The sequence below is a fragment of the Globicephala melas genome, chromosome 21 (assembly GCF_963455315.2).
Source record: "Globicephala melas chromosome 21, mGloMel1.2, whole genome shotgun sequence".
NCBI lineage: Eukaryota > Metazoa > Chordata > Mammalia > Artiodactyla > Delphinidae > Globicephala > Globicephala melas.
The window spans coordinates 16,728,367-16,991,271 of NC_083334.1; the positions used below are offsets into that span (position 1 = coordinate 16,728,367).

General features: G+C 37.8%; 4 protein-coding genes across 34 annotated transcripts; 3 read left to right on the top strand and 1 right to left on the bottom strand.

Annotated features, from left to right (window-relative positions):
* Positions 1–1,581: 1,581 nt before the first annotated feature.
* Positions 1,582–15,593, top strand: FRG1 (FSHD region gene 1). 2 transcript variants are annotated; one of them, XM_030831483.3, is made up of 10 exons: positions 1,582–1,904; positions 2,013–2,090; positions 4,113–4,183; positions 8,446–8,571; positions 9,371–9,428; positions 9,771–9,885; positions 11,330–11,434; positions 13,447–13,538; positions 14,032–14,142; positions 15,280–15,593. In XM_030831483.3, exons 2-10 carry the CDS (start codon positions 2,029–2,031, stop codon positions 15,314–15,316), a joined length of 777 nt encoding a protein of 258 aa, XP_030687343.1. In that variant the 5' UTR covers positions 1,582–1,904; positions 2,013–2,028; the 3' UTR covers positions 15,317–15,593. The 2 variants fall into 2 exon arrangements, with proteins under 2 accessions (XP_030687343.1, XP_030687333.1); XM_030831473.3 differs by having other exon boundaries at positions 1,582–2,090.
* Positions 15,594–31,653: 16,060 nt separating this feature from the next.
* Positions 31,654–77,831, top strand: ASAH1 (N-acylsphingosine amidohydrolase 1). 3 transcript variants are annotated; one of them, XM_060291394.2, is made up of 15 exons: positions 31,780–31,801; positions 36,218–36,674; positions 48,427–48,473; positions 59,916–60,006; positions 60,416–60,502; positions 64,139–64,217; positions 67,451–67,525; positions 68,363–68,408; positions 68,979–69,123; positions 69,664–69,718; positions 69,850–69,931; positions 74,883–75,014; positions 75,121–75,244; positions 75,675–75,731; positions 76,906–77,831. In XM_060291394.2, exons 2-15 carry the CDS (start codon positions 36,672–36,674, stop codon positions 76,993–76,995), a joined length of 1,113 nt encoding a protein of 370 aa, XP_060147377.1. In that variant the 5' UTR covers positions 31,780–31,801; positions 36,218–36,671; the 3' UTR covers positions 76,996–77,831. The 3 variants fall into 3 exon arrangements, with proteins under 3 accessions (XP_030687324.1, XP_060147376.1, XP_060147377.1); XM_030831464.3 differs by lacking the exon at positions 36,218–36,674 and having other exon boundaries at positions 31,654–31,801; XM_060291393.2 differs by lacking the exon at positions 36,218–36,674 and having other exon boundaries at positions 31,662–31,867.
* Positions 77,832–95,430: 17,599 nt separating this feature from the next.
* PCM1 (pericentriolar material 1) lies at positions 95,431–182,370 on the bottom strand. Of its 23 annotated transcripts, none has more exons than XM_070044607.1 (42): positions 182,085–182,370; positions 180,426–180,493; positions 170,668–170,785; positions 168,422–168,667; positions 166,802–166,972; positions 165,980–166,150; positions 165,678–165,794; positions 158,981–159,158; positions 158,728–158,817; positions 156,118–156,227; positions 153,218–153,434; positions 149,991–150,192; positions 148,880–149,053; positions 148,193–148,350; positions 147,615–147,853; positions 143,258–143,412; positions 142,984–143,113; positions 141,830–141,970; positions 141,115–141,305; positions 139,546–139,746; positions 138,230–138,449; positions 137,995–138,140; positions 137,287–137,474; positions 134,679–134,850; positions 131,561–131,919; positions 123,986–124,150; positions 121,652–121,708; positions 119,122–119,294; positions 118,653–118,784; positions 114,755–114,875; positions 113,636–113,794; positions 113,026–113,165; positions 108,033–108,167; positions 105,697–105,894; positions 104,036–104,098; positions 103,647–103,782; positions 103,189–103,349; positions 100,574–100,649; positions 99,724–99,998; positions 97,577–97,669; positions 97,368–97,485; positions 95,431–95,781 (listed from the first exon to the last, which is right to left on the bottom strand). In XM_070044607.1, the coding sequence occupies exons 3-42, from the start codon at positions 170,761–170,763 to the stop codon at positions 95,756–95,758; spliced, it is 6,300 nt and encodes a 2,099-aa protein (XP_069900708.1). In that variant the 5' UTR covers positions 170,764–170,785; positions 180,426–180,493; positions 182,085–182,370; the 3' UTR covers positions 95,431–95,755. The 23 variants fall into 23 exon arrangements, with proteins under 23 accessions (XP_069900708.1, XP_069900702.1, XP_069900704.1 ...); XM_070044601.1 differs by having other exon boundaries at positions 166,802–167,071; XM_070044603.1 differs by having other exon boundaries at positions 147,615–147,850; positions 166,802–167,071; positions 182,085–182,369.
* Positions 182,371–182,597: 227 nt separating this feature from the next.
* On the top strand, positions 182,598–240,628 carry FGL1 (fibrinogen like 1). 6 transcript variants are annotated; one of them, XM_070044636.1, is made up of 9 exons: positions 182,598–182,676; positions 190,393–190,538; positions 218,201–218,280; positions 220,452–220,632; positions 232,263–232,422; positions 232,664–232,761; positions 235,878–235,966; positions 236,136–236,323; positions 240,269–240,628. In XM_070044636.1, exons 3-9 carry the CDS (start codon positions 218,218–218,220, stop codon positions 240,426–240,428), a joined length of 939 nt encoding a protein of 312 aa, XP_069900737.1. In that variant the 5' UTR covers positions 182,598–182,676; positions 190,393–190,538; positions 218,201–218,217; the 3' UTR covers positions 240,429–240,628. The 6 variants fall into 6 exon arrangements, with proteins under 6 accessions (XP_069900737.1, XP_030687602.1, XP_030687641.1 ...); XM_030831742.2 differs by having other exon boundaries at positions 182,621–183,060; XM_030831781.2 differs by having other exon boundaries at positions 182,621–182,883.
* The last annotated feature ends 22,277 nt before the right edge of the window (positions 240,629–262,905 follow it).

Here is a 262,905-nt window from a genome sequence, read left to right on the forward strand (position 1 = left end):
TTCAAGACCCTTCTCAGATGCCACTTTGACTATTAATCTTCTCCTGATCCCTAGAGCAAGACAGAAGCACAAACTCCTATAACATGTCACCACCACATCCTGCTACAATGTTTTGTTTATATCTTTCTCAGGACACTTTGATATCTAATAATAATAGCTAACATTTATGATGTACTATTTATCAGGAACTTTTAAAAGTATTTTCCTATATTAACTCTGTTAATATTCATCATAACCCTAGGAGGTATCATCCCATTTTATAGCTGAAGAAACACAGTTATGTGGAGGTTAAATGACTATGTCATCTAATTTATGAAAACAGCAAGGTTTGTCCACCCAAGCAGTCTGTCTCCAGAAGCTACACTCTTAATTATGTGTTATATTGCCTCTCACTGCACATTATTTATTTAGATGAAGGCCCTTAAGATCAGGCCCTGAGTCTAAGCATCTTTTGTATTCTCCTATCACCAAGCAGTGTCTTTGCAGAGACAGCTGATAAATAAATAAGGAATTGGCTTCCAATGGCCTGCTATTCCTTACCCATCCAATATGTCTACTTGTGTTTTTCTATCACAACCCATCCTATCTAGTCAAGTCACACTCTGTTCCACTCTCTTCATTATCCCACACCAGGATTTAGACTCTTACTGTTTTAACTGACATTTAGGCAAGGTCTACTGTGAAGCAGGCATTGGGTACAGGTGTAGGTGAAACAAGGATAAATAAGCCATGGCTCCTGCGTTTAAAAAGCACAGTATTAAACTACAGAGTGAGAAACGAAGACTGTTTGGGGAAATAGAGGAAGTCATTCAAAGTGGCTTTTTGGAGAAAATGAAGCCTGAGTTTGTCTTAAAGGCTGAAAAAAAAGGGTCGCATGAAGAGGGTGGGTAAGAGTCTAAAGCAGCATTCTAGGCAGCAGAAGCAAACAGAGCTCTCCAACATTTCCAATAATTTTGTGTGACTGGAATTAAGGTGGCAGGGGTTCAGTGGTGGGTAAAGAGGTCACGATCACCAGTTTACTAAGTGACGCTAGGATTTTCCCTCCAGAAAGCAACAGGCTTCCCTTTAATAGATTTTAGGTAGGGGAATAATGATCAGCGATTTATTTAGAGAGATCACTCAGCACTACAGAGGACGGTTTGGAAGGTGGAGAAAATGGAATCAGGGAGGTGGATTATCAAACTGATGAGATCGGAACAGGTGATTGAAGTTGTGAAAGCCTCTCAAGACCCCCCCTATATGGAAAGACCTCTCTGATTACATTAGTTTCCACAGTCACCCTCCCACTCTACCTCCGCCCAAATTCCTGCAGCACTAGTGAAATCTTAGGCCCAAATGTTGGCACTTAATTGTCTTTTATTTTATTCCCTATTTGTTTTCTGTACATTACTCGAGACTCCCTAATTAAAACAGTACAATAAACGTTTACGTAATTGAGATGGCTCGTGACGTCGTCCAAGGCCAGGTAACGCGTTCTGTGTTACCCAGCGCCTCCGCCGCCCCGCTCCCACATGCTGGCTCAGCCCTCGGCCGCGGGGCGCAGTCAGGACCCGTCTGCTGTGCAGAGTCCGGAGGGTTGACGGAGTCATTTATTTCACCCTCTGATCTAACTATCGCCTCCTCCCGAGACCTAGCAGGCGGCTCTCTCCAGAGTGGCTCAAGACGCCGAGCAGGGCTGTGAGACCCGCCACATTCACCAGAGGGCGCGTCTCCCCAGTTTCCTCGCTTAGAAAGGCCCTAAGGTTCCCGTTCTCAGGACGGAGCAAATGAACGCTGGTATATTTAGGCCCTCTGCGGTCGCCGTAGCCCCAGCCTGTCAACAGGAAGTAGAATTCTATTTGGGGCTCATTATTCGGGAGAGAAAGGCCAGGGATTCGGGGGAAACACGCCCACTCCGCTGCTGCGTAAGTTCTCAGGGAGTTTGGACTCCATCCCCACTCTTGTGCCTCCCTCGCCCGCTTCTGCCCCGGTTAACGTATCTTGCCCTGAGCCAGCTCCCTGTCTTAATACAGAAGCGTCACCGCGACCATGGCCGAATACTCCTACGTGAAGCCCACCAAACTCGTGCTCAAGGGAACCAAGGCCAAGAGGTAAACGCGAGTTTGTGCGGGAGAATCTGCCCCTCTTTTCCGACAACCCTCCGCTCTCCTCTCCCTGTGGTAGGCTGTGGAAGCCGCCGGGAGCTGTCATTCAGGCTCCCAGCCCTTGGGCCTGGCCTCCTGCCGAGATGGACTGAGTTCCCGGCGCGGGTGCGGAGACGCACCGCCAGAGTCTCGCCCTAGCTGGGCGGACCGATAGCCAAGGAGCCACAAGTTCGGGTCTCTTGATGAGCCCCCCCCCACCTCCAGATCTATGCTTGGTGGGTCTGTATTAGTGTGATAGTGTAGGTTATAACAGTAGCTTCCTTTATTAGGAATAATTATTTTCAACATTGTCTCCCTCCCACCTAGAAAAAATTAGCTTTTAATGCAATATGTAGATGTGGATTTTGAAAAGGATATGGGTTTGAACCTGGACTCCACTAAATACTAATTTTGTGATTTGTGGCAGGTACGTTAATATCTTTGAGCTTCCATTTATTCGTTTATTGGGAGAGATTAATGATACTCAAAGGATTATTATGAGGATTAAGTGAGATAATATGTACAGTAAGTAACTAGAGCCAAATACAAGGAAGAAGTTACAGTGGTGATTTATGAGTATTAGATTTTTAGGAGAAGATATCTGCCCACTCATACCTCCACCTCGTTTTTAACTGCTATATTTGCTCGGGGTTGATTATTCACAAAAATGTTGAGCATTTCATCCTGGTCTGATAGAGTTTTAGGTACGTTTATGAGAGATGGAAAGAAAGTGTCAAGGAGCAAACTGAAGCCACTGCACTTGAGAACTCTGCCTAGGGGTCTGGCATCAAGAATTTATCCTGAATACATGTGAAACTGTTACTGTCTGAATTCATAGGAGGGAGGGGAGAGTTAGCTTCTGAAAGCTTATTTTGTGATGAAAATACAAACAAGTGTGTCTTATAATCATTATAACTATCAATATAATTAACACATACATAGCACTTCCTATGTGCCAAGAACTGTTCTAAGTACTACATATTAACTTTTTTTTAAAGTCACTCTGGGTTTTCTTTTAATTATTGAGATATAATACATATACTATAAAATTCACCCTTTTAAAGTAGAATTCAGTGCCTTTTAGGATATTCACAAGGTTCACCACTGTCAAGTTGCTGAACATTTTCATCATCTCAAAAAGAAACCCCACAATCATTAGCAGTCACTCCCCATTCTGCTCATCCCCTAATCCCAGGCAACCACTAATCCACTTGTCTGTATCAGTTTGCCTCTTCTAAATATTTCATATAAATGGAATCATACAATATGTGGCCTTTTGTACCTGGCTTCTTTTCCTTAGGATAACATTCTCAAGGTTCATCTATGTTATATTAGTACTCATTCCTTTTATGGCTGAGTAATATTCCATTGTATGGATACAACACATTTTGTTTATCCATTCATCAGTTCATGGACATTTGGGTTTCCACTTTTTGGCACTTGTGAATGATGCTGCTATGAATATTCTTAATACAAGTTTCTGTGCAGACATATGTTTTCTTTTCTCTTGGGTGTATACCTAGGAGTAGAATTGTTAAGTCCTATGGTAACTCTGCGTTTAACTTTTTGAGAACTCCAAACTCTTTTCTAAAGTGGCTGCACCATTTTACATTTTCATGAGCAAGGTATGAAGATACGCATTTTCTTAATCCTCACAACAGCCTTAAGAGTTGGGTTAAATTATTATCCTCACTGTGTAGGTGGGGAAACTGACTTATTTTCCAAAAATCACAGAGCTAAGAAATGACGGAATCAGGCTTTTAAAAGGCAGTCTGGCTCCAGAGTCTGTTCTCTTAACTGTAACACAGTATGTACAGGATCAGAAGTGACTTCTCAGGATTAGAAGTAAGAGGGCATATCAATGTATATCATTGTAAATCAATAATTTATAGATCAATGTACATCTTAAAAGAGTCTTCTAAGATTCCATCATATGACAGTATGCAAATCAATATATTTAAACTCATCTATATAAATTATCTCCTATAGTAAGAAGAAAAAGAGTAAAGAGAAGAAGAGAAAAAGAGAAGAAGATGAAGAAATTCAACTTGATATTGTTGGTGAGTCAGTTTTGTATACCTTATTCTGAGAAAAGTTAACATTGGTTGAGATCCCTTTAAAACTATTTTCCTAGTAGGGATAAGTAGTAAAAAGGAAGTAGAAGGAATTTATGACCGACTCATATTTGTCTTAAAGTGCTCAAATATTACTTATAGTTATAGATTGCTTTCATGCTCTAGCACAGTAGATGTCACTGCTGAGGCCTTTTCTTCATCATCAGGACAAAGCACAGGAGAGAGGAAACATGGTTCTCTGAATCATTACACTGCTTAATAACCCAGAGATTCTGATATATCATTTTAAAAAAGGCCTAATATAGATAAATATTATTTTTTATTTTATTTTATTTTTTGTGGTACGCGGGCCTCTCACTGTTGTGGCCTCTCCCGTTGCGGAGCACAGGCTCTGGACGCGCAGGCTCAGCGGCCATGGCTCACGGGCCCAGCCGCTCTGCGGCATGTGGGAACCTCCCGGACCGGGGCACAAACCCGTGTCCCCTGCATCGGCAGGCGGACTCTCAACCACTGCGCCACCAGGGAAGCCCAATAAATATTATTTAACCAAATACATTTTACAAATTATTTTCTCTTTCTCTCTTTTTTTTTCATATTGATATCCAGTTGTCCCAGCATCACTGATAAATAGACTTTCCTTTCACCATTAAAGTGCTTTGGTATCTTTGTCAAGAATCAATTGACTTTATATGTGTTAAGTCTATTTCTGGACTCTGTTCCATCGATTTGTCTACTGTTCTAGTGATATATTTGTCTTGATTACTGTCATTTCATAAAGTCTTGAAATTAGGTTGTGTGAATCTCCCAACTTTATACTTCTTCTTTATACTTCTATACTTCTTTATACTCTTCTAGATCCTTTGCGTTTCCATATAAATTTTACAATTTATTATTTTCTACCATAAATCTTGTTGGATTTTCTGGGAGAATTATATTGAATCTAGGTCATTTGGGGAGAATCAACATTAAGTGTACTTGGTCAAAATGGCACAGAACATGTAAAATACAAATAATTTAAAATCATTAACTATTACATTTTTAAGAAAGTTTTAATGATCATAGGATGCTGATAATGATTCTAGGTAAAGCTTTTTTTTTTTTTTTTTACTGAAAACAATTATCGCTATAAGTCAGAAATAAATTATGTAAAGCTCTCACTAAATTATTTTAATTGTGGTAAAATATACATAACAAAATTTATCGCTTTAGCCATTTTTAAGTGTACAATTCAATGTCATTAAGTGCATTCACATTGTTATACAGCCATCACCACCATCCGTCTCCAGAATTTTTTTCAGCTTGCAAAACTGAAACTTTGCACCCATTAAATTATAAATGCCCATTCCTTACTTCCCCCTAGTCCCTGGCAACCTCCATTCTATTTTCTCTCTCTCTATTTTCTGTCTCTATGAATTCAACTACTCTAAGTACCTCAGAAGGGTGGAATCATACAGTATTTGTCCTTTTATGACTGTCTTACTTTGCATAATGTCTTCAGGGTTCATCCATGTTGTAGCATGTGTCAGAATTGCCTTCCTTTTTAAGGCTGAATAATATTCCTTTGTATGTATATACCACATTTGTTTATCCATTCATCTATCAATGAAAACATGGGTTGCTTCTACCTTTTGCCTGTGAACGTGGTTGTATAGATATCTCTTCAAGACTCTGCTTTCATTTCTTCTTGGTATAGACCCAGAAATGGAATTGCTGGATCATATACAGTAATTCTATTTGAAATTTTGTGAGAAACCACCATACCATCACATTCCCACCAGCAGTGCACAAGAGTTCCAGTTTCTCCACATCCTCATGAACACTTGTTATTTTCTGTTTTTTTTGATAATAGCCATCCTAATGGGTATGAAGTGGTATCCCATTATGGTTTTGGTTTGCATTTTCCTAATGATTAGTAATGTTGAGCATCTTTTCATGTGGTTATTGGCCATCTGCATATCTTCTTTGGAGAAATGCCTATTCAAGTCCTTTGCCCATCATTTGAATTGGGTTGCTTTTCTTGTGGTTGCTGAGTTTTAAGAGTTCTCTACATATCCTGGATATTTATTCCTTATCAAATACGTGATGTACAAATATTTTCTGGTTGTCTTTTTACTCTATTGATAGTGTCCTTTAATGCACAAAAATTTTTCATTTTGATGAAGTCCAGTTTGTCTGTTTATTCTTTTGTTGTTTGTACCTTTGATGTCATATCCAAGAAATCATTGCCAAATCCAGTGTCATGAGGCTTCTCCCATATGCTTTCTTCTTAGAGTTTTATCTTGATAGTTTCAGCTCTTACATGTAGGTCTTTGATGCATTTTGAGTTAGTATGTGTATATTATATTAGGTAAGGTCCAGCTTCATTTAAGCTAAACTTTTACTAATTTTTTATTAGTTATGAGAAGCCTGACCTGTTTAGCTGAATAGATAATTTTGTACAGTGTCATTAACTCAATTTTAAAAATGTTTTATTATGGAAAATTTTCAAACTAATACATAAGTAGAGAAAAGAATGTAATGAATCTTCCATGAATATAATGAATCACTGAGCTTTAGTAATAATCAATATTTTAACAGTCTTGTTTGATTTACACACATGCCCACTGTGAGATAATCTCTCATACATTTTTCTGGAGAATTTTAAAATAAATAACAGATACTAAGTCATTATAAATGTGCATTTCTTACAAGATCAGTCTCTCTCTCTCTCTTTTCTTCCTTCTGTTTTGCTCTTTCTTTTAATACATAACACTATCTCATTATCAGACCCAACAAAAATTGGATACAATTTAGGTTTGTACTCAACAGTGAAAAGCTTTTCCTCTAAGATCAGGAACAAGACAAGGATGCCCACACTTGCCACTTTTATTCAAGATAGTATTGGAAGTCCTACAGAGCAATTAGGCAAGAAAAAGAAATCCAAATCAGAAAGGAAGAAGTAAAAATGTCATTATTTGCAGATGACAGGATATTATATATAGAAAACCCTAAAGACTCCACCAAAAAACTGTTAGAACTGATCAACGAATTCAGTAAAGTTGCAGAATACAAAATGAATATACAAAAATTTGTTGCATTTACTATACATTAATAATGAACTATCAGAAAGTGAAATTCACAGTCCCATTTACAACTGCATCAAAAAGAATAAAATACCTAGGAATAAATTAACAAAGGAGGTGAAAGACCTATACACTGAAAACTATAAGACATTAATGACAGAAATTGAAGAAGACATGTAGAAAAGATATTCCGTGGTCATGGATTGGAAGAATTAATATTGTTAAAATGTCTAAACTAACCCCAAAGCAATCTACAGATTCAGTGAAATTCCTATCAAAATTCCAGTGGCATTTTTCACAGAAGTAGAACAAACAGTCCTAAAATTTATATGTACCACAAAAGACCCCAAATAATCAAAGCGATATAGAGAAAGAAGAACAAGGCTAGTGGTATCACACTTCCTGATTTCAAAGTATATTATAAAGCTAAAGTAATCAAAACAGTATGGTACTGACATAAAAACAAACACATAGATCAATGGAGCCAGATAGAGAGCCCAGAAATAAACCCATGCATATTCCAGGAATATACAATGAGGAAAGGACAGTCTTTTCAATAAATGATGTTGGGAAAACTGGACTGCTATCTTGTACCATACACAAAAATTAACTCAAAATGAATTAAATGTTTAAATGTAAGACCTGAAACCATAAAAGTCCTAGAAGGAAAATATACGTAATAAGCTCCCTGACCTCAGTCTTAGCAATTGTAATTATAATCTGGAGGGATACATAAGAAACAGGTTGCAGTAGTCATTGCCTGTGGAAACCAGTCGTGGATGACTGGAGGCTGATATGAGAGAGTCTGTTCTCTATATATCATTTTGTACCTTCATGTGTACTGCTATTTTACATTTTAAAAGAACCTAATCTTGACAGTGGTGGTAGTAACCTAGATCTACATACCTGCATAGAAACATACAAGTGAGTGTGTGTAAAAGTGATGAAATCTGAATAAGTTTCATGGATTGTATCAGTTTTATGGATTTGGTTTTGATACTGACTATAGTTATGCAAGATGTTAGCCATTGGGAGAAAGTGATTAAAAGGTATATGAGATCTCCCTGTATTATTCTTACAACTACAAAATAAAAATTTTAAATATGTTATAATGACAACAGCAACAAGTAAGAACCTTCTGTCAAATCCAGAATATAAATTTAAATTACTGATTTTATTTTTTAGGAATCTGGTGGACAGTAACAAACTTTGGTGAAATTTCAGGAACCATAGCGATTGAAATGGATAAAGGAACCTACATACATGCACTTGACAATGGACTTTTTACACTGGGAGCTCCACATAAAGAAGGTTTGTGTCTGGTAGAAGCAATGGAAGGGAAAAGGCTACAGTATATATTTTATAACATTCACTCACTTAGGCCAAATTCTAACAAATCTCGAATATATTCCAAAGGAATGAATCCATTGATTTGACTCTTCCATTTTTTTTCCTTCTTCACTATTTACCAGTTATTGGCAACTCCCTCTTTCCAGTATAAGCATTTGAAAACATTCTGTATAGTTCCAGAAGAGTATCCATGGGAATCAAAAACAATATGAATAATTGAAATAATAAGTAGAAAGAAAAAGAAAACCTGGTTGAGTCAAAGGTTTGAATTCCTTTATTCTTTAGACCTTTTGCCAAAACTAATCTGGAGCATTAAATAACTGTTAATAATTTAAAGTTTTCTCATTCCTTTTAGCCCATGGGAAGAAGCACTAATGAGATACGAAGAAATTAGAAGATTAAAAGGCAGTAGCTTTTTGTCTGAATGGCCATCCCTTGAATAACTTAAAGCATGTAGCTTTTTAAATATTAATTGCTTATTTGTCTATGTGCTAACTGCATTTTAAAATGAAAAGAGATAGTATCTTGGAAGTGACTAAATAAGCATCATGCTGACCTATCTTGTTAAGTATGTAAAACTAAACATGAGTTATATAGAAGACTAAAGTAACTCTTGATACTATGAATACTGTATTATAATTACATCATAATATAATATTCTTATGTTTGTTTTTAAAAGAGCTACTTCTTTCAAGCTAAAGAGTATCTTTATATTTATAAGAAATGTCAAATTTATTTCAAATTGTTTTTTCTCCTGTAGTTGATGAGGGTCCTAGTCCTCCAGAGCAGTTTACAGCTGTCAAATTGTCTGATTCCAGGTAAGCTTGAGTTGAACTATAATTAATACATTGTAATACAATATGATACATTGTAATGGAATATTATATATCGATTAAAAGTAGTGTTTTTGAAGAATAATGAATTTGGAAAATGTTTGCTATATAAGGTATTATATAATACTTGTATTAAGAAGGTAGAATATTAAATTGTATACATAGAACTACATTGTCCAGTACGGTAGCCACTAGCCACACATGGCTTTTGAACATTTGGACTATGGTTAGTCTTGAATTTTTATACACACACATACTATTTTTATGTTCCATATTTAATTTCCTTTCTCTCCGTTTTTAACATTGATCTATTTTATTGATCTGAAGAATTGCCCTGAAATCTGGCTATGGAAAATACCTAGGTATAAATTCAGATGGACTTGTTGTTGGGCGTTCAGATGCAATTGGACCAAGAGAACAATGGGAACCAGTCTTTCAAGATGTAAGTACTCTTATTGTTTATAAAAGTTCCTTGTCAGTGAATGGGAAAGTCTCTAACATTCATTGAGAACATATGTTCAAAAAAACCAAAAAAAGTAGACTGCAATAATGCATTAAATTTTTTAAAACCAACATGAATTCATAACCTTAAAAAGAGCTAAAAAAATAGTGCAACACAGGGGAAAAAAAAATCAACAAAGTGAAAAGACAAGCTATGGATTGGGAAAAGTATTTGCAAACCATATATCTGACAAGGTGTTAATGTCCAAATTATATAAGAAACTCATTCAATAGCAAAAGAAAGAAAAATTTAAAAATGGGCAAAGAAACTGAATAGATATTTTTCATTATATCAACAGAAAACACCAACATAGGGAGGGTGGGAGGGAGGGAGACGCAAGAGGGAAGAGATATGGGAACATATGTATATGTATAACTGATTCACTTTGTTATAAAGCAGAAACTAACACACCATTGTAAAGCAATTATACCCCAATAAAGATGTTAAAAAAAACAAAACAAAAAAAACAAACAAACAAAAAAAAACACCAACATATGATAAGGCCAGGATGATAAGTCAGATACTACCAGTTATACAGAATTTGAGGGATGTTCATTTCACTTTATTTTTGGGAAAAACACTAAGTTTTAAAATTTTAAATTTAAATGAAAGAAAGACTTAAAAGTCCCTGATGTAACAAGTAAAACTTTGTTACAAAAAGGTACTCAGCAGAAAGATCAGCAGCACATATTTAAATCACCTTAGACTATACAGCCACATCCAAGCTTACCAAAAGTCATCCAGGTGACAGAAAACCGAGCCCTTACCACCTCAAATAAGAAATTAAGTCAAATCCATGTTATTAGCACTTTTGTAACTGGATATGATAGAAGATTTAATTCTTCCTACACCCAGAAGTCCCTCAGACATTGATTCTTAAAGTTCTGAGCAATAAATTCAAAGGCATCGAAGGCTAGCTTTTATGAGATATATTTTCTCTGCATTTTTTTTATTTTATTGAAGTATAGTTGATTATACTTCAATCAACTATGATATGTTTTTATATTTTCTAATTATGGAGAAAAATTTAAAACACTACTATTATAATTTTTTTTGTCTTTAAAGCTAACTTTTTAAAACACTAAATCAGTTATATCCTCAATAAATCTCTGAGGCCAAGGGAAATAATTCTATTCCATACAGTTAGAATTTAGTCCTACTAATAGAATATACTAAAAATATTTAATGTGGTTATCTTTGAGTAGTAAGATTATAGGTGATTTTGGTTTTCTTTTCTGTATGTTTTTTTATTTTTCCAAGTTTTCTTCACATTATTTTTCCTGATTACTTTTAGACATGGGAAAAATTCAATTTAGTCTCAAGACTTAAGAATTTTTTTCACAGGTATTCTCATAACTTATTTCTTATTATTTTGTTCATTTAGGGGAAAATGGCTTTACTGGCCTCAAATAGCTGCTTTATTAGATGCAATGAAGCAGGTGATATAGAAGCAAAAAGTAAAACGGCAGGAGAAGAAGAAATGATAAAGGTAATCATGAGACTTTTCTATAGACTAATACATGTCACATGTATGATGTGACTGCTTCTCTTTAAAATGTTGTAATCTGATCCAGATTCGCTGTGTGTAATGCATTAGTGAGGGCCAGAGTGGAAGGCTTAAAGAAACGAGGGAAAAAAGCCTTTTGTAAGGTGGCTTTAATCCTTATAAATAAAGCATAAAAATCCATGTTACATTTTCTCCACTATCAGCATAATTTAAACACATCTATCAAGTATCTGCATATGTTTTGTTTTAAATTCTGTGTCATATATTTGATTTTATTTTTAAAATGTTCTCGATTTTCATAATCCTCAGTTTTACAGTCTTACAGTATTCTTTTACCTTGAAAAATATCACTAATCTTTTTAAACAAGAATATTAATACCAGTAACTCTTCATTTCATTATTTGGAGTTGACTGATGGAGAAAAAAATACCATTCTAGACAGCTCAGGAATTAGAAGTTTCGGTCTATGTTCCATAGTTTTCTCAAAAGTCATTTTCACTGCCAAAATCTCAAAAAATTTAAATCTAAAACCTAGATATTCTTGTTATATTTTAAAAAGTATTAGTCATAATATTTTTCAATTATATAAACAAAACTACAGCAAGTAGCTGCAGGTACTCTGCTGAGTGAGGCTTTACAGAGGAGGAAACAACCTTTGACCTTCCCTACATCCTCACTGTTTTGATCAGTCACTTCATGAAGTCACACAGATAAAGTGGAGACAGGATGTGTACCCAGGCCCAACTGACTCTAGAAATTACGTTCCACATCACACTGCTTCTCAGGAAGCAGTCATTAGAAAAATGCTGGTGGATTTCTGACTCACCTATTTTTAATTTTATTTATATTTAATATTATTGTATCGTGCTTGAATTGTTTTTCATCTGGATTACATTATAAAAGTATGATTATTAAAGACAAGCAGTACAAATGTATGTGCAGTACTTTGCACATCTACAGAAATAAAAAAACACTGTGTTATATTTATCAATAATTACAACCGTTTTTATATGAAGTACCTGTCAGATTTCCCTGGGTCTGTCTGGTTAGTCAGGTACCTGAAAGCTCTGAGCAATGATAATCCAGGACTCTTTCCACCTTGCCTTTTACATTGCAGGCTCTGCTAGTCCGTGTCAGCATCCACCTTTATAGCCTAGCCTTATCTACCAGAACACATTCCCTCCTGCCGAAAGCAGTATTGTGTCACAGACCTAGCCCAGAATTTCCCCAGGTCTTCTAGGACTCCTCCAGCCAAAACTGTCACACACATATTATTTGCACATGCCTATTGCTTACCAGTTTCTAAGCAATCTTGGAATTATGCTCTAAGGCACAGAGATCCCTTTCCAATGTGGGTCCTTTGGGTTGCAAATTGCCAGTTTCATGGCCCTGAATTCTGTCCTCTTCTTACCCCCCTCAGTTGATCCTAATTGCTGTATCTGTATCAATTAATTTATGGAATGTGATAGTAAGTATCTGTCAAAACTGATGAAAGTATAAGGAGGATTTAAAAGGGATAGATTCCAATTAGATGAAAACAAATTGTGTTATGTTAAAAGTTTTAATGTGTTGGTAATATCTTATGCATAGTAAAATAGCTACTATGTTAAACTTTCAGTGTTATAAAATGAACACTAAATTGCAGGATAATTTTATCCTACTGTATTTACTTTTGCAGCCAAAATTAAATTAGTTAAATTATTGCCTAATTGGCTTAGTGGGATCTGATCTGTAAAATGCTTTTCAAATAAGTTTCTCTTCAGTGTTTCTGATGTAAGGGCTCTAAAGAAACGTATAATAGCAATTATTTAGATAAATTATATATATAAATAAAAACACATATCTAGAATCTGTCTTTTCTGAATCTAATTGCTAAGTTAACTGTTTTCTTCTTTTGCATAAGAAATCACCTAGAATGTTCTTCTGTAATAAGTAAGGTGGAGCAGGGGGAAGATAATTGTGTAACCTGTTGGGTTCTCATCTCCAATATCCAGATTAGATCCTGTGCTGAAAGAGAAACTAAGAAAAAAGATGATATTCCAGAAGAAGACAAAGGAAATGTTAAACAGTGTGAAATCAATTATGTGTACGTATATTTTTTCCTTTTAGAACTGTAGATTTGGCAGTGAGATGCTTCTCAAGGCACCTAAAATAAAATAACCTGAAGGACAAGCAGAGACAACATATTGTAGACTCTAGGACAGAGCACTAAACCGAATGCTTCTCTTAGGCTTCAGTTTTTGTAATTATCATCCTGCTAGCTTTCAATGCTCAAATCACTTGAGTTAATTTATTCTCCCTACTCTATAGAGTGTCTGTCATTGTCAGTACATAATGCCAACCAAATGCTTCCAGGACACAGGAGACTCCAGCCAATATTCCAAATCTTGAATTTGTAGAGCTATCCAAACAACTGCCTCTTTGATGGTGGGGTACTAAAGTCATTTTTGTTGTTGAAAAGTTGTATATAAGAAAAAGGTTTTTTTAAATAAAAAACTTCTAAAAATATTTTAAGCTCATCAGTAAACATGTATAATCAAAGTTTGAGATATTTTTCAAGAAAGATATTTTCTTAACAGAAAGAAATTCCAGAGCTTCCAAGACCACAAACTTAAAATAAGTAAAGAAGACAGTAAAATTCTTAAAAAGGCCCGGAAAGATGGATTTTTGCATGAAACACTTCTGGACAGGTAGGCATATTTTTAATCATTTCCAACTATTTTCAGTGGCCAATAGAAGTAGTGTATATAAACCCATGTTCTTTTTTAATTACTGTAATTTTCAAATTTTTGTCTTTATTTTTAATTTTTGAATGTGGTGGTATTACCTTAAAAGGACATCATAAGTCTGGGAAAAGATCACCAAGAAAGAATATCTGGAAATAGCCAGATTCCAAGTGCTTATATATTTTATTGCAAGAAATTCAGGTCTGACTGAAACTGTTTCATAAATTTATTTACCATCAACTTTTTATAACTATCAGAACCAGGGCTAGAAAGAAGTTCTTTGACTAATTTCAAAATTCAGTGAGTTCTGTTAAAGTAGTGCAGCTTTCCAAAAATGAGATAAAAATCAGTTTAAAAATTTCTAAGTATAAAATTGAATAACAAAATTGAAGCACTTTTATTAAGTTGAATTCAGATGTGTGCAGGATATTTATCATAGCACATTATTAATATTTATTTATTAGTATTCCTATTTAGGTAAGTAGTGTCCTAGATTTACAACATTTAAAAAATGCTTAGGGCTTCCCTGGTGGCGCAGTGGTTGAGAGTCCGCCTGCCGATGCAGGGGACACGGGTTCGTGCCCCGGTCCGGGAGGATCCCACATGCTGCGGAGTGGCTGGGCCCGTGAGCCATGGCCGCTGGGCCTGCGTGTCCGGAGCCTGTGCTCCGCAACGGGAGAGGCCACAACAGTGAGAGGCCCGTGTATCACAAAAAAAAGAAAAAAAAAGACTAAGGCCTGTGTCCTCTAACTTTTATCACTTATGAAAATACAACATTGCCACCTTGTTAAATAGAAGCTTAGAGCATGCTTAAATTCAGAGGCAATTAAAATCGCTGTTATGGATTTAAAAAGCCCTCAAGCAACATGAGTTAAAGATCAGGAAAAGATTTTTTTTGTAAGAATAAAATCCATGTAGTATGAAACATAAAATTGAAAAGTAAAATTTTAATTAAACTATTTTAATATAGGCAGTGTGGTAATATAATAACCAAAATTGAGAGCACAATTTCTGAGCATGAGTTTATGTTTAGTAGCAGTTGGCTATATATGACATGTTTCTACATAGATTAATTTTTATTATTTGTTTTTGTTTAAACAGGAGAGCCAAATTGAAAGCTGATAGATATTGCAAATGACCAGGATTTTTGTTTCTGTCTTCTCTTTTTCTGAATAAAAAAATCAGTGGAAGTGTTTTAACAGAATTATTGGGCTGTTATGGAATTACTGCTGAACCAGTTGCTAGATTTAACCAAGACTAATCAAGTTTAATTGAGATTCTCCATGGATGTACTTTTTTAGTCAACTGCAGTGTTTCACATGGAAATGAAACTTAGAGTACACACTTAAAGTACCACAGAATTCTCTTCTTTTCTGGATTTCCTATCATAAAGCATGAAGTGCTACTCTGTGAAACTGATGCTTCTTGTGCAGCTTGTGGAAGCTGTCTTATTGCTTTACAGTCTTACTTTGCATTACTCAGTACAATAGATGCCTAATCAGTACCTTTAAAAGGAAATTAGAAACTCCCAATCCAATCAGTCAGCAAGGCTTTGATTCTACCTCTTAAATGTTGCCCAAATCACACACAAGCCAAACAAATATCAGGACAAGGGGACTGCACAGAGAGAAAGAAATCGGGTATTAAGCAGTGGGATGGGAACAGGAAACATTTACAAAAGAGCGAGTAGGTTCAGAACAGAGGATAAGAGTAAAATTGGGGAAATTCCCTACTTAGGACAGTTTAACCACAATGGATATGTATTTATATAATGCTTTCATCCTCACGTGTGGGATGGGATGGGAGCTATTAAAGAGGCTCAGACACTAAGCATTGCTGAGGTCTGCTATGCTGAGACAGTTTTATTCCTAGCCTGTCTCTTTCTGAGTTCCTGAAAACAGTATTCAGGAGCCTGTGCTCCGCAACGGGAGAGGCCACAACAGTGAGAGGCCCGCGTACCACAAAAAAAAAAAAGAATCGCCTAGGGTACCTGTAGATTTCCAAGACCCATCCTTAGAGGTACAGGCTTAGCATATCTAGGATTAGTCCCCAAAACTGACATTTAACAAGCACTCCAGGTAACTCGGAAGCAAGTGATCTGAACCACACTTTGAGAAACACTACCCTCAAGAGACTGAAGTCTTATTTCCAACGGTAGCCTGGTACCAAAGACCATCTGCCGGCCAACTGATTTCCCTGGAACAAACATTCTGTCTGCCTGAATTTTTGAACGTAGTATATTCCTGTACTCCTTGTCACCATGCTCACCCTCATGTTCACCCAGTTCTTGCCCCCATTTGAGAGAGCAGGACTAATTACAGGTCCTGGCAACTGGAGGATACAGATTAAAAATAGGCATTGCCTGCCCTCATGGAGTTTATACACTAGTGAAGGAGGACAACAAATGAATAAAAATTGCAGGTAATAGGTGAGTGTTCCTTCCCTGTTTCCAGCATTGCACTTTATAGAACCCCCATTATGCAGTGAAGTTAGTCTGGGAGAGTGGCAGAGATCAAGAATGAATGTTTCTACATATAGTCATGTGGTGCACATTTTTCCATCTTGTGCATGAGCCGTTATCATGAGGAATTTTGTTTAAGGCACTATCAAAATCAAGATACATTCTGATCAAACATTCCCCTGATTTACTAGTTTAGTAACCTTATCAAAAGGAAGGTTATATACAATAAAAGCACAAACAAAAAGCTCCCCACACCCAATTTTGACTGCTCACGCATTTTCAGATTAGATCATTTTGATTTTTCTATCTTCAAGTTCACTGACTTTCTCTTATCTCTAAACTGCTATTAAACCCAACTGATGATTTTTTAATCTCAGACACTATTTTTCACTTCTAGAATCCATTTGATCTTGTGGTTATTGCTACTGTTGTTATAATTTCTTTTTCTCTGCTGAAATTTCTTATCCATTCATTAAAAGTCTTTTTTTGGTGTTTTTGTTGTTAGGCAGAATTATAATAGCTACCTTAAAAATCCTTGTCTTCTAATTCCAACATCTGGGTCATCTCAGGATGTCACCACTGATTGCCTTTTCTTTTTAGTATGTTTCTTCATATGTCTGATATAATTAGACTGTATCCTGGACATTGTGAATAATACATTATAGAAACTGTGGATTCTGTTTTGTCCTTCTGAAGAATCTTTGTTGTTTAGTAGGCAGTTAATATGGTTGACCTCAAGCTCCAAATTCTATCTCCCCACAGTGGGCTACAGCTGAAATATCCTTTCAGTTCTTTCAGTTTTAGCTGGGCTGCTTGAAGTCTGCCCCAAAGATTTGGAGTTCTGAGATCAGTGAGAGATTTAGGCAGTATGGCTACTCTCTGTGGCTTTCTTCTTTTTTCAGGATTTCCTCCTCACTTTCTAGACTCTGGTTACTTGAACTCTGTCCTCAGATTCCTCAACTACTAATACTAAAAGTTTCTATATGAGTTTTAATGGCACTGCCTGGGGCCTGCCCTAAGTTGAAAAAATGTTGAAAATATGATTCCCTTCTTACTAGAATTAACTCCCCTCAAGTTTCTGCGTACTTTTGGTCACTCTCCATTACCTTTAGATAATTTTTAATATTTTGTCCAAAGTTTAATTTTTGCGTGTGTGAGAGGGTTAGTCTAGTCAAGCTACTCCACCATGATATGCTCAAACTCTTACTTTTTCCTTGCCCTCTTCCCAAATTAAGGACCTGTCTGGACTTTCCTAGATACAGATACAAAACTCACCAACATCCTACAGAAATAAGTTAATAAAAAATCATTAAAATCAATGAATACATTCATACATCTTAAAATAGGCCTGAATTCCTAAAATGGACTCAGCATACCAGATGACCCAGTACCCACCCAAATGCTACAGAGTTCCTGGGTCAGCTCTAGTGTAGAGCTAATCAGGGCATGGGTTCAACTCCTTATTGTAGGAATTATATTTACTCAGTTATTCTAAACTCTTATAACACAGAAGAATATATTAAAATATGCTAGCTTAACAGCATATTTTATTAACCAAATTATTATGACATGATAGCTTTCATAACGGGTGAAAAACATCAAAAATTACTTTTCAAGATATTGTTCTTTTATGGTATTATTATCATCAATATTAGCCTAAGGAGATTAATGCAGGTAACCTCTGTGATAATTTTTTCAAGCTCACTCATCTTGAAATCCATTTCATTTAATTAAAAGATTAGAAACAAAATGAGAAAAAGAACAATTTCATACCTTTACTTCCCTTTTCCTCACCCACCTATTAGTTTAAAGGCTTTTTTTTAATGCATGTTTTATTAAGTGAACTGGATGGTGTTAAGGCAGGTTTTGCTTTATGACATTTCCTGTGTACTTTACCCCAGGAAAATCTCTGGCACTATTTGATGTATTTCTGTTTAATTTTTTGCCACTGGGCTACTTAAAACATTACAGAGGCTTATTTTCCAAGATGGAGAAAAAACAAGCCTTCTTTCCATTTGGCCTTGTGTTTCAACCCTGCCTTTGTATTTCATTAAAAAAAAAACAGATTTTCTTTTCAGACTGCACAGCAAGGACTTATAAATTAAAATCTGCAGGTGTTCTTCTTACAGTGTTCTGCAAACCTAATGAGGTTCTGCAATCCTGTTAGTGCTGCTAGTAGAGAAAAAGGGGCATAGCACTACTTATTAGTGTTTATTTTTCCATCATGCTATTTCCTAATTCTGGTCCTTAGATACTAAGTGGAATCGTAAGCAAGAGAACAAAGAAAACAGAGCATGTCTCTTTACTCCTTTAGAAAGGTGTAAACGTAAATATAAATAGACTCCAAGGTAAGGAATCAAGTCATGACTTCTAACCTTAGTTCCCTAACCACACTACCTGACAAAATTAAGTTGTATAGTTGTAGTCATTCACATGGGGGAAAATAGGCAATGTCTTCTCATGTCTTATTTTTTCTTTATTATCCCTTATGCTTGTGTAAGTACTATTCCCTGTTTGTTTTTTCTTTATCCTGCTAAATATAATCCCCCAAGGCTTTTTGTTTGTTTGTTTTGTTTGTTTTTTTACCTGATACCAGAAAAAAACCAGGGAAAACTTAAAATTAAGATAATAGTTTAGCAGGGCACCAGCATTCATACAGTCTGATGCTACCTGTGCATGCAAAATGGCTTTCTAAAGTGTGATGACTTGTTTGGAAATCGCCAGTGGACCTCAGACCAATCTAGGCTGTCGTGCAGCTCCTCAGCCCTAAATCCTAGTATAGATCAGCTTTAAAGCAGAGCAGCAGGAATTGTTTAAATATATCCCTTCCTACTGTTGTTCAGGAAAATAATTTTTCCCCAAATTCCTACAGATACAGAACCTTCTTGTATGCTCCCTTGTTTTTCATTTTTAGCCCAAAAATCCTCTCTAGAAGCCCTTCTGTACATCCATCACTGCCTCTTCAACCTCTCCCACCTCTCCACCTATGATTACGAACTCTTCTTTTTCCATGTTCCTTTTACTGCCATAGCCTCATTTCACACCAGTGTGCCCTTTCCATAATGTAGAAAAATGGACGAAAACTTAAGCATTTAGCAGAAGGTAAACAAAAATTTCTAATAGACAAATTTCCTCTTGACTCTCCCATGAAAATGCCCCTTCTGACTTTTTCCACGCTGAATTCAGCTCTCATCCCAGTGCACCCAGTTAGAGAATCATATACTAGAGCCCAAGTACCAGTTTTGAAGCTTCTCATTACCCCTCCCGATCAACTCAGGCCTTGTAGCACATACCATCCACACCCATTACCAATGCAGTTCTACACTGCTGTACATCAGGGTCCTCGACCCACACGGAACCTAGTTCCCGGTCTTTCTCTTCACTGAGCCTCCCATCCTCTGTTTCACTGACTTCAGCATTAACACTCTCACGACGATTCATTCCAAAGATTCTGTCGACTCAGCTCAGCTGATCTTTTGCTCCACCTTAAATTATCTACAGACCAGCAAGGTTAAACACTGCTTCTGCTACACCTTCATCCTGCATTGGAAATCCTTATCTCTAACTCTGAACGACACTCCAGGAGCATGACTGTTCATTCTTTTACCAAGTACACTTTTCATTTTTAAAAGTTTTGAAATATACCTTCTCAGTTCCAAGCCCTCTCTTACTATTAGATTTAATTTTCTTGCAGTTAGTGTTTTATTTCTAAACCTAATAAATGATTTGCTTTTTAATACATTATTTTATAGTTACTGAATTCATAGAATATAAAGTATCATTTTTCAATCCAATACTAATATTTTCTTACAACAAAGAAACATATAACAAATATATTACCTCTAAGAAATTCCACATCTTGCCCAATTCCAACTGTAATCAGGACCCTCAGTTTTCTCTTTAATATTAGAAAATTACTAATCAATTCACCATGTGTAAAGAAGTGAATAAAAAGTCATTTTATAGGTCTAAGAACACATTTACTATTTTTCCTTCTGCTTTCTGCCTCCCCCCACTATTCTAATGCATACCCAGGAGTTGGGGGGGTATGGTGCTAATAGACCTACCATTAACTACACAGAGTCACAAAATAATAAGTACTAAACGCACTGACTTCTTTCTTCTTTCTTGGGATTTCTCATCTCACTCATATCAAACCCAGGAGAAGTGGGGTAGTTTCACCATGATTTTACAAAACCAGGGCTTGCATTTTCAGTAATATAGCAGATTAGACACCATGAATGGCACTCCTTATTAAAACAACTAATACACTGGGTGAAATATTTTAAATATCTTTTAAAACACCACTCATCCACACAAAAGAAAGGAAGCTACAGATATCAAACAAAGGGAAAACAGTAACCCACAGAGATGAATGAGGACCAAACCTCACTCTCACCTGGAAGTTTCTTCCAAATCCTGGAGACTGAGCTTTTGCTTTGACAAGTGTCCAAGATATGGGAGGTAGGAGCCTGGACTCACCCAGGAGGGAATCTATGACTATAAAGGGCTATGCCTTCAAGGGTAACAGTGCATGAGAAATAAATCTTATTGCACAGAGGTGGGTGACAAAGTTTTTCTTTTGTTTGGCACTGAGTAGAAGGAAAGGAAAAAAATAAAAATACACAGAGAAACAAAGAACCATTCATGAGAATCAGGAGAAGCAAAAACAAAAATTAATCATCAAATGTATAATATTAAATAACTATACTTGACATGTTTAAAGAAATAAAACTTATTTCTGGGATATAAGCAGGAAATAAGAGATTATGGGACTTCCCTGGTGGCGCAGTGGTTGAGAATCCGCCTGCCAATGCAGGGACACAAGTTCGATCCCTGGTCTGGGAAGAACCCACATACTGCGGAGCAACTAAGCCCGTACGCCACAACTACTGAGGCTGCACTCTACAGCCCGCGAGCCATAACTACTGAGCCCCCGTGCCACGGCTACTGAAGCCCATGTGCCTAGAGCCCATGCTCCACAACAAGAGAAACCACCACAACAAGAAGCCCATGCAGTGCAACGAAGAGTAGCCCCTGCTCGCCACAACTAGAGAAAGCCTGTGTGCAGCAACAAAGACCCAACACAGCCAAAAAATAAATTAATTTTAAAAAAACCCTCATTAAAGAAGTTTATAAAAAGACTAAGAAGATTTGAAACAAGAACTTAATAAAAATAAGAACTTAAAAAAATTAAAAACATAATTAAAAATTCAGTGGATGGATTAAACATCAGATTAAACAAAAGCAAAGAAAAAAATAATGAGCCAGAATATAACTGAGTAATTGATCCCAAATACGGCTCACAGAGACAAGGAGATAGAATATACAATGAAATAAAGATCGAGAGACACAGAACATGATGAGAATGTCTAATATATGCCTACTTCAGGTACAAAAAGGAGGTAATAAAAAGAATGAGAAAGAGATAATAGACATAACAACTGAGAACTTTTCAGACATCAGATCTTGGCATACCAGTGAATCCCAAACATGATAAATAAAGATACACACCTAAACACATTACGGTGAAAATACAGAATTACAGAGAAAAAAGTTTCATCTTAAAAGCAGCTGGAAAGAAAAGAGTGATCACTCCAAAACTTCAGCAATTCAGCTGATGGCTAGCTTCTCACTAGCAGATATGAAGCCAGAAAACAGCAGAGGAGTGTTTTCCATGAGCTGAGAGAAAAAAATTGTCAACCTAGAATACTATAATCTATGCAACTATCTTTCAAGAATAAGAGAAAAGCACTAAAGCAGAATAAAGACACTGTCAACATAAAAATTGAGAGCATTTATCACCATTAGATGACCATTAAGAGAAGTCTAGGTAGAACAAAAATGATCCCAGAGGGAAGGTCAGCGGTATAATAAGAAATGTGAAGCAAATATACTGAAGATAATAATGAGTAAAGTATTTATAAGATATGAAAAACAATTGTGAATGAATCAAAAAAAAAAGATAGCCAAAAAATTTTTAAATAGGCAAAAGACACAAACAGATATGACATGGATTGAATGTTTATGTTCCCCCAAAATTCATATGTTGAAACCTAATTGCCAATGTGATGGTATTCGTAGGTGAGGTTATAGAGAAAAGACGGTGGTCTATGAACCAGGTAGCAGGCCCAGACCAGATAGCAAATGTGCCAGCACCTTGATCTTGCACTTTTCAGCCTCTAGAACTGCAAGAAACAAATTTCTGTTGTTTATAAGCCACCAAGTCTATGGTAGTTTGTAATAACAGCCCAAGCCACTCAAGATAAAGCCCATAAATACATGAGAAAATATTTAACCTTATCAACAATGGTATATAGGTAGGTAATCTTTAACACTTGGCTCTCCAAAGGGGAAAGCCCTGATTTGTAATGTTTGCTGATTTCCATGGGGTAAATATCATATGATGAATCAAACGACCAACATGATGTCACTGAACACAATCACACTGTGATGTCACTGGCTCATGAGAGCCCACCCCAACACTGCAAAATAAAACTACAGTGAGACAGCATTTGCAGCCACCAGACTAGTAAAAATTTAAAAGTCAGTCAATACCAGAGTTGGCAAATATATGAAACACTAGGAACTCTAATCCACTGTTTGTGGTAGTAAATAGGGTTAATCGCTTTGGCTGAATATATGCATATCCTACAACTCACAGATACCACTCCTTCAGATCTTTGTATTTTAGGTACAGATGCAATATTAACATCCAGGATTAGATTTGGTCTTTTCCTACATGATCCTGATAAAATGAAGTATAGGATTATGGTTGGTTTGGTTGTGCTTCTTGTATCTTTAATAGAACAACAACAACAAGATCCCTAAAGCTTTATTTTAGAGCCTGAAGAATAGAAAGAAAGATTATCTCTGAGACATTCTGAGATAAAAGCCAAGGTGTCTTACCCTAGGTCCTTGACCCAGTCCTTTTTCTAGAACTCACACTTCTTCCAAAGTCCATCACAAATTGGAGACTTGAGAGAGAAAGAGAGAGAGAAAATGAAAGAAATGTGATTGAGGGAAGAGAAGGGAAGGATAGGCTTGTAGAACCCCAGTTAGCACTTGAATGCATTCCCCACAAAGTATTGTTACTTACAGAAGTTAGGATCCTGAGCTCTGTAAGTAATAAGTCACTTAATCATCATATATGTATTCTACACCATCATTATGTCAGGAATTGTGCTGGATATTGCAGATACCATGATAACAACATAGACATGACCCCTGTCTTGAAGGGGTTTATAGATTAAGGAAGGCAGACTTTAAACAAATAGTAATTAATCAAATAACTACGTGTGCAAAGGACAAGGAAAAGTACAGGATATCTGAGAATTGATTAACAGGGTATCAAAACTTGGTTTGGAAAGATGTAAGTCAGGGAAGCCTTTGCTAAGGAAGATATAACTTAAGCAGAACTCTCAGGAGTTATATGTGTGAAGGCGGCATGAGAAAGAATATTCCATGCATAGAAAGCCAGTGAGTAGGTACACTAAGGTGGGAAAAAGCATAGTATTTTGGAAAAATTGCTTTAAGGGAATGAGCAAGCAGGTGTGATAAGCAATAATTCCTTCCAGAGAGGAAGTCAGAAGCAATCCAGCTTCTAAGCAGAGCCTTCTGAGCTATGGTTGAGAATGCGGGACTTGACTGTAAGAGTAATGGGAAATCACTGAAAGATATTAAGTGGGGAAGTGAGAACATGCGTGAAGAAGAAAAGACATCTGAAGACCAGGCTCTGGGGCACCCCACATAAAAAGGTCAGTTGATGAGTAGAAACCAACGGAGGATATTGAAGACGTGCCCAGTGAGGAATGTAAGAATCAAAGAAGAGTGTTATTCCAGAAGCAAAATCAAGTAAGTGTTCCAATGTCTAAGATATGACAATGGAATTGGGCATTTGAGGTAAAATACAGAACATTGCAAGGGAAGAGGTCAAGAAACCGAGAAAAACCAGAATATTGGAAAAATTGTCTTTGTGGAAATTGCAATCACCGAGAATACTGACAGGTATCAAATTTAAAAGAGTGGCAGTGAGCCAGATGTGAAAAATCTTCAAGGGGTGAGGAAAAGCAGGAGCCATCAGAGGTCTACAGATGACCTAGTATGATGGCACCAGCTTCCAAGTCAAGTCAAATGACTGTGAATGTTTTGGGTGTCGGTAACATCAGGTAGGCCATATGAAAGTATCGGTAGTCAACTACTTATTAACCTACAAAAACGGCAGTCTCAAATGGTTCAACCCAATATAACTGAATATATAAAACATACATTTGAATTGTAGTTGGCCTCATAAGTTGATATATATTTATGTTCGTGGTATTTTTCAGTTGTAAACTCCCTTTGATTAGGAATTCCTATTTTACTGCATGTGTGTCTTTCATGGCACCTAGTGGTCTGCTTGGTACTTTTAGTAGGTCATTTAGTACTTTTAATATATATATATTACTATAATTGCTACTGCTGACGTATGTTGTCATTTCAGGATAATAATCATTCTCCTCACCTTTCCTGTTTGGGAAATGATTGAGAAATATACACAGGCATTGGGTGGCAATAAACATCAGCTTTACTGCTGATTAAGCTGGAAAAGAGAAAACATCTTGGACCTGAGGCCAAGATGGGATGCCAACTCCTTCTCCTCTGGAATGAATTTATGCACTCAGTCATTTGACAAATGCAAACTGCTTCCCAGGGGCACAGCCAATTTCTAACATGACAGGGAGTAAACTGAGGGCAGAGTAGGCCAGGTTGGGGGGCAGCAGATGCAAGTACATACAAAAGGCTCCATTTTTTTTACTACCTTCTCTCAATGTCTCCCAGAGCCACCCTTTCATGATGCTTTCTTCAAAGTCTTCACAGCCATGACATTAACATAGTATTTTAAAAATTTGTTGGATAGGTACCAATTTTGGAAGATGTAGTCAAAGACAGCAATTACTTCCCCCTCCACTCTTGTCATCCAGGACTTACCACTGTGGGCACACAGATCTGAGTGAGAGAGCTAGAGAAGTCAGGCCACACATGTGCAGTGACCCATCCAGCTATTTACCAATTAGGTAAGTCACTCTTCCCCTAGGGAAACATGAATTAAAGGTATTGGGGAGAAAGGTGGAAATTTTCTCCCCCAAGACATCTGTTGGTTTGTTTTTTTTTTTAACATCTGATGGTTTTGTAAGGCCTAAAGCTTATACAATTTGGATGGTCCTCTTTAAAGACAAGAATACAAAATTACAAGTGTAAAATTGGGTAGAAGGTTTGGAAGATGCCTGAGCAAGTGAAGGTCCTGAAACTTAAGCGTTATAGCTTTAAAAATTCTCCTCTGCTCTTCAGAAGGTAGACATATCTATTTTTATGTGTGCATCCCCTAGGATGCTATCAGATACAACAATTCAACTTGCAAGCAAACCAACTTGAACTGGCTTCAATAATAAAGAAGAGTAGTGGCTTACCATAATTAAGAGTCCAGTTGTTGGACAGGCTCTGTGTTTGGTCATCTATCAGCTTAATGTCATAATAACCCAGTTTCTTTCTCTCTCCTCTGTGCTGTCCACAGTACCTATTCATCCTTAGGCAGCTCCCTTCAAGTTTACAGCATGAATGCCAGCAGTAATGGAGACTAATAGCTTACTCTTTCCTGTTAAAAGAGAAAGGACAATTGCCTCAATCATAGAGCAAAAACCCTGAGATTCAAACCATGGCCTACTGAATTCAAGAGTCCGAGTGACTAAGGCCGAAGCCAAGCATGGTGGCAAGAGGACTAGGGTAACCTTAAACATCAGTCCAACCTGGGCCCACCTCCAGAGATGAGGCTAAGGATGGGGACACGGTTCATCCAAATCGCATGTCTGCTGTATAATGGAGGAGTGGAACTGAGGTTGGCAAAACATCCACGATATTAAACCAGAGGGTAGAGCATGGAATTAGTTAAATCTATTGATATTTTACAAAATAGTCATTTGATTGACATTTTCCCTTCCATCTTCATTTTTCTCTCCCACAAGACAAAGCCCCAGGGCAGGGATCATTTGTTCGCTAGTTACCCAGCACCTAGAGTAAGTACTCAGAGTTTACTGAGGGAAAAATGAATTTACCACAAACTTATGAGAAACAACTGGTGGGAAGCATTAAATAGGTAATTATAATGGTTTATGTAAAATGGAACTATGCAGGAATATGAAATCAGAACAAGAAAAAAAGATTTAGAGATTATTGAATTTGAACTGAATTGACGAATAATTTTCAGGTCAGAACTATATGTCTTATCAAAGAAAGTAGAAATAGACAAAAGGATTTTTTTGTAAAGTGTCTCTTCAGATTCTTACATGTCTGTGGTACCAGGGGTTCAGTAAGACATCAAAAATGATTAACAAAGTAACAGAAAGATAAGTGCAAAGTAAAGGATAATTAAGATAACCTTTTGATTTTTTTTTTTTTTTTCTTTGCAGTACGCGGGCCTCTCACTGCTGTGGCCTCTCCCGCTGTGGAGCACAGGCTCCAGACGCGCAGGCCCAGCGGCCATGGCTCACAGGCCCAGCCGCTCAGCGGCCTGTGGGATCCTCCCAGACCAGGGCATGAACCCGTGTCCCCCGCATCGGCAGCCGGACTCTCAACCACTGTGCCACCAGGGAAGCCCAACCTTTTGATTTTGACATTACATGGGGGCCAATTAGATTAAATGTGAGCAATTAATTTATAGTTTTGTAATGGAATAAAATATCATTATACCTTGAGCCAAAGGTAATAATTTGACATATTTTTCTTTATAAAAGTAAAACATAAAGCAAGTAATCTTGCTTAGTGTGATAAATAAAGCTCCTGGAGGAAAAGAATCATGTAACAGTTTTGCAAGATTTCTGATTTTCCATCTATTTCATCTTTCATTCTCTAGATTCCTTCCTGAAAATATGGATAAAAATCAAAGCTTTGAAACTCAGATTACATTTTAGATATACTAAGTCTTTTCTTCTTAATTAAACAATTCATTGGTAAATACTTCTGGTAAAATTTTTTTAATTTATTATTTTTAAAAATTTTTATTTATTTTTTTGGCTTGCGTGGCTTGCAAGATCTTAGTTCCCTGACCAAGGATTGAACCCAGGTCCCCTGTAGTGAGAGCTCAGGAGTCCTCACCACTGGACTGCCAGGGAATTCCCTAAAATGTTTTTTTTTTTTTAAACTGGAACATTATTTCCATATTTCTTTCTTTTTTAGTGCAAACCTTTGAACATTCAGTTTTATTAAATCAAGTCATACCTGTTCTAGGTAATGTGTTATGTGTGGCAGATTTCATTAAGGGTTGGGTGATTAGACTGCAATGATTTTAAATCACCTCAGGAACCCAGGAATGTTAGGTAGGAGACTAGAAAAGGTCCACAGCTTGCCAAGAACTTCAGCTATTCTGATAAACAATTCGATTACTGATGCTGACTCTTGCACATTAAATATGTTATCCAAGTCTTACACCTGATGCTTGCTGTGAAGATAGTATTTGAACCACCCTTCCTGCCGACATAATCATTCCTTTGTACACTTAAATACCATTTCCATGAATATGTCAGTGTGCCATAAACCATAGCAAAGTTTCCTATAGCCACATGCTTTGCCTTGGCCTTCCGTACATTTCTAGTACTGAAGAATCGAGTAGATTAAGAAAAAAGATGTAGGTGTAAGGAAAAAATGCATAGGGCTTCCCTGGTGGCGCAGTGGTTGAGGGTCCGCCTGCCGATGCAGGGGACACGGGTTCATGCCCTGGTCCGGGAGGATCCCACGTTCCGCGGAGCGGCTGGGCCCGTGAGCCATGGCCGCTGAGCCTGCGCGACCAGAGCCTGTGCTCCTCGGCGGGAGAGGCCACAGCAGTGAGAGGCCCGCGTACCGGGGAAAAAAAAAAAAAGCATAAAATGGTATAATTTTAGGGAAGTAGGTTTAAATTTTAATTTGCCTGAAAATAGAATCAATGGTATATAATAGGGCTTTGAAAGTTAAATGCAAAGTTATATGAAAATTAGAATTTTTCATGCCTAAGAATATCATGCTAATTGACGTAAATTTTCTGTATAAAGATTCTGATTTTGCCAGACCATCTAACCAGCAATTAATATCCTCTCACAGGGAAAAAATGTGTTTGGTGACATGCTTAAAGTGCTCTCGGTAGTATTTAAGACGAATGATCTTCAAGGATGTGGAGAAAAGGAAACCCTCATACGCTGTTGGTGGGAATGTAAATTGCTGAAGTCACTGTGGAAAAGAGTATGGAGGTTTCTCCAAAAACTAAGAATAGAACTATTATATAATCTAGCAATTCCACTCCTGGCTATATCCCCAAAAAAACAAAAACACTAATTTGAAAAGATACATGCACTCCTATGTTTATAGCAGCATTATTTATAATGGCCAAGGTATGGAAGCAACCTAAGTATCCATCAAGATGAACAGATAAAGAAGTAGTGGCATATATATACAATGGAATACTACTCAGCCATAAAATAGAAGGAAATTTTGCCATTTGTAGTAATATGGATGGATTTTGAGGACATAATGCTAAGAGAAATAATACAGAGAAATATATATACTGTATAATATCACTTCATGTGGAGTCTAAAAAATAAAACAAACTAGGGAATAAAACAAAAAACAAGCAGACTCAAAGATATAGAGAACAAACTAGTGGTTACCAGCTGGGGAGAAGGGAAAAGGGAGAGGCAATAATGGGATTATATGAAATCATGTGCATGAAACTTTTGAGAACTGTAAAGCACGGGCTTCCCCGGTGGCGCAGTGGTTGAGACTCCGCCTGCCGATGCAGGGAACACGGGTTTGTGCCCCGGTCCGGGAAGATCCCACATACCGCGGAGCGACTTGGGCCTGTGAGCCATGGCCGCTGAGCCTGCGCGTCCGGAGCCTGTGCTCCGCAACGGGAGAGGCCACAACAGTGAGAGGCCCGTGTACAGCAAAAAAAAAAGAAAACAACTGTAAAGCACCATAGAATTTAAAGAATCTTTCATTCAATAAAAAAAAGTTTTTAAAGATGAATGATCTTCAAACCAAATAGCTACTTATACAAAAGATGGGAATCCTCTACTTCTTTTTTCTTTTTTTTCAGACTTATTTTAAGGTCCAAGATAATTCAACCTATTTACACATTTGCACAGAGAAGCCCAGGTCTTTACAATAGCTCCTTATACCCTATATAATCTGCCCTACCCCCCTTACCTCTCAGACTTCTACTTTTTTTACCCCCTCTTCCTTCTGCTCTACACACACTGACTTCCTCGCTGTAGCCAAACATGCCAGGCACATTCTCACTGTCAACCCTTTGCCCCAGCTGCTCCCTCTGCCTGGAATACTCTTCCCTAGGCATCCACAAAACTAACTTCTTCACCTCCTTCAAATCTCTGCTCAAACATCACTTTCTCAATAATGCTTGTCCTGTTCATCTTACTTAACATTGTGACTCTCCCTACTCTTGATCCCCCTTACTCTGCTTTTTCTCTATAACATTTATTACCTTGCAACATCCTATATAAATTTTCTCGGGTATGATGTTTATTGTCCATTTCTCATCTAGAATGTAATCCTCATGAGGGAGGAACCTCCTGTCTTTTTTGTTCCCTGCTTATTCCCAATGTTTGGAAAAATGATTAGCACATTGTAGGTGGACAGTAAATATTTTTCAATTAATGAACATTTCTATGATCTGCTTGCTCACTTTTCAATCAGGAACCACTGATATGTTTCAAAATCATGTGATATGTTTCAAAAGTCAAACTTCCTCCTCAGAGACAGGAACCCTGTCATTTACCAAAAACCAAACAAACAAACAAAAAACCCTAGGAAAACAGCCTTCAAACATCAATTCTCGTTTCCCAATCTCCAGCAAAAGGATTGTTTGGTTTTTCTAACCAAGTAATACAAATGGGTAAAATTGCAATTTCAAACACACACAAGAAAAAAAAGAATATATGAAGATTTTAGTGATAGTATTCTGAGTTTTACTAAAGCATTTAAAAAAAAAAAAAAGCTAGTTGGATTTCAAAGAGGCTCAATCAGAAAATAGAACCCAGAGGGTAGGATTTCCTGTTGGACTTCTAAGTAACTCATCCTACTAGGGCGACGGCGTCCATACAAGGGACGAATGCCAAGCAAATACATCTGTAAAGCTGTTTTTCAGGTGCGAAAGCCTACCCTCCTCCCAGGTTCACCCCCGGCTCTGCCAACCAGAAGCGTTTCATCAGTCAAGTGAAAATACACAGCTGCTTCCCATCAGTGAAGGAAGGTTCGCGGCTTTACCTGGACATTCCACCTGTTGTCTAAGTGCAAGGAACTGAAGCCTAAATTCTGTGCCTTGTCAGCTCGGCTGCTAAAGTCTAAATGGGTAATTCACAGTCTTTACTATCCGTGAGAATTAATTATCCCCCCTCCCGGGTATCCCCCCGCCTCGACACCTGTTCGGGGACCCCACGGTCAGGACGAAAAACCTCACTCACTTCGGCCCTGCCCTCCTTAGAGCGCAAAGACGGGTCGCGTTCGCGGGCTACGCCGCGTTTTGAGACTCTCGTGGCTTGCGCCCGTTTCCTGGGCTTTTGGTATCGAGCTGCCCAAAGGCGGACTTCGCCCTGGGCTGTTTGCGGACGCTGCACGGCCGCACCCGGCCGAGAAAGGAGTCGGAGAAGGTGCCCAGCCCCAAGCTCGGAGGTGGGCGCGGCCCTTCGTGAAGCAACTCGTCGGCTATAAGTTCCTCAGACGCGCCCGTCGGCGCGAAGCTGGGGCTGGAGCTCGGGCTCGGCGCAACCATTGTTCGCGGAGCAGTGGGGGTGTGGAGGAGACCGACAAACACCACGGTCCTAACGGAAGTGCTGACCCCCATCCTGTGGGTTCGTTCTTCCTCTCGGAAGGCTCCCTTGTCCTGCAGTGCCACCGAAAAGCCCGGCCCTCTCCATCTCCTGCGCGTCCGTCTCCCCCCGCCTCGCGTGGTGCGGTCCAGCCCGCGGGTCACGCGGCGGCGGGGGCGTGGTCTGCTCTGAGCTCAGGTGGTAACTTGTGCGGCCTCTTCTGGCGTCATTTGTAGCGGCGTTCGCAGCCGGAGCGATGATGGGTTGGAGACGCCTAACCTTCGTCTTACTGAGCGTGACTGTCACCGGCTCGGTGGCGCAGCACGTGCCACCGGTGGGTGAGCTGGCGGCGAGGGCGCGGAGAGGGCCGCGCGGGAGCACGGAGAAGTGGGGTGCCCAGGTGCGGGGCCGGCGGGGCTTGAGGGACACCTAGTCCCGGCAGCATCTTTACAGGGGTCGGTGTTTTCCTGAGCAGAGGTGTGGGTGCAGAGCGGGCTGGGGAATTTCACCCCGGGTCGATTCGGTACAAGCTGGAACAAGGAAACCTTTTGGGGAAATCCTGATCTCTGCGGATTGGTGATTATGATTTGCATACCCTCACGTTTGATGGATTGCATCTGTTCTACCAGTACCAGCCTCCAGCATCCAGAACTGTAAGAGAAAAAGTTCCAGTTGATTTGTGTACATGAGTAAGTGACAAACTTCCTGAGGACTTTGTCATCCTCTGCCTGGTGACGAGGTGCTGAAGGAAAAGTATTAGCTAAGGATCCTGAGGGCCCTGGGAAAGGGCGAGGCATCCCCAGTCAGGGCAATGGGAGCAGCCCAGGCCAACCTAGATGTGGATGCCTGGCCTTTATATCCGAGTCAAGTGAACACTGGGCCTGTGGCTATTTCCCCTTGAGGGAAATAGCAGGAACACAGACTTGATAACTACAAGAGACAATGAGGGACCAGTTTCACTCTTACTTTGCAAGGGAGGAAGTTGATTCCGAGTGAGAAAATGTCTAGAATCATGACTGAACTCAGGCTTCTGGACATCTGGTCTCGTGGTCTTGCATAATTCTCTTCTTTAAAAGCAATAAGACTGCATTTTTTTATCAACAGATCAGATAAATAGGAACTTGGGTGCATGTGACCTAAGACTAGGTGAGGATGTTTTTGAATAGTTTAGGTAGAACATTGACTTTGGGAGCAAGGTGTGCATTCTCCTCTTTTATTTTATTTCTCTACGGATAAAAGCTTTAAGAGTAAGATCATGGTGAGATATTACTCAGCCATTCAAAACTGATACAAGATAAAGCAAGTAAAAGTAGAATACAAAATAGTATACACAGCAATTTCAGTAACAGAAAAATACACAGTATATACATGTGGGTGAGGATTGGAAGGGTATAAGGAAAAATAAAATTAGTCTGCTTTAGTGTGAGTAGGGAGTTAATTTACTTTAAAGTGGTTGGGATTATGGGAATTTTTAAAGAATTTTATACTTTGACACTGTCAATGCTTTCAGCCAAAGACCCCAGGAAACACACCTGTAGTTGAAGAAATTGGGTTTATTATTTTGCAGTGAGTGAGAATGCATGCCATGGGCAACCGTGGGGCCTCTCAGTAAAAGGGCATTAGGAAAAACCTGTTTTATAATTTGGACTTTGTGTGTTTCAGGGGCAGGTCTAAGGAATCGGGGGTTTGCTCTAGATTGGTTGCTTTTAGAAAGTGAGGCAACACTATGGGTAAAGAAGAAACAGTTATTTGTTTAGCAAGAGAAGGAGATGTTTGGTGTTTAGCGTGTTACACGTACCTTTGTTTTTGTCTGTGCTTAGAGTCATGAAGTGGCCTTGCTTTGTCTCATTTGATCATGTCTCAGATTAACCTTCACTGAGGTGGGTATTCTGTGAGTTGTGTCTAACAAGAGAAGAGAAATGGCCTGGCTTTTGAGTGTCAGAGCAGCAAGTTAATACTGAGAGGTCTAGTTGTGGACCTCAGAACAGTTTCATATATCAATATCTGCCTTTTATTTTCGTTGTCAGTACTTTATTTTTTCAAGCAAAAGTACTTTAAAAGGTATTTGTAGAACAGGAAAAATCAACAGCCCCTCCATGAATTTCATAGTTCTTATCTGGAACAGTGGTTGTCAAATTCTGGCCTCTGGTGTCAATTTGGGAAGCTGCTTCCACAAGTCTTTAATGAAATGAGAAAAATGAGGCCTTGAAATTATTAATTTAGAATGTTAACTTTTATTCTGATTATGACCTTCCAATTTTTGTTGTTAAAATGTTCTTTTATGTGTGTGAGTTGTTTTGTTTGTTTTAACATCTTCACTTTGTCGAACAAAAACTGGGACTCCTCTCAGTTTTTTAACTGATCTGGAAAACCTGGGGGCCACTGGCTGACAGGATTTTGGGAACTTCACAGAAGTTCAGTGACCTCATCCTTTGACAAGAATAAGCATTTTTTTTCATTTTGAATTGTTCTGTGATAAACTATAGCCACACATAGTAACAAAATATATTTCAAAACTACTTTTGATAAATATGATAGTGGGAACTGGCTTTAAATTACAAACAAAAATCATTGGATTTGGAATGTCTGTGGATTTTGTTTTGTTTTGTTTTTGAGGCGCTTCAGACTATGGCATATTTTAAGGTCTTCTTGAGTTATTTGATTCTATTAAGAGATGGTGGTGACAAGCTATCCCACTTCTGGGTATTTATCCAAAGAAAATGAAAACACTAATTTGAAAAGATATCTGCACCGCCATGTTCATTGCAGCATTATTTACAAGAGCCAAGACGTGGAAACAACCTAAGTGCCCATTAATGGATGAATGGATAAAGAAGATGTGATTCTTACTCTCACACACACACACCCACCACACACAATGGAATACTAGTCAGCCATGAAAAAAGATGAAATCTCGCCATGTGTAACAACATGTATGGATATTGAAAGTATTATGCTGGGTGAAATAAATCAGACGGAGAAAGACAGATACCGTATCTGTCTAATAAATGAACAAACCAAACAAAAATAAACACGTAGATACAGAGAACAGCAGCGTAGTGGTTATCAGAGGGAAAGGGGCAGAGGGAGGGTGAAATGAGTAAAGGGGATCAATTGTATCATGATGGATGGAAACTAAAATTTTGGTGGTAAGCACGCTGTAGTGTATACAGAAGTAGAAATATAATGTATACTGGAAACTTATGTTATAAACCAATATTATGTCAATAAAAAATAAAAAATATTTTAAAAAGAGAGATGGTGGTGACAGAAGTGGTGCAAGAAAATCTGGAGAGGGAGATGGAGATGACATCATCCAGGGCTCTGTAGACCTTGATAAGGATTTTGGAATTCATCCTAAAAACAATGGGAAGCTGTTGACTGGTTTTAAAAAAGATGTGATAAATTTCTCACTTTCAAAAGATCAATTTGGATTGGAAGGGAGCAAGGGTGGATATGAGGAGACTAGTCCAATAGCACAAGCCTCCTGACTTACAGGACGGTTGTGCTATTGGAAAAGGAAAGAAGTGGATGGTTCCGGAGAAGATTCGGAGGTAGAATGAGAAGAAAGAGGGGTTGGATGGGGATGAGGGACTGGCACCTTTCTGAAGTGCTCAGCTGGGAGAATAGTGGCATCACTACAGGAATATGAGGAGGGAAGAATGAAGATCATTTTTCACTCTGGTTATGTCGAATTTCAGATGGCACCAAGACATCCAGCAGACCTTTGGGACTGGAGCTCAGAAGAGGATATTGGAAGTCGCAGGCATATTATTTTGAAGCCCACTGGAGTGAACAATGAGCAGATAGAAGAGAAGAAGAGGCTTAGAGAAAGGCTCAGGGGACATGCATGTGTCAGGTCAGGAAGAACTGGCAAAATTAAAGCAGCAGCCAGAACTGGAGAGCAAGTGTTAGGGACGCTCAGGGGAGAGAGGGACAGGTCACCTGTGTTGAATGCCATTGAGATGTCTAGTATCTGTTGCACTTGGCACCTAGAGGTCATTGGTCACCTTGGCCAGAGCATGTTGGGAGCAGAAAATAGATTGTAGTAGCCTATGGAGTCATCAGAAGGAAAGGAATCAGAGTAGGCGAGATGGCTGTTCTCAGTAATAAATCTAAGCAGATCCCTAAAATGTGTGAAAATTAAACACACTGGCTCAGTAGTGAATTACTGAATCGAACTTATTTTTATGCATCAGCTTTTCAAGTGAGTGATAACATTGTTGACATTAGCCACTGAATCAGGTTTTAGCAATGATTTTTACAACATTTTCCCAAATCACTTAAACCCCATCTGGCCTGGCCAGTTTTACTGTACTGCATTTGTTTTCCACCCAGCACTTTAAAGGAAGGAATACACAGATACCATATGTTTGCTTAGTCAACAAATACTGCACGCCTACTCTGGCCCCGACTGTTACAGATGCTGGGAACAGGTCAGTGAACAAGATAGAGAGGTCTTTGCCCTTATGGAGAGTTTGTTCACATTGCTTTTACCTAAATATTCTCAATTTAATAGGGTACCATTCCATCAGAGGTCAGAAAACAAGTGAAAAACTTTGCATGCTCATTTGAATTTGTTATATATGCAAGAAAACATGCCTTTTCTTATTCGAGTGTGTCTTGAATATGTGTCTGTTCTGTCCTACATAGAGAACACTTTAAGAAATAAATCTTATTTAGAAAATAGTTGTCGGTGAATTAAAGAATTGAATTGAAATTGTCTTGTTGGACTTCCCTGGTGGCGCAGTGATTAAGAATCCACCTGCCAATGCAGGGGACACGGGTTCAAGCCTTGATCCGGGAAGATCCCACATGCTGCGGAGCAACTAAGCCTGTGCGCCACAACTACTGAGCCTGCACTCTGGAGCCCGCGAGCCATAACTACTGAGCCCCCGTGCCACAACTACTGAGCCTGCACTCTAGAGCCCGCGTGCCACAACTACTGAAGCCCGCGCGCCTAGAGCCTGTGCTCCGCAACAAGATAAGCCACTGCAGTGAGAAGCCCGTGCACTGCAACGAAGAGTAGCCCCCGTGCAGAGCAACAAAGACCCAACACAGCCATAAATAAATAAAGGAATAAAAAAAGAAAGGAAGGAAACAAAAGAAGGAAAAAAAGGAAGAAAGAAAGAAGGAAGGACAGGGAGGAAGGAAGGAAGGAAGAAAGAAAGTTGTCTTGCTGAAATTGCTCAGCTTCTTTTCCGATGGTAAGAACACTGGTGTGAGCTATATAATTAAATTACTTTTCACTGCCTTTTTCTGGTTATGTGAATAAGACAAGCACATGAGGGCTTTCTGAACTCTTTTGTACAGTCTTAGAAGCATACATTTCATTGAGGTTCGCATTCCGGAGGACTCAAGTATTTTAGGGAGCTGGATGAATTATCTCATTTCTTTTAGGCATGGAGCATTCAGGTTGCTAATGCAATGATTTTCACTTTATATTTTATTTTCCTAAATATAGTTATGTCAAGTAGCTCTGTAGTTAGTTTTTTTTTTTAGTGAGTGGGGAGGATGTAAAGAATGATTAATTTTGAAGACGTTCAAGTTCTTATCAAATAACTAGAATAATTAGAGAATTCGCTGCCTCAGGAAGTATTAACAAAACATTTTACGGAGATTTTCACCACTTTCTTTGGCTTTAGGAAGCAAAAATGAGAGAGCACACAAGTGAAAGATTGAGATTTTAAGTTGGTTGTATTTTTTCACCCTTTGACAAGGTAGCACAGTATATCAAGCAGACTACCTAATATCGCTCCCTTTCATCTATTTACATTCTATACCTATCATCTGTTTAAATTTTTACTTACCTTGATAGGGTTGTCTATTATTAAAACCATGTATAGTTAAATTTGGAGATAGTAAGAAACTTTAAATAATAAATGAGCTCACTGTAATTTTATTTCAGGTCTGTACATAGATTTTTGAAGCCGTCTTTCCCTGTTGAGGTCTCCCTTGAAAGTAAGGATGTACCTGTCTCCACTCTACCCCAAATCTAATCTTTTTGTTTAAAATGACTGTTGTTAGAGGCTATTATGCTTAGTGAAATAAGTCAAAGACAAATACCGTATGTTATCGCTTATACAAGGAATCTAAAAAATAAAACAAACAAAAGAATATAGCAAAACAGAAACAGACTCACAGATATGGAGAACAAACTAGTGGTTACAAGTGGAGAGGGGGAAGGGGGAGAGGCAAATAAGGAGTAGGGGATTAAGAGATACAAACTACTATATATAAAATAAATAAGCTACAAGGATATATTGTACACTCCAGGGAATATAGTGAATATTTTATAATAACTTTAAATGGAGTATAAGCTATAAAAATTTGAATCACTATGCTGTATACCTGAAACTAATATAATATTGTAAATCAACTCTACTTCAATAAAAAAATTAATTAAAAAAATTTAAAAAACAAAAAAAATGACTTCAGTGTCAGTACCTTATGAACACCTGAAGTACCCTGATCTTATGGCTGCTAGCTTTAAAAATTGCAATCACATTTACCCTTTACTCTTACAGCCAATTTCTATGCAGATTTCATGTCTTTGTATTTCATGTTTATTTATTGCTGTCAGCATTATCATAGTAAAATGTCTTATCAATCTCAGACTCTTGCATATATGATTAGGTTGCTCTGTTACCTCTGGGGCAGTTGAACTCTCTCCTAATATTTGATAGAGCACTTGTAACTTCCCTCACAGTCGTAAGAAATATGCCTTGTAGATTAATTTTATATTGGCTTTGGAACCCAGGTCATGCAGATAAAATTACTAGGGAAGGACGAGCGTCATTACATTTCATTTACTCACTGAGTTGATTCTAGTGATCATCAAAAGCCCTGAAGGGAATGCAGATTGTTCCCTATTAGGAATTAAATTGAGGTCTTCTTGTTATCTCTGTGGGAAGCTATGAGAAAGATCAGGGGGAGCCTGAACTGGGGCTCTGTCACCTGCTGTGTAACCTTGTCACTAATGGAGCTGGGCCTTGCATCCAGAACATGACCCCATGACCCTAAAGTTCCTGAAAACTTGAAATTCAGTAAAAAGGGCATAAATTAGATTTTTGTGAATCAAATCACATTTTAAACTCACCAAAAGCTCTGATATTTAGAAGAATCTTATAGTGAGTAAGTTAGAATGAAGTAAGAGTTGTATTTCTAAAGTTAATACTTGCCCTTCTTATTAAGTGCTGTTTGGAAAATTCATAGTTTTAAATCAAGATGTTCTTAAGTAGAGTGTTGCTTTTTGGTGTCCATTTCCAATTTCACTAAGCAAGGACTAGTGAATTTAGAATACCCTGCCCTCCAATGCAGTCATATGTTGTTATCTTAAAATAATTTTAGATACTGGCAGCTAAAAATACTTAAAATCAGGGTTTGCCTGGTGGCGCAGTGGTTAAGAATCCGCCTGCCAACGCAGGGGACACGGATTTGAGCCCTGGTATGGGAAGATCCCACATGCCGCGGAGCAACTAAGCCCGTGCGCCTCAACTACTGAGCCTGCACTCTAGAGCCCGTGAGCCTCAACTACTGAGCCCGCGTGCCATAACTACTGAAGCCCGTGCTCCGCAACAAGAGAAGCCACCACAATGAGAAGTCCGCGCACTGCAACGAAGAGTAGCCCCTGCTCCCTGCAACTAGAGAAAGCCCGCATGCATCAGCGAAGATCCAACACAGCCAAAAATAAATAAATAAATAATTTTTTTAAAAAAACTGAAAAAATCATGTCAGGGATTCACTCTGAAAATCCTCAACATAATGTAAATGAAATCATGCAGTTTTTTAATTTGATATTTTAAAATGTGTATCAAAGTATACATAGTTAAAGAAAATCAAATAATATAGAGAGGCTTATGATAAAAAAAAACCCAGCCGTCTCCCTGCTTATTCTTCCTACCCCATCCCCCTTCTCTGGAAGCAAACACTTTTTTGTTGTTTTTGTTGTTGATTGTCGTGTTTTTCGAAGTATAGTTGATTTACAATATTGCGTTAGTTTCAGGTGTACAGCAAAGTGATTGTTATGTATATTTTTTCAAATTATTTTCCATTATAGGTTATTACAAATACTGCATATAGTTCCCTGTGCTATACAGTAAATCCTTGTTGCTTATCTATTTTACATATAGTAGTACGTATCTGTTAATCCCATACTCCTAACTTATCCCTCCCTACCTCCCTCTCTTTCCCCTTTTGTAACCATAAGTTTGTTTTCTATGTCTGTGAGTCTGTTTCTGTTTTGTAGGTAGATTCATTTGTATTGATATTACTTTTTATATTCTACATATAAGTGATATCACATGATACTTTGTCTTTCCGATTTACTTCACTTAGTATGATCATCTCTAGGTCCATCTGTATTGCTGCAAATGGCAATATTTCCTTTTTATGGCTGAGTAGTATTCCATTGTGTATATATACATCACATCTTCTTTATCCATTCATCTGTTGATGGACACTTAAGTTGCTTCCACGTCTTGGCTATTGTAAATGTGCTCCTGTAAACATTGAGGTGCATGTATCTTTTCAAATTAGAGTTTTCATCTCGGAAGCAGACACTTTTAACTGTTTGTACTCAAGTGATGTTCAGCCAGATACCACCTCTACTGTCCTACTAGTTATTTGCAGCTCATTCTGTTTTGATTAATTGGTGCCCATGCCAAATTGGGTGCTGAAAGATCCAAATATCACCCCTGGTTAGCTTTATGAATACTGCTATTGATAATGTGTTTATGCTGAATTTGTCTGAATCCACTTGAGGCATTGTCTGCTCTCATACGTATCCATCTCAGTGATGGATAAAAATTTAGTTTACTTTCAACAATCTTCCCTGAACCTTTCTTTTTTCTTTTTTTAACAGTGTTACTGAGATATAATTCACACCATACAAATCACCCACTAAAAGTGTACAACTTAATGGCTTCAGTATATTCACAGAGTTGTACAACCATCACTACAATCAATTTTAGTACATTTTCATCACCCCCAAGAAACCCCTCACCACTTAGCCTTAACCCTGAAACCTACTTCTCAGTCTTAGGCAGCCACTAATCTACTTTTTGTCTCTATAGATTTACCTATTCTGGACATTTTCTATAAAGGGGATCATACAATACATGTGACTGGCTTCTTTCACATATCATAATGTTTACAAGGTTCATTCACATTGTAGCATCAGTACAGTAAATGTGCATTCCTTTTTATGACTGAGTAATATTCCATTTGCGGATATACCATATTTTGTTCATTCATCACTTAATGGACACTTAGGTTGTTTCTGCTTTTGGCTATTATGAATAATGCTACTGTGAACATTTATGTACAGTGTTTTTGTGTGAACACATGTTTTCATGTCTCTTAGGTTTATACCTAGGAGAGTAATTTGCTGGGTCACATCATAACTCTGTGTTTAACTCTTTGAGGAACTGCCAGACTGTTTTCCAAAGCAGCTGTACTATTTTATATTCCCACTGGCAGTACATGAGGGTTTCAGTTTCTCTACATCCATGCCAACACTTGTTTTATTATTATAACTGCCATCCTATTGGGTGTGAAGTGGTATCTCATTGTGCTGGTTTTTTTTTTTTTTTTTGCCGTACGTGGGCCTCTCACTGTTGTGGCCTCTCCCGTTGTGGAGCACAGTCTCCGGACACGCAGCCTCAGCGGCCATGGCTCACGGGCCCAGCCGCTCCACGGCATGTGGGATCCTCCCAAACTGGGGCACGAACCCACGTCCCCTGCATCGGCAGGCGGACTCTCAACCACTGCGCCACCCGGGAAGCCCTCATTGTGCTTTTGATTTGCATTTCCCTATTGGCAAATGATGTTGAGCATCTTTTCATTTGCTTATTGTGTTATATTTTATGTGGAGAAATGTCTGTTCAGATCCTTTTTTGAGTTGTAAGATTTTTATATATTCTAGACAAATCTTTTACCAAATATATGCTTTGTAATTGGCATAAATGTAAGGGTTTATTTCTGCACTCTCAGTTCTATTCCATTGATTTATATCTTTATGCTGGTAGTGCACTATCTTAATTACTGTAGCTTTGATAGTACGTTTTAAAATCAGGAAATGTCAGTCCTCTAACTTTGTTATTATTTTTTAAGATCGTTTTGGATGTTCTGCGTCCCTTGAATTTCAGTGTGAATTTTAGGATCACTTGTCTATTTCTGCAAAGAAGCCATCTAGGATTTTGATAGGTATTGCATTGAATCTGTAGATCAATTTAGGGAGCATTGCCATCTTAACAATATTAAGTCTTCCAATCTATGAACAATGTATATCTTTCCATTTATTTAGGTCTTTAATTTTTTTTCTACAGTGTTTTGTAGTTTTCAGTGTACACGTCTTGCACATCTTTGGTTAAATTTATTCCTAAGTATTCTTTCTGATGCTGTTGTAAGTGGAGTAGTTTCTTAGTTTCATTTCAGTTTGCACATTGTTACTGTATAGAAATACATTTGACTGTTGTACATTCATCTTATATCCTGCAACCTTGCCCAACTTGTTTATTAGTTTTAAAAAGTTTTTAATGGATTCCTTAGGGTTTTCTGTAGAAGATAGTGTCATCTGAAAATGAGACAGTTTTACTTCTTTTCCAATTTGGATGCCTTTTATTTCATTTTCTTGTCTAATTGCCATGGCTCAATACTTAAGCACAATATTGAAGTGGGGCAAGTGGACTCCTTAACCCCTCTACCTTTTTCTCCCTTTTCTTCTTCAGTTCTATGTGCTTTCAGTCTTGTTTAGTAAACATTGGTAACATAATTGTAACTGTAATTGAGTCATCTGTACTTCGTATGTCTCCTTTCAAAGAATGAAGACGGTAAACAATGTTTAAAGAAGTGTGACTTGAAAACATTGGTCATTGCTCAGTGTGCTGTGATTACATGTCCTTCTCTATAATTCTAAAGCTGTAACTCTAACGGCACTAAAATATATATATTTTATATATATATAAAATATATATATTCAAATATATTTTCTACCAAATACTCATATTCATGCCAAATGCTCATATTCATTTTAATTTGCTTCATTTTAATTTGCTTCATATTTATATTATGCCTTGTACAAATTTTTTCATTGGAGTTTCTAATTTCTTTCCCTTTTTCTCATTAGAAGAAGAAAACAAACCTATGCCATCATCACTGTATCCTGTATATTTTTCAGCTTCTGACATATCTTCTCAATATTCTGTCTATTCTTCTTGAAACCTACTGAATTCCGCTTCTAGTTGAGACCATTTTCTTTTTATTTGGACCATTCTTTTCCAAGACTGTAGCTTCCCCCTATAGTTTCTGGTTGTTTTTCTTTTTTCTTACACTGTGTGCCTCTTATCATATTCTCAAATTCTTCCAGCCTTTCAACTGTACAGTTTATTCTGTAGAGTCCCACTTTTTAGGGCACCTGTCTCCTTGATATAATGTTGCACTATTGCTTTCTAGGTCTGTTGACTAGCTGTCACCTTAAGGGCTCCCTTTACCACTCTATGTTAAGTTGGAGCCATTCTTTTCTGGATCCTGTCCCATCTTTCTCTTGGTTTATGCCAGTGTTTTGCTAGAGTACATCTTGAAGTAATTTAAGAAAGAATGTATGGGAGGTGAACTTTCTGAGTCCTTGCAGTGACTTAATAGTAAAGACTTTAAATAAACTCAAAATTGATCGATGCCTTTACCAGCTATAAAATTCTAGTTTTAAATCAATTTCCTGCCAAGTTTGGAGGCATCACTCTCTTCTAGCATTTATATAGCTGTTGAGAAGTTTGGTGGAAGTGTGATTCTTACTCTTTTGTAGGAAACCCACTTCCCCGGCCCAAACGCGGTGCTAGAAGCTTTTATGTTTTTCTCTTTATCCTTTATGTTTTGAAATAACTCAGTGATGTGTCTGACTGAAAGTCCTTGTATTCAGTCATTATTTCAAATAATCAGTAGGTCTTTTCATTTTCAGGACTCATCTCCTTTCAGCTGTGGGAAATTTTCCTATATTATTTCTTTCATAATTTTCTCCTCTTTATTGTCTCTGCTCTCTTTCTGGAAATCCAGTTAATCAGATGTTGGGCCCCATGCACTGATTCTCTAATTCTCTTCTTTTTTTTTTTTCCTCCTGTGTTTTCTATATAATTTTTCCCCTGTATTCTGGGAGAGATTTCCTCGCCTTTATTTTCCTATCCTTTTTATTTCAGCAGTTACGTTTTTTATTGAAGTATAACTGATGTACAATATTATTTAAGTTACAGGTGTACAATATAGTGACTTACAATTTTTAAAGGTTATACTCCATTTATAGTTATTATAAAATACTAGCTGTAGTCCTCGTGTTGTACAGTATATCCTTGTAGCTTATTTTATACCTAATAGTTTGTACCTCTTAATTTCTTACCCCTATATTGCCCCTCCCCGCTTCCCTCTCTCCACTGGTAACCACTAGTTTATTCTCTATATCTGTGTCTGCTTGTCTTTCGTTATATTCAATAGTTTGTTGTACTTTGTAGATTCCAGGTATAAGTGAGATCATACAGTATTTGTCTTTCTTTGTCTGACTTATTTCACTAAGCAGAAGGCCCTCCAGGTCCATCCATGTTGCTGCAAATGGCAAAATTTCTTTCCTTTTGTGGTTGAGTAGTATTCCATTATGTTTATATACCTTCTTTATCCATTCATCTATTGATGGATGAGCAGTTATGGGTTTTTTTTGCGGTACACAGGCCTCTCACTGTTGTGGCCTCTCCCGTTGCGGAGCACAGGCTCCGGACGCACAGGCTCAGCGGCCATGGCTCACGGGCCCAGCCGCTCTGCGGCATGTGGGATCCTCTCGGACCGGGGCACAAACGTGTGTCCCCTGCATCGGCAGGCGGACTCTCAAACCACTGCGCCACCAGGGAAGCCCAGCAGTTATGTTTTTAACTACCTGGTTGAACTTATTTTTTATAACATCTTGTTTTTGTTTTATAGATATAACAGCATATTGAATTTCTCTTGAGGTTACTATTAGAGTATTGATTCCGCTATTAATTTATATTATTTTGTTTTATATTTTCCTCTGTTCCTTAAAGTATTGGAATATTTTGGAGCTAGTTTTTTTTTTTGTTTCTTTTTTTTTTTTTTTTTTTTGCGGTACGCGGGCCTCTCACTGTTGTGGCCTCTCCTGTTGCGGAGCACAGGCTCCGGACACGCAGGCTCAGCAGCCATGGCTCATGGGCCCAGCCACTCCACAGCATGTGGGATCTTCCCGGACCGGGGCACAAACCCGTGTCCCCTGCATCGGCAGGCGGACTCTCAACCACTGCGCCACCAGGGAAGCCCAGTTTTCTTTGTATTTTTCTAAATGTTAGAATAGGAGGCCTTAACTCTCAGGCAGGAGTCGTTAAACTTTTCCTGCACAGGGCCAGATAGTAAATCTTTTAGGCTTTGTGGGCCAAGAGGCAAAATCAAGGATGTTATATAGATATTTATATGACAAGAGAGAAGACAAATTCCCACAAAATTCTTATTGATGAAAATGTTTTAATAACAAATTAGTACACTTTTTGTAATAGAGGTCTGCTAATGCGAAGAATTGAATTCTTGTGGGGTGGGCATTTGATTTTGGGTACTTAGGGTTAGTGTCCCAAAGTGATTGCAAATGTTTCTATGTTATTCCTGATCTGTAATGAGATTTTACATATTTCATCTTTGAAATGTCTTTTTGTATAGATATATGGTAGGATGAATAATGGCTTCCCAAGGATGTCCATGTCCTAGTTCCTAGAACCTGTGAACATGTTATTTTTTATGGCAAAAGGAACTTGGCAAATGTGATTTAGTAAAGAATCTTGAGATGGGGATGTTGTATTGGATTATCCAAGGGGGCCGATATAATCACAGACATCTTTATAACAGGGAGGCAGGAGGCCAAAGAAGAGAGAAGATGCTATACTGCTGACTTTGCAGATGGAGGAAGGGGGGCACAAACCAATGAATGTAGGTGACCCCTGGAAGCTGGAAAAGTCAAGGAAACAGATTCTGCCTTGGAGACCCAGGGGAAACTCAGCTGTGCAGAACCATTTTAGACTTCCAACCTTCAGAGCTGTAACATAATACATTTGTGTTGTTTTAAGCATTAAGTTTGCAGTAATTTGTTACAGCAGCAATAGGAAACAAATACAACTAAGTGCCACCAAAGTCTAATATCAGTCCACGAGCGTATGATTTTAATTGAGTCGCGGTATGTCCGAGAGATTTTTAGTTACTTCTCGGCATTTAGGTAGTAGGTGGAGGAGTTTTGACTGATGAAACAAAGTGGACAAAGCTGTTTTGAGGAAAGGAGATCCCAGAGAGGTTCCTGGCTCAGAGTAGCATTTATTCTGGAGAGTAAGAATAATAGATGAGGATGAAAAGAGTTTAGTTGAGGGGCCAGCAAACAGAAAATAACCCCCATCCCAACCTCTGCACAGAGAACTGCATATAACATTATAGCTAAGCAAAAGACTAAACCCACACACTCTCTTCCCCTCTTCTCTCTTTTTTTCACACATACATACCACCTCAAAGGGTTTTCCTTGACAGAAACTGAAGAGATCATCTGGCAAGAGCAAGGGCAACTTGTATGGGTGTTAGTACCCTGAGTGGTGGTTGGCAAACTACAGCCTGGCACCTGTTTTTTTAAAGTCTGCGAGTGAGGGATGGTTTTTACGTCTTTTAAAAGTTGGGGGGAAATTCAAAAGAAGATTAATATTTTGTAACATGTCAAAATTTTGTAAAATTTACACATCAGGGTCCATAAACTGAGTTGTATTGGAGCACAGCTACACGTGTTCGTTTGCATTTTGTCTGGCTGCTTCAGCACTACAGCAGTTGGGTTGTTGCAGCAGAGCCTGAATGCAGTGTGCTCGTAGCTTTCATTGCTGCTCTGCACACTTCAGATGACACTTATGCAGTTGTAACTCAGCTGCATTTTAAGTGCCACATGTATCAATGCACCGGGTTATTTTTAATCTTTAAGAAAATTACTAGTCTAAACCTATCATGTCAAAACAAGAAAAGAAGAGAAAAGTGGACTTCAGACTTGCTTTCAGGCCAAGCGGAGTAGGGATTATCTTGTTAATTAGCTGGCAAAGCATTGTGTTTATTACACAGTGAAGCTAGAGTTGTGCTAAAAGAATACAGTGTATGTTGACATTACGAGACCGAGCAGTCATCACAGTATTCCCAACTCCTAGGGAAAAAAGTGGTTAGAAAAACAAGATCTAGAGTATCTCATCACAGCAGAATTTATTTACACATTTTACAAAGTAAAATGAGGCTGCAGCCAAAGTAAGTCTCCAAGTAGCTTATTTGTTAGCAAAGCAAGAAAAGCCATTTGCCAAAGATGAGTTGATGAACTCACATTTGCTTGTAGAAGTTGAAGAAATGTGTCCTGAGAAAATTTGTTTCACACTATAAGCTTTTAGCCGAGAACGGTTGCCTGGGACTTTGGCAGCAACATCAACATCAATTAAAGAACAAGGCAAATGATTCCTAGTTGTTTTTCTTGACTCTTGATACTGATCAGTTATCAATATTTATTAGAGCATCCGATGCCAAGTTTGAGACTAAAGAATTAGTCTCTATGGATAGTCTGCATAAAACAACAACAGGCAGGGTTGTTTTCAAAGAAGTTGAGAATTGAGTAATTCAGAAAGTCCTGAAGTGGAATCTGCCATGATGTGTAACAGTTGACAGTGGTAAAAATTTGTGTGGAGCAAAAAAAAGCTTAGTTGGACAAATGTACAAAACTTCTGAAAATGCAAGATGTTTAAAGCTTGTGGTTATTAAATATATTGTTGATTGGCAGGTACTTTGTGGACAATACTTAAATCGATCATTCTGTTATTATTCAACCATGAAGTTCTTTTGCTCTCATAGATTTTCACTTGAGTGAATTTTGTAAGAAATAGATGCTGAATATCCTGACTGCCCCTACCACTTAACAGTTAGATAGGTTGGCAGCAGTGAAGTTTTACTACAACTTTTGAGCTCAGGGTTGAGACTGAAATTTTTCTGAATAAGAAGAACCACCCTCAGTCACTATTATCGAACACTGAATGGCTTTGGAAATTAGCTTTTGCTAATTTGATACTGAATTATCAAATTGATATTATTTAATATCTAATATTTTGTATTCTAATAATTTAGAAACAGAATTTAAATGCTAATTAAATTATCCTTTGATAATTTAAGTTTACACTTGATGCTGTTACTTAATGAGGTCAACCTAAAATTACAAGGCAAAACAGTACTTATATGGGAAACATACTGTAGTATTTTGACAACAACGAGTGTTTGAATCTCAGGTAATGTCAAGCTACCTTATATACTTCCCATACAATCAAAAGTTAAAACAGGATGTGAGATCTCATTCCCACACAAATTTGCTGCAGATATATTTTCTGAGCTCAAACTACAGTTCTAGTAGTTTCCTTCCCTACTTCGCCTTCCTCTTATTGTGGATTTATACTTCTTAAAAAAAATTTTTTTGTCTTTTACAATATTGGGTCTCCAGCAGAAAGGAGATGAACATGCCTTGGCATCATGAACTAGTAATAAAAGAATGATAAGTCACTGTGGGGTATCTCAGTTCCCCCACCATGGATTGAATCCGAGCCACAGCAGTGAACACCCAGAACGCTAACCACTGGGCCACCAGGGAGCTCGGTCCATCTACGTTCTTATATTTTCTCTTTACTCAATATATTTGCAGTAGAAAAGGGAAATTACAATACCTGGCAAATAGTGCAAATTGCATTGAGTGAGTGAAAATGCACTTAGGTTTGAGATTTTAGAAGTTTTCAGGGGAGGAAAAGACTTTTAAGAGGCATTGAAATGGTCTAAAGTGGCAGATCACACTTGATTTTGTCTTCACAAGCTTCAACTGTTTTTGCAGATTGCCTACTCAGTTTGTTTTTCTGAAACTTAATTGTCTTTGTTTTTTAGTGGACAGAAGACTGCAGAAAATCAACCTATCCTCCCTCTGGACCAACGTGAGTAAACATCAGATGATCAAGACTCACTCTGACCTTCGTGGAGACTTTTCTCCATGTGATGATCTCATAATAATAATGACAGTGAATAAAAACTTAAGTCATGTCTTCTTTTATCCTGAGACAAATTTTTCTTCCCTCAGGTTTGTGTATTATGCATTTGGCTAAGACTTTGAACAAATATGAAAATACCCCATGATGAAAATGTCCATTTCTAGCCTTTTGAAATCATAGGAGAAAAAATACGATTTCCATTCTCCACTAAATTCTTCTATCTACCCCTGAGTATTTTTCTCATCATGACAAATGCAGAGGTGACCTGTGATTTTCTGTGGTGCCTGAGTATAAACTACTGGATCATACTGAAACAAAAAAGTGTAGGGTCTCACATGAAACATTAAAAAAATTAACCCTGGCATGATAATCAAAGCTATTGAGGACAAAACAGGATTGGAAAGCATAGGGATGGGCCAATATCGTGTTTTAGTGTGTTTACATTAATATTTTTAGTTTAGGGTTTTGACCTTTTCATATCCTATGTGGCTAAATAAGCCTGTGGGAAAGACATGAAAACAGCTCACTGGCCCAGAGGGTAAAGAATGTGAAAAAGAAGGAAGAGGTGTGTCGGGAAGGGTAACGTACTATCCCTGCTCTTCCCTCTCGCTAAAAGCTTGCTGCAGGGAAGGGAAGGCAGGGTACGTACAACTTTAACCAGTAATATCAAGATGACATTTCAGTTTTTATGGCACTTCAGGTATATATATATTGTGCTACACTTGTCTGGATTATGTTTTCTAAATAGCCTCTATCCTAGATACAGTGAAAGCATAATAAACTAAATTCTTTGTAGTTACTCACCTTTCTGTAGAAAGAAGCAAATATTTGGCAGGAAGTATTTAGAAGTTACCAGTTTCTATGTTGCTATGCAGCCAGTGCACACTCCAGCCCTCTAGCATGGCTCGGTCTGTGAGGCTCTTCCTTTTCATCACCACTGGCATTGTATTGATCTGCAGTGCCTTATTGATTGCGACTGTCTCTTGGCTGCTCTCTCTGCCCCAGTTCATTGAACATTTACTGAGTACCTGCCACATTTAAGGCTTTTTTGTCCCTACTCCCTTTTATGTGTAGGTGTCAGTGAATTGACTGCCCTGCAAACTGTCCCTGCTTGGGCATTTAACTGGTTCCACGTTAGCATGTGTGTGTGTGTGCATGCACGCACATATGCAAATAAACATTTTTCTTATATTTACACATCTACATAATATAAATATGTTTGCCCTGGTGTTTCTGCTGGATTCCTTCCTACCTCACTGGCTTGTTCGCAAGACGAAAGTCCTTAGCTCCGCTCTGATCTTTGTTCTCTATGAATTATAAATGGATGTTGAGGACTCGGAGAGAAGTGTGGTACTCATATACCTTTGAATGACAACACATCCTCCTGTACCTTTTTTTTAAATTTTTAAAAATTTTTGGCTGTGTTGGGTCTTCATTGCTGCACGTGGGCTTTCTCTAGTTGCAGCGAGTGGGGGCTACTTTTCGTTGTGGTGCACAGGCTTCTCATCGCAGTAGCTTCTCTTGTTGCAGAGCACGGGCTCTAGGCGAGCGGGCTTCAGTAGTTGCATCTCGCAAGCTCGGTAGTTGTGACGCACGGGTTAGTTGCTCCATGGCATGTGGGATCTTCCCAGACCAGGGACCGAACCCATGTCCCCTGCGTTGGCAGGCAGATTCTTAACCACTGTGCCACCGGGAAGTCCCTCCTGTACCTTTAAGACCATCCTTTTTAATCAAGTGCAGATTCTGGATGTATGCATTGGCAGTTGTGAGGGAGGAGAGGAATACCTGTTTATCCAGCCTGACGGGTCAAATCAGTGCTGGAGGTCAAGGGACTGATAACAAGGGCATTCCTGTATCCAACTGAATCCCATTATCATTTCTTTTCTACTGCTCACTGGTGCTAGCATCTGCTGTCTTATTTGTGTATCTGTGTGTGTTGTGTCACTTGGACTAGTTGCCAAACAACCAGGTGGGTTCAGTCAATGATTAATGTTGCTTATGATGACCAGGGCACAGGAAATGCTAAGTTTCAAAAATAATTTCATGATGTTTATTGTTCACAGTAAAGGAGGAAAATATTCTATAGTGATCACTACTGATTAAATACCAATGCAGTGAGGCTACTGAAATAAGATGGCGGAGTAGAAGGATGTGCTCTCACTCCCTCTTGTGAGAACACCAGAATAACAACTAGCTGCTGGACGGTCATCAACAGGAAGACACTGGAATTCACCAAAAAAGACACCACACATCCAAAGACAAAGGAGAAGCCACAATAAGACAGTAGGAGGGGCGCAATCACAATAAAATCAAATCCCATAACTGCTGGGTGGGTGACTCACAGACTGGAGAACACTTATACCACAGAAGTCCACCCACTGGAGTGAAGATTCTGAGCCCCACGTCAGGCTTCCCCACCTGGGGGTCCGGCAACAGGAGGAGGAATTCCTAGAGAATCAGACTTAGAAGGCTAATGGGATTTCACTGCAGGACTTCGACAGGACTAGGGAAAACAGAGACTTCACTCTTGGAGGGCACACACAAAGTAGTGTGTGGATAGGGACCCAGGGGAAGGAGCAGTGACCCCAGGGGAGACTTAATCAGACCTACCTGCTAGTGTTGGAGGTTCTTCTGCAGAGGCACGGTGGCTGTGGCTCACGGTGGGGACAAGGACACTGGCAGCAGAAGTTCTGGGAAGAACACCTTGGCGTGAGCCCTCCCAGAGTCCACCATTAGCCCCACCAAAGAGCCCAGGTAGGCTCCAGTGTTGGGTTGCCTCAGGCGAAACAACCAACAGGGAGGGAACCCAGCCCCACCCATCAGCAGTCAAGCAGATTAAAGTTTTACTGAGCTCTGCCGACCAGAGCAACAGTCAGCTCTACCCACCACCAGTCCCTCCCATCAGGAAACTTGCACCAGCCCCTTAGATGGCATCATCCACCACAGGGCAGACAGCAGAAGCAAGAGAAACTACAGTCCTGCAGCCTGTGGAACAAAAACCACATTCACAGATAGACAAGATGAAAAGGCAGAGGACTATGTACCAGATGAAGGAACAACATAAAACCCCAGAAAAACAACTAAATGAAGTGGAGATAGGCAACCTTCCAGAAAAAGAATTCAGAATAATGATAGTGAAGACGATCCAGGACCTCAGAAAAAGAATGAAGGCAAAGATTGAGAAGTTGCAAGAAATGTTTAACAAAGATCTAGAAGAATTAAAGAACAAACAAACAGATGAACAATACAATAACTAAAATGAAAAATACACTAGAAGGAAACAGCAGCAGAATAACTGAGGCAGAAGAATGGATAAGTGATCTGGAAGACAGAATGGTAGAATTAACTGCCACTGAAGAGAATAAAGAAAAAAGAATGAAGACAGCTTAAGGGACTTCTGGGACAACGTTAAACACAATATTCGCATTATAGGGGGCGCAGACGGAGAAGAGAGGGAGAAAGGACCTGAGAAAATATTTGAAGAGATTATAGTTTAAAACTTCGCTAACATGGGAAAGGAAATAGCCACCCAAGTCCAGGAAGTGCAGTGAGTCCCATACAGGATAAACCCAAGGAGAAACATGCCGAGACACATAGTAATCAAATTGGGCAAAATTAAAGACAAAGAAAAATTATTGAAAGCAGCAAGGGAAAAATGACAAATAACATAGAAGGGAACTCCCATAAGGTTAACAGCTGATTTCTCAGCAGAAATTCACAAGCCAGAAGGGAGTGGCATGATTTACCTAAAGTGCTGAAAGAGAAGAACCTACAGCGAAGATTACTCTACCTGGCAAGGATCTCATTCAGATTCGATGGAGAAATCAAAAGCTTTACAGACAAGCAAAAGCTAAGAGAATTCAGCACCACCAAACCAGCTCTACAACAAATGCTAAGGGAACTTCTCTAAGTGGAAAACACAAGAGAAGCAAAGAACCTACAAAAACAAACCCAAAACAATTAAGAAAATGGTCACAGGAACATACCTATCAATAACTACCTTAAATGTGAATGGATTAAATGCTCCAACCAAAAGACACAGGCTCGCTAAATGGATACAAAAACATGACCCATCTATATGCTGTCTACAAGAGATCCACTTCAGACCTAGGGACAAATACAGACTGAAAGTGAGGGGATGGAAGAAGATACTCCATGCAAATGGAAATCAAAAGAAAGCTGAAGTAGCTTTCAGCTACTCATATCAGATAAAATAGACTTTAAAATAAAGAATGTGGGCTTCCCTGGTGGTGCAGTGGTTGAGAGTCTGCCTGCCGATGCAGGGGACACAGGTTCGTGCTCCAGTCCGGGAAGATCCCACATGCTGCGGAGTGGCTGCGCCCATGAGCCACGGTTGCTGAGCCTGCATGTCTAGAGCCTGTGCTCCGCAACAGGAGAGGCCACAACAGTGAGAGGCCCACATACCCAAAATAAATAAATAATAAAGAAAGAAAGAATGTTACAAGAGACAAGGAAGGACACTACATAATGATCAAGGGATGAATCCAAGAAGAAGATATAGCAATTATAAATACATATGCACCCAACATAGGAGCACCTCAATACATAAGGCAACTGCTAATAGCTGTAAAAGAGGAAATTGACAGTAACACAATAATAGTGGGGGACTTTAACACCTCACTTACACCAATGGACAGATCATCCAAAATGAAAATAAATAAGGAAAGAGAAGCATTAAATGACACAATAGACCAGGTAGATTTAATTGATATTTATAGGACATTCCATCCAAAAACAGCAGATTACACTTTCTTCTCAAGTGCATACAGAACATTCTCCAGGATAGATCATATCTTGGGTCACAAATCAAGCCTTAGTAAAATGTAAGAAAATTGAAATCATATCAAGCACCTTTCTGACCTCAACACTATGAGATTAGAAGTCAGTTACACGGAAAAATACATAAAAAACACAAACACATGGACGCTAAACAATATGTTACTGAATAACCAAGACATCACTGAAGAAATCAAAGAGGAAATCAAAAAATACCTAGAGACAAATGACAATGAAAACACAACGATCAAAACCTGTGGGATGCAGCAAAAGCAGTTCTAAGAGGGAAGTTTATAGCTGTACAAGCCTACCTCAAGAAACAAGAAAAATCTCAAACAATCTAACCTTGCACCTAAAGGAACTAGAGAAAGATGAACAAACAAAACCCAAGGTGAGCAGAAGGAAAGAAATCATAAAGATCAGAGCAGAAATGAATGAAATAGAAACAAAGGAAACAATAGCAAAGATCAATAAAACTAAAAGCTGGTTCTCTGAAAAGATAAACAAAATTGATAAACCATTAGCCAGACTCATCAAGAAAAAGAGGGAGAGGACTCAAATCAATAAAATTAGAAATGAAAAACGAGAAGTTACAACAGACACCGCAGAAATACAAAGCATCCTAAGAGACTACTACAGGCAACTCTATGCCGATAAAATGGACAACCTGGAAGAAATGGACAAATTCTTAGAAAGGCATAACATTCCTTGCCAGACATAACCAGGAAGAAATAGAAAATATGAACAGACCAATCACAAGTAATGAAATTGAAACGGTGATTAAAAATCTTCCAACAAACAAGAGTCCAGGAACAGATGGTTTCACAGGTGAATTCTGTCAAACATTCAGAGAAGAGCTAACACCCATCCTTCTCAAACTCTTACAAAAAATTGCAGAGGAAGGAACACTGCCAAACTCATTCTATGAGGCCACCATCACCCTGATACCAAAACCAGACAAAGATACTACAAAAAAAGAAAATTACAGACCAATGTCACTGATGAATGTAGATGCAAAAATCCTCAGCAAAATACTAGCAAACAGAATCTAACAACACATTAAAAGGATCATACTTCATGATGAAGTGGGATTTATCCCACGGATGCAAGGATTCTTCAATACACGCAAATCAATCAATGTGATACACCATATTAACAAATGGAAGAATAAAAACCATATGATCATCTCAATAGATGCAGAAAAAGCTTTTGACAAAATTCAACACCCATGTATGATAAAAACTCTCCAGAAAGTGGGCATAGAGGGAACCTACCTCACCATAATAAAGACCAGATACGACGAACCCACAGCAAACATCATTCTCAATGGTGAAAAACTGAAATGAAAGCATTTCCTCTAAGATCAGGAATGAGACAAAGATGTCCACTCTCACCACTATTATTCAACATAGTTTTGGAAGTCCTAGCCATGGCAATCAGAGGAGAAAAAGAAATACAAGGAATACAAATTGGAAAAGAAGAAGTAAAACTGTCACTGTTTGCAGATGACATTATACTGTACATAGAGAATCCTAAAGATGCCACCAGAAAACTACTAGAGCTAATCAATGAATTTGGTAAAGAAACAGGATACAAAATCAGTGCACAGAAATCTCTTTCATTCCTATACACTAATGATGAAAAATCTGAAAGAGAGATTAAGGAAACATTCCTATTTACCATTGCAACAAAAAGAATAAAATACCTAGGAATAAACCTACCTTGGGAGACAAAAGACCTGTATGCAGAAAACTATAAGTCACTGATGAAAGAAATTAAAGATGATACAAACAGATAGATATACCATGTTCTTGGATTGGAAGAATCAGTACTGTGAAAATGACCAAACTACCCAAAGCAATCTACAGATTCAGTGCAATCCCTATCAAATTACCAATGTCATTTTTTAACAGAACTAGAAGAAAAAAATCTTAAAATTTGTATGGAGACACAAAAGACCCCGAATAGCCAAAGCATTCTTGAGGGAAAAAAACAGAGCTGGAGGAATCAGACTCCTTGACTTCAGACTATACTACAAAGCTACAATAATCAGGACAATATGGTACTGGCACAAAAACAGAAACATAGATCAATGGAACAAGATAGAAAGCCCAGAGATGAACCCACGCACCTATGGTCAACTAATCTGTGACAAAGGAGGCAAGGATATACAATGGAGAAAAGACAGTCTCTTCAATAAGTGGTGCTGGGAAAACTGGACTGCTACATGAAAAAGAATGAAATTAGAACACTCCCTAACACCATACACAAAAATAAACTCAAAATGGATTAAAGACCTCAATGTAAGACCAGGCACTATAAAACTCTTAGAGGAAAACATAGGAAGGACACTCTTTGACATAAATCACAGCAAGATCTGTTTTGATCCACCTCCTAGAGTAATGGAAATAAAAACAAAACTAGGGCTTCCCTGGTAGCGCAGTGGTTGAAAGTCTGCCTGCCGATGCAGGGGACGCAGGTTCGTGTCCCGGTCCGGGAAGATCCCACATGCCACGGAGCGGCTGGGCCCAAGAGCCATGGCTGCTGAGCCTGCGCGTCCGGAGCCTGTTGTCCACAACGGGGGAGTCCACAATAGTGAGAGGCCTGCGTACCGCAAAAAATAAATAAATAATAAATAAAACAATAAACAAATGGGACCTGATGAAACTTCAAAGGTTTTGCACAGCAAAGGAAACCATAGACAAGACAAAAAGAAAACCCTCAGAATGGGAGAAAATATTTGCAAAGGAATCATCGAACAAAGGATTAATCTCCAAAATATATAAACAGCTCATGTAGCTCAATATTAAAGAAACAGGTAACCCAATCCAAAAATGGGCAGAAGACCTAAATAGATATTTCTCCAAAGGAGACATACAGAAGGCCAAGAAGCACATGAGAAGCTGCTCAACATCACTAATTATTAGAGAAATGCAAATCAAAACAACAATGAGTTATCACTTCACACCAGTTAGAATGGGCATCCTCAGAAAATCTACAAACAACAAATGCTGGAGAGGGTGTGGAGAAAAGGGACCCCTCTTGCACTGTTGGTGGGAATGTAAATTGATACAGCCACTATGGAGAACAGTATGGAGGTTCCTTAAAAAACTAAAAATAGGGCTTCCCTGGTGGCGCAGTGGTTGAGAGTCCGCCTGCCGATGCAGGGGACACGGGTTCGTGCCCCGGTCCGGGAAGATCCCACATGCCACGGAGCGGCTGGGCCCGTGAGCCATGGGCGCTGAGCCTGTGCATCCAGAGCCTATGCTCCACAACGGGGGAGGCCACAACAGTGATAGGCCTGCGTACCGCAAAAAAACAAAAAACTAAATATAGAATTACCATATGATCCAGCAATCCCACTACTGGGCATATACCCAGAGAACACCATAATTTAAAAAGACAAATGCACCCCAGTGTTCATTTCAGCACTGTTTACAATATCCAGGTCATGGAAGCAACCTAAATGCCCACTGACAGACAAGTGGATAAAGAAGTTGTGATATATATATACAATGGAGTATTACTCCACCATAAAAAGGAACGAAATTGGGTCATTTGTTGAGACGTGGATGGATCTAGAGACTGTCATACAGAGGAAAATAAGTCAGAAAGAGAAAAACAAATATTGTATATTAATGCATGTATGTGGAACCTAGAAAAATGGTACAGATGAACCGGTTTGCAGGGCGGAAGTTGAGACACAGATGTAGAGAACAAACGTATGGACACCAAGGGGGGAAAGCCTTGGGGGGGTGGGGATGGTTTTGTGATGAATTGGGAGACTGCGATTGACATGTATCCGCTGATGTGTATAAAATCTATGACTAATAAGAACCTGCTGTATAAAAAAAAATGTAAAATTCAAAAAAAAAAATAATAATACCAATGCTATGGAACTTCCCTGGCAGTCCAGTGGTTAAGAATGCGAGCTCCCGATGCAGGGGGCACAGGTTCAGTTCCTGGCTGGGGAACTAATAAGATCCCACGTGCTGCACGGCACAGCCTAAATAGATAAATAAATACCGATGCTGCTAAGTATTTTTTGCATATTTCATGTAATCTTCACTGCTCTCATAAGGTAAATACTCTTTATTTCTCTAGGAAATTGAGGTGCAGATGTTAAATACTGAAATACTTTAGAAAAGTGTTGAATGAGAAGTGAAACATGGGATTATAGTTAGCCAAAATCATAGTAAGCTTTAGCTATTAAAATAATTTTCTGAATCAGATTAATAACAGTTTTGTCAAGGAATTCTGATGAGTGGAGATTTTACTGTAGAGAGGCTTCTGGGGTCTTCCCACTCCCACTTAATCATAATCCTCTGCTGTAATGAGTTTGTCCTCTCCATTTTTACTTTGGAATCCTATACTGAAAAAGAATCAGGAGTTCATCGCAGATATAGGGGCATGTTTTGGGTTTTGTTGGAAGTTACGCGGGGAGAAGCAGCTGATTGGAGTTCACAGGTAGAACACGTGTCTTATGACGGTGCCACCAACGTGCCTGCGCCCAGCGGGCTGCTGATTTACCATTGCTCCTAGGCGAGGAAATCCAAATGCGTGCTGGCGGAGAGGCGAGGGAGTTGTAGCCCCTGCCATAACAGGAGGAACAGTCATTATTGTACTGAATTGTGGGACAGAATTTCACGTGTGAAATTATGGTTAGAAGCTGAATTCAGTTGTTTTTATATAAAGCTTTTTTCTGGGATTTAAGTGTTACAGTATTTAATATAGATATCAGCTACTAAGGAAATGGGAGGTTGAAAGTGCTTTGAGAAAAACAAAATTCAATCTTGTGATTTGGTTTAGATGTATGTTTCCAGAATTGCCTGTGCTTTCCTTTTCTGTCTAAATCACAACGTGAGTGGCTTCTGGTTAACAGTTTCATAGAACCGTATACATACGCCCAGGCCCCAAGCTCAGCAACGTGAATCAAGTAATTATTCATGACTCTAGAAGTATAAATAGGACTGCAATTCTTGACTTTTAGGAACTAACTCATACTCCCTTAACCCATCCCCGCTGTACACATAAGTCTGGATTTATGTCTGTATATTTAAGAGCCTGGTAACATTGTAGCACCCACCAGACCCCACCTTCTGCTTCTCTGAGGCAGGGCAGTAAGGGAGCAAATGCTGGCTATTTTTAGGCCACTTTAAGCTGATCAGTCACTGACTGGCACACCCTTAGAGGCTATTTCAGTTCAGTAGCAAGTGCCAGAAGATAATGTTTCTGTGGCGGCAGAGAATAGTTGTAGAGTTCATCCATCAGGAATAAGGCCCAAGTCCACTGGTACGGGAGTGGGTGTTGCTATATCCTCATAGTAGAAATTGCTGTGTGTAAACTGAGGAGTAGGACTTTGAGGAATGGGTATGATCAAACAGTGCTTGGGCTTGGACTTACTACAGAAGACTGAGTGTTGTAGTTTTTCTTATGTCAGGGTTTCCGAAAGCAAGCTCATCACACGAGATGAATTGTGCCGAAACACAGCAGTAGAGGGCTGCCGCTGGCTCAGGCAAAACAGCGCCGTCTGTCCTGCTGTGGTAGCTTTTATTTAAGTATTATCTATGTTTACATTTTAAGACTTGTTTTCTTAACATTCCAGAAATGTCAAAGCAGCGACATATGCTTTTATTGATTATACAAGCAATAATGGGCTTTCTTGAAAACATCCCGTGCTTCGTCCTTGAGCGCAAAAGTAGCACAAGGACATTTCCTTGCATTCCCACCATTCTGATTATACTGAGGACATCTCATGGATCAGTGCCTGAAGCACTCAATGCTTATTTGCAGGCCCCTGGTTTGCGGGGGGGGGGCGGGGGGCTCAAAACATCCAGGACTGTTTACAGTTCTGGCTTATTCACATGCCCCCGGTTTGCCGGGGGGGCTCAAAGCAATCAGGACTGTTTGCAGTTCTGGCTTATTCGCCAGCCCCCAGTTTGCTGGGGGGAGGGGGCTCATGGGTCACATCTCCTTTCCATGTCCTCAGTTATTCCACTACAACTGAGAAGAGAGGAAAGAGAGGAAGTACAGTAGGAAGAGTAGCATGACCGAGGGAATGGTAAAGTTTCTTGAAGCCAGTCATGGGAAGCTCATACACTGTGTTGCCACTCTGGGGGCTTAAAAAGTGACCTTACTGAAGCCAGCGCTGGAGTCAGTGGTTTGACAGTAGTGTTAAGACCGTCTAAGAGGGAATTCTGAGACTGGGAAACCAACTGGGGAAGTGCCCAGAGCCTAGACTAAATCTTCGTAGAGATTTAGGAGGGAGAAAAGGGCAGATATTTTCTAGCAGTGATATTGAGCTTACGTATAGCTCTTGAGCCAAAGTTGATTATTTTGCCTATCACCACAACACGTTAACCTTCTAGAACATATAATTCTAGGATTTCTAAAATGTCTTGTGATTGTATATACAACATAGGGCAGAAGTGCTGGGTGGGAAATGAGCTTTTTCTACGAGTTTTGGTTTGAGTACCAGTTTCTCTATTGTTATTAAGAATATGTCTCTAACATATCCATATAGATGTAACTGTCTGACCATCATCAAAAAACTGCTTTTAACATTTCAAGATGATACACCTCTCATTACAGCTATAGGGGTCCGGTTCCGTGGTACACTATAAATCTCGATTTACCACCGTACAAAAGATGGCATGAATTGATGGTTGACAAGGCACCAGCGGTATGCTATGATTCTTAAATCTTTTGTTTCTGACTTTACTGGATATAATTGCATTTGAAAGAACACGTCATGATATTATGTACCAAGTATTTTAAGAATCTGCTTTCCATGGTTCTCTGCCATTTACAATAAATGATAGTAGAGGAAAGATGTCATTTCTCTGTAGCGTCTTGCTCTTTTTACTAGCCTTTGCCTTTGTTTCTTTAGCTCATATCATATGCATCATCTAAATGGTTAATCAAATGTCATGTTAAAGATGTGTTTACATATACGTTTTTAAATAGTACTCCTCTATTTAGCTGCATATGGGTAAGTCAGAAGGTCTAGATCTGTTTTCATTATACCAGTATTAATCTTAAATGTCAACACTTCTTTATGTCTCTTATCAACTTTTAAATTTATTTTTCAGCTAAAAGTTATAGTGAATTCCCTGAAAAATATGATAAATGCATTTGAGCCAAGTGGAAAAATTGTGCAGTTAGTGGATCAAAAGTTGGTAAGAAATATTATTTCCTACAGTAAATGTTAAACACACACAGGTACACATATACACACACGAGTTCAGCAAAGGCTCTGTTATTTATTTAAAGGCATAATTTGGACAAGTGTGCTTTTATTCCAGACTACTGTCAAAACTTCAGAGGGACTTAAAATTCTGGGGCTTGGTAATATTACAGTAATAGGACATAAAATAGCATGGCAAATTTTGGCAGTTAGCTGCTCTTTAATGTTTTCTAAAAGTATGAACTGTTTTACAGAGCATTGGGCAAATATCCGTGTTTCATCTGGGAGTACAGCATTTCCTTCTGTGATGTGTACTTAGGTTTGCAAGTTCACTATTGAAAATTTGGGTTTTTCTTAAGTACTTTGCCTGAGCATGTCAAGACACTGAGCGATGTTCTAGATATGACCAAATGACACGCTCAGCCCAGCCCTGCCCCTCAGTAGCTGTGACCATTGAAACGCACTTGGGTTGTGTGTTTCGTGTCTTTGTGCGTTCACCAGACCATTTCATTTCTTGGTCCTGCAGGAAGATTCCATTTCTCAGACCCTTTTTTTATTTAGATGAAACCAGTAGAAAATCTAGGGCCTGGGCCCTAGAGCCCCCAGAGAGATCCTCATCACCCTCTTTCAGTCTGTGCTTTGGGGAAAGGATTGGGGAGGAAACCAAGGCCCTAGGGCAGATGTTTTAACCTCAATAGTGATGACATGTGGGATTGGATAATACTTTGTCATGGGCACTGTCTGTGCATTGTAGGGTGTTGAGCAGCGTCCTTGGCCTCGACTCACTGGGTGCCAGTAGCACCCCTTCAGTTGTGACAACCAAAAATGTCTCTAGACTTCACCAAATCTTCCCGGGGGGAAAGCCATCCCCGGTTGAGAATCATTGTCCTAGAGGCTGGACGTTCCGGGCATACCATTCCTATGACACTTGTACCTGCCAACCACCAAACCTGTTATTCCTCATGTTTGTGCTCTCAGAGCCTTTGATTAAGGCTATCCTTTATGTTCATACTCACCAGACTTCCCCAAAATACAAATGTTGGCAGAAGCAGTAGCAGAAGAGGCCCCCAGATGCCCCAGGTGCCCTAATCCCCCTAACCTGCGTGTCAGCAGGGAAGGCAGCATGCAGAAGGTTTAAGTGCCCAGACTTCGCAATCAGACATTAAGGGTTTTGTTTGTTCTTTAAACATTGGATTTTAAGGTTAGATCAGTCACACACTAGCTGTGTGTCCTTCGACAAGTTTCTTAACATATGCAACTTCAGATTTCTCTCCAGGGAGAATTTACTAATAATACATATTTCATATGGTGGTTGTGAGGATTAAATGACTTACTGTATGTAAAGCCCAGTGCTTGCATGTAAAAAATGGTAAACAACTGTTCAGTAAGTCATTTTCGTCTGTTAAATTGGCAGGAGTGTTCCACTTGTGCAATGCTTTGAATTCCTAGGCAAAAAAATGATTTGCCTAGTTAGATAACATTACATATAATTACCAAGTTAGTGAAAAATGAGACTTGCAAATCTTAAACACATTATCTTAGCAAGAGGCTGTAAGCTTAATTCTTTATCTAATTGTTAGTGAATAGTTGCAGTTGAGAATAAAAGTATATATGAATGGGTAAAGAGGATGTGGCATATATATACATACAATGGAATAATAGCCATAGAAAAGAATGAAATCCTGCCATTTGTGACAACATGGAAAGACCTAGACGGTATTATGCTAAGTGAAATAAGTCAGAGGAGGACAGATACTGTATGTTGTCACTTACATGTGGAATTTAAAAAACTGAACAGACGTTAAGAAAACAGAAACAGAGTCATACATACAGAGAATAAACAGGTAGTTGCCAGAGGGGAGAGGGGTTGGGGGGAGGAGAGGAACAGGTGAGGGAGATTAAGAGGTACAGACTTAAAGTTACAAAATAAAAGAGTCATGGGTATAAAATGCACAGTGTGGGGAATATAATTAATAATAATAATTTAACGTCTTTTTATGGTGACAGATATAACTAGACTTGATCATTTTTAAATGTATAGAATATTGAATCGCCGTGTTGTGTACTGGGAACTAACATAGTGTTGTAGGTCAATTATACTTCAAAAGCAAAGTAACTCATAGAAAAAGAGATCAGATTCGGGAAGGTGGATTGGATGAAGGTGGTCAAAAGGTACAAACTTCAGTTACAAGATAAATAAGTACTAGAGATGTAATGTACAGCATGATGATTGTAATTAACGCTGCTGTGTGTTACATATGAAAGCTGTTAAAGGAGAAAATCCCAAGAGTTCTCATCACAAGAAAAAAATTTTTTTCTTTTTTTTAAAATTTTATATTTATTTGAGATGATGGATGTTCACTGAATTTATTTTGGTAATCACTAAATGACATATATAAATCAGACCATGCAAAAGAAGTATGTATGTCCACCATTGAATTTGCTCATGTGTCCGTTGTTTGCTAACAGGATGTGGTAATGCATCTCAGCCTAAGATTGGCTGTTAACCTTACAAGTGTTTTGTGAATCACTAGAATACAGATTTGTTGCTATGAGTGTGGGAAGGGAATAGTACATTAGTACCCCTCATCCTTGGGAGATACATTCCAAGACCCCCAGTGGATGCCTGAAACTGTAGATAGTACTGAACCCTATGTGTACTTTGTTTTTTTCCTATAAGTACATACCTATAAGTTTAATTTTTAAACTAGGCACAGTAGGAGATTAACAACAACTAATAATAAAATAGAACAATTATAACAGTACAGTGTAATAAAAGTCACGTGAATGTGCCCTCTCTCTCAAGCTATCATACTGTCCTGTACTCACCCTTCTTCTTTGTGATGATGTGAGATGATTAAATGCTTACATGATGAGATGAAGTGAGGTGAATGAAGTGGGCATTGTGACATACCATTAGGCTACTAGTGACCTGACGTTACTTCAGAAGCAGGAGCATCTGCTTCTGGTGATCCTGGATCATCAAGCCATGACAAAGCTGATGGTTGAATGTCAGGAGCAGACAGTGTCAGTGGTTGGGGACCCCAGGTGGGACAGGGTAGGATGGCAGGAGATTTCATCGTGCTACTCAGAATGGCATGCAGTTTAGTACTCATGAATTGTTTACTTCTGGGATCTTCCATTTAATATTTTTGGGCTGTGGTTGACCATGGGTAACAAACCTCAGACAGCAAGACCACGGTCAAGGAAGGACAGCAGTAATGAGGGTGTGATGTTAATGGCTAGAGGGCAAGTTTGAGCAGAGATGAGGAATGCTTGTTGTGATGTTCCTGTGTTGTGAGCCATGTTAGGACATCCAAGTGGAATTATTCTAGTTCATCTCTCTAGAGAATAGGGTGAACTATAAGGCAGGAAAAAACAATCTGAGAATCATAGGTCTCTGCCTAGTACTTGAGATGAGTTTATGGGGTACACAAGCAAGAGTTATAGGGGCCCAATATTGAGTATAACATAGAATCTTTTAGAAATACATGATGTGAAAGTGCTTTCAAAAGTAAGCTTTGATCATCTATTATGGCAGCAATAGCTAGTACAAATTATATGTAAAAGAACCAAATCTCAAAGCCACACTTTAGGCTGAATGACTGTTAGTGTATTTGTTTTTCAGCCTGGTCTACTTGGCAACTTTCCCGGGCCTTTCGAGGAGGAAATGAAGGGGATTGCAGCAGTTACTGAAATACCTTTAGGTAAAGTTCACCTGGCAGCTTTTTTTTTTTTTTGCGGTACACGGGCCTCTCACTGCTGTGGCCTCTCCCGTTGCGGAGCACAGGCTCCGGACGCACAGGCTCAGCGGCCATGGCTCACGGGCCCAGCCGCTCCGCGGCATGTGGGATCTTCCCGGACCAGGGCGCGAACCTGTGTCCCCTGCATCGGCAGGCGGACTTTCAACCACTGCGCCACCAGGGAAGCCCCCACTTGGCAGCTTTTAAAACACTGAATAAAGTACTTAAAATTTTTTTTATTGAGGTATGGTATACATACAATAAAGTGCACAGATATTAAGTATACAGCGCAATCGAGGTTTTTAAATGCATACATGCGTGTAATCACAGCTCAGAACAAGATACAGAAACAAATTCCAGCAATCCAGCATGCTCCATCCTGCACTTTCGCACAGTTCTGAGTCCCCTGTTAACCACTGTTCTGACTTCACTGTAGATTAATTTTGCCTCTTGAACGTCTTACAAACAGAGCCGAACAGTATGAACTGTTGTCTGGTTTCTTGCACTTATCATTATAGGTAGTAGGCTATTGTATGAATAGGATATTTTTTGTTTCCAGATTTGGGATATTAAGAATAAAGCAGTTATGAACACTCTTGTACATGTCCTTTGATGGGCATACGCACTCATTTCTCTGCGATATGTCCTGGGTCATAGGGTAGCTACATGTTTAGCCTTGTACACTCTGCCAGCCAGTTTTCCAAAGTGATTGTACCCATTGACAGTCAACCTGGTACAAGAGTCTTCCTTTTCTCCACTTGCTAATTCTCCACGTGATAGTCTCAGTCTTTTATTTGGTCCACTTTGTCGAGTGTGTTATATTCGCCCATTATTGTTTAATTTGCATTTCCCTGATGACTAATGAGATTGAACAGTTTTTTGACCTTTTCCTTTCTTCCTTGCTTTCTTCTTCCCTTCCTCCCTCCCTCCCTCCTTCCTTCCTTCATTGTGCTTGTTAAATCTAATGCCCATTTTTATTGGTTTGAAGGAATTCTTTATATGTATACTGATACAGGTCCTTTGTCAGATATATGTATGCCAAACCTTCTCCCACACTGTAGCTTGCATTTATTTTCTTATTGGTGTCTTTTGATGAACAGAAATTCTTAATTTTAATGCAGTCCAATTTTTCAATTTTTTGATGGGTAGTGCTTTTTATGCCCATTTAAGTGATCTTTGCCTACCCCCAAACATATTCTTCTGTGTTTTCTTCTGTATGTTTTTGTTTACTTTTTTCATATAGGCCCATTGTGTATCTTGAATTAACTTTTGCATATGATATGAATTATGGATCAAGGTTCAAGTTTTCTCCAATTGACAATACCGTTTATTAAAAAGACTCTCATTCCCTCAGTAAATTGCAGTGGTGCCTTTGATATAAATCACATGATTGCGTGTATCTGATTCTATTTGGGGACTTTCCACCTAGTTTCATTTGTCTGTTTGTCTTTTCTTACACCAATACTATGTTACTGCAATTACTAAAGCTTTATAGTAAGTCTTAATATCAGGTACTGTAAGTTTTCTAACTTTCTTTTTTTCTTTAAAATTCTCTTAGGTAGTCTAGACCCTTTGCATTTCCACATAAATTTTAGAATCAACTTGACAAAAGAACCTACTGATATTTTCAGTGGGATTATAATCCTGAGTTTTCCAAGCCACAAACTTGGTATATGAGATTTCAGCATTTATTTAGGTTATTGATTTCTCTGAGCAGTATTTTTTTATTTTCAGGGAAGAGGTCTTGCATATCATTCATTCATCAAATCCTTTGTTATATCATTTATCATATTCTTCATATCATCATATCCTTAAATTAAGTATTGATGTTTTTGGAAGCTGTTTTTAAATTTTCCATTTCCAATTTATAGCACTTAATTTAATGAAAAAGACTTTTTCTGTTGCCCCAAAAGTTTTATTTTTAAGCCATCAAATCAATAGAGTTGTTATTTTAAGTAAACTCTATATACCTTGGTTTTACAAGAGATGACTGAGAATTTCTAAAAATCAATAGTATTTATCAACAAAAGTGGCTAGATTTTTTTTGTTTTTGCTTCTTTAAAAAGATAATTAACATACTAGAAATATGTTTTTTCAGTCTATATGAGAAATGTCTTTAATTCCTTTATTATGTAAAGGACTCTAGCAAATGAATACCACGTATAACTCAAGAGAAAAATGGATTGAGAAGATTAACAGATGAGTCATAATAAAATAAGAGTGGAATTTCACCAAAATAGAAATCAAATGGAAATAAAATAAACATTAGGGTGGGAAAAAAACATATTAAGCTTAACATGTTAACATGAAATGGAACAGAGAAAAAGTGTGTTGTATACCTTCAAATTAAAAGCTGAGTGGTATTATTATTGTACAGGTTAGGAAAAATGTTCAAAAATTAAAAATGTTTTACAATGGAATTTCTTGATAAGCTCAGCACTTATTTTACTGTCTCTTTTCTCACCTTAGAAATATTAGTCACACTCTAAAAACCTGAGCAAAATACATTTTCAGCATCCAACCAAGACCCAGATGTATTAAATTATCATATTTGAGCCCTCCAAAGAAAACTAAAATGAAGCATATTGTCGAAAACTATGGACATTATGTTGCCGTATAATTCCAACATGCCCAGATGTTCAGCTTGTCCAATAGTTGCTTCTCTGGGGACTCATTTTATCTTGAATCTGCAGAAAGTACAGGCTACTGAGACACCTGCACCCAACCAGCCATTCAGACTCACTCAGACTGTCTGCGGACACTTACGTATGCCCAGGCAGAAACTCACACGGCGATGATATTTCAACCTTTTCTTTCTTTTTTTTTTTTTTACATCTTTTTTGGAGTATAATTGCTTTACAATGGTGTGTTAGTTTCTGCTTTATAACGAAGTGAATCAGTTATACATATACACATGTTCCCATATCTCCTCCCTCTTGCGTCTCCCTCCCTCCCACCCTCCCCTTCCCACCCCTCCAGGCGGTCACAAAGCAGAGCTGGTCTCCCTGTGCTTTGCGGCTGCTTCCCACTAGCTATCTACCCTACGTTTGGTAGTGATATATGTCCATGCCTCTCTCTCGCTTTGTCACAGCTTACCCTTCCCCCTCCCCATATCTCAACCTTTTCTTAAAAAAAGAATTTTCTAACAATGTCATAGTTCTATATATTGACCAAAAGTTTCCTGTCTTTTCTCATAGGAGAGATTATTTCATTCAATATTTTCTATGAATTTTTTACCATTTGTACTTCAATAATAACAGAAGACAAAGAAGGTAAATAAATGTGTGCTGAGGGAAGGTGGGTGGTACAAGGTACAAAGTAGAAGAAAAATCTTTAACTAAATGAAATTAGAACTTGTAAAATACAGGCTTGCTATGTAAATACCATGTGCATGTTGCATATGGTTTTATAGATCTTGGTAAGTTTTTGAAAGTGAATTGAAAGCTGTTCTTATTTTAAGACCACTGTAATGCCTATTAAAGTTTAATTCAGGTATGCAAAACTCTTGGAAGAAGTGTTTCAGGATTATAAACATTCTTACTATTCTTCATAGTCTACTTATACCCCTATTTATGATTTGATATAAGTACTCACAGGGGCAGGACAGACTTTCTCCCATCATTTTCCAGCCAAGGGACCCTGTGCTCACTTTTCCATGTTTTTCCTGACAAGTGCCCAGTGTACAAGGCACAGGATGATTTACCCTGATTCACTCTTAGTTTTGACCTGTTCTCTGGGTATAGCTGTAGGTGACAATCCCTGAAGGGAAGCGTGTTGGTAAGTTGCATTAGATGAGGCTGAGATAGCTGTGTCTGAGTAGGACTGTGTCATAGTGAACCACAAAATGACCACCTACCCTTGTCCCATATTCCAGTCTCAGTTCTCTGGAACCCTGTGCTCTCAGGTATTGGGGGGGAATCTGGCCAGTGTGACAGGGACAGCAGTTTGATCTTGTTACAGCCTATGATATCAGATGCTGCTTAATTCTTATTGTTGGATTGAACAGTTGGGAATATCACTTAAACAAAATTAAGTGTCCAGCTTTGGTTTAGAATCAGTCATACTGTCATAATTGCTGTTACATGTCTCTTCTGCTTACTTTGAATTAGGTCATCTACTACATGCCCGAAACATGGATTTTGGAGTATTTCTTGGGTAAGTAAAACATGTGGTGTGTCTCAGTCCCTGAGAAGAGTAGGTTGTATTACACTGATGAAAAGTAAGTCCCAAGTCATTCCCAGAATATGACCAGAAGTAGAGATCCTAGATTCCGTAGTTTTGAGACCAGGTGGGCACACTCTTATTCATTTATTTGAGAGTTTGTAGCTGAGGTGCACCCAGTGGACAGAAATCTGGAGCATGCTTGAAGGCCCTAGATGCACTTCTAGTTTATTGCTTAGAAGGAAGAGTAGCATTCTATTTCATGTGTCTTCTTGACCTTTCTGAAAAAAATATAACAGGGCTTTGTAATTAGAGACCTAAATACTAACCTGGGGTTTGCTAATATAGGCTGTGCCATGTTGGGGGAGTTACTTAACTTCTCTGAGCCTCAGTTTTATCATGTGGAAAATGGAGGCTAAAACTACCCATACTGAAAAATCCTTGTGAGGATTGATCATTAGGGATTAGGTAGATAAAGCACATGGTATAATGCCTGACCATCATTATCATATTCATCATTATTATCATTGTTATCAAATGTCAACTGAAATTTGTCTTTTGTAGGTGGAATGTAAACAATAATACCTGGGTCGTAACTGAGGAACTAAAACCTTTAACAGTGAATTTGGACTTCCAAAGAAACAATAAAACTGTCTTCAAGGCGGCAGGCTTTGCTGGCTATGTGGGCATGTTAACAGGATTCAAACCAGTAAGGAATCTGTTGTTACATAATTTTACAGGTAGCTCTCTGTGAAAGGTGGAGTCTAAGGAAATGAGGACCTAAAAAGAATATGAAGCCCCAGTTCATCGCATTGTACTTGTTGTTACCTTCCTTCTTAGGTTTGAGCTCACATGGTAGAGAAGAGTAGGAAGCGGGGGTTTCAGAGCCTTTTGTGGAGATAAAGCATGTGGTGGGTCTCAAGGGCTGGGAGTGTAAATCTGGATCTGGCCATGGGTCTGCCCCTTAAGCAAGTTAGTCATTAAGTCTCTGCACTTAAGTTTCCTGGTCAGAAAATTGTGGCCAACAGCATCCCACCTACTTATCTCACGCAGTATATGTGAAAAATGCTTTGAACTTCTAAAAAAGCTCTGTTAATAGAAGGTCAGAGTATCATGGTTTTGATTTTTCTCCCCCCACCCCGGCTCAATTTCCCAATCCAGGACCTGATATAACAGTGTAAAATAGCACAGTGAGGGGGCCTTAAACAGGATGGCTGAGGTTTCTGACATTGCTTGGTTTTCTTTTCAGGGACTACTTAGTCTTACGCTTAATGAACGTTTCAGTACAAATGGCGGTTTTATGGGTGAGTAGAGAGTTCTTAAATAAAATGGGAATTTCATAGCTGTTTTAAGAGGAGGGCTAGACTGTGCCTTCTGGTTAATAGTTTAATGTCTTCTAGGACCTGTGACACTGTGTGTGTTTGATCTCTTCCAGGTGTCATAGAATGGATTTTGGGAAAGAAAGATGCCAAGTGGATAGGGTTTATCATTAGATCAGTTCTGGAAAATAGCACAAGGTAATCTGTTTGGTTGCTTTATTATCAGATTTAATATTTATTATTTTTTTCTTGAGATACAGTTGACATACTAGTTTAAGATGTACTACAAGATGTTTAGATATTTGTATATATGGCATAATGATTACCACAATAAGTCTAGTTAACATCCATCACCTCACATAGTTACACATTTCTTTTTTTTTTTTTCTTTTCTTTTTTTATTTTTTTGCGGTGTGTGGGCCTCTCACCGCTGTGGCCTCTCCCGTTGCGGAGCACAGGCTCCGGACGCGCAGGCTCAGCGGCCATGGCTCACGGGCCTAGCCGCTCCGCGGCATGTGGGATCTTCCCGGACCAGGGCATGAACCCATGTCCCCTGCATCGGCAGGTGGACTCTCAACCACTGCGCCACCAGGGAAGCCCTCTTTTTCCTTTTGATGAGAACTTTTAAGATTTCCTTTCTTTGCAACTTTCAAATATGCAGTACAGTATTATTAACTGTATACACTATGATATACATTACATCCCCAGGACTTATACTTATTTTATAACTGGAAGTTTGTACCTTTTTGACACTTCACCCGTTTTGCCCACCTGTCACCACCCACCCCCAGTCAACCACCAGTTTGTTCTCTGTATCTATGAATTCCTTTGTTTTTTGATTCCACTTATAAGTGTGATCACATGGTATTTGTCTTTCTCTGTCTGATTTATTTCATTTAGCAAAATGCTCTCAAGGTCCATCCATGTTGTCACAAATGGCAAGATTTCATTCTTTTTTTTTGGCTAAGTAATACTCTTGTATATGTACCACATCTTCTTTATCCATTCGTCCTTAGATGGACACTTAGGTTGTTTCCATAACTTGGCTTATTGTAAATAGTGCTGTGGTAAATGTGGGGCTGCAGACATCTTTCTGAGTTCATGTTTTCATGTCCTTCAGATAAACACTTGGAAGTGGGATTGGTGGTGGTGGTAATGGTGGTTTTAGCTTTTTGAGGAACCTCCATACTGGTGGTTTCATAGTGGCTGCACCAATTTACATTCCCACAAACAGTGCACAAGGGTTCCCTTTTCTCCACACCCTGGCCAACACTTGTTACCGCTTGTCTCTTTGATAATAGCCAGTCTGACATGTGAGATGATAGCTTATCGTGGCTTTGACTTGCATTTCCCACCTTCTCATGCACCTGTTGGCCATCTTTGGAAAAATGTCTATTCGGATTCTCTGTCCATTTTTTAACCAGGTTGTCTTTTTTTTTGCTATTGAGTGGTATGAGTTCCAGATATATTATGGATATTAACCCCTCCTCAGATAAATGATTTGCAAATATTTTCTCCCATTCACTAGGTTGCCTTTTCATTTTGTTGATGGTTTTATTTGTTTAGAAGCTTTTTAGTTTGAGGTATTCCCACTTGTTTATTTTTGTCTTTGTTGCCTTTGTTTTGGTGTCAAATCCAAAAACTCATTGCCAAGACCAGTGTCAGGGAGCTTATTGCCTGTGTTGTCCTTTAGGAGTTTTATGATTTCAGGTCTTACATTTAAGTCTTTAATCCATATTGATTTTTGTGTATGGTGTAAGATAGTGGTTTGGTTTCATTCTTTTGCATGTAGCTGTGCCGTTTCCCAAACACCATTTATTGAAGAGACTGTCCTTCTCCAATGTATATTCTTGGTTCTTTTTTCATAACTTAATTATGGGCTCTCTATTCTGTTCCATTGATCTATGTGTCTGTTTTTATGTCAGTACCATTGTTTTGATTACTATAGCTTTGTAATACAGTGTGGAATATAGTTATTCTTCTTTTTCAAGATTGCTTTGGCTATTCAGGGCCTTTTGTGATTCCATACAAATTTTAGGATTGTTCTATTTCTGTGAAAAATGCCTTTGGAATTTTGATAGGGATTGCAGTGACTCTGTAGCTTGTTTTGGGGTAGTTTGGACATTTTAACATTAATTCTTCCAGTCCATGACAGTGGAATATCTTTCTGTTTGTGTCTTCTTCTGCTTCTTTCAACAGTATCTTATAGTTCTCAGTGTACAGGTCTTTCACCTCCTTGGTTAAATTTATTCCCATGTATTTTATTCTTCTTTATAGAGATTTATATATATGTATATAAATTTATTTTTTTTATTTTTGGCTGCATTGGGTCTTCGTTGCTGTGTGTGGGCTTTCTCTAGTTGCGGTGAGCGGGCTTCTCATTGCAGTGGCTTCTCTTGTTGCGGAGCACAGGCTCTAGGCACGGGCTTCAGTAGTTGTGGCTCGTGGACTCAGTAGTTGTGGCTCGTGGACTCAGTAGTTGTGGCTTGTGGGCTCTAGAGCGCAGGCTCAGTAGTTGTAGTTGTGACATATGGGCTTAGTTGCTCCGCGGCATGTGGGATCTTCCCAGATCAGGGATCGAACCCGTGTTCCCTGCATTGGCAGGTGGATTCTTAACCACTGTGCCACCAGGGAAGCCCTATTTTATTCTTTTTAATGTAATTGTAAATGGGATTGTTTTCTTAATTTCTCTTTCTGATAGTTCGTTATTAGTGTATGGAACCACAACTGATTTTTGTATGCTGATTTTGTGTCCTGCAACTTTACTGAATTTATTATTCCTAACAGTTTTTTTGGCAGAGTCTTTAGGGATTTCTATATAGAGTATTATGTCATCTGCAGATAGTGACAATTTCAGTTCTTCCTTTCTGATTTGGATACCTTTTATTTCTTTTTCTTGCCTGATTACTCTGGCTAATACTGCCAATACTGTATTGAATAAAAAGGGCAAGAGTGGGCAACTTGGTCTTGTTCCTAATCTTAGAGAAAAAGCTTTTAGCTTTTCACTGCTGAGTATGATGTTAACTGTGGGCTTGTCATATATGGCCTTTATTATGTTGAGGTATGTTTCCTTTATACCCACTTTTTTGAGATGTTGAATAAATGGATGTTGAATTTTGTCAAATGCTTTTTCTGCATTTATTAAGATCATATTTTTATCCTTCATTTTGTTAATGGGTGTATCAAATTGATTTGTGGATGTTGAACCATCATTGCATCATGCTGTATGATCCTTTTAATATAGTTTATTTTAAATTACTCATATTAAAATATTTCCCAGCTTTATCTTCCACTGAGGAACTATTACAGAATTTCTTAGGTGAACCTTTGACACTCATGGAATTCTTCATGTTTTGTGTGTGTATGTTTATAGCAAGAAAATGAAATGATTTATTTAAAAAGTTCTGGGGATAGTGCCCCTATGAAGGGCATCTATGAATTTTTCTTGGTGTAAAAAAAAATCCCCACCCATACAGAAAATAAAAATTTGTATAATAAAATCTTCATTTAGATCATAGTACCCCAATGCAAATATGGTCACCTTATCTTTGATAAAGGAGGCAAGAATATACAGTGGAGAAAAGACAGCCTCTTCAGTAAGTGGTGCTGGGAAAACTGGACAGCTACATGTAAAAGAATGAAATTAGAACACTCCCTAACACCATACACAAAAATAAACTCAATATGGGTTAAAGACCTAAATGTAAGGCCAGACACTATAAAACTCTTCGAGGAAAACATAGGCAGAATACTCTATGACATAAATCACAGCAAGATCCTTTTTGACCCACCTCCTAGAGAAATGGAAATAAAAACAAAAATAAACAAATGGGACCTAATGAAACTTCAAAGCTTTTACACAGCAAAGGAAACCATAAACAAGATGAAAAGACAACCCTCAGAATGGGAGAAAATATTTGCAAACGAATCAACAGACAAAGGGTTAATCTCCAAAATATACAAGCAGCTCATGCAGCTCAATATCAAAAAAACAAACAGCCCAATCTAAAAATGGGCAGAAGACCTAAATAGACATTTCTCCAAAGAAGATACACAGATTGCCAACAAACACATGAAAGGATGCTCAACATCACTAATCATTAGAGAAATGCAAATCAAAACTACAATGAGGTATCACCTCACACCAGTCAGAATGGCCATCATCAAAAAATCTACAAACAATAAAATACTGGAGAGGGTGTGGAGAAAAGTGGGAACCCTCCACTGTTGGTGGGAATGTAAATTGGTGCAGCCACTATGGGGAACAGTGTGGAGGTTCCTTAAAAAACTAAAAATAGAACTGCCATATGACCCAGCAATACCACTGGGCATATACCCTGAGAAAACCGTAATTCAAAGAGTCACGTACCACAATGTTCATTGCAGCACTATTTACAATAGCCAGGACTTGGAAGCAACTTAAGTGTCCATCAAGAGATGAATGGATGAAGAAGATGTGGCACATATATACAATGGAATATTACTCAGCCATACAAAGAAACAAAGTTATTTGTAGTGAGGTGGATGGATCTAGAGTGTCATACAGAGTGAAGTAAGTCAGAAAGAGAATAATAAATACCATATGCTAACATATATATATGGAATCTAAATTTTTTTTTAAATGGTGCTGACAAACCTAGGGGCAGGACAGCAATAAAGACGCAGACATAGAGAATGGACTTGAGGACACGGGGAGGGGGAAGGGTAAGCTGGGACGAAGTGAGAGAGAGTGGCATGGACATATATACATACCAAATGTAAAATAGCTAGTGGGAAGCAGCTGCATAGCACAGGGAGATCAGCTTGGTGCTTTGTTACCACCTATTATATATATATATATATATATATATATAAATTTATATTATTTTTCCTAGTTCTATTGTTGAGTGAAAGGTATAGACTATAAGGGTGAAAGGTGATCTCTTGAGACCGTTTTTTTTTTTTGTCCTTCAGGTTAGAGGGAACATTTCAGATCTCAGTGTTTCACCACATAGGAGTCAGCGATTGTTTCTTCCTGAGCCATTGTTCACTATCCTTTTTAAAAAAAGGTGTTCCTCAGATATTTGTTTCCCTTTAGTTTCCACAGCTAAAAAATTCCCATTCCAAGTCGACTAAAAATGTTTCCTTTGTTTCAAATGTTTCTGTATAGTTATGAAGAAGCCAAGACTATATTGACCAAAACCAAAGTATTGGCCCCAGCATACTTTATCCTGGGAGGCAACAAGTCTGGGGAGGGTTGTGTGATTACACGAGACAGAGAACAGTCTTTGGATATATATGAGTAAGTACATTTGTTAAAGCAAAATAAGCAGACAGTAAAGCATAGACTGACGTGTGTACAGGTTTAAGGAATGAAACCTAGGAGGAATCTCTGTTTTTGTATCTAGACTCGACCCCAAGCAGGGTATATGGTATGTGGTGCAAACAAATTATGACCGTTGGAAAAATCCCTTCTTCCTTGATAATCGCAGAACACCTGCAAAGATGTGTCTAAACCAGACAACCCAAGAGGTACGTTCACAGTGTCATATACAGAAAGAAATGGTGACTATTAAAGGTTATGTCCATTCTGGCATTTTCCATTGGCCTTTGAAGAATTTATAAACCTCCCATTAGTCATTGTCTCTGGACAGTCCCAACTGAGTTTCTGTTTTGTTTTTAATGTAAAGAGCAAAATTTTGCCGTACTTTTTCGTTTCTTAGTTAATGCCGGACACCACTCTGTGGAGTTGAATGGCAAGAATTCAAGAGGGGAGGAAGAGAAAGAAAGAAAATGTGATATATTAGAATCATCACCTGTAACAGTGACCCCAAGGGAAATTCTTTTATGGAGGAGCAGGGAGGTTGATTGAAGAATGTCTTGGTCTGATGACCCACTTGTGTGGATAAGGCTGCCAACATCTGTATTTAATGTACTGAAAACAACTATTTTTGTGTTTTAGAATATCTCATTTGCAACCATGTACGATGTCCTGTCAACAAAACCTGTCCTCAACAAGGTATTTTTTAAAATAATTAATTAATTAATTTGCTTTTAGGAAAAGAATTTGATCCCATGTTTTATCTTTCCCTGTTGTCTTGGATTAATCAGAGCTAGAATCCCAAGTCATGTTCAGCTTAAGGCTGCTTTTTAAAATGTTTTTGTGACCAAAGCCGTAACTCTTGGAATGTGACAAAGAAGTTGGTCACTGCAGCTTGATAATGCAGTTTGGTCAGAGTGTTATTTCCAGCTTTTCTTACATGGCATTTGGACTGAGTCTAGCATGTCAGTCTTGACTTCTCCGTCTGTGGGGAACCGAATGTTGTATGCTGCACCTGATACTTGACAAAGTCTGAAGTATCTTTTCAGACAACTTGCTTTCTTAGTGGATTAGGGTTTCTCTTAAACGTTATTACATCCTTTTATCTTATCCCTACTCTATAGCTAAAATATGCAAAAGTGTCCTAATCATCCAATTTGCCAGTAGCCCCTTCTTGTGTATTTCTGATCCTCTGATTTTCCCCATTTGTTCCTTCTCTTCTTTTCCTTGGTCCTTTTCCTAAACCCTCCCTGAAATCAGTGTGCCTCCATCACCTCTGCCAGAACAAACTGTCCTGTTCGTTAGCATGTGACTGAGAACCCGGCCCTGAGGGAAGCCTTCCTTATGCCCACTGACCCTGCCATACTTCTCATTTTGCCCACTCCATCTTCGTGTGAGCTCACGGTTGGGTTACTTACACATTCTGTGTGAGCTGGGTGTGTGCCTTCTGCATGTCTGCAGAGTTTCCCTCACTGCGTGAGAAATGCTTTCAGGATAAGGATAGCCAAAGCTAAACTGTTTATACTCCATAGTACACCATTCGTCTTTGTAAATTATGCATTGAGGAGGGTTAAGTGAGCCTGAAAGCTTTGGTGGTGAAGCAGTATACTGCTCAGAATTAAGACCTTGTAAAGAACTGAAGATTCTCTCCCACGCCTGTTTATATCATGACCTATTTTAGTTGTTATTGACTTATTAATTTTTGGGATCTTTATATTATATGATACTTATTTTGTATCTTTTCACATATATATTACATATTAATTATTTAATGTTAAGAATCTTCATAAGCAATTCCACAAGAAATGCTAATATGAGGCAGGTCATCTTAGAATTGAAAACATCCTCAAAGTAAAAATAACTTTTCTTTCAGCTGACGGTATACACAGCCTTGATAGACGTTACCAAAGGTCAATTTGAAACATACCTGCGGGACTGCCCAGACCCCTGTATAGGTTGGTGAGCACACACCTGGCCTATAGGGTGCGACCTGTATGACATCAAGATGGGAGCTCACACGGGGCTGAGAAGTACAGCTGTCTGATCTCCTTCAGAAGACTGAGACTGAGGACGGGTTCTCTGAGGTGTGAGCTTGTCCTGCTTGGTATGTTTACAATTCACAGGCTGTTTTTGCCGTAATGGTTGATTTTTCTTATATACAAATTAACTCCTTTTAGTGAAGTACAACAATCATCCAGAACTTACTGTGGTTCATTTCAGTCTGATTCATTTGAGGATGGGGATGGGTAATTACAACTATTGCGGGACCCACCCCCATGGAATAAAGCAAGATTCTCTGTGAGCACAGAATCCTGTACATCTGTGTAATAGTTAAATAGTCCATATTATTCAGTTTTTCACTTTTATTTACATATTTGTATGTTTTTGTCTTTTCTTCCTGGCTCTTACTATTAAAATTAATATACCATTGTTTTTGCTGTCTATGACAGCAGTGTATTTCACTAATTTTGATTGGAGGGGGATGAGACAGGCATTCAGCTGTATGTTCTCTTCATGGGCAGCACATGGGCTTTTGACTGAACAGAAGTATTTTCTGGGGTTCTTGAAGTAACAGCTTTGCAAGGCAGTCTTTTATACTCAGCATTGAAGTGTTTGCTTTTTTCATAACTAACCTACCACCCACTAACCCCAGGAAGTTATTAAATAAATTTCAAAAACAATCCTGGGTTCTATGAATCAATAGTAAATAAGGTCAAAGACTAGTGGAAAATGGGAGGTGAACTGTTAAACTCTCCTAAGTATCATTCATTTAATAAATAGATTTTTAGTTCTTCCTGATCAATATGTATTTTTTTAACTAAGTATAGTTACTAAAAATGTTTTTCAGAAATCTATGAGAAGTGCTGATAGGACTTGTTAACCTTTCAGACCTTCAGTTTTGAAATGTATGACAGTTGGGCAAGACTGTAGCTACTCCATTTCTGTATAATGTCAGCTGTATTCGTGACATTCAGTAAACAGTCATTGGAAGAAGTGTCAGTCAGCAGTCATGTGGGCTGAGTGTGTACCTCACGTGTTGGTTTGAGGGTGGGGATATGGAGAAATCTGAGCTGAATATAATATTTGAATTAACATTACAAGGGTTATGGAAGTGGGTTATTCAACTTAAGACTAAATGGTCACAGTCTTACATGACTAACCCTAACTCAGTGCTATCAACCGAGTGTGTGTCCAGAGGCAGCTTCTCCCCGACAGGTGGTGTGACTGCAGTGATGCTAGTATTATCTTAGTGAAGCAAGGAGAATTACAAGAGGATTTGTGTTGAAAACAAGATTCGATTAATTTTTTAAAAAATATTTTGTAATGTACACGTTTCATAACTTTTTAATAGAAAATGTCATGAATTTTTCATGAAGTCCCTTGTCCCCTCCAGTTTACCTCAGTGTGTCTTAAAACACTGTCATTTTCTATGTGCGCCATGGCACGCGAAAAGGTTGGAAAGCACCATCACAGAGCTCTGGGTGGAAAGTGAACCCGGAGGCCTTTCATCGCAGCTGCGTGCCCTGGGACAAGCCACCAAGCCTTCCTACACCCTCAGGTCTGCCTTTGTCAAGTGAGGGTTTAACCCCAGTTTTCTCCAGGGTTTTCTTCTAGCTTTATGAATCCAGATTTAAAATGCATCTCAGGTTAGGAGGCAGTTAGGTAGCAGCCGACCGCCAGGTGCTGTTGGAGACGTCAGAACCGTCGTAGTTTTCTTTATTCACAAACATGCATGGGTGAATCTAATCAAAAGTTTTCTTAATAAGTATTTCAAAATAATGACGACACACTAATTTGCAGAAAGCATGTGCATTGTTAAAGCAGTCATGGGCAGCTAGCTCGGATGCCTCCAAATAGCCTGTCAGTTGGAAGTGGACGTTATTTTTATACACAGATAACATCTGTATAATACATATGTATATCTTACACACTGACAGTAAATTTGTTTCATTTTGAAAACATGTAGCACCTGAGTTCAATGCCAACCCTATTTCAGTCTCAGGAAAACATAATCAATTCAAGTTATGCTCTATAGTAGCCCACTGGGCTAAACAAACAATTTCAACTCCCACATACAGATATGAGACTGGGGTGAGAGCATTATTTCAAAATATGATAAGAGATGGGTGTTCTAACACATCAACTTGCAAGACCATGCATACCCATGTATGTGTGGGTGAGTGAAATCTCATTACCCACAGGAGCAATGACCAAGGAGAAAAAACTTGATGTTAATAACAGTTTCTGTTATTCACATACTCAGGTACAATGAACCATTATCGCCAAATGGAATAAGTAAGACTTTCCATCTTAGTTACTGAAAATAAATATTTCCTTGTGTACCTAACACCTAATGACTGGCTTGCCCTGTCATTATCAGTAGAGAATTAAGTTTATCGTCTTGACTGTAGAAAATAGATTTTCAGTATTATGTGTTTTATCCTGTTAATTTACAGTTGCTAGATGGAATAAGGGAATCTGTAACAAATCAGTATGTACTGAACAATACCGTTGTCTTAGAAGCCAGGTAAAAATTTATATTTTTCAAATCATTTTCACGTTGAAAATCTGCCATGGCCAAAATAATCTGATATTGAAAATATTTTTCTGTCATCTCCTTAAGCTCTCAATGTGCCAAGAGCTAATATGATGGATTTTTAAAAAATCGTTAAGTTCTTTTTAGGAGAAGAGATTAGAGCTATTTTTTTTTCTTTTTTTAAAATCATAGAATTGATGATAGGCTATCCAGCTAGATCCTAGATTTCAAGAGTTGAGTACAAGTGCTTTTAACTTTTTTTTTTCAACTAAGCTACTTAAAACAGTGACAAATTCAGCACTAAAAACACAGAGAAGAGCTAATAAAATTTTCAAGTTGTTTATTAGAATTTTAATCAAAGCGATTATCCTTTGGTGTATCATTTTGTGTAAAATACTTTGAAATAAATTTTTAAATAACCAGTTGCAGCTTTGCCAAGTTAGTTAGAAAACAGAAGTGTAACTTTTACTGAAGAATTTTTTATAATTTTATTTTTGACAATTCCATTAGTTTTCCTACAGAGCAACTTTTTTGCCCTTCAAATTAAAACAAATTTAAAACTTTTAGCACTGAGCAGCAGTATTTTAGAGTTAATATTTTAGAGTTTAGCATAGAAAAACAGGAAGGTGCAATTTTTTTTATCAAGTGACATTTATGACATTGATTTAGAAGGAATGTTTTTTTCATGTTCTGCTTTAGATACTGCCACAAGGTTTACTTAACAGTAATTTTAAAATTTTATTAATAAAGTTATGTAACCTAGGTATAGGTGTGTGGGTTTATACCTACTATACTAGGTATAGTAAAATAAAGGATTTTGTCTGTGTACAGAGAATACCACATTAAATTTGTGTCAGACCTACTTTTTATCAGTTACACCTCGAAGCTACTTGATGGCTTCTGTACAGAAGCCAGTGGGCTAGGTTATTTTAATATTTTTTTGAATATACAAACAATATAGTAATTTATTCCTTTTGGTTAGAAAAAAATTTTTTTTAATGAAAAGAAACAGAAGTCTCTTTATTTCACTCTCCCTAATTCCACTCCTCTCCTGGGAGGTAACCCCTCACACATACTCTGTGCTATGTCCTATGCTTATTTTTGTTTTTCGTTTAGCAGTATTAATCTCCTTCCATGTCACTATCAATTTTCATCATACTTTTAAAATGCTTTGTAGGATTCTAAAATACATTTTGTGGACATTTAGTTTTTCATAGTTTTGCAATTGTAAGTAATGCTACAGTGAACATATTTCGAGTATGTGAAAGTTTACAGAGCAGATAATAAAGATGTGTTTAGGTGCACACTTACTTTGTACGCTACTACCGAAGCGCCTGCCATGCTGGAATCTTTATACACTTCCACCAACAGTGGGGAGAACGCCTTTTCCCAAGACAGTAATTGTTGTCAAATGACATCGGTGAACACATTTGTAAGAGTGAGTACAGTTACTCTATTTCCATTGCCAGATTCATTTTCAGAGAATCCCTGGGGCATCCTGTAAAGACATTCCTGGGGAGACGGGGTCAGGTGGGCTACAACTCCAATTTGGCAAAGGGTCCACTATGAGTACTGATAACAGGTGCCTGTGTCAGGGCAACTGAAAAAAAGAAGAAGGAAAACCCGATGGAGGACCCTCTAAACCTGGAAAATCTGATCTGAAAGGGTGGGAAGAAATCTAGGAATTGTGACTCTTGGCCCTGTGTTCCAAGACAGTATTTTCCACCTAGACAGAATCAACAGCTTGTAACTGAAGCACTTCACATTGAAGTCAACAAGTTCAACACTGAGTGGTGTATCCAGGGCTCTACAGTTACCATTTCGTAAATCAAGTCATTCTGGAAATACCAACTTACATAACATTCAACCCTTCTGGCTACTGAGTCACTGAATTCCAGAAGCCTTTGGGGACAACAACTTATCCAGCACTGGAATAAGAAAAAGATTCTATTCTGTCCTTCCACAGTGTCTGCCCAGAGATGGATAGAACCAGGCTGGAGTGATCCTTGGCCTTATTCATAAAGGCAATACTTAAGTGGTGCTCTGCTTGCAAGGCTTTCAAGGTACTGCTTTTGTCATGATTACATTTTATCCTAAGTACAAACAGGTCTGGCTCCCTTTTCTATATCCTTCTTACTTCCTGCAGCTCGACAAAGAAATGAACTGAGCGAACATTCATTCAGTAGGTGCACGTACAGTTCAGGAGAAAAGGGATAGTATTTTTAACAAATGGAACTGGAACAACTGGATACTAATCAGAAAATAAAGGAACATTGATCCATATCTCCATATACAAAAATTAATTCAAAATGATAATCAGTGACCTAAATGTAAAAATCTAAAGCTATAAAACCTCTAGGAGAAAACAAGAAAAATCTATGTGACCTTGGGTTATGGAAAAATTTCTTAGATATGATACTACATGCATGATGCATAAGAGAAAAAAGTAAATCAGCTTCCATCAAAACTGAGAACTTCTTTAATAAGCACTGAAAAAAGAATAGAAAGCCTCAGGAAAGATTTGCAGGTCACTGATCTAATAAAAGACTTTAGAATATATAAACAACTTTTACAACGCAAAAATAAGAAATCCAACAACCCAATTTTAAAAATAGGCACAATATCTGAAGACACTTCAAAGACAACATATGGACGGCAAGTGTGTACATGAGATGTTCCAGATCATTAGTTATTAGGGATGCGCAAGTCAAACCATAATGAGATACCACTACACACGTATTAGAATGTCTAAAAATTACAAAGACTGATGATACCAAGTGTTGGCTGGGACGTGGAGCAAGTGAAGTGGAAGCCTCAGTGTGTAATGGAGGAGTCATGAAAAATGGTACAGCTACACTGGGAAATCCAAACCGGAAACAATCCAGTGTGCATCAACAGATTAACGGATAAACAATGGTGTTATTGATAGGGACAGAGTAAAGGGACAAATTAGGTAATTAAAGAGTGAATCCCACTAGGGTCTGTAAGTAAAGAAAAAAGTATGGGAGACCCCTGTAAGTTAATGATCACTCAAGAAAGCAGGGTTGCTTAGCAACAAAACCATGCAATAGAAGCATGAGACATGCCCCAAAACAATAAAACAATGGTGGCAAGAGACCCACATCCATCCACCATACAGTGAGCTCAGTAAGTTAAATGATGCCTAGCACATGCTCTTCTGCGCACACTAAAAACAAAATATGAGGAAAAGGTGACATTATACCAAAACCTAAGATGATTTGCCATATTTAAGTACATGTTAATATCTTTTTGCTTGGCTTGACCAGGCAGGGACAGGAAGACCCCCCCCCCCGAACGTGGAGGAGGAGCTGATGATGGAAGCCTGACGTCTACTCGGGAGTGAGGAAGAAGGGGGTCTTTTCTCTCTCCCCACTTTTCCTTTGATTATAAAGCCGTAGCCCACTAAGTTCTCAGAGCCTGGCACCCTCTTGCCCGCCTGCCTGTAAGCCTCACAAGCGTCCTATTCTAGTAGGTCACTTCTTATGTATCACTTTGCCTTCGCTGAATTTTTCACTGAGACATAAAGAACCGGAGCTCCTCGGAGCCCCCCGAAACACCACCTAGCAGTCTCAGTATGTCCATACAATGTAACATTGTTCAGCAATTCAAAGGAATGAACTATGGATACATGCTACAACATGAATCTCAAAATAATATGCTGAGTAAAGAAAGCCAAAGACATACGCTGTACAGCTGCATTTATATAAATTTCTAGAAAATGCAAGCTAATCAATAGTGACAGCAAATCAGTGGTTACCTGGAGATGAGGTGAAGTAGGGCAGAGGTGAGACGGAAGGATTCCCAAGAGGCCTCAGGAAGCTTTGGGGGATGATGGGTACGTTTATTATCTTGACTGTGGTAAGGGTATCACGGGTGTATACCTATGTAAAAACTTAGCAAATTGTATAGAGTTCACAATAATCACTCAAATAAGGTTGTTAAAAATGTACCTGGGAGCACATTCAACAACATGGGTGGTCTGCTAGGTACTGGGGATACCATGTTGGGCAAAAAAGAAAAGGCAAGGTCTCTGTCTTTGTAGACACTAAAGACATTAAACAAAGAATCCTCCCTCCCATTTCCTTCCTCAGCTTCCCCTCCTTGCCACACACTCCCTCTCTGGTGACTACTGTGTCACAGGAGGAGGAGGTTAACATCAAAGAGGATTTATTCGATCACTGCTTCAGGCAAGGGCTGCTAGAGTTAGTGATCCTAGAGTTTTGAAGCCAGACTTGGGCGCTATTTAGAAGAGGACAGAATTCTCTTGTCTCTGTACAGATTGTTACATGCATTTTTGTGCTCTTAAAAAAGCCTATTAGCTCTCCTCAGGAAGAGCCAGCACTGGGTTAAAAAAAAAGGCTCAAAAATAAACCCACACACCTACAGCCAATTAATCTTCAACAAAAGAGGCATGAATATAAAATGGAGAAAAGACGGTCTCTTCGGCACCTAGTGTTGGGAAAGCTGGACAGTGAAATTAGAACACTCCCTCACACAATATATAGAAATAAATAAACTCAAAATGGTTTAAAGACCTAAATATAAGACATTACACCATAAAACTCCTAGAAGAGAACATAGGCAAAACACTCCCAGACATAAATAGTAGCAATATTTTCTCAGATCCGTTCCCAAGGCAAAAAAAGTAAAACCAAAAATAAACAAATGGGACCTAATCAAACATAAAAGCTTTTGCACAGCAAAGGAAATCGTAAAACGAAAAGACAACCTATGGACTGGGAGAAAATATTTGCAAATGATGTGACCAACAAGGGCTTAATTTCCAAAATACACAAACAGCTCATACAACTCAATATCCAAAAAATAAAAGGGGTAGAAGAACCTAAATACACGTTTCTCCGAAGACATATAGATGGCCAACAGGGGCACATGAAAAGATGCAAACATCGCTAATTATCAGAGAAATGCAAATCAAAGCTACAATGAGGTAACACCTCACACTGGTCAGAATGACCATTATCAAAAAGCCTACAAATAATAAATTCTGGAGAGGGTGTGGAGATAAAGGGAACCCTCCTGGACTGTTGGCAGGAATGTAAATTGGTGCAGCCACTATGGGGAACAGTATGGAGGTTCCTTAAAAAACTAAAAATAGAGCTACCATATGACCCAGCAGTCCCACTCCTGGGCTTAAATCCAGAAAAGAGGAAAACTCTCATTTGAAAGCTACATGCAACCCAATGTTCATAGCAGCACTATTTACAATAGCCAAGACATGGAAACAACCCGAATGCTCATCAATAGATGACTGGTTTAAGAAGATGTACACACACACGCTATGGAATGTCACTCAGCCATAAAAATGAAATATTGCCATCTGCTGCAACATGGATGGACTAGAGAATATCATAATAAGTGAAGTAAGTCAGAGAAAGACAAATATTTTATCACTTATATGTAGAATCTAAAAAAATAATACAAATGAATCTATATACAAAACAGAAACAGACTCACAGACATAGAAAACAAACTGTGGTTACCAAAGGGGAAGATGGGGGGAGGGATAAATGAGTATGGGATTAAGAAACTACTATATATAAAATAAATGAGCAACAAGGATTTACTGCATAGCACAGAGAACTATATTCAGTATCTTGTAATAACCTATAATGAAAAATAATCTGAAAAATATACATATATAACTGAATCACTTTGCTGTACACCTGAAACTAACACAATATTGTAAATCAACTACACGTCAATTAAAAAAAAAAGTTCTCAGAACAATGAAGGATGCAGAGTGTACTGAACAGTACCCACACGTATGCTTTCTTTTCTTTATCCTTTCCTTTTAATTGTATTTAAAGTGCTAGGGAAGGGTAATGATAAGGATAGAGAAATAAATTTGACATGACGTTTTATGGTGACAGATGTGGATTTTAAAACATTTCAGTGAAAAACAACAGTCAGGAGGTATTGGCATCTATTGTAATACTAAACACCTTCAGTAATTGTATAGATCACAAAGACTTCAAATTAATCTCCTCTACCCAAACTTCTCGGTATAATTTTCCTTGATGGGTCTGATGCTTTGCTGAATTCATGGTGTTTTTCATACAAACAATATTCTTACTTGGCAGAGATGGCCTTCAAAGGGCTTGACCAATCACTGACGTCTCATTGAAACCTTGCTGTCAATACACACAATGTCACAAGAGTTGGTGCAAGATGTATATAAGTATACTCCCCACTGCACCCACCCCTCCACCAAAAAAAATGAAGAAATTAACTCTGCAAAATAGCAAATAGAAAACAGCCTTGTTTTTGCTGAAAAAACATAACGTGATGTTTGTGGTCTAATACTATGATGACACTGTACTTGTTCTCTGACCTCCTATTTGATCAGCATATTCCCCACAGACAAGAGAGGCTCACACTTATACTGCTCTTCCTTCTTTGCCCTACTCGGCCACTCCCTGCAATAATAGGAAGATGCCAATGCAAGCAAGGTTCCATTTTCCTTTAAGGTTAGAAACTATCGATAACGTTGGCCCTATCCTTTGTTCTTCCCACATCTTGGATCCTCAGTGACAATATTTACTGAACACTAGGGATGTTTGGCTTTCTATTTGGAGAGGTAGGTAGAGTGGAATCCACTTGCTCTGAAGAAGAGTTAACATTAAGTTGTTTTTGTCTCCCACAGGGAGGTTAATTTAGCCACCAGGCAGTAAACAGTGGTGGTGATTTAACAATTACCTCTTTTCTAGAACAACAATTTCAAAGAATCAACCTAGCCACTTCCCTTTTCACAAATCGGTGACAATGAAATCAGCAATGCAAGAATACTGCCGATAGCCAAAGTCCTGCAAATAATAGGTGAGCTGAGTTATTACACAAGTAGTAAATGTTGTAGACAGGTAGTTACACTGCAAAGTTGACAAATACTATCAAACCAAATTTCTGTATAGAGCCAAAAGACAACCTAAATGAATGGAAAGCTATACACGGTTCATGGATTGGAAAACTCAATACTGTTTACATTTTTATTTCCTCAAATTGATCTATTTATTCAATGTTAATTCCAATAAAAATCCCAGCAGCTTTTTTGTTTGTGAAAACTAAGAAGACAGTTCTAAAACTGTAAATGCAAGATTATGGACACAGAATAGTCAAAAGTTCTTGAGAAAGAAGAACAAACTTAGAGGTCTTATGTTGCCTATTTTCAAGACTTTGTATAAAGCTACAGTAACGACATGGACGTAAGACTACATATATAAATGAGTGGGAAAGAGATTCCACATACAGATCCACACACACATGGCCAACTGATTTCCATGAAGGTGACAAGATAATTTAATAGAGAAGGATAGTCTTTTCAACAAATGGTGCAGGCTGGATTTCTATATGGGAGGAAAATAAATCTGATCCTTACCTCACATCATACAAAAAAATTACTCAAAATGGAGGATATACCTACGTGTAAAAGCTAAAACTATAAAACGTCTAGAAGAAAATAGGAAAAAAACCTCAATGACTTAGGCATAGGCAAATTATTTCTTAGGACACAAAGTACCAAGCATTAAAAAAAATGACATAACATAATTAACAGCTTCTTTGAAAGAGAAAAATGAAAATGCAAACCACAGACTGGGAGGAAATATTTATAATAAATATATAAGACAAAGGACTAGTATCCAGAATATAAAAAGAATTCTTACAACTTAGTAAGTTGTTTATCTTTAGGATACATCTCTAGAAATTGAACTGCTCTGTCAAAGGATATACATATCATGAAAAACTTCGGTGCATATTGCCAAACTACGGTACCAATTTTCATGGACCATTTAGTAGAAAAATGGGGGGCGGGGGGAGAATCCTCTTCTCACAAACCTTTAGTAGATACTTTTAAATTTGAGTAAAAACCTGGTCTTTCTGAAAGGCTTTCCAATGATTAAAATCTGCTGTCATATCACATCACTGAATTCACTGCATTTTAAATAATTCCATATTCATTTTGATCATTATCAATCAATGCATATGACTTACCTATTAGCAGATTTGAAAAAGAATAACTAGGTATATATTTGCATTTTCTTCAGCTGGAACTCTTCCGTCTGAAATACACTACTATAGGAGTATTACACTGTTCTTTTCAAAACTGTTGAAGTGGAGAGAATCTGTCATAATTAAATGAGATAGCCAATCCTACTTAGTAAAATGTAAGAACTTAAAACTTCTCTTTGGAGTACTAAAAGAATTTAATCATTTACTCATAGACAGTGAACACCTTCTATATGCCAAGAACTGCTCTAAAGGTTAGTTATATTGCAGTGGACAAAGCAGAGAAAAATTCCTGCCCTTACAGAGCTTACCCTTCAATTGGGAGTAAAGAGGAAACAGACAATAAGACAAGTTAGTAATACAGTGTTGATAAGTAATAGGTAAAGAAATAAAACGTGGCAAGGGAATAAGAATGATTCGTGGAGGTTGTAATTTTAAGTTGGACACACATAGATCTCACTAAATGTGTGCCATAAAGATATCTGGGAAAAGCATTCTAGGTTGAGGGAACAGCAAATGCAAAGGTCCAGCAGTGGGAGGATCCCCAGCATGTTCGAGAAACAGCAAAAAGTCAGTGTGACTGAAGCTGAGTGAATAATGGGGAAAATAAGAAATGAGGTAGAGGTAGAGAACCGGTCCCATAGAGTCTTGTAAAGACTATTTTGCTCTTAACTGGAGTGAAATAGAAAGCTACCGACATCTGAACAGAATCACTCTGGCTACTGTGATGAGTTTCAGTTATAGGAAGCCAAGGAAGGAAGAGATAGGGGCATTAAGAAACTACCATAATAATCCAGTCAAGAGATAAGGGTGGCTTGAATAAAGAGGGTAGTAGAAGAGGTAGTGAGAATTATTAGATTCTAGTTACATTTTAAAGGTAGAGCTGACTATTTGGATGTGGGAGAAGAGCTACAGATAATTTCAGGGTTTCTGTCTTGAGAAAGTAGAAGGATGGAAGTGCCATTTATTAGATGGGAAAACGGCAGAAAAATTAGATTTGGAACAATCAAGAACTCAGTTTTGGACACATCAAGTTCAGAAAACCTACTAGACATTCAAAAGAACTTAGACTTTGAGAGGGGAGGGAGGCTGTACTGACATATAAACTTGGAAGCAGGCAAGTTATAAATGATGTTTCAAGTTATGAGGTTAGATGAGATCACCAAGGTTTTACAAAGTATAATTGAGAGATCTAAAGATTAAGTCTTAGGGAATGCCTACATTTATTATAAGAACTTCTTTGTACTTGCATATGAATTTCATAAATCTCACCATACAGAAATTCTAGAATGTCAAAGATGGAAGGCTTTAATTTAAAACATCATTTCGTTGTTTACATTTAAGGTTGGGGATGGGGCTGTATAACATCTGACTTTGGTTTTACAAAGCCTAGAGGGAGTAGGAAGAAAAATTGTTACTCTGTAGTAGCACCTTTCTCCCATCCTGTGGAGTTTGTTTCGGGGAACATGCCCAGGAAGATCTCTATTAAGTAACAACAAGAAAGTATACATTTTTTTCAGGCTGTGCCACCATGCCAAGGGAAGGGGCCAGAGCCTCACAAATCATGAAATGACTGACAAAAGCTGGGGTCACATGGATCCTTGTAATTTAATCCCAATTTTCTTACAAAATAAACTATACGTTTTCAACACTGTCTTGTTCACTGTGATTTTAATAAACACTGATAATTATTTGTACAATTGCTTATTAATTTCCATTTTTATTTATTTTCATAAATCTTCCTTTGAGGGACTTCTCTGGTGGTGCAGTGGTTAAGAATCCACCTGCCAATGCAGGGGACATGGGTTCAAGCCCTGGTCCAGGAAGATCCCACATGCCGCGGAGCAAAATAAGCCCGTGGGCCACAACTACTGAAGCCCACGCACCTAAATCCTGTGCTCCGCAACGAGAGAAGCCACCACAATGAGAAGCAAGTGCACCACAACGAAGAGTAGCCCCTGCTTGCCACAACTAGAGAAAGCCCATGCACAGCAAAGAAGACCCAACGCAGCCCAAAAAATAAAATAAATTTATTAGAAAAAAAAATATTCCTTTGAAAGATGTAAACAGTTACCATTTGATAAAATGTAAATACTAAGAGCATCCTTGGATCCAGGATAATTCATTTTGCAGACAGAAAAATGAGGAATAGAGTGGGCTAAAAACATCAGTATGTTTTTGTGTATCATATGTTTCCAAAGTCATAGTAATACTATCTCTTTATTGCTTTATAATACTTGTCCAAATATTGTCTGTGAAAGAATTTTAAGCTAAAGAACATAGGACTCCAATGTATTAAAATGACTGCTAATACTGATAGAAGAAAAAAGTTGAACTATACAATGTTATATGAAGCTGAGCTTTTAAGTCCTGACAATCCCTTGGAAGGTACAGAGATTTTCTACATGAAATTCTAAGACTAACCACTGACACAATCAGAGAATAAGTTTCAAAGTCACATGAAACAAGAAATGGAATATTTGTGTATCTCTTTGGTTAGAAAATATTTACATCTTGAAATATACCTTGTTTTTCTAGCTATTATCAGAAATTATACTCAAATATAATAGAATTCAATGACGGATAACAAGCATTATAGAAATTAACCTATTAAACACCTGTATAACCTAAACTTGGCAATTGGTGGTGGTGGAATATAAAGAAAGGGAGGAGAAAAAGGCAATCATATGTGACATAATCCAAATAAACTTGAAAATTATAATCCCAAAAGCTATTTAAAATAGCCAAAGCAATCTTAAGAAAAAAAGAACAGAGCTGGAGGTATCACACTCTCTGACTTCAGACTATACTACAAAGCTACAGTAACCAAAAGCATTGGATACTGGCACAAAAACAGACACATAAACCTACGCACTTATGATCAATTAATCTATGACAAAGGAGGCAAGAATATATAATGGGGAAAAGACAGTCTCTTCAATAAGTGGTGCTGGGAAAACTGGACAGGTACATGTAAAAGAATGAAATTAGAACATTTTTTCATGCCATATACAAAAATAAACTGAAAATGGTTTATAAGACCACAAACCATAAAACTCCTAGAAGAAAACACAGGCTGTACACTCTTTGACATCAGTCTCCAAAAAGATTTTTTTGGGGGGATATATCTCCTCAAGCAAGGGAAACAAAAGCAAAAATAAACAAATGGAAGTACATCAAACTAAAAAGTTTTTGCACAGCGAAGGAAATTATCAACAAAGCGAAAAGGCTGCCTACTGAATGGGAGAAGATACTTGCAAATGATTTATCTGATAAGGGGTTAATATCCAAAACATACAAAGAACTCATACAACTCAACATAAAAAACAAACAAACAACCCGATTAAAAAATGGGCAGAGGACCTGAATAGACATTTTTCCAAAGAAGACATACAGATGGCCAACAGGCACATGAAAAGATGCTCAACATCATTAATCATCAGGGAAATGCAAATCTAAACCACAATGAGACATCACCTCACACCTGTCAGAACGGCTATTGTCTTTTAGTGCTGTTGAGTGTGTGGAGAGAAGGGAAACCTTGTGCACTGTTGGTGGGAATAATTGGTGCAGCCACTATGGAAAATAGTAAGGAAATTCCTCAAAAAAACTAAAAATGGAACTACATATGAACCAGCAGTTCCACTTCTGGGTACATATCCAAAGAAAACAAAAACAGTAATTCAAAAAGATACATGCACATCAATGTTCACTGCAGCATTATTTACAATTGCCAAGATATGGAGACACCCTAAGTGTTCATCAATAGATAAATGGATAAAGAAAATGTGGTATATATATACCACACACACACAAGATGGAATATTACACTCAGCCATAAAAAAAGAATGAAATTTTGCCATCTGCAACAACATGGACGAACCTGGGGTTCACTTACGCCTAGTGAAATAAGTCAGACAAAGACAAATACTGAATGTTATCACTTATACATGGAATCTAAAATATAAAACAGACAATATAACAAAACAGAAACAGTCTCATAGCTATACAGAACAACCTAATGGTTACCAGAGGGGACAGGGAAAGCTGGGGGGGGAAGTCAGGGGTAGGGAATAAACAGGTACAAACTACTATGTATGAAATAAATAAGCTACAAGGATATATTGTACAGCACAGGGAATATAGCCAATATTTTATAATAACCTTAAATGGAGTATAATCTATAAAAATATTGTATCACTATCTTGTACACTTGAAAATGATATAATACTGTAAACCAAATACACTTCACTAAAGAACAAAGTCCAAAAAGCTATTGGCAATACTAACTTTGTAGCATAAACTCCATTACTCTACCTATGTCTTAAACATTTTTGGGGGATTTGGGGATACTAAGAGAGTGAGGAAATGGAAAGAAGAGTAAATAAAACTAAATAGAAGGAGGATAACTAGAATGGTGGAAGTGACACTGTGGGAAAACTGCACCTCTAAAATCCATTATGGAAGGCTCTTTAGACTTTGCCTCTTTACCTAAAGAGGGAAGAACTACAAAAAGAGTATACAGCCAGGACATGTCAGAAAAAAATGTTTGTTAGCCAAAGAACACATGGAAGCAATTATGGGTTCTTAATATGTAAGTCTAGTTTTTAAAACTCTGTCAGAACACTGAAAAGTAGGCAAAAAACCTCACTACTGAGTTGTGTAAGTTTGAGGAGAATCTTAGCCCTTCTTTTCCTGGACCTTTCTTTTCTCCAACATGAATACACACATGATACCTTACATTTATATATAGTACCTGTCATCAAGGCATTTCCATGAACACTACTTCATTTGATAAGAGTAACCCATGCCTGTGCCCCTTCTAGGAAGATACTGAGTATCAACTGTGAGGCAACAGGAGATGGAGCAGTGGAGACACTAAATGTACACAGACACAGTCTCACTGAAAGCAAGGTTAACACCAATGCTGAGTGCTACTACTGTGAACTGGTATAGCACTTTATATTTTTCAAAGCCTTTTCATGATGTCATTTGATTAAGAGAATGGCCTTAAAAAGGCAACTATAACTCTGGGGGATACAGTTCATTAAAGGTGAAGATTTCTAATTAATATTTCTAATTAATATTTCTGATTAATATTCTTAATATTTATAACTATATTATTTATTTTAAATTAATCACATGTGATTTGCTAGACCTATATATGGGGGATAACTAATTACATGTAGGAAAAGTCATAATGCAAGAAATATATTAAGTAGGTGGGAGAACAGAACTGTTATACAGAAACATTATGCTGTGATTAGTTTTCAAAATAACCAAATCAACAGCTTTCTATAAATTGCTGGCCTAAAGGATATTCTGTTGTGGATATTTCTGAGTCTGGGCAGATGAAATGAACTGATAAGATAATTAAAACTCTGTTTATATATGAATCACAGTCATTTGTAGGCATAGAATTTTCCTCTGTTCCTTGTTCCTTAATGGAAAGTGGGTCAGCCAGAGACACTACTTAATATGAGGAAAAAACTAGACATGTAAAGACAGTGAACATTAAAGTAACAATTAGAATTGTGCAGAAAGAACAAGAAATGCTGGCTCTTCCAAGCAAGGCGACTGAGCATTTACACGTGTATACTGAAACAAGCGAAATCCAGAGGCAATTATTTCTTTGACAGATAAAGAACGAGTTTTTTATATTAAAGAAAGTTGAGCAAGAAACATGCCAATCTAATTCTGAATAAATATGAGAATGTTCTGTATGTAGTATATAAGACAGATGTAACTAAAAAATAGAAGAGCATGGCCACTATAAGAAAAATGTCTCAAGTTTAATAAATCTTCTCTCTGGTTGGTTGATATGTCATTATTTTTCATATCTTGATTTTTTTAAAAACTGAAGTATAGTTGATTTACAATGTTTTAGTTTCTGGTGTATAGCAAAGTGATTCAGTTATACATATATATATATTCTTTTTCATATTCTTTTGCATTATAGTTTATTACAGGATACTGAATATAGTTCCCTGTGCTATACAGTAGGACCTTGTTATTTTTCTATTTTATACATAGTAGTTTGTATTGAGGGTTTTTTTTTTTTTACACATTTCAAATAGTCAAATAAGCCACAATTCTGGAATAAATTCTAAAGCGTAAATGAGTATGTCAATTTAAATGAAAATGCAATTCAGGGCTGTATGCAGGATATACATTTATTAACAGTGAAAAAGCATTTACCCAAAGTGAATGTTACAAAATACAAAGAGTACCTGCTGCACAGTCTGGCGAGCTCACTCTTTTAGGCATTATTTCAACCTGCAAGGTTTCTCTCTCACTCATTTTGACCTTTTCTTCCTCTTTTATCTCTAACCAAATTTTTAACTTAAAAATGAAGACAAACAGTAATATTCAATGCCTAACCCTTTAGCAACAGTTACCAGGGAAAAACATATTAAACAAGTTATCTGCTCTCAAGTCCTAGGTATTTTAAAACTAAATTATCTACTATAATAGAAAAAAACAGACCATATTACAACAGCTATAACATAAGTCAAATAAGCAAGTTTGATAAGGTTCACAGATACTACAGTAATAACTAAGGTATAAGTACAACGCTTCCACTGTATCGATCTTTAAAATGCATGCAGAGAGAGAGACAGACAGTCTTAATATGTAAGGCTTGGCTTGAGTATCAAAATGAAGTTTCTGTACAGAGTCTAGAAAACAAATACAGAACTTAAGTATACATATAATGTAACTTATGTTTCAATTTCCCTGAAGTCAAGCCAATTGAATAAGAATTCCTGTTTCTGGGATGATAGTTTTCTGAATAAGTTTTACTAATTCAGAAAGTTGGAGATATATGTCTCACATAATTTAAGTTATGGAGCAATACAGTCAATGCCCTCATAGGGAAATCCTCATTTAATACTCCCTGACTGGACATTATACTTTTACACTGAGGTATCAGGCAAGAATTTCAAAGGAATACCAACCAAATTCTTTTCTTATGGGATACTTCAGTTAATTGTTGACAAATTTAAAAGACTATTTGGAACAATTCTTCATATTTTATTCAAGAAAGAATCTGTAAAGATGACTTAATTGTTAACTGGCTATGTGAAGCCTTACTGGGTATGTGGCAAGTCTGGGATCTAAAGCTACACCACCTTTAAAAGCTGATTTACTTCATGACAAAGAGGTCATGTAGATTTCCGTTACTCAAAACTTCCTCTGCGAACCTGCTTCTCTCTCACTGCATACAGAAGCAACTGCTATGCTTTGGCTAAACTATCATCTCAAAAGGCAAGGTTGTCCGAAGGCATATAGAACTTTAATGTGCTGGTACATAAATTTAGTTCTATTAATCTCTACTTTAAAGATCTTGGTTTTCCTTTTAAAATTAATCACAATGTTACTTTACTTGGCTGTGCAGAAATACTCTCTAATTATAGAAAACTTTTTTTTTTTTTACTTTTAGACTGAGGCAACACAGATATGAATTGAAATTCTAGAAAATATTTATCTAATAGATAATTATGTAAGTTCTACGTACTAAGGACAAGTGTTCTAAACTTATTATCCAATTTGAATAGAATATTAATATATATTCTACAATAACCTGGAAACCTTTATAACCTGCCCTATTCTTGCACAGGAATAAGACATGCAAGTATCTAAAAGAACATTAGACCCAATAGCAGCAACACTGGCATTATTTGGAAGCCTGGCCTAAAGGCTGGGCTTTACAATAAATAGTATATTTCTCTAACTCTTGACCATTGCTCTTTGAATAGCCTAATTATACAGAACAGTGACTTGCTGTATAGAATTCAACATAATTTCCAAAAAAGATAGTTTACAGGTTAAGTCCAAACTTTATTTAAAACTACATTTTAAATTTAACGTTACCAAACATCACAATGGGGAAAAAAAATCAAGACCAAAAAAAATGACAGAAAGAAAAAGAAAAAAAACCCACAGTGTATCAAGGCTTGAATCTGTCCAGAATTCAGTTTTTGATGTTTTAAACTGCCATGGGCAGAAATTAGCACACCTACCAAAAATGCAGTGTCAAACTAATTTACATTTTTTACAGATCAAAACAGATGTTTATTTAGTGCCATTTCCATATATGCATTGACTATGTAAAGAGAGAGTTAGATGAGCCTCTGAAGACATCTCATGTACTTTGGGCTCCCACTGTTTCTGAAAAACAGAATCATAGTTAATGCCTTATAAATTACTTACTAAGTTAAGACCTTATAGAATTTAGTTTAATACTGCTCTCTTCCATTAAAACTTTCACTTCTAATATGAAGTTATTACAAAAGAAACTTAGTTTGCTACAATAATTCCCTGATAACACACAGCAAGAGTTTAAAAGGCACAGGTAAGGGTTTCCATTTTAAGACGGCAGACTAAGCAGATACTTCCTCTCTCTCCAAAAGAAAGCCCCACTAGAAAAAAAAAGATATAAAAATGAATAAACCCAGACCAACAGAAGAAGACTGGCTGTGAGAGAACAGAGGATGGCGAACCACAAGTTCCCAGGATGCTCAAAGGAGACGGAGGCACAGAGAAGAGGGGAGGAAGCTGCAGCCTAGACACACTAGGACAGGCGGCAGTGCAGAGGGTACCAACTGAGTCCTAACAGGCAGAAATGGGCTGAAGAGTGAGGAATTAACTGAAGGTTTGACATTTGGTTTGCACTTCTCTTCACCCTATTTCTTAAAAAAAAAACCAAAAAATCTTATATGAGTTTAATCAACTGATGAATTGATGAACAAAAAGAAATCTTTGAACTTGATGCAAGAAATGTGCTCCTCTGAGTGGCCCTTGGGTTGTGCTATTAGACCCATAAAGAAGGAAATCTGGGACTATCACTTGGCTCTGCAACAAACCATATTTATATAGAATCATCTTCAGGAAATTATAGAAGATTCAATTATTATAGTTACAAAAACAGAATGTAAGTGTGTTTACTTTAATAATGTTAATAACGTAAGAATATGAGTAAAACTGAACAGAGAAGGCAGAAGGAAAAGGGGAGGAGCAAGTAGTTGGGTAATGACCAAAGTTGATGGAACTAGAAAATGTATATATTTATAAGAACAAAGGTAACAGGAAAACCAAAAATATAAACACTGAAAGAAGAAGAGGTAGGTCTAAATACTTTCCGTTTGGGAGACAGGAAAATTATCTAATTTTTAAAATTAAGAAAAATTATAAGAATAGTATTCAGAGATCTAGAGGGTCTCCTCCAAAAGAACTGAAAACCAATAATTAAAAGAAACGGGCTCTTGCCAGTCATCACTAACTGCTTTATACCTTTCTTTCTTAAGCCATGTGCATATATTACTTTGTTAAAACTAAAAACAGGGGCTTCCCTGGTGGCGCAGTGGTTGGGAGTCCGCCTGCCGATGCAGGGGACACGGGTTCGTGCCCCGATCCGGGAGGATCCCACATGCCGCGAAGCAGCTGGGCCCGTGAGCCATGGCCGCTGAGCCTGCGTGTCCAGAGCCTGTGCTCCGCGGCAGGAGAGGCCACAACAGTGAGAGGCCCGCATACCGCAAAAAAAACCCAAAAAAACCCTAAAAACAGAAAAAAATTATCTGATAATACTATTTTATAAATTGGGCAGCTGAACGAATTTTTATAGAACTACGCTTCCTTTCTAATATTTATCTTAGATATACCAGGTACTAGTAGCACATTTAAAAAACAAAACAAAATGACAGTATCAAGATTCAGTAGCTTTTCAATATGATATGGTTAAAAATGATAACTCTTACCAGGTTCTTTTAGTGTCTGAGAATTCCCAGCTAGTTCTTCAGTCTGCATTTCACGTAATATTTCACCAGATAAATGGTTTTTCTGTTCTTCTTCTACCATTTTCTTCCTTAGATCTGCCTTTAGAATGAAAATTAAAAATACAAAATCATTTTTCACCTTAACAATATTTGTTATATAAAGACAACTTTAATTAAAGAGAGCAAAATACCTCTGAATATATTGTCAGTTTAAGTGGTAAATCTTCAACTTTCACAAAGTCTTCTTCATCAGATTTTTGACTTATGTTACCAGATTCTGCTTCCTATAAGATTAACAAATTATATTTAATGACGGCAATCCACTCTATCTCTGGATCTAAACCAAAGTAATCCATGCCAGGAGATAAAGTGGATTCTTACATGTGTATATATGTCAGTAATTCTATCATATTTGCTTTTCTTCTATATTCAGCTCAGTGAATAGAACAGAAATCTAGAGTTCACGAGAAGAGCTACACACTTGCAACTATAGGCACACAGTCAAGCTTTTCTGTCCCCATTTTATAAAACAAAGAGCCAGTTCACACAGGTTAGAGGAAAAAATAGTAATAGTAATACTGAGGGCTAAAATAATTAGAACTACTCTTATTACTTGATATGTTTATAGAATGCATCAGAACTGTATCCAGCAGAATATAAGTAAACATTTACAGTCTGTCTTCCTTCCTTCCTTCCTTTTTTCTTTCTCTCCCTCTTCCTGTCCCTCTCCCTCTCCCTCTCTCTCTTTCTGGCTGTCTTGGGTCTTCATTGCTGCGCGCAGGCTTTCTCTAGTTGCGGTGAGTGGGGGCTTCGTTGCGGTGTGCAGGCTTCTCATTGTGGTGGCTTCTCTTGTTGCAGAGCATGGGCTCTAGGTGCATGGGCTCAGTAGTTGTGGCTCGTGGGTACTAGAGCACAGGCTCAGTAGTTGTGGCACATGGGCTTAGTTGCTCCGCAGCCTGTGGGATCTTCCCAGACCAGGGCTCGAACCCGTGTACCCTGCATGGGCAGGCGGATTCTTAACCACTGTGCCACCAGCGAAGCCCCTACAGACTTTCAGTATCAACTCCAGAGGTTCAAACAGAAAGATGAGGTATGAACTTAGTAACTCACAAAAGTTACTAAAAAACACCTCACACTGTTTTCCTGAAAACTGAAGTCTTTTATTCTCCTAGTTCTTTGATTTTTAATAGTATCATCATTCTACCAATTACCCAGTAGAAACCTTAGGTTTTTCTTTTTCTTGAAACATTTCTCACCCATGTCTCTCTATTCAGCTCATTTTGTATTTATATGATAATGGAGGCTCCTAACACAGCTTCCTTGACAACACTTCTTACATAGTCATCGGATTCATCTTCAAAAACAGTGACTTTGACCATTTCACTTTCTTGCACAAAGACCTTCAGTAGTGTTCCCTGCCTAAAATTCAAATTCAAGACCCTCTAAGATCTAATTTCAAGTTAATTTTGATTGAATGCCTCCTACAGTAATTCTATGCACTCATCAAATGATAACAAGAACAAATCTAGTAACTTTCAGTTTTAAATGCAAAATTTTACAGGTAGTGAAGCAAATAAAACAATTAAGAGAGTACTCTTTCTACGAATGTTTTGAAGTATTATAAGCCCCCTTGCTGAGAAGCTGTGAAATCATAAGTATATCTTTGGGCAGAAAACTGATGTTAATTAAAAAATATGTGAAACACATTCTTTAGACCTAAAGGTACATTATTACAAATCCCTTCATTTTTACTGACAAGAAAAAGTAAAGTATATACAACATATACAGCCCAAGGATCCACCAAAAAAAACCTATTTGCTATAAAATTAAATTGAAACAAACGTCCAGAGTAAAACTAAACTCAGCTACTTACATCATAAATGCAGATTTGCTAGCTTACTTTTCTGTCATTCCCTATACAGAGCTAGGGACTCTAGTGCTGTCAAACTGCTTTATTTCCCATCCCAAATGTAAACTTTCAGGGTTATCAAAGATTATGAAGTGTACCAAACTGTTGAGAAGTCAAGCGTGGATGGCGTAAGAGATGATTCACATATCACTACCCCTTTAGATCTGAACTTGAACTCCCTCAAGGTTTCCATATAAAACTCATCTCTTTGCTTCTCAAAACTATGAAAAGTGGAATTTTAGGTTTTGAGATGGTCATCTTAATTCACTATCACTCTTCTGTTCAAGTTTAAAATAAATCTGAGTAAGAAATAAAAATGTTCCGACAGTTTCTAAACCTAAACACAAAGCAGAGTTGTGTTTATATACTAGAAATGTTAACCTGAAAATGAAAAAATATGCACAGAAATGAAATGCAAATGATACATACATAGTCATTCACTAACACTGGAGATTCAGTATCAGGACTTCCAGCCAAAGAGCTTTCAGGAGTTTCCTGGGCAGATTTAACTTCTTTGACTCTAGGCACCAAGGTTTCAATTTCAGTTAAAGGTAAGGGCAAAGCGTTAGGCTGATTAGATGAATCGATGGTAGTAAGAGCGTCCTTTTGGACAGTGCTGTTTAAAGGTTGCTCATTTTCCAAGATATTGAGGTAACAGGGCTTCACAGGAGTGCTATCTTGGTCATCTGTCATCAAAAGAAAGTCTTAACATTAGTGTAATACAACTGTCATTAAATTTACTATTATACCAAATAAAGACTAAACAGTATAAATGAGAATAATCAAGACATTTAAGACCCAAAAGAAAAGGCAACTAGAAATTATCCTTATCAATGGTTCCCAAATTTATTTGACCAGATTCATCTGGGGATGCTTTAAATATTAGATACCTGAAATGCACCTGATTTCTAATGAAATAGGATTTTCAGGAGTCAGGCCCAGGAATGGGTATTTTTTAATTTAATTTAATTTTTTAAATTTAATTTTTAAAATTTAACTTAATTTTTAAAAATCCCCCACATTGGTATCTAAAGATACATTCCTTACAAAATTTTTTTCTGTGTTTAAATATTTGTCAACTATTCTTTAACAGCTGTTGGCAGAAACAAAGCCCTCGTGTTTTCTACAAAGGATTTATGGAGAAAAAAAAGACATACATCAGGTCCAAAACACCTTTGAACTTCTAATGGAAGTTCAAAGAATTTAGATTTTTTTGTTTTTAAGCACATAAAGGGCACTTCAGATAATCTTAACATTGAAACTTATTTAGATTTCTTACCTTTACTAGTAGTGGGTTCTTGTTCCGATGGGACATTTTTGCTTTCCGCTGATTTTTCAAAATCATGCTGTGGAACCTGGAAGGAAGAAGTGATGTCTTAATAGTAGGGCCTAAATATATGGTCACTATACAGGAGATGCTTGGTAAGTGTGGTATGTCCACCCTGAGACCTCAGACAGGGGAATTTTAAAACACCTCCTAAAAGTGTTTCAGGGAGGAGGCGGTGGCTGCAGTTCCAAGGCAGCTCAGTACAAGGGCTCCTCTTCTTAGCCTCACAGTAACACAAGGAACTGAATGTTATGGACTCCACTAGTTTTCATTGTTTTTTTTCAGACCAGACTCTATCTTAAACTAAAAGACACCTATTTATATGCAGATGTTAAGTGAAAGGAAGAGGAAATGACGAGGAGGAGAGAAAGATGAACAGAGCTAAGTGCCTTCTGCAGGAGGACAGAAAACTGAAGACTCACCTCATAACTGGGTGTACCAGATTCTAGGAAGGAAGGAGTACAGTAGTGGGGTGGGAGCTGGTGACAAGGGGACGGTGCTAGTGGTTGTTTGAAGCTGTTTAAGAAATATGTGGACGTTTAGATTCCCTCTCCCAGGCTCAACAGAAAATGCAAGATTATGTTTTGGAGAAAATGAACTAGTGAGCCTCAGACCAGGGGCCACCAGGAAAGGGGTAGGCTGCAGAAAGCACAAGTGAAGACAGGATAAAGTGTCACACTGAAACAGAAAGATCTAGTGCAAGTCTGTATAGAGGTGGGACCCTCAGCCCTAATCCTACACCTAACTGCAGAACACCAACAGCCAAGGAGGCAGAAGGATACCGGAGGACCCTCCCTACTTTGGAGAAACTAAACCACCCCAGAGAAAAGACCAATAGGAATTAACATTTGAGATTTTCTGTCAAAAAGCTATACACTCGGCTACCCTATGGTGAAGCCCAAAAGAACCCCAACTGGCTTTTTGATGTATTATTCTTTAATATAAGCACCAAAGGTACAGTGGATATTTAAAGAAAGCCTCTAGGTGGGTAAGAGAAAATATTGCTTCGATGAGGTAATAGGGTGCTATAAAAAAGTAACAATCAGGAAAAAAGTACTTAGAAATTAAAAATGTAACAGTTGAAATAAAAATAATTTCACATAGGTATTAAGGTCAAAGAAATCTCCCAAAAAGTAAAAGAGAAAGAGCAATGAGACAATAAAAGAGAGGAAAAAATTAGATCAACCCTGAGAGCTAATAACGTTTGATAACATTTATTCCAGAAGAAAAGAAGAGAAAATGGTAAGGAAGAAATAAAGCAAATAAAAGAAAATTGACCAAACCTGAAGAACATGCTATATTGAAAAGACAACTGAGTACCTAGTGTAGTGAATGAAAAAAGACCTGCAACGATGTATATCACTGTAAAGTTTCAGAACTCTGGTGGGGGGATGGAGGGAAAGCTTCTAGAGCTAGAAAGAAAAAAAGATATATACAAAGAATCAGAATAAAGAAAGGCAATGGCAACACTGAAAACTAGAAGACAAGGACAGTGCCTTCAAAGACCTGAGGGAAAATGATTTTCAACACTGAAGCATTAAGTTTTCTTAGACAATATGAAGTCTCAAAATATTCTTTGCACTCTTTCCTAGAGAGCTACTGGAGGATGTGCTCCACCAAAATGAGGTAATAAACCAAGGAAGAGAAAGGCAAGATTTGATTCCAGAAACTGAGATCTAATAGAGAACAACAAAGGGCATTCCCAGGCTGGTAGCTATTTAAAGGTCTAAAGAAGAGCCAAACCCAGAATGGAGCAGGAAAGGAGAATGCTCCAGGAAGGACAAAACTGACTAATTGGTTCATATTGAAAATTCTACTGAGAGGTTTATAAAACTATTGATGGGCATAGCAAAGACTTGGGTTTGTGATGAAAGAAAAGAGAGTAAATAAAAATATTGAGACAATTATTAAATTCAGGTGAAAAAATGTATAAGACTTAGCAATAAATAATATTTGCTTAGCTCAACAGTCAGTAATATTTACATATTTTGGTTAAATCTAAATATTTGGTTAAATACAGATTTAACCAAAAGGTATAATTAAATGAGGTGGACAGGATTAATATAATTAAATGAGGAGCCGTAAGTGACCTAAAAATCTTCACCTGCTATAATAGAAGTCAGTAGGTAATGCCTAATACATAAATGAATAAATGCACACACATATTATTCAGATGTAAGGAGGTAAACAGAAGAAATCATAAAAAATTTTGCCTCTGGGGCAGGATGAGGTGAAGGTAGGAAAGGAAATGATTTTATTTTGTTACATACCACTTCCACGTATAACTAGAAAAAATAAAACTTAAAAATCCAGATCTTCTGAAGTAATCACATAGTTTTTTAGGACTTGTTATCAAAAAAACATTTTTTTTGAAGTGCTTTAAATGTAAACATTGCTAAATACAAAAATAATAATAGTGTTTAGGATGTCAATAAGAATATTAAAGTAGTTTGTATTCATGAAAATGAGAATGGTGAAGTTGTAAATTTTAACATCTGTAAAAAGAATCAGCTTTTTAGTAGTTACAGTAAGACTGGTGGAGGGTGTGTTAGTCTGCACTGGAATACCTGATCGTCGTGTTCATTTTCTTCTGTAGTTTCAGTGTTAGCCTGCAGTGAAGTCTGGACATCTACAGGTCCCTCTTCAAATTCTTCTATTTCTTCATCTTCATTCTCATCTTCTCCACTTCCATAATTAGTCAAAGCCTGAGTTTCAGCTTTGGACAAATCTAAGTTGATTAATAACACAATTTTTAGTAAAATTTCAGCTCTTAATAATAGCTACCATTTATTGCATTCCTGCATTGCTCAAGTGCTTTACATACAGTATCTGAAATCTTCAAAACAGTAAGTACTAGAAAACTGTGGTGTAGAAAGGACAGGTAATTTAGTCAGGGTCACACGGAAATTCAAATTCAGAGTTGTTTGACACCTAATTCTATAATCATTCCACTCCACCAAACTGTTTCAATAAGCGATCTATAAAGAACTAATGTATAAACCTAGTCTAGAGCCTTCAGACTTACTAATAGACACTGGACATTTTTCACTTTCTTCATCTTCCTCTTGATCAGAGACATCAGAGCTCACATTTTTGGGACCGTCACCATCATAAACCTCAGATGTTTGAGTCTGTGTAACTGTTTCAGTCTCATCCTTGTCCTAGCCACAAATAAATTTGAGTAATTAATTCCTTGAAGTACATTTTTCAAAGGTATATAGTACGTCTATCATAAAAATTAATAATAGTTATTATCTAATAAAAATATAAAGAATCATTTTAAATTTAGTTGTTTTTAGAAGAAAAGTTTGTCAGAAGAAAGGATATTTTATGATATACTCTGCTCTCAAACATTAAGGTAAAAGCTACTTAAGTTATTTAATCTTTTGTTTCAAAAGAATTATTAGCACATACTTTGTCTTCATCATCAATTTCTCCAGCAGGTGAGCCATGATCTCCTTCAAGAATCCTTTTGGCCTAAAAGCAAATCAATTAAGCAGAACTTAGGGGTAACCATTCATCATTACACTTAAGTACTCAGTAAACCTTAACAAATGCTGCACTTTTTAACCATCATCCAAAGAGTTGAGTGTTTTCTTAGAAATGTAAATTCAACTCTTTCATTTAAATCTTTTAAACGAACAAAACAAAAAGCAACACTGTCTACCGGACATCTCCTTGGATGTGTAAGAAATATCAAGAACTTACTAAATCCAAAACAAAAATTTTGATTCCTTTCCTTCCAAAACCCCATCTTCCTTCAGTCTTCCCAATCTCAGTAAATGGCCCTTCATCCACCCAAATGCACAAGCCAGAAAACTAGGAACCAGCCTGTACTTTACTTTTATTATCCACACTGAAACTATCAGAATGCGTTATTGACTCAATCATCCAAAGGTACCTGTTGTTACACACTCAAAGATAAGACACATAATTTCTTACCTGGACTATTGCAACAGCCTTACAACTGGTCTCTCTGCTTCCATCTCTACTCTTCTACAATTCCTAATCAGTATCATATCCAGACAAATCTTAAACTGAGATTATGTCACTCCTCTATTCCAAACTTTCCCATGAGTTTCCATCATGCTTACAACAAAATAAAATATAAGGTCCCTACCACCGTTTCTAAGGTTCCATAACTTGGTCCTACCTACCTCTGTGTACCTCATCTCCTACATGCTCGTCTCTTTTCAAGTGTTCCTGCCTCCCTGGCCTTCTCTCTGTTCTCCAAAACACTCAATCCTGCCTTAAGAGTCTTTCTTTACACTTAACAGTTCTCTCTGCCTGGAATGCTCTTCCCTTTCATCTTCATTATAAACTCCTCTTGTCCCTCCATGGCTTACCTCCCTTTTCATCCCCTGAAGGAGCCTCATGATTCCGCCATCTAAAGCAACCCTTCCTATCACTTTTTTATAGTATCATCCTCTTTTATTTTTTTCAAGCTCTAAGCAATGACTGAAATGATGTGAAACTTATTTATGTCTACAATAAAAACATTATGAAAAGTGTGAAAAAGATGGCTTGACTTTATCCACTTTAGGTTTCAGAAAGAAGGGTTATCTGTTTCTGTTTTGGGTCTTGACCTGCTTTCCCTCTCATGATTAGAGTCAAGAAAAGGGTGCTTGTCTAGGGAAAAAGCCTCCTGGTATGCCTTAAGTTGAGGGGAAAAAAACATCCAATTACATATGTGATCAAGACTAATTTAACAGGGTATAAGCAGCTACAGGGATATACAACCAAAGTCCTAACTAATAACAAGCGTAAGTATTGGCTGCGGTGATAAATACTCCTGGGGCATCTACTGGGATTGGCAATAACCACTGCAGGCAGCTGGCCAAGGGCCGGATCCCACCCTCCTCTTTCTTCTGGAAACCTGCATAAGTGGCAATAACGTGAAGTGGCCATCTGATAATTCCGGCCACCTGTTCCTGCCTGCATTCCTGATTAACTCATATTACTAAAAAACCTACTTTTGCTGAGGTCAAGTATGATTTTAATTACTCATAATGATCAAGAGCTATATTTATATGCTAATTATAACTACTCCTAAAATCAAAATGCATGTAATTTACCTCTTTTGCATAAGACTGTATCACTCCAGCTGCTTCGATTTTCCTTTTGCATCTCTGTTTAACAGTTATACTATTATTATCCAAATCTTGCATGAGTTTAAAGAAAGCCAATTCATTAAATAACACTTCAGATATCTCTACAAGAAGATCTTCTCCACAATCTTTCAGTTTTCTACCAGCAAATTTTGCCAGTGAATCCTGTTCAAAGATAAACCAAATAGCTTTAAAGATTACAGTAAACTTCAACTGTGGGTAAAGCAATACAAACAACAAGTTTAAATTATAATACTCACCAATGAAAAAACAATATTATTACTTTTTAGTATTGAAAAACTTAAAACTAATGACTAAGACAGGCTAAGAAAAGATATATTAATATTACTAAAAACATGACTAAGTGGGAATTTTGCTAGTTCTGCTTACAGAGTATACAAAAGAACATATGGTCATCCTAGCTTTAGTCCCTATGTAATATAACTGCCAGCCACAAATATATAAGATAAGGGATTCCTAATCTCAGAAGAGGTCCCACGCAGTGCCAGAGGATATACATATAAACCACAGTGAAAAGCTGAAGTGCCATGAGAGAAGAAAATACCATTAGAATACTTTTCAAGTTTTCCCCTTTATGTAAGGCAGCCAATCATTCTAATTTAAATGTTCTCTTCAAAATCAGTCTAAAAGTAAACTTTAGTTCTATTTAAGTTGAAATATAGCATCATCAAATGAACAAGTCTGCTATATTCTACACAGTTTTTACAAAACCACTTTTATTTTTCTTTCTTCCTAAAAATATGGACTATGCTATTTAGAAAACAGGCAAACAACTATAATGCTCAGTGCCCCCTCCCTCCCAAAAAACTACCTTATCTAGCACAGTGATGGAGAGAAGTACAAACCCTGGGTCCTTCATGAAAAAAAATTCATTGAATAGGTTTTGTAAGAGAAAAAGTAGAAGACAGTAATTTAATCTCTACCTCAAGAAGAATTTTCAACTCTGGGCAAGATTTAATGTAAACTAACTTTTATTCTTCATGTAGGTCTCCTTGTGAAAAAAATTAGGAATACGAAGAAAAGCAGTCGGATTTTCTTAGACTTAGGGAAAAAAAACCTTACGTGCAAATTAATATATGGAATCTTCCCACAATTATAACAGTAGACAGAACTGAGGAAGGGCTACATGGATCCTGATTAACAAAAACGTTTAAAGTATCAACAGTTTCTCTTTCAACCTGACTCTAAAATGGAGTTTTTTCTTTCTGTAGGAATAAGTTACCTAGTTAAATTTATAAAAATACATTTACCTAAAAATTATCCTAAACATTTTTAAACAATGCGTAACACCACAGATGTCTTACATTCCTTATGTGTTAGTACAACTAGATTAAATAGAGCCAGGACACTTTAGGATCTATTACTATAGATTTATATAGATTATATAGATTTATATAGATTATTATAGATTTCTTGAAATTTATACTTCAGTCTTATTAAAAACAAAATGAAAAATTATAGTGATGGAAAAGCACATCAACCTAGGGTTTTTAAAAATTTGATGGACAAAGTGAAAATACTATCTCTAAAACAAATTTAAATTAAACACAGAATAGGAAGCAAGGAAAAATTTTACAGGAAAATTCTGTAATACAGATGAAAAGAAAAACATATTTTCTAGTTTGGAGCAATAATACACATCACTGAACTATTTCAATGGGAAAACATACTGGTGAATTTAACTGTCAAGATGTTTATTATATGGAGTAATTATGGTATCCCTACTCATTAACACAGGGGTTCTCATCCTTGGCACTGTTAACATTCCACAAGGTGCTACTACCAGCCCCTCCCTGCCTGTTGGTCTGAGGACACTGCTAAATGTCTCCCGGGAGGCAAAATTGCCCCCAGTTACAAACCACTAACCGTCGCATAATTTAAAGTTACTGTTACAGCCTAAGAAGTCTCTACAATCAAAAGCTAGCTTCCGGCTTCTACAATTTCCCAGATTGGTAAAAAAAATTATTTTAGAAAATATCATGGAATACTTTTTAAACAATTCAAACTTGAAATGCTCTTACTGGGTAGAAGAAAAATCAAAACAAAATTTTATTAGAGTTGGGACAGGCCTTAGAGATGATAAAGTTAAATGAAGACACAGGCCCTAATCCAACTTTTTTTAACTAAGTAAGCAATAACCTAAGAAGTATTAAAATGTCATCCCAAATGGATGCTAGAATGAATATCTACTTGAATAAACTGTGTAATGCCAGAAAATGGCAGAAAAAAAAAAATCCTAACCGCATGGTACTTATTGAAGTCATACAAGTACAAACTCTTACCTGTAATATACTTCCAAGTTGTTTATGAAAGAACTTTACAAACTCTTTGCTCTCATCGTTTTGCTGGGTAAGAGTCAAAACCATGCGTCTTACTGAGGTTAGAAGTTGAGAAGAGCATACTTCATCCATGTGCTCCTGAGAAAAGTCCTAATTGGTTAGGATATAACTTATCTTGCTTAAAAAATATTAATCCATATAATGACATTGTATTTTTTTTGCATAAGCTCTTCAGCTTTTAGATGCACACTTGGAAACTTCGTTCATAAGAATAGCCAAGCTCCCGCGTACAAACATTAAAAGGTTTGCAAATTTTGATTCACTATAGCAGATAATAGCCAGTAAAAGAAACTGGCTGATTCAACATTTTCCATCACTTCCTTTCTGTACTTTAAGGAACTACTCATGCCATGGTTTCCATATTGCCTGTATTCCTATTTGCAGTTCAGTTCATTTCAACTACTCTCACCACCACACTTCACCTTCCACCCAACTTCCTCTGTGTTATCTTCTAACTTCTCTAAGCCTTGGCACTGCTGACATCCTGTGCATTGTAGGATATTTAGCAGCCCTCTGGCCTCTACCCACTAGAAGCTAATGGCACCCTCCACTCTCCCAAGTTCTGACAACTAAAAAACATACCCAGACATCACAAAATGTTATTAGGGTCAAAATCACAGCCAGTTGAGAACTACTGTCCTTTCTTAACAAGCCCCTTTGGGCAACTCTCTTCATCACCTTAATCTTCCTTTAGAAGCATGTGCAATCTACATAATAATCCAAACCAGAGTTAACTTTCTGAGGTGAGTCCATAAAACATCCTTATCAAGTAACCTCAAGGTTCTGATCCTCTTTCTGCCACTAAACTCATTTGGGCAGGTCCTCTAACCTTGACTCAGGTTAAGTTTGTGGGGTTTTTTTCCCCTCCATTAAATGTGTGGCCAAAGGTGGCCAAACTAGATGATATCTAAGATCCCTTAAATCTAAGGATTGAAGCTCATTTTTAAAAAATTCATGTGTCAAGGCAGGCAATTAAAAAAAAAGACAACAGTCCCTGTCTTCAAGGAATCAAATACCACTGGAGGAGTCAGATCATGAGCACATCAATCACTACAAGCTATGCACCGTCCAGTAGGTGATACTTTTAAACTGCAGGGACTGTTTCTTACTCATCACCTAGCACAGTTGCTAGCTCACAGGAGATACTCATTACTTGCTGAATAAATAAGGATCATAAAAGAAGCACACACTAGGTGCCCTAAGGAGCTGTGGTAGCACATCAGAGCTCTGAAGAAAGGTCAGTCAGGCAGAAAAGAGTGACAGCATTTTATATTTTCAATGATGACTAGTTGCACAAAGGGCTGATATATGAAAAAGAAATGGCAGGTATAGGAAATGTTGAGTAGTTTGAAATGAGTATTTATCTAGATGGAAAGCAGTGAGAGAGAAAGCTGGGAAACTAAACCATATGCAGTGGTGAAATCTCTCGACTTCAAAGATATGAATTAAGGTTATGCTATTGGAGAGAAGGAAGTAAAACTAACTGCTCTCAGGGGCAAAATCAATTTTTTCAAACATCAATTTTTGACTCACAGGTGATAGAGGGTAAGAGAAAGTTAGGAAGTCTAGCTTAGGTGACTGGGTGTAAGGTTGACACTAACAAAGAAGTTCTATAATCTTACCCAAAAAGTCAAGATTTGAAGTGAAATGAGACATCATAAAGTAGTTAAAATCAGACCATTAGTCCTACTCATTTTGTTGGCCTCAGAAATTGTCTGAAATGCTAAATTTAGTAGGGGATCCTTATGAAAGGATATAACTTAATCAGACACAAAATTGTAAATGCAATAAAATTTCCTGAGATGGTCGCATTCCCTACACATAAAGCTAAATCATTTATATTTTTTAACACTTAGAAAATAACTGTACATATCAAATAAATATCACTACCAATATACCTAATTTAACCAAAAAGCCATGTTTAAAAGTATTTATTGAATTACAAAAAAACAAAAACCTAAAAGAAAAAAGGCAATGCTTTGTTGTCTATGCCTAAGATAGAAGCAAGCAATACCTGAACAGTTTGTCAATTTACTTTAGGGAATGGTTTCAAACTCTTAAATGAATATCTACCTATCTATCTATAAGAATATATACATATTCTTATAATTTATAGGAATATAAATATGTGAGGGGGTGAATACATATTTTAATAAAGGCACAGAAATAACGGATGAAACTGATGTATTTGTCTTATCGCCTCAGATTCCCTTCATCTAGTCTCTGAAGTCCTTCTTGAGTGAAAATACTAAGAAATCGAGAAAGACATTATTCTAGTGGGGAGATACAGGCAAAAAAATTGTGATACTTTGTCATATGTACCAAGTATCCCAGAAGCAGTTACAAGAAGGAGAAATCCTGCCTGCAAGTACATGCTAACATACTTCAGCTGGGTCCTCAAGGGTGTGACTGCCAGAGGAAGGGTGAAGGGCATTCGAGGCAAAGGAAGTAACATGGGCAAGGTGCCTTTTTGACAATGTCAAGTAGGATACAAGGTATGTGGGAAGGAACAGTTATGAGGCTGGGACCAGGCTATAGAAGTTTTATAAGCAATGCTGAATCTGATCTGGATTCTATACGCCAACTGTTTTCAAACTATATTTCAAACTACACTTGATCAGTTTGAAAACCAAAGTCAAGGTTTGGTGGATCCATTCACTTACTAATTAATTATTTACTGAGTACCTACTACCTGCATGTACTATACTTGGCACTGGTAAGACAGTAACCAAAACAGTTTAACATCTCTGATGTAAATCTTCCATTACTTCATGGAGCTTACATGTAACAAGAGAGACAGACAAAATAAATAAGCAAATATTAAATAGGTTATAAGGTGACAAGCACTATGAAGATAAAGAAAAGCAATAAGGAGTAGGGGAGATCTGCTCACCCAGTAAGTAACATTTGATTAAAGCCTTGAGGGTTCAAAGGAAAAAGCCATGCAGGTATGTGAAGGAAGAGCATTCCAGGTAGAAGTATCAGCAAGTGCCAAAGCCTTAAAAGTGTTAGCAACGCTAGCAGGAGAGTTGAAAGATTAGAAGAGGAAGCAGAGACAGAAAGAACCATTTGGAGCTGCTGTGGGTGCCCAGGAAAAGGCTAAGTTTTTCACTTTTCACATGGAATAATTTGGGCATAGACAGATGGATCCTCTCTCTCCTCTTGGCTATCACATCTCCTCAGAGAAAGCAGTTTCTATAATTGCCTTTACAAGGATCTCTCTTCTCTTAAAATATTCCAAAGGAAAAAAAAAATATTCCAAAGAAAGCAATTACTTCCACCAAGGGAAGAAATGTAACTATATGGAAACAACTTTCTGTTGTCAACATCCTACACATTGGCAAGTACAAGTAGCTTGTAAGAAATGAGCCCAATGACAACATATTTTGGAGTTTCCCACATCTGAATGAAAAGACCGTCTTTTCATTTTTAATTTTTTAAATTTCCACTTTAAATGAGAATGTAAAAGGGGCCATCTCAGAAAGAAGGCCTGGCTTGCACGCTTCTTTCTCTCCTCTTTTGTCATTAAACAAAATTAATGGTACAGCTTACTATTCTCACTGTTAGTAGGAATATAAATTGTTAACCTTTCTGAGGGACAATGCACATAAGGCCCCAAAGCCTTAAAAATATTCATACCCTTAAAGCTCGAAATTCTATGTCTAAGAATTATTTCTGAGGAAATAAAAATGGGATGTGTATTTAAATTTAGCTAAATCATTTAAGTATTGTTCATAATAGTGAAAAAGAAATCAGAATAAACATAAATGTTTAACAACAGGAACTGACAAAATAACAGGCAATTCTGTTCTATGAATACTCAGCACTCACAGTAGCAATCAACATAGCTCACTGCTGGCAGTCCTACTAGTCAACTCTGGCTCTTCCTCTTTTGCACAACTTTTATCCTGGGCCCCAGTTCTAGGCCACCTTCTCTTATCTAGTGCTGGGCTTTAGGTGACCCTACCTACTGTTAGTAGGACCGGATTTCCAAAATATATCCCAACTGTCTACTTCTCCCCATCTTTAGTGCCACACCCTTGTCTAAGCCATTATCATTTCTCACCTGTCTCATTGTTCTTCTGAGCCCTATATTTAATTCTCCACAAACAAACCAGACTTTGTTTCTCTCTTACTTAAAATCTTCTAGGAGTTTCCCTTCGAACTTCGAACAAAATCCAAACTCCTAACCATACCTATGATGTTCTATGTAACTGGCCCTTCCCCCTTCTCCAACATCATCTCACACAAATTTCCTACAGCCACATGATCCTTCATCCAGTTCCTTAACATGCCAAGCTAGCTTCTAATTTAAGGCCTTCCTCTCTCTGGCAGGATCTTGCCTTAAGCTGGCTCCTTATGCACACCCCTGTTTAAACGTTCCCTCTTTAAAATTTAGCCTTCCCTGATCATCCAGTCAAAAATAGACACCATCACATCACCATATTTTAATTCTCTGCATGGCATGTATGACTACCTGATATATATATCTACTTATATGTTTTATGTTTACTTGTTTTTTTAATCCATATTCTCATCTTAGCATGTAAGCTCCATGTTAGCAAAGGTCTTGACTTGTTCACTACTATATGCCAGGTTTTGTGGACAAAGTAGGCATCTTACAAATATTTTTGAATGAATAATGAATCAACAGTGTGTAACCATTAAAAAATACGCTGTAGAAAACAGCAATTCAGAAAGATGTTTGTATTATTAATATCTGAAAAAAGAAGAATGCACAAATATATGGACAAAATATTACAGAAAGGTTGACAAAATATTGACAGGAGCTATCTCTGGGTGACAAAATTATGAGTGATTTTTAGTTTTCTCTTTTGTTTACCTATTTTCTTAATTTATTACAATGGAGTCTTTGGTATGAATTTTAAAAATAAATACAGAACAGTTTATTTATTTTTAAAAATTAATTGCTTACCTTCAAAAAGGGAATGACTTCTTTCATAATTGCTTTAATTTGCCGGTCCAGTTGCTGCGTATCAATTCTAGGACATGGGACGGTAGAAACTTCACTTACAGATTGCTGTGAACTATGATTTTCAATAACAGGAGTTTCCACTTTAAAAAAGAAAATGCTGTATTAGCAAAATAAAGTCTATGATGTTATATGTATACACTTATGCAAAATTCTAAAGAATATTAAACTCTGATGATTTTATGCTAAAATAACATAATGGAACAGCCATGTAGTTCTAGTACCCCTGATAATTAAAAGAAAAGTGGTCCAAAAAATCCCCATTAGGGCTTGCCTGGTGGCGCAGTGGTTGAGAGTCCGCCTGCCGATGCAGGGGACGCGGGTTCTTGCCCCGGTCTGGGAAGATCCCACATGCCGCGGAGCGGCTGGGCCCGTGAGCCATGGCCGCTGAGCCTGCGCGTCCGGAGCCTGTGCTCCGCAACGGGAGAGGCCACAACAGTGAGAGGCCCCCGTACCGCAAAAAAAAAAAAATCCCCATTACACATCACATGGGGCTCTTATTTTTTTATATATGGAGCAATGAGTCTTACTTTTAATCAATTCAAGAACACACCTTCCAAACTATCAACCGTAGTCGGGGCAGCAGCACCATCCTCATCCTCAATAATCCTGCAGGTGCATCTGACATTTGTGTTACTTTCAGTCTCAGTCTTCATACGCTCATATTCTCTCATTCTGGCTAATGCTTGATCTAAGTGAATCACAGTGTTACCTGCATATGGAACAGAAATATTTCTAGAGGATATAAAAGCAAACTTTTTCATGTATTCCATAAAATTTATTAATAAAAAAATAATGTCTGAACATAGGTAAGAAAAACTACCTTTAACAAGTTCCAGATACTGTACTATTTGGGTACTTGGCATACACTATCACATTTACTTAATCCTTAAAATAACCCTATAAAGTAGATGATGGTACCCTCATTTTCACAGAACTTAAGTGACTGCCCAAGGTTTCACAGCCAGTTAAATACAGAATCAAGAATTGGAACCCAGGTCTCTCAGACTCTCAAGTCCATGAATACTTGGGTATAGTTTGATGTGCTACAGTCTGGAAAATGAATCAGGCACCTGGGCATCTTTCTTTTCTCTAATTTCCTTTCCAAATTTAGGACTTGGGTTTTTTTCTCTCTGACCTATGCAACCCTCTAAGCTTTTGTTTTACTACTGATGTAAAAAAATGCCATGTGCCATGCCTCAGAGTTACCTGGGTTTCCCACTATAAATTATATATGCTAAGAAATTTCAGTTCTTACCCAAATTATGAAGTTAACATTTTTATTGAAGACGTGATTGGATGAGGCATTGCTACCTCTGAATTTTTCCTACTAATTAACTGGAGATCTTAAAGGATGACCTTTAAGGGAAAGGAAATTAACATTCTCTGAACTTCTATTAGGCATGCTAGAGAGTTCTGTGTATTTTTCACAAGAACATAGCAAGGTAAATAGGACCTCATTTCCTTAGTATATGCAGAGAGTCAGAAAGGTTAGATGATTTGCCCAAAGTCAAAGAGTTAACAATTCTTGAATTTAGACTGATGGATGGATAGACTTTTAAGTCCACATTCTTTCCACCACATCTTGCCTTTCTAGACTTTTGTTTCCTTATCAATGCCATTCAAAGACTATATTAAAGTCGTGTTCTAAGATTATAAAAATTTTGCTTACCCAGATCATCTGTTGCAAAAGGCTCAAAATTTGAAGATACAGACATGACACTACCATTATCAGCATCATTTTGCTCACTTATTTTATGTGTTTCTCTCTCAAAGTTCTTCTCAAAAGTTTCCTAAGTTATAGTTTAAAAAAACAAATAAAAGTCACTAATATTTCTTTTAAAATTTTATGATTAATATTAAAAATTTAACATAGAAACTAAGTATTTGCATAAAACACTTAAAACTGTGATATAATGAAAGTTATAAAAAGTTGAATACAGAGTCACAGAGAATATTAAAATATTAAGTAACCTTGCAGAACACTTTGTCATTATGGAGATGAAAATACACAGGCCCAGCTACTAATTAAATTCTATCTTGGAAAAGGTAATATTATTTCTACACCATCAGAGAAACTCTATCTTCAAACTCTAACAATGCCTAGTACCTTACTATGATATCTGGTTGTCTCAGAAGAAAAACATGACAGCATATTCATATTTTTTAAAATTAACTTTATTGAAATATAATTTACATACAATGCACCCATTAAGTGTACAGTTTGATGAGTTTTGAAAAATATATGCACCAACGCAACCATCTTTCCTAAATATAAAGACCATTTCCACCAGCCCAGAGAGTTCCTTTGTATCCTCTACACCCCACTCATATGATTTCTATTACCACACATTAGTTCTGCTGGTTCTAGAGCTTTATATAAAATGGAACCACTCATTATGTACTCTTCGGTGTCTGGCTTCTTTCACTCAGTATGTTTCTGAAATTAATCCATGTTGTTGTGTGTTTCAGAAGTTCATTAGTTTTTAATGGCTGAAATAGTATTCCATTGTATGGATATACCACCGTTTGTTTATCCATTTATCTGCTGATGTTCCAGTTTGAGGCTATCATGACTAAAGATCCTATGAACATTAGTGTACAAGTATTTGTGGACATGTTTTCATTTCTCTTGGATGAGTACCTAGAAGAGAAATTGCTGGGTCACATGCCAAGTTTATGTTTAACTTTTTAAGAAACTGCCAAACTGCTTTCCAAAGTGGCTGTACAATTTTTACAATCCTACAAGCCGTGTGAGAGTTCCAACTGCTCCAAATTCACACCAATACTTCTTATTGTCAATCTTTTAAATTTCAGCCTTTCTAGTGGATGTGAGATAGTACCTCACGTAGTTCTGATTTGCACACTGGTCATTTACATATCTTCTTTTGTGAAGCGTATGTTCAAATCTCTTGCCCATTTTTTTTGAGTTGATTTCTTACAATTGAGTTGTAGAAGTTCCTCATATAGTCAGGATTTGTCTTTTACACAGTCATTTGCCAGATATATGTACTGAGGTTGTTTTCTCCTAATGGTATCTTTTGAAAAGCAGAAAGATTTTATTTTTATGAAGGCTGATTTATCAATTTTTTTCTTATGTCAAAATCATGATTTTGTTTTCTTTTAGAAGTTTTATAGTTTTAACTTTTCCAGGACTGTAAGTAGTTTCAAATTAATTTTTGTGTATAGCGTGATTAGGAGACAGCCTCAATTATATTTTGACTGTAACTCATTTCACAATTGTGTTCTTTCCTAGCTACTCATCTTTTAAAGTTTTCTCTTAAATTATGAAATGACAGGTTTGTCCCTGATTAAAGGAAATGCAGGCATTAGGGAACATGTTTTAAGAAATGGAATCATTTTGCTACTCCTTTAAGTAAGACTTGAAGGTAGATGTACCTTTGCCATTTTATAGCACCCTGGAGTAGAAGATGCAAATTGTTTCTTCCTCTTCCTAAGTCTCAATTCCTCAACCTCCTTGACTATAATCCCCAGACGTCTACTTTAATTCTCTCTTTCACGGCATGAAGACTTTTACACGCTCTGAAAGGTATGTGTAAAAGCTCCATAAATGGAACTCAAAGGACCTTGGCCTAGAAATGTGGAGAATGAGACTCTATATCCATCCAGTATGGTAACCACTAGCCCTGCAGCTATTTAAATAAAATTTAAAATTTAGTTTCTCAATTCCAATAGTCACATTTCAAGTGCTCGATAGTGCCAATAGTGCCAATAGTCACATTTCAAGTGCTAATGGGTACTGTATTAGACAATGAAGATATAAGACATTTCCATCACTGTAGAAAGTTCTACTGGATAGCACTGCTCTAGATCTGCTAAGACACCTACTTATAACGTATTACTGTATCTTTAAATTTTAACTTTAAAACCTTGTCAGGTTAACTTTATCATAAATTGCAGCTTAATTTTCAAAATTTACTGTTGATGATGCAAACCAATGGGTTCAAATCCTTTAAAATAATTGGAAGTAATGCCGCCTATCTGAAATTTGGATAAAAAGAAAGGCACTGGAGTTAAGGCTATAAAATTACTAAAAAAGATTTCTAAGAACAGACACTCTTCATGCTCCCTCAGTAAGTTATTTCAGTGCCTAATCAACTTAAATGTAACCTAGTAGCTCCTATTTTTTATGTATACAGCTGGACCACTTTTCATTTCCCACGAAAAAAGAGAACACAATTTTCAATTAGTTAAAGTAACAATTAATCCCAAGTAGCAATTAGTTACATTAATTTGTATTTGCCATTATAAAGTCAACCAAAACCATGTAGTTCTTGCACACAGGTTTATGTTCATAGTAGTATAGGAGTTGGAGCCTAGTGAAGAAAAGTTTTAAGCAGGAAAGATGACTTGGGGAAGTATTGTTTTAAACATGAGTAAAATAAAAGAGCAAAAATTGAGAAAAAGTCCTCAATAATTGTAAGGAAATTACTATACATGAAGAAGAGAAGATGATCTTTTTGAGAAAACACTGTCTTTTCAGAAAAAAACGTGTATGTTATATTAACAATGGGCAGAAACACAGTAATATGTTTCCAACTCTATACCTATAGCAGGTATTTGCTAATCAATTATGACACTCTTATCCATGAATATCCAGGTGCTGAAGTTGGTATAAAAAAGAATGTACTGGGCTCCCCTGGTGGCGCAGTGGTTGAGAGTCTACCTGCCGATGCAGGGGACACAGGTTCGTGCCCCGGTCTGGGAAGATCCCACATGCCGTGGAGCGGCTGGGCCCGTGAGCCATGGCCGTTGAGCCTGCGCGTCCGGAGCCTGTGCTCCGCAACGGGAGAGGCCACAACAGTGAGGCCCGCGTACCGCAAAAAAATAAATAAATAAAAATAAAATAAAAAAGAATGTACTTGTTATCCCAGGACCACATATAATCTTTTACAACAGAATCAGGGTCTGAACCTTTAAATAGGTGATTTCAAATGCCTAGTTCATTATCTCCTCAATATCCTCGTAGTTTGCCATACAGTTATCCAATCCAGTATGTGTGAGGTAGGTGTTATTTGGAGGACATAGTTTATTGAAAATATACATTTTCCTCACCACTCTTTTCCATTTCCAGGCCCTTTTTATTTTACTCAAAATTTTCATCAATTTTAATATATTAAATTACATTTTCTTCCAGGCTTTCTTTTGTCTAGGCTTCTCTTCTAACTCAAAGACTAACTCAATTTATCTTGTATTTACTCAAGGGTTCTTTGATCTAACTGCTGTCTGGTTTACTCAATGTCTTGAATGAAGACAACAATTTTTACTGAGTGTCTATTATGACTCAACTCCTATGTTGGACAAAGGAGATATAAATATGGCTATTTCAGACCTTATAACTTATTAATTTTTGGTGTTTGACTGCTGTCATATTGTGACTGAATTTTATACCTCACCTCAAAATAAAGCAATACACTACACTCAGCTTTTTAAAAAAGCTAAAAAACAAATATATTAGGTATACTCACAATTTATTAACAACCTACTTAACTTTTGTTAGCTGCATACTGAAATTATGTCTACAATTTCATTAATCATTATCAGCTTACATCATCAGTAGTAGCAAGGCTTTCACTGGGAGTAAGTTCTGAGTTTGATGCTATCCAAGTACCAGAATTCACTGACTTTACGTTTTCCCCTTCTTTTTCATGGTTCTCAGAAATATGTCTGGATACTATGTCCTAAATAAGGAAATAAGATAGATATGAAAAACATTAGTGTTTAATCACAAAATTAAAAATAGAAGTAGATACCAGAACAAATGCAATACTCCTGACCTCAAAGGTTAACTATGAGGAAGACATAACATTTAGGATAAAACACTAAAAAACTGCTCAGAAAAAGACTTTATCTAAAGCTACATAAGCTATATAAGATTATTAAAATGGCATGGAAATACATAAAAAAACAGATCAAAATACTTATGGAACAAGGACATACTTCAGTCTAAGAAAGTAACCAGACAGAATGGTGAAAAATGGCAGTACCAGAAAGCGTAGGGGAAAAAATGTTAGATACCTGCAATGCATATAAAGCCCTCTGTCTCAAATAGTCTGTATTCAGTAGCTGAAGTTCATGGAAGAGTTCAATAAGAAAATGTGGACGAGATTCATTTTGAGAAATCAACGTAGCTACTTCAGAATAAATGGTATCCCGCAAAGCTTCAAACATGGAAAAATCACTCCCGGTTTCTGGAAGATATAAAGAGATCAGGAAGTTAATATTGATGAAATACATTCCTATTTCTTTTAACTTGCAACATTACTCTCACCTTTAAACTACTTAAAACACAATTCTATTTCAGAGCTTTTAAAGTAGAATAAAAATCTTAAAATTACCAAGAAAAAAATAATCTTAAAAATATCAAGATATACACTAAATATTTACTACAGAAATAACATTACTTAGCATTACTTAGAGCAAAGTTATTTCTCAATGGAAAATTTTACACATTTCATAGGAATAATCAGTGGAAATCTTTCAGCACTTGAATGAAATAAGCAAATTGCAAACAATTTTCTTTTTTTGCTAATACGAATTTTTTTACAGAAAAGGAAATTCGTTTATTTTGTTAATGTTGAGAACTAAATGCTGCCAAGGAAACATACTATTTTAAGGCTTATCTAGTTAGGTCTACTGATTCTCAAATCTCCGCAATCATGCTGTATTGATGAAAAACTGAATTTGTAACTATAACAAAATAGGTCAATTTTACTACAGTGTCTTACTGACATACTCATTATAAGTTGGAGCAAGCAGTGAGGATAATGAAGTTTTCAGTTTCACAGAATCTAGGCATCACTCTATTATTTAGCAACAATTCTGCTACATATATTTGTTTATAGCAAAGAATTATCACCCTTAAAGGTATACACTCATACCTTTACTTTTAAGAGCACAAATTAGGAACTGTTTCCATTTTGAGTTCTCTACCGAAAAAAAAAAAATTTCCCAGTGTTCTTCTAGCTATCAAATTCTGTAAACTTTCTAGAGTAATAGTAGAACCACAAGCAGCTAAATATTCAAGTTCTACAAAAATCAGTGATAAGTTTTCAAGAAAGAGAATTTGAAATGTTGAGTGTTTTAATATATTGTGTTTTCACATAAACATGCAAAGATCATTAAGATTTTAAAAATTCACTTTTTGCAAGAGAGAAATTTTAAAAATGCAAAGCAAATGTGGTTTAATGAAAAAACTTTCCATTAATTTACTAGGCAAATTAACATCCTCAGGTCTCAATTTCCACAAGTATAAAATAATAAGGGTAATAAATATGCAACTTCCCTATCTTGCCTCAGACATTTATGAGTATAAAATGAAATAATATACTAAAATTCTCTTAGTAGTTTTAAAATGTTCAAATGTGCTATGTTACTATAAAAATATTTACTATGAGCAGGAACCAGAACTATCTCTGTAGTAAATCTCTATTTATAGGAAAAATCCAGGTAAGAAGATGGGATGTCACACAAACTTTCCCAATTTATACACTATATTGTAGTTTGATCAGTTGTTTTAGAAAAAGTTTTTTATTTTAAAGATATAAGAACAAAGCATATTTAATTACCTCTGTATGTGATAAAATTATCACTCTAAATTGTATATCAGTAAAGATTAAATTATTCCCGAATAATGAATTATGCCAAACATATGCTTCATCCCTCCCACCTACAATAGAAAAGTGTAAAGTTTTTGCCAGTTTCTCCTCCTGGACTAAAATGCATTAGTTTAGGCTAGAAAAATCCTTGATCTCAGCCAGATTTGTCTGACTCCATCTTGTTTTTATCCTACTTTCAGAGTTCTTTTCTTCTTTAGGAAGTACCACTGATACATTTAGCTTCCTCCATGCTAGGTCCTTGTTTTTTTTGTTTTCTTTAAATTCCCCTAGAGGTTCATACAGGCTTTTCTTTTTTACTCATGTATAGCACAGGAGGCATTAAAGAATATTTACAATTCTAAATCATACAGAACCATGTCTAAAGAAAATTCATAGTTTAAGGACAAAAATAGCATTCTGCAATTTTCCATGACCTTTATGTATCATGGTCTTTGCATGTCATAGTTGTTTTTGTTCAATGGTTTATTTTTTTATACATGTTGACTGGTAAGGAAAAATAAGAACTACAACAGAAGTCATACACAATACTTAACACTGTAAATCAGAGCTAAGAATAAAAGTAACTATATTTTTGTTTCCAAAAAATATGAATGCTCATAAGCATTTAAAGAATACAAGATAAATAACTTCAAAGAAAACACTAAATTATAAAAATGTTTTCTATTACCTACATGAATGTGTTGGTTATGTTACATACACTAACAGAAAATGAAAATAAGAAAAGCAGCCAATTTTACCAACCAAGTAAAGAATTATAAATGAAAACCTTCAGAATTTAGTAAGTATGAATTCTTTCTCTTTTATCAGCCAAATAACACATACACACTAAACTAAATCTAAAAAATTAATTAGAACAATAAAACTAAGGATTTTTAGGACCAATGGAAGAACTAACAAAAAGTGGACACCAAAACTAAGCAGATTGTTACCTGGCGCTTCATTGCATGCATTTCTGTTAGACTGCTGTAGTATTCTCCTAGCATGTGCTGTAGGAAAGGGCAGACATAAGGATGAACATAAAATGTGTATGAATAGTAAAGACAGGGTCTGTAACATGAATAAATGAATGAAAAAAAGAAATAAGCAAATTTCTTTAAAATCGTTTGCCTGAACTGAAATGTTATCACAAGGTATGGTTTATGCTCTGTTTAAAAATAATCTCTCTTCAGGGAAAATATCAAAAGATCTGCTATAAACTTGTGTTGATGTGACTGATGATGACTATCATAATAAACTTCTACCATTCACTCTTAGAAGCATACACATCAAAGGGAACCCCCCACAACCCCCGAGGGAGAAGAGGACTGTATACAGTTCAATACTAGCAGCCGTATATGCTACAATCTAATGATCATATAACAAAAACTACTCTTACGTGCTATAAAGAATTTTAGGGTAATGCTTAAAACTATAACTGTCTTTTTAGAAAAGAGGAGTATTTATATTATTCAAACATTTTTTTAGTTCACCAAAATTTGATGGTTATATGTTTCTAAGTGACAGTAATAAGATCTGAAGTACTATGACCAACTATCAATTATTTAGGTAACTGACATCTAAGTTATTAAGCCTATCAATTTAGTGCCTTTCTCCAACCTCCACCCAACTGTTTATTGTTTGAAGACATCAGTATTTGATAAAGATAGTGAAAGGAGATGGAAACTACAAAACTTTGGTAAAATGCTAGGGTCGGAACAACAGAATTGATATGTTTGACAAAAGGATCTTGGACTTAACAGGAGACCAGGATTGAAACTTCGGTTCTACCATCTGCTAGCAATACAACCTTGAGGAGGTCATTTCAAAATATGAATAAATGTGATGTTTCTTTTCTGATTACAAAAGTAATAAATACTCATTATAAGTTTTATAAAATATAGAGGAGTTTAAAGATAATAAAACCACTATTAACATTTTGATGCATTCTCTTCCAGCTTTTTTATCCAGATTTTTGTTTAAAATAGTTGGAATCATAATGTTCAGTCAACACCTAAATCTCAATTTCTTCTTTTCACTTTTGTTTCCTTAGGATGGATGCCTACAAGTACTGGGTTAAGGGCATGACATTTTTCCCAAAAAACTGTACCAGTTTATACTACTGGTCCTTTATGAGCACTGGGAAAAAACAGGCACCCCCTCTGATCATGTTTCCTCATCTGCAAAATGAAAACAAAATGAATTCAAAGGATTATGAGGCTCAAATGAGATGAGTAATTTGTTTAGTTTGCAAACAGTAAAGCATACTACAAATGGTAGCTACTATTATCATTTTCACCAAGGGTCTTACTGACAACTGAAAATTTAGAGTCTATATTTACTTCCTCCCTCTCCATATTTCTTTGAGACGTACTTATTCTTTATAAATCAGGGACGTGCCAGTATTTACTTAAACTAAAATGGCGGCAAATACTTATGACTCCATTCATTCAGTAAACACTCACTGAGTGCCTACCATGTGTCAGGTTCCATGCTAACATTTAAGATACAAATATGAAAAAATATTATCTACTGCCAAAGGAACCAAAAAGGTGATACAGACACTTAAACAAGTAAATACTACATAATGTGATACAGGCAACAAAAGAGGTTTACACAGGCTATGACAGAAAAACAAAAAGGAGAAAGGGTAACCTCTCCCAGCTTGGATTTGGATACAGTTCCAGAGTTGCAGAATTAAGATTTTACTTAAGAGCCAGCAGAGACAAAGGCCAACAAAGAGCAAAAAGGACTTGAGGCAGGAAGGACAACTGCTGAGGTAAGACAACTGCTGAGGTGGCTATGGGAAAACTTCAGTTTAGTGCCACTGAAAGAGTCAAGTTCAAGGCACAGGGTGTGAGAAATGAGTCTGGAGAGGCAGGAAGGAATCAAATCTCTGCTGGTCAGATATGTTACATTGAGGCATCTGGACTTTCTCCTGCAGGCACGGTGAAGGCCAAAGATTTTAAGCAGGGGAACGATGTGATTTTATATCCAACTCTTATTCAGATAATATTTTCAAATTAGGAGTACCAAATTAATGTCAACTACACTTGTTCATTCAGAATTTTATCAAAATGCATCAAAAGACAGTATCACAATAACAATAAAATATATTTCCAGTCTACACTTCTTGACATCAAGAACTGTGTACTGTAAACTCTACTATAAAACCTTTCACATGATAGAAAAGTGTGATAGATGAATTCTAAGCTTGTTTTAATACAGCTTTTCAAATCTAAGGTGAAGAAGTCTTTAAATTAAAACAAGCCAAAAAAAGAACATACCTGAAGATATTTCTGTAGACCTACTATATCTTATTACTTTTTCCAGCTGCTCATGATTCCTTCTGCTGAATACTTTTGCTTGAACAGGCTCTTCAGTCTGGGCTGAATGTCTGTTCCTACTTTTGCAAGGTTCACATGTGCTAGACATACTGGCACTTTCATACCCTTGAGTAAAAAAAGTGACAACTGTTATCAGTTGCAACTAACTCAAACTGAAAGGGAAATTGATTTCCATAGTGAAACAGTATAGGTCACTCAATTTAGAATGCTGTGAAGGCCTGGTATAACTAGAAATCAAACTAGTAAATAGTATGTTTCAGAAAAATCTTTGCGATAACCTTTGTAGGCACAGGATAACAGTAATAAATTCTAACACTTCATTGTCCTTCAATATTCATCTCAATGAATACATCCCAACTCAAACTACATGGCAGACCTTATATAGCCCAAATTCTCTACTAGACTCCAAGCTAACAATTTTTCAGTATTAGGAAATACAAGAAAGAATCACATCTAATCTATATATGTCCATGGTAGACAGAAGAATAAGGGGCATTAAATAATCAGATGTCTGCTTTTGTATACCTTTTGTTTAATATGACTTGGTATAAATGGTATAAAGCCTTCCCCACCCATAGGTTATACATATATTCTATTAACTCTTCCAAGTTTTGGAATTAATCTTTTTTCAGTTACTTTTCGGCATCTAGCACAAGGTAGGAATTCAACTTTATTTTGTTCCACATGGATAGTTGGTTACACCTACCCTTTTCCCACTGAATTAAAATGCAACCTTGGTCGATATATTAAATCTCCACATTTATTGGGTTTTATTTCTGGGCATTCCATCTGTTTAACTTATCTAATCCAATGCCACAGAAGTTCTACACTATGTTTAAACACCTGGTAAGACAAGTCCTATCTAGCTTCTTTTCTTAGCTATTTTTGGACACTGGTCCTTCCACAGAAGTTTTGAGATCTTTTTCCCCCAATTTCAAAAACAATCCATGAGGATTCAAAATAGAAACACATTAAAAGTATTTATTAATTTGAGGAGAATTTACTTATTTTTAAATATTTATTTGGCTATGCCAGGTCTTAGCTGCAGCACGGGGGATCGTTGTTGCAGCGTGCAGAATCTTTAGTTGCAATTTTATAAATTCTAACTTAAGAACATAGTTATGCTTTTATATTTGCTTAATCTTGTTTCATGTTCTTCAAAAAAATTTTTATAGATCTCGTACATTTCTTGTTAAATTTATTCCTAAGGATTTTTGGTCCCAGTAGCTTTGGATACTACTATGAAAAGAATACTCCCTGCCACTTCCATTTCTACTGGGTATTACTATGATAGAGAAAAATATTTACACACTTATTTCATAATCTTATTTCATAATTACTTTACTAACTTAGCTAACTTAGGCAGCTGTTTTCCAGTGTCTCTCGGGCTAGCTTAGAAAATATATAAAATTTGTTTCCCTCCTTTTCAAATATTTATTCCAATCATTTAATCTTGTCATAATACTTTCCAACCAATGCTAAATAATGATGGTGGTAGAGAGGGAATCCCTGTTAATTCCTAATTTTGATAGAGATATCTCTGGAGTATTTTCATTTACAATAGTGCCTGTAAGTGGCATCAGCTAACAGCCTTTATTATATTTAAATAACTGCCTCCCTTTCTAGGTGCATTTTCATTAGGAATGACTTAAAATTTTATCTAACCTACCACTATGATTACATGACTTCTGTCCTGTAATGTGGTTGACAGAATCAATTATGTTGACAGACTTCCTGATAATAAATCACGATTACATTTCTGTAATAAACCCTGCTGACAACAGTCTAATACTCTTTTCATATACTGGCAGGTTCAATTTGCTAGTATTTTACTTTTGAATTTACATTAATAGCTGAGATTAAACTACTGCTTTCTTTACTGAACTGTTACCTCTCCTTTTCACCTTCCCTTATATAAAGGTCTCTATCTGATTCATATGTTGTCTCCATAGTTTTCTTCAGATAGGATACACCAGTATGTTTTTTCAGCTTGACAGGTGAAGAGTCTCTTCTCAGAGAGTAGGATTCTTGAGTTGTAGTCCCTTTTTGTCCACGAATGGATGTCATTTCACTTCTACTTTTTTAGGTTTTAAGTAAGACTGTCTGATGTCAGTTTGTTTTTTTTCTTTATATGTAACTTGTTCTTCCAACCTGGAAGCTTAGAGGATTTTTACTTTTTCCTCGGAATCCAGGAACTGTATCAGTCTATATACACAGGGGAGAAGGGGTGTGTACTTTGTCTCCGTGCCTCCTGGCTGGGCAACAGTCAGCTATTTTGATCTGCGGTCTTGAGTCTTTCTTCATTAAAGATTCCCCTTTATTATTTGTTGAATTACTGCCTCTCCACTTTTTTTTTCTCCTTTAGAACTCCTTGTATATCAGAGCTCCAAGATTTGTCCTTAAGCCTCTCATCATTTCCCTCTTTATTTTATCTCTTAGTACTTTTTGCTCTGTGTAATGACATAGTTCTTCCCTTTAATTTTCTAGGCCAGTAATTTGGAACTTAATAGCATTTGTCCTCTTTTTCAAATAATCTAAACATTAAATGTGAAAATCATTTTTTCTAGTTCTCAAGAATTTACGTTATAATTCAATCTGCTTTTTAAAAATAATTCATTCTGCTTAAGTATTCTTATCATTTTGCTCAAGTGAGTATTTCCTTCAGTAATTCTGTTTTTACTAGATTTTACCTGTTCTAGTGGTCTGCTTCCATGACGTCTCTCTGGCTGCTGGTCCCTTTTATGTGCACTGTTATGTTTACTGGGTTAGCCCCGACTCTTATCTACCCTTCAGGCTGGACCTGACTGCTGGGCAGCTTTAATGGCAGCACGCTGGCAGTGCTTGGGAGCCTCATGCCCATGGTGAAGCAGTGGTCTGGCTGGCAAGCTGTCAGCCTCCCATCAAGACGATGAAGAAGGAAGCCTCTCGACCCCTCAGACTCCTCAGCTGCAAAGGTAAATGCTTTACCGTGTTCAGAGTAGGTAGGATGCCGCCTCTTTTTTCAGTGACACCCTTTCCCATTAGTACTTTGAAGTGGCAAAAGACTGCTCCTCTTGGAAGGGAGGGAAGCGCCCTCCCCGTGGAAGGAGGGGTTGCATGGATCTCCTCCAACCAAGTTTTCTCTAAGAACCACAGGGCTCTGATTTTTGCTCACTCTCTGAAAGAGCCAGCAGAACCTAAAGCCTTGCTGCTTATCTCTCTAGATCACAACGGCTGCTCTGTTAATAACAAATTAGTTCCCAATATATTGTCAAATTATTCTCTGTGATATCCTATCTGGATTCAACTTCCCTTTCTTTCTCTAAGGCCATCATTCAAGTTAGGACTTCATCATCTCATGTATAGGTTCCTGATTTCTTTGTTGGTCTCTCAGACTCTCAAGCCACTCTCATTCAATCTGCATGAAACTTACCGGAAAAAGAGCCCTGTTGGTTACTATGGACTACTACATAAAAAGCAATAAAAGGTATGATTGCCAAGAGTAATATGTAAGATGATATAAATGGTAGTACTATTGCTTATTTAATTAACAGCAAACATAGCTCTGAAGAAAATAAAGAATGTTATTCTAACAAGAACATTTATATAAATGAAATTAAGCTTCTAACTGCTGTTACTGAATCATGTGAAAAGTGCTGAATGGATTCTAATCAAAATTAAAATATGTATTATGCAGCATACACAAAATTCTCTTTAGGGAGCCCCAGTAGTGTGGGGGAAAAAAAAAAACTCAGTTATCTTCCAAAAGAGCTAAGACTGTGAAGAGAAGCATGCTATAATTTTTAAGATGCTATAAAAAGAGAGAAAAAAAAAACCCCATGGTTTTACATGAGTCCCAATTTAAAAATATCAAGGGCTAGATTTCCAAAGTTAAGGTACTACTGTTGATTTGTTTCTCTTTGGGACACTTTAATAGTAATCCTCCAGGGAAAGTAGAAGATTTAATGAAAATCAGTAATACTTCAGAGTAACACTGGCCAGGCCAGTTGATATAACAACAGCAACAACGACATATGATGGTCATTATTATAAGGGGGTTATCTCCTGTCTTTCTCAGCACAAGTGGCTGACAGAGCTGGAAGAAACAGTATTTCTAGTTGTGTCTCCAATACAGGGAAACAGCTCAGCCACAGCACCCTGGAGACCTTCCATGTACCTACACAGGCCACACTGGGAAGGACTGAACCGTCGCTGAATCTAAGTCTTGGCGGAAGGCCTTATGATTTTCCTCTCTTTCCCCTGAAAGGCTGTCATGAGAGAACTTCTCATCTCCTCCTGGGCTCTGATGAAAACATGAGACCAGTTCGCCTCACCCCCTGAGGGTACATCTCCATTCTCGACTGTGGCTTAGCTACAGCACAGCATTGGCTCCTAGGCTACAGGGTGCCCCACCACTCATGATGCAACTATCATCTGGCCCCTTCTGTTTCAGCGTCGCCCTTGTGGTGAGTGGAATAAGGGACACAGGGAGCTGGCACCTTTGGCTACCCTTCCTTTCTCTGACTTCATTAAATAATAAACTCTGAATCTAAAATGGGCCACATCTGTCAGGGCTTATCTTGCCTAATGCGAGACATCCATTTTATCTCAATATTCATTAGTGAGCAAGAAGAGTGGGGGAAGAAAGAAACAAAAAGGTTCAGGACTGGGTGGAACCCAGAAGTCAGTATACTAATAGTCTCATCCAATTTCCCAAGACAAGAATGAGGACCATCTAGACTATATGCTTCTACTCCTCTCTAATACCATCAAAAGAGGAAATGGGTCTGGTAGAGTGTAGCCAAATTATGGGTCTGTAAACCAAGTCATATGTCTGATAACTCAAGTACCCAGCAAGGCAAGAAGTCATGCTCAACTCATAAAGTCTGAATTTGAACTGAAGCTTAAAAGATAATTAGCACATAATTTGTAAAATCTTACTCTGCATGCAATAATATGTATCTTTATATATAAAGACCTTCTAAAGATTACCATCATTCGTACATTACCATCATGTGAAACAAAGTTAAATGAAGATTTAGCATGCTACTTCTGGAAGACTGTCAACATGTGCAAAAAACATAGAAACAGCTCAAATCTGGAACAGTATAACTGGCTGTACTATATCTTTTAAGACAGCAACTTAAGTCCCACTGTGCTGGCCTATTTGTCATATCCTATTTCCTTCCCCAGTTCTCTCATCTTCTCTTCTTGCTTCACCCTGACTCTATATTACTTTTCCTATTGTTACTACAATTTGGAATGCTTTCCAATCTTCCCCCCATCGACCTCCATTCCTACTTCCTTTAAGACAGAGTAAACATTCTTTCTTCTAAGAAATCATGGCTATTCCTATCCCACAAAGAGAACAAACGCAACATAAATTAGTGGTCTAGCTCAGCACTTCTCAGACTTTAATGTGCATATATTCATATTAAAACATCGGGAATCTTGCTAATATGCAAACTGAAAAACAATGCGTACTGATTCAGTTGGTATAAGGTGGGGCCCAAGAGTCTGCATTTCTAATAAGCTCCCAGATGATGCGGATGCTGCCTGTCCATGGTTCACATTCTGCATAGCAAGGACTTAGCTCATTTGATTTTGCTACATATTATTTTGACTCTGCATATATTAGTTCGGTTCTGCTATCAGGTCTTTTACCTTTGTGTGTGCACCTTAAAGTGGAGCTCCCACTAACAGATGGTCTTAAAGCCCTCTTGAACAAATGTGAATGTGCATTCTTGGCAAGTATTTTTATACTGAAGCATGAGAAAAGAGAGCAAATAGATCAGAATGTCAATCTTTGCCTTGAAGTAAAAGAAAAGCTGAATTGTATATCTGGAACCATAATTCTTCAGAATAAAGGGGTTTCAAAAATACAAATACACCAGGATTTCTAGGCTCAGGCAGACATGGCCATATGCTGGCTGAGTGCCCTCTAAGACCCTGCTACTCAAACTGTAGTCCACAGACTACACTGTCAATGCTGGTCAACAACGCATGGGAGAACTCGTTAGAAATGCAGGCTATCAGGTCCCTCCTCAGACTGACGGAATCAGACTCTGACTTTAAGCAAGATTCCCAAGGAGATTTGTATGAAACATTATCAAGTTCAAGACGCACTGCCCTAGCACACTCAAAATAACCAGCTGAATGAGAGAACGCTGGGATAACAAAGGTTAGTTTCTTTCCATTTACTCATATGACAAAAAGCATTTTGTTGGAGCAACTACGTTAATAAGAAGTTCAGAGTTACCCCGAGGGCCTCTCTCAAAATGGTCACTATCTCCTTAAATCCTCTCTAGTGGCACCAAGAGTGACCATGGAGAAGGCATCGTAGTTGTATTTTCATTCATTTGAATGGTTTCAGATCACTAATCTACTAAGTAATCAGCTCCTCCCAAACCTAAATAACTGAAAAATTATTTCAAGGATGATAATGTGTATGCTGAGAAAAATGTTACCCCTGTTCACGATTGCTTGTTTAACCATGAAATCAGATTCTTTACATGGGAGTAGGAGTAGCAGCCCAGGACCTTAGGAAACATGAGGTATTGAAATGAAAAAAACCGTACATGTATTCTTTTTCACATCCATAGTTTTCATCAGATTTTTCAAGGGTTCCATTATCCAAAGATGGCTGAGATGAATGCTGCCAAAGCTTACAAGTGGATTTTAACTGCAGAGTGTCCCAGGACCTTTACTACACTTATAATGTACTGTGAGCTTCCAAGAGAGGAAGTTAGTAGGTGCAGTGAGTTTTCACAATTTTCTGATTATAAGCCTAGAATATTTTGCTCTTAAGCACCAAATACTATCTCCTTGAACGCAGAACGACCTTTCAAGGCCACAGCCAAAAAGTATCCCTTGCAAACTGGAAGGAGCATCCTTTAACTATAATATTCCAGATTTTAGCTAGTAAATCAATTTTTAACCAGTGTTAGACTTCACTAAGTTCTTCAAAAATCATAAAAAAATCTATTTTTTAAAGAAGTGGCATGCAGTGAACACTATAAAGAGAACTTTGATATTATACTCAATGACAAGATTCAATAAAATATGGATTAATGTTTTCTCCTATTAACTAAGGTTCAGTTCCTGAAGGACTAAGAGCAAACTTGTTCTAAAAGTGACTTCACCTACATGATATCCAAAGACTGCAGTGTAGTCACAGGCCTGCATTTCTTTAAATGAATCCATCGCGGATCTAGCCAGAAGTCACCAACGAGGTCTTGCACGTAATATTAAACAAGAGAACAGTAAAAGTTCCGAGCTCATAGGAACCACATACGTAGTAAGAAGTTTTAAGAAGCACAAAAAAGAATAAATGCCATGTTTTAAAATAGCTACACCATTAAACCCTATTTGATAAATTTTATTTAAAAAGTTCTCAAAGGTAACTAAAAATGACTTTGCTCAGGTGGGTCTACAACAGTGCCTCCTCAACAGCCACACCGAAATGATACACGCCAACACGTGAGAGTAAGCGTACCAACATTTATGCTGATCAAGTCAACAAATTTCAGTACTTACCAATATTTTTAACTCTGCTTTTCAGCTGAGTAGAATGCCTCTTCTTACTCTTTGATTTGGGAGTTTTATCTTTAGATGCCAGGCTGGCCTGTGCAGATGCTTTTCTTGACTTGAATGTTTTAGTTACTGTTGTTGGATCTACTGGGTCAGGCATACTGCTAAAGCTTTCTAACGACTCTTCATCAAATTGGCGTCTTCTCCTACTGGTATCTAATTGATTTTTGCGATTACTATTTGTTGTTTTCTTTACAGACACTGCACATCCAGTCTTGAGAAATGGTTTTTCTACTTCACCTTCTTGGTCATATAACCATGGTGTCCTACTGTTCTCCACCTCCTCTTCGGGCTGTTTTTGATTCCTTACCAATGAAAATAAGTTTTTATATATTACAATGATATATTTCTATATCTACTGAAAACTCCAGATATACTTATAGTCTACTAGTAGATTCAGGTAAATAAAAATTGTCAACAGGCTATAAAAATATTCCCACAAAATACACATTAAAAATGAAAATGTTACACAGGCTAAGGTACTAAATTACTTTAAACTTTAATCTTAGACCTTTCTCACTAAACCATTTTCACTAGTGAGACTTCCAAACCAAAGGTCCAGCATTCATGATGGAAAGAGTGGGAAGGTAAGATCAAGGGAGGATGGGACATACAAGGAAAAAACAAAAAACTTAAAGAAACAACTGAAAGAGAACCACAGTAAAAAGTTTGGAAACGTACATGGATCTGTGTCACCTAAAGCAGTTCAAATATAACCAGAATCTGGTGAAAACAATTGGCCATGTAACTAGTAATTTATTTCTCTGCACATTAAGTCTTATTTAGCTCTGTTAGCTTAGTGTCATTTTCCAAATTTTATCTGCTAAACTTTGGCATCCCTTAATATGTTAATAGGTATTCACTGGTTATCTAAATCTGGGAAAAAATAGGCAAAACAAAGTTAAACAGGTCTGCGGTACTTCTCAGAACTTTCAATATGCCAATGTGTTTTATAAATGTCTTCGAAGGGAACATAGTGAACATGCTGTCTGAAACTTTTTATTACAGAACCTGACATGGACAAAAGAGTTCCTAAGAATATAATTTGGGAGACATTGATCTATAGGGATTAATTCAAGACAAAGATTAACAAACCTACAGTTTACATGCCAAATTCAGCTTGCTGCCTGTTTTTTTGTATGGCCTGAGAGCTATGAATGATCTTTATATTTTTAAATCGTTGAACAAAAATTAAAAGGAGAAATATAGTTTATGAGACATGAAAATTACATAAAATTCAAATTTCACTGTCCATAAATCAAGTGTTCTTGGAACACAGCAACTTATCTGTTTACATATTGTTTATAAATGCTTCTGTGCAAAAATGGCAGAGATAAATGGTTATGACAGACACTATGGCCTGCAATATTTACTACGTAGTCCTTTATAGGAAAAGTTTTCTGACCCGAGCTAACAACTACAATGTTTTATCTGACCTCTTTGTTATCTCCAGCCATTTAATTCAGGGAACCTATAATAGCTGAAATTTTGGAAAGAGATGAGGTCCAATCTGAAGTAGGTCTAATATCTAAAATAATAATACTCAGATGCATCTTTTTTTTTTTACTACCAATTACATATAAACTATAGATAATAATGAAGTAGGGACCTTCCAATAGGAAGACCATTCACTAAAGCTTTGAATAAATTTTTATTGCTTGTGATGGAGATTCATTCAACCACCATTTCTCAATGTCAATTGAGCACTAAACACTGTTTTAGGCTCTGACAATAGAATACTTTCACAGAGTAACACAAGATTTAGTAGGAAAAAAAGGTTAGTGCAGATAAGAAAAGGAGTCAGGCAAGGTCAGGGAGGTCTACCACAGGATTCCTGGAGGTGAACACCAAGTTGAATTCTAAGAATTTTTGGTTAATTAAGTAAAGAACAAAACCAAAATGTTCATGATTTAACAATTAAACTGTCAAAATGCTAATTTAAGAGGCTGAGACATGCCCACACACCTAACTAAAGGGAGAAGTAATGTGACCTATATATTTATAAAGGGATAGGAAAAACAAAATCATAGAGATACTTCTGACAGAACAAGTATTAGGCTCAACTGACCTCTGATTTTTCCTCCTTTTAAAAAGTTTTTCTGAAGTAAATAACAACAATAAAAAGGCTATAATCTTTTTACCAGCAGGCTATCAAAATCATTTTCTGGATTAAAACAATCATTAAAAACATTATTTATCAAGCCATAAAAATGCTTTAAAGAATGATTAACCTGAGCCAATCCAATGAGTCTTTCACACACTATTTGGGTCAAAATTATAATTGGGAAGATTATCATATTAAAAAATAATAAATGTGGGCTTCCCTGGTGGCGCAGTGGTTGAGAGTCCGCCTGCCGATGCAGGGGACGTGGGTTCGTGCCCCGGTCCGGGAGGATCCCACGTGCTGCAGAGCGGCTGGGCCCGTGGGCCATGGCCGCTAAGCCTGTGCGTCCGGAGCCTGTGCTCCGCAGCGGGAGAGGCCACAACAGTGAGAGGCCCGCGTACCGCAAAAAATAATAATAATAATAATAATAAATGTTAGAAACAGAGAGAAAAAGGAATCCTGACTATGTATTGCTAAAACTTCCTTGACAAAAGTTGTTTTTATAACCTAATAGTATTCAATATTACATTTGGATGGGCCTTAGGAACTTACTCTAATCAGGGGCCATGAATCAAACAAAGGAGCCATCACTTTGTAACAACTATCCTCCAGCAGTTAATATTAGTTTCTATTTCTACATCAATGAACAGTGAACTGGTATAACCTTAAAGACAGATATCAAATCAAGGCCAAAGACACTCTATGGGTTAGGTCATATCCTTCCAAAATGAACATCACGGGACACCCTGATCAAAACTCTGAACTGCTCTTGTACAAGGGTTAGCAGCAGGTATACACGTGAGTGACACCTGGCAAGATGTCAAAACTTCATATTCCCAACACTATCAAGTCAGACAATCACAAACATCCTCCCTAATTACATTCTCAAATTACAGATAATTAGATGTAATCACAAAGTGATGTTTAAGCAAATAATGGATTATGTTTACAATCAAGTACCTTTGTTTTTCTGCTCCAACAGAAGAACTACTTTCAAAAGGTTTTGGAAAAGCCATGTATTCTGTTCTCCCTGAAAGATTCTGGGCTAATGGTTGCTGCTGTTCAGTGGGTGCAGAAATATTTTGAGAAAAATCTCCAAAATTAGAAGGAAATAAAGGGCTGAAATTCATACCTAATAAATAAAAACAATGGGTAAGACAACAATAAAGAAGCACCTTTAGCCTTAAAATGAAATTAAAAAATAGTTTTAATTAAATATGCCATTCAAATCCACCAAAAGAAAAATTTGTGATTAAAATAAAGTAACACTCATTTACTCAATCACTGTTTTACAACTCAGTCTGCTATGTTTTCAGCACTGGTGATTCAAAGATAAATACTGATCCCCAACCCCTTAAGACCTAAAAGTTAGCAAAAATAATGCTTGATATTTATCAGAGTATTACTGGGTACAAGACTCCACTGTAGGCACGTTACATGTTACTTCATTTAATGCTCAAAACAACACTGTGAAATAGGTATTATATTCATTTTACTAGTGAGAAAATAGGTTTAGAGATCAAATGCCTAGTAAATGAAAGAGCAGGTTAGATCTCGGGTCTGCATGGCTCCAAAGCTTAGGTTCTTTACACTCTACATGGGAAGTAAAATATAATCACATACTTAATATATATTGCTGTATCAGAGCTATTTACAAATGGCTACTTACAACTTGTGGGAGAAGGGGATCAGGGAGGGTTTCACAAAACTGAACTAGATTGACTGTGAAGAATGAACAGTCTTCGTACAGGGTTGGCATGGGTATAAGGCATATTATGACAAAAAGGAACTGCATGTGCAATTTCTTACATTATTTGTTTCTTAAATGCCTACTCAAACAACGCCTGCTGGGACTTCCCTGGAGGCACAGTGGTTAAGAATCCGCCTGCCAATGCAGGGGACACAGGTTCGAGCCCCGGTCTGAGAAGATCCCACATGCCGCGGAGCAACTAAGCCCGTGTGCTGCAACTACTGAGTCTGCGCTCTAGAGCCCATGAGCCACAACTACTGAGCCCGTGTGCCAAAAGTACTGAAGCCTGCATGCCTAGAGCCTGTGCTGCACCACAAGAGAAGCCACCACAATGAGAAGCCTGCGCACTGCAACAAAGAGTAGCCCCCGCTCGCCGCAACTAGAGAAAGCCTGCAAGCTGTAACGAAGACCCAATACAGGCAATAAATTAATTAATTAATTTTTTTAAAAGTCTGCTGCCAATATTAATCCACACCTAAGAACTAAAAACCTTGTTAAATTGTTTAACGGCCATTGCTTTTATAATCCTGTTAAGAAAATACGCTGTATCTGTGGATATTTATATTCACAAAGCCCTCCCAACCCTTTTCCTCTTCCTATATTCTCTGGCAAACACCTTCAACTCCTCTCCCTTCATGACTCACCTCACCTAACTGATCATTCTACCTCCAGAATGTCTTTAAAATTACTCCTTTTTCTTTACCGCTACTGCCGATGCCTTAGGTCAAGCTGTCATTCCTTCCCTGCTATTACTGCAATTGCCTTCCAGTCACCATCTATACCCTTAGCACCTTCCCTCCAATCTCAATCAACACTATCACTAGTGTAATCTTTTTAAAATATAAACCTCATGCTATTCCTCTGCTCAACATCCTCCAATGGCCCCTCTAGTAAGCAGCAGAAAGTCTAAGCTTCTTTGCACAGCACAAAGGCCTCCACTGCTCACCAGCCACATCAACTACTACTTCCCCTGTCATGGCCCTAAACACTAGCCATACTTCATGACCTCTAAATTCCCTAAGTAATATACTGTTCCACTGCTTTGTAACTCTAAGTGGTTCCATTAATCAGAAAGTCCTTTCCCTTCTAATCTCCCTGGAAAAAAATTATATTCATTCTTTAGCTTTAATATCACTTTCTCTAGGAAAAAAGAGATTTGCTGATAATCTCTTGCCCCAAGGAAAAGCAGGTCATTCACCTCATCTGCACCACTGCTACAGCACCCATGGCAAAGCACTAAGCATTTATTAACATTCTTGGCTTCTTCGCTAGACTCTAAATTCCTTAAAGCATCAGGCTTAACATCTTTGAATCCCAGTCATTTATATAGTGCCTGGCACATGACAGGTACAGAAAAGTCTGAATAAAAGCCTAAACTAAGTAAAAGTAAATATAAGCCTAAGCCAGACACCTTTACTCTAGTGGTATATATCTCCCTACCAAGACACAAAGCTCCTCTACAAGAGCGTTGCCTTATTCACCTCTTCTCTCCTAATATTTTACACAGTGCCTGATGTACAGCAGCCAATAGACAGGTTAATTCCCTTTCTCCTTGATAAATACTTGTTGAATAATTCAAAGGTAAAAGACTAAGCAATCATTCATAATTTACTTAATTTCATTAGCAACCACATTCAGTTTAAGAGTTCACTATAAAGAATCAATGTAGAGAAGAGTTTATAACTTTCTTTGCCAACATTTCCTACCACTCCAAAAGGGACTGATAAAAATCCATGCAACAGACAAATGTTATTCTCAAACACTCTGCATTTATTTATTTTCATTTAAGTTTTTTCATTTAAGTTTTCAGCCACCTACCTGGTGCAAATGATGAAAAATTAGTAAACCCTGGTAGGTTGAACAGATTTACAGGCTGTGCTGGAAAGCTGAAAGGACAAAATAAACTGGGAGAAGGAGGGTGTGATGCACTACTGACTCTTTCCTTGCTTCCAGGTTTTTCTGGATGATTTTGTTGGCGCATAAGTTCATTTAGCATTTGCTTCAACCTGTAAAAATTTAATTTAAAGTAATTTAAAGATCAGTTGTATTACCATCTATGTAAAGTACATCCAGAAAGAATATATGTAAGACATGATTCAACAGTATGTGGAACAAACTGACTGCTCTGATGTTTACAACAAATATCTGCTTGTCCTGCATGCTTAGTTCAGTAACTTCGCCTTTGCAAGAAGAACTGTGCTTATTAGCACTTCTAACAGATAGTAGGCATAATTACAACACTCATTGTTTATATTGTTTACAGCTTTACTGAGGTATGATTTACATACCATACAACCTACCTAAGGTAAGTGTAAAGTTGAGTACTATAAAATATTTTTTTAAAGTCAGGTCTACGGTATTAAAAAGGAACATTGAGCAATATCTCTGCTTATAAAATTCCCAAGTGTCAGAATATTCAAAAATGATATTTGGTTCAGGTCCTTTTCTCCCAGAAGGTAACTGTAAAACTCTTGCTCAGTTTTAGCACTTACTATACACTCTCACTACTTCTAAGAAACAGATTACCTTTGTACATTATTCTGTTGCCATGTTAGCTGGGTATAGCACTGGTTCAACTGGTGCATTATAAGGTGTACTTGAGGAGATGCAACATTGCTGGGCATAACACTGTAAGGGCCCGTGAGAAGAGTTTGTAGCAGACAAGACAGAGTCTGTGGAAAGAAAATTTTCAGAATAGTTGCCGATGACATGAGAAAAACGTGTACTGCTTCAAAAACAAGATAAAAAAATTCTACTTTACCTGCTGGTCTTGCATCAAAGTCTGACAAATATTGACACTGAAATCAAGTTGTTTCTTTAGCTGATTGATTTGTTCTTGCCACTGTTCTTTCTCTTCTACATAAGAGAGTTCTGACACCCAGCGAAGGTTTTCCTGACGCTGCATGCTGATATTCTGTTGTCTTGTCCTGGCTAAAGGACGATAATTTCCATCTGCTGAAAAAGGGCGATTGTTCTTCCACCTAACACAAGATTTAAAGCATTAGGTCATCTTATGTAATTATTTGGTTTTTAAAATCTGGCAATAAACCTTGATACCCTGGGTCCATACGTCTGTATTCTCTTCACAGGACTTAAAATGTATGGAAAATAGAGAAAAATTCTGGATTTCTAGTCTTGTACACTATCATTTTTCATTCCTTTCGAATCTTTTTTCATTTATGTTTTACCGAGAAGTGTCTATATAATTCTGTATTCTTCAAAATGAAAACAGTTATGGGACTTCCCTGGTGGCACAGTGGTTAAGACTCCACACTCCCAATGCAGGGGGCCTGGTTCGATCACTGGTCAGGGAACTAGGTCCCACATGCATGCAGCAACTAAGAGTTCACATGCCACAACTAAGGGGCCCACGTACCGCAACTAAGGAGCTGGCGAGCTGCAACTAAGGAGCCCACCTGCCGCAATTAAGACCCAGTGCAACCAAATAAATAAATATTAAAAATAGGGAGGGCTTCCCTGGTGGCGCAGTGGTTGAGAGTCCGCCTGCCGATGCAGGGGACACGGGTTCGTGCCCCGATCCGGGGAGATCCCACATGCTGCGGAGCGGCTGGGCCCGTGAGCCATGGCCGCTGAGCCTGCGCGTCCAGAGCCTGTGCTCCACAACGGGAGAGGCCACAACAGTGAGAGGCCCGCGTACCGCAAAAAAATAAAAAATAAAGTGAGGCACTCTTGTGGGACTGAGCCTCTTAACCTATGGGCTCTGCTCTGACTCCAAGTAGTTAGTGGTGGAATTAAATTACATTGTAGGACACACAGTTGGTTCAGAGAACTGAAGAACTGCTTGGAGTCAGAAAGACCTGAGACTCTTAAAATCAAGCAAAAAATTAAAACAGCAAAACTAACCTATTTTTAGTTTCCTTTATATTATAGGAGTTATGATTTGCATGGCTAGGAGGACACACGGAAAAGCTAACCTATTTTTAGTTTCCTTTACATTATAGGAGTTATGATTTGCGCTGCTAGGAGGACACACGGAAAAGCTAACCTATTTTTAGTTTCCTTTACATGATAGGAGTTATGATTTGCGCTGCTAGGAGGACACACGGAAAAGCTAACCTATTTTTAGTTTCCTTTACATTATAGGAGTTATGATTTGCGCTGCTAGGAGGACACACGGAAAAGCTATCATGGGAGCCGGCGTCTTGCTCCTCCTCCTCCTCGTCTTCATCTGTCCGAACTGCTTCAGAAAGGTAACCATCTTCATCTCCTTCTTCATCTAGTGCACACTGGGTAGAACCTCCCCAAGTTGCCATTGTTCTAGAGATTAAGAGACAAAACACATGAGATCATTCTGGAGATGAGCTAAATACTTTACCGCCTATTATGTACCAGACACTGTACCAAAAAAAAAAAAAAATATATATATATATATATATCACTGCACCAAAAAAAGTGTATGTATATATGTGTATATATATATGTATATGCATATGTGTGTATATAAAATTTCATTTAGTCATAGTAACTATGAGATGGGTGGTACTCTCCAACTGCTGTTATAATCTGTTTACGCTACCTTCCAGAAAACAATTCTTCATATAAATTAAACTAGTAATCATATCCCCTGGAACTTATTCCTAAACTAAACCCCTCTCAACTTTCAACTTTTCCTTGAGTCACAGTTTTCTAGATTAGAGTTATCCAGTAGAACTTTCTGCAATAGTAGTAATAATCCATATCTGTGCTGTCCAATAGAGTAGCCATTAAATACACATGACCAATGAGCACCTAAAATGTGGCTGGTGTGACAGAGAAAATGAATTTTTAATTTTATTTAACTTTAAATAGCCACCTATATTTAGTGGCTGCCGTACTGGAAAGCACAATTCTAGACCCATGGTTCTCAAACCTAGATGTTTAACAAAACAATATAAAGAACTTTTTTAAAGTATAGATGTGTGGTACACAGAACACAATAAAATACTGAAGATATAGTTTGATCAATAAAATTCATATTGGCACTCCAAGAACAGGAATAGTTCTTTTATGAGTACGAAAGAGAGTAAGGTTTAGTGCAATGTTGCAGAAATGCCATCTGATACCAAAAAATTAGGTCATAACAAATTTGGATTTCAAAATTTTAGATCTGAATACTACTATAAAGATAAGTAATTAACTGATCTTATAGATAACCAATTCTTTTAGAAATATTCTAAATATGGAAATTTCAAACATAAATCCTAAAAACTGAATGTTTTATACAATAAAATGTTTTCAAATTCTTAGGAAATTTACAAATAGAAGACACTCAATTTAAGTTAAAAAAACCCCACTTATTTCTGGCCTGATAGAAAAGCACTACAAAGTATCAAGCATTTTCTTTTTATAAACTTTAAACTTAACTAAGAAAACAAGGCTTATATACTCAAGAAAATCTATCACCATTTGAGCAAGCATCTTGGTAATTTTTGTAAATTTTTTAAAAAGAGAGAAAGGTGATGATGTGAGAAGTTAGAACAGAAAGTAGCTGGATTTAGTCAAACTGAGTCACAAAGGTGATGCTTAAAACACAAGTCTCACTGCAACAGCAGATTTGTGCTATGATGCAGAGGGGAAATGAGGCTGCCTATCCTATAGGCCGTAAATAGGTGATATTTTTAAAAATGATTTAAACAGCTCTCTTACTTTTCTGTTCTACTCTGTTGAGGCGTACACAGGTTCTCAGACCCATCACTTCTCAGTGAAACAGCCACTGGAGATGTAGTTTCAGCCAGACCTTGCCTCCTCTGATGTTCAGCCATCAAAGCTTCAAGCTGCTTTCTTCTCTGTCGCAGCTCTTCCCTTAACATTTCGTGTCTTCGCATTTCTGACCACAACTGTTATTTTAAAAATTAAGGCAAGTTGGTGTAAATATCGGGACTTGTTTTAGCCTTAAAGAAAAACAGCCTAATACTATTGTCAATACCAACAAATATTTCTATTCTCACTCTATCCTTTTTACACTGAGACACCCAAGAAGGCCAAAATGATATTTTAGTAATAAGAAAAAATTAGGCAATCATTAATTCTTTATGAAAACAGGTAGCACCCAAGTATACTTTATCAACTATTAGAAGAAAGTTACAATGTTTTCTATAAATCCCATATAAATAAAATGCCAAAGGACAGGTTTTTCTAATTGAAATGATTACTATTTACTATAACTAACCCTTACATATAATTCTGCCAAATATTTGCTAATAAAGGGCAAGGCTATTTTGAAAATATACAAACTTAATTACTTTTTGGAAAAAATTATTTCTTCCCACAACTAAAAGACACATAATAGGCTACATTTAAAAACATGTTTCACAGATATTCAGTTTTCTTCCTTAAGACTCAGGAACAAGGTACAACATACCTCATTATCTACCACTGAAGGATCATCAGGTTCAAAAGCAGATCTGCTTGTACTGGCTTCATTTTCATTAACAGTTGGGGTTGAAGTAACAGCTGGCGTATATTTTTTTGTGGGACAATTACCCGCACTAGTGGCTGACAGCTAAAAAAGAATTAAAACTATTATGAGGAATTAAAGCAAATATATGTTAATTTCGTAAAAACAATTATTTCACTGCTTCTCTAGGGCTCTAGTATCATATTTAATTTATTACCACCAGATTTCAATTGCCATCATGATCTAAAGAAAATCTGACATAAGCAAACAAAGACGAAAACACACACTAAAGTTGAACAGTAGTAACCAACCCTCCGAAACAAAAGAGACATGAGGGATAAAATGTTACTGTGGAAAATTTCACATACTCAACCCAACTCCGACATATATTCCTCTGCACATTAGTTAGATTGGGAACGAGAAAAAAAGGATTAGATAAAGTAGAAAAGGTAAGTGTCTAGAAAATAAAGTTATATTAGAAATATCACTTGATATGTTTCCCTTTCTTTGAAAACAAAACCTGACTGAAGAATAGAGCTAACCAATAAAGTGTAGGAAAAATCTCAAAAAAGAATTGATATTCCCCTCCCATATTAACCCTCCTCCTGATTACCTGACATGGTCAAAGACTGCATATTCTCTGTTCAACTCAAAAACCCATGCATAGGGTACTATTTAATAAGCATATATACATTTAATATTCAAACTACAAAAACAATATTTTAATTTCCCTAAAAAACTCATGATGGCTTAACAGCTTTATTATGTAATTTTAGGCCAGTAAAAAATGGAAATGTTAGTCCCTTAACTGCCAAGTTCAAACCAGAATATTTTAATATAATACATACTTATAAATACTCACGTTCTGAATCCACAGCCAGCCGGCCCAACAAGTGAAAGAATGGGAATAATTAGAGTCAATTCCTATGTGCTACCTTTCACAGTATAAATGTACATCCTTAACACATTTCATTTGTCCATCCATTACATTAATCATAAAATTAAGATACAAATCTATCAAATTAGCACTAAAAAAAGACAAAGAGTACTTTCAGTTGACATTAAGATTTTAAATATCTTTCTTCAGACAAACAGAAAGAAAGAAATTTCCTAATTACCTGTAGGTCAGGACATGCCTTTTGCAATGCTTGAATTTTCTCTTGAATCTCAATCAGTTTCTTTCTTTCTTCCTGCAATTGTTTGAGCTCTCTCTGTTGCTGCTGTAGTTTAGCCTCATAAAATTTCTCTCTATAATTAAATTGACATTATATTTGTGGACTCCAGTAAATCTGATAATAGCATTAAGCACAATGTAATACAGTACCTAGCGGAGTACCTTCTCTCTAATAGGCACTAAACTTTTATGACCTGAAAGCCAGAAGCTTAACATACCTTGCCTTTTCATTTACTCCAGCATCTTTCTGTGTTTTATTGGTATTTCCTCTAGTGTTATTTGCATTTTGTTTGGTGTCTTCTTCTGCTGGGTAGAAATCATCCAAATTTGAGGTATTGGCAGAGATAACTCCTTGATCTGCTGTATCATCATCCTAAAACAGCATCATTATATTAAAACAATCTTGATATCTAAAGACATTATCCAATTCATACCTTAGTAAATAGAACTAGGTTGTAAAATTAACATAAAATTTAAAGCAGTAGGGAAAGCATATGATTTTGAGCAATGAAATTCATCCTCTACCAATGGCAGGAAATAAAGTACTAAAACTAAAAACAGTACATTAATAATTTGAGTTGCCAATTACCCAGCAATGGCAAGTACTAGTTTGCCTTTTCTTTCTTTGACCAGATTCTAAAATCAAAGAAGAGCTTTCTAGAGAATATGAAAAAGATACAAAATATATCATTGGAGCTTGGAACTCTTGATATTAGATACTTTTTCTTCAGATATGACTTTTACATTAACAATTTAACAACCAATGTCTATTACCACTTGTTCACTTAAAAAGCTTTCCATTTCCTCATTTTGGTCTTTAGTTTGCCAAACAAGTACCAATGGCTCACAATACAAAAACGAATGAGAATGTACCACCTCAAATCTGTAACTACTGGAAAAACAACGAAAGTTCATATCTTCCTAACAGTAGATACGTATCTTCTGTTGAAATCAATGTGCTTATTAAAATGGAGGACTGGGCTGGCAGCGCACTGGTTAAGAATCCGTCTGCCAATGCAGGGGACACGGGTTCAATCTCTGGTCCGGGAAGATCCCACATGCCACGGAGCAACTAAGCCCATGCACGACAACTACTGAGCCTGTGCTCTAGAGCCCGTGAGCCACAATTACTGAGCCCGCATGCCACAACTACAGAAGCCCGCGCACCTAAAGCCCGTGCTCTGCAACAAGAGAAGCCACCACGATGAGAAGCCAGCGCACTGCAATGAAGAGTAGCCCCCGCTCACCACAACTAGAAAAATCCTGCATGAAGCAACGAAGACCCGACGCAGCCAAAAATATATAAATTTATTTTTTAAAAATCTTATTAAAAAAAAATGGAGGATTGGAGGTAACCTATGACATTTTCTTAAAAACATTTAATATTGGGCTTCCCTGGTGGCGCAGCGGTTGAGAGTCCACCTGCCGATGCAGGGGACACGGGTTCGTGCCCCGGTCTGGGAGATCCCACATGCCGCGGAGCGGCTAGGCCCGTGAGCCATGGCCGCTGAGCCTGCGCGTCCGGAGCCTGTGCTCCGCAACGGGAGAAGCCACAACAGTGACAGGCCCATGTACCGCCAAAAAAAAAAAAAAAAAAAAATTAATATTGTATACTTTATATTTACTCATGCTTTCTCTGCAGAAATCAACTGAAACTTTAACCTTTGGAAATAGAGAGTTAAAGCTAACTTTGATTGTAAAACTGTCTAATCGATTTTAAGCTTATAGACATGGTGTTATTCTGGTCTTCTCATCAATCTAAAAGCTAACCTGATTTATTACTAAAATGGTAAGATTAAAAAGAAACTGAGTTGGGACTCAAAAACAGAGAAGCTGGATCATGAGGCATTTTCCCACAATAAAAAAGTGGAAAAACCAAAGTATGAAAAAAAAAAACTACATAAAGTTTCAGATTGTCACATGAGAGTGTCTGAACTGAAATGATATAAACTCCGAAGCTAAAAGTAACTGACTAAAGAATTATTGTTTCAACACATGCTGCATCACAGACTAAGGAACCATATAAGGGCCATATAAATTGTCTAAGCTAATCTAATCAAGAAGAGTAATAATAGTTTTATACAATCATGATAACTATATATGTGTTTAAACCTTCTCCTGAGTCTCTTGGGAAAGGATACAAGTAAGGGCACAAGCAAAAGAAGACTACCCTTAATAAAATAAGTAAAATGTATCAATCTTAAACATATAAAAACTTGGGGAGTTTGGATCATTTGTTTTTAAATAGCTCTCAGAATGAGGACCCTTAATCCCTCTATATTGCAGTTTTCTCATTTTTCATACATGTTATTTCAGGTCTTAGAACACTCACTAAAGCAAAAGAGCTGCATTCAACATAAGCCTGAAATTAAGCTGATTCATCTATAAGCCACCAAGTTATTCATCATTTCTGATCTATTATTCCCACTCGGGCAATCTGAGGAGAGGAGTCATAAAGAAAAAATGAGAAAGTAATTAGCAAGTACAATGATGTTCAAGATAGCACAACCTATATTATTATTTGCTTTAGAAGCTGTCTTAATTTTTTCAAATGGTACTACTGTCATATGATCAAAGTTCAAATAGTAAAAAAGATGTTTAGAAAAATCTCCTTTCTATCCCTTTTCCCAATTCCATTCTCCATAGGTAACCAGTGTTACCAGTTTATGTATCTGTCTACAGATATACTTTGAATATATAAGCAAAAATATATACATGTGTACATAAACCTGTGTGTGTTTGTTTGTATACGTGTTTATGCTCCTTCTTCCCTTCAACACCCCTTCTTACAATAGGAAAACCTTCGAAAAAGCCAAAAGCCAATTCCAGTAATGGTTAAACAAGCTACATGGTATCTCAATAAAATAAAATGTAATCAAGGGTATAAGGAAATGGATTCATCCACCACTGCTTAGATATCAATTAATATAGTCATTCTGGAGAGCAATTAAGCAGTGTCCATTAAATTTAAAATGTGCAGGGCTTCCCTGGTGGCGCAGTGATTGAGAGTCTACCTGCCGATGCAGGGGACACGGGTTCGTGCCCCGGTCCGGGAAGATCCCACATGCCATGGAGCGGCTGGGCCAATGAGCCATGGCCGCTGAGCCTGCGCGTCCAGAGCCTGTGCTCCGCAGCAGGAGTGGCCACAGCAGTGAGAGGCCCACGTACCGCCAAAAAAAAAAAAAAAAAAAAAATGTGCATAAACTCTGACAAAGCAATTCCACTTCTTCATATCTGCTCTTGAAAAACACAAATGCATCACAAAGCTTGTGAAAGAATGTTCATTGGATTGTTGTTTCTAAATAGTGAAAAACTGGAAACAACAAAAGTAAACATCAATAGGATGTTAGATTAACTAAACTAAGGTCCACTGATAGTACAGAAAACTATATTGCAGCTAAAAAAGAACTGTATTTACTGTATATATATATATATATATAAAAAACATATGCACAGTAGCATCTGTGAAGGAGAATGGGATTATGAATGAAGGCTCAAAGGGAATTTACTAGTAGTGTTTCCTTTATTTAAAAATGGGAGCACATTCATCTTTCACTTGAGTTACTCAAAATAAGTAGCATTCCAAAAGAAGTTGTGAATAACAATTTAATTTTTTTCGTTCACAAAAAAATTGTTTTTCTATACATTAGTGTGGTTAATTTTAATGTTCTATACTTCATTTTTTTCAACCTAACACAAGCTAAGCAAACCTAAATGAAGACAAATCACTCATTAATTTTACCAGAAGTTTTTTGGCTTCCAAAAATCATATAAATTTCAATACTTTAGGAAGTCTCTCTTAAAGATATTTTTATAGTGATTATGTTACTAAGAATATATATATATATATATATATATATATAAACAGATGAAAAGGAATGATTTTAAAAAGTTCAATCATTCTTAGAAAGTTTTATACCTAGTCTAATAAACTGCAAAAAGCCTCTGGACCACATCAGTCAATATACAAGTGTGAATTGTTACGTAATTTCACGTTCATACATTCAAATGGCTTTTTAAAATTTACAACTAATAGTTCCAACTTTACTTGTTTGGCCTTACTGAATAAGACAATATGGTTTTTCTTCTACATCAAGTGAGTTAAGATCTCAGCCAGAATGTCAGTCTCAACTCTGGCTCTGACAATGGTATAACTCTGGTCAACTAACACCTTTAATCTGTGTATCTGCCTCACTGAGATGTTACCAAGTTCTATGTGATATAGAACTGGGGTCTCCAGCAAAAAAACAAACAAACCTGTTTTTATAATAGTTATACTGGTACACAGCCATGCTCATCTGTTTGCATACTGTCTATCACTGCTTTTGCACTGAGTAGTTGTGACAGAAACTGTATAGCCCACAAAGCCTAAAATATTTACTAAGTCACCCTTAGAAAAAGTTTGCTTATCTCTGATAATATGGCATGTAAAGTGCTAAGCATTTAAACCTGGTATATAGTTAGAACTCATTAAATGTGTACTAGTATACTTATACCAACATAATTATCAAACACATAAATTTTACAAGACTGTCCATTTGACACTTTTTTTTTTAAAATACAAGCAGCATTTACCTGCACCAATGCAACAAGATCTTGTAACTGTCTAAGTTTCTGTTTTGCAGCCATAAGTCTGCTGATCTTCTGTTCAAATTCAGCATCTTCAGGCGTCTCATCAACCAGACTGCTCCGATGACTAGATAATGACGCTCCACTGACTGCCTCATCTTCTGCTTCTTCCTCCTCCTCCTCCTCACCTTCACCTTGTGCAACGTGAATCCCCTGTTCTCGTTCTCTATTGTATCGGCAATCTGCTGAAAACATGTACCAGTGAAATCAATACCTTAATAAACTTAAGAGTACTAAAGAAAGGAATTCCGGGCTTCCCTGGTGGCGCAGTGGTTGAGAGTCCGCCTGCCGATGCAGGGGACACAGTTTCGTGCCCCGGTCCGGGAAGATCCCACATGCCGCAGAGCGGCTGGGCCCGTGGTCCATGGCTGCTGAGCCTGCGCGTCCAGAGCCTGTGCTCCACAATGGGAGAGGCCACAACAGTGAGAGGCCCGCGTACCGCAAAAAAAAAAAAAAAAAAAGAAAGGAATTCCACTGCCCAAGAATAATATGGTAAAATTATCTGTGAATAGAGTCAATCATACCTAAAGAAGGAGGCATGTTTAGAGCCCTTATGTTGGCAGCAGATCTGTTGTTAATTTCACAATTAGAATTAACTGATCTCCCATCTCTATTATTAGAAACACACTGTGCATTAGAATTACTATTTACTTCATTCCAGGTGGCAGCTACTTGTGAATTTCTAAAAGAAAGAAAACAACCTGAAGTTATTTAAGGTAAAAAATATATGTAATAATAAAAAAATCAAAGTTTTACAACTGCTGATAAAATAATTCCAGACTATGAACATCATTGGCTATTTCCCCATTTAAATTCATCCTCTAAATAAACGGCTCTTGCTTTTCACTAACTTCTCCTATTCACACATTTAAGAAGAAAAACATCTAAAAAAATCAAAATTACAACCAAAAAAAAATCAAAACTACACCTAAAAATAAAGAGGTAGGAAAATGAAGTTATGTACTTCTTATGATTAACTTTTAGTTGATCTAACAAACAGCAAATTTACTAAACTACTGTGTTCAATACTTCCCAATTTGTTTTTCTTTATAGAACAAGTAAGAGTACACTAACCAAAACAGCAGACTTACAGGAGAAAAGCTTAAATAAAAGGCAAACGGTAGGCAATCTACTGAGGTTTCTTTTGTTTCATATTAAATGTATTGTTAGGATGAATATGTTAGAAAAACAACTTAAAAAAAAGTTCTTACCGAATGTTAGTAACAGGTTCAGAATTTTCATGCTCGGAATCATATTCTGACTCTTCAGTTTCTTCTTCTTTTGTGTTTTCATTTACAGCATCTGTCATCATATCTGATGTTTGCTCATAATAATGAACTAATTCTCTTAGCTCATTCAACCTCTTTCGAACTTCATTTAACTTCCTGATAAACAACAAAAACATTTATATTAACACCCATTTTAGCAAAATAAAGCATACACTATTTTCATACAGTAGCAGCCAGCACAAACAAAATTTAAACCCAGTCAAATATCCAGGGGATGTGACTATAATGAATGTAATTTCAAGTATAGGTTATTCAAAATCTCATCACCTTATTTACTTATGTTGTGTTACGGACAAAAGCATAAGAAACCCTCTTCCAAGTGTTCACTTTAAGCAGGTATAGATGTTAACATCTTAAGTCTCAATGTCAAAAATATTCCTATGTTTCTTAATAAGTATCAAAAATGTAAAGTACTAAATATTCCATTAAAATAGGACCTCTTAGGCAAATCAGGTATGCAGGCATTCCTGAGCATTCACAGAAGGTTCCCAATTTGTCTACAACATATAGAGATCTACCAGTTACCATACTATATAACATGTTTACCAAAAAGAATAATTAGGTTGTTGAATTTTTACTGAGTCCCAGGAATTATGCCAATGTTTTCTAATCCTTAAAACACCTTTATGAACAAATATATTATGCCAGGTGAAGAAAAAGAGGCTTAGTGAGGGTGCTATTTGTCCACAGTCACACAACCTTGTGAGATACAATTCCAGGGCTGTCTGACTCTAGAGCCTGGGCTCTAAACCATTTGAATACAGAAATCTTTTAACTGTAGTCCCTTTATTTGGAAAACAGGAATACATTAGCTATAGAAATTACATGTTACTACAATGTCACATTTCTCTAGGACAACTCAAAGATGCACATATAACACACACACTTATTCTACCACCATACCACTTAAGAATGTTTATCATGTCAAATTAACTCAGTTTTTCCAGAATTTTCAACAAAGAAAAAACCCCCAAGATTTATCCCCATTATTCAATTCTAATCTATGTAAACAATGTTTGTAGAAATGTTTTACTGGAGTTTTTCAGTTGGATTTAGGTGGCCTTCATTTTCACTCTGATTCTGAGAAACCAGAGAAGCAGCAGGATAAGGAACAGATGATGTGAGGCTATTGGATTCTCCATTGACAACTGGTGTTAAGCCTACAGGAGCAGAGGGAGCTGCTGTTGTACTTCTCTGATCCACACTCCTTTGTGGGGAGGCTGAAGAAGGCACAACTACAAAAAAAAAAAAGACCAGTTACCATAAATAAACAAATACAGCATCAAACAACACATTCATAGTTGGCTCAGACATAGAAAAATAAAAAGTAAAAGTCATTAACATCTTAAATCCTGCAGCTTTAAAATGTGAAACTTAAGGATATAACCAGGCCACTTGTTTATTAACATGTCTTTCAACCAAACACAGTTAAAACAGAAAGGAAACAATAAGGAAAGACAAGATGGAAACCAACAAGAACTACGATATTCTACCTTGAGAAAGTAACGAGAGTACTCCTCTGATAAACTTGGTTCCAGGTTAAGTTAAATAGAGCCACTGCATATGATGTGCAAGCACACCATCTACAAATCTTTACAGGGCAACCCTAGCTGATTAGGTCCTTGAGAATGTTCCAGTCCAGAGGGATTCTATCTGGTCTCCAAGATGGAACTTTTCTTGTTCCAAAAGATAAAGCAAAATTGTTTAAGTGACTGTGGTACATAATACCATGAATACTACTCAGCAATAAAATTTTCTTATTAGATGATGATTAATCTTCTAAGACAGCTCTTGAACTACATTTTAATTACTTTTCTGTCCACACAGATCAGACAAAGATATCTTATGCTTTCATGGGTAATAAATGAAGACTAAGAATCTTTGTGCTTCTCTCTCTCCTACCAGTTTATTTATTTTTTTCTTTTTATTTATTTATTTCTGGCTACGTTGGGTCTTCGTTGCTGCGTGTGGGCTTTCTCTAGTTGCAGTGAGTGGGGGGTTACTCTTCGTTGAGGTGCACGGGCTTCTCATTGTGGTGGCTTCTCTTGCTGCGGAGCACAAGCTCTAGGCACGCGGGCTTCAGTAGTTGTGGCTCACAGGCTCTAGAGTGCAGGCTCAGTAGTTATGGTGCATGGGCTTAGTTGCTCCACGGCATGTGGGATCTTCCTAGACCAGGGCTCAAACCCCTGTCCCCTGTACTGGCAGGCAGATTCTTAACCACTGCACCACCAGGCAAGTCCACTACCACTTTAAAACTATCATCATTTATCTCTTCCTCAGTGACAATCGTCATTTGTTGCTCACGTTATCCACTGTTACAGCTGGTTTCCAGTAGTCTTTTCTCTCTATTCCTTGACTGTTCTACCTTTTGCTCTGCTTTCACTCTGTTTCCCAGAGAAATATATGATTTTTTAGTCATCAGTAGACAGAGTGCTACTTTAATTATGTGTATAAAACTGACCACAAGCGTTTGAGTACAACTTTGGAAAAACTAAGTTTTTCTTGGCTGTGTTCATCTGTTTAGGGAGGATGGGCACTGGGATTAGCTTCTACTCTAGAGGAGGCCGAGGAGCAGCACAAGTCAGGGAAAAGAAAGGAGCACGTCTCAGGGCAGAAACACTACAGTTCTTTGAAGGTGGCAGACAACTAGGGTGAAGTACAGGGATCCAGAGATGATGTTTCTATCCCTGTCTGTTCTTTATTAAGACAGCACCTGGAATGCTAAAGAATAATGACCAGTTAGGGTTGACCCTACTGATTCCAATACCCAATGCTACAGCTCCTACTACCAGCTGTCTGAGTAAGAGGCAGAGACCAGGCTTGGGAAGGTAGGTGGCCAAGTGAGGACTAGTAACTGAATCTGAATTAGACAAAGGCAAGTAATCTGTAGAGCAGAAAAGACAGTTCCTACAGTATAACTAAGATGACTATTGGCTTTCCTATATAACTAGTATAATCAGCCCTCCATATCCAAGAGTTCTGCATCTGCGGATTTAACCAAAAGCAGATAGAAAATATTCAGGAAAAAAGAAATTCCATAAAGTTCCAAAAAGCAAAACATGAATCTGCAGCATGCTGGTAACTATTTATATAGCATTCACATGTATTAAGTATTGTAAGTAACCCAGAGATGATTTAAAGTGTACTGGAGGATATGCTTATGTTACATGCAAATACTATGCCATTTTAGATAACGGACTTAAGCAGCCTCAGATTTTGGTATCCGTAGGGGTGTGGGTGTGGGTGTGGGTGTGGGTGTGGGTGTGGGTGTGGGTGTGGGTGTGGGTGTGGGTGTGGGTGAGGGTGCTGGAACCAATCCCCCATGGATACTGAGGGATAGTTGTATAACTCTTTAACTAGTATACCTAGGATGACTATATGCCTTTCCTAGTCCCACCTAACTATTTATGTATTTTAAAAAATGGGGAGTGTTTGGGACTTTCTGTACTAAATAAGTTTTTCATATCTCAGGTTTTTATTGTATAAATACTTTCTAAATCTGTTTCATAGTTTTAAAATCAAAGTACTAATTTGGTTTAGCTTTTCCTTAAGGAAAAATTTTGGATATGCGAAAAAGTGCAGTATTATTATGTCAAAGTGTCTAACAGTTACCTTCTCTTATACTTTTCCCTTATTTAAAATCCTACCGGGCTTCCCTGGTGGCACAGTGGTTGGGAGTCTGCCTGCCAATGCAGGGGACACGGGTTCGAGCCCTGGTCCGGGAAGATCCCACATGCCGTGGAGCAACTGGGTCCATGCACCACAACTGCTGAGCCTGTGCTCTAGAGCCCGCACACCACAACTGCTGAAGCCCGCGTGCCTGAAGCCCATGCTCCGCAACAGGAGAGGCCACGCGGTGAGAGGTCCAAGCACTGCAACGGAGGGTGGCCCCTGCTCAACGCAACTGGGGAGAGCCCGCGTGCAGCGGCGAAGACCCAACACAGCCAAAAATAATAACAAATAAATAAATTTATAAAAAATAAAATAAAATCCTACCAATTTTTCAAGCCCAAATTCATTCTTTTCCTTTTCTGAATTTTACAGAACAGATCTACCACCTATTTGGCTTTACCATACATTGCCTTGTTACTTAAAAACTTGTATGTTACTTTCACGTACAAGTCCTATTTCCCCACAAAAATTATAATTTTCTTGAGTAACTATGTGTTTATTCATTCACCAAATATTTACTAAGGAATTATTACATGTTGGCATATATACTTACGTGTCCTCTACCTAACACTGCTTAGATTTACTTACAGGATGAATTGTTCAAATGCTCATCTCGAAGTGTATGAAGTTCTCCAAGCAGCTTGTCCATTTTTTGTTTCTTTTCTTGTAACACTCTCATTTTGCTAAAAAGCTGGACTTTCTCATCAGGTAAATGCTCTGAAACTGATGGATTTCTGCTCTGAGAAACCTCCCTAGTTAATGAAAGACTTTCTGCTTGTCTTCTATTGTCTGGAACAGGTGGAGGCTTTAAAAAAAAAAAAAAAAGAAAGAAAGAAAAGAAAGATTAGGCGACTAAAGCTTGCAATCTCATTTTAAAAATGCATAAATTGGGCTTCCCTGGTGGCACAGTGGTTGAGACTCCGCCTGCCAATGCAGGGGATACGGGTTTGTGCCCCGGTCCGGGAAGAACCCACATCCCGCGGAGCGGCTGGGCCCGTGAGCCATGGCCACTGAGTCTGCGCGTCCGGAGCCTGTGCTCCACAACGAGAGGCCACAGCAGTGAGAGGCCTGCGTACCGCAAAAAAAAAAAAAAAAAAAAAAAAAAAAGCATAAATAGGGCTTCCCCGGTGGCACAGTGGTTGAAATCTGCCTGCCAATGCAGGGGCCACGGGTTCGAGCCCTGGTCTGGGAAGATCTCACATGCCGCGGTGAGCCACAACTACTGAGCCTGCGTGTCTGGAGCTTGTGCTCCGCAACAAGAGAGGCCGCAACAGTGAGAGGCCTGCGCACCGCGATGAAGAGTGGCCCCCACTCGCCGCAACTAGAGAAAGCCCACGCACAGAAACGAAGACCCAACACAGCCAAAAATAAATAAAATAAATAAATAAAATTTTTTAAAAAATGGATCATATATTAAAACAGCATAAATATTCTCTCTCATTTTTTCTTTTGACTGCACTGGGTCTTCGTTGCCGCATGCAGGCTTTCTCTAGTTGTGGCGAGCGGGGGCTACTCTTAGCTGTGGTGCGCAGGCTTCTCACTGCAGTGGCTTCTCTTTCTGTGGAGCACAGGCTCCAGGGCAGGCGGGCTTCAACAGCTGTGGCATGTGGGCTCAGTAGTTGTGGCTCGTGGGCTCTAGAGTGCAGGCTCAGTAGTAGTGGCCCACAGGCTTAGTTGCTCCGCAGCATGTGGAATCTTCCTGGACCACGGATCGAACTCGTGTCCCTTGCATTGGCAGGTGGATTCTTAACCACAGCGCCACCAGGGAAGTCCCAAAAATACATAAATATTCTTTATAAAAAGAGATAAACATTAGTGTAGGTTGTGCTGGTCAATAAGTATATATGCCTTTCCTATTCCCAAATTATATACATACTATTCCCTGATGTGCCACCGTATCTATATAACAGTATATATATACTGTTTTATAGACACACATAACTACACAGTGGGGATTCACTGGATGTTATTAACTGGATCTAAATTAAGTGCTAGAAATGCCATATTTTATATAGAATAAACCTTCAAAAATCTCATTCTCTTGCCATCTTTTTAGAACCACAATCATAAACTTTAACTTCTTAACCTATCAGTTTCTCCTATCACTTCTTTGCTACTAAAAAAAAAAAATTTATGAAACATTTAAAAAATCCACTAAGGATTAGGGAATCATATAATGAGTAACCAGCACTGAGCTTAGTCAAATTTTAGTATTTTGCCACATTTGCATCAATTCTTTCTTTAAGAGAAATATATTACAGATAATGGCTAAAGCTTTATACATAGAAATCCTGACCCCATTACTCTCTTGAGATAACCACAATCTGGAATTAGACACCTACCATTCTCAAACGTATTTTTATTTTGTAATACCTATGAAGGTATCCATAAAAAAAAAAATACTTGGGGCTTCCCTGGTGGCGCGGTGGTTTAGAGTCCGCCTGCCGATGCAGGGGACATTGGTTCGTGCCCCGGCCCGGGAAGATCCCACGTACCGCGGAGCGGCTGGGCCCATGAGCCATGGCTGCTGAGCCTGCACGTCCGGAGCCTGTGCTCCGCAACGGGAGAGACCACAACAGTGAGAGGCCCGCATACCGCAAAAACAAAAAACAAAAAAAAAACACACTCTACACATTTTAAAACATAAGCTAAGTGGTATCCTTCTTAAACTTGCATTTTCATTCATTACCTCTGGTTCATTTCCTGTAATCGGTTACAGGATTTCACTCTATGTATATATCATAACTTACTAATCCATTTTCCTGTTCATGGACATTTAGATTGTTTCTGCTTTGCTATTAATACAATGCTGCCATGAACATTCTTGTATGCATCTCCTTTTGAACAGGGTCACTAGAAAAAATGTACTAGATATTGCTAAATAACTCTCCAAAGTAGTTAGATCATCTTCTTTCATTTAAACGTGGGTCAGCAGACAGAAGATAATGCATTGTCAATTATACCCATTTCCAGTGGAAGGTACTAATTCACCCTTTCTCACTCAACAGACTGAAATTTTGCATTTATATCATTATTTACAAAGGTCATCAAATTATAACACTTATTAACTCTGAAATTAAACTTAAGAACTTCCTTAAAATTGTTAGTAAAACATTGCAAAAGCATAGATTCACACTGACTTAAGTTTAACAGTTGTGACTATTAACAATCTTAAAGGTGAAATAAGAATGCGTCATCTAGGAGCATACAAAGGGGAAATTTCGCTAATCACTTCATTCAAAGTAGATATTTCCTCTAAATTAGTGTTTCCCAAAGCATAGTCCCGAGACTTCCAGCACTGGAATCACATGGTGGGAAGCCCACCCCAAATGTATGAATCATAATTTTGGAGGTGGGGGGATCCCACTGACCAGAAATCTACATTTTTTAACAATCATGCCAGGTGATATGTATGCTCAGTAAAGTTTGAGAAGCACTGCTTTAGTTAATGTGATTTTAAATCCAGTATACAAAAAAAATGAAGTTACCTGAGAATCACGAAGCTGATTATGAAAACGCTGAATTAAATCATTCAATTCTTCATTTAGTTCAGATGTGATACTGACTCCAGATAGGCTACCTGTAGTTTCTGTTACAGCTGGAAAGGAAGTTAACAACTTTCATTCAAGCAAATAATTTAATAATTCATTAAAGCAAATAAATAAAAAACAACACTTTAACTTCTGAGACGCTAAAAAGAAATATGGGGGGAAAAAAGAAATTTAAAAAATCTCAACGTTATTTGAAACTAGTTAACCCTCAGATTTATCTGTCAACCAATCATTTTATAAGTTTCCACCTAACCTGAAAATAAAGGGACACTCACAAAACTCTAGTATAGTGGTTCATCTTTTTCTGTCCCAACATTCAAGGAGGGATACTGTTACATCCCAATTAAGAATAGTGACTCAACAGAGTCTGGGTGTGGGAAGGTCCACCAGGTTGGGTTGGAGGCGTGGCGGGCAAAGTGGTTCGTCTGAAAAAGCACAGCTAATTCTGACCAGTCTCAATCCCCACCTCCCCAACAGAATCAGTGTTGTAGTACAGGGGCTGGCAAACTTTTTTTAAAGATTCAGATAGTAAACATATTAGGCTTTGTGGAGATATAGTTCTTGTCTCAACTACCCAACTCTGCCACTGTGGGGCAAAAGCAACTATATACAATACATAAACAAATGGGCATAGCTGTGTTCCATAAAATCTTATTTCAGGCAGTGGGCCAAATCCAGCTGGCTATATATAGTTTGCCGACCCCTACTGTAGAACAGATAATTTATTGAAGGAGTTGCTTGTGATACAAGTCATACTAAAAGACCACAGTTTTTATCTTCCTAAGGCAGTATTCTGATGACAATTTTCATAATAGTTACTCTCTATTACTCAAACACCCCATGCTTATCTTTCCAGCTCTAAAAGAGACAATGACTATAAACTGTTTCTGTTTTGAAGGAAAATATTAGCTTTTTCAATGAGAAATTAGAATTACAGGGCAGGGTAGATTCCCATGTATCCAGTCCAAAGTACTTGGGGACAAAAAAAAGCAATTACAGTCTAGATAACACACAACTTGCTAGTTAAATGGTTAAAGGAACACTCTTTCCCATGACAATTATGTTGCCTCTCTTATATACCTAAAGATTACTATAAGTTTGTTTTTCATCAGTATTCTTCTGCAAAATCTCATAAATGCAAGAGAAAATCTGTTTTCAATCATTAACCTAAAATTCTTTTTGAAATAGTACATAAAATAAATTCAAATTTTAACTCCTGTTTATTCTTCTCCTGGTACTTGTCTCATAATAGTACATTAAAAAAAAAAAAGAAAGAAAGATTATCTGCTTACTTAAAAATAAAGGTTTATATTCAGAAACAGAAGACCCCTGACCTGGAACTCAAGAAATCTGATTCTACTAAAATTCCATATAAGCCTAGGCAAGTCACGAGTTCTGTGTTAGAGTTCCTTCTCTCTAAAGTGAGAATTATAAAAAAAGCCCTGGCGACTAACCTACAGTTTTGTGGTGATCAAATGAGATGACGTAAATATAACTATTTGAAATAACATAACTATCACAAGAAAGTCTCTGAAATCTGATACTCCAATCTTGAAAAATATTTTAAAAGTTGGTCATTAACCGAACTGTATTTGTCATTGTTAAAATATTTTGTTTTTTCCTAAATCTAACAGCTAATGATACTTTGAATTTTGCAAGGGAAAAATGGGGATGAAAATTTGCATATTATATACTATTATATACTATACCATATATATTCTATACGACTATATAATTATTACAAAAGAGTAAGTTACTTGCAAGTCATAAAGTTCCTTATGAAAATGCAAAATTAAATTACATATAACAGTGATCAGAAGGCTGAGCCAGTGGGCTAGGTGTGGACAACACGATAAATTGAGTAACAACAGGGTAACCACAGTAAGGACCTAAAATGGAGAGCTCACAGGAGATAAATTATTATTAGACTGTAATGACAGACTACTAGAAAATATAATTTGGCTTTAAGTTTTAATAAGTAACAATATGTTTTCAACTTAATGAGAAATTAAACACGTAGGTTTGCCAATAACAAGACAAACTATAAAGTTAGACTCAATACTAAAGAATTCAATACAAAGGATGGGGAAAGGTTTCTTAAACAAGATCCAAAAATACAAAACTTAAATCACTAAGATGTATACTTTAAATATCTTATAATTTTATATGTCAATTATACCGCAATAAAGCTGAAATTTTTTTAAAAATGAAAAAAAAAGAATTCAATACAATTTCCATCTAAGTGATACATGGGTATGAGGGAAAGAAGGAGAAAGAAAAGAACATTTCTGAGTCTCAGGGAGACTGGATAGGATATAAATTTAGTTCAAAGGAACTAGTGCATACAATGTGATACCTCACTACTCATGTCAGAAGCCAAAGAAGCTTACATTTATTCACTGTCTCACTTAAGGTTTTAACCCTTCCTTGGCAGGCAAGCAAAGTACAGCAATCCTAGTTAAATAAAGTACAAAAGGCAGAAATATAAGCAACAAGAGCCCTATAAATTTGAGGTATAAAAACAGAACTACATCCTGTCCCTTTTACCTCTTAAGGGTACTCTCTGATGAAAAGGAGAGCGAGCTGGCTGTCTGCACGGTACAGTATGATGGCCAGGAGTTGTCCCTGCAACCTTTTCTGCATAACCAGAGAAAAGCACAGGACAGGGTAAGCCTCACATGTAGGTTTCTAAACTAGACAACAATCAAGATCTAATTATATAATAACCAGCATCCACCTTGCAATCATATCATTATTTATTGAGCCTTACTTATAACAACATTCTAAGATGGTGGCATACCAGAATCATCCATCACAGCAATAGCTTGCTCTGCCTTATGCTGCAGAGCAAGAAGAGCAGCTTGTCGTCCCTGCAGAGCTCTCAGCTGCTCCTGCTGCTGTAACATCCTTTTTAATAAATCATGTTGTTTCTTCAAATTTTCTATCTCTTCCATAGGCTCCTGCTGAGGATCTCTGGCCTGAAAAATAAGACCAACAACGCTTATAGCTTTTAAAATCCATGTTCCTATTTCAACTACCAACGGCAAGGTACATACATAGATAATAAATTAGTATTAAATATACAACCCTAGATACAGACTTGAAAGAAAAAGAGAAAGAGGAAAATGATGACACAGAGACAGCCTGTCATGTTAAGAATTAGATAGTTAGGTAATTTCAAGGTAAAAGACCATATGCATATGCTTAGCATGAAGAATTAACAAAAAGAAAATAAAAGAAAAGGCATACAAAAAGGAAGACAGGAAGGCCGACACACACACACACACACACACACACACACACACACACACACACACACACACACACACACACACACACACACACACACACACACACACACACACACACACACACACACACACACACACACACACACATATGAGGGATCCAGACCAGGCCTTACAGAAAAGGAAGAGCAGATGATACCAGGCTAATACCCTAAAAGTTGCCCTGGAGAAAGAACAGACTAAAAAACTCTTCTGCCCCATTCCTAGAAGTGATGTTTAAAAACCAACAAAACAAAAACAAACCAACTATTTTCTAACTACGGATGGAAATTTTTAAAATATACTTTTTATTTGATTATTTGATGTGAAAGGCTTTAATTTACTTGCATCACTTTATATTATCATACAGTAAAAATATTATCTTTTGCATCAAAGATATCATTACTATTTTTTCTTTCAAAAGATGCTCATTTAATGCTGAGTCTGAGGACATAAATTACTTTGAAATTCCCCCCAAAAGATAACATTTTGCCTAAAAGAGGAACAGATTAAATAGGTGCCACTTATAAGGAATTATAAAATTTTAAATGTTAATCTTAAAACTATTCAAGTGTAACCCAACCAGAAAAAATAAAGTCAATTAATCAAAGAGAGAAAGTTAAATACAACCTGGAAACAATAAATAAGACAAATTATGCATGAACTGTATACCATAATGGTATTTTTCATCACTGATTTGCCTTTTAAAAAATTCTGTATCTTAAAAGTTTAATGATTTTAGCTAATATTTACATAAAATATTTCTATTAACTTAGAAATAGTCAATTTTAAATTTGCATTGCTACCAAATTGGAGACTTTAAATGAATGATCTCCCCTGGCTCTGACCAAAGTTAACAAGGAAAATAAACCTCAGTGATTTCTTTTCAAAGTAAAAATGAACTGATCTGTTCTCCCTATGTACATTTGATTCCAAGAAAAATTATGGAGAACACAGACGGCTCCAGAGAAATTCTCTTCTGGGTAACATTCCTTAACAATACTTTGCAAAAACCTCTTCTCTTTACCTCCCCAAGTAGGACTCATTAGTATTGTAAATAAGAATGAGTAACTGTGATAACTTGGCAAGCAATAAAAATAATTACATGGCTCAGAATTAAGAACTCAAAGAAAGGAAGCTCAAATAGGAAGTAGAAGACTACAGTTAGAATGTTTGATGTAGGTATCAGAGAAGCCAGGTCAGTGCTCTATCCAGGACTGGCCAACTAGACTTTATGAATATGGAAGAGAAATAATGTACCTTGGTTAAGCTAGTATTTACTGGAGACTTTCCAATAAACTAAAGCCATTTTCAAATCAAGTACAATTTACCCAGTTCTCTCCCATCTTATACAAGTGGAGTTACCTAGTTAACATTACATTCATTCCTATGAAAATTCATCTTCTTAGTTCTTGCTCATTTCAAGACTATTTACATCTTGAAAAAATAATTTGAAGGGTGAGAGATAACTATCAATATGAGATAGGTAGCCATCTCAGATCTGATCCAAATTAATTTCATCAAAGTCACTGGTAAAATATAAAACCAAACCCAATCAGGTACAGATTTCAGTGGAACAACTTGGAGAAATCTCTCCAGGTTGACATCAATCAAATACTCCAACAAAGCATCAGTGATAAATGACTAAGAAGAGAAACATTACACAAATAAGGCAAAAAGTCATCTAGGAAAAAAGAAAACCATCAAGAATGCATTATCTCCATCTAATTCATAATCCTCCCATCTCAAAAATAGTTTAGACCTCAAGCTAACCTTAAAGCTATCTAATTTTGAAGAACTTACTAAACAATTTAATATTATGGTTTCTTACCCTTTAAAATGCAAACTTTTAAAAAGAACTTTAATCCTTGTTAGTCACATTTATTTGCAAAACTTTGATACTCTAATTATAAAGAATTCTGAACTTCAGATTTTTCACTAATCCAAAGATGAATTCCCAACAATTTTTGAAATTAGTGGAGTTTTATTACTGCTTAATAACTTTTCCATCCACATAAATAACATTTCAGACTAATAATTTGAAAAGATGAACTGAGGGAGGTGGGTGGAACTACAATCAAATATAAAGAAAGGGAAGATGAAAAAATGGTAATAAAAATACCTGGGGATAAAAACATGGCAAGAAGATGGTACATGGAATAGAAATCCAAAAAAGGAGGCCAGGACTATACGCATCCTTCAAACACATATTTTCATTTAAACGTTTTGAGTCACTTTCAGTAAGTACATTCTTAGTTTACAAATTAAAAAAAATAATAACTTCAGCATGAAATCTCGAGTTGCATACAGGTAACACATTTCAGAAAACCCTAAGTCTTCCTTTCCTCTACTCAACTGATATTCTTCCAATAATTCTTCATGGATCCAAATATATTTTTATGGCTGAAAAGTACTTCAGTTAATATGTATTCTAAGTTTTGTCATCTGAAAGGTGAGAAACTATAAGCCCAGAGAAGATAAAGCTGTGATTTATCCAATATCACAGTGAGGGGAAATCAGATTCCTAAGTTCTAGGTTAGTGTTTTTTCACATCATACTATCTGCCCCAAAATTACATCCATAGACTATGTCTTCTGTATTTAAAACTATCTCTGAAGAAGCATAGTCTAGTTTGGGAGACAAATCTAGCCCACATGAAGTAACTAGAAATGATAAAAACAATAGCAAAAAATGAGTAGATGGTATTTTTAAAAGCTTATGAATGCTCTAAGAGCTGAGATTAAGCGTGGGGGAAAGATGAGTATGGGAAAACAATGAGGGCATGGGTATTCAGGGAAAGCTCTTTTTAAAAATTATGCAACGTCATCGTGTCTATAAAATATTTCATAAAATGGACTCTGCCCTTGTAGGCAACTCAAGAATATCAATTATCTCCTATCAAGCTGCAACTCACAAGGTTGCTTTAAGCTCTGAACCTCAGTTAAGACACCAACTTTTTTCCCTAGTCTTCTAACAGAATACTACATTTTGAAAGGATGTTAAGGAGGGAATGAAGGTAGGTAGGGAGAACAACAGATTCTGCATAACAGAGAAAGAATAAAGTCAGTCAGTGGGAATTAGGGTTTTTTCTAAGAAAATGAAATCATTTTATGAACACAGTACTGATAGAATTACCCTAGGATGGCCCAAAGAATCAAAAGATTAAAAAGAATCAAATTAAAATAAACTCCAGAAAGAAGTTCAAGAGAAAATAATATTTATAAGGACATTATTCAAAGAAACTTAAAACAGAAAAGTGGTTTTTAAAAGCAAACCTAATGCCTTAGGGGAAAAAAGTAAAACTGGAAGATGCTATGCTGTAGTAACTGTCAACTCAAGTTCTGTTTGTCACTATTCAGAAGACTTAAGAAAGGAACATTAAGTTCCAAAGGATCTATTTCCCCCCATTCACTTTCTCTTCTCCAATGCTAGTAGTTTTAAAAATAATCAGCTACTTTACTATTCTGTTGAACTGGGACACCTTTTGCTTAACACTTTATAGTAAGATCACTATAGCTGACTTCAAACTATATCTTCAAACTCTTGTGGGAGAGCGGGGAGACACCATAATATCTAGAGGTTAAACTTTGTCATTTTTAAACGCCACAAAAATATAAAATATGTACGTAACAGAAAGGAAAGCCGAATCCTAGGTAATAAGCTAGTAATAAAACATAGGAAATTGGTCTTATCTATACTCAATTATTAAAATAGTACTTTACTCCTGTCAAATATGAGCACTTTTACAAATGCCATTTTTTTTCAAACTGTTTTAAGTGGAACTACACAAATAGTTGTCTTTAAACCTTTCCTGAGTGTCTTTATGCAAATCATGGAAAATTAAAAGAAAGAACGATTTACAGCAAACTTTGGAGAAAAAAGTAGCAAAAACATCAGGAAACAAGTCAACTGGATAATTTTTTTAAAAACAGAATGGAAGAAGGGATTTCCAATGGGAAGAAAAATATAAACAAAAAAACACTAAAAATATTGGGTTGGTCAAAAAGTTCGTTTGGGTTTTTCCATAGGATGTTAGGGAAAAACCCAAACAAATTTTTGGCCAACCCAATATTTCATTATTAAAAAAACAGGAAAGCTAATTGCTTGCTCTATTTTTTCTTTCTTTAATGAATGACTACAGGAAATAAGACAAAACTTAAAAATACCATCTTAATCCATGAACACAAATATCAGAAACAAAAGGCAACTAATGGTCAAGGTTTAAGAATGTGTTATATTTTGAGTTCTCAACAGCAAAAAAGGAAAATGGATTAAGTTTCAAGTCCTTTGTTAATACAAATTAAAAACAGCTGCCACACATAATCCATGGAGCGGAGAATAAGAAAGCAGAAAAGGAAAAAACACTAAGGGACAGCATTTTACTAAGGCAAATTACAGTACAATTAACCATGTTAACGTACATATTTAAAAGTTAATAGCAACAACAAAAAAGAAAATAAAGGAGAGGAAATATGAACAAAAGAGGTGCTCATTTAGAGACTTCCCAAGTTAACATTGTGAAGTATACCTTTGAGGGAAATCCACGTTTTCGGCTATATTTCCTATTAGGCCTCAGTTCCCTGTCATTCTGAGGAGGTCTGTCACCTTTCCCTTTTGGACTTGTTGTAACGTCAATGTCTGAAACCTGTTCTTGTGAAGCTGAATTCCCTAGTTTGTCCTCAATGCACGGCCGAATTCTCAGACTAAAAGATGCCTCCTTTATTAAATAGTGTAACATATTAATTTCTTAACACAAACTCCTGTTTAACATATAAGCCAGTCTTGTAAATAAATATAAAAAATTACAAGTCCATCTTTCAGAAAATCAATCCACCCTCCCCCAAGTGGCAATAAAGCTTTAAGTTAGACTTTTAAATTCCTATAGACTAGACTCTGGGCTTATTATAATTAAGTGAATATCATATCCTAGGCAATAAGCTATACAACAATTGCTGAAGCATATTTCAACATTTATTCTGCTGTTATTAACTTTCAAAATTTCCTGATTTAATGATATGAAAGAAATTCTCATCATGGGGAATACGATACACACTAGCATATAAGTTATAATAATCATCTATATCATTTCCCACTCCTCTCCAACAGAATTCCTTTACCGACATGCCCCAACCCTTCCACTTCTGCTGGAATGAAATGTGAGAAAGAAATTAGTCCCAGCACCACTGTAAATAGAAAAACAATTTCCCCGCAGTAGAATCCATTCTTCAACAACCATTTGGATCAAGCCCTCTGAGCATCTCCTGGTGGAGATAATGGAGAGAAAAAAAATTCAAATTTCCTCTTCAAATCAGGAAGGGCAAGGAAGAGAAAGGAGGCAGACAGGAAACTATGCAGGTCAATATTAAAAGGAAACAAACCCTCAAATTCCTAATGCTGAATGGTACTTTGGAACATACCTCGGACACAAAAGATACACGTGGCTATCCTTTCACAAGAAAGGCATTACTGATAACAGACTTTCAAGTTTACTAATGCATGGTTGTAGGTTCATCTGCTAAAATTAAAATGCTTAAAAGTATACTAGTTTCATACTAACTTCTACGAACTAAGTTTATTTTATAAATCTTTCCTCAAAGTTCTGTAAATTTCTGATTATTTTTCCAAAAGACAGTATTTTGATACATTCCATTTTGCAGAGTTTGAATTTATAGTATTTTTCTCACTGGAATAAATCCCAAAGTAAATGCTACCCTGTCCCATTTTCATCTCAATTTATCAGTCGCCTGGTTTTGCTTCCGTTCTAAGCTAGCCTGAGAAATGAGAATCCTAACAGCCTTAAAATGGTTCCTCAATGGGAAATTAACTTGGAGACTTTTCCAACAGACGACGTGCTAAGCAATGACACTGTACTTATAGCTCTTACATCCACAATGAATTTTAACTTTCCCAATGCTTCTTAAAATGAGTAAAGCTGTGCTTAATGAAACAAACTAGAAAAACCAGGTTTCTGCAAATTGAAGATCAGATATTATTAGATTTAATCAACCATTAAAACTATTTTTAATGCTAATAAATAAAACTTTTAAACTTCCATGTTCAAAAAGAATATATACAGCATTAACAATCTGAGGGTTTCTTCCCTGAGATAAACTTTTCATTAAGGAATGCCTACAAAAATATCATCGTGAAAAACGGGGGAAAACTTTATATCTTCATTTCCAGCACTTTAATTACTAAAAAGCCGCTTACCGTGGTATCTGAAGCCTCAGACTGCACATCTATGTTTAGCGATGTGCTCTCAGCTACAGAACCAGATCCCACAGCTGAATCTATAGTCCGAACATCCTCCTCCTCATTTTCTCTAGCCTGAAATATTTTAGCGGTATAAATCATACAACTATTAAAAAGGGCAATAAAATGTTATAATGGATGGCACGATTTTTTGAAAATATATTAACTCCTCTGGGGTGGCATCAGAGTGTCATCAGTACATGTACACTGATATACTACAAAAATAACTCAATACGTTATTTAAAGGGTCCAAAACTTACAAGAATTTTTTGGAGAAATTTCATATATGACTTTTCTTGTTCTTTAAGGTGATCTATTAGATGAGTAAGGCGCTCAACATTAGCAGATCTTTCATTTTTCTCTACAAGATCTTCCCGCATGGAACTAGCTTTAGTAATATAGTCACGAATCTGAACAAGCCTGCTTACAATCTGCAAGGGAAATATTTGGGGTGGGGGGGAATTATAATTATAGATTTTAATTTCAAATAACTAAAGATACTTCTAGGTTTATTGTGTGAATTCATACATGCAAAAGATCTGAATCAAATTTAGAATTTAATCAAAACATAACAGGCAATACTAACAATTCCAATTACTGTTAACTTAAAAATTTCAAAATGTGTTTTAGTTTCATTACTTGGGAACTTCATTTTATAAAACTGCGTATCAAACATTTATATAAATTTCTCTACTGTTTATATATTTTATAAATAAATTTTAAAAATTAAGATACTTTGAAAAATAATTTTTTCAAAAAATTATACAACCATTTAAAAAAATTTCTACAGCAATCTATTAATCACATTGCTCCCAATTGCTCTTCACTAAAAATTAGCAATACAGCATTTGGCAGATGAACAGAAGTCTTAATTTACCTTACTATGCCATTTCTACAATCATTTTGGTAAAAAGAAATTTACACCATTTTGAGTAAATCTGAGATATTAATGAGAAAGGTCAGAGAAGTACTTTAATTCTACCTAAAATTCCTATGTGCATAACCCAATATTTTTTTTAAATCTTAATGAATCTACTTTGAGGTTTATGAAAGCAAAGAGCAAAAGAAAGAAGTTTTATCACCTGGCTGCTCTCCATTGCAGGCTCTCCTCTCCCATCTTCTTCAGAGACTTGACAGTTTTGCAAAAGGTCATTACTTAAAGCAGAAGCAAACAACTCTTTACATTGTGCTGATCCAATCATTTCTCTCTTTTGAGGATTTACAGCAGCATCTTTGCTCTTGTTAGTATTAATCTGCATAGGCAAAAAGTTGAAGGGCTTTCGGTTTTCACTAAGCTGACGTTTGTTGTTAGCAGCTGTTGCTCTACCTTGAGAATCACTTCCAATGCTTCTCTATATATGAAAAAGAAACCAAATCCCACAAACATTAATCTTTCAAAATTAAAAAAATCCAATGTTCTTAGTTTTACCATCAGATATTGATTCACAAGGTGCATATAAACAGATTTGCTGTAAGGTTCAAAACAGCTTCAGACCTACAAAATTCTTTTAGTAAAATATCAAAATTCAATTATCACATCCTAGGCCTCATTCTGTCAGACAATTCAAATGATGAATATGAGCAAGACTAGTCTAAATGAAGTAGCAGGATTATGAATCATATTTATAACTCATATTGCTAGTCATACTTGATCACAGAATATAACATAGGCTTTGGACCCAATGAATCAATGTTAATTAATATGAACATCAACATAAAGATGTGTCAGTGCAGGACTTCCCTGGTGGCACAGTGGTTAAGAATCCACCTGCCAATGCAGGGGACACGGGTTTGATCCCTGGGCCAGGAAGATCCCACATGCCACGGAGCAACTAAGCCCATGTGCCACAACTTCTGAGCCTGCGCTCTAGAGCCCGCGAGCCACAACTACTGAGCCCGCGTGCCTAGAGCCCGCGCTCCTCAACAAGAGAAGCCACCGCAATGAGAAGCCTGCACACCATAAGGAAGAGTAGCTCCCGCGTGCCACAACCAGAGAAAGACCACATGCAGCAAGGAAGACCCAACGCAGCCAAAAATAAATAAATAAATTTTAAAAACAAGATGTGTCAATGTGAAGCATTGTCTGATAAAGTACTCAACTCAGTGCCTGGCATACAGTAAATGCTCAATAATTAACACATAGGTGACTAAATGATATATGATCATCACCATCATACCAGACTTGAATCTACCTTTATGCATATTTGGAAAACTTATCTCTATGAAGTACAGATGTGACAGTAAAATGTTAAGAGTTCATTATCATTTCTACTTGCTTTTAGTTCTAAACTTGATTTCAGTGATTATAAATACAAACAACTGTTTTATTCTAAACTTGAGATAAGCCAGCACATCCCACACTTAACAAATGACAAATATTCTAAACTGGATATTCCCTTTTGCTTAACAGCAATCTTACTCAGTTACTAGCATGCATGATTTAGTTTCAAAATGAAATCATTTAAGTTAGTCATACAGTATAATAATAAAGTCCCAAGAGACTTGTCCTCAGCAAGTTTAGAAATAAGGACTTTATTGCCCTCCAAAGAACACAGTACCATCACAATGGATTAACATTCTCTCCATATGCACAGAAACTAAGAAAAAGGAAATAAACAGCTCAAATTTATTAAGACAAACTATTTAGTCTTTTGCCAATATTTTCCATAGTCATAACTTGATTTTTAAAATAATTTACAAACCTGATCTAAATCACTGAAGTTGATCCGCTGTTTAAGTTTCTCCAATTCTGCCTGCTCGGGAACAGACATCTGCGTCATGTATCTACTATGCGGAAACGTATGTGGAGTCTTCGTTCTTCGCCTTCCAACTCCTGGCGATGACTCCGGAGAAATATCATTAGTTACCCTTTTATCACTTTCTACACCAAACTTTTTCTTATTCTTTTCTGATGATCTATTTGCCTTCTTCTGTTGGCCACCCCAATCCTTTAAAAAAAAGTACAGGCAAAGGTTAATCTGGCCTCTATCAAATCAGGAAAATATTTTGGTACGCTTCAAAATTTTTGGTCTTAAAATTTTAAATGACAAACATTTTTCACATAAATATATAGTCTTAGAGACAATTATTTACTTGTACTAACCCATTTTCCCTCCACTACACCTAGCCTAAATTTCAAACTGTGCTGAAATTATAATTATTCAGAAAATAATTACTTTCCTATCATAGGTCATTAACAAATACAAATACCCAAACTCCAAACCTAGCGTCAGTCTGAATATTTTCAAAAGCGTTTTTAAAAATGGTTCGTTACTATTTATAAACTGAATAGTGAAATAAATTATATATATCTTTACTGGCCTCCTTTAAAGTCAGTATATATAGGTAGACAGATCTGGAATCAACCTGTGTTCTAAAGCAATTATTGTTATAGGAAGAAACGCCCCACTGTGTGACTCCAGGTAATTTATTAAACTTCCCAAGATCTCAGTTTCCTAATCTCTAAAATAGTGTCACCTTTAAAACACGATTAATAATAACATACATAACGGGAGGGTGGGACAAACTGGGAGATTAGGTTTGACATAAATACACTACTGTGTGTAAAGTAGATAGCTAGTGGGAACCTGCTGTATAGCACAGGGAGCTCAACTCGGTGCTCTATGACAACCTAGATGGGTGGGATGGGGGCGGAGGAGGGAGGTCCAAGAGGGAGGGGATATAGGTATACATATAGCTGATTCACTTCATTGTACAGCAGAAACTAATACAACATTGTAAAGCAATTATACTTCAATAAAAAAAATTTTTTTAAGAAAAAACGTACATAAAACAGCTAGCACAGTGCCTAGCATATAGTAAGCAATAAATATAACTATTATTTTCTATAGGCAACAATGTACTACATGATAAGGTCTAATATGAAATGACAAAAAATGCTTAATTATTTTTTTTCTTTCTTTTTTTTTTTTTTGGTACGCGGGCCTCTCACTGTTGTGGCCTCTCCCGTTGCAGAGCACAGGCTCCAGACACGTAGGCTCAGCGGCCATGGCTCACGGGCCCAGCCACTCCGTGGCATGTGGGATCTTCCCGGACCGGGGCACAAACCCGTGTCCCCTGCATCGGCAGGCGGACTCTCAACCACTGCGCCACGAGGGAAGCCCAAAAATATGCTTAATATTTTAACTAGAAAACATTTTTATTTACTTAGCTATACTCACATAACGCATTCAACAAAAAAGATATAAATTCCCACTTTATCCATATTGAAAGAGTCTTTTAGTTTTACTTTAGTAAAATCTTTTGGGATAGTTTTCTCTTTTATAATAAAACTCCTTTCTCTACAAACTGTCCCTCCACCCCAATCCATGTGTAGGTGTTCCTGCCAACCTCTTGTTCTACTTACCCCACCCAATCCTGGCCATATATGACTGGAAAAGAGATGCATATCTAATCCAAATTGGGATAATCATATGTTAAAATTTCAAATTGGAACTAAGAGATAACTAGTCAGTATATAATTGCAGCCATAGCTGAAAACTTTAGAATGAAGGGGCAGCCATAGTATACCACATGGACCAGAGAGGAGAGAAAACTGGTCTGTGAAAAGAAGTTGTGTTAAGCAGAGGCACACAGAAGCAAAGAGTCAGCGTAATGAAAAAGTAATTCTTGACAACTTTCTGGTTGCATTTTCTAGTCCCTTCCTAAAACCCAGCTATATTCTTTTAAGTTGTTTTCCATAAAACATCTTTATATCCTTGTAATAAATCTCCTTTTTGGCTTAAGCTAACTCAAGTTGATATGTTACCTACAAACAAAAATGTCTTAAAGTAATATAACAAATAGCCCAGGGTCATTTAATATCTTGGACAGCAAGAAAAAATGTGTTTTCAAAGAGTTTCAGTGAGTATGACTTGGCTAAGTCAGGGGAAAGTTGCATTCTAACATTAGCAGCCAACGACACACCATCAATAGTAAGATATCCTACCATGTTGTTGAGTCGGTCATCAACACCCTCATTGCTCCAGTTTGGTAAATCCTGATCATTCATGCCTTCTTCAAAAGGACCTCCTCCTGTGGCCATACTGGCTTTTATAATTAATGTTCTGCAAAACAAGTAAAAACTAACTTTCCTAACACATAAAAACAAATTGTAATTTAAATAATTCCATGAAGCTTAGCAATATGAAAGAATATCAGAAAAGCTGATTTTATGAAATAAAAGAGGCACTGTCAACTACACATCACAGACGAAATGATTTAGCTGCCATAGGCATAGTACGATTAGCATGCATTAAGTAGCCAAAGTGATGGGGAGGGGAAGAAAAATATCAGAATATCCACTGTGTCAGCTGGCTTGCATACTTTAAGGTTATTCAATTTAATTTATTCAACACAATCCTAAAAGGTAGAGTAATCAGGTAGGAAAAAGTTATTAATAGCTAGAACCAAAACTGCTCTTCGAAAAGAAACTAATACCCCCAAAGACCTGGGCATTTGTTTTGTGTCAAAGATTCAAAGGAGGTAGAATGGCTCTGCATGGAACATGAAGAAAGGTTTGGTCTTAATGGGAAGGTAATGGTAAGCAAGATGAAAAGAAAGCAGCAAGAGAGAAACAGGACCAGGTAGGTGAAATGGCCGATAAAAACCAAGAATACAGTGGCTAAAAACATTTAAACATAGCGATGTCTCCTGCCCTATTTTAAATTTATTTATTTATTTATTTTATTTTTGGCTGCATTGGGTCTTCGTTGCTGCCTGTGGGCTTTCTCTAGTTGCGGCGAGCGGGGGGCTACTCTTCGTTGAGGCGCACGGGTTTCTCACTGTGGTGGCATCTCTTGTTGCGGAGCACGGGCTCTATGAGCACAGGCTTCAGTAGTTGTGGCATGCAGGCTTCAGCAGTTGTGGCTCGCAGACTCTAGAGCGCAGGCTCAACAGTTGTGGCGCATGGGCTTAGCTACCCCACAGCATGTAGGATCTCCCCAGATAGGGATCAAACCCGTGTACCCTGCACTGGTAGGCGGATTCTTAACCACTGTGCCACCATGGAAGTCCCCCTACTGCCCTATTTTAAATTATATTACTGCTACCTCATAGTTTTCCCTAGATCTTGATATAGTCTACTAAAGTCACAAATTCTCCCCACTAAAAAAAAGTGGGGATTTTGTGAAAATCAAGGAAGGTACTAAATTTCACACCTGGGTCAAAGAGCTGAGAAATGGAAGAAGCAATAGTACAAGCAAAGGTTCAGAAGCATAGATGATCATGAGAAAATAAGATTTCTACATGATCTCGTGGAGGACTTTGTATTTCCACTGGGTGTGGAACTGCTCGGGTTGGAGGGGGACTGAGTGAAAGGGGAGACAGTGAGATAAACTTTATCTGTAACTCAAGGGGCAGGGTAAGCCATTAGACATCAGGATTATAATAGGTTTTTCAGTTTACTGATACTAACATTAACATGCAAAGAAGTCAGTTAATTTTGTCAAGGTCATTCAGCTAAAAATGTCATAAAAGAATACAAATCCAAGTTGCTTTGATTCTAAGATCCTAACTTCTCCCACTTACTAGAGTATAATATTAAAAGGATTTTAACCATCCATGACAAAGCAGGATTTATCCCATGGGGATTTGAATGCTAGGATATATATTAGAATAATACATTACATTAAACAGGTTAAATATTATCATCTCAAAATAAAAAGTGATAAAATTCAACACTTAATTTGAAAAAAATCTTAAAAAGTACAAATACATTGGTACTTCCTTACAGGTATGTGTATTTTTATGCTGTTTATTTCAATAGCATTTATTACTTTTTTAAAAAAATTTTATTGAGGTATAGTTGACGTACAACATCATATAATTTTCAGGTGTAAAACTTCAAATTTTTTAAAGGTTATACTCAATGAGCATATGTTACTTTATTTTATTTTATTTTTATTTATTTATTTATTTTTGCGGTACGCGGGCCTCTCACTGCTGTGGCCTCTCCCGTTGCGGAGCACAGGCTCCGGACGAGCAGGTTCAGCGGCCATGGCTCACAGGCCCAGCCGCTCCGCGGCATGTGGGATCTTCCTGGACCGGGGCACGAACCCGTGTCCCCTGCATCGGCAGGCAGACTCCCAACCACTGAGCCACCAGGGAAGCCCCATATGTTACTTTAAAAATTTTTTAAAGAGTTGAAAAGTATATTTTAAACCAATAGCCAATGATCTTAAAATAAGGTATGAAGAATATTCCTATTAAAAGACCAAAACGGGGCTTCCCTGGAGGTCCAGTGGCTAGGACTTCACCTTCCAAGGCAGGGTGGTGGGGTGGGGTGCAGGCTGGATCCCTGGTCGGGGAGCTATGGTCCCACATGCCTCTTGGCCAGAGGACCAAAACATAAAACAGAAGCAACACTGTAACAAATTCAATAAAGACTTTAAAAATGGTCCACATCAAAAAAAAACTTTAAAAACAATTTTTAAATAAAAAACCAAAATACATATTATTTAGCATTGTTTTGAAATTGTTTGTACAAAATAGAAAAATATGAAACAAATATTAATACTGAAAAGAGAAAAGGTGGTATTCTTAAAGAATATTCATTTTAAAAACGTAGAGAACTTCAAAATATCACAAATAACCAGTTAGAAATATACTGGGTGGAAATGATATCACTTATAACAGTGGCAAAAAAATAAAATTATCTAGGAATAATATAGTTTTGCCCTATGTAAAGAAGAATTATTTTTTTAATTGAAGTACAGCTGATTTACAATGTTGTGCTAATTTCTGCTGTACAGCAGAGTGATTCAGTTAAACATATATAAGAAGCACTATTAAACTCTATAAAACAACATAACAGAAATGTGAATAAGCAGAAAAACAAACTATGTCCCTTAATGAAAAGGCTAAATATTATAAACATAATACCATTTTTTCTAAATGTATAAACTTAATTAAATACTAAGAAAAATCCCACTGGAATTCTTCTTGGAATTTGACAGAATGATTCTAAAAGCCATCTGGAAGAATAAACAAGTAGTTGGAAATAAAATTATCTGAAAAATAAAAGCAAGAGTTGCAAGAGAGGTCAAGAGAGTAGAAAACTAGTCCCAAGATACTCAACCACGTTAAGTATCTATATGGTTATATTAGTACCGCCCAAAAAGAAAATCCTCAAATACACCCAATTCAAAAAATTTAATGACAAAAAGTAATTATAGCTAACATCTATTTTGTTCACTATATGCCAAGCACCATGCTAAATATTTTATATGCGTTTATCATTTAATCTTCACAACAATTGTGTGGTATTGGATTATTCAGTGGTTGGGACAATTTGCTAACAATGTTGAAAAAAGTTTATTTAGAGCTTTAACAGGCTTCCTAAACTAGGATGCTTCATCTTAAACACAAACACAGAAAAATGATTTGAGTAACTATTTTCTCAGTTCTCCCAAGGATGGTACATACCCAGCACCATTCCAGACACACAGAAGGGGAATTAATTCACAGTAAAAAACAGATGCCTTAGAGCATTAGAGCTTAATTTCCTCCCAATTGAAAAAGACTGCCTTATATCATAACACCAATATACTATCTAGTAGATTAAAAATAGAAAAATAAGATGAAAGAATCAAATAACAGACAAGAAAAAAGAACAGACTTGAAAAATAGAGATTTTACTTATTTGGAATGCAGAAATAAAAGGACTATGTTCAACCGATTTGATTCATATACAAGTGAATCCCAAGTATACTGAGAATAAATAGTAAATGACAAATTGAGAAAAAAATCTGAAAGAAACAGGAAGTATATAGTTAGTATCTTTACTATATTAAAAAATGCTTGCATGAAAGCAATTTTTGGTTGCAGGTGTAGAATGTGATTTTTGCTCTTTTCTGTCTTATATATTTTCAGCAATATTTTACATCATTTTTTATACTAGAAATATATTTAAGAACTTTGCAAAATAACTGATACTCATAAAGAGGTATGCCCAGTGAACTGAAATGACTCATTTAAATGAAACATTTTACAAGTACCTTTTTCTCGATGTACTAATATAATCTATAATATTAAAGAACAGGAGCTCAAAAAAATACATAAGCAGTAGAGGTGATAATGATACTTAACATTACTAAAAGCAATTTATCTTAAAATGGAAATTAGAACAGAAAATTATTAAAATATTTAGGAAAAACTCTTACCAATTTTTTTGGTAAAAGAGTATGTTACATTTTCTTTTTTAATATTTATTTATTTTATTATTTATTTTGGCTGTGCCGGGTCTTAGTTGCAGCATGTGGGCTCTTAGCTGTGGCATGTGGGATCTAGTTCCCTGACCAGGGATCAAACCCAGGCCCCCTGCATTGAGAATGCAGAGTCTTACACACTGTACCACCAGGGAAATCCCTTTTTCTTCTTTTTTTAATAGAGTATGTTACATTTTCTATCAGTTGAGTAATAAGGTAAGTTTACTTTAAGATAAATTATTAAGACTATATTCAGAGATGTTTTATACTCATTTTTTATTATGATGAATTCCCCCTAAAATGAAGAGCTTTTTCTAGGGATCTATTTACAGGCTAATGACTTTGAACACTATTAACATAAGTTTCTAAAACATGGTTTAAAAAGCACACTCCTAAAGAAGTAAAATTATCAGTATGAAGCTAAAGAAATAATTGCATGTGAGTCAATTCTCAGTGTATTAACATTCAGCTGATTTCTCTACGGGAGTAGCTATCTCGCCCTACAAAAGGGAGAAAACAAAGGCAAGTCATTTCTTTTTTATGTCAACCTCTCTAACCACCTCAAAGTCACCATTAAAATTACAGGTCTCTCTCTACCTTCTAAATTTTATTCTGTAAACAGATTAATATAATTATTTATATAGTTTTTGATTATTTTATGATGATTATAAACTATTACTTGTATAGAAAGACTTCCAATAATCAAAAAACTAGGTATGTAGAGAAGAGGACCAATGCAAGAAAAATTTTTATGGCAGAATCAAAGAACTTGGTGACTGTAATGATGCGGGAGACGAGGCAGGGAGGAAGGAGTTAAAGGATGACTCCCAGATTTCTAGCTTGAACAACCGGGTATAGGATGATACATTCAAAGTAATGTGAAAAGAAACAAGTTTCTGTTGAGAGAAGATGAGTTCAGTTTTAGAAATATTTGAGATGCCTACTGTCCACCAAATTAAATGTCTAGTGGGCAAATACTGATCTTTCAGAAGTGAAATCTAGGCTAGAGAGATTTGCAAATCATCAACTCATAAAAGAACTTCAAGTGGAAAAGAAGGCTCAGGGAGAAGATGAAGAGTAAGAGAAGAAGACTGAACCTTGAAAGACACTGATATTTAAGAGAGAAAGGAAAAGAACACTAAGAAGGTACAGAAAGACAGGAGGAAAACCAGAAGAATGTGCTAGAAAGGGGGAGAAGTATATAAAGAAGGAGGATATGATAAGAATGCCAGATGTTACTCTGTCATATAAGGAAAGCAGTGAGAAGTGTACACTTGGATTTAGCAACAAGGGGGTTACTGACAAGCTTGGTAAGAATCACTTCCATAACAAATGCATTTATTGATGGGAAAGGGAAAAAATAAAGGAAGTAATGAGGTGATTTTTTCAAGGAATCAGTCTGTGAAGGAAAGCAGGTGGCGATGGTCAAGAGGAAGTTTCCTTAAAAGGAAGGTATCTTGAGCACGTTTAAAATTTGTCGGGATAGAGCTCACAGAGGGAGATAATGAAGATGCAAATGACAAAGGAGATAAATTGTGTGGTCTCCGAAAAACCAGGAGCAGCTGGGATCCAGGGTGTAAGAAAAATGATTAACTTCAGAGAGGCAAAGGAACACCTCTTTTACTGAAACAAAAGAAAAGAAAGGATACAATTGGATACAGGCTGGTTAGCAGATTTGGTGGTAGGAAGCTGAGTTTGTTAAGTGAGGCGAAGTAAAAAGGATTGCTCGTTAAATGTGCAAGGGTAACATGACAGTGTCTGAGAGACTGGGGAAGAGTGACGTGGGCAGCACTAAGGACTCAGATGAGAGCAGTAACATTCCCTGACATCACTAATGTATCACTAATCTGCAGTGTGAATTTTTTTCCCCCAGAAGTGCTCATCAGCCTTGGTATAAACACTCCATTGAATCCATCCAAGGTTGGGATTTTGCCAGGCAGGCTTAATAGAAAGACAATGAGATGGAAAAGTTGAAGCCATTGGAAGATAACTAGTACAAGTGATGGATGATGGTATGTGAAGCTGAATGGGGATAAGAGTAAAATTCTACTTCAAACAAGCAATTCTGTGCATCCTATGACCTACTAAACTAAGTTGAAACTATTATTTATAGGTTTCATTTTGCTATTTTTGACAGCCTTATTTGGTTCCCCTATCTTATAAGGATATGAAATGCAAAAATACCACGGCAATTTATAAGCTACTTTCAGTGACTGATCCTTCTGAAGAAAATCCTGTTGTAGGATTCTTACTATAGAGAAGTATTATATATATCTAAGTAGAATATCACAGTATTAATTACCATGAAAATACCAATGGTTGACTAAAGTTACCTTTGAAATAAAAATACAAAGTAAAGAAGAAATTAATCAAGAAAAGAAAAAAGATTATTTTTCCTAAAATCTTTAAAATTCAGATATTATTTCTCAAATAGTATTAAATTACTCATAACTGTCTTTGGAAATACCTTACTTCTCACCTGACAGCTATAAATCAAGGTTTTAGAAGAAATACTCATCCAAATAAAATAATGTAGAAACTATAGGTTTTTTTCTAAATATTTACTTAGAGTCACAAAATAACCAAAGCTGGTACTTTATGTTATCTGCACAAGTTTTCTAAAGGTTGCATTATTTGGAATATTTCTTTTACTAATTATATAAAGGAAATACAAGCATACTAAGCACTTTTAATGGAAACTGAGAAGAAAATGCATAAGTTTCTGGCATTATGTGATTGTTTAGTTTCATTTGAGGAATTTCTCAATTTCTTCTCTGTACCTAAAAACCATACAGATCTTTCCCTTGGTTCTTTCAATTTGACACTTCCTAAAAATTTCAATAATTTTCTAGAACTTAAGATATCTTTCTATAATTACCCTCTTTAAATTAAAAAAAATTAAAACTCTTAAGGTATTGGGGGGAGGAGAATGAATAGACTGCAACAATAGACTACAATATATAACACTCAGTTCGAATTATCAACAATTTAATTAGACCTATGTACCAAGTATTGCACTGGGTCTCTCTTATGGTACAGTTGCTCTGTAGAGCATTTCCACACCAAGAAAATTTAATATATCCTTGCTCTCTACAAAAGCAAATGAGAGCCCTGAGGTCAATTAAATTCTGCTTGCTAAAACCTCTCCCTCTCTGCAATTTATATTCAAATCTGTCACTTCCTTATCACTGATTACATATAACTCCCTGGGTACATCTATATGCCCTGCTATAATCAATCCCAATCTTCACTGCCACTCCATCCCATACTCATTACTGATAACAGCTCTTCCTATGATCCCTTTCCACTGGACCATTACATACAAACTCCCTATACATCCTCCATCTGTTCCCAAATATTCCTCCTACTTCTTTGGGTTCAATAAAATCCCAAGTCACTCTAAAAGCACTATTTCCTTAGAAATCCTTTCTAAAAGAAGATGCTACTCTTCCTAGTCTTTCAGATTCATGGGGGGAAGGATACCAATTGCAGACCATTCTTATTTAACAATGCTTAACCTTCCTCTTTCGAACAAATTAACCACCAAAAATACCACTCTCCCTATCTTGGGTACCATTTCCTACTGTCCATCCCAAGACAGTCTTACACTTTTCTTGGTAACAACAGGTTCATGGTTTCACTCTGCACCTCATTCTCTGCTTTCATGACCTGAACATCTGTAACCATTTTTCTAAACTCTGACCTCAGTTCCAACATCCATCTCATCTTCTCTATTCCAATACTATTTCTACTCTGAAGAGATAATTTGTTCAAGATCCTGAACTTCTGAAATCCCTCTTTCTGAACCTAAGACCTTGCATTCTACTTCTCTCACTTGCTCATGGCCCTGCTGAACACTTCCAGACCCTTGATCATTTCTCTTTCCAGGAATCCATTAAACCCTCACTTTCTTACTCAACCCCAAATACAAACCCAAGTAAGCCATTCCAAAAATGACTTGCTAGCATCCTTGGCCTACTCAACTGTTTGCCCATTTTATGAATTCAATTCTGGATAAACCTCATTACCTAATCTCTTTGCTTCTACTCTCAAACTCAAAGGTAAGGTCAAATAGTTATAAAATGGCAATGACTGTGTCCACTATTAAGGTGTATTATACCATACTACACACTCACACTTGCAAAATGTAGGTTTACTCACTGAGGTAAGGAACTTTATCTGTTTTGCTCACTGCCACATCTCTAGTACTTTATAGCCATTAAGTCGCACATTGTAGGCACTGAATTAAATTTGTAAGATGAATGTACTGCTATGTACCCCCTTCTGGCTTCTTAATAAACTCCCTAGTGTGATTATTCCAAACACTTTCTATTTTTTCCAAATCTCACATACATTTGCCTCCTTTACAAATGGACAAACGTCCTACTGAGAAAACGAAGGTCTTTTAAAATGAGTTTAACTCAAGAGCCCTATATTTTTATTCTATTTTATCCATCTTCTCTAATGTGTTAAAAGGAAAATTATTTTATGACTGATATTATAACTGTTTTTATTTTACCAAATGCCTATTACACACTCCAGTGTTAAGAACTCTAATCCACAAACTCACATTTGACTTTTCCCGAGTTCCACTTTTCTTGTTTTATTGTTATACTCTTTCAATTAAAAGAAAAAAATACCAAGAATTATAATTAAGATATAAATCAATGACCAATCTATATTTTCTCATGATAGCCTATTTCATAAGGGAGCTGAAGATTTGTCTGCTTTCCTGGAAAGCAAGGATATAGTAAACATATTTTAAAAATGGTCTGCCTTAAAATTTTAACAATAGAATTAAATTTTCTGAGATTTTTTTTAAAAGACTAATTATTGCTGAAATGCTTCTAACAAAAATTTCTTCTAACCCTCATCCTTTGGTCATTTAATTTCTGAATGGTCCTTGGCAAACAATTACTTAACTTTCCCTCAATGAACTTACATTGACTTTTTTCTGCTGGTCAGAGAATATCTTTACATAACCAGCATTTGACAACGCACTGTGCATACAAACTAATGTTTAAAGTAATTTTAGACAGCTAAAAAAAAAAAACAAAAAAAAACAACTTTAATCAATAGTATATATAATAAGCTCAAAAAGTAGACGTTTGTGAATAAAAAATAAAAACAGCCAACTTATAGAAAAGTTGTACAAGATGACTTAAGAGTAAATGAATTCAGAAGAAGAGGCTATCCAAATAGTTGTTACAGGACACATTCAAACTGAAATGGGCTGAAGAAGAAATTCTGCGAAGACAAAGACATTTAAAAAGGTATTGCATAAGCTATTCTAGTATTTAATAATTAGGAATGACATGACTCTTTTCAAACAAAAGTATGAAGGCAGACCAAAGTGGCATGCCAAAAGCACAGCAAACAGGGCAACAAACCTAGATCGTTTGTTTACTACACGCACTGGTATTTTATAACAGTCTGCATCATAAGGTCTTCTTCAACTATAATACAAAGGCCAATAACATACATAATGATGTCAAGTTACCTGTTTAGAAACTAGTTTTTGCAGCTCAGAAACGGCTCCTTTCCTGTTTCACACTTCAAAACTGTTGTCTGTTTATGATTTAAAAAAAAAAAAATCACTTCAGTAAATTACACTATGAAGTACAGAATAACAAATACTGACTATATTTATAACCTGAAGTATGTTCAGGAAATCAACAGAAAAGGAAAAATCCAATTTATCACTATTTTAAAATCACCTTACTTTCATCTTTTAGGAAAACAATGTGGTACACAGGTTTAAACCCTCCAACCTTGTAAGATCCTACCAAACAACAGTGTGATACCTTAATACCTACTTTGGAATATAATGTAATCATCATGTAAAAAATCCATGCCCAAGTTTACTCTTCAGATTGATCAAGTCATTAACTTCCTGTCACTCAAAACTTCCAGAACTTTGCAGACCCGTTGATGAGGAAAATGTTTCTTTATTTAAAAGCTGGCTACTTCATTAAAAAATAACCCTGTAACTACATAAACACAAGGTTTACTTTCAGTCCAAAAACTCAGAATTATAATGGTTCCCAGTGGCTCTAACTGGGAAGGTGATAGGGAAAGAAAGGAGCAGGTGCACCGAAGCTTGACAACACCCACTCCAGTAACCAGAGAATACCAGAAGGCGGAGTCTGGAAAGCAGAGATGGGGCGGGGGTGAAAGGGGCGCCCAGAAAGCCCGCTTCTTCCAGCGCCAAGACACGATCCGTCACCCGTAGAGCAAACGACACAGATCTCCAATCGGTCAAAAAAACTTTTTTCTTTTTTCAGATAGGGCGAGCTCTTGAGGAGTGAGCCGCGGGATGAAAAGTTTGGGCGACCCGCCTCCCTAGCGGGGCCTACTACGTAACCCCCAAACCCCCGTTTCTGCAAAGCAAGCGATGTTCCCCGAATTCCATTTGGCATTTAGTTTATCCCCACCCTGGGCCCATCCAAACTGGACCAGCAGTAAGGGATGGCGAAGGGGCGCAACGGCAGAGGCGAGAGAAGAGCTCTGAAATGAACATTCCCCTCGCAAGTAGAAACCCCAAAGCCAGGAACGCCTCCCGCGGCCCTTCCGCTCTAAAAACACCCGAGACAGCTTAAGTCCCGCTGCCCACAGCCCAACCCCGAAGTCGCGTCGCTCCTCACCGGCCCTTCTCCACCCCAAATTCTGGACCTCGAGAGCCCCACCAGAAGAGAATTTGGGGGGTAGGGTGGGAGAGGCGCAGTGACGAAGTCTACGGCCACTAAGGCCCCTTACTATGGAAAACTAGACCCCCTGCCCCTGGCAACCAAACCGTAACCCGCCCCCCCCCCCGCTTCCTCCACTAGCAAGGGACATTCCTGGAGCTCCAGAGTCGCAGGGCGGCCTCCTCCCCAGGGCCAAAAAGAGAGAGGGGCGGGGAGGCAAGAAGGAGGGTTCTGTGGTCGCCAAGATGCGTCCCTTGAGGCTCACCCCGATATCGCGTCGGTCGGTCCGGGGTAGGGGGCGGAATGCCTGGCCAGGGGACGGGAAGCAAGCAGCAAAAAAAGCCCAGGAGCCCAGACAGAGGCGTGGGCCCGAGACCAGGCCCTACGGAGTCAAGTGTCCCAGGGCCGTTGCTCTCCCGCCCCTACGCCGCGCTGCCCTCGGTTGCCAAGGGCTGGGGACGCTGAGGCATTACCTGTAAAGGAAGCAGCCGCTCCCGCCAAGGGCGGAGTAGCGGCCAGCCCCCACGAACCGCCACCGGCGGCGGGCCTCCCTTAGAGACCACAGCAGGGAGAGTCCCCAAGTTTCCTGGCTGCTTAGGGCCCAATGGCCGCCTTTTCTACCTCAGCTACTCGACTCCAACCGTCGCAGCCACCGCCATCTTAGGCTCTCATTGTGGTGGGAGAAGAGGGGCGGGGGGACTGCAGAGGGGGCAACGCGCCGGGAGACATGCGCCGTCTCCTCGGCAACGGCCGCGCGGGGGCGAAATTCGCCTGGGCGGGAGCCGCAGTGCGATCAGCGCTCTAGACTGGAGTCATGTGACCGGCGGGAGTCTGCGGTGTCACCTCTGGCTCCGGAGACGGCTGCCGATTACACAAACGAACCACCAGGAACTACATATCCCAGAATGCCAACTCGCTCTCGGGTTATACGCGCCCGCACGTTCGCCACGAGGGAAATGACTATAAATCCCAGCATGCTGGGCGCTTCCGGCTCTTCCGGCGAGGAGGTCGAGGCCTGTGCGGAAGCGGATGGAGCCCTCTTGGGCAGCTGGAAAAAGAGTGGAGGCGCGTTCTGGTTTTCTGTGGGTGGGCGCGTGGTGCCAGCTCCGGAGAGTGCCGGAAGGAGGAGAAAAGGCCGCGGACTGCGGTCGCCCACTACCCACATCCCGGTCACGAAGGGGTGGAAGCAAAAGGACCTTTACAATCTGGGCTTAATTTTACACCTGAGGAGATAAACCCACGCGAGTTAATTGGCCAAACGTCGTACAGCTGGTCAGTGGGAGAATCATCAGTGTTAGTAATTAACTCCACCTTGGATTAACGTCCTAGTTTCCTTAGAAGAACCAGATGATTTTAATCAAAATTTAATATCGAAAAATGTTCTCTAAAACTATAGTTTCTGAAGTCCCTTTTTATTTATTCTCTTTTCTCAGCAGCAGCCCTGTTAAGGTTAGTATATAAACAGGTTCTCTCTTAAAACAAACCCCCAGAACACGGTGACAATTAAGGTCTTCAGTGTGGCTACCTGAAAGTTTTAAACACTGGTCAGTTTTTCTTTATTTTTCGACAGTTTGTAATTGTGGGATAACTGTTTTAAGCAAAATAAGGGTAGGAGGAATGAAGAATGGGTATCTAAGTTCCAACAGCAAATTGTTCTTAGTTACCAATGGAATTTGTTCACAAAACCAATTAATAGAACTGCATCTCAATAGATGATTCAGGTAAATCAAGCCCTTCGTGCTACTGTAATTTGCAACTGAATCCAGGTTCAGCTTCAGTGCAACGATCTTTGACCCTTTGTCCTGCATTTTTTAAGTACTTTTCTGTGCGTCTAACAGTGCTGATTACTTAGGTAACAAAAACATAGTCCCTGCCCATTAAGAGCTCATATTTTAATGAATGATGAAAAAATAGGGTGTGATGTAAATAAACTCTGTTTTATAAGAAAACAAAGTGCTGTGGGAACTCCCAGCACCGAGCAGCTAATGGATTAGGTGTTTACTGTAGTCCAGTGTGCCCTAGGCCTCATTGTAATTCCACCGCACACTAGCTCTAAGATCTTGGGCAAGTTACTTGACCTTTCTGAGCCTCAGTTGCCCCACCTATGAAATGAGGGGGAGGAGCTAATAATATTGCCTACCTTAGATCTTTTTTTTTAAAGTAGTGTTTATTCTGTACTAGGCACAGGATTAAGCATTTCATCTCTTGTGGTTTTCTGAATTCTCACAACTATCCTGAAGATACTGGTTCTACATCAGTTCCATTTTACTAATGAGAGGTTAAATAAATTGCCAAAGTTCTGACAGCTCCAAGTAGGAGAGCCCAGGTGTAAACTGAGGTCTACTGACTCCTCGAAGGAATTTTTTGATTAAGAAAATGCATGGGAGGGCTTCCCTGGTGGCACAGTGGTTGAGAGTCCGCCTGCCAATGCAGGGGACACGGGTTCGTGCCCCGGTCCGGGAGGATCCCACATGCAGCGGAGCGGCTGGGCCTGTGAGCCATGGTCGCTGAGCCTGCGTGTCCAGAGCAGTGAGAGGCCCGCGTACCAAAAAAAAAAAAAGAAAATGCATGGGAAAAAATACTGGCACATGGTAAGCCATAATCATCACCATCATCACCGTTTTGTTTTATACATATATATTATTATTTTTAAATATGTAGAAGCTATTGTCATTGAAACAATGCAGATGGATTCAAAAGCACTACTGAAATCATATGGTCATTATGTTCTTTTAATTTGTGAACCCTAAAAGATGCCAGTGCTATTATTGGTCTGTTAGATGGTGGGAGAAGTCTGAGAAATTTTTACATTAAAATGGGGTCCTCAAACTAAATATGGGCATTATTGATCTTAGCAGGGGACAGAGGACCCCCCAAATGATGAAATTATCCTGGGTTTCTAAAACCTTCACATCTAATTTAGAAAAACAAACTATGCAAATGAACCAGTTTAGCATCAGTAGTGTATGAATATGGCAAATAAACAATACAGTAAGTGCTTTAGGAATGCAGAGAAAGAGTACATTATATTAAGTATATTGTATTATATTGTCTCAAAGATGATGATAGCTCCAGGATTTCTATGTAGGATGAAATTAGGGGCAACAGTCTGGTGGAAATGTAAATGGGGCACATAAGTAGCCTTTAAGAGATATAGGTTGAAACTACATCTCAGTTTTCCACATTTAAGTAAAACTTAAACACATGTATTAAAGGTGGGTGAGGAGGCCGAAATGGAAGAATGATGTTCAAAGGAAAGGAGCACACCTGTAACACAGATAATACATCCAGAATAAGCAATGAACAATACAGAAAACAGACTGGGTCAAGTAGGGGATTCATGTGGAGATGGGGAAGCAGGAGAAGAAAGTGAGAGCCATGAACAGGTTGGGGCCAAACTGTAAAAAATCTTAAATGTTGATCTGAAATGTTTCGGCTTTGCTCAACAGATAATGTGAAACTAGTTGAGGGTTTGGAAGAGACAATGATATAAGGAAGTAGTTGTTTTAAGACTTAATCTAGTGGCAATGTTTAGAACAGACTAGGGAGAGCAGAGGAGAAGGGAAAGACAAAGAACAGGTGGTAACTGGCATGAAGTAATTAAGGCCTGGCCTAAGGTGATAGCCGAATGAATCAAGTGGAGGAGTTGGAATCTGATGGTAAATTAAATAAGCTGTCATTGCTGTGTAAAATATTTGTTTCTGTTATTTGATATTTAGTATGACATTGACCAGAGGGCTCTTAAAATTTAACATTTTGTGATATATTTTTTATCTCTTTAATGAGTTCTGTACATTATTTATCCACAGATAGATTTTAACCATGGCTAGAGCAGAAACCCTGCCTTTTATGCTTCTTTATATCCCAGATGCCTTGTAGAGTTCATTTATTTTGATGTTCATTAATTTGGTCTTTGAAGACGGTTTTCTGCAATACCTAGTTTTAACCTGTAGGTGGCGAGAGAACTTAAAGGTAAAACCTTCAGTGACCACTATACTATTATAACTGAATTTAAGATTGTTTTTATTATGTGATTTTTGATACACTCAAGAAAATGTATGACATTTATGTAAATTATAAAGTACAATAAGAAAAGAAACACTCAAGAATCCACTTCCTAACCTAAAACATAGAAAATAATCAGTATATTTAAGGACCCCTCTGCTTTCCACCAAACTCATTCCCCTTCTTTGCAGTCATAAGTACTATCTTGAATGATATCAGTGTTATAATTCCTTCATTTTCCTTGTGTAACTATATGTATATATCCCTAAGTAGTATTTTTTTAGTCTTGCTTGTTTTCGTACTTCATATAAATGGTATCATACTGATTATATTCGTGCTTGATGTGCTTTTTGATTCCTCATTATGTTTCTGCAATTCATCCATGTTGATGGGTAGAAACACAGTCTGTTAAGAGCAGAATGTAAAATTAATTTTTGAATAATCCTACAACTGAATATAACTGATTTTATCTTTATGCTTTATCTTAGCTTGTGGGTAACTTGATGAACAAAGAGATTGATCATGTCACCCAGGGAACTAGTTGGAGACCTCTGGCCTAGTTCTTATACCTTTCGGTTAAATTTGAGCACTTCACTGCTCTGCCTTAATTTGGCCCAGAGTTTGTCAATCTTGACATGGTTGACCTGTAGGGCTGGATGATTCTTTGTGATGGGGGCTGTGCTGTGTGCTGCAGGAGCCCTGGCCTCTTGCAGCCTGTAGCCCGCTGCCTCCCTGGTGATGACAAGCAAAACTGTCCCTTGACATTGCCCAATAACCCCAGAGTCAGGGTACGGTGGGCCGTGTGGCTTAAGGACAGAATCACTCCCAGTTGAGAAACACTGTCTAGTCTTTGCATTGAGAAAACCGTGTTAATTATGTTTTCTCTTATGTACCTCTTTTGCTCAAAAACCTGAACATATAAATAATTAAATCAATTAATTACTAGGTAATTATATCAACTAGTTATATCAAATCCTCATGCATAAGTAATGTTTCAAGGCTCTTCTTACCTTCTTCCGTTTCCCCCATATCTAATTACTACAACAGCTCTCATTACTGCCTAGTTCAGACTCTTTATTACTAGATTCCAAAATACCTAATTGCTGCTCTCAGCATACAATATTAATGTTTACACCAGTCTGAACTGCTCTTTCCTTCATAACCAATTTATGGTCCTTTTCATTCAAAAATCACTCTTTCAGTAAATGTAACCCTTGTGATTCTGACAATTCCATACATATTTGCAGGTCATCAATTATTTTTTTTAATTTAATTTTATTTATTTTTTTATACAGCAGGTTCCTATTAGTTATCCATTTTATACATATTAGTGTGTACATGTCAATCCCAGTTCATCCCAGCACCACCCCTCCACCGCCACCACTTTCCCCCCTTGGTGTCCATAGGTTTGTTCTCTATATCTGTGTCTCTATTTCTGTCTGCAGGTCATCAGTCTTTACATGGCTTTCCAACTCTAGAGTTGTAATTACTATACACTTCTTCCTATATTTTCCTTGTCTATATTCTTGGGGGTCTGTGTGTTTTTACCCCACCTTCTCTATTCATTGTAAACCTGATCAGAGCTGCAGTAGTGCAGTCCTATGTGCAATGCTTGCTTCCCAGGAAAAAATCAAGTTGAAGGGTTTTTAAAAAGGTGTCCTGAGTAACAATAAAAAACTGGAAAGAAAATAATCTATATCTTTTCTCCTAGCTTCCCACCACCCCTACAATAGAAAGTCTTAAATATAACTAGATGTAGGTTGTTAATAATTAGAGAAATCAGGTAATTGGGTGGGAAGGTTCCAAAATTACAGAAATATAGACTGATAGGAATTTTGTTCTGTAATTCATATGAAAAATATTAAAAAGGTATCAAAAGTAATTTTCAGCTTTTACTTTCAAAACCCTGTTATTGAAACTAAAATTATATGAAATAAGAACAATTGCCATGGTTCTAAAGGAGTAATCTGGAGTAACTACAAAAGATGAACTCTGGGTCAGAAAAGGGTCTTTTCTCACATAAATAAGGAGATCTGCAGGTCTAGATTTGGTATATGCATGAAAATAAGGGTGGGCTAATGAAGGAATATCCAACATGATTGGCGTTACATTGAGCCATATTAAATTCACTGCATTATATAGTGAGGTACAGCTGTATATGCTATGATTTTTGCCCTTTTACCATAAAAAGACTTCCCACACTGCATTTCTCCTTCCATAAGAAAGATTCTAAGGTCAGGGAGAACTGGCAAAACATGTGTGAACTCAAATTAACCAGGTAAAAGAGGTTAGAATGTTCTTTCTTTACCAAAAGAGGACTAAATGTCCAGAGTTAAAAACTGGGAGATATTGAATGGACAGACAATCTAATCTAGAGAAGGAAAAAAATAAAACCCTGACAATAGGTGCAGCAGAATGGTGTAGAGCAGGGGTTGATAAACTTTTCCTGTAAAAGGCCAGATATTAAATATTTTAGGTACTGTGGGCCATATGGTCCCACTACTCAATGATTGTAGAGTGCAAGCAGCCAGGTAATGAATGAGCATGGCTGTGTTCCAATATAACATTGTTTTTGGACGCTGAAATTTAAATTTTATATAATTTTCACGTCACAAAATATTAATCCGCTTCTAATTTTTTTCAACCATTTAAAAATATTAAAATAGACAGTGGGCCCAGTTTAACCCAGGGGCCATAGTGTGCTGACCCCTAAGAGAGCACTGAACATTTAAAGTTTTTAGATAATTAATGATAGATCAAGGGAGAAATTAACAATGAAAAAAATGCAGTTTTACTACTTTGCAGGATGGTCATTATACAAGGAATCTTTTGAACTAAGAGAGGGAGAATATCAAGCAAATGCAACTGAACAATATTTGTAGGTATTAGCTTGTTCCATTTTCTGATATATTTTCTTTTCCCCCATTCAGACTAGTTATAGGCATGCATTGCCTCCATGAAGGATGATCCCAGGCAGTCACACCAGCAACAAAAGATAAAAATTTCAGACATGAGAAAAAAAGATTAAAATCAGAGCAGTTTCCACGCCTTACAATTTGTGAAAAGAGGAAGACTTGATGGGAAATCAAAAGAATTTGATGCTTTCCCTTGCATCTCTGAAAAGGAAGAGGAGGAAGGTTTAGCAGCAGCCTGTGTGGACTGCTGACTGAGGAGAACTAAGAGGGGCCAGTATCTGTGGCAGGAATAGAGGGTTCTCGTGGCACAGCGCAGACCTCGCCTACCACAAGCCCCGAAGTCAGTGCAAGAGAGATTAGGTTTCTTCAAGCCCAGAGAATATAGTCTTGAAATCCAATTAGGAAAACAAGAGTCACATTTATCTTTCACGTGTAAGTTTGTGGCATAAGAAATATACCCACTTTACTTACATAGTTCAAATGTCAGCTACCTGAATATTCCCAAGCCCCCGAAGTTGTTGGGATAATCACATCTCCGTCGCGAGGACAGCAGGAAATCTGATCTCATTTGCCGACATCTTCTAGGATCCTTGGAGCTAATGTTTTTCTGTTATTTTTTGCTTTTGCTGATTTCTTGATTTCTCTCAAGTCTAGCCTCTTTGGGCTGTTCTTTTTCTTCATCCCACATCATTCCCAAGGCAGAACATGGCCTCTTACCCTTTATTTTCTCAAAATACCATGGACACAAGGCACCTCTCTGTGGTAACTTTTCACTGAGGATTTGGTGTTAACAGTGCAAGGGGGTGAGGAGAAAGAGGACTTCGTGCTGCAGCAAACATCTTAAAAGTGAATATTCGACACCCCTGTTGTTTAAAGATCTTTGGCCATAGCCTGGAATTTCTCACTGGCTGCCTCCTGCCAACTTTCTGTCGTCTTGATGGATTCTTCACATTCTGCTGCCCATTCCTATCTCACTCACTCCTGCCTTTTCACCTTCTTCCTCTTGGGTTATCCATGGAAACTCCAAATTCCTCATTAATTATTTGTTATCAGAACAGTGTTTTTCCCTTGGTCTTGCTTCTAGCCTGTCCCAGCTAGACCTACTATTAAGATAATGTTCTTCCTCTGCTACATGAGTTAGTGTGACCCATTTCCTCAGCATGAAGTTCTAAGAAAGTTATGTCTTCTCTGAATGCTAAAATTAATTGCATATGACTCTTAACTATCCTGATTAGCAGATATTGTAACAAGAAACATTTCCCTCCATTTCCCTGACATCCCCTCCCTTAATATTCAAGAATGGAATGGGGGATGCTTAACTCAGTTCTTAGGAGCCAGTCTTTTTTTTTTTTTTTTTCCGGTACGCGAGCCTCTCACTGTTGTGGCCTCTCCCGTTGCGGAGCACAGACTCCGGACACGCAGGCTCAGCGGCCATGGCTCACGGGCCCAGCCGCTCCGCGGCATGTGGGATCTTCCCGGACCGGGGCACGAACTCACGTCCCCTTCATCGGCAGGCGGACTCCCAACCACTGCACCACCAGGGAAGCCCAGGAGCCAGTCTTTAGTCCAAACACATAGTGGAGAGAGAAGGGTAGACTGCCTAATTTTCAAGATGGGTCCCACTTTTTGTCCTTTGTCCCACTGCCCTCATCTTATCACTTTTGAAAACATTCCCGTATGATCTGAGGCCATCATTATCCTCTGCAGCAGTGATTCCACTTCTGGTCTCTTAGAAGCTTTTCATGGAGTGTGGGGCATTGGGAAGATGTGGAAACAAGGATTCTCCTTATAATGTTTTGCTCCAGGTTTAGGTTGCCCTGAGCTGTCACTGACTCAGGCTTTTTGCCTCTGATTCGCACAGATGCCCGCACAGGCTGTAATGATGTTCTAAGGCTGGGCGACCCCACTACCTTCGTGTAAAGCTAGTAAAGCACTACAGCAAGTGGATGAGAACATGCTTCTGAGACCAGACTATTTCAAGTCAAACCCTGGCATATGTGACCTTCAGTAAGTTACTTGCTCTTTTTATGTCTCTCTTGTCTCACTGACAAAATGGGAGTAAAAATAAGAATGCATATCTCAAAGGGCTGTTATGAGGATTAAATGAATTAATACACAGAAAATGTTCAGAGAGTACTGGCTCACAGTAAGTGATATATAAATGTTTACATTTATTATACTTACAAAGGAGGCTCTGTGCTGATGCTGACTTAGGCCTCCAAGTTTTCAGGATCCATTCCTGCATCACATTTTAGCAGAGGTTTCAAAGCACTCACAGTACACCACTTTGGCTGAGTCACAGTGGCTTTAACCGTGGGGACTACTTGACTACCAGTGGATACTGACACCAAGGTTAGATCACCACAGGAAAGAAATTGGATTTTATCTTGTTGATTATGGAGGGCCACTTGAGCCTTATTAAACAGAGGAGTGATGTGATCACATTTTTATACAGATAACTTTTTTTTAACTGTGTAGGAGATGGTCACCATGGGAAGGAAACTGGAAGTAGATTGATCAAAGAGGAGGTACCAATAGATTATGCTAAGCTGTTGAGGACACAAATTAAGATTGCAGTGGCAATGAGGTTGTAACAATGGGGCTGATGAAGAAAGTTTGGTATTTAGGAAGTAGATTCAATAGGACTTATTGACTAATGAAATGAAGGATGAGGGAGAGGAATGATGTCTGATAATGCCAGGATTTTGAACTGAATGAGTGAATAAATAGGGGTTTTTCCAACTCATTGTGTTCTCCCAAAGGCAAGCCTTTTCCTCCAGGGAAAAGGAAGAGGAAGAGACTGTAATGAGTTGACTGTTGGCCAAACACAGTTACAGAGAGAAGTGAAAGCTGGCATTAGATATTTGGGAGTTGGTACACACTAACATTCAGTGGACTAGAGAGGAAGAATACTCTATTAAGAAAAGATGAAACACTTGGAGGACACCCAGAGAACTAAGAGGGAGGTGTTTTAGGAAAGCCCACTGAAGAATAAGTTTTGAAGAAGAAGGAGCATTCTGAGAAATCAGTAAGAAACTGCTCTGAGGAGACTTGTGACCTAATTGTGAGCAGCTGCAGCGAAGTGAACGGATCAGAAGTCACTGGCTCTGGTTGAGGGGTTAATAGGAAGGGAGACCATGGAGTCAGTGAGTGTAGATCGCCCTTTTTACAAAGTGTGGCTGGAAGGGAGAGAGAACAATGAGAGGGTAGCCAGAGGCAGGAACAAGGGAGATTTTAATTTTCTAGAGTTTAAAAGAATTGAGCTTGTCTCTAGGATGAAAGGGGGACAAGACTATGGGTAGAGCGGGTGATGTTAAAAGTAAGAAGGGGAAAGATAATTAAAAGAGTACAGTTCTAGACAAGAAAGAAGAGGCTGGGATTCAGAGCATAGGTAGAAGGAATAGACTAAAACAAGAGGAGCCAGTACCTACAGAGGCAACCCTCAAGCAATGAGGGGCTGGAGTTACTAGATATATACCCCAGGTTTCTTGCCACATGAAGGGAAATTCTGATGTGGGTCTCTCCGAGGGTCCATCAGGTTTGTGTGTTTTTTTAATAAATGTATTTATTTTACTTATCTGTTTTTGGCTGCATTGGTTCTTTGTTGCTGTGCGCAGGCTTTCTGTAGTTGCGGTGAGCGGAGGCTATTCTTCGTTGTGGTGCGCAGGCTTCTCATTGTGGTGGCTTCTCTTGTTGCGGAGCACGGGCTCTAGGCGCGTGGGCTTCATTAGTTGTGGCACGTGGGCTCAGTAATTGTGGCTCGTGGGCTCTGGGGCGCAGGCTCAGTAGTTGTGCAGGGCTTAGTTGCTCTGTGGCACGTGGGATCTTCCCAGACCAGGGCTCGAACCCGTGTCCCTGCATTGGCAGGTGGATTCTTAACTACTGCACCACCAGGGAAGCCCTGGTCCAGCATGTTTGTGCCCCATTTGCCTAGGGCTGTAACCCACTCACTAGGCACCCTTTATTGGCTTTCCTCCCTGATCCATCTCACTACTCCCTCACTTATGATTCCTGGAATCACCCCCCAAGTAAACTACTTGCATCCAAATCTTTGTCTCAGGCTTTGCTTTGGGGGACCCCAATTTAAATAGATTTTGAGTTAGAACATTATCCCAGGCTTTCTAATTCCAAGTCTTGGGTTTTTCCAGCCAAATCATACTTTGTCACTTTTATTAACCTTTTTGCAAACTGGGTACATGGCATTGCCCAAATACAAGTTGTGCTTTTTGCTTCTTTTTCTTTGTCCATGCCGGTAGTACTGTATCTTCCAATGAGTAGCCTAGGATAAGGATCTTCTAAAGAAAGATGTGTAAAAGCAGTAAAAGCTAACTGCCAACTTGTGTTATTATCCTTCACTTCCATTGTTTCTGAATCCGATCCTTCATTTTCTTGAGATGATAGGTAGATAGATAGATAGGTACTGTTCATCTGTGTCTAAAGTTACATCTACATTTTCATCTACAAAGTCATCATATATATGTATTATTTATATATATATGCATTTAAAAAATAGATACAGGCCAGAGCAGGACAGGAATTTGAGAGATGAGTAGGGGCAAGAGGATAGTAATGTATCAGAGTTCCTGGTTGGTTTCTGACACTAATTTGGGCAGAAGTGAATTTATTGAAATTTACTGGATAATGCGGGATTCACAGAATCAGAAGTCGTCTGGGACCATCAGGCTTCAGGATGAACAAGCATTAAGAGAGCTCTGGAAAGCCAAGAAACAGAAAGCAAGGGGCAGAGCACCTGTGTCATAGCCTGTACCATCTGGCCAGCGTGCTGCTGCCTCTGCTCTTCTAGGTTGCGTGACCTTCTTGTGTCTCTCCTTAAATGTGCAGATGCTGGAGAAATTGTCTAATTCCTGCAGCCCACTGTCCTTTGGCTCCTGCGGTGGAAGTGCAGAATTATTTTCCCCAAAAGTTACGGAGAAGCCCCAGACAGAAATAGAGATGCTGTTAGGAGGAATAGAAGCTGGGAGGCAAAAGAATAACATGTCAACTGCAAATCTCATCAGTTAACCAGACAGGGCTGTTGTCTAGGGCTGCCTGTTGACTATGGATGACACAGACCTGGTCATTGATAAATGAATAACCATAAAGATCTTATGATCTAGGATGCATAATGTTCTTTGGCTATAATATGTATAATGTAATGTTTAAAGGACAAACTGAAAAAAATGGGAATAAATCTAAATAGGTGTTAGCAGTGGAATGAAAACATGCTAAATGAAATTGCCTCAGAATAGGAAAATAATTATTGGCATTTTCTCTGTTCTGAACTACAGGTCAGAGTTGGCTATCACAGATCCTCTGAGAAAGATTTCTACAGATTTAATGAACAGCATGGGCAAAGGCACAGAAACAGAAAGTACAACTTGTATTTGGGAAATGACATATATCCAATTTGGCTGGGGCGGAGAGAACATGAGATTGTTCAGATTTTGTGTGTGTGTGTGTGGCCTTTTATACTGTTGAAAGCTGAACAATCCTTTTAAAGACACTTACCTGTTTTGCAAACCTGCTTTTAATCCTCATGTAGTTTGCATGATCAAATACTCAAAATCTGACTCTGAATCTCACCAATTGAAATTCATAGCTCATATTTTGGCCTCTTGTTTTCTTTTATCCTTTAGTAGTCATGGAGAGCGATTAAAAGGAATGTGACATATTGTATACCAGTGTTCATAATAGCATTATTCACAATAACCAAGAAGTGGAAACAAGCCAAATATCCATCAACAGATGAATAAACAAAATGCATTATATACATACAATGCAATATTATTCATTCTTAAAAAGGAAAGAAATTCTGACACATGCTACAGCACGGATGAATCTTGAAGACATTGTGCTAAGTAAAATAAGCCAGACACAAAAGGACATATAGTGAATGATTCTTTTTATTTGAGATACCTAGTGTAGTCAAATTCATAGAGACAGAGATAAGAGTGTGGTTGCCATTGTTTGGGGGAAGAAAATAACAGGAGTGATTGTTTAACGTGTGTAGCATTTCAGTTTGGGAAGATGAAAAATTCTGGAGATGGTTGGTGGTGATGGTTGCACCACAATGTGAATGTACTTAATGCCACTGAATTATACACTTAAAACGGTTAATATTATGCTATGTGTATTTTATCACAATTTTTTTTAAATGCATCTAACAGTCTTTCTGTGTCACAAAAAAGACACAACAATAGACACTGTCTTGGGTATCTAGACTCTGCTCTCCTCCACCAAGTGAATGAATAATGCCTGTGATTGTATCCACAGATGTAAGGAAATGGTGACACACCACCTCCAGATCAGCCCTTCAAGGGAGAATTTGTTGCCCTGTTGCCATCAGGGCAACAGGTGTGCCATCAGCCCCTTTAGGAGCTCCCTCAGTTATAGAGAGCCACCTCTGGCCAAGGTCTCTCCCCTCCCTGGGCAGACCACGTGTAACGTCCCATCAAGCTGGGAGTAAGGTCCAGCCATTTTGGCCAAAGCAGGATACCTCTGATGGGCTATATTAGCTCAAAACTCTGCATAGGTTCTCCCTTTGCCCAAACCTGCTCCCTTCCACGGGGTGGATCACAGGCCACTCCCTCATAAACATCCCGAGAACTTTTTAGCTTCCTGGAGAATATAATCTGAATGGACAGACTTAGTTCCTTTAAAATCAGCAAGAGGAAAAAAGTGTTACCTACAGAGGAACAAGGATGCTAGCAGATTTCTTGCTGGAAATGATGCACGTGAGAAAACAGTGGAGTAACCAGAATGCTATATGCAGAAACTAAGGCAAAAATACCTTCAGGTATACAAAAACAGAAAAAAATCAATCACCAGAATGTCCACACTACAGAAAAAGTAGTTTGAGAAAATTCATTGAACTATATGCTAATGATTTGTGTATTTTTCCTGTGTGTACCTGTGTGTATTTTTTGCTTTGATCAATAGTTTATGCTTTAAAAAAAAAAGAAGCAAGAATAGTTTACATTTATCATATTATGACTGTGGGCAGCTTTCTTCTCTACCATCTGGCCCCTCCAGTCCTGGCTGCCTTAGTAACTCCCTGATGCTTTCATACAAGTCGTCTTTTTCATTTTGCCTAACTTTTCAAGTTTTTCTTGGTAGCAATTTTGTTCTGCTACAAGCACTTACATTATTAAAGCAGAAGTTTCTGTTACTTTTCTTTATTGCAATGTAAAATTCTCATTCTGCTACAAGAGTGAGTGAGTTTGGCAATGTTAGAAAATGATTTTAGGAGCAAGGTATTGTCTCCAGATTCACCTCTTCCCCATCTCACAAATAATTCTAGATTATTAAAAATCACTTTTTTCCTTTCCTAAATTAGCAATGTATATGAAACCATTAATTATTTGTGTGTGTATTATTGCTGCCTCACTCTCTATAGATCAAACTCAACAGTCCTAATCTTGTTTCAAGACAATAGGAAACTAGAATTTATTGCATGACTTCTGTGTATTAGGCCTGATAGTAAGTAATACTTCATGTAAGATGCCAACTTGATGTAAGTTACCAAGTTTGAATCTTTTATTATATGCTATCACAGATAAGGAATTTTATTGTTCCATGAACAATAAATATTTTTGAGCCTCTATTGTATGGTACGTATATGCTAGGTGCTATGGATATAGAAGCAAGAAAAGAGTCCCTGATCTCTGTTTAATGACGAGAGAAACTCCAGTACACAATATAGTGATGTGTGATATAAGAGAGTAAACACATAGGAAAACATCTAGCCTAGGTGGATGGGCTTAGGGGAAGGGCAAGTGGCCAGGGAAGGCCTATTTCATTCATAGAGGGTACAGAGGGATTATTGGAATATTGGAATAGACAAATAAAGGAAAAGAGGACTGGAATACACACACACACATACATATGTATACATATGTATACACACACATATATCAACCATGTATATATATGTGTATATATATATATATATGGCAGCAATAACAAAAGAGCACATGTAATGTGGTTGAGTCATTGGTGAAAATAGTCGTCACAGGAGATGAGATATTAGGCTTGCCAGGCATCTTTATTGAACCAGAAGATATTCTAGTAAACTGGATGGATCCCCCTTTCTTCATTCTTTAAGTTTCCTGATTGGCTAATAGGAAAATGGTACATACTGGGAGCCTTCTTTATTTACAGAATTTCCCCAAGTAGTCATGTTTGGTAAGAATCTCTACCCCTGAATCTATCATCTGTGGGCAAGAGAGCAGGCATATAGCCCCGATGTGTGGGTGCTGTATGTCTAGGTGTACGCCGATATATAAGTGACTAGGCTAATTGGATTCTCTCTCCCGGGGCTGTGGAATTTGTATGGAAAGACACAGGGGCTAAACTTCCACTGAAATTAAATCATTTTAAGGGTGCACACTACAGAACAGATCCAAGAACTCTTGCTGAGCATTTTGGGGCAGTGCATGTTCTGTCTTCCTCAGCTTTTTTGTGGCAGTCTGTTATTGATTCTGTTACTTACCTTAGTATCCCTGTAATAAATTCATTTGTTTATTTTATTTATTTATTTTTGCTCAAGATGACTGGATAAATTTATTTCTTTAGCTTATAAGCAAAAACAAAAAGTGGATTACTCTGAGATTAGGCTTTAATATTTCATAATCTTTGATTGCTAGAGGTAGGGACAAAAAGTCTAAAAGTTCTAGAATTTTCCCTCAATATTTCTAAGGAGGAAACGGGAAAACACTTCAATCTTAGAGAATCACTTTGGTGTGTATTCTTGGTCATGCACATGTATGGACATCTATTCTTTGTTTTCGAGGTAATCCTAGTTATTGGTAAAGTCATCCACATGCAAATGTAAAATTTTTAAATGTAAATTTTAGAAGTTTAATATGCCAGCTTCTGGTCTCAAATGCACATGCAGAAAAATAAATTCATTGTAATGAAACTTATGCAGGCTAACCAAACAATGAATCAGAATGTGAGTGTAATTGTGCACAAGAAAACTTTTTTTTCTCAGCATTATGTAGTTATTTTGAAGCGAAAGTAAGAAACTATATCTCAAAATTTCCTGGGGGTCCAGTGGTTAGGACTTGCTTCGACTGCCAGTGGCACGGGTTCGATCCCCGGTCCAGGAAATAAGGTCTCGCAAGCTGTGCGGCCAAAAAAATTAAATGAACTGTCTTAGAGCATTATATTTAGGATGTCTTATTTTTTTCTAAGAAATAAAAAATATTAAAAGCTGAATGAAAAATAAGGACAAATTTTATTTTTTAAATTTTATTTATTGATTGATTGATTTTTGGCTGCATTGGGTCTTTGTTGCTGTGTGCAGGCTTTCTCTAGTTGCAGCCAGCCGGGGCTACACTTCGTTGCGGTGCGTGGGCTTCTTATTGCTGTGGCTTCTCTTGTTGCAGAGCATGGGCTCTAAGTGCGTGGGCTTCAGTAGTTGCAGCACGTGGGCTCAGTAGTTGTGGCTCGCGGGCTCTAGAGCGCAGGCTCGGTAGTTGTGGCACAGGGGTTAGTTGCTCCGCGGCATGTGGGATCTTCCCGGACCAGGGATCGAACCCGTGTCCCCTGCATCGGCAGGCGGACTCTCAACCACTGCGCCACCAGGGAAGCCCCCAAGGACAAATTTTAAATTCAAATGTACAAATACACTTCTGTCAATAACATGTTTTTAAATTTTCTGCTAGTGTCCAGAAATTTTGTCAGGATAGCTAACAACTCTGGGAATTCTACTTTTAGTTGTGGTCATAAAAGTATGAATCATCGTGTGTTTTCCAATTAGTTGGATGATGTTTTAAGAGGAGATAATATTTTAAGAATCTAAAAACTGGAGGAAAAAAGCTCACGTAGAAACAGGATTTAGGTACCTGAATGAAAAAGATGTATAGCAAATTTATCAAAGAAAGCAGAGAAGTCATACTGGGGAGTAGAGAGAAAGCAGACGCTTGTGTTACCGCCCATCTTCCTTGGGTCTAAAGGCATATTTTAAAATGTGGTTTTACTTAACATGAGCTCTTGTTTTCTTTTTTCTCCACATATTTTTACACAATATAGCTGAATTTCTTCTTCATGTATTTAGTGTAAAAAAATCTGTTTTCTATTAGAATTTAACATTTATTTGGTTGCAATTGTTTTTTTTTTAATGATGTGATCTTATGGGGAGATTCTTCTTTAATAAGAAAGATGTTATTCTTCAGAAGCATAAAATATATGCAATTCTGAAGTCCTTGCATACACATCGAAAGAAAAACAAACATTCCTTGCCCAGAGCTCTTTTTATTCTTTACAGGGAAAATATATTGAATAAGAAAACATCTTTTGCACTTTGCCCTGTTAGGCAACTAATTCAGAGTTGGTTAGATACCAGAGGGAAAAAATTTCAGATAAGCAAGAAACCTCTGAAAAGAAGAGTACTAAATAAGCATTTCATTTTATCTTAACTGGTAAGCAGGGGAGGATACAGGTTTTGTGAGACCTGAAGCTATACATTTTGGGCGATCTGTCCAATGTCTATTAAGATTACTTTTTACGTGCTTTATGTAGCCGGCCAAGAGGGCCAGTGAGTCCTCCAGGAAACAACAGTGCATTTGAAAAATTCCTTCTCTGGCATTCGGTTTTCCTGTTTGGGATCCTGTATATAACAGAGTTCAATCAGAGAAGCAGAGCCTCTAGGATATATAAGGAATGACCTTAGGTTATTGTGTGTCTCTCAAAGGCCCTTTTCTTAAGATAAGATGCCGGAGGAGTTCGAAGGATGGAGGGTAGGTGAGTGAAAAGGGTAGATGACTGTAAGTAAGGGAAGCAGGAGCTGGAGCCCATGAGGACGGACTGCAAGCTCTGTCAGTTCTTGTTGCCTCTGACCTGGCTGTTGTGGCTTTCCTGTAGAAGCTGAAGCCATTGTCATGTGCTGAAGGAAGATCCAGGGGAGGCGGGGCAGCTGCAGGCCTGGCAGAGATCTTATGCCAGCGAGATGAGCCAACAGATAGGCAACAGCATGTGAGAGCTAAAAAGCCTGCCGCTTCATTTCTGCCCTCCAAATCGCCCACAAGAATCCCAACTCTGGCAAGGGAAAGGGCTTTCCGGGAAATGAACCCTTTTTCTTGGTTCCTTTTCCTTGTCTTCTGATATATCGATCTTCATTCGCCCTTATTTTTCTAGATCGTATTGTCAGACTCTTTCTCAGAAAGGCTATGTTAAGGTAGTTTTTTATTTGCTGTTTTCGTTTTTGTTTTTTTAGTTCTTGCACGTCTGAAATGGCTTTATTCACACTTCACACTTGATTGCTAGCTTGGCAGTGTAGAGTCCTGATTTGGAAAATATAAATTCCCTCAGAACTTTTAAGGCATTCTTTCTGTGGAGAAGCATGATGCCATTCTGAGTCTCAGTACTTTTTATGTGATTTCACTTCTGAAAGCTTTGTGCAGCTTTTCACTAACACTGCTATTCAAAATTTTATCATGATTTGCCCAAGGGGTGGGTGTTTTTTGTCTTGTTTTTAAAGGTCATTGTGCTGGACACTAAATAAACTCAACTTCAACTCTTTCAGTTCTGGGAATTATTTTTCTATTGTTTCTTTGTTAATTCACTCTCCATTTTGTTCTATCTCCTCTTTGAAAGTTCTGTTAGGTACATGCTTGACTTCCTAAAATTATACCTCTAATTTTCTTATCTTTTCTCTCCTATTTTATTCTACTTTCTGGGAGGTTTCCTTGAATATATATTCTAATCCACTCAGTGAAGTTTGTTTAATTTTGACGATTTCATTTAATTTCTTTGAGCTTTTTGTGTTAATTGTTCCTTTTTAAATAAAAATAACAGCATTCCATTATTGTTTCTTACTTTTCTGATAATACTAAATATAGTTTGGAAGTTTTCTTCTGCAGACATCTCCCATCTTAAAAAATAAAACAAAACCTTTTCTTTACTTCCCATTATAGCAGTTGCACTTCTTTTTAGCTATGTCCAATTTATCCCCTCCCATTCTCTCTTAAACTCACTCTGACCAGGCTTTCACTCCACCATTCCACTGAAACTGACCTTGTCACAGTCTCCAAGGACCTTCATGTTTCTTCATCCAAGGATCAGTTCTCAGTCCTCCTGTTACTTTATCTGCTAGACACATGAATGACTCCCTTTTCCTTGAAGCATCTTCTCACCTGGTTCCTAGGATGTCGCTCATTCCTGGTTTTCCTCCTACCCCACTGACAACTCCTTTCTACTATTCTTGCTCTTTGTGCCTCATCTCCCCAGCTTCTTAACATTGGTTTACCCCAGGGCTCGGTATTTTTACCTCTTCCCTTCTGAATCTGTACTACATCCTTGCTGTCCTCATTCTTATAACTTTAAATACCATTCTTTATGGTACTGACTTTAAAATATATATTTTCCCCTAACTGTAGACTCTGTAATCCAACTGCCTTCTTCACATTTTCCTTGCACGTTTAACAGTCATCTCAAACTTACCGTTTCCAAAATAGAGTTCTTCATCTCTCCTCCTTGCTCCAAATTGTTATTCTTTCATTCTTCCCCACCTCAGCTTATTGACATGTCCATCTTTCAGGTTGCTAAGACCAAAAACCTTGAAGTCATCTTTGACTTCTTTTTTTCTCTCACAACTCGCATTCAATCTGTCAGGAAATCATTCTTCTACTTTGAAATTATATCCATTCCTCTTCACCTCCACTATTAGCATCCTGTTCTGACCTGCCATCATTTCTTGCCTGGAGTATTCCTCTAGTCTCTTACCGGTCTCTCTACCTCCACTCTTGTGCCCCCCAATGTAGGTCACATTGTATTATTTCTTGGTTCAAAAATACCTCAGTGGCTTGCCCATCACTCAGAGTAAAAGTCCCATTCCTTTCAACAGACTAGTAGTCTGTCTGTAATCTGATCTCTGTTATCTCTCTGAACACATCGACTGCTTGCTTCCTAGCTATTCCTCAGACATTCAGACACACTTCAGCCTCATAGCCTTTGCACTAGCTAGTCTCTCTGCCTGGACTTCTTCCTTCCTCCCTCTGTCCCCAGATATCCCCATGATTTACTTTCTTCTCTCCTTCAAGTCTTTGCTCAAATGTCGTCTCAATAAAGCCTTCCCTGGCCCAGTCTATCTAAATTTGCCTCTCTTTCCCCCACCCACTCACTAAGCCTCTCCACTGACTTATTTTTCTTCACAGTATATGGCAGACATCACTTTCTAACAAATCTATTTATTTATTTCATTTAATGTTTACTTCCACCTTTCTGCTAGAATGTAAGCTCTATGAGGGCAGAGACTTTTGTCTGTTTTGTTCATTACAGTTTCCCCAGCATCTAGAACACTGCCTGGCCCCCAGTATTCTGTATTCCCTGGGTTCCATTTTTATTTTTTTCTCCCCTTGTTTTTATCTCTGTTTTTCATACTGGAGACATTCTTCAAATGTCTGGTGACCCTTGGTTATCTCTATGTGAGGCACCGACAAAGCTAACAGAAAGCTAGCTTAATGTTCATGGGTAGAGTTTGTGGACTGGTGAGATTCAATATATGGTTAGGTGGTGAACTGGCATATCTGTGGAGGTTGCATTATATTTTAGTATCCTTAATTTTTTTTCCTGTGGGGCCCTTCCATTTCTCCCGAGAAGAACCCTGTCTCCTGCTAGGAAATGCAAACCTGCCTGACAGCAATCTTGTTTGAAAGAGGTGCCTGGTTGTACTTTTTCTATACATGCTTTATTTTAACTTCTCTGTTTGTGGCTCCTACCTTTCAACATTCCTGCTATCCTCAAATGAAAATAAGGTCCAGATCAAATTCTTTTAGGAATAAAAAATGGGCAAGTGGTAGGTAGTATATGAATAAAGAGGGTAGGAGTTACATGGACTGGGGAGGAGGCTATAGGGTCCAGCTACACTTTTTATATTATTTTACCAATCCCCTTATTTTCAGCCTTGACAGTCACTCTTGAATTTTGTGGTTCCTCTAAAATCTCTTCCAATAAGTTGTTGTAATCTCTTATCTCTTCACATATCATTCCTGTTTGCTTTGACATTGTAGGTTTATGCCTTTCTATTTCTTTGCTGTCATCTTAAAGGGATTTGAGGAGGAAGCACATTTTTAAATGTGTGGTCAATCCACCATATTTAACAAGAAGATTTTGGTGACAATTTTTTTGTTTAGCTAGGAGCAGGGCCATTATTTATCTTTGGAGAAAACTTTTCTTTTTCTTGGTGGGTGATACTTTAATGCGCTTTTATTATGCAAAATATAGCACAGATTATATTCTGAAATGGAAACTTTATGGGAAAAAAAGCAAAATTTTTCTGCATAATCTATAAATTGTATCTTAATTGTAGGTATAGAATCAGTAGTGGTTAGTACTTTATTGGCTGGGGATGTAGAAATTTTTTCCCTTCTTATAAAGCAAGAGAGGAATTAAGGGTAGGATATGACCAAGGACATTCTCTACATGGAGGATTATGTAATTCCTTCAACATGTCAATAGTTTGGGTCCATTGATAAGGGGAGGGATGGCCCATGGGGCACCTCTATGGAGAAGAGAATACTCATAGCTAAAATTCCTGTTTACATTTTCCTTCTCTGCATTGTAATTTCTTTCCATTATCCCCAAAGTTTCAGAAGCTTTGCAAACTTCACAGCTTATCAAATGCTTTTGTTGGGGTTTCAGGGAAGGGGCTTGTGTCCAAGTCTAGATTAGGTTAGGGAAGGAGAAAGTGGCCTTTTCCTACAACCACCACTTACATTTTGAAATCTGCCTGGTAGTAACAGCAGCGTTTCAAGACCACCATGGTCCCAGAACTCTAGGAGTTGGCCAGGAACAGAGCAAAGCAACTAGATTTTTTAGGTAATAATATAGATTTTCCAACTGGATAATTACAGCAGCTTTGTGATTATCTGTTTTGAGCCCCAGAGGAACTATGAAAGGGATCCCTAATTCCACAGGACTCTTTACCGAAGTCTCAGTTCCAACCTAGTTTACTCATCCGTTACACATACTCACCAGCGTTGCTTAGTTATCCATGAACTTTCCTAACTTTGATATAAAATTTTAATCCTCTTTCATAATATGTTCTAGGAAGGTTTCTTGTAGATAATAATAAATAATCAAAAAAGAAGAATTTAAAAGTGGGAGTGGATCGTAGGGACCGTTAGATCCAATAGCTTTTTTCACAGATGAGAAGACTGAGCTTCAGAGAGGAGCAATGACTTGCTCAGGAGCATATAATGAGCCATGACAGAGCTTGGAAATTAATGCAGTTCTCTCAGTCTTCAGTAAAACGCTTTTATTCCCTTGACCATACCATTCATATTGACATGACGTGGAGTAATTAATTCAGGACCCGTTTATTGAGCATCTATTAATTTAAACTTTTACCAGTTACATAGACAATAGGAATAGGTAGGTGACTCACTAGTGAAATTGGTTTAGTCTCACTAATTTTAAAGTGCTTTTCCATAGTAATTTCTCAGACTTATGCTACATGAGAATGTTTTATATCCTTTCAGGACTCCCTATGAGATGATATCTAAACCAACATTATAGGAAGTTTATATATTTAGGAGTTTCATAACCTCCACCTGAGGAAGCTCTGTTAGTTGCCTGAAACGAAGACTAGTCTTGTTAACCTCTTTCCTTGGTATTTAAAATATGTTCCATCCTAAATATTTTGATAAAAGTCACATTTTTAAGTTTAAAATGTGATCACAGTATTCAGAGCACAGGATTTTATAAGTCCCATAAAAGGTATCTCCCCCTTCATTGGGAGTCAAGGTTGGAAAATATAACTGTCAGAAATGTTTGCTGGTAGAATACACTAAAGGATATACGATCTGTTGTCTAGTTCATGATGGGGCTGAGAACAGACAGGTTCACTGCTGCAGGCAGGAGCGGACTGGAGTTGGGGAGACCTGGAATTCAACCTTCCTCTTGGGACTGGGTCAGGTATCAGGTAAGGGGCAGACACAATATATAGTCCAGAGGGTTTGGATGACAACTGTGTTATAACTGATGTATTAATTGAGAAGCTTCTCTGAATATGGTCTTCCAAAAGGAGAAGGAAAAAATTCGTCGGTGCTCATTCTTGGGTCAGAGAAGAAAAGTTTATCTAATTACTTTACTTTGAAAAAAAAAAAGCCTCTAAGTCCAATGCTCTTTATTCATGTTCTTTGTTCATCAAAATTCCTTTTGCTTGATTTGCTCTGGGGCAATTTTGTCCACCATGAGGAAGTCCTCTATGCAAATTCCTAAACAGGTTAGCTTACCAAGCAATTCTCTTTTCCTAAATTAATAAGTTCACTTTTCTGTTTTATATATCCCTTGAGAAACTGTTAAGTATGAGTCTGTTCTCCAGAAAATAATCACTTAGGGTAAATGTGTAAAATCCAACTTCTAGACAAGCTAATTTAAGATGTAAGCCTAATGAGCTCACTGTTCTGCTCAGTGAAGCCCCTTTGAGAAGCTGAGCCCTGTATGCTAAGTGTAATAAATCAGACTGAGAAAGACAAATACCGTATGATATCACTTATACATAGAATCTAAAAAATACAACAAACTAGTGATATAACAAAAAAGAAGCAGACTCACAGATGTAGAGAACAAACAAGTGGTTACCAGTGGGGAGAGGGAAGAGGGTGGGGCAATATTGGGTAGGGGGGTAAGAGGTACAAACTATTAGGTATAAAATAAGCTATAAGGATATACTGTACAACATGGGGACTATGGCACATATTTTATAATTGTAACTGGTGTATAACCTTTAAAAATTGTAAATCACTATATTGTACACCTATAACATATAATATTGTACAGCAACTATACTTCAATTTTTTAAAAAGAAAGAAAGAAAGAAAAAAAAAGCAGCCATGCCTTACAGTACGCATCCCAACCATTCTGTTTCTGGTCCATCTCCTCAAACACTGGATCTCACCTGCCCTTCTTGTCTCGTTGTTTTCTCATACTTCTGTCAGCCACTGAGCTGAGGTCTCATTCTCATTTCATAGCTTTGGTACAATTGTGCAAGGTCACAAATCTGACATTTCCTGATGCTCTGACAATGCATCCATGGTCTACAGTACTAACATTCCTCCCAAAAAGTTCAGGTTCTGACACGCCTTCACAGAACGTTGACCCTAGATTCTGTCCTTATCGTCTGATTAGCTTTTCCCAGGTTTCTCCTGAGGCCATGGTGCTGCTCGCATCCTTGACAGATAGCATTGATCATCTTTAACGGTAAAGAGCACAGATTCTGAGCCAGTCTGCCTTTGAATCCTAGCTCTACCTCTTGCTCATTGTAACTTGACCTTGGGCAAGTTACTTAAACCTCTGTGCCTTGGTTTCCTCATTTGTGAAATGGGGATAGTAACAGTACCCACTGATGGGGCTGTTGGCGCTGAATGAGTTAGTATATTTACCACGTCTGGTACATAAGGGTGCCACGTGTGATAGCTGCTGTTACTGGGACATACAGTTATAGGTCCCTCCTCTGAGGAAGTGAGCTCAGGGTTTACTAAATGCTTGAATGGGAAGGAGGCAAAAAGGATACAAGGAGCAAAAAAATAGGTCTGTATTTCAAAATACTGCATTTTACCAGAGGCAATTATCAAATCAGCCAAATAATCCCATACCTTTGCTTTTGAAGTTTAACAGCAGCAGCTTGAATTCATTATTGTGAATGTGTAATTTCCACTTATCCCATGTGTGTAAACCACTTCAACCTAGTTGACTTTTTCTTTCCAGTAAATCATCAGGATTACCTTTTCCTTAGTAAACTTGAAAATTTCTGAGTGAATGATGAGAAAATGCTTAATGGGAAGGCCAAACACCAGCAATACTTTAGTCCAGAAAACAACAAAGAACAGAGAGAAAAACAACTTTTTACTGGAATCTGAGTTAATAAATAGGGATCACAGAACAAACAGCAAACAACAGCGTGAGTTACATCAGAATGAAAAAAGAAATGATGAACCTGGGTTTCCAGTCTGAAACTATTGTGCAATGTGATTAATGGCGCTAACATCTTACACATTAGAAAATCCTCTACAGTTTAAAACAAAAGGAACAGCTCGATCAGAGGATAATTGATGCTTACAGATAAATTTCACAATTTTGCACCTCAGGGAATATTTTTGCTTTTCTTAAAGATCAAAGAAATTGACTGTTTCATCTTGACAATTATTAACTTACCACATTTTTAGAACTAAGAAAAATTTGGCTTCTCTCCATATTGTAGTTGAAATGAAATTTTAATCCATATCTTTTTTTTTTTTTTGAGGTACACGGGCCTCTCACTGTTGTGGCCTCTCCTGTTGCGGAGCACAGGCTCCGGACGCGCAGGCTCAGCGGCCATGGCTCACAGGCCCAGCCGCTCCGCGGCATGTGGGATCTTCCCGGACCGGGGCACGAACCCGTGTACCCTACATCGGCAGGCAGACTCTCAACCACTGCACCACCAGGGAAGCCCTAATCCGTATCTTTATAGGTAAAATTTTATTATCGTTAGTACCAGAAAGCAAAGCTTCAACCAAACTTTGGTTTTACTTAATCTTCAAGTGAACATTATTGAAGTTAGTCAAAATTCAAAAATTCTGTGGATGAGCACAATAGTAAGAGGTTAACAAATCAGAGATATGTTTTTATAAAGATATATTATTGGATTTTTAGTAAAAATTCATGCAAATAGGAGAAAAAAAAGAAAAATATCAGAGTACTGGGATTTGTCCTTGAATTCCCTCTTTTAGTTTTCCTTCCAGTTAAACTGATTTCCTCATCTATTTGTTTCTGGACTAAAGCCAGAATCAACACAGTCCCTATTTCTAATCAAATAACAGAGAAGCAATTACAAAGTCTGAATGCAGTTGGAGGAGCCTGGGAGACAGAGTGGCTGGACCTCGCCTAAGCTGTGTCTCTGACTCATTTGTGACTTCAGGCAAGGTATTTAACCTCTCTGCACATTTGACATAATTGTAGTAATGCTAGTTGATTTCCTAGGTATGATATTAAGCATAACTCAAAAAACAACTGTTGGCCCTTGAGAAAGGTCAGGTTGATTAGAGAGACGGCTGCTTCTGCCACTTGGAAAAGAGATTTAGAATTACATCTCCTTTCCATTCCTGGTACATTTTGAATGAATTGGATGAGAATTTGATGTAAATAAAAAGATTTGCAGTTTTAATATACAAAATGGAAAATAAAATGGATGATGTTATAATTTCCTCTTCAGAAGTAAAAACTTCAGAAATGTTCTTTATTTCTTTCTTTTGGGAATCAAACTTATTTGGCTTTTTGAAGCTTTCATTGAGTATAAATTCTTGAGATAAGTAACAAAGATACTGTTATATTCCAATACCAGAAAAAGGGAAAAAATTAGAAGAAAATAACCCAAAAGGAGTCTCTAAGTCTATTTATGGGTAATTTTAACTGTCTTCCATTAATATGAGACACATTAATATGTCTTACACGTTACCATTTGTGAATGCTAACTTATTAAATATGCTTCCTTCAGTAACTTTTTCTTCTTTTTAATTTCTTTTATCTGTATCCTTTCATAATAGCTCACTTAAAACAACCATTTTTGAATTACCATTACATGCTAGTAATGAACTTGTGTTTGGTAATTGTGTTTTTAAAAGTTAACATGTCAGCTGTAGAACATTTTAGTCCCAAACTTAAAATTTTTGTGTTTAAATTTAATTTACTATAATCAATTAAAACTCAAAGATTTTATTGGGAAAAAATGGACTTCCACTTAGAACAATTTATATCAAATGATACAGTACATCAAAGAATAGCCATTTGAAAACTGTTTTAATTTTATAATAATTAAAATTTTGAGATAGACCAAAGCAAAAACATTGTAAAATAAATACAACTAGTTGTATAGTGAGGAACGAAGTAATCTGATATAACTTCACCACAATCCAGGTTTGCAGTCTAATGATGGTTTACTATGATGAATGATGGAGATCAGAATTTCAAAGCAAGTTTCTTATACCTAAACATTTCTTCAATATTATAGAAGATAGCTGGAATTACTAATGGAGGCACTGGGGAATTTTAAAAGACTTAAGATAGTCTCAGGAATTATTTTAAAGATGATCGAGTTAATATAATGACTTTTAAATATATATAATAACATTTTGAAATGCCTTATTGTTTAAGGATCTGCCAGACTAGGGGCTGCCTCCTTTCTCTGGAAAAGATCAGATTTGATTATTTTAATGGCAATGAATTGGGAATTCAATGGCAAGAGAAACCTGCCAAAGCTTTTTCACTGCCCCTTTATTTTCTTTCTTTTCTTTTTTTAAAATATATTTATTTATCTATTTATTTTTGGCTGCGTTGGGTCTTCGTTGCTGCGCGCGGGCTTTTCTCTAGTTGTGGTGAATGGGGGCTATTCTTCGTTGTGGTGTACAGGCTTCTCATTGCAGTGGCTTCTCTCGTTGCAGAGCATGGGCTGTAGGTACACGGCCTTCAGTAGTTGTGGCGTGCGGGCTCAGTAGTTGTGGCATACGGGCTTAGTTGCTCCGCGGCATGTGGGATCTTCCAGGACCGGGGCTCGAACCCGTGTCTGCTGCATTGACAGGCAGATTCTTAACCATTGCACCAACAGGGAAGTTCCTGCCCCTTTATTTTCTACCAAATATAATGCATTACAATCTGTATATAATATAATTTCCCAGCATCTCCCAGAGCCCTTTTTTTGTTTTTTGTTTTTTTTTGGCTGCGTTGGGTCTTCATTGCTGCGCGGGCTTTCTCTAGTTGCGGGGAGGAGGGGCTACTCTTCATTGTGGTGCACGGACTTCTCATTGCAGTGGCTTCTCTTGTTGCGGAGCACGGGCTCTAGGCGTGCAGGCTTCAGTAGTTGTGGCAGGTGGGCTCAGTAGTTGTGGCTCGCGGTCTCTAGATCACAGGCTCAGTAGTTGTGGCACATGGGCTTTGTTGCTCCACGGCATGTGGGATCTTCCCAGACCAGTGCTCAAACCCGTGTCCCCTACATTGGCAGGCAGATTCTTAACCACTGCTCCACCAGGGAAGCCCTCCCAGAGCACTTTTAACACACACTTTCACTTATGCAAGAGCCAGATTCAGATATAGATATAAGAACATAATTTTTTATTGAAGTGTAATTTGCAATGTTGTGTTAGTTGCAAGTGTATAGCAAAGTGATTCAGTTATATATATAGATATATATAAAACAAGGACCTACCTATACAGTAGGTCCTTTTTGTTTATCTATTTTATATATAATAGTGTGTATGTTTTAATCCCAAGCTCCTAATTTGTCCCCACCCCTCTCCCCTTTGGTAACCATAAGTTTGTTTTCTATGTCTGTGGGTCTGTTTCTGTTTTGTAAATAAGTTCATTTTATTATTTTTTTAAAATTCCACAAATAAGTGTCAGTTGCTTCATTTGTAAATATTTTCTCCCATTCTGAGGGTTGTCTTTTCGTCTTGTTTATGGTTGCCTTTGCTTAAAAGCAAAAGCTTTTAAGTTTAATTAGGTCCCATTTGTTTAATTTTGTTTTTATTTTCATTACTCTAGGAGGGTCTATTTTATTTCTTTAGGCAGATGATATGCCCTCTCTGAGCCTTGCTTCCTCAGATGTTGGCAGGGTTCAACTGGATGATCTCACTTCCTTTAATTATATTTTGATTGTGTGTTCTAACCTCATGGGATAATACTTTGTACTTCAAAAATCTCTTTTGTGTTTTAAAAAAAACAACTATTTTCCATCTTTTTCTTTTGCTTGCTTATAATAAAACAATTATCTTGCTTCTTATTTTCTGTAACATTAAAAGACTTTATATGTTTATGACTGTGTAGTTGATTACATGTTAAGAAACCTCCGTTATGTGGAGGGTTTTTTCGTTTTGTTTTGTTTTACTTTTTGCTACTTGAACTTCATGGTAAATTTTAAAATTAAATAATAAATGACCTTAAGGATACAAATGAGATTTTGTTTTAAATAGGAGCATACCTGTTGTAATTTTGCTCAAGAAATATATTTATTACCAACTGAAAAATGAGTCAAACTAATAATTTATTATGAAATAGCTATGATAATGTCTTTAGCCCATTAAGAGCCAAATTTTAAATATTTTAGGTATTAAGTTTTCAGTTATTTTTTTTTCCTTTGGGGATTTTATAAATCCAAATATCTCTTTTAAAAGTAACTCTTTTTAAGCTATCACACACTGCAATGTCATATTTGCAAATCAATAAAAACCTTATGAAAGGCATAGTTTGTTAAGTGTTTCTAGTTGTCACTGGGAGTGGGGAGATGATGGAGGGAATCTGACAGGGACATCTAATAAATTCAGCAGACCAACTGAATTCAGTCTCTAGTAAACAACTATAAAATTGCAATAACAGATACTGGGAAGTTCTAAAATTGTAACTTAGGTTCACAATTTTTCTTCTCATCCATTCAACAAATATTTTGTTGGGTACCTGTACTGGGTTAAATTGTGTCTTCTAAAGTGATATGTTCAATTCTAAATCCCGTTACTTGTGAGTGTAACCTTATTTGGAAATAGGGTCTTTGGAGATGTAATCAAATTACAATAAGTCATATTGGAACCTTAATCCAATGACTGGGGTCCTTGTATTAAGAGAGAAATTTGGACGCAGAGACATACAAAGGAAGACAGCCATGTGAAGATGGAGGCAGAGAGTAGAGTTATGTTGACACAGGCCAAGGAATGCCAAAGATTGCTGTCAACCACCAGAAGCTAGAAGAGGCAGGGAAGGATTGATTCTTCCTTAGAGCTTCTTGAAGGGTGCATAGGCATGCTGACTTGACTTCATATTTCTATCCTCCAGAATGTGAGATAATAAACTTCTGTTATTTTAAGCCACCCAGTATGTGGTAATATGTTGTTATTTTAAAATAATTTTAGATAATGACAGTTAAAAACACTTAAAATCATGTCAGGGAATCACTGTCTGAAAATCCTCTACATATGTAAATTAAATCATGAAGTTTTAAAATTTGATATTTAAAAATGTGTATCAAAATGTACATAGTTAAAGAAAGTCAAATAATACAGAGAGGTTTATGATGAAAATCAGGGGTCCCTGGGCTCATTCCTTCTACTCCATCCCCCTTCACTGGAATCTAACACTTTTTTTGTTGTTGGGGTTTTTTTCTGTATTTCTGAAGTGTAGTTGATTTACAATATTGTGTTAGTTTCAAGTTAATATTTCATTGTGCGTATATATGTCATTCTGTTCATCTAGTCATCTGTCAATACACATTTGGGTTGTTTCTACCTTTTGGCTATTGCGAATAATGCTGCTGTAAACATTGGTGTACAACTATCTGTTCAAGTCCCTGCTTTCTGTTATATCTGCGTTTTCACAGTATGGAGATTTGTTCATTTTTCTTTTTAAAAGTAGCCTTTTTAAATCACAATTTTACATAGTATTGAAAAACATGTTAACTGAGAGAATTAGCGATAGTATTAAAGTCAAAGGGTACTTGCCTTTTCTCTTTTGAAAAAGGATAGATAATTCAGAAGCTGGTCAGTATAGCAGAAAACATTGAAGATATTTATGATTCAAGTAGAAAAGTACTACATATAATTCATAAACCAGACAAATAGCTTTTTGTTCTTTATCTTTAGAGAGCACTAGTTACTATCTCAGCTCTTCTTAGGAAAAAGATCAGTGATAAGTTTACAGTGAAATACTACTCAAAATCACAGACAACAGTAGATACATTGACAACATATACATATTTTTTCCAATGGGATTTATGGAATACAGACATTGAAACTAATTGGATTCTTTCTTTTTTGTTTCTCCTCATATTTTTTTTCTATCTTTCATTCTGATGGAGGAAAGGAGGCACATTTTTCAGAGATTTGTTGTATTTTATTAGGCCTTAATTGCATATAATTATGTCTAAATGAACAAGATTAGACCACTGGTATAGCTAAATCTAAAGAAAATAAGTCTTACTATAGCAGTGTTTGACTGCTATGCCTAACAGGAAAGGTGGAAATGTCTTCATTCCATATATACCTAAATTGTCATAATTGTAGTGAGAATTTATTCTTCTGCAAGCTCTTTCTTTACAAATAGAGTCTTGACAGATGGACCGATGATAATGGCAGATCCTTCCAAGAGCTCCCAGACAAAAGAAACATGAAACTACCCCCAGGATCAGGATGAAAATGTATTTGTTTATAACATCAGATGTCTTGGATCAGGGTTTTTATTTCAACCTGAAATTTTGCGAATTTTGTAGGTATGAACTCAACATAAGCAAATGCAAAGTTTAGGAGACTACTGCATTGCAAATGGGCTCTGACTTTATCTTTCATATAAAAAAGAGCTACCTAGATGAGTTTTTAATAGAATTCCAAGATTATTTTATCAATTAGAAGATACTGATAGCAAGCCTATTCATCTTCCTTCTCAATTTGTTCGTACTTCTGTTTGCTTGCATTTTTCTTGTCATGCCACTTCTATCCCCTCTAAAAGCCCACAGAGCAGGGGTGGGGAGGGTCTCTATTTTACATTGGAAAACATTTTAAATGCCATAATTAACTTAATTTTCTCTATATGTTAATATAAGCTAATACTTTTAATATAATTAAATATATTTAAAATAAGCTATATGTATAAGCATCTAGTATACATAGCACCTGGCATAAAGCAGGTACACAATACGTGCTTGAATTTAAAGAAAACTAGCTACTAGGATAACAGAGTAAAATATCCGTTTTCCTAAACTGTTGCTACAAACTTTATCATATGCATGTATAAAAGGATGACTTACTGAAAAAAATGGGTCTATAAATGCTCTTTGGAACTTTTCTGTAATGAACAATTGTATGTCTTCTTGTGTTTTATCTAATTTCTTTGTCCATTTAGCTGTGTAATCTACTCAGCACTTCACTTACTTCTGTGTATTTTGGTTATTTTATTTACAATGTTGGATATTTTTAACTTTATTTTTTTATTAGTTATCTATCATATACATATTAGTGTATACATGTCAATCCCAATCTCCCCAATTCATCACACCATCACCACCCCCCGCCCCCCTGCCCCACTTTCCCGCCCTTGGTGTCCATACGTTTGTTCTCTACATCTGTGTTCTCTACATCTGTGTCTTTATTTCGGCCCTACAAACCAGTTCATGTATACCATTTTTCTAGATTCCACATACATGCGTTAATATACGACATTTGTTTTTCTCTTTCTGACTTACTTCACTCTGTAAGACAGTCTCTAGGTCCATCCACGTCTCTACAAATGACCCAATTTCGTTCATTTTTATGGCTGAGTAATATTCCATTATATATACATACCACATCTTCTTTATCCATTCGTCTGTCGATGGGCATTTAGGTTTCTTCCATGACCTGGCTATTGTAAATAGTGCTGCAATGAACATTGGGGTGCATGTGTCTTTTTGAATTATGGTTTTTTCTGGTATATGCTACAATGTTGGATAAAAGGGTTAAATGATAACAAGTAAATTATATACTTTCATGGTAAATTAATTGCTATCATATGGATTTCTGCCCAGTGTTGTCATATAGAAAGTTTGGTCTTTAAGTGCTTCTCTTTAAACTGTTAAGTAAATATGGACACAGAATGTAATTTAAAATAAGCCTCCCTTCAGACAGAAAAGAAATAAGCAAAATATTGTGCCTATACCTTTCCTGTGTGCATAAAAGAAGCTTGCCAACTGATGGGCTTCTTTGGAGAATGATCAGGTAAGAACATAGCTCTTTTGTTGGGGAATCTCCCAATGTCAACTTTTGAAGATCTTTTCTGTGACACTATTCATTCCTCCAGAGAGGAATCACACAATCTCTGGCCTGGAAAATAATAGGAGGAGTTTAGAGCTGCCTGTGTGGCTATCTAGCTGCCAGGATGGAAGTAACCTGGGGAGGGCTCAAACTTATAGAACAGTGTCTCTCTTTTGACCTCCATTGTACCTGTGGTCATGATACCTGGAGTCTCTTTGGTTCGACCTTAATAGAAATAAGCCTTTCAGGGCTTCCCTGGTGGCACAGTGGTTAAGAATCCACCTGCCAATGCAGGGGGCATGGGTTCGAGCTCTGGTCTGGGAAGATTCCACATGCCACGGAGCAACTAAGCCCCTGTGCCACAACTACTGAGCCTGCGCTCTAGAGCCCGCGAGCCACAACTACTGAGCCCATGCTCCACAACTACTGAAGCCTGCGCGCCTAGAGCCCCTGCTCCGCAACAAGAGAAGCCACTTCAATGAGAAGCCCGCACACTGCAACAAAGAGTAGCCCCTGCTCGCTGCAACTAGAGAAAGCCCGTGTGCAACAATGAAGACCCAATGCAGCCAAAACTTAATTAATTAATTAATTAATTTTAAAAATATATTTAAAAAAAGAAGAAGCCTTTCATTTTTTGATGGGGTGGGAAAAACCTTATTCACCTGGCTGTTCACGATTTAGGTGAGAAGCTGGGTATCAGCCCATCACCTCCACCCTGCCTTCCAAGCTAGTGGTCACCTCCAAGCTAGCACCATCTGGGATACTGCAATGCAACCTAGCTTGCTTCTTGTGGTACTCCCTGCTGCTACTGCTTGCTATTCAGTTTTAGCAGCTCTGCCAATTCCCCTGTGTGCTTTTTGTCATCTGGTTGACATTGTATGCCAGGTGTTTTCTCCTCTCCCTTTCTCTTCCACCTTGTCAATCCATGTCTTTTCCATTTTTCTTTACTCCTTTCTAGTGGGGTTTTGTGAGAAAGAAAAATCGTATGTGTTCAATCCAACCCAAAGTCCCTAACTCCTTTTTTTTTTTTTAATAAGATGTTGGGGGTAGGAGTTTATTAATTAAATAATTAATTTTTCCTGTGTTGGGTCTTTGTTTCTGTGCGAGGGCTTTCTCTAGTTGTGGCAAGCGGGGGCCACTCTTCATCGCGGTGCGCAGGCCTCTCACTATCGCGGCCTCTTGTTGCGGAGCACAGACTCCAGACGCGCAGGCTCAGTAGTTGTGGCTCACGGGCCTAGTTGCTCTGCGGCATGTGGGATCCTCCCAGACCAGGGCTCGAACCTGTGTCCCCTGCATTAGCAGGCAGGTTCTCAACCACTGCACCACCAGGGAAGCCCCCCTAACACCTTCTTAACACTTATTTTCAAAAATATACTTAGCCCATTGTTTTCCCCTTGACAAGGATAAGCATAGGAGGGGAAGTATGTCACTGCAAACAGACTAGCTTTATGGCAAGGAACTCATATTTTTCCCTCTGAGAAAGATTTTCCCTCTAGGGGAAATTCTTCTTCAGAGGCAATAACTAAACTTTTATTAGGGTCGCCATAATAAGTTAGATGCTAGGGATACAACAGTTATAGCAAGGTGTGGCCTTTGCCTTCAAGAATCCTATTCTAAACAAAATAGCATGGACAAAAGGAAGCAGTTGGAGAGAGACATGTAAAAACAAGTCAAGTGATAATTCCGTCTCACCTGGCCCAGTGCCTGGAGCATAGCAGGCATGCAAACAGTGTTTACTGAGTGAATGAATGCTATATTTGTTTGTAAACATAGTATGGGATCACAGTGGAGGAAGTAATTAATTTTGTCTTGAGAGGTCACCTGGAAAAATTTAGTTTTTATATTTAATTACATATGGTTTAATGTAGATTAAATTGAAATATAATACATGAAACAATATGTAATTAAATTTATGTTGTCTTTAATTTCCCTTTTAATATTTATTTTCATTTCTTCCGCAAAACATTGCCTTGATGTGGCAGCTATATTTTATTTTCCCACAGCATGTGGCACAGTGCTGAGCAGATAGCCAATAATCAATAAATGCTTGTTGATGCCACGATTCTGTAGGACTGCTTCTGTTTAGTGCAGCTGTCTCCTCTCCTGTCAACCTGGCAGGAGACCTGTCCTCTCCTGCCAGGTTGACCTAATGTTCCTTTGCAGAAGCACACGACTTAGGAACAAATAAGTCACAGCCATGTTTAGGAGTGAGAGTGGTGTTCACTGGAGAAAGCCAAGTAGCAGGGCCTCTATACCTCTGTGCAGCCTGTGTCCATATATATATATATATATATATATATATATATATATATATAACAGGTGTATATGTATATAGAAAGGAAGGCCATGCAGAATACAGGTTGGGGGTCACGGGCTTTCAAGGTGGAAAGCCCTCAGCCCAATTGCTGGGTCTTCAGTGACTTAAGCTCTCTGATCTATCCATTTGTATGATGAGGATAATAGTAGTTGCCTTATAGAGTTATTTGAGGATTAAATAAGATGCTTATAAAATGCATAGCCTAGGACAGTGCTAGTGTATGTAATAAAAAAATACATCAGCCAGAAGTAAAGTTGTGTGAAGTAAAATTATATGGTTTTATCTAGGAGACTCTTTATTACTCTCTGTACTGCACAAATTTCACATATTTAAGAAATTCACATTATATCTTGCAGTGCTTCCCAAGATGCCCATGCATGCTATTTGTCCCTGAATTTAAGTAGTGCCCCTCTCATTCTGTAACTTTTTTTTTTTTGGCCCCAGAAGGACTGAGAACTACCTATTTTGTTAGCATAGACTGGAAAAAAAAAATTTTCTATTAAGTCCCTAAATCCTTGCTTTTCAAACTTTGCTGTACATTGGAATCAGCTGGGAGTCTTTTAAAAATTCTAAGCCCTGACTGCCACCTTTAGACATTTGATTCAATTTCTGGGCGTGGAAATATTTTTAAAGCTCCCCAAGTGATCCCAATGGACAGCAAAGTTTAGGAACCACTTTTTAAATTATGTAAAAATTGAGAAAGAGATACATGAAAAGGACCTAGTGGTCATAGATTTTATAAGAATAAAAATAGGCTGACAAATAAATAATTCAGTTGATTCTGGTTCTTTTTTTAGCAAAAACCATAGGTATCAATTTGTTTGAAGATTATGCAGGTATTTCTGCCCTTCTAGGCTCCTTAGCTTCTAAAATTTATGAAAATTCACCACTGGCAGCATACAGAAGTTATTTTGAGGATGAACAAAATTTTTCATCAAGATTCATGAATTCAAGACTGATTTAAAAAATAATCTCATGAAGTGGTAAAGTTAATTTTCCTCTACAACTTTAAAGAGAGATTAAAGTTTTATATTATCTTGGTAGCTGCCTATACATTAAGACACTGAGAAAAATAATACATATCACCTTCTATTTGTTGTAACTTTTTCTTTCTTCCTTTTTGTCAAAATAAAAAGCCTTCCATATACAAAATGAATGACTGTTCATTTAGCACTTATCATATGCTAGGGTGTTTGAAAATATTACATCAAAATGACCACGGTCCTAAAGGTGAGAATTATGATGTCTATTTTATAGATCAGGAGCATTTTATAGTAAGTTGCCTAGGGTCACACAACTAGGAACTGGCTGAGCCAAACTATGAAACCACGTCTTTGTGCTTAAAGAGCCTGTGCCTTTTTCATACTCCCAAGAGCCAGAGTTCCTCTGTTTTTGCTGTGGAACTGGTTCAATTCTATACAAGGTAACAGTGAGCATCCTTCTGTGGGGAGAAGCCTGGGAAAGTCCAGGAGAATTTCCATGGCGACTGTCAGATTAGACACGGCCTGGAGCTGTGTCTGACCTCCTGGATCACATTGAGTCAAGCCAGCATTGGCCTCATGAAAAATTCACAATAAATTAATCTTATGAAATTCTTTTTGTTCTTGCAGTTCTTTCAGTGGGAAAAATGGTGAAGATGATCAGTTTCATCCTTCTCACCACTGTTCTGGTGATGGGCAGGGAAAGCTGGGTAAGCTCATTACAAAAGCTATTGTTTTAAATACCCACTTAGATCTGAATTTTCTTTTATTTTGCAGAAAGTCTATAGTAACTTGTCACTAAAAAAACTTAACTAGGGGGAAAATGAAAAAGCATCTGCCACGTAATAGGCACTTATTAAGTGCTTAAAAAAAAACCTTTAAAGTAAAAATCAGTATTCACACTAAGTAAAATCTTTTTTATTTACTGGGGTTATTTGGGTGGTTGCATAATATTAAGAATTTAAAACTGTCTTTTGAAATTGACCTTGAGCTTTCCAGTATCGGACACTGTCAGTGTAAACTAGACAGATTATTTGAAAGTAATTGCAATGAACTTGTGCCTCTCTCCATTCATGAGTAAAAAGGGAAAAACAATCATTTACTCAAAGTTCTGGGAGAAAGAAAACGACTAAGTTTTAAATAAGCTTACTAACACTGTATATGTAGTCACATAAAAATTGAACATCCTTGCCCTGTAATCCTTCAGTTATTTTTAAATTGTATAGTCCACTATATTTAACAACATCACAACCAATTTCCCACTATTAGAAAGCAACACAGGATTCCAGATGCCATAAAATGTCTTTGCTGTTCATTTTTTAGACAGGTATAACTCAGGGGGCTAAGCAAATAACTCGTTCAGAGAGGTTAAATCAAAGAGAGTTGAAGAGAGAGTCTGAAAATAAGAAATAGTCCTAGAGAAACAGCTGGGAGAGCTTCAGTGACTTGGGCCTGGAGACAGGAGGGAGGAGTCCTCTACTATCATTTCTCCATTCTCTTGCTATATGACCTTCAGTTTAGAGGCTGAATTTCTATGTTTACGTTATAGTCCTTCACAGGAAGACAATGTATTTTCCTCTTTCTTTTGCCCCAAACAGAATATCTGAGCATACTGTTCAGACAGCCTAGCAAAGTGCCCAGAACACAGTATGCCCTCATATTTATGGAATGAATACAAGGTAGCACATAAAGATAGAAACAGGAAGTTATGCAATTATAAATTGGGAAATATGTCTGACTGTATTCAAATGCCTATTTTAGGAAATAATGTATATAAAAGTAGTGTAAGGCACTTACATGTTAAAATTCATAATTTCTCAGCAAACATTTATGCTTATCACAGGAGATCATGACATGAGCTGCAAATAGAGTTGTCAAAGTAAAAACAGGAAAAAGGCAAAACTTTGTCTTTTGTCCTTTCTCTTCACTATCCCCTAGTAACTCCCCCAGCGTCGAGTACTTAAGGGTCTTTACTGCAGCTTCTTGGTCTCAGTAGCTCTTCCCAGGAGGCACACCTCTGCAACTCCCCTTCCCAAGTCACCACATTTGCTTTAGCTCTGGAGAAATCCACTCAGTCAGATGCCACTGTAGAAGGAAGCTGATAAACTCTTTCACATGCAATATTCTTGGGTTATTTGCCTTTTTTAGAGAAAGTAAACAATTTAACTGAAAGACTCAGGCTTCTGCATCCTGTTTTGAAGTAATTAAGGGAAAAACAATAAGTAAGCCAAAAGGTAAAGTGACTCCAGTAGAATTTCCAGAAACAGGTAAATGGGTAAGATACTCAGGGATCTGAGGGTCTAAAGTAGCATCCCTTAGAAAGGTGACCATGTGTCATCAGGTTATGAACATTCAATATATTTTTAAAATGTATCAATACAAAAAGGTCATTCAAAAGCCTTGTTTATTTTAGAGACTGACACACTAGTCACATGTAATGATGCTGTAAAGCACTTTCCTGTTAAGAAAGCACTCAGGCGGTGATATGTAGAGTTTGAGAGTAGGATCCTTGAACTGGATATGAATGCTGACTCCTCTTGCCCCCTGAGAATTTCCTGTTTCCTTGAGAAATTGCAAGTTTCCTCAAGGATGAGTCCCTTCCTACCTCGTGGAATCGTTACGAGGATCAAATGAGACAACCACTCTACAGCTCTTGGTGTAGTCATTCAGATTATTTTATATCATTTTTTAGTTCAAGCACTTTACCGTAAGCCATAATTTCTTATTCTCCAAATAACAAACAGTGTTAGAACTTGCAAACCACTTTCTGGGTAGAATATTATTCCGAAACGGGAGCTGGGGACAAATTTGAATCGTTAATTTATCCAGCTTGTTCGGAGCGTTTATTCTTCCTAAGAACGAGATGCACGTTACTCTGCAGGCTCTCGAGAACTGCCTGCACGAGCAGGCGCGGCTCAGAGCCCAGGTGCACCTGCTTGAGACCCGGGTCAAGCAGCAGCGAGTCAAGATCGAGCAGCTTTTGCATGAGAAGGAAGTCCAGTTCCTTGATAAAGGAGAGGAGAATAGCGTCATTGACCTCGGAGGCAAGAGGCAATACGCAGGTCAGAATCTATGTTTCTTATGTGTTTCCATAACTTACATCATACACCCGTGTGCAATGGTGGTGCTAGTAACTTGATCACTTCAGGTTTTGCTAAAGAGCTTTTCCTATTCCAGTAAGAAGCAACATGAAGCATTATACCAAATTTAAACGTCTTCTACTATATTTTACCTCTTTCTCTCTATTATCTCTGCAAGGGACGTTTAATAGCATATGCCAATTATCTGAGGATCCCAATAGTTTAATTAGAGATCATGACAATGGATTGTTTAAATATCAGTGTGCAAATGGCAGATTATATTTGTGAAATTTTACAGTTTTTTATTTGTGTACTGTATCTTGCTTCATTTCATTTATATAATTTTCCCTTCTGAAACCCTGACATGCCTTAGGATAGTAAGTAAGGTAATAGAATAAAAGGGCAGGTCAGGAAAAAGAATCAGAGTTATTTAGGAAAATAAATCATTTTCCTATTATTTATGTTTTATGTGTATATTTTACAGTTTGGTCATTTTCCCTTTGATTAGGCCAGGTTTCCCCCCAGAAACTAAATGATCTTAAACTGCTAACGTATTGCACTTATCCCTACACATGTCCTGTTCCCTACAGAAAAGTATTCACCTGATTTCCTCCAGGCAACTTTAAAATAAACAAATAATAGTTGTCACAAATGAGAATGACATCTGGAATGCTTTGTTCTTATATACTATAGTATGTCTACTGTACTGCCATGATATATTATAATTTCTCTGTTTATGAGCCTATCTTTGTCAATTAACTGGATACTTTATAAGGTCTGGGATGATGTTTCATGCACTCTTTCCTCCTTATTTCCCATCAGAGTCCTTGCAACATGCTAGAGCCTCATATTTATGAGTGAAAGCACAGTAGTACGTAGAAATAGGAATAGCAAGATAAGCAATTATAAATTGGGAAATATATCTGACTATAACTGAGAACCTGTAGAGGCTAATGAGATGCCAAGCTGATGAGAATAAAAACATCTTTATTTTGTGTTTCTAAATATACTCATCAGTGTTAGATATGAGTTGTGAGAATCTTAGAATGTACGCTTCAATAAAATGCTCCCTTTTTCTCTTTTTACTGAGATCCTAATCTCTCTTTGCTCAGTCTCTGCCCTGAGTTCCTGACTCTGTTGTTCAGCAACTTGATCCTTTGCCCTTGATCCTTGGAGTCCAACTGCCTTCCCCACTTTAGGGGACAGAAGGAGACCAGATCCACTGTCCTGCAGAGTGGGGCTGGATACGGAGCGAGGATGGCGTGTGGCTCTGAAGCATGGAACAAAGAGGAACCAAGGACCGCTTGGGTAAAAACAGGCTTGAGAAACAAGGGACGGTCTGAAGCCACCACAGGGGCAGAGAACCAGGAACTGGAACCTAAGTGGAGAATTACTGGGAAGATTAAGCAAGACAGTGAAAGAAGACTCAGGAAAGCAATTGAACAGGAAGCAGAATCAGTAGTGATTTCTTGAAGACAGTGATTCTCATGAGAATCACCTGGTGACCTTTTAAAATGCTGATGGCTTGTCACAGTTTCAGGGACGCTGGCAGAAGACAAGAGACTCCAGGGTCAGAGACATGAGCTTCATGTTTGCACCAATGTGTCCAGCCTGCAAATACCAAGGAAGCAGTGTGGAATAATCCAGGTGGAAGATGTGCAGGCAGTGGGCTAGGTCACAGCTGAGGAACCCTGAGCTTAGGAAACCTCAATCTTTTATAATAGGTTACAAGCAAATCTGACCAGCCTTTGTACCTCAGAGGAAGCAAACAAACCCGCCATCTGCTCTGGTGCAGCCACTATCTCTATCTGCCCAAAGCTGTTCACTATAGAAACATCCTTGAAAAAAATAGTCCAGAACACAAGCTCTGTGTGCAAAATGTGCAGAAATGCAAGTGACCCATGGGAAATTATAAACAGTGCCTGAGCTCCAATCCAGGCCATTTAAATGATAATCCCTACAGGGTTGAAAAGGAGTGCTTTCCCTGTTGGGTGTGGGTGACCAGATCAGGCTTCTTACCAAATTTCTTCCTACAGGCTGAAAAAGTCCAAGATTCCCTGAGGTCACAAAGCAAAGGCTTTATTTCTTTTCAGGTAGGAGGTGGGGTCCTGTACCAGTTTGGTACTCTTTTTTTTTTTTTCTGCCGCACTGTGCGGCATGTGGGATCTCAGTTCCCAGACCAGGGATCTCAGTTCCCCAACCAGGGATTGAACCTGTGCCCCCTGCAGTGGAAGCCCATAGTCCTAACCACTGGACCGCCAGGGAAGTTCCCAGTTTGGTACTCTTTTTATTGGGTGTTTGGGACCTGGTTGTGATATGTTTAGGTATCCAACAAGGAGGCTTCAGGTACCTATCCTGAGACTGCAGTAAATGTCAGTAAGACACAGATTAGAGGGTAAGATCTCACTGGGTTAATTTGGTCAATCATTGTGGATGACAGGATTGATTCACAGAGAAGTGGGTAATCAGAATAGTCAAAAAGCCATTTGATTGATTACTCTGTCTTATGGGCTGAATCATGTTCCCCCAAAATACGTATGTTGAAGCCCTAACCCTCAGTACCTATGAATGTGACTGTACTTGGCGGTAGGGCACTTAAAGAGGTGCTTAAGTCAAAAGGAGTCCATTAAGGATGGGCCTTAATTCAATCTGACTGGTATCCTTATAAGAAGAGGAAGTTTGGACACACAGAGAAACACCAGGGATGTGTGTGCACAGAGGGAAGACCATGTGAGGACACAGCAAGAAGTCAGCCAAGAACAGAGGGTTCAGAGAAAACCAAACCAGCTGACACCTTAATCTTGGACTTCTGAGCCCCATAACTGTGAGAAAATAAATTTCTATTATTTAAGCTACACAATTTGTGGTATTTTGTTCCGGCAGACCTAGCAAGCTAATATACCTTACATTGCCTTAGATATCAGCTTCTGGCTTGGGAAGGTAGTACTTCTATAAAGAAAAGTTACTAGAGGTGTCCTTTCATCAGGGCTTGTCAGGGCTCTGGGCCAACCGGTGACCACTCTGTCATTGATTCACTAGAGGATATCTTAGCTGAGAGATCTGTAGTTTGTTCAGAACCTGATTGACCTGTGGAATGTCGATGAGGTCAGAGATGTAAGGGGCTGAGAGCCATGATTGCTCTGGAACGGAGTGTTCCTGGTGGAGGAGTGAAGCATGTTTGGGGTAAATTCCTCAGTGGTGAGGCAGGTAGATGAGTTGGCAGGGGTTATTGTGAGGTAGCTTCCTAGGCTATCTATTCCATTTGATCAAGGAGGGAGTGGACAGTCAGATTTTCACATCGCTTCCTAAATCCAGGAGACATGTTCCGTGTCAGTCAAGATCATGTGTCTTTAAATGCCTGATGGGGGATGATCTTTTTGAAGAACAGATGGTCAGTGACTGGTACAAATGAGGAAACCCTTTCAAGGAATAAAATGTGCCGTCTTCAAAAGATTGTCTACCATCATCAAGATAATGTACTTTCCAGGAGATGTTGCTCAATGAAAGATGTAATCCAGTGTGTTCCTCCCACAGGGGCACTTGAGGATCAACAGAGGATGCTGGAAGAACACTGCAGCCAATAGGGCAGTAGAGGGTGCCTTCCTGGACAGGGCCTGGGATGTGCATGGCTTAGGCATCTGCTCTCTGCCAAAAAGTAGTGAATCAGACCTGCCATCCTCACAGTTTCTCATCTCCTTCTACCAAGCACGGGATGGGGAGAAATGAGGTTGCCATTCTGAGATATGCTCATAGATTTAAAGAGACATTACAGTTACCAATTCTAAACATTGAAAAGACATGGGTACTGGACCTCTTTCAAGTCTAACACAACAGATCTGCCTGAGACCTAAAATCATTCCATTATAGCGCCTGGTCAAAAGCTGCATCCATCAGAAGTAGCAGCCAACTGGCCCCATTCACTGCCCAAGTCTGTGGTCAGCTAGTGGCCATATTATGATGGGGCTATCAAGCATTGGCTTAATTCTTCTAAAAAGCCCAGTTCAATCTGGAGCCACAGGCGCCTAGCCAGCGGCGAAGTAGGAATAACATGTGTGCTTCCCCTGCTAAGTGTAAAACCAGACAGGCAACCCATGAAACTGGCATGTTCTGACATAACCGACTCTAAAGAAGAAACACTGGAAGGATCGCTGTTGCCAGTGAATTTTCCTAGAGGAATAGCAGAGGCTGTTATAGAAACAAAGTAGATTACACAACGACTCTGGGCTCCATCATAATGGCCTGGATCTGCCCTCTGTGGATGTCCCTGCCCTTAGTCACCCAAACACATATAACAGTCTATTTTAAAGCAAGGTTAAGTCTTGCCTATTGTTTGGAGAATGGATTGTAGCACTACTAACAATGGTCTTCAGGCAATTTGTTTAACTTCTCTATGCCTCAATTTTCTCAGTTGTAAAATGGGGATAATCACGGTATCTAATTTAGAGAATTTTGAGAATTAAATGAATAAATACATGTAAAACAATGAGAACAGTGCCTGGCACACAGTAAGTACTCATAAATATAGCTATCGTTATTTTTTTTATGTTTCAAAGATAAATTGTTACACAATAAACTAGATACAAAACTACAAGGGATCCTGACAAAAATGAAAAGATTTATCTATATCTACCGTATCTATTTCTTGCCTACCCCAATTTCCTTGGGGAGAATGGATATAAAGTCTTTGCCATTCAAATTTGACAAAACTTCCAGCATGACCTTGAATTTGCTGCTGTCACCCTCAGCCCCTGTTGTTCTCTCTCCTGTAGCCCCCCAGGTCAGAAGAGGGGTCAGGGCTGGGGCAGGGAGGTCAGAGAAAGCAGCCATCAAAATCCCCAAGTGCATAATCAAAGCTAGGGAAAAGAGAAGAGTGGGAGTGGTACAAGAATAGGAGAGAGAAGAGGTTGTAAGCGCAAAGGAGAGTCTTTGATTCCAGGGATGACGCCGCCTCTAGACCACAGGGGCTCAAAGTAGAATGATAAGGAGTTAAAAGTATCTTTGGTGGCTTCCTTGGTGGCGCAGTGGTTGGGAGTCCGCCTGCCGATGCAGGGGACGCGGGTTCGTGCCCCGGTCTGGGAAGATCCCACATGCTGCGGAGCGGCTGGGCTCGTGAGCCATGGCCGCTGAGCCTGCGCGTCCGGAGCCTGTGCTCCACAACGGGAGGGGCCGCAACAGTGAGAGGCCCGCGTACCGCAAAAAAAAAAAAAAAGTATCTCTGGTGTTGGAGAGGATTGCCTGGCAGAGAGATCACTGGTATTATGAGTGTACTGGCTTTGTGGAGGCTGCACAGGTATGGGATCAGAAGTGTATACGGTGGAGCTAGAATTCTGACCTTAACTGTTTTCATGCTTCTCTTTTGCATGTTACAGTCCAGGTACAGTAACTGACTTCAGTTTCTCAACAGCACGCTGCTCTCCTGAGCCCTTGGAACTTTACATTAGCCATTATCTCTGTCTGGAGCATCTTCTCAGTCAATCCTGTCCCCTGGGCTGACTCCTATTCTTCATCCTTCGGACCCCAGTTTAGCCCTTCAGGAAACTTCCTGACCCTCAAGACTGAATTAGGCATCACTTCCATGTACTCCAAAAGCACCTTTTACTTTTCTTTCTTTTTTTCTTTTTAAAGATTTATTTATTATTTATTTATTTTTGGCTGCACCGGGTCTCAGTTGTGGCATGCGGAATCTTCGTTGAGGCATGCAGGATCTTTTGTTGTGGCGTGCGGGCTCTTTACTGTGGTGTGCAGGCTTCTCTGTAGTTGTGGCACGCGGGCTCCAGGGCTCATGAGCTCTGTAGTTTGCGGCACGCGGGCTCTCTAGTTAGGCGTGCGAACTCAATAGTTGTGGCGCGCGGGCTTAGTTGCCCCGCGGCATGTGGGATCTTAGTTCCCTGACCAGGGATAAAACCTGCGTCCCCTGCGTTGGAAGGTGGATTCTTTACCACTGGACCACCAGGGAAGTCCCTATTTTTCTGTCTCAGCACTTATCATGGAGTATTGTCACTGCATGCTTAGTTGTCTATCTCCTGCTAAACTGTCTAGGTACTGGTATCTTTAGCATCTAATGTGATGATTGGCATATTGTGAATGTTCAATATATATTTTTAAAATTTAATTGGTGGAACAAATCAGATGGGAAAAAAAAGAGAGGGCAGATGCTTCAAATGTACTTATGGAGTAAAACAAGATATTTATTTGAATAACAACTCAGAGGAAGGTAACAGGTTGGTCTGCAAAGGATATGTGATTCCAAAAGTAGGAACAAAACTTATCTCAAGGGCAAGAAACTGATCAGTGTAAGAGAAGAAGTACCAGGGAATTCCCTGGCGGTCCAGTAGTTAGGACTCGGCACTTTCACTGCCATGACCTGGCCCGATCCCTGGTCAGGGAGCTATGATCCCACAGGCTGCATGGTGCGGCTGTAAAAAAAAAAAAAAAAAAAGTACCATTATTCCAAATACCAAACCAAGCTCCAGCGTGTCTATTTAAACAATCTAAGTGGGTTGTCAACACAGATTCAAGTGTCAGATAATGGCAGGAGGCAGGCAGTTGGGTGTTTGTTACAGGGACTGTGCAACCAGTCCTGGGAAGAGTGAGGTTTAAGCACTAAAACTCTCACCCCTGTGTTGAGAGTGCTGGGAGCAGAACTTAGGAACTTAGGAAACTTAGGAAACAAGGAGTAAGGCAAGAAATCAGTTACTGGGAAATTGAAATACCAAGGACAGCGCAGAACTGACTGTATAAGTAGGAGTTGGGTAGAAGAGTCATAGGGACAGGATCTAGACAAACTATTATAGTGTGTGTGTGTGTGTGTGTGTGTTATAAAATTATAGCATGTATAATATGATAGATAATAGACATTCTAGATGACTGTTTCTGGGTATAACAGCTAAAAAAATTCCAGAAGTCAGCAGATCTGTTTTTATTATGATGTGTTTATGATGGTGTGTTTATGATGATGCAAGCATGAAGGAGAAGGAGGAATAAGCTATGAAATATAAATCCAGTTCAATTGTATTTTATTTTTCAGCATATAGGAAAATAGTACTAGAGAACCTACCAAGGACAAACACTCAATAAATAAAATATATAATAAGACATAAATTCTAAGAAAATATATGATATATTTACATAATATATAATATTATATAAAATATATAAAAATTTGCTCACACCAAAGTGTATGTTTTTGGTCTCCTTAAATTAAAAAATTAAATATACATGTATATGATCTGTAGAAATAAATTTCTTTGTTCTTATTTACAAGTTACTGTATTATTACTAAATCATTTTCTGAATTCTAATTCATCTCATAGTAGAAAATGCCTAATTACATACAACCTAGCAATTTTTGAAAACAATGCACAAATCACATGATTTTTTTTTTTTTTTTGCAAAAACAGGTACAAAGTTTATTATTAGAGACACAGCATACATGTGGGAGAGCACACAGAGAAACAGTTTATTTATTTAAGACAGAAGCGAGGCAGAAATACACACACAGAGAGAAAGGGTGTGGGTGTCCTCCCTAATGAGGAGCGCAGTAAAGAGGGGGTCAAATCATGTATATAGGGCAGTTCTGCCAGGTCTTTGTTTACCTTTGGCCAGTTATCTTGTTTCTTTTTTCACCCCTGACCTGCCCTAGAAATCTCTCCAACATGCATGCACATCTTTTTGCCAAGATGGATTTCAGTGCAGAGGCCTGTGGGAGATTTGACAACATTTGTTATGGGGTCGTGCCCCTCCCTTTTTGACCCCTGAGGAGCTTTTCTGCACATATGCAGTTGGGGAGGTAATAGATGTGGTCATCTTATCTCTTTACTCTAGCAGAGCTCAGCTCCTGCCCTAACTTTGTCTTTGGAGTGTCAGGGAAAACAAAGCTCCAATTTACTCCGCTGGACAAACTCCAGCTGTCCAGCCCAGGGCCCCATCTACCTCCTATCTCAGTATTTTTTTTTTTGAATTTTATTTTATTTTATTTTTTATACAGCAAGTTCTTATTAGTCATCCATTTTATACACATCAGTGTATACACGTCAATCCCAGTCTCCCAATTCATCACACCACCACCATTTTTATACAACATATAATTAAATGTATTTTTTTAATCTTTTGGGTGTGATTGAATTATGTGCCTACATTAAAAGATGGTAGTACCAAATTCACACTAATTGGTGACAATCATAACAGCCTTTGGTATCACATCTGTTCAGCCAAGACCGCTAGTTTAACCACGCCCACTTCTGCAGGAGCCCCCAGTCTTTATGAGACAGTCTCTCAAGGCAGTATGTGTAGTGGTTATTGTAGAGAGTCCAAAGCCTGGTTTCAAAGTCCAGTTGCCCTTGCTAGCCATGGCCTTTGCGCAAGTTACTTGACCTCTATGTGCCTCATATTCCTCATCTGTAACATGGAAGTGATAAGAATACCTATCTCTTTGTTGTAAAGATCAAATGAGTTGGACTTTCCTGGTGGTGCAGTGGTTGAGAGTCCGCCTGCCGATGCAGGGGACACGGGTTCGTGCCCCGGTCCGGGAAGATCCCACATGCCGTGGAGCGGCTGGGCCCGTGAGCCATGGCCGCTGAGCCTGCGCGTCCGGAACGGGAGAGGCCACAACAGTGAGAGGCCTGCGTCCCGCAAAAAAAAAAAAAAAAGAATCCGCCTGCCAACGCAGGGGACACGGGTTCGATCCCTGGTCTGGGAAGATCCCACATGCCATGGAGCAACTAAGCCGGTGCGCCACAACTACTGATCCTGTGCTCTAGAGCCCATGAGCCACAGCTACTGAGCCTGCGCACCTCTTGTTGCTCTGCAAACAAGAGAAGCCACCGCAAGAAGAAGCCCGCGCACCAGAAGAAAGTAGCCCCCGCTTGCCGCAACTAGAGAAAGCTCATGTGCAGCAACGAAGACCCAACGCAGCCAAAAATAAAAATTTTTTAAAAAGAGCAAATGAGTTAATACATGTAACATGATTACAAAAGCATTTAGCATTTAGCTCAATGAATGTCAGCTATCTATCTACATTATTATATCTTCTCTCCCTTGTTTTCAGAGGAAAGAGCCCACCAACCCTCCCCTACAAGAATATTGCAACTTCCTCTCTCTCCTCTTAAGTTTTATCTTATGTTGCCTGGGGGTAAGGATGGCAGTGGTAGGGCCAGTTCTGGCATTCCCCAGCATGCTCTGTGGCGTGGTGGCTGAGTTCATGCTGGCCTTTCTTTGAGTTTAGAATGTGGGGTACTTAGTGCCTTTGGTTCTCAGCTTTGGGCTCAGCCACCATTCTGGGACAAGAGGAAAAAGCTCATTTGGCAGGCTGTCATGTCACTTTTTGAAGCTTCAACATTCAGCCTCCCAAAATGGCTTACTTTCTGCATGATCAGAGAAAGTGTTCACCTCACCCAGTTTAACACAGTGTTTATCAAACAGAGGGCAGGTATCCTTGGCCTCACTCTAGCATTATGTAAGTATCCAAAAATTCTTTTTTTTTTTTTAAACTCCCATGAACACAGAGCTCTTTAGCCCTTCTCCTGCCCTTCTCCTGCCTATTCTTGGGGGCATTGAGTGTGTCGAAACATTTTGAAAATCATAGTTTTAAATATTTAGCTAATATTTTAAACACTACCTTGCTTGAACTTTCTATCACAGTGTAAGTCACATTTCCCCCAGGCAGGCTCCTTAACTTATTTGCATAAGCAATTGAGCTACTGGCACTTTTTTGATGTTTATTTATTTGTTGCAGTTTTGTTTTTGTTTTTTCAGTTGAAATCCTTCCTGTGGATCTTAAGTTGTGTTTGGCATTTTCCTCTGGGAAGAAGAAAAAATTTTTAAAAACTTAAACTCAGAGTTGGCATAAAATAAAACCAAATAGAAAATGTTGGCTGAAAACTCCATATTCACAGAGTTTTCCAGAGGCAAATGTTATAGCTAATCATTTTCATATTTGCTTGGAAAATAGTCTGGAACTTGTGAGTCTTTACTATTCAGCTCTTTGGTAGGTAATTAAATGTAAGCAAAGAGCTCCTTTGCTAACAACGTTAAAATCTGCTTACTTTAATGAAAAATATTGTGTGATATACTTGATCACGGATGTAAGCTTTTGAATAACATTGAACTAATTTTAGATAATCATTTTCCCATTGTTTTTCTGCTTGTTTAATTGCCAAAACAGGATTTTTTAAAAATAATCCAGCATGTATAAAGAACACTTGGGCTTCTGAATCTCAAAAATAAATATATGAATAAAGCCTAAATCGTTAGAAAAATGAACATTTCACCAAAGCAGTAGTATATGATTGGTCTCAACCTGATAAGGGTTTTTAGAAAGTGATGAAGGTTCTTTATTTTCATTTCTCTTCTGATTCCTATTGGCTATTTAATCTATTTAATGTGGAGTATATTTTATTTGTAACAAAATTGTAGACAATTTGGCATCAAAACAATGAAAGTGAAGAAAGAACTTAAAATATGCTAAAAGAATGGAATTATCCAATCAGGAAGAGAAATTTTTTATTGGGTACAATTTAACATAAAACATTATATTAGTTTCTGGTGTACAACATAAGGATTTGATATTTGTATGTATTGTGAAATAATCACCAGGGTAAGTCTAGTTAACATCCATTGCCATACATAGTTACAGAATTGTAGAAAATGTTTTTTTTCTTAAAAAGGAAGGAAATAAAATGATAAGGGTAAAATTTGAAAGTTTGTGATGTTAAATTATAGTATTTTTATTCAAAAGTCTGTGACTGGGTGTCCTTGAAACTATCTCTTTACAGTGGCCACGAATTCAACTACCCTAAAACATAGCTTCCTGGGCGTCTAAACAACAGTGAGTCCATACTTGCCATATTCTCGAAGTCAGTACAGATCAGCCTAGATAAGACCCAATAGATATTAATTTATCCCACGCTCAAGTGGTTTAAGAAACAGATATTACTTTTTGGTGACAAACTGGTAGCTATGTTTGCTTCAGGGGTCAAAGAAATACCATAGCAAAGGAGACTGTGGGGACAAAAGTAGAATCTTGCAGTTTTCAGCAAAAACATCTAAGAATGCATGGACTGTTATAAATTTCAGTGTGTTAGTAAAAAATCTGATGAGACTGGGAGGTTATAAGAATCTAACCAGAAGATTACTATTTTGAGTTCACTTCCAGATGTTCAGAATGATTTATAATGCTCTAAGTCAGGATAATCTATATTAAATTATTTGTTTGGTGTTATATTTCTACTTTCATTTTAGTGTCACAGGAGAGAAAATTTCCTCTGTTCTGTCTGATAAAGCTATAAGTTTCACTTAAATATACTGTGCTTAACTGAAACATATACTTTTAATTGTTTTCTACAAGAATCAGAAATGAAAAACCAGATACATATTTCACTGTCTTATTTTTTCCATGATCATATCAAGAAGGCAGATGCTAGTGAAATACTAGGAAAAGAAATAAATAAGAATTTCCTAATAGCCACTGGAAGATTCAGATTCAGTTTTAAACAGCTGCTTATCTACATCATGTATTTATCTGTCTCCATTAGTATTGAGTAATCTCATTCAGAGGCTCCCTTTAAAAAAAAGAGACAGATAACAAATACTACATTACCTTGTTTTCCAAACAGATTGTTCAGAGATTTTCAATGATGGGTATAAGCAGAGTGGATTTTACCAAATCAAACCTCTCCAGAGCCCAGCAGAATTCTCTGTTTATTGTGACATGTCCGATGGAGGAGGGTGGACTGTAATTCAGAGACGATCTGATGGCAGTGAGAACTTTAACAGGTGTGTTAATTATGACATAAGGATTTATCTGGAGTAGGAAATGTGACGTTTACAATAAGTTAAGCCTTTTTTTTATATCCTGAAGTGTATTAATTAGACAGAATTTCATTCTCTCTTAATAATAATAAAATATATTAGCTAATCAAGAAAATATTGGGGGTAGGGATGGAGGTGCACACCTTGGGTACTGCAAAGGTCCATTTGGATTTTGCTAAAGTCAGCTTTCACTTTAATTTTTTAGAGACTGGAATGACTATGAAAATGGCTTTGGAAATTTTGTCCAAAAAAATGGTGAATATTGGCTGGGTAATAGAAATCTTCACTTATTGACTACACAAGGTAAAGTTTGCCTAATATCGACTTCATCTGAAATACAATAAAAAGAACACAAATATTTTTCACTAAATCATAGACAATAGAACTAATTCAGTAACTACTATGATTTGCAGATGGCAATGATCACTTTTGGGCAATAATTCCCTTTGTAAAACGTGGCTGCTTGCACCTGGGTTGTGGGAGGGAGATTTCTCATATATTTTTGTTCTGTTCCTTGGAAGGAAAGCTAATGTTATAATCATTCTTTTTAAATGCCTTGAGTGCCTCAAAACATATATATTGTATCAGTTATGTGTTGGCACAATAAAACTGTGTAACAAGACATAAATTTAGTGGCTTAAAACAACCACTGTTTCTTATTTCTCACAGATCTACAGGTTGGCTGGGTGGCTTTGCTGATCAGGGCTGGGCTCTGCTAATCTTGGCTCAGCTTGCTCATGGGCTGGTGATCAACTTCCTGGTCACCTGGAGGCTGGCTGTTCTAGGCTAGCCTTGGATAGAATGCTTCAGCTCACTCCATTTGCTCTCTCATCTTCCAGCTGGCTAGTCTGGACTTGCTCTTGAAGCAGAGGCAGAGTTCCAAGAGAGACAGTGGAAGCACATAACGTTCTTGAGACCCAGACTCAGAAATGGCACACAGTCATTTTCACTGCCTTCTATTGGTGAAAGCAAGTCACAGGACCAACTCAGCTGTAAGGGGAAAGGAAATAGACTTAATGGGAGGAGTTACGAAGTCTCATTGCAAAGGGAAAGGTGAAGAATTGAGGAATTATGGCAGTTTTTTGGAATCAAATACCACAATATACTAAATATTTTTGTTCCCATTCCATTTCCAAATTTTATTTTGAAAAATTTCCAAGACACAGCAAAACTGGAAAAAGTTTCAACCTACCACCGAGATTTTACATTAACATTTTAATCCCGTATCTATCCATCTATCCATCCATCAATCTATTTTTTTGGACATATTTCAAAGTAAATTGTGTACATCTGTAAAAGTCCCCCTAGATGCTTTTGCATGGATATCTTTAACTAGAGTTCAATATTTGTCTAAAATATCACGAGTTTAATAATACGTTTTCCAAGCTTCTCTTTCCCATGCTCTTTTGCTCCAATCCTTTACCTTCCTTACCTTAGTTGCTATCTCAGATTATAGTCAGTTCCACTCAAATCTGATTCTTAATGTTTCATAAAAGGCAACTGGATTGCTCAGGAAAACATGCTAAATCACACTGGCAATACACTAAATGTAAGAGCAAGGGTTTATTTTTTCCAAATAAGTTAAGGAAAGTGATTGGTGCTCCTATATTCATAATAGTATGATCATAATTATAGAGATCTTTGAGACACCAGAATAGTAACTCAGAGAGGATGGATAATCCTAGACGTCTAATGCTTTCTTTGTATATTTTTCTTGTGATCAGTGCTCTCTAAATTTCAATGTATTTATTATCCCACTTTTAAGTGTTTTATGATAGATATATAACATTTATCATACCAGCTTCTGTTTCTTTCACACATTAATATGCATCTGATTTCTTGTTGAAACTATGAAAACCCCAAGAAGTAACCTTTGGCTCCTTCTAAACATACAAAATTCAAAGTTATTATTTTTCAAATTATTATTAAGTGTTTATTTGCCCAGATGCGCTTTGCCAACACATCTGCTTCCCCTTCAGGTTTTGATTGGTGTTTCAGTCTGGCTACTCTCATGGTAGCAAAAATGTATTGATCAGTTCCAGGCGTCACAACTGCATATCACATCATCCCAAGGAAAAACAGTGCCTTTGACCTTGCATTTCTTAATTATGAGAGCCTTTAAGGCTAAGGAGTTGCCTCTGAAAATAGCTTTATCCCCATTATACAAATTTTGGCTGAAGTGTTTGCAATAAAGTTAATTTAGAAATGGTCTGTAATGCAATTAAGTTAATTTAGAAATGGTCTGTAATTGAACTTTTATTTACTCATTGACCAAAGAGATATTTAGATGGTTACCTAAAAGTCTGAATCTCTTCTATAATACAAAGCACTTTTTTTAGGAGTCTTGACTTAGCCTGTGTTACTGCTCTTGTCCCCTTTGCAGTCTTAGCTCATATAACATTTAGTATGTTTTGATCAGATGAAAGTGGCCTCTTCCTTGAAACCCCACTTTAGAGAGCTCCATGGGACAAGGAATTTGTCCAGTGGTGGGGAATCCAGCATTCCCTGCCCAAGAAGCCTTGAACTTGTCTCCAGGACCTGCTCATGCCTCTTCTTCATCTGTCCCCACTGTGGGACAGTTATACAGCTGGTGTGTGCACCCCTAAGTCTGAGGGGAGGTAAAGAAAGAGCTTTTATTTTGGTGTAAAAAGAGCGTGGGTGTGCAGCCTGGAACGCCCATGCGTGTGGGCAAAGCCCCTTGCTGTGTGTGGTGGAGACAGAGGTGGAAGAGAAGGGAAGTAGACCACAGACCAGGCCTGCATGCCGTGTCTCCATGTTCCGGCCCGGAACTGGGAGGCAGCCAAGACTAAATTCAAACCTGATCTTACAGGTCACTGTGAAAGTTTATTTATCAAAGTAGGAGGATTGAATATAGTTATTATCTAACAGTTTGATTTATAACTTTTTATGTTTCTGACAATAGTTCTATTTCTGAAAAAGAATAGTCTTTGTTATTTGCAAATGATGGGACAATGAAGAAAAGATGATTACTTGATAATATCAACTATTTCAGTCATTATTTATATTTAAGATCAACATTCTTACCAAAAGTAAGAAAAAGAGGATAAACGTTTAAACGTCTTAAAACTTCTTTTATTGTTAGATTTCTTAATCTACTTACTAAAAACTGACTTGCTTTCTGTTGTTCTTTGCCAAGTGAATTACACTGGTTTTTACCTGTGATAGATGTAGTAGAAATGTTCTACCTTTAATATTGCGTCCCTAATTTTTTGCGAGTAAAGTACACAACAAAACATTCACGTTGTAAATACAATGGAGTCACTGCTTATTCTTTGAAAACTGACTCATGGCAGAAGGAAATGGTCTAAGTAATAGAGCCGCAAATTGTTTTTAAGCCTCAGTAAGTCAGTGTCATCTTACAAATTAAAAAAAAAAACAACTACGATTTTTTTTTTCAGGAGACTACACATTAAAAATCAACCTTGCAGATTTTGAAAAAAATAGCCGTTATGCACAATATAGAAATTTCAAAGTTGGAGATGAAAAGGTACTAACATTTTCAAATAACTAACATCATGAATTAACATGTAAAACATACAATGTAAACCTGAAGTCAGGGGAAACAAAAATATGCAATAGAACCTAATCTTCTATTTATTAAATAAGCCTGTTAAAATAGTAACAACTGATAATGGAAGTCACCTCTTTTCCTTTAGAATTCCTATGATTTGCATATTGGGGAATATTCTGGAACAGCTGGAGACTCCCTGGCAGGGAATTTTCATCCTGAAGTGCAATGGTGGGCCAGTCACCAAAGAATGAAATTCAGCACATGGGACAGAGATAACGACAACTACGAAGGGAACTGTGCAAAAGAAGATCAGTCTGGCTGGTGGTTTAACAGGTTTGACATTTTATAAACATAATTGTAGTGGTGTTGATGATTGCTCACTGGTGGGCATTAATTATAATATATGAGGTAATGTTGGTCTTCTTTGTGATACTGGTATTATTAAATAAACATCTTTATAAGAATTCTTAAGTGATGAAGTACCTTTAAGGATTTGTTCATTGTGTACATTAGTAAAGCTTGAAAGATATATCATAGAAATAAATCAAATTACTGCTTTTACAAAGATTCTTTGCAAACAGAATCATGGGCGAGTTATTATAAGTAGTGAGTCACAAATTGACACAAAGAAATAGAGAACATTTTCGATGTTCTAATAACCAAGTAGCTCTCCACCTTCTCGTATCATACCAAATGGCCATGTTATTGTAATTTTGTCTGTGTAATACTACTTTTCATTTACTGTGACTTTTATTAAATCATTGAATCCAAGCTCCTTCCAATGCATAAGTTTCCTCTACAACATTCCTGAAACCTAATTCCACCTTCTCATTGAATACTTCAATGTTACTTTATCAGCAAACTTATTCCATTTTTGATTGTACTAAATCAGTTTTTCTTCATTTTCCTTTTATTTGCCTGAAATCTTCCTTCTTATTACTTTGACAGTTTTTTTTTCTCAGTAGCTACAGAGTAATTGTATTCTTTTTCAACTTAAGATCTTTGGGTGCTGGATAAGAAGATATTTATTGTATTCCTCAATGTTTTCTCTTCTCTAAGCTAGATATGCCTCATTCCTGTAACTGTTCTCCACCCACGATGATATCCAGACAGTACCCTTCGTTGTAATCACAAAGTTAAGGCAGGAATGGAAAAATTCAAACAGTCTTCTTTAGAAATAACCTGATAAGCCTGCTGTGTCTGCAAAGCATGTGTGCTCAGACTGTTAGGCAGTACATGAGCTTTGAACATCTTTTCTATTTAGAAGACAGGGGCCCCCTCAAAATAACTTTGCATTACAGAATCTTTAGTGAGTATTTCTGGCATGCCGTGTTTTCCATGTAATTGAGGACTAATCATTTAAATTCCATAATCCAAATGTTAACATTTTTTTGATTATGTAAATACTTTAAAAACATTAAGCATCCTCTATTTTATTAAGTGGAGGTATGCCAGACATATGTCTATTTTCCCTAAAATCATGAGAATCGCCATTATGAACATCATGTGTTATTGTGATGTGCTGATTTTAGAGTTGTAGATTCTATGAAGGTACAGCTTGTTGTATATAGTGTGGAGTGTCAAGTTGAATCTAAATAGTTGTAAAAACACTATTTTATCTGGATTTTGCTTTTTTCAAAGTTTGAGTCCATTTAATTTTTGGTCATTTTGTAAGGGAAGTGGAACACACACAGCAGTGAGAGGAGACAGAGAAACAAAGTTATCTTTCCTGTTTAACAAGTTGAAGGTGGTGTTAATCTTTTTCCCTAGTGGTTTTCTTGTTCTCTTAAAACCATCTTTATCAGCTTCTCTTCATCCTCCTTTTTCTTCCCATTCTTCTAAGTTAACCTTATGTAAGAATTATCAGCATTATGTAAAACATCTATAATTCACAAAGTTGCAAGCATCCCTTAATGTTTGTTTTGGAACAGAATTCCATACACGGAAATAACAACCACAATGTTACTGTTAGCAGGAGATCAAAACTAAGTACCTACCCAGTTGAACAACAGCTGGCACACAGATTAACAGGGGCTAATAAACGATTTACTTGACTTTAAAGATAGGGGTTCAGGAAGGACAAAGAAAGGCAATTCAGTTGCTGGAGCCACCCAAGGAGCCTGCATTATCCTTGAAGGCAAAGGAGATGATAAGGCTGTGCAGGTGGAAAAACAGAAAAGCTGGAGAAAAAGTCAATTGTTCCAGGAGCTCAGTGCTACTTCTACCATACCTGCTACTTCTGTGGTTTAACTCCATCATCCTCTTCCTCCTTACTCTTTATTTTTCTGTCCCATAGTTCTTCCAATTTACATGAACTCTTGACACTTTATAAGTATATTCCACTTACAAGGCATTCCTTCTCTGCATAGCAAACTAATCACTGAGTGTTGACGTCGTCTCTGCTTTTCTGGTGTAGCATCTCATGTGTGTGCTCACAGCTACTTCTTCACCAAGGAAGCCCCAATCTAGCTTCAAGTCCAGGCTGTTCTAGAACCTGGAAAATGCTGGAAAATTGGTCTTAGAATTCCTAAGGTTTCCTGGGTTGACCAGAGTCAGTTTCCTAATAGCATTCAAATCACAGACCAAATAAAAAAGTACATGTAGTAGATGTCTCTAGGAAGACAGAAATATGTCAAAATATATGTTCTGGAGGCTCAATTTAGAGTATTTTGTCTTTCTTTTTTCTTTTTTTTTCGGTACGCAGGCCTCTCACTGCTGTGGCCTCTCCCATTGCGGAGCACAGGCTCCGGATGCGGAGGCTCAGAGGCCATGGCTCACAGGCCCAGCCGCTCCGCGGCATGTGGGATCTTCCCGGACCGGGGCACGAACCTGTGTCCCCTGCATCGACAGGCAGACTCTCAACCACTGCGCCACGAGGGAAGCCCAGTAACGTCTTTTGATGTTACTTTCCATTGCAGTTTTTAAAACACAGTAGGCTCTTAACACTTGCAGATTTAGCATACATGGTTTGGATTAGTTACATCAGTTTAAGTTAGGAGGACAGGACGGTCAGCAGGAGAGAATTACAAGGCGGGTAAGGGATTCAAGCCAGCCACTCAGCGTTTATGGGTAAATTATATGCTTTCTTTGATTCAGTAATTTAGGTGCTTTCCAAAGATTTTAAGAACTATTCCTTGTGAATGTTCTCCTTATGTCCTAATGTCTGATATCTTTTCATTGGTTATATCAATAAATATACAGTAACTAATTTCATAACAGTACACAGAGAATTATCACCTATCCTCAGTTTATCCATATCAGGAACAAAATTTACAGATTCCAAAGGAGGAAGGGGGACATTTAAAAATTTGTGATAACCTAACCAACTTATCTAGGTTGGAGCAATAAATGTAAAAAGTTAACTCAGCAACTAAGACAAATGATTATTGTCTGATGGCTGGGGAAATTTTAAATGGTGGTTTAGGTTTTGTTTTCTTATCCTTGAGCTTAAAATAATTGATGTACTATTGACTTTTAAGAGGGAGGAGGGGAATTTTAATTACGAAAGCTAAGTCTTGGCAGCAGATAGATGAGCATTGTAAGTGTAAAGTATACAGGGGAGCTGGCAAATAGAGCAGCGTGCCACGCCTTGCTTTGTTAACCCATACTGCTCTCGCTAAGGCTCAGGCTTACAAGGTCATGTTTTTGCTTGCTTGTTTTCTCCCTCCCTCCCTCCCTCCCTCCCTCCCTTCCTCCCTCCCTCCCTCCCTTCCTCCCTCCCTCTTTCCTTCCTTCCTTCCTTCCTTCCTCCCTCCCTCCCTTCCTCCCTCCCTCCCTTCCTTCCTCCCTCCCTCCCTTCGTTCCTTCCTTCCTTCCTTCCTTCCTCCCTCCCTTCCTTCCTTCCTCCCTTCCTTCCTTCTTCCCTTCCTTTTCTATTAAGAACAGAACTCCTTCTTTATCAATACTCTGTAAGTGGCCTAGGTTTTATCCTGAGAGTTGTTATGGTACTAAAACCCACCAGTTTAAAAAACTCATGTTGTAGAATCACTTGGCTTTTGGAAACTGATAAATATTCCCTTATCTAAAAATGGCAGAGGGAGTTCCCTGGTGGTCCAGTGGTTAGGACTCCACACTCTCACTGCCAAGAGTGTGGGTTCAATCCCTGTATGGGGAACTAAGATCTCACAAGCCGCTCGGCATGGCCAAAAAAAAAAAAAAAAAAAAAGGCAGAATTCATAATTAAAATGTTTTTAATCATTTGCTAGCAAACTAAAATGGTTTCTTTCAAAGAGTATTTTTCTAGTCTGATTGTTTTGTGTTTATTTTTCCTCCCACTAGGTGTCACTCTGCAAACCTGAATGGTTTATATCACACTGGCCCCTACACGGCTAAAACAGACAATGGGATAGTCTGGTACACCTGGCATGGATGGTGGTATTCCTTGAAATCTGTGGTTATGAAAATTAGGCCAAGTGATTTTATTCCAAATATTGTTTAATTGTCCCTGCTGGGCTTTCATTTCTGCATTTCATCTTGGTTTAAGTGATTTGAAAAATAGCAAATCTGAACCTTCACATGTATAATGATGGCAGTTGTTATGTGCACTACTTTTCTTACTTGCCTTTATGACTTAATGTACTTTCAGCACAGCAAATATGTGATATTCACCAAATAAATGTAGATTATGTTACTATTTAATTGAATTCCTACGTGCAAAGGACTACAATAAGAGATTATTGCTGAACAAAAAATAAAAAGCATAGAGTATATACATGACTTGGGAGATAACACAGCATAAATTTATAATAAATTACATATGAATGCAGTTTTAAAAATACATGAAAAAAATCCAGCAAATAATGTATTGCCAAATCAACTGCGTGGATAATAAATATTATGAATCGAGAATGAACTCAGGTCTCTGACTGCAAAGCTAGAACTTTAAATACAACCCAGGATCTTAATCACTATAAAACACTTTCTCGTATTTTTAGGATGTTTATATAGATTACACACTTCTTTCAGAAGCCTCAATTTTAATTCTTATACCAGTCCTGTGAGGTATTATTATCCCCATTTAAAAGAGCTGAGAATTTGAGGATCTGACAGGCTGTTATTGCTCCAAGTTACAAAGCTAATAAGTAGGGGAACAAGGACTCAAATCCAAGTCTTCGCATGCTGAATCAAATGTATTGCACCCACGCTGCAACTTCTGGGATGTGTCAGACACAGAGGACGCACTTCAAACCCACGTGAAGTTTTTTGGATAAAAACATACACAAACCATACAATCACAAAAATATAAATAATTCTAAAAGCTGATAAGTATGAAGAAAAAATGTGTGCCTGGGGGATGTATAGCAGGGAACCTGACCTGACTTGGGGAAGGGGGGTCAGAGAAGTTTCCCAGAAGAACTAACTTTTTGAGCTGAAATCTTTTAACTAGGTGTTATGTGGGAAATCATTGCAGGCAGAGAGAAATCCTTGTGTAAAGTACACAAAGCAAAAAGTGCATGGAAACAATAAAAGGCTAGAGAGGCAATATGATTTAGTAATCCTTACATCCTTAAACCAAGGATTCTGCCAGCTAATAGCTGTGTGACCTTGGGTAGGCTACTTAACTTCTCTGAACTTCAGTAATCTCATCTGTAAGATGAAGATTATAATAGTACCTGCCTCATAGGGTTGAGTTGAGGATTACACAAGTGAAGTACTTAGAATAATGCCTTGCACAAAGTAAGCAGTCAATAAGAACTAGCCGTAATTATTAGTGAAGTTGGCATTAAGGGGCAATAATAACAGATGTCTTGAAATAATGGGTCACATAAAGATGTTAAGGTTGGGACTTCCCTAGTGGTCCAGTGGCTAAGACTCCGCACTTCCACTGCAGGGGCCTGGGTTCGAGCCCTGGTCGACAAACTAAGATCCCACATGCCTCCCGGGCTGCCAAAACAAAACAAAACAAACAAAAAAGATGTTAGGGTTAGTTGTACTGATACTTTATCCTCTAAACAGTGCTTCCCAAAGCAGGCTTCTCAAACTTTAATGTCATACCAATCACCTGGGCATCTAGTTAAAGTGATTCTGGGGTGGGGCCTCAGCTTCTAGTTGATTAACGAGTTTTCAGGTGATGCAGATTTAGGAATCTGGTCTAGGGATCCCACTTGGAAAAATGTAGGCAACGGTAGTTCTGTGGAATAGTAATAGTTAATACAGGAAGAAAAGGGCTCCTTGATCAAATGAGTCTAGGAGAAGACACAAAATTCAACAGATTTCTTCTCTTGAGTCTTGCTCAGGTCCTTTAATATGCTTAGGCGCATTGTGAAGTTCCAAAAGGAACATACAGTAGTCCCCCCGCTTACCAGCAGTTTCCCTTTCCAAGGTTTCAGTTACCCACCGTCAACCATGGTCTGAAAATTTTGAATAGAAAATTTCAGAAATAAACAATTTACATTTTAAATTATGCAACTTCTGAGTAGCGTGATGAAATCTTGCGTGCATCTGCTGCATCCCGCGCGGACGTAAATCTTCCCTTTGTCTGGAGTTTCCCACCTGTTACTTAGTAGCCGCTTCAGTATCCGATCAACTGTCTGGGTAACGCAATGCTTATGTTCAAGAGACCCTTGCTTTACTTCATAATGGCCCCCAAGCGCAAAAGTAGTGATGCTATTGGTTCGGATGTGCCAGAGAGGAGCTGTAAAGTGCCTCATTTAAGTGAAAAAGTGAAAATTCTCAGTGAGGAAAAAAAAAAAATCATCTGCTGGGATTGCTAAGATCTACGGTAAGACCGAATCTCCTTTCTGTGAAATTGTGAAAAAAAAAGAAATTTGTGCTGGTTTTGCTGTTGCACCTCAAACTGCAAAAATTACAGCCACAGAGCATGGAAAGTGCTTAGTTAAGATGGAAAAGGCATTAAATTTGTACAATAAAATGTTGTGGGAGAAAGAGAGAGAAAGAGACCATGGTCATATAACTTTTATTACAGTGTATTATTATTGTTATTAATCTCTTACTATGCCTGATTTATAAATTAAACTTTATCATTGGTATGTATGTATAGGAAAAAAAACGTATATATAGGGTTCAGTACAGTCCACGGTTTTAGGCATCCGCTGAGGATCTTTGAATGTATTCTCCACATTTTTGCACTTTTAGATCTAGTTAGGAGTGTGTTCAGCTGCAAGATGTACATCACTTATTATGGAAGTCCAGACAAATGGGGATTTGTTCATCTTATATAACAAGAACTCAGGAGGTAGGAGGTTGCTGACCTTGGTTCAGTGCTCTGCAGTGTGGAAGCTGATATCTCTGTAACTCACTTTGCCCTCCCTTCAAAATCACAAGTTTTCTACTTCAGTTTCTACTTTGAGTCCCTTTGAAAGCAGGAAGAAGGGCAAAGGGTCAGTAGACTTCAATTTATGCCTTATTGGCCAGAATTTTGTCATGTAGTTATTCTATCTGGAAGTAAGGTCGTGAAAGAGAATATTTAATTGTATAGTTGCTAGAATGTACAGGGAAGAAAAGTGTTTGTCATGGTTCCTGAATTTTTTTTAAAATTTATTTTATTGAAGTTTAGTTGATTTACAATGTTGTGTTAATTTCTGCTGCACAGCAAAGTGATTCAGTCATGCGTATATATTCTTTTTCATATTCTTTTCCATTATGGTTTATTCCAGGATATTGAATATAGTTCCCTGTGCTACACAGTAGGACCTTGTTGTTTATCCATTCTATGTGTAATAGTTTGCCTCTGCTAATCCCAAACTTCCAGTCCTTCCCTCCCCCATCCCACCCTCCCCCTTGGCAACCACAAGTCTGTTCTCTCTGTCTGTGAGTCTGTTTCATAGATAACTGAACTTTTTTTTTTTAATGCAGTCTTCTGGGAACAGTGTTCCACAGACCATACTTTGGGAAGGTATAAATAATGGGGGACCAGTGGCAATTTTAAATATGGGTATTATTTGCTCAAGTAGTAGCATGAAGACCTCATGCGATTAGGAGATCAAAAGAAGAAAAGCTTTTAAAGGACTAAAAAATGATTTTATAAAGAAGTGGGAGGAGAGCTAAACAAGTATAGTGTTACATAAATCTCAGTGTAATAGTTTTTCAATGCAGAAGGAATGAAAAAGAATTTTAATGCCATAAAAAGACGGAAGAGAAAGAGTTCTAATGAAAAACCTTTGGATTTAGTGATGATGTTATTTGTGTCCTTACGCCTATTTCAATGGACCTAGTGGGGAGAATAGCCAGAGAGCAGGAAATAAAAGCAGTTAGAGAGAATAGATAGGTCATTTGACTTTAGACGTGAGAGAGGGAAGTTGGACTGGTTTACCTGAAGTCAAAACATGAGGAAGACCCTGGTATAAACAAATTCCTCTAAAATTTTACCATTAGAGAGTGGTTTGTTAGATTTTACCGCTTTTTAAAATGCAAATAGGCTTTTGATTTATATCAGGTGATTACATTATGGCAAAGAAATTTGAGCCCCTCCCCCCTTTTTTTTAATAAAACGAAAGTATAAAGGAAATGCAAGAATGCTAAATACCTGACATCATTGCAGAAGAGGTTTCCACCAAAAGACCAATGATATTTTTCACAAAAGGCGGGTGGGGAGGTGTCCCTGAAAGTACCAACTTCACAAATTTGCCCAAGATCTACAATTTCAGAAAGGATGCAAATCATAAAATCAAGATTATTCCTTAGAGCCTATAATCTATTGTTTGGTCAACACGAAATTCGTTGGGGAGAAAGACAAGTCAACATATAGGCAGTTAGTCTTCTCCAAACGATAAACGAGATGGTTTAATGTTTAGCTATTGCCCAAGAAGGTTGCAGTCTAACTGAGGTTTAAATTTTATCTTTGCCTTTTTTTCCTCTGACAAATTACTTTACATCTCTGTGCTGAGTGTTCTCATCTCTAAAATATGAATAATAATATAGTTACCCTATAGTAGTGCTGTGAGGATTAAATGAGATATACTGTGCTTGGCATGTACTAAGTGCTCCATAAATATTTACTACGATGACAGTGGTGGTGCTATTGAAGATGAGGAAGATAAAAAAGGAATGTAGTAATGGTGAATTGGAGTGCTGTGTGACCTTTACCAAGAGTTGAAGGTGTGAGAAGAGAGATGGTCAGAGAAGGTTTTCCAGACAAGGTAGCAGATAAAATGAATTATGACTCTGGATAAGCTGTATTTTCTCTGGACAAGCTGTAAGAGCCCCGCAATTCAGGTTCTTCATATTACTGGAATTTAAAATACTAAAAAATTAGGGACTTTCGTGGCAGTCCAGTGGTTAAGACTCCGTGCTTCCACTGCAGGGGGCGTGGGTTCAATCCCTGGTCAGGGAACCAAGATCCTGCATGCCACGCAGTGCGGCCAAAAAATAAAATAAAAACTAAAAAGTTAGAGAATGAAACCTGGTTTACAGACCATCTGGTCCAGTGGTCTCTAAAATGGGCTCGGGGGAGCCTTTAATTTTGATAACGTGCCTCAGGGTCACTGTAGGGAACAGGAAGTTTTCCTTTTTTTTTCATTCGACACAGCTCTTTTTATCTATTTTATGTATTTGGTTTCCACATAACACTGCTATATGTTATGGGGTTTTATTTGTTTGGAAAAAAAGAATGCTTATCATCTCTAAAAGAAGGTTTAGACCTCTTCATTTTTTCAGATGGAGAAATTTTCTGCATTTTTGCAGAGGACAGGTATCTCTGGGGAAGGACTTTGTTACTCCCTCGACTCACATGAATTAACAAGCATTGTAATCCCAAGACTGTACCCTGTGTTCCAATGAATATCAGCACTTCATTTAGAACAGTGCCTTCAAAAGCCTATATACCCAGTAAAAACCACACCCTATGGTGGGCAAGTTCATGACAAGCTGCAACCTTTGCAAGAGGATAAAAGAGCGAATTAGGCGTTCTCTCATAACAAGCCGACTTGACACAGGATATTGTGTCAAGTCCCGGGGCATTGGCACCATTTGCAGTTTCTAGGCCTTTCTAATTATAGATGTGCTATGTAACATTGCCTCCACCTGCACCTCTAACAATAACAATATTCAGCACTTAACATTATCAAAGACCTTACAGATTGAACTAATTAATTCATACAATTCCAACCATCTGGGACAGATAGTACTATTATCCAGGTTTTACAGACACAGAAAACTTCAAAAGAGGTTTCTCCAAGGTCATATAGCCATTGGAACGAGGCCAGGAGTATATTTTAGAAGTGCTAGATTTTTTAGTTCATTGGAAGACGACCTTACGCAGTTTAGATTTAGGAGTAATTTGATTTTTTTTTTTCTTCAGGGTGCTAAACAGATACCCATTTGTTGGATACTAGCTCACTCTCTGTTTTCTACTGTGGCTTCTCTCCAGAAGCATGATTAAACCCTTAGGAATTATTGTGCACGTCATAATTCTTTGGAATAACAGGTAGTTTGGGAGCTCTTAAGGTGGCTAAGACATGCCAGCTGTTTCATCTCTTTCACTTTTGTCCTTTAATTATACCTACTCTATCTCTTTTCAGTTGAGTGATACTGGAACACAGAGCTCTTGAAATGTAAAATGAAACCTCAGAAAAATCAGCTAGTTATAAAGCCTTCTCTGTCCTTTTCTGGTGACCAACTAACTAATTGAGATTCTTAGAAATCCCATACTCTTCAGAGAAGGTCTTCTAGAGATACCAGCTTTTTCATCACCAGTTTTTTTTTTTAAGATTAAAAATAACTTAACGTTTCCCTAGTTATGAGAAAGTTAAATCTGAAACAACACTAAGTAGCTCATGGGTGGAAAATCATCATTCCCTTGCAACTTTTGTCCTATTCTAATAGTTGTGGTTTGAAAGAGTATTATATCCTCATGTATTCACTCATGTTGAAGAGGCAGGAAATTACATACTTTAAAAAAAATGATTATGCAAAGTAATGTCAAATTAAAATGAAATCCTAAATGGAGTTCCATGTTGCCTCAGAGACCAGTAGCACCAGAAAAAGAATGTTTCTGAAAACTCTCAGAATATGTAAGTAATTTGGTGAATATGATTAAGAAATTTTTCTAAATAGGGATCTTGGAAGCCTAGGTTCAAAGAACATCTGCATCTTGTTTGTGTATGAGTCAGCATGTAGTAGGATGTGTAACTCAGAGGAACTGGGAGTTTGGAAGGACCATGTGTTGTACTTTCAAGGCTATTTTTAATATCAAGCTGTCAGCCTGGGCCACTTACTTTTTAACAAGGTGCATAAACAAATCTGATTCACCCCAAAGTTTAAAGATCCTTGGTGTCACTCCTCAACACTCTTCTCATTCAGAGAAGCTGAGCCGTTTGACATCTTAGTTTTAGTTCAAGGACAGTCTTCCAGGTTGAACCCCAATGTGATAAAACTTGATGTGAAAAGTTCAGATCTATAGTCTCATACAGTTTTCTGAAACAGTGCAAGAAAGCAGCACCTCAGTGATGATTACAGCATGCAGATGGCTATCAGGTATGCTCCCCAAATCCTTCAGGGACCCCTGGAGGATCGGATGCCCCCAGCCAGGATGCTTAGACAGCTGGTGAGCGCTCCACACTCATTCCTTCAGTCAGCAAGCCCGGACCAGACTACCGGCCAAGGGGCATGAGTGACAGCTGTCTCTCTCCTCGTTTCATAATTTAATGAAAGACTGATCCCTGGAGGCCAATGGTCACTGTAGTTTTTGCATAAGAAAATATTCACCAAGGACAAAGTTAGGGTGTCAGACTTCTCTTTATACCATCCTTCACCATCATCCAAAACTTCCTGAAAGAGTATATTTAGAGACTAAAACTTTTTCATTCTGGACATAAGCCCAGAACCAAAAAAAAAAATTTTTTTTTAAAGTGTGGGGCAGTCTATTTGACCAGTTTCAGTTACCCTTTTTTTTTTCTTTCCTATATCCATAAATAAAACCCACCAAAACAGAGCCTTCCATTCTAAGATGTGACAAGTCCTCAGGACAGAATGCTTTCTGGGCCAGAGAATGCTTTAAAGTATAAAAATTTAAATATTTTGCAATAAATACTTGTATACTTTACCTGAAAAATATTTTGCTCAAATTTCCTAAAGTAACAGAAAGAAAACATAGGAGGGAATTTTGTGAAGTGGTTAATTGAAACAGTGGTGGGGTATGGAGACACTCTTGTTAGCTTTTTCTAACTCTGGTGTTTATGAACTTGGCGGGAAGGGTGTACCAGACCTGAGGCCCTTCACGGGGTGGCTGTGCTCTGGGTTCTGTCGTCTTGGTAAGACACCGTGAGCACTGAATGCGGAATCGCCCGCAGTGTAGGCCTCGCCTCCCTGCCTACACAGAGTGGAAACAGAGTGACTGCCTGCCTAAGCGCTCGCAGGCAGGGTTGCAGGTCTGCTCCTGCGGCTTCCCAGGCGGGCTTCCCAGGTGTGGCTTGCTTACCCTGCAAAGTGACAGTGGCAAAGGATGCCACCCAGAGACAATTTTCTTTGCAGATCAAATCCTAGGTGAATCCAGGCTTTCTCCTCTCCTGTCTTTAGTCCTTCCTCCCTAAGGAAGCAGCCCAGTGAACTCCCTAGACGTCGGCTGGCAGAGGCCTTCACACCTCACCACTGCTGCACCGCGTTCTCTGCCTTAGGCTGCTCAGGGTCTTCAGAGAGGCTCTGTGCGTGGGCCTGGGGACGAACTCAGTCCCTGGGAACTGATTGTCCCTCACATATGTTATCACTTGTATCTTCTCAGGTGTTGCTTCACCGATGCCTCCTAAGATGCTAATAAAGAAGGGCTAGAATATCTTCCCTTCTTCTCAGGTAATGGAAAGGCCCTTCAGTAATCAAACAACAGCTTTATTTATTTTGGGTGTAACTTTTATGATGGGAATTTCTGGACAGAAAGGAAGGGAGCTGTGACTAGATGCACCCTGAATCACCTCAAAGACATGGACACCTACTTTTTAGCGTTTCACATCGCCTCAGTGCACACAGGGCCTCACTGTCGGGAGAACTTGTTTCATCATTTTCTATTAATTATCGCTTGGAAGCATTGCTATCAATGCTAATCTGGAAATTGTATATCAAGTTTGCAAAATCCAATAGAATTTACAGTCTTGGGGTAGCTGTTCCTCTGTGTTCAGTATAGCAGCTGTTACCAAAGAATGTGTATTAACCAAAGACCAAATAAGAAAGGATATGAAGGACATATTAAAAACCCAAACAGCAGAAATAGAACCCTAACCTTCCAGGCTCCTATGTTTAGTTTAAGGTCAGAGTCATTGCAATCTCCTGAAAGGCATGCTGTTCTCTAAATAAATTCTCTTGGTCCAGGCCGTTGGATGTCATGTAACTGCCAAGGCAGCAGAATTCACGGGAACTTCCCAGCATCAGGTTTCCTTGGAACAGGTTTGCTCATGGCTTCAGTCTTCTAAAGCTGATTACTTTGTCACGGTGGGTGCTGACGCTGCATGGTAACCCGTTCATATCTTACATGATGCTTCCAATGGTTGTACAGTTGGAGGCATACATAGGGCATACACTTGGCTAAGCTATTAGGTTTAATAATCCCTTTTCCTGATGTTCATTAGATTTAGGTTATATAACTCTTCATCTAGATGGTTTGGTCTGCAGGCCTCTAGGAAAGGAGATGGGTTTATTAATCTCTGTGGACCTCTTCTATCAAAATTTTCATGTGACTTTATGGTACAGTGATCTTTGTTAACTACAGTTACCTTCAAAAAGCACTATAAAGGGATTATGCAACATTTATTCAGTAAACGTGTTTTAAGTAACAGATAAGTTATTAGTCACTACAACAAAATGTTGAAAAATTCACGTATGTGGAGTTCATAGTCAAATGCAAGAACACAATAAAATAATTAGAAGAAATTAAAATCAAAACACAATAAAATAATTAGAATACCTTTGCACTGTGTCTTATAGTAGAAGTCTATAGAAAATGCTATGGAACCTCCAAAGAATGAGTTGCTAATTAGATCTGTATTGGGACAGTCAGTTGGACAGAATTAATACAATATTATTCACATGAGTGATGTAGCTACCAAAATTAAGCTAATATGATCTTGGGATCCATTTGTAGAAGTATAACATCTAGAATGTAGAATAGTAAATATAGGTAATAACTACTTTGGACTTACCCAGCTATATATGGAATATTGGGTTCAATTTGGGACCAAAGTTAAAAGGATATTAAGAAACTATAAGTTCATGCAGAAAAGACTGTCTACAATGAACAAAATTAGTAATATTTAGCTCAACAGGGAATACCCAGAGAGAACCCCGGGAGAAACATGTGAACAGTCGGCAAATATCCGAAATATTTTTATGGAAATATGTATTATATTTATTCCCTAAGAACTCAAGAGTAAACTAAATAAATGCAAGTATGCTAATTTTGACTAAAGTTAGGAAAAATCTCCCAAGATTCAAAGCTACCTAAAAGATAATATAAGCTGCCTCTTGAGTTGATAAGATTATCATCACAGGATTTAATTGAAGCTGGAATTTTTGTGGAGAATATTGGGAATGCACACAAGCATCAGCTGGGTAGTAAACTGAGTGATCCTTTTGGTCTCTCCCAAATCTTAGCTTTTATGATTTGGAGTTGTGGTTGTAATGTTACACATTATTTCCAAAACATAACAAAGTAGATGAGCGTTCTTTTAATCTGTGCCTTTCGATTGTCTTATTGCCAGTGCATGACAGTAGTGGGTAATAAATGAATCACTTAGCAAGTGACGGTCTTTACACTTATACCAAGCTCTTGGTAGTTAATAATAAAGGTCATTCTCTACCACCTGGGGAATCTTATGATTCAAAACCACTGGGGGAAATCTACACCAAGAAATAAACAAACAAATGAAGTCACCGTGTTAATGTAGAGTGAAGGCTGGAGTTAAGCCTAGGAGAGAAGCAGCATCAGGAAGAAGCAAATCATCGGGCAAAAGGTACAAGAAAATCCCTCAGCAAGAACAGGAGTAAAGCTGACACTTAACGTGGTGTTTAAGCAAGTGTCAGATGCTGTTCTTTGTGCTTCATCTCTGCTTATCAATCCTCTCAACAGCCCTCTGAGCTAGGCTTTATAAAAATGATTCCCTTTCGATGAATGAAGAAACATAGACACACAGAGGTTGAGTAATAATGCCTAAGATCACACAGCTAGCCGGCATTGAGCTGGGATTTGAACCCGAGCGCCCTAGCTCTAGAATTCACACTCTTAACACCTAACACCTATGTGTCTAAGCTCAGGAGAAAGAAATGAGTCATAGAGGAAGAAAGTACGTGTGTAAAGAAAACAACTAAAGAAAAATGGACTAACAATTTCAATTCTCTAAATTCTACTTTTTAAAAAAAGGTTAAGTAACCATTATCCATGAATTTTTAATTTAAAATTAGGAAAAATGGCGACTTCCCTGGTGCCGCAGTGGTTGGGAATCCGCCTGTCAATGCAGGGAACACGGGTTTGAGCTGTGGTCTGGGATGATGCCACATGCCGCGCAGCAAATAAGCCCATGCACCACAACTACTGAGCCTGAGCTCTAGAGCCCGTGAGCCACAACTACTGAGCCTGCGTGCCACAACTACTGAAGCCCACACGCCTAGAGCCCATGCTCCGCAGGAAAAGAAGCCACCACAATAAGAAGCCGGCACACTGCAACGAAGAGTAGCCCCTGCTCACCACAACTAGAGAAAGCCCGCGCACAGCAACGAAGATCCAACACAGCCAAAAATAAATAAATAGATAGATAGATAAATAAATAAATAAAATTAGGAAAAACGGAAATATTTTCTTAATACATTTCTAATTCTCCTCGTTAGAAATCATTTTAACAAACTGGCTTTTGAATGTATTTTAGCTACATGGCATTTGTGCCTGTGGATCTGACCTAACCCCCAATGATAAAAGCTGGAAAGGATCCTCTTTGCAACCATCTACAAGGACAAAGGAAAAAAATCATGTCTTTTCAATCGTTGTTTCTGTATCAAAGCCCAAACTAGGGCAGGATGAAGGAGGATTCAGACACCCTCAGGCTCAGAGCAATTAGAAAATACTATGTATTTCATGTATTTCACCTGGTTGATGGAGGTGAGCAGTGGAAGAATATTTACAATTTCAAAATGATGTTCCACCATGGAAGCATTCATCTGCACCCGATGCTATAGGCCAAGATTACCTAATGCTCAGTCCTTCCTCTGGATCCTAGAAATCTCTCTCCCCCTAATTTGATAGAGTTGAGTGGGGGAAGAGCTTACAAATATTCTTTATTATGCCTTAATCCACGCTGCTATGCAGAAACTTCAGCTTCAGCTTCTGCCTACCTGGCAGGATGTATCCTTGAACCTGAGGGTAGGAGCTCACTGAGTCTTATCTTAACCAGTTGCCTTTGATACGTTACAGGTTAACTTCACAGAATGAAACACATGATACACCAATGTATTGTCAATATTCATAGAGACATCACAAAATTTTGACATTGGTAGATGGGACCTTTCAAGCAATTTTTAAGAGTTTGTTAATTGAAATCCTGTGGGCTGTATACTAATCAAACCCCACCCAGAGCCACTGCAGCAATGGGCAAATGAAAGTCCAGAGTAAAGATCCAGTTGTTGCCTGCTAATTCAAGTCCAAACGCCCAATCTGGGTTACATTATGAAGGAAGGTGGAGAACTAGCCCACAGGGAATCTCAAAAACATCTAAAGGCATCTGTGGGCCTGAAGCATGTGTCATTTATTTATACAACTTGTATTTTAGAATGTGGAAAACCATAAAATCTGACAGAAAACCCCTAATAAGAGTCAAAGCCAAGAATTTGTGGTCAGTAAGGGGCGCCGTGTGGGAGAAAAGGGAGAGAATGATTCCACTCCCTCCTCCTCCGGATTCTGACTCACAAATTCAAAGCAATCTGAGGCAACCATTACTCAACAGAAGGCATATTCATTGCATGTTAGTTATTCAATATTCTCCCCCAAATGTTCCACTGAGGCATTGCATACAATGCCATGGGTAAAGTGTAATATTACCATGTCAATTCCATATTTAGCAAAGGTATTCCGATGCATGCTAAAGTTTGGGGAAGATATGCTGCAGAAGGGTTATTGTCTTACCTGTCTGACTATATGATGTAAGTTGATTTATTTATTAATATGTTGAACATCAAATCTCCAAAAACCATGTCAAAGATAACCATTTTATTTGCAGTCATTCAATTTGGTTGTTTGTCTATCTGCTTATTGGACTACATAATGAATATGAATCAAATTTTTGAAACACAGAGACTTCCCTGGTGGGGCTGTGGCTGGGAATCCACTTCCAATACAGGGGACACGGGTTCGATCCCTGATCCGGGAGGATCCCACATGCCTAGGAGCAACTAAGCCTGTGTGCTACAACTACTGAGCCTGCGTTCTAGGGCCCACGTGCCGCAGCTGCTGAATCCATGTGCTGCAACTGCTAAAGCCCACGTGCCTTGAGCCCGGGCTCAGCAACGAGAGAAGCCACCGCAATGAGAAGCCTGCGCACCACAACAAAGAGCAGCCCCCCCCGCTCGCCGCAACTAGAGAAGGCCTGCGCACAGCAACAAAGACCCAACGCAGCCAAAAAGAAATTAAAAAAAAAAATTAGACAACAAAAAAATTTTTTAAAACACAAAACGGCATACAGAGAAATTTCTCCCCTTTACTCCTGTGTCCTGGAGGCAAAGCAAGATTAAGTTTGTTTCGTATCCTTCCAGGGTTATTTTATACATATACCAGCAAATAAGTGTATTCTTTTTTCACTTTTTTTCTATACAAAATGTGGCACACCCTACTCACTGTTCAAATGTACTCAATGGATATGACTCCACCGTTAAGTTTTGTGGCCTTTTCCAAGTTTTGCAAAAGAAGGTATGCTTTCTAGAAACTTCTTAAAGTAGGGATTTGAGGAAAAAAAAGTAGGGATTTGTTTTACAATTAAATGCTTCCATTTAAAAAATTCTAATGCTATGTACTAACAAAGTTTTTACTTGATTTTCAAATACCCCATTTAATTGACCAAATAGAGTTATCATCATCACCAGATACTGTTTCGTTTACATCATGCCCCCAAAGCTCAGCCTTCTACAAATGTCAAGGTTTCATCACCTGTAGCTGATTGGGTTTTCAGATTAAGATTTGAACCATGTGTTATTCATTCAATAATACTGAAATGTATTCCAAATTATCCTGGAGGCCACTTGCTTTTAGCCTCCCATCAGGAGTTATATTGAAACTCCTTTTTGAATTTACTTCTATTCTGTTCTCCCACACTTGGCATGATGTCAGCTCACTTTCGGCTGAAAGACACAGCCATATTCTCCTTCTTTATTCTTTTAGCAATATTGCAATCCTGACACTTGATCTCTGCAAACAATTATCTGGTTTCTTCAATTCTCCTTTTAATATTCTTTAAAGGAGTTGAAATATTTAAAATAGCCCTTTGGTCTGTGCCAAAACGTTCCCAGCTGTCTCAAAATATGAACCAAATTATACCAAGGGGCTTATCTTTTTAAAATAAAGTTTTACAGGAGTGATTCTAAATTCCCTAACTTAGAATTCATGGCCTGCAATATTCTGCTTTTTTCCAGAGATATCTCCCTTAATTGAGCTTTCAGCTCAATAGATTATGTTGTTTTTAGTTTCCTGTATCTTTGTGGTGTATTTCTCCTTCCATGACCTCATGAAGGCCATTACCCATGCTAGCCTTTTGACTTTTTTGCAACTCATATATCAAGGTTTCGCCATGCCACTGAGATGCCCTGAACTCTTTTTTTTAAAATAAATTTATTTATTTATTTATCTTCTTTTTGGCTGCGTTGGGTCCTCGTTGCTGCATGCTGGCTTTATCTAGTTGCAGTGAGCAGGGGGCTACTCTTTGTTGCGGTGTGCAGGCTTCTCATTGCAGTGGCTTCTCTTGTTGAGGAGCACGGGCTCTAGGTGTGTGGGCTTCAGTAGCTGTGGCGTGCAGCCTCAGTAGTTGTGGCTCGCAGGCTCTAGAGCACAGGCTCAGCAGTTGTGACGCACGGGCTTCGTTGCTCCGTGGCATGGGGGAATCTTCCTGTACCAGGGCTCAAACCCGTGTTCCCTGCATTGGCAGGCGGATTCTTAACCACTGTGCCACTAGGGAAGTCCCCTGCCCTGATATCTTAATGATGCTATTTCTTATTTGTAAGTGGCATATTTTATCTTCTTGAACTTTACAACCGCCCTCTGAGATAAAAGGTGTGAGCATAGCATCGTTACCCCGTGTTACAAATGAGGAAATTGAGGCTTAGAGGGCTTAATCCTTCTTCTGAACTATTCTGCACTAACAAGGTTCTCCACTCACTTGGCACTCACTCTTTACTACCTCCTAATGTTATCTTTTTACATGTGTATGACTTGTTATGACAGCCTAACCTCCTTAAAAGCAGATGGTTTATCTGTTTCTTGTATTCTCCCCCTGTGACTTGAACAGGAAAGGAACTCAGTAAATATTAGTTGTTTGATGAGTTACAATTAGAGAATCATAAAACTTTGAGCAAAAAGGGAGCCTTATAGATCACTTAATGAGTGCTTGTGTCTCTTGGAACTTCCCTGGTGGCACAGTGGTTAAGATTCTGCACTCGCAATGCCAAGGGTACAGGTTTTTTTTTTCGGTACGCGGGCCCTCACTGTTGTGGAGCACAGGCTCCGGACGCGCAGGCTCAGCGGCCATGGCTCACGGGCCCAGCCACTCCGCGGCATGTGGGATCTTCCCGGACCGGGGCATGAACCCGTGCCCCCTGCATTGGCAGGCGGACTCTCAACCACTGTGCCACCAGGAAAGCCCAGGGCCCAGGTTTGACCCTTGGTCAAGGAACTAGAGCCCACGTGCATGCCTCAACTAAGGAGCCTGCCTGCCACAACTAAGGAGCCCCTGAACCACAACTAAGGAGTCCACCTGCTGCCTGCCACCACTAAAAGAGCCCACATGCTGCAACTAAGGAGCCCGGCTTCCACAACTAAGACCCGACGCAACTAGATAAAAATAAATAGATAGGGGGACTTCCTAGTTCCCCAACCAGGGATCAAACCTGTGCCCCCTGCAGTGGAAGTGTGGAATCTCAACCACTGGACTGCCAGAGAAGTGCTGGCAATGGCTTTTATGGGAGGGTTTTTAAAAGGCAACATTTGGAGTGAGAATTGCAGCTCATGGACTTTCTTCTGATTGGTTTCTGGTGAGGCAACAAGGTGGTGTTTCAGGAATCTTAACCATCAGCCTTTTGGTTCTAACCAGTCTGGGGTCTACGTGCTTGTTGTCAGCATGTAGTCACCATTTGCCACCTGGAGTGGGGGTGGTCTTAGTTTCTGCAGAATAACTCAAAGGTAAGTGTCATATTGTTATGTATTATCCCTTGAGGAGGGACTAGAACTCTGTTTTACCTGCTGACTATTGTTTAAGGTAACATTACTTTTCTTGCTTAACTACTTTTCCTTCGCTTCTGCATTTCGTCACTTCCCTAATTAGTAACTGTTTGAGTCTGTTTTTTGGAACTCGGGGAAGGCCCAGGAAACTAAAGCCTCTTTCTACAAACAAGAAGTGGGGGACATGGAAGGGCTTTTGTACCTGGAAGGGCCCCTCAGGGTCCTGCTTGGTTTCAAAACTTCAAAGAATCTTCAGAGATATATCAGAACTATAATTGGATGCTTCAGGCTACCCCAGACTTCTAGGTGTCATTTTTTTTTTTTCTCTTCTGCAGTTGGTGCTATCTATTGAAAAAGTTGAGAAGCATAAATTGCAATGCTAGTTAAGGCCTGGAGAGGCGAAGCAAATTGCCTCAAATCACACATTAATTCAATCAATATTGATTCAGCATTTGCTACTAATTGTGCAAACACCAGGGCTGAAACAATGAGCACAACACATAAGGCCACTGACCTTATAAAGTTTGTATGCAAGTGGGGGTGAGGAGAGGAGAGAGTTGTTAAGTTAATCTTCAATATGTGTAACCCATGTAAACCAGCCACCATCTTAGTGAGTCTAGAAGAACATATTAAATAAAAGCAACTCAAAACTTTATTGCAGACTCTGCAGAAAATACCCAAGGGTGGGTCCATCCTTATTGCACAATAAAATATCTTTTATTTCCTTTATCTTAAATTCTCAATATGGCACCCAGCCACTAGTACCTGACCAAAATAGATTTTCCCAAAGTTCTTCCTGACCCTCAGCTTGAAGAGCTCCTAGCTTCTTGGCCTCCCACCCTCTCTCTTTTTCTATCTAGTCTATCCTCAGTACAAAAGAAGTTAGCTTCTGGCAAGAGATTTCAGTGATAACGGTAGAAAAAAATCTCACGAATAGATTTTTGTACTTTTTTTTCCTTTCCACAGTCATGCAAATGTAAAAGTGCAGAGTACTTGACCTAGGCTGAGGGATTAAGGCAGAACTCTTTGAGAAAGGGTCCTATTAAGCTGAGACCAGACTGTTAAATAAGTATTAACCAAGAAAAGGAGGTGCTGACTAGAAAAAAAAAAAAAGCACAAACTAAAAGTTGAGAATTATATTTTATTCAAGGACATTACTGAGGACTATAGCCTGTGAAGGCAGCCTCTCATACAGCTCTGAGGAACTGTTCCAAAGAAGTAAGGGAAGAGCCAGGATATATAGGAGCTTTTGCTAAAAGCAAACAAAAAAAACCCAAAAACAACCCCCAAAACCCATAACACATGTAGTTGAACATCAAAAGACTAATGCTAATCACAAAAACAGACATCTCAAGTCAATGATTTTAGTGCTTTTCTTTTTAACTTTTTATTTTATATTGGAGTATAGTTGATTAACAATGTTGTATTAGTTCCAGATATACAGCAAAGTGATTCAGTTATACATATACATGTGTCTATTGTTTTTCAAATTCTTTTCCCAATTAGGTTGTTATATAATATTGAGCAGAGTTCCCTGTGCTATACAGTAGGTCCTTGTTGGTTATCCATTTTAAATATAGCAGTGTGTACATGTCAATCCCAAACTCCCTAACTATCCCTCCTCCCATCCTTCCCCCCCTGGTAACTACAAGTTTGTTCTCTAAGTCTGTGAGTCTGTTTCTGTTTTGTAAATAAGTTCAAAACATTATTTTTTTTCAGATCATGCATATAAGCAATATCATAGGATTCTTCTTTTTCTCTGTCTGACTGATCACTCAGGATGACAGTCTCTAGGTCCATCCATGTGGCTGCAAATGACATTATTTCATAGGAAGATGCAAGAGTTTGGGCTCATTGAAATTATTCCTTTGATATGTGTCTTAACTATCTAGGGCCAATATCCTGTTTTTCTTCATCCTGAATCCCCCTCAGGGCACACTGTGCAAAGATTTGGTGGGGACTGGAGATTTGGGAGATTTGGGGAGAACTTCTAAGTAGACTTCTGTTGAATTGAGATAGGGTCAGAGGAGATGGAAAGAAGAGTGAAAATTCAGAAGCTATTTGGTAAGAAATGGTCAGGACTTAGTGCTTGACTGGATATGGGTGCTGAAGGAGAGGTCAAGGATAATGCCCAAGCTTCTGGCTTAAGCAACTGAGTGGATAAGAATGATAGACATGGAGACAGGAAATTCTAGAAGAAGACCAGATTGTGGAGGAATTTTGAAGGTTAAAATGCCCTAAAAACGAGACCAAAAAAAAAAAAAAAAAAGAATAATGATTTTGGTCCAGCAGGTCATGATGCTTCAGAATTTTTAATCTCTTCTTGCTTTAATTATTTCCTTTTATTCTTTTTTCTCATCAGTGAGAAGCACATACAAAGTATTTTGAGTTTACTTGGCTATTTTTTTCATTGATTTTAAAGAATGACACACACAGTATCATTTAGCTTGGTAAAATTGATAAGAAGCAGATTTCATTCTAATTTTCATATATTGTATAGTGAAATGTAAGTATAAATATTATCTATGTTCATAAAATGAGTTGATAAAAGATGTTCATGTTATGTCTCTGTATAACAAGTCACTCTAAAACTCAGTGGCTTAAAACAACTCTATTATTTTGTTTCTATTCCTCATGATTCTGGGGGTTGCTTGGAAGAATGGAATTATTCTTTAAAGCTTCCTTAGTCTTCTGCCTGCCCGTATCATTGGGCTTTTGCCTGGAATACCAGCATGATGGAACACATGATCCTCTCCATGTGCCTGAGCTCCCTCATATTATGGGAGTTGGGTTCCAAGAGTGATCTTCCCAAGAGAATGGGGCAGATTCTGTTTTGACTTTTATGACCTAACCTCAGAGGTCACATAGCAAAACTACTACACTCACAGGCCTGCCTAGACTCAGAACAAGGGAATATAATGGGAAGAGTGACAACTTTACACTGTAAGATGAGCAGGTAGGGTTGGAGACTTTGTTGTAACTATCTTGGGAAACACAATCTGCAACAGAAGATAAACGCAGATGGAAAAAGACTCTTCTCCTCTGGCCAATGTCTACAACAGTACTGTACATGGCACTCAATAAGTATTTGTTCAATAAATCAATAGGTAATTAGAATAAGATATGCTATCTTCTAAAATGGGTTCATGTTTATTATTTTTCATGATAAACTACTCTTTATAATCTCAAGTGTAGAGAGAACTGAATTAATGGAAAAAATAAGATTAATATTATAAAAGTGATCATTATAAATTTAGCTTTGACAATTTTCTTAAAGATTCTAATTTATAAGAAATAAATTAATTCACATTAAGAGTAAAAGCATAGGCCTAAATTATTATAATTCCAAATTATTCCTAAATTATATAAATATTCCCAAATTAAGTTCCTAAATTATTAAAATTCCAAGTATTTCATTTAGTTTTGTGGTGGACAGAGATGGAATAGTTAATCAATGTTTTAGGTTTAATAATGCCCTCCCAAGATGTCCATGTTGTAATCCTCAGAACATAAGAATTTACCTTATATAGGAAGCAACTTTGCAGATGTGATTGAGGTAAGGATTTGAGGATGAGGCAATTACCTTGAATTATCTCAATAGACCCTAAATGCAACTGCAAGAGTCCTTACAAGAAGGAGGCAGAGGAACATTTTGAACTTCAGTAGAGGAGAAGTCCATGCCACTGAGATTAGAGTGATGGGGCAAGGACATGAGGAATGCAGGTATGGAAAGGAATCTCTCCTGGAGCCTCCAGATGGAACCAGCCCTGATGACACATTGACTTTAGCTCCTTAAGACTTATTTTACACTTCTGCCCTTCAGACTGTTAGAGAATAAATTTGTGTTGTTTTAAGCCTTTCAGTTTGTGATGATTTGTTACAGCAGCACCAGAAAACTAATACAATCAATAGAATGATGAAATCAAAGAAAAAAGTTTGCATTTCACATAATTCAAAGCTGTATGTTCTGCTGACATAAAGAGGAGATTGATATGGTGAATAAAAATGCTGAATAAAGATTATAGGTATTAAAGTGAGTATATACGTTTATAAAACCCTATGTAATCTATGTTACAAAAATTTCCCTTTTGAGGCCTGCAGTACAGTAATTAGTCTTCATCTCTTTCAAGTTACAAGTCCCTGCCTTTTAAATCTTAGTTATAGCTTTTGTGAAGTCTTGCCTATGTTCCAGCTCTAAGACCAAGATACATGGGCCCAAGGGTTATTACATAAATTTAGATGACCACTTTTTGCATAATGTTTTATTTTGATCTAATTCCGAACTTATAGAATAGTGGCAAGAATAATACAAGAAACTTCTGTAATCCTTTACCCACGTTCACCATTGCACTTTGCATCATTTACACACATGCTCTCCCTCTCTCTACACACACACACACACACACACACACACACACACACACACTAGATTTCTGAAAAATTTGAGAGAGTTGGAGACATTTTTTTCTCTTTACCCCGAATAGTCATGTATATTTCCTAAGAATATGGATATTCTCTTGCATAACTACAGTATTAATTTCAAAAAACAATTAAACTTTGATAAAATTATCTAACCCCAAAATCCATATTCAAATGTTGACAATTGTCCCCCAAATATCTTATTATCGCTATTTTTTTCTCCCAGTCAAGGATCCAATCCAGTAACACTCATGGCATTTAGGTGTCATATCTTTTTAGACTTCTTTCCTGTGCAGTTCCTGGGCCTTTCTTTGTCTTCCCAGTCTTTGACACTTCTGAAGAGTGCAGATTAATTATTGTGTAAAATATTCCTCAGACTGGGTTTGTCTGAGGTTTCTTTCTAGTTCAGTTTTGCATGCTTGCGAGACACATGGCAAAAAGTACATCAAAAAGTGCATCTCAGGGCATCAAATCAGGAGTACTTTGATGTCAGTTTATCTGTGTTGGTGATGATCATTTTGAACACCTACTTAGGGTTATGTATAGGAGGTTTCTCCACAGTCAAGTTATTATTATTATTATTATTATTATTTTTTTGCGGTACGTGGGCATCTCACTGTTGTGGCCTCTCCCATCGCAGAGCACAGGCTCCGGACACGCAGGCTCAGAGGCCATGGCTCACGGGCCCAGCCGCTCCGTGGCATGTGGGATCTTCCCAGACTGGGGCACGAACCCGTGTCCCCTGCATCAGCAGGAGGACTCTTAACCACTGAGCCACCAGGGAAGCCCCCAGTTATTATTTTTTCGCCTCTTAAATGAATAAGAAAGTTGTGGGGAGAAACTTGGAGACTCTGTAAGTATCCTTTTCTCACCCCACTTTCATTCTCAGCATGATGATTTTCTAATTCCACCATTCCCTCAATATTTCTTAGTTGGCACAGTAGAAAGCATTTCCTTTTTCTCTTTCTTCCTTTGTTTCTTTCATATATATCAGTGTGGACTCATAGTTTGTGTCTACCTTCTTTCTTTCACTCAGCATAATGTCTGAGATTCATCCCTGGTATGGGAAGTATCAGTAGTTCTTTCCTTCTGGAGAATTTCCCACTGTTTGAATATACCACAATTTGCTTTTCCATTCACCTGTTAATGAGCATTTGGGTTGCTTTCAGTTTTTGATGCCTGTGAATGTTCTCAGGCCTTTTTGTGGATGTATATTTTCTTTCCTCTTTGGTAAATATTTAGGAGTAGAATTTCTGAGTCATAAGGTAGATGTACGTTTAACTTTATAAGAAATTGCCGCAATGTATGGGAGTTTCATTTCTTCCACGTCTTGGCCAATATTGGGTATTTTCAGTATTTTTCATTTTAGCCATTCTAGTTGGGTATGGAGTAGTATCTCATCATAGTTTTGGTTTTTTTGCTGCATGGCTTGCGGGATCTTAGTTCCCTGACCAGGGATCAAACTAGGCCCACAGCAGTGAGAACACTGAGTCCTAATCACTGGACTTCCAGGGAATTCCCTCATTGCAGTTTTAATTTGTGTTTCCCTGTTGACTAATAATACTGAGTTCTTTATTGTGTGCTTACTGGACTTTCATAAAGCTTCTTTTGCCATGTGTCTCAAAGTTTTTTATCACCTTTTCTTCTTGGATTGGTATCTTTTATTATTGAGTTATAGCAGTTATTTTTTCATTTTGGGTACAAGTCCATTTTCCAGTCTGTGGTTTCCTATTCACTTTCTTAAGTGATTTTTTTTTTTTTTTTTTTTTTTTTTTTTTGCGGTACGTGGGCATCTCACTGTTGTGGCCTCTCCCCTTGCGGAGCACAGGCTCCGGACGCGCAGGCTCAGCGGCCATGGCTCACGGGCCCAGCCGCTCCGCGGCATGTGGGATCTTCCCGGACTGGGGCACGAACCCGTGTCCCCTGCATCGGCAGGCGGACTCCCAAGCACTGTGCCACCAGGGAAGCCCCTCTTAAGTGATTTCTGATGAGAAGTTTTTTAATTTTGAGGAAGTTTAATTTATCAATTTTTTTCTTCTATGGTTGTTTCTCTCTCTGTTCTAAGAAATCTTTGCCTTTTCCCAGGTTTTGACAATATACTGATATTTTTCCTTTAGACTCTCTAGAGTTTTAGCCTTTACATTTA

Excerpts from the sequence above, each read along its gene's own strand:
- FGL1 (XM_070044636.1), top strand. The coding sequence starts at position 218,218 with ATGGTGAAGATGATCAGTTTCATCCTTCTCACCACTGTTCTGGTGATG. Across the intron at positions 218,281-220,451 it reads TGATGGGCAGGGAAAGCTGG|GCTCTCGAGAACTGCCTGCA; the intron begins GTAAGCTCATTA and ends GTTACTCTGCAG. Across the intron at positions 232,423-232,663 it reads GGCAGTGAGAACTTTAACAG|AGACTGGAATGACTATGAAA; the intron begins GTGTGTTAATTA and ends TTAATTTTTTAG.
- ASAH1 (XM_060291393.2), top strand. The coding sequence starts at position 31,724 with ATGATGGGTTGGAGACGCCTAACCTTCGTCTTACTGAGCGTGACTGTC. Across the intron at positions 75,245-75,674 it reads TAAACCAGACAACCCAAGAG|AATATCTCATTTGCAACCAT; the intron begins GTACGTTCACAG and ends TTTGTGTTTTAG. Across the intron at positions 75,732-76,905 it reads CAAAACCTGTCCTCAACAAG|CTGACGGTATACACAGCCTT; the intron begins GTATTTTTTAAA and ends CTTTTCTTTCAG.
- FRG1 (XM_030831473.3), top strand. The coding sequence starts at position 2,029 with ATGGCCGAATACTCCTACGTGAAGCCCACCAAACTCGTGCTCAAGGGA. Across the intron at positions 9,429-9,770 it reads GTCAAATTGTCTGATTCCAG|AATTGCCCTGAAATCTGGCT; the intron begins GTAAGCTTGAGT and ends ATTGATCTGAAG. Across the intron at positions 9,886-11,329 it reads GGGAACCAGTCTTTCAAGAT|GGGAAAATGGCTTTACTGGC; the intron begins GTAAGTACTCTT and ends TTGTTCATTTAG.
- PCM1 (XM_070044602.1), bottom strand. The coding sequence starts at position 170,763 with ATGGCCACAGGAGGAGGTCCTTTTGAAGAAGGCATGAATGATCAGGAT. Across the intron at positions 121,709-123,985 it reads GTCTACAGAAATATCTTCAG|CACATGCTAGGAGAATACTA; the intron begins GTATGTTCTTTT and ends CCTTTCCTACAG. Across the intron at positions 108,168-113,025 it reads AAGTCATTCCCTTTTTGAAG|GAGCACATGGATGAAGTATG; the intron begins GTAAGCAATTAA and ends GACTTTTCTCAG.